Below are 288358 nucleotides of genomic sequence, written 5' to 3'. Positions count from 1 at the left end.
ATTGCCAGTGCACTCTCTGGACTCACTGCACTGCATCCCCAGTGCTGCCAGAGCACTCTCTGGACTCACTGCACTGCATCCCCAGTGGTGCCAGTGCACTCTCTGGACTCACTGCAGTGCATCCCCAGTGGTGCCAGTGCACTCTCTGGACTCACTGCACTGCATCCCCAGTATTGCCAGTGCACTCTCTGGACTCACTGCACTGCATCCCCAGTGCTGCCAGTGCACTCTCTGGACTCACTGCACTGCATCCCCAGTGGTGCCACTGCACTCTCTGGACTCACTGCACTGCATGTCCAGTGGTGCCAGTGCACTCTCTGCACTCACTGCACTGCATCCCCAGTGGTGCCAGTGCACTCACTGGACTCACTGCAGTGCATTCCCTCTGGAGCCAGTGCACTCTCTGGACTCACTGCACTGCATCCCCAGTGGTGCCAGTGCACTCTCTGGACTCACTGCAGTGCATCCCCAGTGGTGCCAGTGCACTCTCTGGATTCACTGCAGTGCATCACCAGTGGTGCCAGTGCACTCTCTGGACTCATTGAAGTGCATCCCCAGTGGTGCCAGTGCACTCTCTGGACTCACTGCACTGCATCCCCAGTGGTGCCAGTGCACTCTCTGGACTCACTGCACTGCATCCCCAGTGGTGCCAGAGCACTCTCTGGACTCACTGCACTGCATCCCCAGTGGAGCCAGTGCACTCTCTGGACTCACTGCACTGCATCCCCAGTGGTGCCAGTGCACTCTCTGGACTCACTGTACTGCATCCCCAGTGGAGCGCGTGCACTCTCTGGACTCACTGCAGTGCATCCCCAGTGGTGCCAGTGCACTCTCTGGATTCACTGCAGTGCATCACCAGTGGTGCCAGTGCACTCTCTGGACTCATTGAAGTGCATCCCCAGTGGTGCCAGTGCACTCTCTGGACTCACTGCACTGCATCCCCAGTGGTGCCAGTGCACTCTCTGGACTCACTGCACTGCATCCCCAGTGGTGCCAGAGCACTCTCTGGACTCACTGCACTGCATCCCCAGTGGAGCCAGTGCACTCTCTGGACTCACTGCACTGCATCCCCAGTGGTGCCAGTGCACTCTCTGGACTCACTGTACTGCATCCCCAGTGGAGCGCGTGCACTCTCTGGACTCACTGAAGTGCATCCCCAGTGGTGCCAGTGCACTCTCTGGACTCACTGCACTGCATCCCCAGTGGTGCCAGAGCACTCTCTGGACTCACTGCAGTGCAACCCCAGTGTTGCCAGTGCACTCTCTGGACTCACTGCACTGCATCCCCAGTGGTGCTAGTGCACTCTCTGGACTCACTTCAGTGCATCCCCAGTGGTGCCAGAGCACTCTCTGGACTCACTGCACTGCATCCCCAGTGGTGCCAGTGCACTCTCTGGACTCACTGCACTGCAGCCCCAGTGGTGCCAGTGCACTCTCTGGACTCACTGCACTGCATCCCCAGTGCTGCCAGTGCACTCTCTGGACTCACTGCACTGCATCCCCAGTGGTGCCAGTGCACTCTCTCGAGTCACTGCACTGCATGTCCAGTGGTGCCAGTGCACTCTCTGCACTCACTGCACTGCATCCCCAGTGGTGCCAGTGCACTCTCTGGACTCACTGCACTGCATCCCCAGTGGTGCCAGTGCACTCTCTGGACTCACTGCACTGCATCCCCAGTGGTGCCAGAGCACTCTCTGGACTCACTGCAGTGTTTCCCCAGTGGTGCCAGTACACTCACTGGACTGACTGCACTGCATCCCCAGTGGTGCCAGTGCACTCTCTGGACTCACCGCACCGCATCCCCAGTGGTGCCAGTGCACTCTCTGGAGTAACTGCAGTGCATCACCAGTGGTGCCAGTGCACTCTCTGGACTCACTGCACTGCATCCCCAGTGGTGCCAGTGCACTCTCTGGACTCACTGCACTGCATCCCCAGTGGTGCCAGAGCACTCTCTGGACTCACTGCAGTGCATCCCCAGTGGTGCCAGTGCACTCTCTGGACTCACTGCACTGCATCCCCAGTGGTGCCAGTGCACTCTCTGGACTCCCGGCACCGCATCCCCAGTGGTGCCAGTGCACTCTCTGGGCTCACTGCACCGCATCCCCAGTGGTGCCAGTGCACTCTCTGGGCTCACTGCAGTGCATCCCCAGTGGTGAGAGTGCATTCTCTGGACTCACTGCACTGCATCCCCAGTGCTGCCAGTGCACTCTCTGGACTCACTGCAGTGCATCCCCAGTGGTGCCAGTGCACTCTCTGGACTCACTGCAGTGCATCCCCAGTGGTGCCAGTGCACTCTCTGGACTCACTGCACTGCATCCCCAGTGGTGCCAGTGCACTCTCTGGACTCACTGCACTGCATCCCCAGTGGTGCCAGTGCACTCTCTGGACTCACTGCAGTGCATCCCCAGTGGTGCCAGTGCACTCTCTGGACTCACTGCACTGCATCCCCAGTGGTACCAGTGCACTCTCTGGACTCACTGCAGTGCATCCCCAGTGGTGCCAGTGCACTCTCTGGACTCACTGCACTGCATCCCCAGTGGTGCCAATGCACTCTCTGGACTCACTGCACTGCATCCCCAGTGGTGCCAGTGCACTCTCTGGACTCACTGAAGTGCATCCCCAGTGGTGCCAGTGCACTCTCTGGAGTCACTGCACTGCATCCCCAGTGGTGCTAGTGCACTCTGTGGACTCACTGCAGTGCATCCCCAGTGGTGCCAGTGCACTCTCTGGACTCACTGAAGGGCATTCTCAGTGGTGCCAGTGCACTCTCTGGACTCACTGCAGTGCATCCCCAGTGGTGCCAGTACACTCACTGGACTGACTGCACTGCATCCCCAGTGGTGCCAGTGCACTCTCTGGACTCACCGCACCGCATCCCCAGTGGTGCCAGTGCACTCTCTGGAGTAACTGCAGTGCATCACCAGAGGTGCCAGTGCCCTCTCTGGACTCACTGCACTGCATCCCCAGTGGTGCCAGTGCACTCTCTGGACTCACTGCAGTGCATCCACTCGGCCACTTGCCGAGGCGACCGGCTCCGGGGCAGACGCGTGCTGCAGCGGAGCGCGGGATCGGGACAGGCAGGGCTATTTTTCGGGCATCGAGCCTACGTGAGGGAGCCGCCAGGCACCATGCAGCCCTCGTGAGGGAGGCTGACGAGGCGTAGGCGGGGCCAGCAGCGACAGCGTCAGCTCCTCCCCCCGGCCGTTCAAAGGCAGTCCTTAGGGAGCGCGAGCGACCAGGAGCGCGGCGAACAGGGCCGGCAAACAGGGAGTGACGCGGTGGGAGTGACGCGGCAGTTAGCGAGGCAGTTGGCGCAGGCAGGGCGGAGCGCTCACACCCGCCCTTAGGGACAATTCCTCTAACGGCACTCTCCTGTCAGCTGGGCTACAATGGTCTCCACCAGGCACGGTGCCTTCTCTAGGAAGTCAGTGCACACCCAGACCGACTGCCCGTCCAAACATGCGGCAGTTCAGGTCTCCGGATGCGGGGAGTGCCTGAGCCTCTTGCTGCCATCGGCGGGAGGCAGGGAGACTGCTTGCGTGAGGTGCGAGCAGGTGGACGACCTGGTCCGCATGGTGGCGGAACTCAAGGAAGAGGTGCAGAGACTGAGGGATATCAGGGAGTGCGAGCGGGAGATAGACTGGTGGAGCAACTCCCTGCAGGAGCGGAGGGAGAGGGACCAGGGTGAGACGCCCCAAAGGGGGGTGGACCCCCTGCCCTGTTGCCATCGGGCAGAGGGAGGGGACCTGCGAGTTGAGGAGGAATGGAGACAGGTCCCTGCTCGACCTCACAGGAGATGCCCTCCCCTGCCGGCACCGCCTTCCCAGGTGCCCTTGAACAATAGGTTTGAGGCCCTGGGGCTCGAGAGACCCGTGGGTGAGGATGAGGTAGGAAGCCTACCCGGGAGGATGCCTGAGGTGAGGAAGTTGACTCCACGCCTCAGGACTGCCTCCACCAAGAAAGAAAGAAGGGTGATTGTTGTGGGCGGCTCCCTCCTCAGGGGAACGGAGGGCCCTATTTGTCGGCCTGACCCCACACATAGGGAAGTCTGCTGCCTCCCTGGGGCCAGGGTCAGAGACGTTACCAGGAAGCTTCCAAACCTGGTTCGCCCCTCTGACTATTACCCGCTTTTGATAGTCCAGGCTGGCAGCGATGATGTTGAAAAGAGAAGCCTCAGGGCCATCAAACAGGACTATAGGGGGCTGGGACGATTGGTGGAGGGAGCGGGAGTGCAGGTGGTGTTTTCGTCTATCCCTACGGGGGAAGGGAGAGGCACGGAGAGGACGCGGAAAGCTCATGTGGTTAATAGGTGGCTCAGAGGCTGGTGCCAGCATAGAAATTTTGGGTTTTTTCACCATGGGGAGCTTTACTCGGCACCCGGCCTGATGGCCCCAGACGGGTCTCTATCTCCAAGGGGAAAACGGATCCTAGGCCAGGAGCTGGCGGGGCTCATAGAGAGAGCTTTAAACTAGGTAAGAAGGGGGACGGGGCTCAAACAAGGCCTGTTGGAGCTGTGCCGGGGGAAACAATGGCTAGGCCGGGGAAGAAGGCGATGGCCCAGCTGAAGTGCATCTACACTAATGCACGCAGCATGGGTAACAAACAGGAGGAGCTGGAAGCCATCGTGCAGCAGGCAGGCTACGACTTGGTTGCCATCACGGAGACGTGGTGGGACCGCTCCCACGACTGGAGTGCTGCAATGCCTGGCTATCGGCTCTTCAGGAGGGACAGGCAGCACAAAAGGGGTGGTGGCGTGGCTCTCTACATTAGAGAATCTTTTGATGTTGTGGAACTCCAGGCTGGGAATGATAAGGTTGAATCCCTGTGGGTTAGGATCCGTGGGAAGGCCGGCAAGGCTAGCATCCTGGTGGGGGTCTGCTATAGACCGCCGAACCAGGATGCGGAGACGGATGAGGAGTTTTATAGGCAACTGACAGAAGTTGCAAAATCGTCGGCGCTTGTCCTCGTGGGGGACTTCAACTTCCCGGACATATCCTGGAAACACAACACGGCACAGAGAAAGCAGTCTAGGAGGTTTCTGGAGAGCGTGGGAGATAGCTTCCTGACGCAGCTGGTCAGTGAACCTACCAGGGGTGGTGCCCCGCTAGACCTTCTCTTCACAAACAGAGAAGGACTGGTGGGAGATGTGGTGGTCGGAAGCTGTCTGGGGCAGAGTGACCATGAAATGGTAGAGTTCTCTATTCTTGGCGAGGCCAGGAAGGGGACCAGTAAAACTGCTGTCTTGGACTTCCGGAGGGCTGACTTTGAGCTGCTCAGGACGCTGGTTGGCCGAGTCCCTTGGGAGGCGGTTCTGAAGGGCAGAGGAGTCCAGGAAGGCTGGGCGCTCCTCAAGAAGGAAATCGTGATGGCACAGGAGCGGTCCGTCCCCACGTGCCCAAAGATGAGCCGGCGTGGAAGAAGACCGGCCTGGCTCAACAGAGAGTTGCGGCTGGAGCTTAGCAGAAAAAAGAGGGTTTATAATCTTTGGAAAAAAGGGCGGGCCACTGAGGAGGACTACAAGGATGTAGCGAGGCTGTGCAGGGAGAAAATTAGAAAGGCCAAAGCTCATCTGGAGCTCAATCTGGCTACTGCCGTTAAAGACAACAAAAAATCCTTTTACAAATACATCAACGCGAAACGGAGGACTAGGGAGAATCTCCATCCTTTACTGGATGCGAGGGGAAACCTAGTTACTAAGGATGAGGAAAAGGCTGAGGTGCTTAATGCCGCCTTTGCCTCAGTCTTTAGCGGCAATACCGGTTGTTCTCCGGACACCCAGTGCCCTGAGCTGGTGGAAGGGGATGGGGAGCAGGATGTGGCCTTCGCTATCCATGAGGAAATGGTTGGCGACCTGCTACGGAGCTTGGATGTGCACAAGTCGATGGGGCCTGATGGGATCCACCCGAGGGTACTGCGAGAACTGGCGGAGGAGCTGGCCGAGCCGCTTTCCATCATTTATCGGCAGTCCTGGCTATCGGGGGAGGTCCCGGTTGACTGGCGGCTAGCCAATGTGACGCCCATCTATAAGAAGGGCCGGAGGGCAGACCCGGGGAACTATAGGCCTGTCAGTTTGACCTCAGTGCCGGGGAAGCTCATGGAGCAGATTATCTTGAGGGTCATCACGCGGCACTTGCAGGGCAAGCAGGCGATCAGGCCCAGTCAGCATGGGTTTATGAAAGGCAGGTCCTGCTTGACGAACCTGATCTCCTTCTATGACCAAGTGACGCGCTTGGTGGATGAGGGAAAGGCTGTGGACGTGGTCTACCTTGACCTAAGTAAGGCTTTTGACACCGTTCCCCACAACATTCTCCTCAAGAAACTGGCTGCTCGGGGCTTGGACTGGCGTACGCTTCGCTGGGTTAGAAACTGGCTGGATGGCCGGGCCCAGAGAGTTGTGGTGAATGGAGTCAAATCTGGTTGGAGGCCGGTCACTAGTGGTGTCCCCCAGGGCTCGGTACTGGGGCCGGTCCTCTTTAATATCTTTATCGATGATCTGGATGAGGGCGTCCAGTGCACCCTCAGTAAGTTTGCAGATGACACCAAGCTAAGTACGTGTGTCGATCTGCTCGAGGGCAGGAAGGCTCTGCAGGAGGATCTGGATAGGCTGGAGCGATGGGCTGAGGTCAACTGCATGAAGTTCAACAAGGCCAAGTGCCGGGTCCTGCACCTGGGCTGCAACAACCCCAAGCAGAGCTACAGGCTGGGAGATGAGTGGCTGGAAAGCTGCCTGGCCGAGAAGGACCTGGGAGTATTGGTGGATAGTCGGCTGAATATGAGCCAGCAGTGTGCTCAGGTGGCCAAGAAGGCCAACGGCATCCTGGCCTGTATAAGAAGCAGTGTGGCCAGCAGGTCGAGGGAAGTGATTGTGCCCCTGTACTCGGCTCTGGTGAGGCCGCACCTCGAGTACTGTGTTCAGTTTTGGGCCCCTCGCTACAGGAAGGACATGGACGTGCTCGAGCGAGTCCAGAGAAGGGCGACCAAGCTGGTGAGGGGTCTGGAGAACAAGTCTTACGAGGAGCGGCTGAGGGAGCTGGGCTTGTTCAGCCTGGAGAAGAGGAGGTTCAGGGGCGACCTCATCGCTCTCTACAGTTACCTGAAAGGAGGCTGTAGAGAGGTGGGGGTTGGTCTATTCTCCCACGTGCCTAGTGACAGGACGAGGGGGAATGGGCTAAAGTTGCGACAGGGGAGTTTTAGGTTGGATGTTAGGAAGTACTTCTTTACCGAAAGGGTTATTAAGCACTGGAACAGGCTGCCCAGGGAGGTGGTGGAGTCACCATCCCTGGAGGTCTTTAAAAGACGTTTAGATGTAGAGCTTAGGGATATGGTTTAGTGGAGTACTTAGTGTTAGGTCGGAGGTTGGACTCGACGATCTTGAGGTCTCTTCCAACCTAGAGAAATCTGTGAATCTGTGAATCTGTGAATCCCCAGTGGTGCCAGTGCACTCTCTGGACTCACTGCACTGCATCCCCAGTGGTGCCAGTGCACTCTCTGGACTCACTGCAGTGCATCACCTGTGGTGCCAGTGCACTCTCTGGACTCACTGAAGTGCATCCCCAGTGGTGCCAGTGCACTCTCTGGACTCACTTCAGTGCATCCCCAGTGGTGCCAGAGCACTCTCTGGACTCACTGCACTGCATCCCCAGTGGTGCCAGTGCACTCTCTGGACTCACTGCACTGCAGCCCCAGTGGTGCCAGTGCACTCTCTGGACTCACTGCACTGCAACCCCAGTATTGCCAGTGCACTCTCTGGACTCACTGCACTGCATCCCCAGTGCTGCCAGTGCACTCTCTGGACTCACTGCACTGCATCCCCAGTGGTGCCAGTGCACTCTCTGGACTCACTGCACTGCATCCCCAGTGGTGCCAGTGCACTCTCTGGACTCACTGCACTGCATCCCCAGTATTGCCAGTGCACTCTCTGGACTCACTGCAGTGCATTCCCTCTGGTGCCAGTGCACTCTCTGGACTCACTAAACTGCATCACCAGTGGTGCCAGTGCACTCTCTGGACTCACTGCACTGCATCCCCAGTGGTGCCAGTGCACTCTCTGGACTCACTGCAGTGCATCACCTGTGGTGCCAGTGCACTCTCTGGACTCACTGAAGTGCATCCCCAGTGGTGCCAGTGCACTCTCTGGACTCACTTCAGTGCATCCCCAGTGGTGCCAGAGCACTCTCTGGACTCACTGCACTGCATCCCCAGTGGTGCCAGTGCACTCTCTGGACTCACTGCACTGCATCCCCAGTGGTGCCAGTGCACTCTCTGGACTCACTGCACTGCATCCCCAGTATTGCCAGTGCACTCTCTGGACTCACTGCACTGCATCCCCAGTGCTGCCAGTGCACTCTCTGGACTCACTGCACTGCATCCCCAGTGGTGCCACTGCACTCTCTGGACTCGCTGCACTGCATGTCCAGTGGTGCCAGTGCACTCTCTGCACTCACTGCACTGCATCCCCAGTGGTGCCAGTGCACTCACTGGACTCACTGCAGTGCATTCCCTCTGGAGCCAGTGCACTCTCTGGACTCACTGCACTGCATCCCCAGTGGTGCCAGTGCACTCTCTGGACTCACTGCAGTGCATCCCCAGTGGTGCCAGTGCACTCTCTGGACACACTGCAGTGCATCCCCAGTGGTGCCAGTGCACTCTCTGGACTCATTGAAGTGCATCCCCAGTGGTGCCAGTGCACTCTCTGGACTCACTGCACTGCATCCCCAGTGGTGCCAGTGCACTCTCTGGACTCACTGCACTGCATCCCCAGTGGTGCCAGAGCACTCTCTGGACTCACTGCACTGCATCCTCTGTGCTGCCAGTGCACTCTCTGGACTCACTGCACTGCATCCCCAGTGGTGCCAGTGCACTCTCTGGACTCACTGTACTGCATCCCCAGTGGAGCGCGTGCACTCTCTGGACTCACTGAAGTGCATCCCCAGTGGTGCCAGTGCACTCTCTGCACTCACTGCACTGCATCCCCAGTGGTGCTAGTGCACTCTGTGGACTCACTGCAGTGCATCCCCAGTGGTGCCAGTGCACTCTCTGGACTCACTGAAGGGCATTCTCAGTGGTGCCAGTGCACTCTCTGGACTCACTGCAGTGTTTCCCCAGTGGTGTCAGTACACTCAATGGACTGACTGCACTGCATCCCCAGTGGTGCCAGTGCACTCTCTGGACTCACCGCACCGCATCCCCAGTGGTGCCAGTGCACTCTCTGGAGTAACTGCAGTGCATCACCAGTGGTGCCAGTGCACTCTCTGGACTCACTGCACTGCATCCCCAGTGGTGCCAGAGCACTCTCTGGACTCACTGCAGTGCAACCCCAGTGTTGCCAGTGCACTCTCTGGACTCACTTCAGTGCATCCCCAGTGGTGCCAGAGCAATCTCTGGACTCACTGCACTGCAGCCCCAGTGGTGCCAGTGCACTCTCTGGACTCACTGCACTGCAGCCCCAGTGGTGCCAGTGCACTCTCTGGACTCACTGCACTGCATCCCCAGTGCTGCCAGTGCACTCTCTCGAGTCACTGCACTGCATCCCCAGTGGTGCCACTGCACTCTCTGGACTCACTGCAGTGCATCCCCAGTGCTGCCAGTGCACTCTCTGGACTCACTGCAGTGCATCCCCAGTGGTGCCAGTGCACTCTCTGGACTCACTGCAGTGCATTCCCTCTGGAGCCAGTGCACTCTCTGGACTCACTGCACTGCATCCCCAGTGGTGCCAGTGCACTCTCTGGACTCACTGCAGTGCATCCCCAGTGGTGCCAGTGCACTCTCTGGACTCACTGCAGTGCATCCCCAGTGGTGCCAGTGCACTCTCTGGACTCACTGCACTGCATCCCCAGTGGTACCAGTGCACTCTGTGGACTCAACTGCAGTGCATCCCCAGTGGTGCCAGTGCACTCTCTGGACTCACTGCACTGCATCCCCATTGGTGCCAATGCACTCTCTGGACTCACTGCACTGCATCCCCAGTGGTGCCAGTGCACTCTCTGGACTCACTGAAGTGCATCCCCAGTGGTGCCAGTGCACTCTCTGGAGTCACTGCACTGCATCCCCAGTGGTGCTAGTGCACTCTGTGGACTCACTGCAGTGCATCCCCAGTGGTGCCAGTGCACTCTCTGGACTCACTGAAGGGCATTCTCAGTGGTGCCAGTGCACTCTCTGGACTCACTGCAGTGCATCCCCAGTGGTGCCAGTACACTCACTGGACTGACTGCACTGCATCCCCAGTGGTGCCAGTGCACTCTCTGGACTCACCGCACCGCATCCCCAGTGGTGCCAGTGCACTCTCTGGAGTAACTGCAGTGCATCACCAGAGGTGCCAGTGCCCTCTCTGGACTCACTGCACTGCATCCCCAGTGGTGCCAGTGCACTCTCTGGACTCACTGCAGTGCATCCCCAGTGGTGCCAGAGCACTCTCTGGACACACTGCAGTGCATCCCCAGTGGTGCCAGTGCACTCTCTGGACTCACTGCACTGCATCCCCAGTGGTGCCAGTGCACTCTCTGGACTCCCGGCACCGCATCCCCAGTGGTGCCAGTGCACTCTCTGGGCTCACTGCAGTGCATCCCCAGTGGTGCCAGTGCACTCTCTTGACTCACTGCACTGCATCCCCAGTGGTGCCAGTGCACTCACTGAATTCACTGCACTGCATCCCCAGTGGTGCTAGTGCACTCTCTGGACTCACTGCACCGCATCCCCAGTGGTGCCAGTGCACTCTCTGGGCTCACTGCAGTGCATCCCCAGTGGTGCCAGTGCACTCTCTTGACTCACTGCACTGCATCCCCAGTGGTGCCAGTGCACTCACTGAATTCACTGCACTGCATCCCCAGTGCTGCCAGTGCACTCTCTGGACTCACTGCACTGCATCCCCAGTGGTGCCAGTGCACTCTCTGGACTCACTGCACTGCATCCCCAGTATTGCCAGTGCACTCTCTGGACTCACTGCACTGCATCCCCAGTGCTGCCAGTGCACTCTCTGGACTCACTGCACTGCATCCCCAGTGGTACCAGTGCACTCTGTGGACTCACTGCAGTGCATCCCCAGTGGTGCCAGTGCACTCTCTGGACTCACTGCACTGCATCCCCAGTGGTGCCAATGCACTCTCTGGACTCACTGCACTGCATCCCCAGTGGTGCCAGTGCACTCTCTGGACTCACTGCACTGCATCCCAAGTGGTGCCAGTGCACTCTCTGGAGTCACTGCACTGCATCCCCAGTGGTGCCAGTGCACTCTCTCGAGTCACTGCACTACATCCCCAGTGGTGCCAGTGCACTCACTGGACTCACTGTACTGCATCATCAGTGGTGCCAGTGCACTCTCTGGACTCACTGCAGTGCATCCCCAGTGGTGGCAGTGCACTCTCTGGACTCACTGCAGTGCATCCCCAGTGGTGCCAGTGCACTCACTGGACTCACTATACTGCATCACCAGTGGTGCCAGTACACTCTCTGGACTCACTGCACTGCATCCCCAGTGTTGCCAGTGCATTCACTGGACTCACTGTACTGCATCTCCAGTGGTGCCAGTGCACTCTCTGGGCTCACTGCAGTGCATCCCCAGTGGTGCCAGTGCACTCTCTGGACTCACTGCAGTGCATCCCCACTGGTGCCAGTGCACTCACTGGATTCACTGCACTACATTCCCAGTGGTGCTAGTGCACTCTCTGGACTCACTGCAGTGCATCCCGAGTGGTACCAGTGCACTCTCTGGACTCACTGAAGTGCATTCTCAGTGGTGCCAGTGCACTCTGTGGACTCACTGCAGTGCATCCCCAGTGGTGCCAGTGCGCTCTCTGGACTCACTGCAGTGCATTCCCAGTGGTGCCAGTGCACTCTCTGGACTCACTGCACTGCATCCCCAGTGCTGCCAGTGCACTCTCTGGACTCACTGCACTGCATCCCCAGTGGTGCCAGTGCACTCTCTGGACTCACTGCACTGCATCCCCAGTGGTGCCAGTGCACTCTCTGGACTCACTGCAGTGCATCCCCAGTGGTGCCAGTGCACTCTCTGGACTCACTGCACTGCATCCCCAGTGGTACCAGTGCACTCTGTGGACTCACTGCAGTGCATCCCCAGTGGTGCCAGTGCACTCTCTGGACTCACTGCACTGCATCCCCAGTGGTGCCAATGCACTCTCTGGACTCACTGCACTGCATCCCCAGTGGTGCCAGTGCACTCTCTGGACTCACTGAAGTGCATCCCCAGTGGTGCCAGTGCACTCTCTGGAGTCACTGCACTGCATCCCCAGTGGTGCTAGTGCACTCTGTGGACTCACTGCAGTGCATCCCCAGTGGTGCCAGTGCACTCTCTGGACTCACTGAAGGGCATTCTCAGTGGTGCCAGTGCACTCTCTGGACTCACTGCACTGCATCCCCAGTGGTGCCAGTACACTCACTGGATTGACTGCACTGCATCCCCAGTGGTGCCAGTGCACTCTCTGGACTCACCGCACCGCATCCCCAGTGGTGCCAGTGCACTCTCTGGAGTAACTGCAGTGCATCACCAGTGGTGCCAGTGCCCTCTCTGGACTCACTGCACTGCATCCCCAGTGGTGAGAGTGCACTCTCTGGACTCACTGCAGTGCATCCCCAGTGGTGCCAGTGCACTCTCTGGACTCACTGCAGTGCATCCCCAGTGGTGCCAGTGCACTCTCTGGAGTCACTGCACTGCATCCCCAGTGGTGCCAGTGCACTCTCTGGACTCGCGTCACTGCATCCCCAGTGGTGCCAGTGCACTCTCTGGACTCGCGTCACTGCATCCCCAGTGGTGCCAGTGCACTCTCTGGACTCACTGAAGTGCATCCCCAGTGGTGCCAGTATACTCTCCGGACTCACTGCAGTGCATCCCCAGTGGTACTAGTGCACTCTGGACTCACTGCAGTGCATCCCCAGTGGTGCCAGTGCACTCTCTGGACTCACTGCACTGCATCCCCAGTGGTGCCAGTGCACTCTCTGGACTCACTGAAGTGCATTCCCGGTGGTGCCAGTGCACTCTCTGGACTCACTGCAGTGCATCCCCAGTGGTTCCAGTGCACTCTCTGGACTCACTGCACTTCATCCCCAGTGGTGCCAGTGCACTCTCTGGACTCACTGCACCGCATCCCCAGTGGTGCCAGTGCACTCTCTAGAGTCACTGCGCTGCATCCCCAGTGGTGCCAGTGCACTCTCTGGACTCACTGTACTGCATCCCCAGTGGTGCCAAAGCACTCTCTGGACTCCCGCCACCGCATCCCCAGTGGTTCCAGTGCACTCTCTGGACTCACTGCACTGCATCCCCAGTGGTGCCAGTGCACTCTCTGGACTCACTGCACCGCATCCCCAGTGGTGCCAGTGCACTCTCTGGAGTGACTGCAGTGCATCCCCAGTGGTGCCAGTGCACTCTCTGGACTCGCGTCAATGCATCCCCAGTGGTGCTAATGCACTCTCTGGACTCACTGCAGTGCATCCCCAGTGGTGCCAGTGCACTCTCTGGACTCACTGCACTGCATCCCTAGTGTTGCCAGTGCACTCTCTGGACTCACTGCACTGCATCCCCAGTGCTGCCAGTGCTCTGTCTGGACTCACTGCACTGCATCCACAGTGGTGCCAGTGCACTCTCTGGACTCACTGCAGTGCATCACCAGTGGTGCCAATGCACTCTGTGGACACACTGAAGTGCATTCTCACTGGTGCCAGTGCACTCTCTGGACTCACTGCGCTGCATCCCCAGTGGTGCCAGTGCACTCTCTGGACTCACTGCAGTGCATCCCCAGTGGTGCCAGTGCACTCTCTGGACTCACTGCACTGCATCCCCAGTGGTGCCAATGCACTCTCTGGACTCACTGCACTGCATCACCAGTGGTGCCAGTGCACTCTCTGGACTCACTGCGCTGCATCCCAAGTGGTGCCAGTGCACTCTCTGGAGTCACTGCACTGCATCCCCAGTGGTGCCAGTGCACTCTCTGGACTCGCGTCACTGCATCCCCAGTGGTGCCAGTGCACTCTCTGGACTCGCGTCACTGCATCCCCAGTGGTGCCAGTGCACTCTCTGGACTCACTGATGTGCATCCCCAGTGGTGCCAGTGTACTCTCCGGACTCACTGCAGTGCATCCCCAGTGGTACTAGTGCACTCTGGACTCACTGCAGTGCATCCCCAGTGGTGCCAGTGCACTCTCTGGACTCACTGCAATGCATCCCCAGTGGTGCCAGTGCACTCTCTGGACTCACTGCACTGCATCCCCAGTGGTGCCAGTGCACTCTCTGGACTCACTGCAGGGAATCCCCAGTGGTGCCAGTGCACTGTCTGGACTCACTGCAGTGCATCCCCAGTGGTGCCAGTGCACTCACTGGACTCACTGGACACATCCCCAGTGGTGCCAGTGCACTCTCTGGACTCACTGCAGTGCATCCCCAGTGGTGCCAGTGCACTCTCTGGACTCACAGCACTGCATCCCCAGTGGTGCCAGTGCACTCTCTGGACTCACTGCACCGCATCCCCAGTGGTGCCAGTGCACTCTCTAGAGTCACTGCGCTGCATCCCCAGTGGTGCCAGTGCACTCTCTGGACTCACTGTACTGCATCCCCAGTGGTGCCAAAGCACTCTCTGGACTCCCGCCACCGCATCCCCAGTGGTTCCAGTGCACTCTCTGGACTCACTGCACTGCATCCCCAGTGGTGCCAGTGCACTCTCTGGACTCACTGCACCGCATCCCCAGTGGTGCCAGTGCACTCTCTGGAGTGACTGCAGTGCATCCCCAGTGGTGCCAGTGCACTCTCTGGACTCGCGTCAATGCATCCCCAGTGGTGCTAATGCACTCTCTGGACTCACTGCAGTGCATCCCCAGTGGTGCCAGTGCACTCTCTGGACTCACTGCAGTGCATCCCTAGTGGTGCCAGTGCACTCTCTGGACTCACTGCACTGCATCCCCAGTGCTGCCAGTGCTCTCTCTGGACTCACTGCACTGCATCCACAGTGGTTCCATTGCACTCTCTGGACTCACTGCAGTGCATCACCAGTGGTGCCAATGCACTCTGTGGACACACTGAAGTGCATTCTCAGTGGTGCCAGTGCACTCTCTGGACTCACTGCACTGCATCCCCAGTGGTGCCAGTGCAGTCTCTACACTCACTGAAGTGCATCTCCAGTGGTGCCAGTGAACTCTCTGGACTCACTGCAGTGCATCCCCAGTGGTGCCAGTGCACTCTCTGGACTCCCGGCACCGCATCCCCATTGGTGCCAGTGCACTCTCTGGGCTCACTGCAGTGCATCCCCAGTGGTGCCAGTGCACTCTCTGGACTCACTGCACTGCATCCCCAGTGGTGCCAGTGCACTCACTGGATTCACTGCACTGCATCCCCAGTGGTGCTAGTGCACTCTCTGGACTCACTGCAGTGAATCCCCAGTGGTACCAGTGCACTCTCTGGACTCACTGAAGTGCATTCTCAGTGGTGCCAGTGCACTCTGTGGACTCACTGCAGTGCATCCCCAGTGGTGCCAGTGCACTCTCTGGACTCACTGCAGTGCATCTCCAGTGGTGCCAGTGCACTCTCTGGACTCACTGCACTGCATCCCCAGTGCTGCCAGTGCACTCTCTGGACTCACTGCACTGCATCCCCAGTGGTGCCAGTGCACTCTCTGGACTCACTGCACTGCATCCCCAGTGGTGCCAGTGTACTCTCTGGACTCACTGCAGTGCATCCCCAGTGGTGCCAGTGCACTCTCTGGACTCACTGCACTGCATCCCCAGTGGTACCAGTGCACTCTGTGCACTCACTGCAGTGCATCCCCAGTGGTGCCAGTGCACTCTGTGGACTCACTGCAGTGCATCCCCAGTGGTGCCAGTGCACTCTCTGGACTCACTGCACTGCATCCCCAGTGGTGCCAATGCACTCTCTGGACTCACTGCACTGCATCCCCAGTGGTGCCAGTGCACTCTCTGGACTCACTGCACTGCATCCCCAGTGGTGCCAGTGCACTCTCTGGACTCCCGGCACCGCATCCCCAGTGGTGCCAGTGCACTCTCTGGGCTCACTGCAGTGCATCCCCAGTGGTGCCAGTGCACTCTCTTGACTCACTGCACTGCATCCCCAGTGGTGCCAGTGCACTCACTGGATTCACTGCACTGCATCCCCAGTGGTGCTAGTGCACTCTCTGGACTCACTGCAGTGCATCCCCAGTGGTACCAGTGCACTCTCTGGACTCACTGAAGTGCATTCTCAGTGGTGCCAGTGCACTCTGTGGACTCACTGCAGTGCATCCCCAGTGGTGCCAGTGCGCTCTCTGGACTCACTGCAGTGCATCCCCAGTGGTGCCAGTGCACTCTCTGGACTCACTGCACTGCATCCCCAGTGCTGCCAGTGCACTCTCTGGACTCACTGCACTGCATCCCCAGTGGTGCCAGTGCACTCTCTGGACTCACTGCACTGCATCCCCAGTGGTGCCAGTGCACTCTCTGGACTCACTGCAGTGCATCCCCAGTGTTGCCAGTGCACTCTCTGGACTCACTGCACTGCATCCCCAGTGGTACCAGTGCACTCTGTGGACTCACTGCAGTGCATCCCCAGTGGTGCCAGTGCACTCTCTGGACTCACTGCACTGCATCCCCAGTGGTGCCAATGCACTCTCTGGACTCACTGCAGTGCATCCCCAGTGGTGCCAGTGCACTCTCTGGACTCACTGCACTGCATCCCAAGTGGTGCCAGTGCACTCTCTGGAGTCACTGCACTGCATCCCCAGTGGTGCCAGTGCACTCTCTCGAGTCACTGCACTACATCCCCAGTGGTGCCAGTGCACTCACTGGACTCACTGTACTGCATCATCAGTGGTGCCAGTGCACTCTCTGGACTCACTGCAGTGCATCCCCAGTGGTGGCAGTGCACTCTCTGGACTCACTGCAGTGCATCCCCAGTGGTGCCAGTGCACTCACTGGACTCACTATACTGCATCACCAGTGGTGCCAGTACACTCTCTGGACTCACTGCACTGCATCCCCAGTGTTGCCAGTGCATTCACTGGACTCACTGTACTGCATCTCCAGTGGTGCCAGTGCACTCTCTGGGCTCACTGCAGTGCATCCCCAGTGGTGCCAGTGCACTCTCTGGACTCACTGCAGTGCATTCCCACTGGTGCCAGTGCACTCACTGGATTCACTGCACTACATTCCCAGTGGTGCTAGTGCACTCTCTGGACTCACTGCAGTGCATCCCCAGTGGTGCCAGTGCACTCTTTGGACTCACTGAAGTGCATTCTCAGTGGTGCCAGTGCACTCTCTGGACTCACTGCACTGCATCCCCAGTGGTGCCAGTGCGCCCTCTGGACTCACTGAAGTGCATTCTCAGTGGTGCCAGTGCACTCTCTGGACTCACTGCAGTGCATCCCCAGTGGTGCCAGTACACTCTCTGGACTCACTGCAGTGCATCCCCAGTGGTGCCAGTGCACTCTCTGGACTCACTGCACTGCATCCCCAGTGGTGCCAGTGCACTCTCTGGACTCACTGCACTGCATCCCCAGTGGTGCCAGTGCACTCACTGGATTCACTGCACTGCATCCCCAGTGGTGCTAGTGCACTCTCTGGACTCACTGCAGTGCATCCCGAGTGGTACCAGTGCACTCTCTGGACTCACTGAAGTGCATTCTCAGTGGTGCCAGTGCACTCTGTGGACTCACTGCAGTGCATCCCCAGTGGTGCCAGTGCGCTCTCTGGACTCACTGCAGTGCATTCCCAGTGGTGCCAGTGCACTCTCTGGACTCACTGCACTGCATCCCCAGTGCTGCCAGTGCACTCTCTGGACTCACTGCACTGCATCCCCAGTGGTGCCAGTGCACTCTCTGGACTCACTGCACTGCATCCCCAGTGGTGCCAGTGCACTCTCTGGACTCACTGCACTGCATCCCCAGTGGTGCCAGTGCACTCTCTGGACTCACTGCAGTGCATCCCCAGTGGTGCCAGTGCACTCTCTGGACTCACTGCACTGCATCCCCAGTGGTACCAGTGCACTCTGTGGACTCACTGCAGTGCATCCCCAGTGGTGCCAGTGCACTCTCTGGACTCACTGCACTGCATCCCCAGTGGTGCCAATGCACTCTCTGGACTCACTGCACTGCATCCCCAGTGGTGCCAGTGCACTCTCTGGACTCACTGAAGTGCATCCCCAGTGGTGCCAGTGCACTCTCTGGACTCACTGCACTGCATCCCCAGTGGTGCTAGTGCACTCTATGGACTCACTGCAGTGCATCCCCAGTGGTGCCAGTGCACTCTCTGGACTCACTGAAGGGCATTCTCAGTGGTGCCAGTGCACTCTCTGGACTCACTGCACTGCATCCCCAGTGGTGCCAGTACACTCACTGGATTGACTGCACTGCATCCCCAGTGGTGCCAGTGCACTCTCTGGACTCACCGCACCGCATCCCCAGTGGTGCCAGTGCACTCTCTGGAGTAACTGCAGTGCATCACCAGTGGTGCCAGTGCCCTCTCTGGACTCACTGCACTGCATCCCCAGTGGTGAGAGTGCACTCTCTGGACTCACTGCAGTGCATCCCCAGTGGTGCCAGAGCACTCTCTGGACTCACTGCAGTGCATCCCCAGTGGTGCCAGTGCACTCTCTGGACTCACTGCACTGCATCCCCAGTGGTGCCAGTGCACTCTCTGGACTCCCGGCACCGCATCCCCATTGGTGCCAGTGCACTCTCTGGGCTCACTGCACTGCATCCCCAGTGGTGCCAGTGCACTCTCTGGACTCACTGCACTGCATCCCCAGTGGTTCCAGTGCACTCACTGGATTCACTGCACTGCATCCCCAGTGGTGCTGGTGCACTCTCTGGACTCACTGCAGTGAATCCCCAGTGGTACCAGTGCACTCTCTGGACTCACTGAAGTGCATTCCCAGTGGTGCCAGTGCACTCTGTGGACTCACTGCAGTGCATCCCCAGTGGTGCCAGTGCACTCTCTGGACTCACTGCAGTGCATCCCCAGTGGTGCCAGTGCACTCTCTGGACTCACTGCACTGCATCCCCAGTGCTGCCAGTGCACTCTCTGGACTCACTGCACTGCATCCCCAGTGGTGCCAGTGCACTCTCTGGACTCACTGCAGTGCATCCCCGTTGGTGCCAGTGCACTCTCTGGACTCACTGCAGTGCATCCCCAGTGGTGCCATTGCACTCTCTGGACTCACTGCACTGCATCCCCAGTGGTGCCAGTGCACTCACTGGATTCACTGCACTGCATCCCCAGTGGTGCTAGTGCACTCTCTGGACTCACTGCAGTGCATCCTGAGTGGTACCAGTGCACTCTCTGGACTCACTGAAGTGCATTCTCAGTGGTGCCAGTGCACTCTGTGGACTCACTGCAGTGCATCCCCAGTGGTGCCAGTGCGCTCTCTGGACTCACTGCAGTGCATTCCCAGTGGTGCCAGTGCACTCTCTGGACTCACTGCACTGCATCCCCAGTGCTGCCAGTGCACTCTCTGGACTCACTGCACTGCATCCCCAGTGGTGCCAGTGCACTCTCTGGACTCACTGCACTGCATCACCAGTGGTGCCAGTGCACTCTCTGGACTCACTGCAGTGCATCCCCAGTGGTGCCAGTGCACTCTCTGGACTCACTGCACTGCATCCCCAGTGGTACCAGTGCACTCTGTGGACTCACTGCAGTGCATCCCCAGTGGTGCCAGTGCACTCTCTGGACTCACTGCACTGCATCCCCAGTGGTGCCAATGCACTCTCTGGACTCACTGCACTGCATCCCCAGTGGTGCCAGTGCACTCTCTGGACTCACTGAAGTGCATCCCCAGTGGTGCCAGTGCACTCTCTGGAGTCACTGCACTGCATCCCCAGTGGTGCTAGTGCACTCTGTGGACTCACTGCAGTGCATCCCCAGTGGTGCCAGTGCACTCTCTGGACTCACTGAAGGGCATTCTCAGTGGTGCCAGTGCACTCTCTGGACTCACTGCACTGCATCCCCAGTGGTGCCAGTACACTCACTGGATTGACTGCACTGCATCCCCAGTGGTGTCAGTGCACTCTCTGGACTCACCGCACCGCATCCCCAGTGGTGCCAGTGCACTCTCTGGAGTAACTGCAGTGCATCACCAGTGGTGCCAGTGCCCTCTCTGGACTCACTGCACTGCATCCCCAGTGGTGAGAGTGCACTCTCTGGACTCACTGCAGTGCATCCCCAGTGGTGCCAGAGCGCTCTCTGGACTCACTGCAGTGCATCCCCAGTGGTGCCAGTGCACTCTCTGGACTCACTGCACTGCATCCCCAGTGGTGCCAGTGCACTCTCTGGACTCCCGGCACCGCATCCCCATTGGTGCCAGTGCACTCTCTGGGCTCACTGCAGTGCATCCCCAGTGGTGCCAGTGCACTCTCTGGACTCACTGCACTGCATCCCCAGTGGTGCCAGTGCACTCACTGGATTCACTGCACTGCATCCCCAGTGGTGCTAGTGCACTCTCTGGACTCACTGCATTGAATCCCCAGTGGTACCAGTGCACTCTCTGGACTCACTGAAGTGCATTCTCAGTGGTGCCAGTGCACTCTGTGGACTCACTGCAGTGCATCCCCAGTGGTGCCAGTGCACTCTCTGGACTCACTGCACTGCATCCCCAGTGGTGCCAGTGCACTCTCTGGACTCACTGCACTGCATCCCCAGTGGTGCCAGTGCACTCTCTGGACTCACTGCACTGCATCCCCAGTGGTGCCAGTGCACTCTCTGGACTCACTGCAGTGCATCCCCAGTGGTGCCAGTGCACTCTCTGGACTCACTGCAGTGCATCACCAGTGGTGCCAGTGCACTCTCTGGACTCACTGCACTGCATCCCCAGTGGTACCAGTGCACTCTGTGGACTCACTGCAGTGCATCCCCAGTGGTGCCAGTGCACTCTCTGGACTCACTGCACTGCATCCCCAGTGGTGCCAATGCACTCTCTGGACTCACTGCACTGCATCCCCAGTGGTGCCAGTGCACTCTCTGGACTCGCGTCACTGCATCCCCAGTGGTGCCAGTGCACTCTCTGGACTCGCGTCACTGCATCCCCAGTGGTGCCAGTGCACTCTCTGGACTCACTGAAGTGCATCCCCAGTGGTGCCAGTGTACTCTCCGGACTCACTGCAGTGCATCCCCAGTGGTACTAGTGCACTCTGGACTCACTGCAGTGCATCCCCAGTGGTGCCAGTGCACTCTCTGGACTCACTGCACTGCATCCCCAGTGGTGCCAGTGCACTCACTGGATTCACTGCACTGCATCCCCAGTGGTGCTAGTGCACTCTCTGGACTCACTGCATTGAATCCCCAGTGGTACCAGTGCACTCTCTGGACTCACTGAAGTGCATTCTCAGTGGTGCCAGTGCACTCTCTGGACTCACTGCAGTGCATCCCCAGTGGTGCCAGTGCACTCTCTGGACTCACTGCAGTGCATCCCCAGTGGTGCCAGTGCACTCACTGGACTGACTGCACTGCATCCCCAGTGGTGCCAGTGCACTCTCTGGACTCACTGCACTGCATCCCCAGTGGTGCCAGTGCACTCTCTGGACTCACTGCACTGCATCCCCAGTGGTGCCAGTGCACTCTCTGGACTCACTGCACTGCATCCCCAGTGGTGCCAGTGCATTCACTGGACTCACTGGACTGCATCACCAGTGGTGCCAGTGCACTCTCTGCACTCACTGCACTGCATCCCTAGTGGTGCCAGTGCAATCTCTGGACTGACTGCACTGCATCCCCAGTGGTGCCAGTGCACTCTCTGGACTCACTGCACTGCAGCCCCAGTGGTGCCAGTGCACTCTCTGGACTCACTGCACTGCATCCCCAGTGCTGCCAGTGCACTCTCTGGACTCACTGCAGTGCATCCCCAGTGGTGCCAGTGCACTCTCTGGACTCACTGCACTGCATCCCCAGTGGTGCCAGTGCGCTCTCTGGAGTCACAGCACTGCATCCCCAGTGGTGCCAGTGCACTCTCTGGACTCACTGCACTGCATCCCCATTGGTGCCATTGCACTCTCTGCACTCACTGCACTGCATCCCCAGTGGTGCCAGTGCACTCACTGGACTGACTGCACTGCATCCCCAGTGGTGCCAGTGCGCTCTCCGGAGTCACAGCACTGCATCCCCAGTGGTGCCTGTGCACTCACTGGACACACTGTACTGCATCACAGGTGGTGCCAGTGCACTCTCTGCACTCACTGCACAGCATCCCCAGTGGTACCAGTGCATTCACTGGACACACTGGACTGCATCACCAGTGGTGCCAGTGCACTCTCTGGACTCACTGCACTGCATCCCCAGTGGTGCCAGTGCACTCTCTGGACTCACTGCACTGCATCCCCAGTGGTGCCAGTGCAGTCTCTGGACTCACTGCAGTGCATCCCCAGTGGTGCCAGAGCACTCTCTGGACTCACTGCACTGCATCCCCAGTGGTGCCAGTGCACTCTCTGGACTCACTGCAGTGCATCCCCAGTGGTGCCAGTACACTCACTGGACTGACTGCACTGCATCCCCAGTGGTGCCAGTGCACTCTCTGGACTCACCGCACCGCATCCCCAGTGGTGCCAGTGCACTCTCTGGAGTAACTGCAGTGCATCACCAGAGGTGCCAGTGCCCTCTCTGGACTCACTGCACTGCATCCCCAGTGGTGCCAGTGCACTCTCTGGACTCACTGCAGTGCATCCCCAGTGGTGCCAGAGCACTCTCTGGACACACTGCAGTGCATCCCCAGTGGTGCCAGTGCACTCTCTGGACTCACTGCACTGCATCCCCAGTGGTGCCAGTGCACTCTCTGGACTCCCGGCACCGCATCCCCAGTGGTGCCAGTGCACTCTCTGGGCTCACTGCAGTGCATCCCCAGTGGTGCCAGTGCACTCTCTTGACTCACTGCACTGCATCCCCAGTGGTGCCAGTGCACTCACTGAATTCACTGCACTGCATCCCCAGTGGTGCTAGTGCACTCTCTGGACTCACTGCAGTGCATCCCCAGTGGTACCAGTGCACTCTCTGGACTCACTGAAGTGCATTCTCAGTGGTGCCAGTGCACTCTGTGGACTCACTGCAGTGCATCCCCAGTGGTGCCAGTGCACTCTCTGGACTCACTGCAGTGCATCCCCAGTGGTGCCAGTGCACTCTCTGGACTCACTGCACTGCATCCCCAGTGCTGCCAGTGCACTCTCTGGACTCACTGCACTGCATCCCCAGTGGTGCCAGTGCACTCTCTGGACTCACTGCACTGCATCCCCAGTGGTGCCAGTGCACTCTCTGGACTCACTGCAGTGCATCCCCAGTGGTGCCAGTGCACTCTCTGGACTCACTGCACTGCATCCCCAGTGGTACCAGTGCACTCTGTGGACTCACTGCAGTGCATCCCCAGTGGTGCCAGTGCACTCTCTGGACTCACTGCACTGCATCCCCAGTGGTGCCAATGCACTCTCTGGACTCACTGCACTGCATCCCCAGTGGTGCCAGTGCACTCTCTGGACTCACTGCACTGCATCCCAAGTGGTGCCAGTGCACTCTCTGGAGTCACTGCACTGCATCCCCAGTGGTGCCAGTGCACTCTCTCGAGTCACTGCACTACATCCCCAGTGGTGCCAGTGCACTCACTGGACTCACTGTACTGCATCATCAGTGGTGCCAGTGCACTCTCTGGACTCACTGCAGTGCATCCCCAGTGGTGGCAGTGCACTCTCTGGACTCACTGCAGTGCATCCCCAGTGGTGCCAGTGCACTCACTGGACTCACTATACTGCATCACCAGTGGTGCCAGTACACTCTCTGGACTCACTGCACTGCATCCCCAGTGTTGCCAGTGCATTCACTGGACTCACTGTACTGCATCTCCAGTGGTGCCAGTGCACTCTCTGGGCTCACTGCAGTGCATCCCCAGAGGTGCCAGTGCACTCTCTGGACTCACTGCAGTGCATCCCCACTGGTGCCAGTGCACTCACTGGATTCACTGCACTACATTCCCAGTGGTGCTAGTGCACTCTCTGGACTCACTGCAGTGCATCCCGAGTGGTACCAGTGCACTCTCTGGACTCACTGAAGTGCATTCTCAGTGGTGCCAGTGCACTCTGTGGACTCACTGCAGTGCATCCCCAGTGGTGCCAGTGCGCTCTCTGGACTCACTGCAGTGCATTCCCAGTGGTGCCAGTGCACTCTCTGGACTCACTGCACTGCATCCCCAGTGCTGCCAGTGCACTCTCTGGACTCACTGCACTGCATCCCCAGTGGTGCCAGTGCACTCTCTGGACTCACTGCACTGCATCCCCAGTGGTGCCAGTGCACTCTCTGGACTCACTGCAGTGCATCCCCAGTGGTGCCAGTGCACTCTCTGGACTCACTGCACTGCATCCCCAGTGGTACCAGTGCACTCTGTGGACTCACTGCAGTGCATCCCCAGTGGTGCCAGTGCACTCTCTGGACTCACTGCACTGCATCCCCAGTGGTGCCAATGCACTCTCTGGACTCACTGCACTGCATCCCCAGTGGTGCCAGTGCACTCTCTGGACTCACTGAAGTGCATCCCCAGTGGTGCCAGTGCACTCTCTGGAGTCACTGCACTGCATCCCCAGTGGTGCTAGTGCACTCTGTGGACTCACTGCAGTGCATCCCCAGTGGTGCCAGTGCACTCTCTGGACTCACTGAAGGGCATTCTCAGTGGTGCCAGTGCACTCTCTGGACTCACTGCACTGCATCCCCAGTGGTGCCAGTACACTCACTGGATTGACTGCACTGCATCCCCAGTGGTGCCAGTGCACTCTCTGGACTCACCGCACCGCATCCCCAGTGGTGCCAGTGCACTCTCTGGAGTAACTGCAGTGCATCACCAGTGGTGCCAGTGCCCTCTCTGGACTCACTGCACTGCATCCCCAGTGGTGAGAGTGCACTCTCTGGACTCACTGCAGTGCATCCCCAGTGGTGCCAGAGCACTCTCTGGACTCACTGCAGTGCATCCCCAGTGGTGCCAGTGCACTCTCTGGAGTCACTGCACTGCATCCCCAGTGGTGCCAGTGCACTCTCTGGACTCGCGTCACTGCATCCCCAGTGGTGCCAGTGCACTCTCTGGACTCGCGTCACTGCATCCCCAGTGGTGCCAGTGCACTCTCTGGACTCACTGAAGTGCATCCCCAGTGGTGCCAGTATACTCTCCGGACTCACTGCAGTGCATCCCCAGTGGTACTAGTGCACTCTGGACTCACTGCAGTGCATCCCCAGTGGTGCCAGTGCACTCTCTGGACTCACTGCACTGCATCCCCAGTGGTGCCAGTGCACTCTCTGGACTCACTGAAGTGCATTCCCGGTGGTGCCAGTGCACTCTCTGGACTCACTGCAGTGCATCCCCAGTGGTTCCAGTGCACTCTCTGGACTCACTGCACTTCATCCCCAGTGGTGCCAGTGCACTCTCTGGACTCACTGCACCGCATCCCCAGTGGTGCCAGTGCACTCTCTAGAGTCACTGCGCTGCATCCCCAGTGGTGCCAGTGCACTCTCTGGACTCACTGTACTGCATCCCCAGTGGTGCCAAAGCACTCTCTGGACTCCCGCCACCGCATCCCCAGTGGTTCCAGTGCACTCTCTGGACTCACTGCACTGCATCCCCAGTGGTGCCAGTGCACTCTCTGGACTCACTGCACCGCATCCCCAGTGGTGCCAGTGCACTCTCTGGAGTGACTGCAGTGCATCCCCAGTGGTGCCAGTGCACTCTCTGGACTCGCGTCAATGCATCCCCAGTGGTGCTAATGCACTCTCTGGACTCACTGCAGTGCATCCCCAGTGGTGCCAGTGCACTCTCTGGACTCACTGCACTGCATCCCTAGTGTTGCCAGTGCACTCTCTGGACTCACTGCACTGCATCCCCAGTGCTGCCAGTGCTCTGTCTGGACTCACTGCACTGCATCCACAGTGGTGCCAGTGCACTCTCTGGACTCACTGCAGTGCATCACCAGTGGTGCCAATGCACTCTGTGGACACACTGAAGTGCATTCTCAGTGGTGCCAGTGCACTCTCTGGACTCACTGCGCTGCATCCCCAGTGGTGCCAGTGCACTCTCTGGACTCACTGCAGTGCATCCCCAGTGGTGCCAGTGCACTCTCTGGACTCACTGCACTGCATCCCCAGTGGTGCCAATGCACTCTCTGGACTCACTGCACTGCATCCCCAGTGGTGCCAGTGCACTCTCTGGACTCACTGCGCTGCATCCCAAGTGGTGCCAGTGCACTCTCTGGAGTCACTGCACTGCATCCCCAGTGGTGCCAGTGCACTCTCTGGACTCGCGTCACTGCATCCCCAGTGGTGCCAGTGCACTCTCTGGACTCGCGTCACTGCATCCCCAGTGGTGCCAGTGCACTCTCTGGACTCACTGATGTGCATCCCCAGTGGTGCCAGTGTACTCTCCGGACTCACTGCAGTGCATCCCCAGTGGTACTAGTGCACTCTGGACTCACTGCAGTGCATCCCCAGTGGTGCCAGTGCACTCTCTGGACTCACTGCAATGCATCCCCAGTGGTGCCAGTGCACTCTCTGGACTCACTGCACTGCATCCCCAGTGGTGCCAGTGCACTCTCTGGACTCACTGCAGGGAATCCCCAGTGGTGCCAGTGCACTGTCTGGACTCACTGCAGTGCATCCCCAGTGGTGCCAGTGCACTCACTGGACTCACTGGACACATCCCCAGTGGTGCCAGTGCACTCTCTGGACTCACTGCAGTGCATCCCCAGTGGTGCCAGTGCACTCTCTGGACTCACAGCACTGCATCCCCAGTGGTGCCAGTGCACTCTCTGGACTCACTGCACCGCATCCCCAGTGGTGCCAGTGCACTCTCTAGAGTCACTGCACTGCATCCCCAGTGGTGCCAGTGCACTCTCTGGACTCACTGTACTGCATCCCCAGTGGTGCCAAAGCACTCTCTGGACTCCCGCCACCGCATCCCCAGTGGTTCCAGTGCACTCTCTGGACTCACTGCACTGCATCCCCAGTGGTGCCAGTGCACTCTCTGGACTCACTGCACCGCATCCCCAGTGGTGCCAGTGCACTCTCTGGAGTGACTGCAGTGCATCCCCAGTGGTGCCAGTGCACTCTCTGGACTCGCGTCAATGCATCCCCAGTGGTGCTAATGCACTCTCTGGACTCACTGCAGTGCATCCCCAGTGGTGCCAGTGCACTCTCTGGACTCACTGCAGTGCATCCCTAGTGGTGCCAGTGCACTCTCTGGACTCACTGCACTGCATCCCCAGTGCTGCCAGTGCTCTCTCTGGACTCACTGCACTGCATCCACAGTGGTGCCATTGCACTCTCTGGACTCACTGCAGTGCATCACCAGTGGTGCCAATGCACTCTGTGGACACACTGAAGTGCATTCTCAGTGGTGCCAGTGCACTCTCTGGACTCACTGCACTGCATCCCCAGTGGTGCCAGTGCAGTCTCTACACTCACTGAAGTGCATCTCCAGTGGTGCCAGTGAACTCTCTGGACTCACTGCAGTGCATCCCCAGTGGTGCCAGTGCACTCTCTGGACTCCCGGCACCGCATCCCCATTGGTGCCAGTGCACTCTCTGGGCTCACTGCAGTGCATCCCCAGTGGTGCCAGTGCACTCTCTGGACTCACTGCACTGCATCCCCAGTGGTGCCAGTGCACTCACTGGATTCACTGCACTGCATCCCCAGTGGTGCTAGTGCACTCTCTGGACTCACTGCAGTGAATCCCCAGTGGTACCAGTGCACTCTCTGGACTCACTGAAGTGCATTCTCAGTGGTGCCAGTGCACTCTGTGGACTCACTGCAGTGCATCCCCAGTGGTGCCAGTGCACTCTCTGGACTCACTGCAGTGCATCTCCAGTGGTGCCAGTGCACTCTCTGGACTCACTGCACTGCATCCCCAGTGCTGCCAGTGCACTCTCTGGACTCACTGCACTGCATCCCCAGTGGTGCCAGTGCACTCTCTGGACTCACTGCACTGCATCTCCAGTGGTGCCAGTGTACTCTCTGGACTCACTGCAGTGCATCCCCAGTGGTGCCAGTGCACTCTCTGGACTCACTGCACTGCATCCCCAGTGGTACCAGTGCACTCTGTGCACTCACTGCAGTGCATCCCCAGTGGTGCCAGTGCACTCTGTGGACTCACTGCAGTGCATCCCCAGTGGTGCCAGTGCACTCTCTGGACTCACTGCACTGCATCCCCAGTGGTGCCAATGCACTCTCTGGACTCACTGCACTGCATCCCCAGTGGTGCCAGTGCACTCTCTGGACTCACTGCACTGCATCCCCAGTGGTGCCAGTGCACTCTCTGGACTCCCGGCACCGCATCCCCAGTGGTGCCAGTGCACTCTCTGGGCTCACTGCAGTGCATCCCCAGTGGTGCCAGTGCACTCTCTTGACTCACTGCACTGCATCCCCAGTGGTGCCAGTGCACTCACTGGATTCACTGCACTGCATCCCCAGTGGTGCTAGTGCACTCTCTGGACTCACTGCAGTGCATCCCCAGTGGTACCAGTGCACTCTCTGGACTCACTGAAGTGCATTCTCAGTGGTGCCAGTGCACTCTGTGGACTCACTGCAGTGCATCCCCAGTGGTGCCAGTGCGCTCTCTGGACTCACTGCAGTGCATCCCCAGTGGTGCCAGTGCACTCTCTGGACTCACTGCACTGCATCCCCAGTGCTGCCAGTGCACTCTCTGGACTCACTGCACTGCATCCCCAGTGGTGCCAGTGCACTCTCTGGACTCACTGCACTGCATCCCCAGTGGTGCCAGTGCACTCTCTGGACTCACTGCAGTGCATCCCCAGTGTTGCCAGTGCACTGTCTGGACTCACTGCACTGCATCCCCAGTGGTACCAGTGCACTCTGTGGACTCACTGCAGTGCATCCCCAGTGGTGCCAGTGCACTCTCTGGACTCACTGCACTGCATCCCCAGTGGTGCCAATGCACTCTCTGGACTCACTGCAGTGCATCCCCAGTGGTGCCAGTGCACTCTCTGGACTCACTGCACTGCATCCCAAGTGGTGCCAGTGCACTCTCTGGAGTCACTGCACTGCATCCCCAGTGGTGCCAGTGCACTCTCTCGAGTCACTGCACTACATCCCCAGTGGTGCCAGTGCACTCACTGGACTCACTGTACTGCATCATCAGTGGTGCCAGTGCACTCTCTGGACTCACTGCAGTGCATCCCCAGTGGTGGCAGTGCACTCTCTGGACTCACTGCAGTGCATCCCCAGTGGTGCCAGTGCACTCACTGGACTCACTATACTGCATCACCAGTGGTGCCAGTACACTCTCTGGACTCACTGCACTGCATCCCCAGTGTTGCCAGTGCATTCACTGGACTCACTGTACTGCATCTCCAGTGGTGCCAGTGCACTCTCTGGGCTCACTGCAGTGCATCCCCAGTGGTGCCAGTGCACTCTCTGGACTCACTGCAGTGCATCCCCACTGGTGCCAGTGCACTCACTGGATTCACTGCACTACATTCCCAGTGGTGCTAGTGCACTCTCTGGACTCACTGCAGTGCATCCCCAGTGGTGCCAGTGCACTCTTTGGACTCACTGAAGTGCATTCTCAGTGGTGCCAGTGCACTCTCTGGACTCACTGCACTGCATCCCCAGTGGTGCCAGTGCGCCCTCTGGACTCACTGAAGTGCATTCTCAGTGGTGCCAGTGCACTCTCTGGACTCACTGCAGTGCATCCCCAGTGGTGCCAGTACACTCTCTGGACTCACTGCAGTGCATCCCCAGTGGTGCCAGTGCACTCTCTGGACTCACTGCACTGCATCCCCAGTGGTGCCAGTGCACTCTCTGGACTCACTGCACTGCATCCCCAGTGGTGCCAGTGCACTCACTGGATTCACTGCACTGCATCCCCAGTGGTGCTAGTGCACTCTCTGGACTCACTGCAGTGCATCCCGAGTGGTACCAGTGCACTCTCTGGACTCACTGAAGTGCATTCTCAGTGGTGCCAGTGCACTCTGTGGACTCACTGCAGTGCATCCCCAGTGGTGCCAGTGCGCTCTCTGGACTCACTGCAGTGCATTCCCAGTGGTGCCAGTGCACTCTCTGGACTCACTGCACTGCATCCCCAGTGCTGCCAGTGCACTCTCTGGACTCACTGCACTGCATCCCCAGTGGTGCCAGTGCACTCTCTGGACTCACTGCACTGCATCCCCAGTGGTGCCAGTGCACTCTCTGGACTCACTGCACTGCATCCCCAGTGGTGCCAGTGCACTCTCTGGACTCACTGCAGTGCATCCCCAGTGGTGCCAGTGCACTCTCTGGACTCACTGCACTGCATCCCCAGTGGTACCAGTGCACTCTGTGGACTCACTGCAGTGCATCCCCAGTGGTGCCAGTGCACTCTCTGGACTCACTGCACTGCATCCCCAGTGGTGCCAATGCACTCTCTGGACTCACTGCACTGCATCCCCAGTGGTGCCAGTGCACTCTCTGGACTCACTGAAGTGCATCCCCAGTGGTGCCAGTGCACTCTCTGGACTCACTGCACTGCATCCCCAGTGGTGCTAGTGCACTCTATGGACTCACTGCAGTGCATCCCCAGTGGTGCCAGTGCACTCTCTGGACTCACTGAAGGGCATTCTCAGTGGTGCCAGTGCACTCTCTGGACTCACTGCACTGCATCCCCAGTGGTGCCAGTACACTCACTGGATTGACTGCACTGCATCCCCAGTGGTGCCAGTGCACTCTCTGGACTCACCGCACCGCATCCCCAGTGGTGCCAGTGCACTCTCTGGAGTAACTGCAGTGCATCACCAGTGGTGCCAGTGCCCTCTCTGGACTCACTGCACTGCATCCCCAGTGGTGAGAGTGCACTCTCTGGACTCACTGCAGTGCATCCCCAGTGGTGCCAGAGCACTCTCTGGACTCACTGCAGTGCATCCCCAGTGGTGCCAGTGCACTCTCTGGACTCACTGCACTGCATCCCCAGTGGTGCCAGTGCACTCTCTGGACTCCCGGCACCGCATCCCCATTGGTGCCAGTGCACTCTCTGGGCTCACTGCACTGCATCCCCAGTGGTGCCAGTGCACTCTCTGGACTCACTGCACTGCATCCCCAGTGGTGCCAGTGCACTCACTGGATTCACTGCACTGCATCCCCAGTGGTGCTGGTGCACTCTCTGGACTCACTGCAGTGAATCCCCAGTGGTACCAGTGCACTCTCTGGACTCACTGAAGTGCATTCCCAGTGGTGCCAGTGCACTCTGTGGACTCACTGCAGTGCATCCCCAGTGGTGCCAGTGCACTCTCTGGACTCACTGCAGTGCATCCCCAGTGGTGCCAGTGCACTCTCTGGACTCACTGCACTGCATCCCCAGTGCTGCCAGTGCACTCTCTGGACTCACTGCACTGCATCCCCAGTGGTGCCAGTGCACTCTCTGGACTCACTGCAGTGCATCCCCGTTGGTGCCAGTGCACTCTCTGGACTCACTGCAGTGCATCCCCAGTGGTGCCATTGCACTCTCTGGACTCACTGCACTGCATCCCCAGTGGTGCCAGTGCACTCACTGGATTCACTGCACTGCATCCCCAGTGGTGCTAGTGCACTCTCTGGACTCACTGCAGTGCATCCTGAGTGGTACCAGTGCACTCTCTGGACTCACTGAAGTGCATTCTCAGTGGTGCCAGTGCACTCTGTGGACTCACTGCAGTGCATCCCCAGTGGTGCCAGTGCGCTCTCTGGACTCACTGCAGTGCATTCCCAGTGGTGCCAGTGCACTCTCTGGACTCACTGCACTGCATCCCCAGTGCTGCCAGTGCACTCTCTGGACTCACTGCACTGCATCCCCAGTGGTGCCAGTGCACTCTCTGGACTCACTGCACTGCATCACCAGTGGTGCCAGTGCACTCTCTGGACTCACTGCAGTGCATCCCCAGTGGTGCCAGTGCACTCTCTGGACTCACTGCACTGCATCCCCAGTGGTACCAGTGCACTCTGTGGACTCACTGCAGTGCATCCCCAGTGGTGCCAGTGCACTCTCTGGACTCACTGCACTGCATCCCCAGTGGTGCCAATGCACTCTCTGGACTCACTGCACTGCATCCCCAGTGGTGCCAGTGCACTCTCTGGACTCACTGAAGTGCATCCCCAGTGGTGCCAGTGCACTCTCTGGAGTCACTGCACTGCATCCCCAGTGGTGCTAGTGCACTCTGTGGACTCACTGCAGTGCATCCCCAGTGGTGCCAGTGCACTCTCTGGACTCACTGAAGGGCATTCTCAGTGGTGCCAGTGCACTCTCTGGACTCACTGCACTGCATCCCCAGTGGTGCCAGTACACTCACTGGATTGACTGCACTGCATCCCCAGTGGTGTCAGTGCACTCTCTGGACTCACCGCACCGCATCCCCAGTGGTGCCAGTGCACTCTCTGGAGTAACTGCAGTGCATCACCAGTGGTGCCAGTGCCCTCTCTGGACTCACTGCACTGCATCCCCAGTGGTGAGAGTGCACTCTCTGGACTCACTGCAGTGCATCCCCAGTGGTGCCAGAGCACTCTCTGGACTCACTGCAGTGCATCCCCAGTGGTGCCAGTGCACTCTCTGGACTCACTGCACTGCATCCCCAGTGGTGCCAGTGCACTCTCTGGACTCCCGGCACCGCATCCCCATTGGTGCCAGTGCACTCTCTGGGCTCACTGCAGTGCATCCCCAGTGGTGCCAGTGCACTCTCTGGACTCACTGCACTGCATCCCCAGTGGTGCCAGTGCACTCACTGGATTCACTGCACTGCATCCCCAGTGGTGCTAGTGCACTCTCTGGACTCACTGCATTGAATCCCCAGTGGTACCAGTGCACTCTCTGGACTCACTGAAGTGCATTCTCAGTGGTGCCAGTGCACTCTGTGGACTCACTGCAGTGCATCCCCAGTGGTGCCAGTGCACTCTCTGGACTCACTGCAGTGCATCCCCAGTGGTGCCAGTGCACTCTCTGGACTCACTGCACTGCATCCCCAGTGGTGCCAGTGCACTCTCTGGACTCACTGCACTGCATCCCCAGTGGTGCCAGTGCACTCTCTGGACTCACTGCAGTGCATCCCCAGTGGTGCCAGTGCACTCTCTGGACTCACTGCAGTGCATCACCAGTGGTGCCAGTGCACTCTCTGGACTCACTGCACTGCATCCCCAGTGGTACCAGTGCACTCTGTGGACTCACTGCAGTGCATCCCCAGTGGTGCCAGTGCACTCTCTGGACTCACTGCACTGCATCCCCAGTGGTGCCAATGCACTCTCTGGACTCACTGCACTGCATCCCCAGTGGTGCCAGTGCACTCTCTGGACTCGCGTCACTGCATCCCCAGTGGTGCCAGTGCACTCTCTGGACTCGCGTCACTGCATCCCCAGTGGTGCCAGTGCACTCTCTGGACTCACTGAAGTGCATCCCCAGTGGTGCCAGTGTACTCTCCGGACTCACTGCAGTGCATCCCCAGTGGTACTAGTGCACTCTGGACTCACTGCAGTGCATCCCCAGTGGTGCCAGTGCACTCTCTGGACTCACTGCACTGCATCCCCAGTGGTGCCAGTGCACTCACTGGATTCACTGCACTGCATCCCCAGTGGTGCTAGTGCACTCTCTGGACTCACTGCATTGAATCCCCAGTGGTACCAGTGCACTCTCTGGACTCACTGAAGTGCATTCTCAGTGGTGCCAGTGCACTCTCTGGACTCACTGCAGTGCATCCCCAGTGGTGCCAGTGCACTCTCTGGACTCACTGCAGTGCATCCCCAGTGGTGCCAGTGCACTCACTGGACTGACTGCACTGCATCCCCAGTGGTGCCAGTGCACTCTCTGGACTCACTGCACTGCATCCCCAGTGGTGCCAGTGCACTCTCTGGACTCACTGCACTGCATCCCCAGTGGTGCCAGTGCACTCTCTGGACTCACTGCACTGCATCCCCAGTGGTGCCAGTGCATTCACTGGACTCACTGGACTGCATCACCAGTGGTGCCAGTGCACTCTCTGCACTCACTGCACTGCATCCCTAGTGGTGCCAGTGCAATCTCTGGACTGACTGCACTGCATCCCCAGTGGTGCCAGTGCACTCTCTGGACTCACTGCACTGCAGCCCCAGTGGTGCCAGTGCACTCTCTGGACTCACTGCACTGCATCCCCAGTGCTGCCAGTGCACTCTCTGGACTCACTGCAGTGCATCCCCAGTGGTGCCAGTGCACTCTCTGGACTCACTGCACTGCATCCCCAGTGGTGCCAGTGCGCTCTCTGGAGTCACAGCACTGCATCCCCAGTGGTGCCAGTGCACTCTCTGGACTCACTGCACTGCATCCCCATTGGTGCCATTGCACTCTCTGCACTCACTGCACTGCATCCCCAGTGGTGCCAGTGCACTCACTGGACTGACTGCACTGCATCCCCAGTGGTGCCAGTGCGCTCTCCGGAGTCACAGCACTGCATCCCCAGTGGTGCCTGTGCACTCACTGGACACACTGTACTGCATCACAGGTGGTGCCAGTGCACTCTCTGCACTCACTGCACAGCATCCCCAGTGGTACCAGTGCATTCACTGGACACACTGGACTGCATCACCAGTGGTGCCAGTGCACTCTCTGGACTCACTGCACTGCATCCCCAGTGGTGCCAGTGCACTCTCTGGACTCACTGCACTGCATCCCCAGTGGTGCCAGTGCAGTCTCTGGACTCACTGCAGTGCATCCCCAGTGGTGCCAGAGCACTCTCTGGACTCACTGCACTGCATCCCCAGTGGTGCCAGTGCACTCTCTGGACTCACTGCACCGCATCCCCAGTGGTGTCAGTACACTCTCTGGACTCACTGAAGTGCATCCCCAGTGGTGCCAGTGCACTCTCTGGACTCACTAAACTGCATCACCAGTGGTGCCAGTGCACTCTCTCGACTCACTGCACTGCATCCCCAGTGGTGCCAGTGCACTCTCTGGACTCACTGCACTGTATCCGCAGTGGTGTCAGTGCACTCTCTGTACTCACTGAAGTGCATCCCCAGTGGTGCCAGTGCACTCTCTGGACTCACTGCAGTGCATCCCCAGTGGTGCCAGTGCACTCTCTGGACTCACTGCACTGCATGTCCAGTGGTGCCAGTGCACTCTCTGCACTCACTGCACTGCATTCCCAGTGGTGCCAGTGAAGTCTCTGGACTCACTGCACTGCATCCCCAGTGGTGCCAGTGCACTCTCTGGACTCACTGCACTGCATCCCCACTGCTGCCAGTGCACTCTCTGGACTCACTGCACTGCATCCCCAGTGGTGCCAGTGCACTCTCTGGACTCACTGCATTGCATCCCCAGTGGTGCCAGTGCACTCTCTCGAGTCACTGCACTACATCCCCAGTAGTGCCAGTGCACTCTCTGGACTCACTGTACTGCATCATCGGTGGTGCCAGTGCACTCTCTGGACTCACTGAGGTGCATCCCCAGTGGTGCCAGTGCAATCTCTGGACTCACTGCAGTGCATCCCCAGTGGTGCCAGTGCACACTCTGGACTCACTGCACTGCATCCCCAGTGGTGCCAGTGCACTCTCTGGACTCACTGCACTGCATCCCCAGTGTTCACAGTGCACTCTCTGCACTCACTACACTGCATCCCCAGTGGTGCCAGTGCACTCTCTGGACTCACTGCACTGCATCCCCAGTGGTGCCAGTGCACTCTGTGGACTCACTGCACTGCATCCCCAGTGGTGTCAGTGCACTCTCTGGACTCACTGCACTGCATCCCCAGTGGAGCCCGTGCACTCTCTGGACTCACTGAAGTGCATACCCAGTGGTGCCAGTGCACTCTCTGGACTCACTGCAGTGCATCCCCGTTGGTGCCAGTGCACTCTCTGGACTCACTGCAGTGCATCCCCAGTGGTGCCAGTGCACTCTCTGGACTCACTGAAGTGCATTCTCAGTGGTGCCAGTGCACTCTCTGGACTCACTGCACTGCATCCCCAGTGGTGCCAGTACACTCACAGGACTGACTGCACTGCATCCCCAGTGGAGCCAGTGCGCTCTCTGGACTCACTGCACTGCATCCCCATTGGTGCCAGTGCATTCTCTGGACTCACCGCACTGCACCCTGAGTGGTGCCAGTGCACTCTCTGGACTCACTGCAGTGCATCCCCAGTGGTGCCAGTGCACTCTCTGGACTCACTGTACTGCATCCCCAGTGTTGCCAGTGCACTCTCTGGACTCACTGCACTGCATCCCCAGTGGTGCCAAAGCACTCTCTGGACTCCCGGCACCGCATCCCCAGTGGTGCCAGTGCACTCTCTGGGTTCACTGCAGTGCATCCCCAGTGGTGCCAGTGCACTCTCTTGACTCACTGTACTGCATCCCCAGTGGTGCCAGTGCACTCTGTGGACTCACTGCAGTGCATCCCCAGTGGTGCCAGTGCGCTCTCTGGACTCACTGCAGTGCATCCCCAGTGGTGCCAGTGCACTCTCTGGACTCACTGCACTGCATCCCCAGTGCTGCCAGTGCACTCTCTGGACTCACTGCACTGCATCCCCAGTGGTGCCAGTGCACTCTCTGGACTCACTGCAGTGCATCCCCAGTGGTGCCAGTGCACTCTCTGGACTCACTGCACTGCATCCCCAGTGGTGCCACTGCACTCTCTGGACTCACTGCAGTGCATCCCCAGTGGTGCCAGTGCACTCTCTGGACTCACTGCAGTGCATCCCTACTGCTGCCAGTGCACTCTCTGGACTCACAGCAGTGCATCCCCAGTGGTGCCAGTGCACTCTCTGGACTCACTGCACTGCATCCCCAGTGGTGTCAATGCACTCTCTGGACTCACTGCACTGCATCCCCAGTGGTGCCAGTGCACTCTCTGGACTCACTGCACTGCATCCCAAGTGGTGCCGGTGCACTCTCTGGACTCACGGCACTGCATCCCAAGTGGTGCCAGTGCACTCTCTGGACTCACTGCACTGCATCCCCAGTGGTGCCAGTGCACTCTCTCGAGTCACTGCACTACATCCCCAGTGGTGCCAGTGCGCTCACTGGACTCACTGTACTGCATCATCAGTGGTGCCAGTGCACTCTCTGGAGTGACTGCAGTGCATCCCCAGTGGTTCCAGTGCACTCTCTGGACTCACTGCACTGCATCCCCAGTGGTGCCAATGCACTCTCTGGACTCACTGCACTGCATCCCCAGTGGTGCCAGTGCACTCACTGGACTCACTGCACTGCATCCCAAGTGGTACCTGTGCACTCTCTGGACTCACTGCACTGCATCCCCAGTGGTGCCAGTGCACTCTCTCGAGTCACTGCACTACATCCTCAGTGGTGCCAGTGCACTCACTGGACTCACTGTACTGCATTCCCAGTGGTGCTAGTGCACTCTCTGGACTCACTGCAGTGCATCCCCAGTGGTGCCAGTGCACTCTTTGGACCAACTGAAGTGCATTCTCAGTGGTGCCAGTGCACTCTCTGGACTCACTGCACTGCATCCCCAGTGGTGCGAGTGCACTCTCTGGACTCACTGAAGTGCATTCTCAGTGGTGCCAGTGCACTCTCTGGACTCACTGCAGTGCATCCCCAGTGGTGCCAGTACACTCTCTGGACTCACTGCACTGCATCCCAAGTGGTGCCAGTGCACTCTCTGGACTCACTGCAGTGCATCCCCAGTGGTGCCAGTGCACTCTCTGGACTCACTGCACTGCATCCCCAGTGCTGCCTGTGCACTCCCTGGACTCACTGCACTGCATCCCCAATGGTGTCACTGCACTCTCTGGACTCACTGCACTGCATCCCCAGTTGTGCCAGTGCACTCTCTGCACTCACTGCACTGCATACCCAGTGGTGCCAGTGCACTCACTGGACTCACTGCAGTGCATTCCCTCTGGTGCCAGTGCACTCTCTGGACTCACTGCACTGCATCCCCAGTGGTGCTAGTGCACTCTCTGGACTCACTGCAGTGCATCACCTGTGGTGCCAGTGCACTCTCTGGACTCACTGAAGTGCATCCCCAGTGGTGCCAGTGCAATCTCTGGACTCACTGCACTGCATTCCCAGTCGTGCCAGTGCACACTCTGGACTCACTGCACTGCATCCCCAGTGGTGCCAGTGCACTCTCTGGAGTCACTGCACTGCAACCCCAGTGTTGCCAGTGCACTCTCTGCACTCACTGCACTGCATCCCCAGTGGTGCCAGTGCACTCTCTGGACTCACTTCAGTGCATCCCCAGTGGTGCCAGAGCACTCTCTGGACTCACTGCACTGCATCCCCAGTGGTGCCAGTACACTCTCTGGACTCACTGCACTGCAGCCCCAGTGGTGCCAGTGCACTCTCTGGACTCACTGCACTGCATCCCCAGTGGTGCCACTGCACTCTCTGGACTCACTGCACTGCATGTCCAGTGGTGCCAGTGCACTCTCTGCACTCACTGCACTGCATCCCCAGTGGTGCCAGTGCACTCACTGGACTCACTGCAGTGCATTCCCTCTGGTGCCAGTGCACTCTCTGGACTCACTGCACTGCATCCCCAGTGGTGCCAGTGCACTCTCTGGACTCACTGCAGTGCATCCGCAGTGGTGCCAGTGCACTCTCTGGACTCACTGCAGTGCATCACCAGTGGTGCCAGTGCACTCTCTGGACTCACTGAAGTGCATCCCCAGTGGTGCCAGTGCACTCTCTGGACTCACTGCACTGCATCCCCAGTGGTGCCAGTGCACTCTCTGGACTCACTGCACTGCATCCCCAGTGGTGCCAGAGCACTCTCTGGACTCACTGTACTGCATCCCCAGTGGAGCGCGTGCACTCTCTGGACTCACTGAAATGCATCCCCAGTGGTGCCAGTGCACTCTCTGGACTCACTGCACTGCATCCCCAGTGGTGCTAGTGCACTCTGTGGACTCACTGCAGTGCATACCCAGTGGTGCCAGTGCACTCTCTGGACTCACTGAAGGGCATTCTCAGTGGTGCCAGTGCACTCTCTGGACTCACTGCAGTGTTTCCCCAGTGGTGCCAGTACACTCACTGGACTGACTGCACTGCATCCCCAGTGGTGCCAGTGCACTCTCTGGACTCACCGCACCGCATCCCCAGTGGTGCCAGTGCACTCTCTGAACTCACCGCACCGCATCCCCAGTGGTGCCAGTGCACTCTCTGGAGTAACTGCAGTGCATCACCAGTGGTGCCAGTGCACTCTCTGGACTCACTGCACTGCATCTCCAGTGGTGCCAGTGCACTCTCTGGACTCACTGCACTGCATCCGCAGTGGTGCCAGAGCACTCTCTGGACTCACTGCACTGCATCCCCAGTGGTCCCAGTGCACTCTCTGGACTCACTGCACTGCATCCCCAGTGGTGCCAGTGCACTCTCTGGACTCCCGGCACCGCATCCCCAGTGGTGCCAGTGCACTCTCTGGGCTCACTGCAGTGCATCCCCAGTGGTGCCAGTGCACTCTCTTGACTCACTGCACTGCATCCCCAGTGGTGCCAGTGCACTCACTGGATTCACAGCACTGCATCCCCAGTGGTGCTAGTGCACTCTCTGGACTCACTGCAGTGCATCCCCAGTGGTACCAGTGCACTCTCTGGACTCACTGAAGTGCATTCTCAGTGGTGCCAGTGCACTCTCTGGACTCACTGCAGTGCATCCACTCGGCCACTTGCCGAGGCGACCGGCTCCGGGGCAGACGCGTGCTGCAGCGGAGCGCGGGATCGGGACAGGCAGGGCTATTTTTCGGGCATCGAGCCTACGTGAGGGAGCCGCCAGGCACCATGCAGCCCTCGTGAGGGAGGCTGACGAGGCGTAGGCGGGGCCAGCAGCGACAGCGTCAGCTCCTCCCCCCGGCCGTTCAAAGGCAGTCCTTAGGGAGCGCGAGCGACCAGGAGCGCGGCGAACAGGGCCGGCAAACAGGGAGTGACGCGGTGGGAGTGACGCGGCAGTTAGCGAGGCAGTTGGCGCAGGCAGGGCGGAGCGCTCACACCCGCCCTTAGGGACAATTCCTCTAACGGCACTCTCCTGTCAGCTGGGCTACAATGGTCTCCACCAGGCACGGTGCCTTCTCTAGGAAGTCAGTGCACACCCAGACCGACTGCCCGTCCAAACATGCGGCAGTTCAGGTCTCCGGATGCGGGGAGTGCCTGAGCCTCTTGCTGCCATCGGCGGGAGGCAGGGAGACTGCTTGCGTGAGGTGCGAGCAGGTGGACGACCTGGTCCGCATGGTGGCGGAACTCAAGGAAGAGGTGCAGAGACTGAGGGATATCAGGGAGTGCGAGCGGGAGATAGACTGGTGGAGCAACTCCCTGCAGGAGCGGAGGGAGAGGGACCAGGGTGAGACGCCCCAAAGGGGGGTGGACCCCCTGCCCTGTTGCCATCGGGCAGAGGGAGGGGACCTGCGAGTTGAGGAGGAATGGAGACAGGTCCCTGCTCGACCTCACAGGAGATGCCCTCCCCTGCCGGCACCGCCTTCCCAGGTGCCCTTGAACAATAGGTTTGAGGCCCTGGGGCTCGAGAGACCCGTGGGTGAGGATGAGGTAGGAAGCCTACCCGGGAGGATGCCTGAGGTGAGGAAGTTGACTCCACGCCTCAGGACTGCCTCCACCAAGAAAGAAAGAAGGGTGATTGTTGTGGGCGGCTCCCTCCTCAGGGGAACGGAGGGCCCTATTTGTCGGCCTGACCCCACACATAGGGAAGTCTGCTGCCTCCCTGGGGCCAGGGTCAGAGACGTTACCAGGAAGCTTCCAAACCTGGTTCGCCCCTCTGACTATTACCCGCTTTTGATAGTCCAGGCTGGCAGCGATGATGTTGAAAAGAGAAGCCTCAGGGCCATCAAACAGGACTATAGGGGGCTGGGACGATTGGTGGAGGGAGCGGGAGTGCAGGTGGTGTTTTCGTCTATCCCTACGGGGGAAGGGAGAGGCACGGAGAGGACGCGGAAAGCTCATGTGGTTAATAGGTGGCTCAGAGGCTGGTGCCAGCATAGAAATTTTGGGTTTTTTCACCATGGGGAGCTTTACTCGGCACCCGGCCTGATGGCCCCAGACGGGTCTCTATCTCCAAGGGGAAAACGGATCCTAGGCCAGGAGCTGGCGGGGCTCATAGAGAGAGCTTTAAACTAGGTAAGAAGGGGGACGGGGCTCAAACAAGGCCTGTTGGAGCTGTGCCGGGGGAAACAATGGCTAGGCCGGGGAAGAAGGCGATGGCCCAGCTGAAGTGCATCTACACTAATGCACGCAGCATGGGTAACAAACAGGAGGAGCTGGAAGCCATCGTGCAGCAGGCAGGCTACGACTTGGTTGCCATCACGGAGACGTGGTGGGACCGCTCCCACGACTGGAGTGCTGCAATGCCTGGCTATCGGCTCTTCAGGAGGGACAGGCAGCACAAAAGGGGTGGTGGCGTGGCTCTCTACATTAGAGAATCTTTTGATGTTGTGGAACTCCAGGCTGGGAATGATAAGGTTGAATCCCTGTGGGTTAGGATCCGTGGGAAGGCCGGCAAGGCTAGCATCCTGGTGGGGGTCTGCTATAGACCGCCGAACCAGGATGCGGAGACGGATGAGGAGTTTTATAGGCAACTGACAGAAGTTGCAAAATCGTCGGCGCTTGTCCTCGTGGGGGACTTCAACTTCCCGGACATATCCTGGAAACACAACACGGCACAGAGAAAGCAGTCTAGGAGGTTTCTGGAGAGCGTGGGAGATAGCTTCCTGACGCAGCTGGTCAGTGAACCTACCAGGGGTGGTGCCCCGCTAGACCTTCTCTTCACAAACAGAGAAGGACTGGTGGGAGATGTGGTGGTCGGAAGCTGTCTGGGGCAGAGTGACCATGAAATGGTAGAGTTCTCTATTCTTGGCGAGGCCAGGAAGGGGACCAGTAAAACTGCTGTCTTGGACTTCCGGAGGGCTGACTTTGAGCTGCTCAGGACGCTGGTTGGCCGAGTCCCTTGGGAGGCGGTTCTGAAGGGCAGAGGAGTCCAGGAAGGCTGGGCGCTCCTCAAGAAGGAAATCGTGATGGCACAGGAGCGGTCCGTCCCCACGTGCCCAAAGATGAGCCGGCGTGGAAGAAGACCGGCCTGGCTCAACAGAGAGTTGCGGCTGGAGCTTAGCAGAAAAAAGAGGGTTTATAATCTTTGGAAAAAAGGGCGGGCCACTGAGGAGGACTACAAGGATGTAGCGAGGCTGTGCAGGGAGAAAATTAGAAAGGCCAAAGCTCATCTGGAGCTCAATCTGGCTACTGCCGTTAAAGACAACAAAAAATCCTTTTACAAATACATCAACGCGAAACGGAGGACTAGGGAGAATCTCCATCCTTTACTGGATGCGAGGGGAAACCTAGTTACTAAGGATGAGGAAAAGGCTGAGGTGCTTAATGCCGCCTTTGCCTCAGTCTTTAGCGGCAATACCGGTTGTTCTCCGGACACCCAGTGCCCTGAGCTGGTGGAAGGGGATGGGGAGCAGGATGTGGCCTTCGCTATCCATGAGGAAATGGTTGGCGACCTGCTACGGAGCTTGGATGTGCACAAGTCGATGGGGCCTGATGGGATCCACCCGAGGGTACTGCGAGAACTGGCGGAGGAGCTGGCCGAGCCGCTTTCCATCATTTATCGGCAGTCCTGGCTATCGGGGGAGGTCCCGGTTGACTGGCGGCTAGCCAATGTGACGCCCATCTATAAGAAGGGCCGGAGGGCAGACCCGGGGAACTATAGGCCTGTCAGTTTGACCTCAGTGCCGGGGAAGCTCATGGAGCAGATTATCTTGAGGGTCATCACGCGGCACTTGCAGGGCAAGCAGGCGATCAGGCCCAGTCAGCATGGGTTTATGAAAGGCAGGTCCTGCTTGACGAACCTGATCTCCTTCTATGACCAAGTGACGCGCTTGGTGGATGAGGGAAAGGCTGTGGACGTGGTCTACCTTGACCTAAGTAAGGCTTTTGACACCGTTCCCCACAACATTCTCCTCAAGAAACTGGCTGCTCGGGGCTTGGACTGGCGTACGCTTCGCTGGGTTAGAAACTGGCTGGATGGCCGGGCCCAGAGAGTTGTGGTGAATGGAGTCAAATCTGGTTGGAGGCCGGTCACTAGTGGTGTCCCCCAGGGCTCGGTACTGGGGCCGGTCCTCTTTAATATCTTTATCGATGATCTGGATGAGGGCGTCCAGTGCACCCTCAGTAAGTTTGCAGATGACACCAAGCTAAGTACGTGTGTCGATCTGCTCGAGGGCAGGAAGGCTCTGCAGGAGGATCTGGATAGGCTGGAGCGATGGGCTGAGGTCAACTGCATGAAGTTCAACAAGGCCAAGTGCCGGGTCCTGCACCTGGGCTGCAACAACCCCAAGCAGAGCTACAGGCTGGGAGATGAGTGGCTGGAAAGCTGCCTGGCCGAGAAGGACCTGGGAGTATTGGTGGATAGTCGGCTGAATATGAGCCAGCAGTGTGCTCAGGTGGCCAAGAAGGCCAACGGCATCCTGGCCTGTATAAGAAGCAGTGTGGCCAGCAGGTCGAGGGAAGTGATTGTGCCCCTGTACTCGGCTCTGGTGAGGCCGCACCTCGAGTACTGTGTTCAGTTTTGGGCCCCTCGCTACAGGAAGGACATGGACGTGCTCGAGCGAGTCCAGAGAAGGGCGACCAAGCTGGTGAGGGGTCTGGAGAACAAGTCTTACGAGGAGCGGCTGAGGGAGCTGGGCTTGTTCAGCCTGGAGAAGAGGAGGTTCAGGGGCGACCTCATCGCTCTCTACAGTTACCTGAAAGGAGGCTGTAGAGAGGTGGGGGTTGGTCTATTCTCCCACGTGCCTAGTGACAGGACGAGGGGGAATGGGCTAAAGTTGCGACAGGGGAGTTTTAGGTTGGATGTTAGGAAGTACTTCTTTACCGAAAGGGTTATTAAGCACTGGAACAGGCTGCCCAGGGAGGTGGTGGAGTCACCATCCCTGGAGGTCTTTAAAAGACGTTTAGATGTAGAGCTTAGGGATATGGTTTAGTGGAGTACTTAGTGTTAGGTCGGAGGTTGGACTCGACGATCTTGAGGTCTCTTCCAACCTAGAGAAATCTGTGAATCTGTGAATCTGTGAATCCCCAGTGGTGCCAGTGCACTCTCTGGACTCACTGCACTGCATCCCCAGTGGTGCCAGTGCACTCTCTGGACTCACTGCAGTGCATCACCTGTGGTGCCAGTGCACTCTCTGGACTCACTGAAGTGCATCCCCAGTGGTGCCAGTGCACTCTCTGGACTCACTTCAGTGCATCCCCAGTGGTGCCAGAGCACTCTCTGGACTCACTGCACTGCATCCCCAGTGGTGCCAGTGCACTCTCTGGACTCACTGCACTGCAGCCCCAGTGGTGCCAGTGCACTCTCTGGACTCACTGCACTGCAACCCCAGTATTGCCAGTGCACTCTCTGGACTCACTGCACTGCATCCCCAGTGCTGCCAGTGCACTCTCTGGACTCACTGCACTGCATCCCCAGTGGTGCCAGTGCACTCTCTGCACTCACTGCACTGCATCCCCAGTGGTGCCAGTGCACTCTCTGGACTCACTGCACTGCATCCCCAGTATTGCCAGTGCACTCTCTGGACTCACTGCAGTGCATTCCCTCTGGTGCCAGTGCACTCTCTGGACTCACTAAACTGCATCACCAGTGGTGCCAGTGCACTCTCTGGACTCACTGCACTGCATCCCCAGTGGTGCCAGTGCACTCTCTGGACTCACTGCAGTGCATCACCTGTGGTGCCAGTGCACTCTCTGGACTCACTGAAGTGCATCCCCAGTGGTGCCAGTGCACTCTCTGGACTCACTTCAGTGCATCCGCAGTGGTGCCAGAGCACTCTCTGGACTCACTGCACTGCATCCCCAGTGGTGCCAGTGCACTCTCTGGACTCACTGCACTGCAGCCCCAGTGGTGCCAGTGCACTCTCTGGACTCACTGCACTGCAACCCCAGTATTGCCAGTGCACTCTCTGGACTCACTGCACTGCATCACCAGTGCTGCCAGTGCACTCTCTGGACTCACTGCACTGCATCCCCAGTGGTGCCAGTGCACTCTCTGGACTCACTGCACTGCAGCCCCAGTGGTGCCAGTGCACTCTCTGGACTCACTGCACTGCATCCCCAGTATTGCCAGTGCACTCTCTGGACTCACTGCACTGCATCCCCAGTGCTGCCAGTGCACTCTCTGGACTCACTGCACTGCATCCCCAGTGGTGCCACTGCACTCTCTGGACTCGCTGCACTGCATGTCCAGTGGTGCCAGTGCACTCTCTGCACTCACTGCACTGCATCCCCAGTGGTGCCAGTGCACTCACTGGACTCACTGCAGTGCATTCCCTCTGGAGCCAGTGCACTCTCTGGACTCACTGCACTGCATCCCCAGTGGTGCCAGTGCACTCTCTGGACTCACTGCAGTGCATCCCCAGTGGTGCCAGTGCACTCTCTGGACACACTGCAGTGCATCCCCAGTGGTGCCAGTGCACTCTCTGGACTCATTGAAGTGCATCCCCAGTGGTGCCAGTGCACTCTCTGGACTCACTGCACTGCATCCCCAGTGGTGCCAGTGCACTCTCTGGACTCACTGCACTGCATCCCCAGTGGTGCCAGAGCACTCTCTGGACTCACTGCACTGCATCCTCTGTGCTGCCAGTGCACTCTCTGGACTCACTGCACTGCATCCCCAGTGGTGCCAGTGCACTCTCTGGACTCACTGTACTGCATCCCCAGTGGAGCGCGTGCACTCTCTGGACTCACTGAAGTGCATCCCCAGTGGTGCCAGTGCACTCTCTGCACTCACTGCACTGCATCCCCAGTGGTGCTAGTGCACTCTGTGGACTCACTGCAGTGCATCCCCAGTGGTGCCAGTGCACTCTCTGGACTCACTGAAGGGCATTCTCAGTGGTGCCAGTGCACTCTCTGGACTCACTGCAGTGTTTCCCCAGTGGTGCCAGTACACTCACTGGACTGACTGCACTGCATCCCCAGTGGTGCCAGTGCACTCTCTGGACTCACCGCACCGCATCCCCAGTGGTGCCAGTGCACTCTCTGGAGTAACTGCAGTGCATCACCAGTGGTGCCAGTGCACTCTCTGGACTCACTGCACTGCATCCCCAGTGGTGCCAGAGCACTCTCTGGACTCACTGCAGTGCAACCCCAGTGTTGCCAGTGCACTCTCTGGACTCACTTCAGTGCATCCCCAGTGGTGCCAGAGCACTCTCTGGACTCACTGCACTGCAGCCCCAGTGGTGCCAGTGCACTCTCTGGACTCACTGCACTGCAGCCCCAGTGGTGCCAGTGCACTCTCTGGACTCACTGCACTGCATCCCCAGTGCTGCCAGTGCACTCTCTCGAGTCACTGCACTGCATCCCCAGTGGTGCCACTGCACTCTCTGGACTCACTGCACTGCATGTCCAGTGGTGCCAGTGCACTCTCTGCACTCACTGCACTGCATCCCCAGTGGTGCCAGTGCACTCACTGGACTCACTGCAGTGCATTCCCTCTGGAGCCAGTGCACTCTCTGGACTCACTGCACTGCATCCCCAGTGGTGCCAGTGCACTCTCTGGACTCACTGCAGTGCATCCCCAGTGGTGCCAGTGCACTCTCTGGACTCACTGCAGTGCATCACCAGTGGTGCCAGTGCACTCTCTGGACTCATTGAAGTGCATCCCCAGTGGTGCCAGTGCACTCTCTGGACTCACTGCACTGCATCCCCAGTGGTGCCAGTGCACTCTCTGGACTCACTGCACTGCATCCCCAGTGGTGCCAGAGCACTCTCTGGACTCACTGCACTGCATCCCCAGTGGTGCCAGTGCACTCTCTGGACTCACCGCACCGCATCCCCAGTGGTGCCAGTGCACTCTCTGGAGTAACTGCAGTGCATCACCAGTGGTGCCAGTGCACTCTCTGGACTCACTGCACTGCATCCCCAGTGGTGCCAGTGCACTCTCTGGACTCACTGCACTGCATCCCCAGTGGTGCCAGAGCACTCTCTGGACTCACTGCAGTGCATCCCCAGTGGTGCCAGTGCACTCTCTGGACTCACTGCACTGCATCCCCAGTGGTGCCAGTGCACTCTCTGGACTCACTGCACTGCATCCCCAGTGGTGCATGTGCACTCTCTGGACTCCCGGCACCGCATCCCCAGTGGTGCCAGTGCACTCTCTGGGCTCACTGCAGTGCATCCCCAGTGGTGCCAGTGCACTCTCTGGACTCACTGCAGTGCATCCCCAGTGCTGCCAGTGCACTCTCTGGACTCACTGCAGTGCATCCCCAGTGGTGCCAGTGCACTCTCTGGACTCACTGCAGTGCATTCCCTCTGGAGCCAGTGCACTCTCTGGACTCACTGCACTGCATCCCCAGTGGTGCCAGTGCACTCTCTGGACTCACTGCAGTGTATCCCCAGTGGTGCCAGTGCACTCTCTGGACTCACTGCAGTGCATCCCCAGTGGTGCCAGTGCACTCTCTGGACTCACTGCACTGCATCCCCAGTGGTACCAGTGCACTCTGTGGACTCAACTGCAGTGCATCCCCAGTGGTGCCAGTGCACTCTCTGGACTCACTGCACTGCATCCCCAGTGGTGCCAATGCACTCTCTGGACTCACTGCACTGCATCCCCAGTGGTGCCAGTGCACTCTCTGGACTCACTGAAGTGCATCCCCAGTGGTGCCAGTGCACTCTCTGGAGTCACTGCACTGCATCCCCAGTGGTGCTAGTGCACTCTGTGGACTCACTGCAGTGCATCCCCAGTGGTGCCAGTGCGCTCTCTGGACTCACTGAAGGGCATTCTCAGTGGTGCCAGTGCACTCTCTGGACTCACTGCAGTGCATCCCCAGTGGTGCCAGTACACTCACTGGACTGACTGCACTGCATCCCCAGTGGTGCCAATGCACTCTCTGGACTCACTGCACTGCATCCCCAGTGGTGCCAGTGCACTCTCTGGACTCACTGAAGTGCATCCCCAGTGGTGCCAGTGCACTCTCTGGAGTCACTGCACTGCATCCCCAGTGGTGCTAGTGCACTCTGTGGACTCACTGCAGTGCATCCCCAGTGGTGCCAGTGCACTCTCTGGACTCACTGAAGGGCATTCTCAGTGGTGCCAGTGCACTCTCTGGACTCACTGCAGTGCATCCCCAGTGGTGCCAGTACACTCACTGGACTGACTGCACTGCATCCCCAGTGGTGCCAGTGCACTCTCTGGAGTAACTGCAGTGCATCACCAGAGGTGCCAGTGCCCTCTCTGGACTCACTGCACTGCATCCCCAGTGGTGCCAGTGCACTCTCTGGACTCACTGCAGTGCATCCCCAGTGGTGCCAGAGCACTCTCTGGACACACTGCAGTGCATCCCCAGTGGTGCCAGTGCACTCTCTGGACTCACTGCACTGCATCCCCAGTGGTGCCAGTGCACTCTCTGGACTCCCGGCACCGCATCCCCAGTGGTGCCAGTGCACTCTCTGGGCTCACTGCAGTGCATCCCCAGTGGTGCCAGTGCACTCTCTTGACTCACTGCACTGCATCCCCAGTGGTGCCAGTGCACTCACTGAATTCACTGCACTGCATCCCCAGTGGTGCTAGTGCACTCTCTGGACTCACTGCAGTGCATCCCCAGTGGTGCCAGTGCACTCTCTGGACTCACTGCACTGCATCCCCAGTGGTACCAGTGCACTCTGTGGACTCAACTGCAGTGCATCCCCAGTGGTGCCAGTGCACTCTCTGGACTCACTGCACTGCATCCCCAGTGGTGCCAATGCACTCTCTGGACTCACTGCACTGCATCCCCAGTGGTGCCAGTGCACTCTCTGGACTCACTGAAGTGCATCCCCAGTGGTGCCAGTGCACTCTCTGGAGTCACTGCACTGCATCCCCAGTGGTGCTAGTGCACTCTGTGGACTCACTGCAGTGCATCCCCAGTGGTGCCAGTGCACTCTCTGGACTCACTGAAGGGCATTCTCAGTGGTGCCAGTGCACTCTCTGGACTCACTGAAGTGCATCCCCAGTGGTGCCAGTGCACTCTCTGGACTCACTGCAGTGCATCCCCAGTGGTGCCAGAGCACTCTCTGGACACACTGCAGTGCATCCCCAGTGGTGCCAGAGCACTCTCTGGACACACTGCACTGCATCCCCAGTGGTGCCAGTACACTCACTGGACTGAATGCACTGCATCCCCAGTGGTGCCAATGCACTCTCTGGACTCACTGCACTGCATCCCCAGTGGTGCCAGTGCACTCTCTGGACTCACTGAAGTGCATCCCCAGTGGTGCCAGTGCACTCTCTGGAGTCACTGCACTGCATCCCCAGTGGTGCTAGTGCACTCTGTGGACTCACTGCAGTGCATCCCCAGTGGTGCCAGTGCACTCTCTGGACTCACTGAAGGGCATTCTCAGTGGTGCCAGTGCACTCTCTGGACTCACTGCAGTGCATCCCCAGTGGTGCCAGTACACTCACTGGACTGACTGCACTGCATCCCCAGTGGTGCCAGTGCACTCTCTGGAGTAACTGCAGTGCATCACCAGAGGTGCCAGTGCCCTCTCTGGACTCACTGCACTGCATCCCCAGTGGTGCCAGTGCACTCTCTGGACTCACTGCAGTGCATCCCCAGTGGTGCCAGAGCACTCTCTGGACACACTGCAGTGCATCCCCAGTGGTGCCAGTGCACTCTCTGGACTCACTGCACTGCATCCCCAGTGGTGCCAGTGCACTCTCTGGACTCCCGGCACCGCATCCCCAGTGGTGCCAGTGCACTCTCTGGGCTCACTGCAGTGCATCCCCAGTGGTGCCAGTGCACTCTCTTGACTCACTGCTCTGCATCCCCAGTGGTGCCAGTGCACTCACTGAATTCACTGCACTGCATCCCCAGTGGTGCTAGTGCACTCTCTGGACTCACTACAGTGCATCCCCAGTGGTGCCAGTGCACTCTCTGGACTCACTGCAGTGCATTCCCTCTGGAGCCAGTGCACTCTCTGGACTCACTGCACTGCATCCCCAGTGGTGCCAGTGCACTCTCTGGACTCACTGCAGTGCATCCCCAGTGGTGCCAGTGCACTCTCTGGACTCACTGCAGTGCATCCCCAGTGGTGCCAGTGCACTCTCTGGACTCACTGCACTGCATCCCCAGTGGTACCAGTGCACTCTGTGGACTCAACTGCAGTGCATCCCCAGTGGTGCCAGTGCACTCTCTGGACTCACTGCACTGCATCCCCAGTGGTGCCAATGCACTCTCTGGACTCACTGCACTGCATCCCCAGTGGTGCCAGTGCACTCTCTGGACTCACTGAAGTGCATCCCCAGTGGTGCCAGTGCACTCTCTGGAGTCACTGCACTGCATCCCCAGTGGTGCTAGTGCACTCTGTGGACTCACTGCAGTGCATCCCCAGTGGTGCCAGTGCACTCTCTGGACTCACTGAAGGGCATTCTCAGTGGTGCCAGTGCACTCTCTGGACTCACTGCAGTGCATCCCCAGTGGTGCCAGTACACTCACTGGACTGACTGCACTGCATCCCCAGTGGTGCCAATGCACTCTCTGGACTCACTGCACTGCATCCCCAGTGGTGCCAGTGCACTCTCTGGACTCACTGAAGTGCATCCCCAGTGGTGCCAGTGCACTCTCTGGAGTCACTGCACTGCATCCCCAGTGGTGCTAGTGCACTCTGTGGACTCACTGCAGTGCATCCCCAGTGGTGCCAGTGCACTCTCTGGACTCACTGAAGGGCATTCTCAGTGGTGCCAGTGCACTCTCTGGACTCACTGCAGTGCATCCCCAGTGGTGCCAGTACACTCACTGGACTGACTGCACTGCATCCCCAGTGGTGCCAATGCACTCTCTGGACTCACTGCACTGCATCCCCAGTGGTGCCAGTGCACTCTCTGGACTCACTGAAGTGCATCCCCAGTGGTGCCAGTGCACTCTCTGGAGTCACTGCACTGCATCCCCAGTGGTGCTAGTGCACTCTGTGGACTCACTGCAGTGCATCCCCAGTGGTGCCAGTGCACTCTCTGGACTCACTGAAGGGCATTCTCAGTGGTGCCAGTGCACTCTCTGGACTCACTGCAGTGCATCCCCAGTGGTGCCAGTACACTCACTGGACTGACTGCACTGCATCCCCAGTGGTGCCAGTGCACTCTCTGGAGTAACTGCAGTGCATCACCAGAGGTGCCAGTGCCCTCTCTGGACTCACTGCACTGCATCCCCAGTGGTGCCAGTGCACTCTCTGGACTCACTGCAGTGCATCCCCAGTGGTGCCAGAGCACTCTCTGGACACACTGCAGTGCATCCCCAGTGGTGCCAGTGCACTCTCTGGACTCACTGCACTGCATCCCCAGTGGTGCCAGTGCACTCTCTGGACTCCCGGCACCGCATCCCCAGTGGTGCCAGTGCACTCTCTGGGCTCACTGCAGTGCATCCCCAGTGGTGCCAGTGCACTCTCTTGACTCACTGCACTGCATCCCCAGTGGTGCCAGTGCACTCACTGAATTCACTGCACTGCATCCCCAGTGGTGCTAGTGCACTCTCTGGACTCACTACAGTGCATCCCCAGTGGTGCCAGTGCACTCTCTGGACTCACTGCAGTGCATTCCCTCTGGAGCCAGTGCACTCTCTGGACTCACTGCACTGCATCCCCAGTGGTGCCAGTGCACTCTCTGGACTCACTGCAGTGCATCCCCAGTGGTGCCAGTGCACTCTCTGGACTCACTGCAGTGCATCCCCAGTGGTGCCAGTGCACTCTCTGGACTCACTGCACTGCATCCCCAGTGGTACCAGTGCACTCTGTGGACTCAACTGCAGTGCATCCCCAGTGGTGCCAGTGCACTCTCTGGACTCACTGCACTGCATCCCCAGTGGTGCCAATGCACTCTCTGGACTCACTGCACTGCATCCCCAGTGGTGCCAGTGCACTCTCTGGACTCACTGAAGTGCATCCCCAGTGGTGCCAGTGCACTCTCTGGAGTCACTGCACTGCATCCCCAGTGGTGCTAGTGCACTCTGTGGACTCACTGCAGTGCATCCCCAGTGGTGCCAGTGCACTCTCTGGACTCACTGAAGGGCATTCTCAGTGGTGCCAGTGCACTCTCTGGACTCACTGCAGTGCATCCCCAGTGGTGCCAGTACACTCACTGGACTGACTGCACTGCATCCCCAGTGGTGCCAATGCACTCTCTGGACTCACTGCACTGCATCCCCAGTGGTGCCAGTGCACTCTCTGGACTCACTGAAGTGCATCCCCAGTGGTGCCAGTGCACTCTCTGGAGTCACTGCACTGCATCCCCAGTGGTGCTAGTGCACTCTGTGGACTCACTGCAGTGCATCCCCAGTGGTGCCAGTGCACTCTCTGGACTCACTGAAGGGCATTCTCAGTGGTGCCAGTGCACTCTCTGGACTCACTGCAGTGCATCCCCAGTGGTGCCAGTACACTCACTGGACTGACTGCACTGCATCCCCAGTGGTGCCAGTGCACTCTCTGGGGTAACTGCAGTGCATCACCAGAGGTGCCAGTGCCCTCTCTGGACTCACTGCACTGCATCCCCAGTGGTGCCAGTGCACTCTCTGGACTCACTGCAGTGCATCCCCAGTGGTGCCAGAGCACTCTCTGGACACACTGCAGTGCATCCCCAGTGGTGCCAGTGCACTCTCTGGACTCACTGCACTGCATCCCCAGTGGTGCCAGTGCACTCTCTGGACTCCCGGCACCGCATCCCCAGTGGTGCCAGTGCACTCTCTGGGCTCACTGCAGTGCATCCCCAGTGGTGCCAGTGCGCTCTCTGGAGTCACAGCACTGCATCCCCAGTGGTGCCAGTGCACTCACTGAATTCACTGCACTGCATCCCCAGTGGTGCTAGTGCACTCTCTGGACTCACTGCAGTGCATCCCCAGTGGTGCCAGTGCACTCTCTGGACTCACTGAAGTGCATTCTCAGTGGTGCCAGTGCACTCTGTGGACTCACTGCAGTGCATCCCCAGTGGTGCCAGTGCACTCTCTGGACTCACTGCAGTGCATCCCCAGTGGTGCCAGTGCACTCTCTGGACTCACTGCACTGCATCCCCAGTGCTGCCAGTGCACTCTCTGGACTCACTGCACTGCATCCCCAGTGGTGCCAGTGCACTCTCTGGACTCACTGCACTGCATCCCCAGTGGTGCCAGTGCACTCTCTGGACTCACTGCAGTGCATCCCCAGTGGTGCCAGTGCACTCTCTGGACTCACTGCACTGCATCCCCAGTGGTACCAGTGCACTCTGTGGACTCACTGCAGTGCATCCCCAGTGGTGCCAGTGCACTCTCTGGACTCACTGCAGTGCATCCCCAGTGGTGCCAGAGCACTCTCTGGACACACTGCAGTGCATCCCCAGTGGTGCCAGTGCACTCTCTGGACTCACTGCACTGCATCCCCAGTGGTGCCAGTGCACTCTCTGGACTCCCGGCACCGCATCCCCAGTGATGCCAGTGCACTCTCTGGGCTCACTGCAGTGCATCCCCAGTGGTGCCAGTGCACTCTCTTGACTCACTGCACTGCATCCCCAGTGGTGCCAGTGCACTCACTGAATTCACTGCACTGCATCCCCAGTGGTGCTAGTGCACTCTCTGGACTCACTGCAGTGCATCCCCAGTGGTGCCAGTGCACTCTCTGGACTCACTGAAGTGCATTCTCAGTGGTGCCAGTGCACTCTGTGGACTCACTGCAGTGCATCCCCAGTGGTGCCAGTGCACTCTCTGGACTCACTGCAGTGCATCCCCAGTGGTGCCAGTGCACTCTCTGGACTCACTGCACTGCATCCCCAGTGCTGCCAGTGCACTCTCTGGACTCACTGCACTGCATCCCCAGTGGTGCCAGTGCACTCTCTGGACTCACTGCACTGCATCCCCAGTGGTGCCAGTGCACTCTCTGGACTCACTGCAGTGCATCCCCAGTGGTGCCAGTGCACTCTCTGGACTCACTGCACTGCATCCCCAGTGGTACCAGTGCACTCTGTGGACTCACTGCAGTGCATCCCCAGTGGTGCCAGTGCACTCTCTGGACTCACTGCACTGCATCCCCAGTGGTGCCAATGCACTCTCTGGACTCACTGCACTGCATCCCCAGTGGTGCCAGTGCACTCTCTGGACTCACTGCACTGCATCCCAAGTGGTGCCAGTGCACTCTCTGGAGTCACTGCACTGCATCCCCAGTGGTGCCAGTGCACTCTCTCGAGTCACTGCACTACATCCCCAGTGGTGCCAGTGCACTCACTGGACTCACTGTACTGCATCATCAGTGGTGCCAGTGCACTCTCTGGACTCACTGCAGTGCATCCCCAGTGGTGGCAGTGCACTCTCTGGACTCACTGCAGTGCATCCCCAGTGGTGCCAGTGCACTCACTGGACTCACTATACTGCATCACCAGTGGTGCCAGTACACTCTCTGGACTCACTGCACTGCATCCCCAGTGTTGCCAGTGCATTCACTGGACTCACTGTACTGCATCTCCAGTGGTGCCAGTGCACTCTCTGGGCTCACTGCAGTGCATCCCCAGTGGTGCCAGTGCACTCTCTGGACTCACTGCAGTGCATCCCCACTGGTGCCAGTGCACTCACTGGATTCACTGCACTACATTCCCAGTGGTGCTAGTGCACTCTCTGGACTCACTGCAGTGCATCCCGAGTGGTACCAGTGCACTCTCTGGACTCACTGAAGTGCATTCTCAGTGGTGCCAGTGCACTCTGTGGACTCACTGCAGTGCATCCCCAGTGGTGCCAGTGCGCTCTCTGGACTCACTGCAGTGCATTCCCAGTGGTGCCAGTGCACTCTCTGGACTCACTGCACTGCATCCCCAGTGCTGCCAGTGCACTCTCTGGACTCACTGCACTGCATCCCCAGTGGTGCCAGTGCACTCTCTGGACTCACTGCACTGCATCCCCAGTGGTGCCAGTGCACTCTCTGGACTCACTGCAGTGCATCCCCAGTGGTGCCAGTGCACTCTCTGGACTCACTGCACTGCATCCCCAGTGGTACCAGTGCACTCTGTGGACTCACTGCAGTGCATCCCCAGTGGTGCCAGTGCACTCTCTGGACTCACTGCACTGCATCCCCAGTGGTGCCAATGCACTCTCTGGACTCACTGCAGTGCATCCCCAGTGGTGCCAGTGCACTCTCTGGACTCACTGAAGTGCATCCCCAGTGGTGCCAGTGCACTCTCTGGAGTCACTGCACTGCATCCCCAGTGGTGCTAGTGCACTCTGTGGACTCACTGCAGTGCATCCCCAGTGGTGCCAGTGCACTCTCTGGACTCACTGAAGGGCATTCTCAGTGGTGCCAGTGCACTCTCTGGACTCACTGCACTGCATCCCCAGTGGTGCCAGTACACTCACTGGATTGACTGCACTGCATCCCCAGTGGTGCCAGTGCACTCTCTGGACTCACCGCACCGCATCCCCAGTGGTGCCAGTGCACTCTCTGGAGTAACTGCAGTGCATCACCAGTGGTGCCAGTGCACTCTCTGGACTCACTGCAGTGCATCCCCAGTGGTGCCAGAGCACTCTCTGGACTCACTGCAGTGCAAACCCAGTGGTGCCAGTGCACTCTCTGGAGTCACTGCACTGCATCCCCAGTGGTGCCAGTGCACTCTCTGGACTCGCGTCACTGCATCCCCAGTGGTGCCAGTGCACTCTCTGGACTCACTGAAGTGCATCCCCAGTGGTGCCAGTATACTCTCCGGACTCACTGCAGTGCATCCCCAGTGGTACTAGTGCACTCTGGACTCACTGCAGTGCATCCCCAGTGGTGCCAGTGCACTCTCTGGACTCACTGCACTGCATCCCCAGTGGTGCCAGTGCACTCTCTGGACTCACTGAAGTGCATTCCCGGTGGTGCCAGTGCACTCTCTGGACTCACTGCAGTGCATCCCCAGTGGTTCCAGTGCACTCTCTGGACTCACTGCACTTCATCCCCAGTGGTGCCAGTGCACTCTCTGGACTCACTGCACCGCATCCCCAGTGGTGCCAGTGCACTCTCTAGAGTCACTGCGCTGCATCCCCAGTGGTGCCAGTGCACTCTCTGGACTCACTGTACTGCATCCCCAGTGTTGCCAAAGCACTCTCTGGACTCCCGCCACCGCATCCCCAGTGGTTCCAGTGCACTCTCTGGACTCACTGCACTGCATCCCCAGTGGTGCCAGTGCACTCTCTGGACTCACTGCACCGCATCCCCAGTGGTGCCAGTGCACTCTCTGGAGTGACTGCAGTGCATCCCCAGTGGTGCCAGTGCACTCTCTGGACTCGCGTCAATGCATCCCCAGTGGAGCCCGTGCACTCTCTGGACTCACTGCAGTGCATCCCCAGTGGTGCCAGTGCACTCTCTGGACTCACTGCACTGCATCCCTAGTGTTGCCAGTGCACTCTCTGGACTCACTGCACTGCATCCCCAGTGCTGCCAGTGCTCTGTCTGGACTCACTGCACTGCATCCACAGTGGAGCCAGTGCACTCTCTGGACTCACTGCAGTGCATCACCAGTGGTGCCAATGCACTCTGTGGACACACTGAAGTGCATTCTCAGTGGTGCCAGTGCACTCTCTGGACTCACTGCGCTGCATCCCCAGTGGTGCCAGTGCACTCTCTGGACTCACTGCAGTGCATCCCCAGTGGTGCCAATGCACTCTCTGGACTCACTGCACTGCATCCCCAGTGGTGCCAGTGCACTCTCTGGACTCACTGCGCTGCATCCCAAGTGGTGCCAGTGCACTCTCTGGAGTCACCGCACTGCATCCCCAGTGGTGCCAGTGCACTCTCTGGACTCGCGTCACTGCATCCCCAGTGGTGCCAGTGCACTCTCTGGACTCGCGTCACTGCATCCCCAGTGGTGCCAGTGCACTCTCTGGACTCACTGATGTGCATCCCCAGTGGTGCCAGTGTACTCTCCGGACTCACTGCAGTGCATCCCCAGTGGTACTAGTGCACTCTGGACTCACTGCAGTGCATCCCCAGTGGTGCCAGTGCACTCTCTGGACTCACTGCACTGCATCCCCAGTGGTGCCAGTGCACTCTCTGGACTCACTGCACTGCATCCCCAGTGGTGCCAGTGCACTCTCTGGATTCACTGCAGTGCATCCCCAGTGGTGCCAGTGCACTCTCTGGACTCACTGCACCGCATCCCCAGTGGTGCCAGTGCACTCTCTAGAGTCACTGCGCTGCATCCCCAGTGGTGCCAGTGCACTCTCTGGACTCACTGTACTGCATCCCCAGTGGTGCCAAAGCACTCTCTGGACTCCCGCCACCGCATCCCCAGTGGTTCCAGTGCACTCTCTGGACTCACTGCACTGCATCCCCAGTGGTGCCAGTGCACTCTCTGGACTCACTGCACCGCATCCCCAGTGGTGCCAGTGCACTCTCTGGAGTGACTGCAGTGCATCCCCAGTGGTGCCAGTGCACTCTCTGGACTCGCGTCAATGCATCCCCAGTGGTGCTAATGCACTCTCTGGACTCACTGCAGTGCATCCCCAGTGGTGCCAGTGCACTCTCTGGACTCACTGCAGTGCATCCCTAGTGGTGCCAGTGCACTCTCTGGACTCACTGCACTGCATCCCCAGTGCTGCCAGTGCTCTCTCTGGACTCACTGCACTGCATCCACAGTGGTGCCATTGCACTCTCTGGACTCACTGCAGTGCATCACCAGTGGTGCCAATGCACTCTGTGGACACACTGAAGTGCATTCTCAGTGGTGCCAGTGCACTCTCTGGACTCACTGCACTGCATCCCCAGTGGTGCCAGTGCAGTCTCTACACTCACTGAAGTGCATCTCCAGTGGTGCCAGTGAACTCTCTGGACTCACTGCAGTGCATCCCCAGTGGTGCCAGTGCACTCTCTGGACTCCCGGCACCGCATCCCCATTGGTGCCAGTGCACTCTCTGGGCTCACTGCAGTGCATCCCCAGTGGTGCCAGTGCACTCTCTGGACTCACTGCACTGCATCCCCAGTGGTGCCAGTGCACTCACTGGATTCACTGCACTGCATCCCCAGTGGTGCTAGTGCACTCTCTGGACTCACTGCAGTGAATCCCCAGTGGTACCAGTGCACTCTCTGGACTCACTGAAGTGCATTCTCAGTGGTGCCAGTGCACTCTGTGGACTCACTGCAGTGCATCCCCAGTGGTGCCAGTGCACTCTCTGGACTCACTGCAGTGCATCCCCAGTGGTGCCAGTGCACTCTCTGGACTCACTGCACTGCATCCCCAGTGCTGCCAGTGCACTCTCTGGACTCACTGCACTGCATCTCCAGTGGTGCCAGTGCACTCTCTGGACTCACTGCACTGCATCCCCAGTGGTGCCAGTGCACTCTCTGGACTCACTGCAGTGCATCCCCAGTGGTGCCAGTGCACTCTCTGGACTCACTGCACTGCATCCCCAGTGGTACCAGTGCACTCTGTGCACTCACTGCAGTGCATCCCCAGTGGTGCCAGTGCACTCTGTGGACTCACTGCAGTGCATCCCCAGTGGTGCTAGTGCACTCTCTGGACTCACTGCACTGCATCCCCAGTGGTGCCAATGCACTCTCTGGACTCACTGCACTGCATCCCCAGTGGTGCCAGTGCACTCTCTGGACTCACTGCACTGCATCCCCAGTGGTGCCAGTGCACTCTCTGGACTCCCGGCACCGCATCCCCAGTGGTGCCAGTGCACTCTCTGGGCTCACTGCAGTGCATCCCCAGTGGTGCCAGTGCACTCTCTTGACTCACTGCACTGCATCCCCAGTGGTGCCAGTGCACTCACTGGATTCACTGCACTGCATCCCCAGTGGTGCTAGTGCACTCTCTGGACTCACTGCAGTGCATCCCCAGTGGTACCAGTGCACTCTCTGGACTCACTGAAGTGCATTCTCAGTGGTGCCAGTGCACTCTGTGGACTCACTGCAGTGCATCCCCAGTGGTGCCAGTGCGCTCTCTGGACTCACTGCAGTGCATCCCCAGTGGTGCCAGTGCACTCTCTGGACTCACTGCACTGCATCCCCAGTGCTGCCAGTGCACTCTCTGGACTCACTGCACTGCATCCCCAGTGGTGCCAGTGCACTCTCTGGACTCACTGCACTGCATCCCCAGTGGTGCCAGTGCACTCTCTGGACTCACTGCAGTGCATCCCCAGTGTTGCCAGTGCACTCTCTGGACTCACTGCACTGCATCCCCAGTGGTACCAGTGCACTCTGTGGACTCACTGCAGTGCATCCCCAGTGGTGCCAGTGCACTCTCTGGACTCACTGCACTGCATCCCCAGTGGTGCCAATGCACTCTCTGGACTCACTGCACTGCATCCCCAGTGGTGCCAGTGCACTCTCTGGACTCACTGCACTGCATCCCAAGTGGTGCCAGTGCACTCTCTGGAGTCACTGCACTGCATCCCCAGTGGTGCCAGTGCACTCTCTGGACTCACTGCACTACATCCCCAGTGGTGCCAGTGCACTCACTGGACTCACTGTACTGCATCATCAGTGGTGCCAGTGCACTCTCTGGACTCACTGCACTGCATTCCCAGTGGTGCCAGTGCACTCTCTGGACTCACTGCAGTGCATCCCCAGTGGTGCCAGTGCACTCACTGGACTCACTATACTGCATCACCAGTGGTGCCAGTACACTCTCTGGACTCACTGCACTGCATCCCCAGTGTTGCCAGTGCATTCACTGGACTCACTGTACTGCATCTCCAGTGGTGCCAGTGCACTCTCTGGGCTCACTGCAGTGCATCCCCAGTGGTGCCAGTGCACTCTCTGGACTCACTGCAGTGCATCCCCACTGGTGCCAGTGCACTCACTGGATTCACTGCACTACATTCCCAGTGGTGCTAGTGCACTCTCTGGACTCACTGCAGTGCATCCCCAGTGGTGCCAGTGCACTCTTTGGACTCACTGAAGTGCATTCTCAGTGGTGCCAGTGCACTCTCTGGACTCACTGCACTGCATCCCCAGTGGTGCCAGTGCGCCCTCTGGACTCACTGAAGTGCATTCTCAGTGGTGCCAGTGCACTCTCTGGACTCACTGCAGTGCATCCCCAGTGGTGCCAGTGCACTCTCTGGACTCACTGCACTGCATCCCCAGTGGTGCCAGTGCACTCTCTGGACTCACTGCACCGCATCCCCAGTGGTGCCAGTGCACTCTCTGGAGTAACTGCAGTGCATCACCAGTGGTGCCAGTGCACTCTCTGGACTCACTGCACTGCATCCCCAGTGGTACCAGTGCACTCTGTGGACTCACTGCAGTGCATCCCCAGTGGTGCCAGTGCACTCTCTGGACTCACTGCACTGCATCCCCAGTGGTGCCAATGCACTCTCTGGACTCACTGCACTGCATCCCCAGTGGTGCCAGTGCACTCTCTGGACTCACTGAAGTGCATCCCCAGTGGTGCCAGTGCACTCTCTGGACTCACTGCACTGCATCCCCAGTGGTGCTAGTGCACTCTATGGACTCACTGCAGTGCATCCCCAGTGGTGCCAGTGCACTCTCTGGACTCACTGAAGGGCATTCTCAGTGGTGCCAGTGCACTCTCTGGACTCACTGCACTGCATCCCCAGTGGTGCCAGTACACTCACTGGATTGACTGCACTGCATCCCCAGTGGTGCCAGTGCACTCTCTGGACTCACCGCACCGCATCCCCAGTGGTGCCAGTGCACTCTCTGGAGTAACTGCAGTGCATCACCAGTGGTGCCAGTGCCCTCTCTGGACTCACTGCACTGCATCCCCAGTGGTGAGAGTGCACTCTCTGGACTCACTGCAGTGCATCCCCAGTGGTGCCAGAGCACTCTCTGGACTCACTGCAGTGCATCCCCAGTGGTGCCAGTGCACTCTCTGGACTCACTGCACTGCATCCCCAGTGGTGCCAGTGCACTCTCTGGACTCCCGGCACCGCATCCCCATTGGTGCCAGTGCACTCTCTGGGCTCACTGCACTGCATCCCCAGTGGTGCCAGTGCACTCTCTGGACTCACTGCACTGCATCCCCAGTGGTGCCAGTGCACTCACTGGATTCACTGCACTGCATCCCCAGTGGTGCTAGTGCACTCTCTGGACTCACTGCAGTGAATCCCCAGTGGTACCAGTGCACTCTCTGGACTCACTGAAGTGCATTCCCAGTGGTGCCAGTGCACTCTGTGGACTCACTGCAGTGCATCCCCAGTGGTGCCAGTGCACTCTCTGGACTCACTGCACTGCATCCCCAGTGCTGCCAGTGCACTCTCTGGACTCACTGCACTGCATCCCCAGTGGTGCCAGTGCACTCTCTGGACTCACTGCAGTGCATCCCCAGTGGTGCCAGTGCACTCTCTGGACTCACTGCAGTGCATCCCCAGTGGTGCCAGTGCACTCTCTGGACTCACTGCACTGCATCCCCAGTGGTGCCAGTGCACTCACTGGATTCACTGCACTGCATCCCCAGTGGTGCTAGTGCACTCTCTGGACTCACTGCACTGCATCCCGAGTGGTACCAGTGCACTCTCTGGACTCACTGAAGTGCATTCTCAGTGGTGCCAGTGCACTCTGTGGACTCACTGCAGTGCATCCCCAGTGGTGCCAGTGCGCTCTCTGGACTCACTGCAGTGCATTCCCAGTGGTGCCAGTGCACTCTCTGGACTCACTGCACTGCATCCCCAGTGCTGCCAGTGCACTCTCTGGACTCACTGCACTGCATCCCCAGTGGTGCCAGTGCACTCTCTGGACTCACTGCACTGCATCCCCAGTGGTGCCAGTGCACTCTCTGGACTCACTGCAGTGCATCCCCAGTGGTGCCAGTGCACTCTCTGGACTCACTGCACTGCATCCCCAGTGGTACCAGTGCACTCTGTGGACTCACTGCAGTGCATCCCCAGTGGTGCCAGTGCACTCTCTGGACTCACTGCACTGCATCCCCAGTGGTGCCAATGCACTCTCTGGACTCACTGCACTGCATCCCCAGTGGTGCTAGTGTACTCTGTGGACTCACTGCAGTGCATCCCCAGTGGTGCCAGTGCACTCTCTGGACTCACTGAAGGGCATTCTCAGTGGTGCCAGTGCACTCTCTGGACTCACTGCACTGCATCCCCAGTGGTGCAAGTACACTCACTGGATTGACTGCACTGCATCCCCAGTGGTGCCAGTGCACTCTCTGGACTCACCGCACCGCATCCCCAGTGGTGCCAGTGCACTCTCTGGAGTAACTGCAGTGCATCACCAGTGGTGCCAGTGCCCTCTCTGGACTCACTGCACTGCATCCCCAGTGGTGAGAGTGCACTCTCTGGACTCACTGCAGTGCATCCCCAGTGGTGCCAGAGCACTCTCTGGACTCACTGCAGTGCATCCCCAGTGGTGCCAGTGCACTCTCTGGACTCACTGCACTGCATCCCCAGTGGTGCCAGTGCACTCTCTGGACTCCCGGCACCGCATCCCCATTGGTGCCAGTGCACTCTCTGGGCTCACTGCACTGCATCCCCAGTGGTGCCAGTGCACTCTCTGGACTCACTGCACTGCATCCCCAGTGGTGCCAGTGCACTCACTGGATTCACTGCACTGCATCCCCAGTGGTGCTAGTGCACTCTCTGGACTCACTGCAGTGAATCCCCAGTGGTACCAGTGCACTCTCTGGACTCACTGAAGTGCATTCCCAGTGGTGCCAGTGCACTCTGTGGACTCACTGCAGTGCATCCCCAGTGGTGCCAGTGCACTCTCTGGACTCACTGCACTGCATCCCCAGTGCTGCCAGTGCACTCTCTGGACTCACTGCACTGCATCCCCAGTGGTGCCAGTGCACTCTCTGGACTCACTGCAGTGCATCCCCAGTGGTGCCAGTGCACTCTCTGGACTCACTGCAGTGCATCCCCAGTGGTGCCAGTGCACTCTCTGGACTCACTGCACTGCATCCCCAGTGGTGCCAGTGCACTCACTGGATTCACTGCACTGCATCCCCAGTGGTGCTAGTGCACTCTCTGGACTCACTGCACTGCATCCCGAGTGGTACCAGTGCACTCTCTGGACTCACTGAAGTGCATTCTCAGTGGTGCCAGTGCACTCTGTGGACTCACTGCAGTGCATCCCCAGTGGTGCCAGTGCGCTCTCTGGACTCACTGCAGTGCATTCCCAGTGGTGCCAGTGCACTCTCTGGACTCACTGCACTGCATCCCCAGTGCTGCCAGTGCACTCTCTGGACTCACTGCACTGCATCCCCAGTGGTGCCAGTGCACTCTCTGGACTCACTGCACTGCATCCCCAGTGGTGCCAGTGCACTCTCTGGACTCACTGCAGTGCATCCCCAGTGGTGCCAGTGCACTCTCTGGACTCACTGCACTGCATCCCCAGTGGTACCAGTGCACTCTGTGGACTCACTGCAGTGCATCCCCAGTGGTGCCAGTGCACTCTCTGGACTCACTGCACTGCATCCCCAGTGGTGCCAATGCACTCTCTGGACTCACTGCACTGCATCCCCAGTGGTGCTAGTGTACTCTGTGGACTCACTGCAGTGCATCCCCAGTGGTGCCAGTGCACTCTCTGGACTCACTGAAGGGCATTCTCAGTGGTGCCAGTGCACTCTCTGGACTCACTGCACTGCATCCCCAGTGGTGCAAGTACACTCACTGGATTGACTGCACTGCATCCCCAGTGGTGCCAGTGCACTCTCTGGACTCACCGCACCGCATCCCCAGTGGTGCCAGTGCACTCTCTGGAGTACCTGCAGTGCATCACCAGTGGTGCCAGTGCCCTCTCTGGACTCACTGCACTGCATCCCCAGTGGTGAGAGTGCACTCTCTGGACTCACTGCAGTGCATCCCCAGTGGTGCCAGAGCACTCTCTGGACTCACTGCAGTGCATCCCCAGTGGTGCCAGTGCACTCTCTGGACTCACTGCACTGCATCCCCAGTGGTGCCAGTGCACTCTCTGGACTCCCGGCACCGCATCCCCATTGGTGCCAGTGCACTCTCTGGGCTCACTGCAGTGCATCCCCAGTGGTGCCAGTGCACTCTCTGGACTCACTGCACTGCATCCCCAGTGGTGCCAGTGCACTCACTGGATTCACTGCACTGCATCCCCAGTGGTGCTAGTGCACTCTCTGGACTCACTGCATTGAATCCCCAGTGGTACCAGTGCACTCTCTGGACTCACTGAAGTGCATTCTCAGTGGTGCCAGTGCACTCTGTGGACTCACTGCAGTGCATCCCCAGTGGTGCCAGTGCACTCTCTGGACTCACTGCAGTGCATCCCCAGTGGTGCCAGTGCACTCTCTGGACTCACTGCACTGCATCCCCAGTGGTGCCAGTGCACTCTCTGGACTCACTGCACTGCATCCCCAGTGGTGCCAGTGCACTCTCTGGACTCACTGCAGTGCATCCCCAGTGGTGCCAGTGCACTCTCTGGACTCACTGCAGTGCATCCCCAGTGGTGCCAGTGCACTCTCTGGACTCGCGTCACTGCATCCCCAGTGATGCCAGTGCACACTCTGGACTCGCGTCACTGCATCCCCAGTGGTGCCAGTGCACTCTCTGGACTCACTGAAGTGCATCCCCAGTGGTGCCAGTGTACTCTCCGGACTCACTGCAGTGCATCCCCAGTGGTACTAGTGCACTCTGGACTCACTGCAGTGCATCCCCAGTGGTGCCAGTGCACTCTCTGGACTCACTGCACTGCATCCCCAGTGGTGCCAGTGCACTCACTGGATTCACTGCACTGCATCCCCAGTGGTGCTAGTGCACTCTCTGGACTCACTGCATTGAATCCCCAGTGGTACCAGTGCACTCTCTGGACTCACTGAAGTGCATTCTCAGTGGTGCCAGTGCACTCTCTGGACTCACTGCAGTGCATCCCCAGTGGTGCCAGTGCACTCTCTGGACTCACTGCAGTGCATCCCCAGTGGTGCCAGTGCACTCTCTGGACTCACTGCACTGCATCCCCAGTGGTGCCAGTGCACTCTCTGGACTCACTGCACTGCATCCCCAGTGGTGCCAGTGCACTCTCTGGACTCACTGCAGTGCATCCCCAGTGGTGCCAGTGCACTCTCTGGACTCACTGCAGTGCATCCCCAGTGGTGCCAGTGCACTCTCTGGACTCACTGCACTGCATCCCCAGTGGTACCAGTGCACTCTGTGGACTCACTGCAGTGCATCCCCAGTGGTGCCAGTGCACTCTCTGGACTCACTGCACTGCATCCCCAGTGGTGCCAATGCACTCTCTGGACTCACTGCACTGCATCCCCAGTGGTGCCAGTGCACTCTCTGGACTCGCGTCACAGCATCCCCAGTGGTGTCAGTGCACTCTCTGGACTCGCGTCACTGCATCCCCAGTGGTGCCAGTGCACTCTCTGGACTCACTGAAGTGCATCCCCAGTGGTGCCAGTGTACTCTCCGGACTCACTGCAGTGCATCCCCAGTGGTACTAGTGCACTCTGGACTCACTGCAGTGCATCCCCAGTGGTGCCAGTGCACTCTCTGGACTCACTGCACTGCATCCCCAGTGGTGCCAGTGCACTCTCTGGACTCACTGCAGTGCATTCCCGGTGGTGCCAGTGCACTCTCTGGACTCACTGCAGTGCATCCCCAGTGGTTCCAGTGCACTCTCTGGACTCACTGCACTGCATCCCCAGTGGTGCCAGTGCACTCTCTGGACTCACTGCACCGCATCCCCAGTGGTGCCAGTGCACTCTCTAGAGTCACTGCGCTGCATCCCCAGTGGTGCCAGTGCACTCTCTGGACTCACTGTACTGCATCCCCAGTGGTGCCAAAGCACTCTCTGGACTCCCGCCACCGCATCCCCAGTGGTTCCAGTGCACTCTCTGGACTCACTGCACTGCATCCCCAGTGGTGCCAGTGCACTCTCTGGACTCACTGCACCGCATCCCCAGTGGTGCCAGTGCACTCTCTGGAGTGACTGCAGTGCATCCCCAGTGGTGCCAGTGCACTCTCTGGACTCGCGTCAATGCATCCCCAGTGGTGCTAATGCACTCTCTGGACTCACTGCAGTGCATCCCCAGTGGTGCCAGTGCACTCTCTGGACTCACTGCAGTGCATCCCTAGTGTTGCCAGTGCACTCTCTGGACTCACTGTACTGCATCCCCAGTGCTGCCAGTGCTCTCTCTGGACTCACTGCACTGCATCCACAGTGGTGCCAGTGCACTCTCTGGACTCACTGCAGTGCATCACCAGTGGTGCCAATGCACTCTGTGGACACACTGAAGTGCATTCTCAGTGGTGCCAGTGCACTCTCTGGACTCACTGCGCTGCATCCCCAGTGGTGCCAGTGCACTCTCTGGACTCACTGCAGTGCATCCCCAGTGGTGCCAGTGCACTCTCTGGACTCACTGCACTGCATCCCCAGTGGTGCCAATGCACTCTCTGGACTCACTGCACTGCATCCCCAGTGGTGCCAGTGCACTCTCTGGACTCACTGCGCTGCATCCCAAGTGGTGCCAGTGCACTCTCTGGAGTCACTGCACTGCATCCCCAGTGGTGCCAGTGCACTCTCTGGACTCGCGTCACTGCATCCCCAGTGGTGCCAGTGCACTCTCTGGACTCGCGTCACTGCATCCCCAGTGGTGCCAGTGCACTCTCTGGACTCACTGAAGTGCATCCCCAGTGGTGCCAGTGTACTCTCCGGACTCACTGCAGTGCATCCATAGTGGTACTAGTGCACTCTGGACTCACTGCAGTGCATCCCCAGTGGTACCAGTGCACTCTCTGGACTCACTGCACTGCATCCCCAGTGGTGCCAGTGCACTCTCTGGACTTACTGCAGTGCATTCCCGGTGGTGCCAGTGCACTCTCTGGACTCACTGCAGTGCATCCCCAGTGGTGCCAGTGCACTCTCTGGACTCACTGCACTGCATCCCCAGTGGTGCCAGTGCACTCTCTGGACTCACTGCACCGCATCCCCAGTGGTGCCAGTGCACTCTCTAGAGTCACTACGCTGCATCCCCAGTGGTGCCAGTGCACTCTCTGGACTCACTGTACTGCATCCCCAGTGGTGCCAAAGCACTCTCTGGACTCCCGCCACCGCATCCCCAGTGGTTCCAGTGCACTCTCTGGACTCACTGCACTGCATCCCCAGTGGTGCCAGTGCACTCTCTGGACTCACTGCACCGCATCCCCAGTGGTGCCAGTGCACTCTCTGGAGTGACTGCAGTGCATCCCCAGTGGTGCCAGTGCACTCTCTGGACTCGCGTCAATGCATCCTCAGTGGTGCTAATGCACTCTCTGGACTCACTGCAGTGCATCCCCAGTGGTGCCAGTGCACTCTCTGGACTCACTGCAGTGCATCCCTAGTGGTGCCAGTGCACTCTCTGGACTCACTGCACTGCATCCCCAGTGCTGCCAGTGCTCTCTCTGGACTCACTGCACTGCATCCACAGTGGTGCCAGTGCACTCTCTGGACTCACTGCAGTGCATCACCAGTGGTGCCAATGCACTCTGTGGACACACTGAAGTGCATTCTCAGTGGTGCCAGTGCACTCTCTGGACTCACTGCAGTGCATCACCAGTGGTGCCAGTGCACTCTCTGGACTCCCGGCACCGCATCCCCATTGGTGCCAGTGCACTCTCTGGGCTCACTGCAGTGCATCCCCAGTGGTGCCAGTGCACTCTCTGGACTCACTGCACTGCATCCCCAGTGGTGCCAGTGCACTCACTGGATTCACTGCACTGCATCCCCAGTGGTGCTAGTGCACTCTCTGGACTCACTGCAGTGAATCCCCAGTGGTACCAGTGCACTCTCTGGACTCACTGAAGTGCATTCTCAGTGGTGCCAGTGCAATCTCTGGACTCACTGCAGTGCATCCCCAGTGGTGCCAGTGCACTCTCTGGACTCACTGCAGTGCATCCCCAGTGGTGCCAGTGCACTCTCTGGACTCACTGCACTGCATCCCCAGTGCTGCCAGTGCACTCTCTGGACTCACTGCACTGCATCCCCAGTGGTGCCAGTGCACTCTCTGGACTCACTGCACTGCATCCCCAGTGGTGCCAGTGCACTCTCTGGACTCACTGCAGTGCATCCCCACTGGTGCCAGTGCACTCTCTGGACTCACTGCACTGCATCCCCAGTGGTACCAGTGCACTCTGTGGACTCACTGCAGTGCATCCCCAGTGGTGCCAGTGCACTCTCTGGAGTCACTGCACTGCATCCCCAGTGGTGCCAATGCACTCTCTGGACTCACTGCACTGCATCCCCAGTGGTGCCAGTGCACTCTCTGGACTCACTGCACTGCATCCCAAGTGGTGCCAAGTGCACTCTCTGGAGTCACTGCACTGCATCCCCAGTGGTGCCAGTGCACTCTCTGGACTCGCGTCACTGCATCCCCAGTGGTGCCAGTGCACTCTCTGGACTCACTGTAGTGCATCCCCAGTGGTGCCAGTGCACTCTCAGGACTCACTGAACTGCATCCCCAGTGGTGCCAGTGTACTCTCCGGACTCACTGCAGTGCATCCCCAGTGGTACTAGTGCACTCTGGACTCACTGCAGTGCATCCCCAGTGGTGCCAGTGCACTCTCTGGACTCACTGCACTGCATCCCCAGTGGTGCCAGTGCACTCTCTGGACTCACTGCAGTGCATCCCCAGTGGTGCCAGTGCACTCTCTGGACTCACTGCACTGCATCCCCAGTGGTGCCAGTGCACTCTCTGGACTCACTGTACTGCATCCCCAGTGGTGCCAAAGCACTCTCTGGACTCCCGCCACCGCATCCCCAGTGGTTCCAGTACACTCTCTGGACTCACTGCACTGCATCCCCAGTGGTGCCAATGCACTCTCTGGACTCACTGCACCGCATTCCCAGTGGTGCCAGTGCACTCTCTGGACTCACTGCAGTGCATCCCCAGTGGTGCCAGTGCACTCTCTGGACTCACTGCAGTGCATCCCTAGTGGTGCCAGTGCACTCTCTGGACTCACTGCAGTGCATCCCCAGTGCTGCCAGTGCACTCTCTGGACTCACTGCAGTGCATCACCAGTGGTGCCAATGCACTCTGTGGACACACTGAAGTGCATTCTCAGTGGTGCCAGTGCACTCTCTGGACTCACTGCGCTGCATCCCCAGTGGTGCCAGTGCACTCTCTGGACTCACTGCAGTGCATCCCCAGTGGTGCCAGTGCACTCTCTGGACTCACTGCACTGCATCCCCAGTGGTACCAGTGCACTCTGTGGACTCACTGCAGTGCATCCCCAGTGGTGCCAGTGCACTCTCTGGACTCACTGCACTGCATCCCCAGTGGTGCCAATGCACTCTCTGGACTCACTGCACTGCATCCCCAGTGGTGCCAGTGCACTCTCTGGACTCACTGCACTGCATCCCAAGTGGTGCCAGTGCACTCTCTGGAGTCACAGCACTGCATCCCCAGTGGTGCCAGTGCACTCTCTGGACTCGCGTCACTGCATCCCCAGTGGTGCCAGTGCACTCTCTGGACTCACTGAAGTGCATCCCCAGTGGTGCCAGTGTACTCTCCGGACTCACTGCAGTGCATCCCCAGTGGTACTAGTGCACTCTGGACTCACTGCAGTGCATCCCCAGTGGTGCCAGTGCACTCTCTGGACTCACTGCACTGCATCCCCAGTGGTGCCAGTGCACTCTTTGGACTCACTGCAGTGCATTCCCGGTGGTGCCAGGGCACTCTCTGGACTCACTGCACTGCATCCCCAGTGGTGCCAGTGCACTCTCTGGACTCACTGCACTGCATCCCCAGTGGTGCAAGCGCACTATCTGGACTCACTGCACCGCATCCCCAGTGGTGCAAGTGCACTCTCTAGAGTCACTGCGCTGCATCCCCAGTGGTGCCAGTGCACTCTCTGGACTCACTGTACTGCATCCCCAGTGGTGCCAAAGCACTCTCTGGACTCCCGCCACCGCATCCCCAGTGGTTCCAGTGCACTCTCTGGACTCACTGCACTGCATCCCCAGTGGTGCCAGTGCACTCTCTGGAGTGACTGCAGTGCATCCCCAGTGGTGCCAATGCACTCTCTGGACTCACTGCAGTGCATCCCCAGTGGTGCCAGTGCACTCACTGGACTCACTGCAGTGCATCCCCAGTGGTGCCAGTGCACTCTCTGGACTCACTGCACTGCATCCCCAGTGACGCTAGTGCACTCTCTGGACTCACTGCACTGCATCCCCAGTGGTGCCAGTGCACTCTCTGGACACAGTGAAGTGCATTTTCAGTGGTGCCAGTGCACTCTCTGCACTCACTGCACTGCATCCCCAGTGGTGCCAGTGCACTCTCTGGACTCACTGCACTGCATCGCCAGTGGTGCCAGTGCACTCTCTGGACTCACTGCAGTGCATCCCCAGTGGTGCCAGTGCACTCTCTGGACTCACTGCACTGCATCCCCAGTGGTGCCAGTGCACTCTGTGGACTCACTGCACTGCATCCACAGTGGTGCCAGTACACTCTCTGGACTCACTGCAGTGCATCCCCCGTGGTGCCAGTGCACTCTCTGGACTCACTGCAGTGCATCCCCAGTGGTGCCAGTGCACTCTCTGGACTCACTGCAGGGCATCCCCAGTGGTGCCAGTGCTATCCCTGGACTCACTGTAGTGCATCCCCAGTGGTGCCAGTGCACTCTCTGGACTCACTGAAGTGCATTCTCAGTGGTGCCAGTGCACTCTCTGGACTCACTGCACTGCATCCCCAGTGGTGCCAGTGCACTCTCTGGACTCACTGCAGGGCATCCCCAGTGGTGCCAGTGCTATCCCTGGACTCACTGTAGTGCATCCCCAGTGGTGCCAGTGCACTCTCTGGACTCACTGCAGGGCATCCCCAGTGGTGCCAGTGCTATCCCTGGACTCACTGCAGGGCATCCCCAGTGGTGCCAGTGCACTCTCTGGACTCACTGCACTGCATCCCCAGTGGTGCCAGTGCTATCCCTGGACTCACTGTAGTGCATCCCCAGTGGTGCCAGTGCACTCTCTGGACTCACTGCAGGGCATCCCCAGTGGTGCCAGTGCACTCTCTGGACTCACTGCACTGCATCCCCAGTGGTGACAGTGAAGTCTTTGGACTCACTGCACTCCATCCCCACTGGTGCCTTTGCACTCCCTGGACTCACTGCACTGCTCCAGCCGCGGCAGCCGCTCCAGCCGCGGTAGCCCTCCAGCCGTGGCAGCCGCTCCACTCGGTAGCGGCTGGAGCGGTTGACGGCTGGAGCGGCTGGAGCGGCTGCCGCTGCTGGAGCAGCTGCCGCGGTTGGAGCGGGTGCCGCGGCTGGAGCGGCTGGAGCGGATGCCGCGGCTGGAGCGGCTGGAGCGGCTGCCGCGGCTGGAGCGGCTGGAGCGGCTGCCGCGGCTGGAGCGGCTGGCGCGGCTGGAGGAGCTACCGCGGCTGGAGCGGTTAACGCGGCTGGAGCGGATGCCGAGGCTGGAGCGGATGCCGCGGCTGGTGCGGCTGGAGAGGCTGCCGCGGCTGGAGCAGTGCAGTGAGTCCAGAGAGTGCACTGGCACCTTGGGGATGCAGTGCAGTGAGTAAAGAGAGTGCTCTGGCACCATTGGGGATGCAGTGCAGTGAGTCCAGAGAGTGCACTGGCACGACTGGGGATGCAGTGCAGTGAGTCCAGAAAGTGCACTGGCACCACTGGGGATGCAATGCAGTGAGTCCAGAGAGTGCACTGGCACCACTGGGCATGCAGTGCTGTGAGTCCAGAGAGTGCCCCGGCAACACTGGGAATGCACTGCAGTTAGTCCAGAGAGTGCACTGGCACCACTGGGGATGCAGTGCCGTGAGTCCAGAGAATGCACTGGCACCACTGGGGATACGGTGCCGGCAGTCCAGAGAGTGCACTGACACCACTGGGGATGCGGTGCCTGGAGTCCAGAGAGTGCTTTGGCACCACTGGGGATGCAGTGCAGTGAGTCCACAGACTGCACTGACACCAGTGGGAATGCGGTGCAGTGAGTCCAGAGAGTGCAATGGCACCACTGGGGATGCACTGCAGTGAGTCCAGAGTTCACTAGCACCACTGGGGATTCAGAGCAGTGAGTCCAGAGAGTGCCGCTCCAGCCTCGGCATCCGCTCCAGCCGCTCCAGCAGCGGCAGCCGCTCCAGCCCCTCCAGCCGCGCCAGCCTCTCCATCCGCGGCAGCCGCTCCAGCCGCGGCAGCCGCTCCAGCCGCTCCAGCCGCGGCAGCCGCTCCAGACGCTTACGAGTGGAGCGGCTGCCACGGCTGGAGGGCTACCGCGGCTGGAGCGGCTGCCGCGGCTGTAGCAGTGCAGTGAGTCCAGGGAGTGCAAAGGCACCACTGGGGATGCAGTGCAGTGAGTCCACAGACTGCACTGACACCAGTGGGAATGCGGTGCAGTGAGTCCAGAGAGTGCAATGGCACCACTGGGGATGCACTGCACTGAGTCCAGAGTTCACTAGCACCACTGGGGATTCAGAGCAGTGAGTCCAGAGAGTCCACTGGCACCACTGAGAATGCATTTCAGTGAGTCCAGAGAGTGCCGCTCCAGCCGCGGCAGCCGCTCCAGCCGCTCCAGCCGCGGCAGCCGCTCCAGCCCCTCCAGCCGCCCCATCCTCTCCATCCGCGGCAGCCGCTCCAGTCGCGGCAGCCGCTCCAGCCGCTCCAGCCGCGGCAGCCGCTCCAGCCGCTTACGAGTGGAGCGGCTGCCACAACTGGAGGGCTACCGCGGCTGGAGCGGCTGCCGCGGCTGTAGCAGTGCAGTGAGTCCAGGGAGTGCACTGGCACCACTGGGGATGCACTGCTGTGAGTCCAGAGAGTGCACTGACACCACTGGGGATGCACTTCAGTCAGTCCAGTGAGTGTACTGGCACCACTGGGGATGCACTGCAGTGAGTCCAGAGAGTGCACTGGCTCCACTGAGAATGAACTTCAGTGAATCCAGAGAGTGCACTGGCACCACTGGGGATGCAGTGCAGTGAGTCCAGAGAGTGCACTGGCAGGACTGGGGATGCAGTGCAGTGAGTCCAGAGAGTGCACTGGCAGGACTGGGGATGCCCTGCAGTGAGTCCAGAGAGCGCACTGGCACCACTGGGGATGCCCTGCAGTGAGTCCAGAGAGTGCACTGGCACCACTGGGGATGCACTGCAGTTTGTCCAGAGAGTGCACTGGCAGCACTGGGGATGCAGTGCAGTGAGTCCAGAGAGTGCACTTGCACCACGGGGGATGCACTGCAGTGAGTCCAGAGAGCGCACTGGCACCACTGGGGATGCACTGCAGTGAGTCCAGAGAGCGCACTGGCACCACTGGGGATGCACTGCAGTGAGTCCAGAGAGCGCACTGGCACCACTGGGGATGCTGTGCAGTGAGTCCAGAGAGTGCACTGGCACCACTGGGGATGCAGTGCAGTGAGTCCAGAGAGTGCACTGGCACCATTGTGGATGCAGTGCAGTGAGTCCAGAGAGTGCACTGGCACCACTGAAAATGCACTTCAGTGTGTCCAGAGAGTGCACTGGCACCACTGGGGATGCACTGCAGTGAGTCCAGAGAGTGCACTGGCACCACTGGTGATGCAGTGCAGTGAGTCCAGAGAGTGGCGCTCCAGCCTCGGTTTCCGCTCCAGCCGCGTCAACCGCTCCAGCCGCTCCAGCCGCGGTAACCGCTACAAACGCGGCAGGATCTCCAGCCGCGGCAGCCGCTCCAGCCGCTACCGAGTGGAGCGGCTGCCACGGCTGGAGCGGTTGCCGAGGTTGGAGCGCCTGCCGCGTTTGGAGCGGCTGCCGCGGCTTCCGCGGCTGGTGCGGCTGCCGCGGTTGGAGAGTCTGCCGCGTATGCCGCGGACGGAGCGGCTGCCGCGGCTGGAGCGGCTGCCGCGGTTGCCGCGGCTGCCGAGGCTGGAGGGCTACCGCGGCTGGAGCGACTGCCGCGGCTGGAGTAGTGCAGTGAGTCCAGAGAGTGCACTGGCACCACTGGGGATGCACTGCAGTGAGTCCAGAGAGTGCACTGTCACCTTTGGGGATGCACTGCAGTGTCTGCAGAGAGTGCCCTGGCACCACGAGGGATACAGTGCAGTGAGTCCAGTGAGTGTACTGGCACCACTGGGGATGCAGTGCCGTGAGTCCAGAGAATGCACTGGCACCACTGGGGATACGGTGCCGGCAGTCCAGAGAGTGCACTGACACCACTGGGGATGCGGTGCCTGGAGTCCAGAGAGTGCTTTGGCACCACTGGGGATGCAGTGCAGTGAGTCCACAGACTGCACTGACACCAGTGGGAATGCGGTGCAGTGAGTCCAGAGAGTGCAATGGCACCACTGGGGATGCACTGCAGTGAGTCCAGAGTTCACTAGCACCACTGAGAATGCATTTCAGTGAGTCCAGAGAGTGCCGCTCCAGCCTCGGCATCCGCTCCAGCCGCTCCAGCAGCGGCAGCCGCTCCAGCCCCTCCAGCCGCGCCAGCCTCTCCATCCGCGGCAGCCGCTCCAGCCGCGGCAGCCGCTCCAGCCGCTCCAGCCGCGGCAGCCGCTCCAGACGCTTACGAGTGGAGCGGCTGCCACGGCTGGAGGGCTACCGCGGCTGGAGCGGCTGCCGCGGCTGTAGCAGTGCAGTGAGTCCAGGGAGTGCAAAGGCACCACTGGGGATGCAGTGCAGTGAGTCCACAGACTGCACTGACACCAGTGGGAATGCGGTGCAGTGAGTCCAGAGAGTGCAATGGCACCACTGGGGATGCACTGCACTGAGTCCAGAGTTCACTAGCACCACTGGGGATTCAGAGCAGTGAGTCCAGAGAGTCCACTGGCACCACTGAGAATGCATTTCAGTGAGTCCAGAGAGTGCCGCTCCAGCCGCGGCAGCCGCTCCAGCCGCTCCAGCCGCGGCAGCCGCTCCAGCCCCTCCAGCCGCCCCATCCTCTCCATCCGCGGCAGCCGCTCCAGTCGCGGCAGCCGCTCCAGCCGCTCCAGCCGCGGCAGCCGCTCCAGCCGCTTACGAGTGGAGCGGCTGCCACGGCTGGAGGGCTACCGCGGCTGGAGCGGCTGCCGCGGCTGTAGCAGTGCAGTGAGTCCAGGGAGTGCACTGGCACCACTGGGGATGCACTGCTGTGAGTCCAGAGAGTGCACTGACACCACTGGGGATGCACTTCAGTCAGTCCAGTGAGTGTACTGGCACCACTGGGGATGCACTGCAGTGAGTCCAGAGAGTGCACTGGCTCCACTGAGAATGAACTTCAGTGAATCCAGAGAGTGCACTGGCACCACTGGGGATGCAGTGCAGTGAGTCCAGAGAGTGCACTGGCAGGACTGGGGATGCAGTGCAGTGAGTCCAGAGAGTGCACTGGCACCACTGGGGATGCCCTGCAGTGAGTCCAGAGAGCGCACTGGCACCACTGGGGATGCCCTGCAGTGAGTCCAGAGAGTGCACTGGCACCACTGGGGATGCACTGCAGTTTGTCCAGAGAGTGCACTGGCAGCACTGGGGATGCAGTGCAGTGAGTCCAGAGAGTGCACTTGCACCACGGCGGATGCACTGCAGTGAGTCCAGAGAGCGCACTGGCACCACTGGGGATGCACTGCAGTGAGTCCAGAGAGCGCACTGGCACCACTGGGGATGCACTGCAGTGAGTCCAGAGAGCGCACTGGCACCACTGGGGATGCTGTGCAGTGAGTCCAGAGAGTGCACTGGCACCACTGGGGATGCAGTGCAGTGAGTCCAGAGAGTGCACTGGCACCACTGTGGATGCAGTGCAGTGAGTCCAGAGAGTGCACTGGCACCACTGAAAATGCACTTCAGTGTGTCCAGAGAGTGCACTGGCACCACTGGGGATGCACTGCAGTGAGTCCAGAGAGTGCACTGGCACCACTGGTGATGCAGTGCAGTGAGTCCAGAGAGTGGCGCTCCAGCCTCGGTTTCCGCTCCAGCCGCGTCAACCGCTCCAGCCGCTCCAGCCGCGGTAACCGCTACAAACGCGGCAGGATCTCCAGCCGCGGCAGCCGCTCCAGCCGCTACCGAGTGGAACGGCTGCCGCGGCTTCCGCGGCTGGTGCGGCTGCCGCGGTTGGAGAGTCTGCCGCGTATGCCGCGGACGGAGCGGCTGCCGCGGCTGGAGCGGCTGCCGCGGTTGCCGCGGCTGCCGAGGCTGGAGGGCTACCGCGGCTGGAGCGACTGCCGCGGCTGGAGTAGTGCAGTGAGTCCAGAGAGTGCACTGGCACCACTGGGGATGCAGTGCAGTGAGTCCAGAGAGTGCACTGTCACCTTTGGGGATGCACTGCAGTGTCTGCAGAGAGTGCCCTGGCACCACGAGGGATACAGTGCAGTGAGTCCAGTGAGTGTACTGGCACCACTGGGGATGCAGCGCAGTGAGTCCAGAGAGTGCACTGGCACCACTGGGGATGCACTTCAGTGTGTCCAGAGAGTGTACTGGCACGACTGGTGATGCACTGCAGTGAGTCCAGAGAGTTCACTGGCACCACTGTGGATGCAGTGCAGTGAGTCCAGAGAGAGCACTGGCACCACTGGGGATGCAGTGCAGTGAGTCCAGAGAGTGCACTGGCACCACTGGGGATGCAGTGCAGTGAGTCCAGAGTGCATTAGCACCACTGGGGATGCATTGACGCGAGTCCAGAGAGTGCACTGGCACCAGTGGGGATGCACTGCAGTCACTCCAGAGAGTGCACTGGCACCACTGGGGATGCGGTGCAGTGAGTCCAGAGAGTGCACTGGCACCACTGGGGATGCAGTGCAGTGAGTCCAGAGAGTGCACTGGAACCACTGGGGATGCGGTAGCGGGAGTCCAGAGAGTGCTTTGGCACCACTGGGGATGCAGTACAGTGAGTCCAGAGAGTGCACTGGCACCACTGGGGATGCAGCGCAGTGACTCTAGAGACTGCACTGGCACCACTGGGGATGCGGTGCAGTGAGTCCAGAGAGTGCACTGGCACCACTCAGGGTGCAGTGCGGTGAGTCCAGAGAGTGCACTGGCACCACTGGGGATGCAGTGCGGTGAGTCCAGAGAGTGCACTGGCACCACTGGGGATGCAGTGCAGTGAGTCCAGAGAGTGCACTGGCACCACCGGGAATGCACTGCAGTGAGTCCAGAGAGTGCATTGGCACCACTGGGGATGCACTTCAGTGAGTCCAGCGAGTGCACTGGCACCACGGCGATGCAGTGACGCGAGTCCAGAGAGTGCACTGGCACCACTGGGGATGCACTGCAGTCACTCCAGAGAGTGCACTGGCACCACTGGGGATGCGCTGCAGTGAGTCCAGAGAGGGCAATGGCCCAACTAGGGATGCAGCGCAGTGACTCTAGAGAGTGCACTGGCACCGCTGCGGATGCGGTACAGTGAGTCCAGAGAGTGCACTGGCACCACAGGTGATGCAGTGCAGTGAGTCCAGAGAGTGCACTGGCTGCACTGGGGATGCAGTGCAGTGAGTCCAGAGAGTTCACTGGCACCACAGGTGATGCACTCCAGTGAGTCCAGAGAGTGCACATGCACCACGGGGGATGCAGTGCAGTGACGCCAGAGAGTGCACTGGCAGCATTGGAGTGCAGTGCAGTGAGTCCAGAGAGTGCAATGGCACCACTGGGGATGCAGTGCAGTGAGTCCAGAGAGTGCACTGGCACCACTGGGGATGCACTGCAGTGAGTCCTGAGAGTACACTGGCTCCACCGGGGATGCAGTGCAGTGAGTCCAGAGAGTGCACTGGCACTACTGGGGATGCAGTGCAGTGAGTCCTGAGATTGCACTGGCACCACTGGGGATGCAGTGCTGTGACTCCAGAGAGCGCACTGGCACCACTGGGGATGCACTGCAGTGAGTCCAGAGAGTGCACTGGCACCACTGGGGATGCACTGCAGTGAGTCCAGAGAGTGCACTGGCACCACTCGGGATGCAGTGCAGTGAGTCCAGAGTGCATTAGCACCACTGGGGATGCATTGACGCGAGTCCAGAGAGTGCACTGGCACCACTGGGGATGCACTGCAGTCACTCCAGAGAGTGCACTGGCACCACTGGGGATGCGGTGCAGTGAGTCCAGAGAGTGCACTGTCACTACTGGGGATGCAGTGCAGTGAGTCCAGAGAGTGCACTGGCACCACTGAGAATGCACTTCAGTGAGTCCAGAGAGTGCACTGGCACCACTGGGGATGCACTGCAGTGAGTCCAGAGATTGCACTGGCACCACTGGGGATGCAGTACAGTGAGTCCACACAGTGCACTAGCACCACTGGGGATGCAGTACAGTGAGTCCAGAGAGTGCACTGGCACCACTGGGGATGCACTGCAGTGAGTCCAGAGAGTGCACTGGCACCACTGGGTATGCACTGCTGTGAGTCCAGAGAGTGCTCTTGCACCACAGGGGATGCAGTGCAGTGACTCAAGAGAGTGCACTGGCAGCACTGGGGATGCACTGCAGTGAGTCCAGAGAGTGTACTGGCACCACTGGGGATGCACTGCAGTGAGTCCAGAGAGTGCACTGGCACCACTGAGAATGCACTGCAGTGAGTCCACAGAGTGCACTAGCACTACTGGGGATGCAGTGCAGTGAGTCCAGAGAGTGCGCTGGAACCACTGGGGATGCAGTGCAGTGAGTCCAGAGAGTGCACTGGAACCACTGGGGATGCAGTGCAGTGAGTCCAGAGAGTGCACTGGCAACACTGGGGATCCACTGCAGTGAGTCCAGTGAGTGCACTGGCACCACTGGGGATGCAGTGCAGTGAGTGCAGAGAGTGCACTGGCACCACTGGGGAAGCAGTGCAGTGAGTCCAGAGAGTGCACTGGCACCACTGGGGATGCAGTGCAGTGAGTCCAGAGAGTGCTCTGGCACCACTGGGGATGCAGTGCAGTGACTCCAGAGAGTGCACTGGCACCACTGGGGATGCAGTTCAGTGAGTCCAGAGAGTGCACTGGCACCACTGGGAATGCAGTGCAGTGAGTCCAGAGAGTGCACTGGCACCACTGAGAATGCAGTGCTGTGACTCCAGAGAGCGCAGAGGCTCCACTGGGGATGCAGTGCAGTGAGTCCAGAGAGTGCACTGGCACCACTGGGGATGCACTGCAGTCAGTACAGAGAGTGCACTGGCACCACTGGGGATGCAGTGCAGTGAGTCCAGTGAGTATACTGGCAACACTGGGGATGCACTGCAGTGAGTCCAGAGAGTGCACTGGCACCACTGAGAATGCACTTCAGTGAAACCAGAGAGTGCACTGGCACCACTGGGGATGCGGTGCAGTGAGTCCAGAGAGTGCACTGGCACCACTGGGGATGCAGTGCAGTGAGTCCAGAGAGTGCACTGGCAGGACTGGGGATGCAGTGCAGTGAGTCCAGAGAGTGCACTGGCAGGACTGGGGATGCCCTGCAGTGAGTCCAGAGAGCGCACTGGCACCACTGGGGATGCCCTGCAGTGAGTCCAGAGAGTGCACTGGCACCACTGGGGATGCACTGCAGTTTGTCCAGAGAGTGCACTGGCAGCACTGGGGATGCAGTGCAGTGAGTCCAGAGAGTGCACTTGCACCACGGGGGATGCACTGCAGTGAGTCCAGAGAGCGCACTGGCACCACTGGGGATGCACTGCAGTGAGTCCAGAGAGCGCACTGGCACCACTGGGGATGCACTGCAGTGAGTCCAGAGAGCGCACTGGCACCACTGGGGATGCTGTGCAGTGAGTCCAGAGAGTGCACTGGCACCACTGGGGATGCAGTGCAGTGAGTCCAGAGAGTGCACTGGCACCATTGTGGATGCAGTGCAGTGAGTCCAGAGAGTGCACTGGCACCACTGAAAATGCACTTCAGTGTGTCCAGAGAGTGCACTGGCACCACTGGGGATGCACTGCAGTGAGTCCAGAGAGTGCACTGGCACCACTGGTGATGCAGTGCAGTGAGTCCAGAGAGTGGCGCTCCAGCCTCGGTTTCCGCTCCAGCCGCGTCAACCGCTCCAGCCGCTCCAGCCGCGGTAACCGCTACAAACGCGGCAGGATCTCCAGCCGCGGCAGCCGCTCCAGCCGCTACCGAGTGGAGCGGCTGCCACGGCTGGAGCGGTTGCCGAGGTTGGAGCGCCTGCCGCGTTTGGAGCGGCTGCCGCGGCTTCCGCGGCTGGTGCGGCTGCCGCGGTTGGAGAGTCTGCCGCGTATGCCGCGGACGGAGCGGCTGCCGCGGCTGGAGCGGCTGCCGCGGTTGCCGCGGCTGCCGAGGCTGGAGGGCTACCGCGGCTGGAGCGACTGCCGCGGCTGGAGTAGTGCAGTGAGTCCAGAGAGTGCACTGGCACCACTGGGGATGCACTGCAGTGAGTCCAGAGAGTGCACTGTCACCTTTGGGGATGCACTGCAGTGTCTGCAGAGAGTGCCCTGGCACCACGAGGGATACAGTGCAGTGAGTCCAGTGAGTGTACTGGCACCACTGGGGATGCAGTGCCGTGAGTCCAGAGAATGCACTGGCACCACTGGGGATACGGTGCCGGCAGTCCAGAGAGTGCACTGACACCACTGGGGATGCGGTGCCTGGAGTCCAGAGAGTGCTTTGGCACCACTGGGGATGCAGTGCAGTGAGTCCACAGACTGCACTGACACCAGTGGGAATGCGGTGCAGTGAGTCCAGAGAGTGCAATGGCACCACTGGGGATGCACTGCAGTGAGTCCAGAGTTCACTAGCACCACTGAGAATGCATTTCAGTGAGTCCAGAGAGTGCCGCTCCAGCCTCGGCATCCGCTCCAGCCGCTCCAGCAGCGGCAGCCGCTCCAGCCCCTCCAGCCGCGCCAGCCTCTCCATCCGCGGCAGCCGCTCCAGCCGCGGCAGCCGCTCCAGCCGCTCCAGCCGCGGTAGCCGCTCCAGACGCTTACGAGTGGAGCGGCTGCCACGGCTGGAGGGCTACCGCGGCTGGAGCGGCTGCCGCGGCTGTAGCAGTGCAGTGAGTCCAGGGAGTGCAAAGGCACCACTGGGGATGCAGTGCAGTGAGTCCACAGACTGCACTGACACCAGTGGGAATGCGGTGCAGTGAGTCCAGAGAGTGCAATGGCACCACTGGGGATGCACTGCACTGAGTCCAGAGTTCACTAGCACCACTGGGGATTCAGAGCAGTGAGTCCAGAGAGTCCACTGGCACCACTGAGAATGCATTTCAGTGAGTCCAGAGAGTGCCGCTCCAGCCGCGGCAGCCGCTCCAGCCGCTCCAGCCGCGGCAGCCGCTCCAGCCCCTCCAGCCGCCCCATCCTCTCCATCCGCGGCAGCCGCTCCAGTCGCGGCAGCCGCTCCAGCCGCTCCAGCCGCGGAAGCCGCTCCAGCCGCTTACGAGTGGAGCGGCTGCCACGGCTGGAGGGCTACCGCGGCTGGAGCGGCTGCCGCGGCTGTAGCACTTCAGTCAGTCCAGGGAGTGTACTGGCACCACTGGGGATGCACTGCAGTGAGTCCAGAGAGTGCACTGGCTCCACTGAGAATGAACTTCAGTGAATCCAGAGAGTGCACTGGCACCACTGGGGATGCAGTGCAGTGAGTCCAGAGAGTGCACTGGCAGGACTGGGGATGCAGTGCAGTGAGTCCAGAGAGTGCACTGGCACCACTGGGGATGCCCTGCAGTGAGTCCAGAGAGCGCACTGGCACCACTGGGGATGCCCTGCAGTGAGTCCAGAGAGTGCACTGGCACCACTGGGGATGCACTGCAGTTTGTCCAGAGAGTGCACTGGCAGCACTGGGGATGCAGTGCAGTGAGTCCAGAGAGTGCACTTGCACCACGGGGGATGCACTGCAGTGAGTCCAGAGAGCGCACTGGCACCACTGGGGATGCAGTGCAGTGAGTCCAGAGAGCGCACTGGCACCACTGGGGATGCACTGCAGTGAGTCCAGAGAGCGCACTGGCACCACTGGGGATGCTGTGCAGTGAGTCCAGAGAGTGCACTGGCACCACTGGGGATGCAGTGCAGTGAGTCCAGAGAGTGCACTGGCACCACTGTGGATGCAGTGCAGTGAGTCCACAGAGTGCACTGGCACCACTGAAAATGCACTTCAGTGTGTCCAGAGAGTGCACTGGCACCACTGGGGATGCACTGCAGTGAGTCCAGAGAGTGCACTGGCACCACTGGTGATGCAGTGCAGTGAGTCCAGAGAGTGGCGCTCCAGCCTCGGTTTCCGCTCCAGCCGCGTCAACCGCTCCAGCCGCTCCAGCCGCGGTAACCGCTACAAACGCGGCAGGATCTCCAGCCGCGGCAGCCGCTCCAGCCGCTACCGAGTGGAACGGCTGCCGCGGCTTCCGCGGCTGGTGCGGCTGCCGCGGTTGGAGAGTCTGCCGCGTATGCCGCGGACGGAGCGGCTGCCGCGGCTGGAGCGGCTGCCGCGGTTGCCGCGGCTGCCGAGGCTGGAGGGCTACCGCGGCTGGAGCGACTGCCGCGGCTGGAGTAGTGCAGTGAGTCCAGAGAGTGCACTGGCACCACTGGGGATGCAGTGCAGTGAGTCCAGAGAGTGCACTGTCACCTTTGGGGATGCACTGCAGTGTCTGCAGAGAGTGCCCTGGCACCACGAGGGATACAGTGCAGTGAGTCCAGTGAGTGTACTGGCACCACTGGGGATGCAGCGCAGTGAGTCCAGAGAGTGCACTGGCACCACTGGGGATGCACTTCAGTGTGTCCAGAGAGTGTACTGGCACGACTGGTGATGCACTGCAGTGAGTCCAGAGAGTTCACTGGCACCACTGTGGATGCAGTGCAGTGAGTCCAGAGAGAGCACTGGCACCACTGGGGATGCAGTGCAGTGAGTCCAGAGAGTGCACTGGCACCACTCGGGATGCAGTGCAGTGAGTCCAGAGTGCATTAGCACCACTGGGGATGCATTGACGCGAGTCCAGAGAGTGCACTGGCACCAGTGGGGATGCACTGCAGTCACTCCAGAGAGTGCACTGGCACCACTGGGGATGCGGTGCAGTGAGTCCAGAGAGTGCACTGGCACCACTGGGGATGCAGTGCAGTGAGTCCAGAGAGTGCACTGGAACCACTGGGGATGCGGTAGCGGGAGTCCAGAGAGTGCTTTGGCACCACTGGGGATGCAGTACAGTGAGTCCAGAGAGTGCACTGGCACCACTGGGGATGCAGCGCAGTGACTCTAGAGACTGCACTGGCACCACTGGGGATGCGGTGCAGTGAGTCCAGAGAGTGCACTGGCACCACTCAGGGTGCAGTGCGGTGAGTCCAGAGAGTGCACTGGCACCACTGGGGATGCAGTGCAGTGAGTCCAGAGAGTGCACTGGCACCACTGGGGATGCAGTGCAGTGAGTCCAGAGAGTGCACTGGCACCACCGGGAATGCACTGCAGTGAGTCCAGAGAGTGCATTGGCACCACTGGGGATGCACTTCAGTGAGTCCAGCGAGTGCACTGGCACCACGGCGATGCAGTGACGCGAGTCCAGAGAGTGCACTGGCACCACTGGGGATGCACTGCAGTCACTCCAGAGAGTGCACTGGCACCACTGGGGATGCGCTGCAGTGAGTCCAGAGAGGGCAATGGCCCAACTAGGGATGCAGCGCAGTGACTCTAGAGAGTGCACTGGCACCACTGCGGATGCGGTACAGTGAGTCCAGAGAGTGCACTGGCACCACAGGTGATGCAGTGCAGTGAGTCCAGAGAGTGCACTGGCTGCACTGGGGATGCAGTGCAGTGAGTCCAGAGAGTTCACTGGCACCACAGGTGATGCACTCCAGTGAGTCCAGAGAGTGCACATGCACCACGGGGGATGCAGTGCAGTGACGCCAGAGAGTGCACTGGCAGCATTGGAGTGCAGTGCAGTGAGTCCAGAGAGTGCAATGGCACCACTGGGGATGCAGTGCAGTGAGTCCAGAGAGTGCACTGGCACCACTGGGGATGCACTGCAGTGAGTCCTGAGAGTACACTGGCTCCACCGGGGATGCAGTGCAGTGAGTCCAGAGAGTGCACTGGCACTACTGGGGATGCAGTGCAGTGAGTCCTGAGATTGCACTGGCACCACTGGGGATGCAGTGCTGTGACTCCAGACAGCGCACTGGCACCACTGGGGATGCACTGCAGTGAGTCCAGAGAGTGCACTGGCACCACTGGGGATGCACTGCAGTGAGTCCAGAGAGTGCACTGGCACCACTCGGGATGCAGTGCAGTGAGTCCAGAGTGCATTAGCACCACTGGGGATGCATTGACGCGAGTCCAGAGAGTGCACTGGCACCACTGGGGATGCACTGCAGTCACTCCAGAGAGTGCACTGGCACCACTGGGGATGCGGTGCAGTGAGTCCAGAGAGTGCACTGTCACTACTGGGGATGCAGTGCAGTGAGTCCAGAGAGTGCACTGGCACCACTGAGAATGCACTTCAGTGAGTCCAGAGAGTGCACTGGCACCACTGGGGATGCACTGCAGTGAGTCCAGAGATTGCACTGGCACCACTGGGGATGCAGTACAGTGAGTCCACACAGTGCACTAGCACCACTGGGGATGCAGTACAGTGAGTCCAGAGAGTGCACTGGCACCACTGGGGATGCACTGCAGTGAGTCCAGAGAGTGCACTGGCACCACTGGGTATGCACTGCTGTGAGTCCAGAGAGTGCTCTTGCACCACAGGGGATGCAGTGCAGTGACTCAAGAGAGTGCACTGGCAGCACTGGGGATGCACTGCAGTGAGTCCAGAGAGTGTACTGGCACCACTGGGGATGCACTGCAGTGAGTCCAGAGAGTGCACTGGCACCACTGAGAATGCACTGCAGTGAGTCCACAGAGTGCACTAGCACTACTGGGGATGCAGTGCAGTGAGTCCAGAGAGTGCGCTGGAACCACTGGGGATGCAGTGCAGTGAGTCCAGAGAGTGCACTGGAACCACTGGGGATGCAGTGCAGTGAGTCCAGAGAGTGCACTGGCAACACTGGGGATCCACTGCAGTGAGTCCAGTGAGTGCACTGGCACCACTGGGGATGCAGTGCAGTGAGTGCAGAGAGTGCACTGGCACCACTGGGGAAGCAGTGCAGTGAGTCCAGAGAGTGCACTGGCACCACTGGGGATGCAGTGCAGTGAGTCCAGAGAGTGCTCTGGCACCACTGGGGATGCAGTGCAGTGACTCCAGAGAGTGCACTGGCACCACTGGGGATGCAGTTCAGTGAGTCCAGAGAGTGCACTGGCACCACTGGGAATGCAGTGCAGTGAGTCCAGAGAGTGCACTGGCACCACTGAGAATGCAGTGCTGTGACTCCAGAGAGCGCAGAGGCTCCACTGGGGATGCAGTGCAGTGAGTCCAGAGAGTGCACTGGCACCACTGGGGATGCACTGCAGTCAGTACAGAGAGTGCACTGGCACCACTGGGGATGCAGTGCAGTGAGTCCAGTGAGTATACTGGCAACACTGGGGATGCACTGCAGTGAGTCCAGAGAGTGCACTGGCACCACTGAGAATGCACTTCAGTGAAACCAGAGAGTGCACTGGCACCACTGGGGATGCGGTGCAGTGAGTCCAGAGAGTGCACTGGCACCACTGGGGATGCACTGCAGTGAGTCCAGAGAGTGCACTGTCACCACTGGGCATGCAGTGCAGTGAGTCCAGAGAGTGCACTGGCACCACTGGGGATGCGGTGCAGTGAGAACAGAGAGTGCACTGGCACCACTTGGGATGCAGTGCAGTGAGTCCAGAGATTGCACTGGCACCACTGGGGATGCAGTGCTGTGACTCCAGAGAGCGCACTGGCACCACTGGGGATGCAGTGCAGTGAGTCCAGAGAGTGCACTGGCACCAATGGGGATGCACTGCAGTGAGCCCAGAGACTGCACTGGCACCAGTGGGGATGCACTGCAGTGAGTCCACAGAGTGCACTGGCACCACTGGGGAAGCAGTGCAGTGAGTCCAGAGAGTGCACTGGCACCACTGGGGATGCAGTGCAGTGAGTCCAGAGAGTGCACTGGCACCACTGGGGATGCACTGCAGTGAGTCCTGAGAGTACACTGGCTCCACCGGGGATGCAGTGCAGTGAGTCCAGAGAGTGCACTGGCACCACTGGGGATGCAGTGCAGTGAGTCCTGAGATTGCACTGGCACCACTGGGGATGCAGTGCTGTGACTCCAGAGAGCGCACTGGCACCACTGGGTATGCACTGCAGTGAGTCCAGAGAGTGCACTGGCACCACTGGGGATGCACTGCAGTGAGTCCAGAGAGTGCACTGGCACAACTGGGGATGCACTGCAGTGACTCGAAAGAGTGCACTGGCACCACTGGGGAAGCAGTGCAGTGAGTCCAGAGAGTGCACTGGCACCACTGGGGATGCACTGCAGTGAGTCCAGAGAGTGCACTGTCACTACTGGGGATGCAGTGCAGTGAGTTCAGAGAGTGCACTGGCACCACTGAGAATGCACTTCAGTGAGTCCAGAGAGTGCACTGGCACCACTGGGGATGCAGTGCAGTGAGTCCAGAGAGTGCACTAGCACCACTGGGGTTGCAGTACAGTGAGTCCACACAGTGCACTAGCACCACTGGGGATGCAGTACAGTGAGTCCAGAGAGTGCACTGGCAGCACTGGGGATGCAGTGCAATGAGTCCAGAGAGTGCACTGGCACCACAGGTGATGCACACCCATGAGTCCAGAGAGTGCACTTGCACCACGGGGGATGCAGTGCAGTGACGCCAGAGAGTGCACTGGCAGCATTGGAGTGCAGTGCAGTGAGTCCAGAGAGTGCACTGGCACCACTGGGGATGCAGTGCAGTGAGTCCAGAGAGTGCACTGGCACCACAGGTGATGCACTGCAGTGAGTCCTGAGAGTACACTGGCTCCACCGGGGATGCAGTGCAGTGAGTCCAGAGAGTGCACTGGCACCACTGGGGATGCAGTGCAGTGAGTCCTGAGATTGCACTGGCACCACTGGGGATGCACTGCTGTGAGTCCAGAGAGTGCTCTTGCACCACAGGGGATGCAGTGCAGTGACTCAAGAGAGTGCACTGGCAGCACTGGGGATGCAGTGCAGTGAGTCCAGAGAGTGCAATGGCACCACTGCGGATGCACTGCAGTGAGTCCAGAGAGAGTGCAATGGCACCACTGCGGATGCACTGCAGTGAGTCCAGAGAGTGCACTGGCTCCACTGGGGATGCAGTGCAGTGAGTCCAGAGAGTGCACTGGCACCACTGGGGATGCACTGCAGTGAGTCCAGAGAGTGTACTAGCACCACTGGGGATGCACTGAAGTGAGTCCAGAGAGTGCACTGGCACCACTGAGAATGCACTTCAGTGAGTCCAGAGAGTGCACTGGCACCACTGGGAATGCACTGCAGTGAGTCCACAGAGTGCACTAGCACTACTGGGGATGCAGTGCAGTGAGTCCAGAGAGTGCGCTGGAACCACTGGGGATGCAGTGCAGTGAGTCCAGAGAGTGCACTGGAACCACTGGGGATGCAGTGCAGTGACTCCAGAGAGTGCACTGGCACCACTGGGGATGCACTGCAGTGAGTCCAGTGAGTGCACTGGCACCACTGGGGAAGCAGTGCAGTGAGTCCAGAGAGTGCAGTGGCACCACTGGGGATGCAGTGCAGTGAGTCCAGAGAGTGCACTGGCAGCACTGGGGATGCAGTGCAGTGAGTCCAGAGAGTGCACTGGCACCACTGGGGATGCAGTTCAGTGAGTCCAGAGAGTGCACTGGCACCACTGGGGATGCAGTGCAGTGAGTCCAGAGAGTGCACTGGCACCACTGAGAATGCAGTGCTGTGACTCCAGAGAGCGCAGAGGCACCACTGGGGATGCAGTGCTGTGAGTCCAGAGAGTGCACTGGCACCACTGGGGATGCACTGCAGTGAGCCCAGAGAGTGCACTGGCACCAGTGGGGATGCACTGCAGTCAGTCCAGAGAGTGCACTGGCACCACTGGGGATGCAGTGCAGTGAGTCCAGTGAGTATACTGGCAACACTGGGGATGCACTGCAGTGAGTCCAGAGAGTGGACTGGCACCACTGAGAATGCACTTCAGTGAGTCCAGAGAGTGCACTGGCACCACTGGGGATGCACTGCAGTGAGTCCAGAGAGCGCACTGGCACCACTGGGGATGCACTGCAGTGAGTCCAGAGAGTGCACTGGCACCACTGGGGATGCAGTGCAGTGAGTCCAGAGAGTGCACTGGCACCACTGGGGATGCAGTGCAGTGAGTCCAGAGAGTGCACTGGCAGCACTGGGGATGCAGTGCAGTGACTCCAGAGAGTGCACTGGCACCACTGGGGATGCACTGCAGTGAGCCCAGAGAGTGCACTGGCACCAGTGGGGATGCACTGCAGTGAGTCCAGTGAGTGCACTGGCACCACTGGGGAAGCAGTGCAGTGAGTCCAGAGAGTTCACTGGCACCACAGGTGATGCACTCCAGTGAGTCCAGAGAGTGCACATGCACCACGGGGGATGCAGTGCAGTGACGCCAGAGAGTGCACTGGCAGCATTGGAGTGCAGTGCAGTGAGTCCAGAGAGTGCAATGGCACCACTGAGAATGCACTTCAATGAGTCCAGAGAGTGCACTGGCACCACTGGGGATGCACTGCAGTGAGTCCAGAGAGTGCAGTGGCACCACTGGGGATGCACTGCAGTGAGTCCAGAGAGTGCTTTGGCACCAGTGGGGATGCACTGCAGTTACTCCAGAGACTGCACTGGCACCACTGGGGATGCACTGCAGTGAGTCCAGAGAGTGCACTGGCACCAGTGGGGATGCACTGCAGTGAGTCCAGAGAGTGCACTGGCACCACTGGGGATGCACTGCAGTGAGTCCAGAGAGTGCACTGTCACCACTGGGGATGCAGTACAGTGAGTCCACAGAGTGCACTGGCACCACTGGGGATGCAGTGCAGTGAGTCCAGAGAGTGCACTGGCACCACTGGGGATGCAATGCAGTGAATCCAGTGAGTGCACTGGCACCACTGGGGATGCAGTGCAGTGAGTCCAGAGAGTGCACTGGCACTACTGGTGATGCAGTGCAGTGAGTCCAGAGAGTGCACTGGCACCACTGGGGATGCACTGCAGTGAGTCCAGAGAGTGCACTGTCACTACTGGGGATGCAGTGCAGTGAGTCCACAGAGTGCACTGGCACCACTGGGGATGCAGTGCAGTGAGTCCTGAGAGTGCACTGGCACCACTGGGGATGCACTGCAGTGAGTCCAGAGATTGCACTGGCACCACTGGGGATGCAGTACAGTGAGTCCACACAGAGCACTAGCACCACTGGGGATGCAGTGCAGTGAGTCCAGAGAGTGCACTGGCACCACTGGTGATGCAGTGCAGTGAGTCCAGAGAGTGCACTGGCACCACTGGTGATGCACTGCTGTGAGTCCAGAGAGTGCTCTTGCACCACAGGGGATGCAGTGCAGTGACTCAAGAGAGTGCACTGGCAGCACTGGGGATGCAGTGCAGTGAGTCCAGAGAGTGCACTGGCACCACTGGATATGCACTGCTGTGAGTCCAGAGAGTGCTCTTGCACCACAGGGGATGCAGTGCAGTGACTCAAGAGAGTGCACTGGCAGCACTGGGGATGCAGTGCAGTGAGTCCAGAGAGTGCACTGGCACCACTGGATATGCAGTGCAGTGAGTCCAGAGAGTGCAATGGCACCACTGCGGATGCACTGCAGTGAGTCCAGAGAGTGCACTGGCTCCACTGGGGATGCACTGCAGTGAGTCCAGAGAGTGCACTGGCACCACTGGGGATGCAGTGCAGTGAGTCCAGAGAGTGTACTGGCACCACTGGGGATGCACTGAAGTGAGTCCAGAGAGTGCACTGGCACCACTGAGAATGCACTTCAGTGAGTCCAGAGAGTGCACTGGCACCACTGGGGATGCACTGCAGTGAGTCCACAGAGTGCACTGTCACCACTGGGGATGCAGTGCAGTGAGTCCAGAGAGTGCGCTGGAACCACTGGGGATGCAGTGCAGTGAGTCCAGAGAGTGCACTGGCACCACTGGGGATGCAGTGCAGTGAGTCCAGAGAGTGCACTGGCACCACTGGGGATGCAGTGCAGTGAGTCCAGAGAGTGCACTGGCACCACTGGGGGAGCACTGCAGTGTGTCCAGAGAGTGCAGTGGCACCACTAGGGATGCAGTGCAGTGAGTCCAGAGAGTGCACTGGCAGCATTGGGGATGCAGTGCAGTGAGTCCAGAGAGTGCACTGGCACCACTGGGGATGCAGTTCAGTGAGTCCAGAGAGTGCACTGGCACCACTGGGGATGCAGTGCAGTGAGTCCAGAGAGTGCACTGGCACCAGTGAGAATGCACTTCAGTGAGTCCAGAGAGTGCACTGGCACCACTGGGGATGCAGTGCAGTGAGTCCAGAGATTGCACTGGCACCACTGGGGATGCAGTGCTGTGACTCCAGAGAGCGCACAGGCACCACTGGGGATGCAGTGCAGTGAGTCCAGAGAGTGCACTGGCACCACTGGGGATGCACTGCAGTGAGCCCAGAGAGTGCACTGGCACCAGTGGGGATGCACTGCAGTGAGTCCAGTGAGTGCACTGGCACCACTGGGGAAGCAGTGCAGTGAGTCCAGAGAGTGCAGAGGCACCACTGGTGATGCAGTTTAGTGAGTCCAGAGAGTGCACTGGCACCACTGGGGATGCAGTGCAGTGAGTCCAGTGAGTGTACTGGCACCACTGGGGATGCACTGCAGTGAGTCCAGAGAGTGCACTGGCACCACTGAGAATGCACTTCAGTGAGTCCAGAGAGTGCACTGGCACCACTGGGGATGCAGTGCAGTGAGTCCAGAGAGTGCACTGGCACCACTGGGGATGCAGTGCAGTGAGTCCAGAGAGTGCACTGTCACCACTGGGGATGCAGTGCAGTGAGTCCACAGAGTGCACTGGCACCGCTGGGGATGCAGTGCAGTGAGTCCAGAGAGTGCACTGGCACCACTGGGGATACAGTGCAGTGAGTCCAGAGAGTGCACTGGCACCACTGGGGATGCATTGCAGTGAGTCCAGAGAGTGCACTGGCACCACTGGGGATGCACTGCAGTGAGTCCAGAGAGTGCACTGGCACCACTGGGGATGTAGTGCAGTGACTCGAGAGAGTGCACTTGCACCACTGGGGATGCAGTGCAGTGAGTCCAGAGAGTGCACTGGCACCACTGGGGATGCACTGCAGTGAGTCCAGAGAGTGCACTGGCACCACTGGGGATGCACTGCAGTGAGTCCAGTGAGTGCACTGGCACCACTAGGGATGCACTGCAGTGAGTCCAGAGAGTGCACTGGCACCACTGGGGATGCACTGCAGTGAGTCCAGAGAGTACACTGGCACCACTGGGGATGCAGTGCAGTGAGTCCAGAGAGTGCACTGGCACCACTGGGGATGCACTGCAGTGAGTCCAGAGAGTGCACTGGCACCACTGGGGATGTGTCCAGTGAGTCCAGTGAGTGCACTGGCACGACTGGGGATGCAGTGCATTGAGTCCAGAGAGTACACTGGCACCACTGGGGATGCAGTGCAGTGAGTCCAGAGAGTGCACTGGCACCACTGGGGATGCAGTGCAGTCAGTCCAGTGAGTGCACTGGCACCACTGGGGGTGCAGTACAGTGAGTCCAGAGAGTGCACTGGCACCACTGGGGATGCACTGCAGTGAGTCCAGACAGTGCACTGGCACCACTGGGGATGCCCTGCAGTGAGTCCAGAGAGTGCACTGGCACCACTGGGGATGCAGTGCAGTGAGTCCAGTGAGTGTACTGGCACCACTGGGGATGCACTGCAGTGAGTCCAGAGAGTGCACTGGCACCACTGAGAATGCACTTCAGTGAGTTCAGACAGTGCACTGGCACCACTGGGGATGCACTTCAGTGAGTCCAGAGAGTGCACTGGCACCACTGGGGATGCACTGCAGTGAGTCCAGAGAGTGCACTGGCACCACTGGGGATGCACTTCAGTGACTCCAGAGAGTGCACTGGCACCACTGGGGATGCAGTGCAGTGAGTCCAGAGAGTGCACTGGCACCACTGGGGATGCGGTGCCGGGAGTCCAGAGAGTGCTTTGGCACCAGTGGGGATGCACTGCAGTTACTCCAGAGAGTGCACTGGCACCACTGGGGATGCAGTGCAGTGAGTCCAGAGAGTGCACTGGCATCACTGGGGATGCACTGCAGTGAGTCCAGAGAGTGCACTGTCACCACTGGGGATGCACTGCAGTGAGTCCAGAGAGTGCACTGTCACCACTTGGGATGCAGTGCAGTGAGTCCAGAGAGTGCACTGGCACCACTGGGGATGCAGTGCAGTGAGTCCAGAGAGTGCACTGGCACCACTGGTGATGCACTGCTGTGAGTCCAGAGAGTGCTCTTGCACCACAGGGGATGCAGTGCAGTGACTCAAGAGAGTGCACTGGCAGCACTGGGGATGCAGTGCAGTGAGTCCAGAGAGTGCACTGGCACCACTGGATATGCAGTGCAGTGAGTCCAGAGAGTGCAATGGCACCACTGCGGATGCACTGCAGTGAGTCCAGAGAGTGCACTGGCTCCACTGGGGATGCACTGCAGTGAGTCCAGAGAGTGCACTGGCACCACTGGGGATGCAGTGCAGTGAGTCCAGAGAGTGTACTGGCACCACTGGGGATGCACTGAAGTGAGTCCAGAGAGTGCACTGGCACCACTGAGAATGCACTTCACTGAGTCCAGAGAGTGCACTGGCACCACTGGGGATGCACTGCAGTGAGTCCACAGAGTGCACTGTCACCACTGGGGATGCAGTGCAGTGAGTCCAGAGAGTGCGCTGGAACCACTGGGGATGCAGTGCAGTGAGTCCAGAGAGTGCACTGGCACCACTGGGGATGCACTGCAGTGAGTCCAGTGAGTGCACTGGCACCACTGGGGATGCAGTGCAGTGAGTCCAGAGAGTGCACTGGCACCACTGGGGAAGCACTGCAGTGTGTCCAGAGAGTGCAGTGGCACCACTAGGGATGCAGTGCAGTGAGTCCAGAGAGTGCACTGGCAGCATTGGGGATGCAGTGCAGTGAGTCCAGAGAGTGCACTGGCACCACTGGGGATGCAGTTCAGTGAGTCCAGAGAGTGCACTGGCACCACTGGGGATGCAGTGCAGTGAGTCCAGAGAGTGCACTGGCACCAGTGAGAATGCACTTCAGTGAGTCCAGAGAGTGCACTGGCACCACTGGGGATGCAGTGCAGTGAGTCCAGAGATTGCACTGGCACCACTGGGGATGCAGTGCTGTGACTCCAGAGAGCGCACAGGCACCACTGGGGATGCAGTGCAGTGAGTCCAGAGAGTGCACTGGCACCACTGGGGATGCACTGCAGTGAGCCCAGAGAGTGCACTGGCACCAGTGGGGATGCACTGCAGTGAGTCCAGTGAGTGCACTGGCACCACTGGGGAAGCAGTGCAGTGAGTCCAGAGAGTGCAGAGGCACCACTGGTGATGCAGTTTAGTGAGTCCAGAGAGTGCACTGGCACCACTGGGGATGCAGTGCAGTGAGTCCAGTGAGTGTACTGGCACCACTGGGGATGCACTGCAGTGAGTCCAGAGAGTGCACTGGCACCACTGAGAATGCACTTCAGTGAGTCCAGAGAGTGCACTGGCACCACTGGGGATGCAGTGCAGTGAGTCCAGAGAGTGCACTGGCACCACTGGGGATGCAGTGCAGTGAGTCCAGAGAGTGCACTGGCACCACTGGGGATGCAGTGCAGTGAGTCCAGAGAGTGCACTGGCACCACTGGGGATGCGGTGCCGGGAGTCCAGAGAGTGCTTTGGCACCAGTGGGGATGCACTGCAGTGAGTCCAGAGAGTGCACTGGCACCACTGGGGATGTAGTGCAGTGACTCGAGAGAGTGCACTTGCACCACTGGGGATGCAGTGCAGTGAGTCCAGAGAGTGCACTGGCACCATTGGGGATGCACTGCAGTGAGTCCAGAGAGTGCACTGGCACCACTGGGGATGCACTGCAGTGAGTCCAGTGAGTGCACTGGCACCACTAGGGATGCACTGCAGTGAGTCCAGAGAGTGCACTGGCACCACTGGGGATGCACTGCAGTGAGTCCAGAGAGTACACTGGCACCACTAGGGATGCAGTGCAGTGAGTCCAGAGAGTGCACTGGCACCACTGGGGATGCACTGCAGTGAGTCCAGAGAGTGCACTGGCACCACTGGGGATGTGTCCAGTGAGTCCAGTGAGTGCACTGGCACGACTGGGGATGCAGTGCATTGAGTCCAGAGAGTACACTGGCACCACTGGGGATGCAGTGCAGTGAGTCCAGAGAGTGCACTGGCACCACTGGGGATGCAGTGCAGTCAGTCCAGTGAGTGCACTGGCACCACTGGGGGTGCAGTACAGTGAGACCAGAGAGTGCACTGGCACCACTGGGGATGCACTGCAGTGAGTCCAGACAGTGCACTGGCACCACTGGGGATGCCCTGCAGTGAGTCCAGAGAGTGCACTGGCACCACTGGGGATGCAGTGCAGTGAGTCCAGTGAGTGTACTGGCACCACTGGGGATGCACTGCAGTGAGTCCAGAGAGTGCACTGGCACCACTGAGAATGCACTTCAGTGAGTTCAGACAGTGCACTGGCACCACTGGGGATGCACTTCAGTGAGTCCAGAGAGTGCACTGGCACCACTGGGGATGCACTGCAGTGAGTCCAGAGAGTGCACTGGCACCACTGGGGATGCACTTCAGTGACTCCAGAGAGTGCACTGGCACCACTGGGGATGCAGTGCAGTGAGTCCAGAGAGTGCACTGGCACCACTGGGGATGCGGTGCCGGGAGTCCAGAGAGTGCTTTGGCACCAGTGGGGATGCACTGCAGTTACTCCAGAGAGTGCACTGGCACCACTGGGGATGCAGTGCAGTGAGTCCAGAGAGTGCACTGGCACCACTGGGGATGCACTGCAGTGAGTCCAGAGAGTGCACTGTCACCACTGGGGATGCACTGCAGTGAGTCCAGAGAGTGCACTGTCACCACTTGGGATGCAGTGCAGTGAGTCCAGAGAGTGCACTGGCACCACTGGGGATGCAGTGCAGTGAGTCCAGAGAGTGCACTGGCACCACTGGGGTGCACTGCAGTGAATCCAGTGAGTGCACTGGCACCACTGGGGATACAGTGCAGTGAGTCCAGAGAGTGCACTGGCACCACTGGGGATGCAGTGCAGTCAGTCCAGTGAGTGCACTGGCACCACTGGGGATGCATTGCAGTGAGTCCAGAGAGTGCACTGGCACCACAGATGATGCAGTACAGTGAGTCCAGTGAGTGCACTGGCACCACTGGGGATGTAGTGCAGTGACTCGAGAGAGTGCACTTGCACCACTGGGGATGCAGTGCAGTGAGTCCAGAGAGTGCACTGGCACCACTGGGGATACAGTGCAGTGAATCCAGTGAGTGCACTGGCACCACTGGGGATGCAGTGCAGTGAGTCCAGAGAGTGCACTGGTACCACTGGGGATGCATTGCAGTGAGTCCAGAGAGTGCACTGGCACCACTGGGGATGCAGTGCAGTGAGTGCAGAGGGTGTACTGGCACCACTGGGGATGCACTGCAGTGAGTCCAGAGAGTGCACTGGCACCACTGAGAATGCACTTCAGTGAGTCCAGAGAGTGCACTGGCACCACTGGGGATGCAGTGCAGTGAGTCCAGAGAGTGCACTGGCACCACTGGGGATGCAGTGCAGTGAGTCCAGAGAGTGCACTGGCACCACTGGGGATGCGGTGCCGGGAGTCCAGAGAGTGCTTTGGCACCAGTGGGGATGCACTGCAGTGAGTCCAGAGAGTGCACTGGCACCACTGGGGATGTAGTGCAGTGACTCGAGAGAGTGCACTTGCACCACTGGGGATGCAGTGCAGTGAGTCCAGAGAGTGCACTGGCACCATTGGGGATGCACTGCAGTGAGTCCAGAGAGTGCACTGGCACCACTGGGGATGCACTGCAGTGAGTCCAGTGAGTGCACTGGCACCACTAGGGATGCACTGCAGTGAGTCCAGAGAGTGCACTGGCACCACTGGGGATGCACTGCAGTGAGTCCAGAGAGTACACTGGCACCACTAGGGATGCAGTGCAGTGAGTCCAGAGAGTGCACTGGCACCACTGGGGATGCACTGCAGTGAGTCCAGAGAGTGCACTGGCACCACTGGGGATGTGTCCAGTGAGTCCAGTGAGTGCACTGGCACGACTGGGGATGCAGTGCATTGAGTCCAGAGAGTACACTGGCACCACTGGGGATGCAGTGCAGTGAGTCCAGAGAGTGCACTGGCACCACTGGGGATGCAGTGCAGTCAGTCCAGTGAGTGCACTGGCACCACTGGGGGTGCAGTACAGTGAGTCCAGAGAGTGCACTGGCACCACTGGGGATGCACTGCAGTGAGTCCAGACAGTGCACTGGCACCACTGGGGATGCCCTGCAGTGAGTCCAGAGAGTGCACTGGCACCACTGGGGATGCAGTGCAGTGAGTCCAGTGAGTGTACTGGCACCACTGGGGATGCACTGCAGTGAGTCCAGAGAGTGCACTGGCACCACTGAGAATGCACTTCAGTGAGTTCAGACAGTGCACTGGCACCACTGGGGATGCACTTCAGTGAGTCCAGAGAGTGCACTGGCACCACTGGGGATGCACTGCAGTGAGTCCAGAGAGTGCACTGGCACCACTGGGGATGCACTTCAGTGACTCCAGAGAGTGCACTGGCACCACTGGGGATGCAGTGCAGTGAGTCCAGAGAGTGCACTGGCACCACTGGGGATGCGGTGCCGGGAGTCCAGAGAGTGCTTTGGCACCAGTGGGGATGCACTGCAGTTACTCCAGAGAGTGCACTGGCACCACTGGGGATGCAGTGCAGTGAGTCCAGAGAGTGCACTGGCACCACTGGGGATGCACTGCAGTGAGTCCAGAGAGTGCACTGTCACCACTGGGGATGCACTGCAGTGAGTCCAGAGAGTGCACTGTCACCACTTGGGATGCAGTGCAGTGAGTCCAGAGAGTGCACTGGCACCACTGGGGATGCAGTGCAGTGAGTCCAGAGAGTGCACTGGCACCACTGGTGTGCACTGCAGTGAATCCAGTGAGTGCACTGGCACCACTGGGGATACAGTGCAGTGAGTCCAGAGAGTGCACTGGCACCACTGGGGATGCAGTGCAGTCAGTCCAGTGAGTGCACTGGCACCACTGGGGATGCATTGCAGTGAGTCCAGAGAGTGCACTGGCACCACAGATGATGCAGTACAGTGAGTCCAGTGAGTGCACTGGCACCACTGGGGATGTAGTGCAGTGACTCGAGAGAGTGCACTTGCACCACTGGGGATGCAGTGCAGTGAGTCCAGAGAGTGCACTGGCACCACTGGGGATACAGTGCAGTGAATCCAGTGAGTGCACTGGCACCACTGGGGATGCAGTGCAGTGAGTCCAGAGAGTGCACTGGTACCACTGGGGATGCATTGCAGTGAGTCCAGAGAGTGCACTGGCACCACTGGGGATGCAGTGCAGTGAGTGCAGAGAGTGCACTGGCACCACTGGGGATGCAGTGCAGTGAGTCCAGAGAGTGCACTGGCACCACTGGTGATGCACTGCAGTGAGTCCAGAGATTGCACTGGCACCACTGTGGATGCAGTGCAGTGAGTCCAGAGACTTCACCTGCACCACTGGGAATGCAGAGAAGTGAGTGCAGAGAGTGCACTGGCACCACTGGGGATGCAGTGCAGTGAGTCCAGAGAGTGCACTGGCACCACTGGGGATGCCCTGCAGTGAGTCCAGAGAACGCACTGGCACCACTGGGGATGCCCTGCAGTGAGTCCAGAGAGTGCACTGGCACCAATGGGGCTGCAGTGCAGTGAGTCCAAAGAGTGCACTGGCACCACTGGGAATGCACTGCAGTGAGTCCAGAGAGTGCACTGGCACCACTGGTGATGCAGTACAGTGAGTCCAGAGAGTGCACTGGCACCACTGGGGATGCACTGCAGTCACTCCAGAGAGTGCACTGGCACCACTGGGGATGCACTTCAGTGAGTCCAGAGATTGCACTGGCACCACTGGGGATGCAGTGCATTGAGTCCAGAGAGTGCACAGGCACAACAGGGGATGCACTTCAGTGAGTCCAGAGAGTGCACTGACACCACTGGGGATGCAGTGCAGTGAGTCCAGAGAGTGCACTGGCACCACTGGGGATGCAGTGCAGTGAGTCCAGAGAGTACACGCACCAGTGGGGATGTAGTGCAGTGAGTCCAGAGAGTGCACTGGCACCACTGGGGATGCAGTGCAGTGAGTCCTGAGAGTACACTGGCACCAGTGGGGATGCAGTGCAGTGAGTCCAGAGAGTGCACTGGCACCACTGGGGATGCAGTGCAGTCAGTCCAGCTTACACCTCCCCTCCAGTTCAGCTTACACCTGAAAGATATCTACTAGACCGGATCGTCTTGAAGCCCCCCCTCTAGCTCAACCACACAAATAGTACACCAAAACTAAAGAATTTACTAAACTAATTAAACTAAAGCATTTTACAGTCTTAGTATAGGCGATAGAAAAGACACTTAGACGCGATAGAGACCCCAGTACCGTAAGGGAAAGATGAAATAGCAGTGAAACAATCAAAGCGACAGACAGCAAAGATCAACCCTTGTACCTTTTGCATCATGGTTTAGCGAGAACAACCAAGCAAAGTGAACTAAAGTTTGCCCCCCCGAAACCCAAGCGAGCTACTTTCAAGCAGTTAAAGAGAGCGAACCCGTCTCTGTTGCAAAAGAGTGGGATGACTTGTCAGTAGAGGTGAAAAGCCAACCGAGCTGGGTGATAGCTGGTTACCTGTGAAACGAATCTAAGTTCCCCCTTAATCCTCCCTACCGGACATCCTGAACCCTAATGAGATGATTAAGAGCTATTTAATGGAGGGACAGCTCCATTAAAAAAGGACACAACCTCGACTAGCGGATAATTCTTACTACTGATCCTACCGTGGGCCCTAAAGCAGCCATCAAAAAAGAGTGCGTCAAAGCTCCACCACCTAAAAATACCAAAATAAGATGATTCCCTTATCACAAACAGGTCAACCTATGAATATAGGAGAATTAATGCTAAAATAAGTAACTCAGGGCCACACCCCTCTAACGGCGCAAGCTTACATAGAAACATTATTAACAGACCTAGACAGATACAAAAACCCCTACAAGACCACGTATTAACTAACCCTGTTAACCCGACTCAGGAGCGCCTATAAGAGCGATTAAAATCTGTGAAAGGAACTCGGCAAATTAATAAGGCCCGACTGTTTACCAAAAACATAGCCTTCAGCAAATTAAACAAGTATTGAAGGTGATGCCTGCCCGGTGACTTAGGTTTAACGGCCGCGGTATCCTAACCGTGCAAAGGTAGCGCAATCAATTGTCCCATAAATCGAGACTTGTATGAATGGCTAAACGAGGTCTTAACTGTCTCTCACAGATAATCAGTGAAATTGATCTCCCCGTGCAAAAGCGGGGATGTGAACATAAGACGAGAAGACCCTGTGGAACTTAAAAATCAACGACCACCGCGAATCCTCAATCAACCCCACTGGGGCCACTACCATCGCAGAGCCTGGTCGATATTTTTCGGTTGGGGCGACCTTGGAGGAGAACAAATCCTCCAAAAACAAGACCATACCTCTTTACCTAGAGCTACCCCTCAAAGTGCTAACAGTGACCAGACCCAATATAATTGATTAATGGACCAAGCTACCCCAGGGATAACAGCGCAATCCCCCTCAAGAGCCCATATCGACAGGGGGGTTTACGACCTCGATGTTGGATCAGGACATCCTAATGGTGCAGCCGCTATTAAGGGTTCGTTTGTTCAACGATTAACAGTCCTACGTGATCTGAGTTCAGACCGGAGCAATCCAGGTCGGTTTCTATCTATGACACACTCTCCCCAGTACGAAAGGACCGGGAAAGTGGGGCCAATACCACAAGCACGCCCCCCCCCCTCTAAGCAGTGAAACCAACTAAACCGTGAAGAGGGCCTTCCCCCACCACTTTCAATCCTAGAAAAGGACCAGCTAGAGTGGCAGAGCCCGGCAAGTGCAGAAGGCTTAAGCCCTTTCCCCAGAGGTTCAAATCCTCTCCCTAGCTTCACCCATGATTCAAATAACAACACTAAGCTGCCTCATTATATCCCTCCTATACATCATCCCAATCCTGATTGCCGTAGCCTTCCTAACCCTAGTAGAACGGAAAATCCTAAGCTACATACAATCCCGCAAAGGCCCTAACGTTGTCGGGCCTTTTGGCCTACTTCAACCATTTGCGGACGGACTGAAACTATTTACCAAAGAGCCCATCCGACCCTCTACCTCTTCCCCACTTCTATTCATTCTGATACCAATACTAGCCCTTGTCCTAGCCCTCACCACTTGAGCACCACTACCACTCCCATTTCCCCTAGCAGATCTAAACCTCGGAGTTCTCTTCCTAATAGCCATGTCAAGCCTAGCCGTCTACTCAGTCCTATGATCAGGCTGAGCCTCGAACTCAAAATACGCACTAATCGGAGCCCTACGGGCAGTAGCACAGACCATTTCATACGAAGTGACACTGGCCATAATCCTGCTATCAATAATCATACTAAGCGGAAGCTACACACTCAGCTCCTTTGCCGTCGCACAGGAGCCTCTATACTTCATTTTCTCCTCATGACCCCTAGCAATAATATGATACGTATCCACCCTAGCAGAGACAAACCGAGCTCCTTTTGACCTCACAGAGGGTGAATCTGAGCTAGTCTCAGGGTTTAACGTTGAATACGCCGCAGGACCCTTCGCCTTATTCTTCCTAGCTGAATATGCGAACATTATGCTAATAAATACACTTACAGCCATCATATTCCTAAACCCAAGCGCCCTAGGGCCACCCACAGAACTATTCCCCGTCATCCTAGCCACAAAAGTCCTCCTACTATCTTCTGGTTTCTTATGGGTCCGAGCTTCATACCCACGATTCCGATATGACCAACTAATGCACCTACTATGAAAAAACTTCCTACCCCTCACACTAGCTCTGTGCCTCTGACACATCAGCATACCTATCTGCTATGCAGGCCTACCTCCTTACATAAGGAAATGTGCCTGAACTACAAAGGGTCACTATGATAAAGTGAACATAGAGGTATAACAGCCCTCTCATTTCCTGTTGACCTTAGAAAAGTAGGAATTGAACCCACACAAGAGAAATCAAAATTCTCCATACTTCCCTTATATTATTTTCTAGTAGAGTCAGCTAATCAAGCTATCGGGCCCATACCCCGAAAATGATGGTTTAACCCCCTCCTCTACTAATGAACCCTTACGCGACCCCAATCATAACCTTCAGCCTCATCTTGGGCACCACAACCACAATTTCCAGCAACCACTGAGTTCTGGCCTGGACAGGACTGGAGATCAACGCACTAGCCATCATTCCCCTAATTGCCAAATCCCACCACCCACGAGCAGTAGAAGCCGCAACGAAATACTTCCTAACCCAAGCAGCTGCTTCCGCCCTGGTCCTATTCTCTAGCATAACCAATGCCTGAGTCACCGGCCAATGAGACATCACACAAATAAACCACCCAACCTCCTGTCTACTACTGACAGCAGCAATCGCTATTAAACTGGGCCTAGTGCCATTTCACTTCTGATTCCCAGAAGTACTACAAGGATCGCCACTAATAACAGCCCTGCTACTCTCGACCCTCATAAAATTCCCCCCACTAACCCTGCTCCTACTAACATCCAAATCCCTCGACCCAGCTCTACTCACCGCCATGGCCCTAGCCTCAACAGCACTAGGAGGCTGAATAGGACTGAACCAAACACAAACACGCAAAATCCTAGCCTTCTCGTCCATCTCCCACTTAGGCTGAATCGCCATCATCCTAGTTTACAGCCCCAAATTGGCCTTACTTACCTTCTACCTATACACAATCATAACATCAGCCGTATTCCTAGCCCTTAACAAAATCAAAGCCCTTAACCTATCCATGATCACAACCTCATGAACAAAAACCCCAGTGCTAAACGCCACCCTAATACTAGTACTTTTATCCCTAGCAGGCCTCCCCCCATTAACAGGCTTTATACCAAAGTGACTTATCATCCAAGAACTAACTAAACAGGAAATAACACCAGCAGCCATGGCAATTGCCATGCTATCACTGCTCAGCCTCTTCTTCTACCTACGCCTCGCATACCACTCAACAATTACCCTTCCCCCCAACTCCTCTAACCACATAAAACAATGATACACTAGCAAAGCCCCAAGCACACCTACTGCGGTCCTTGCCTCACTATCAATCCTCTTACTTCCCCTGTCCCCAATAATACATGCCATTGTCTAGAAACTTAGGATAACACCCCAAACCGAAGGCCTTCAAAGCCTTAAATAAGAGTTAAACCCTCTTAGTTTCTGCACATTAAGACTTACAGAATATTAACCTGTATCTTCTGAATGCAAGTCAGACGCTTTAATTAAGCTAAAGCCTCCCTAGACAGATGGGCTTCGATCCCACAAAACTCTAGTTAACAGCTAAATGCCTAAACCAATTGGCTTCTGCCTACAAAGACCCTGACGCACCCTAGTGCGCATCGATGAGCTTGCAACTCAACATGAATTTCACTACAGAGCCGATAAGAAGAGGAATTAAACCTCTGTAAAAAGGACTACAGCCTAACGCTTCAACACTCAGCCATCTTACCCGTCACCTTCATCAACCGATGACTATTTTCCACTAACCATAAGGATATTGGCACCCTGTACCTCATCTTCGGGGCATGAGCAGGAATAGTCGGCACCGCACTCAGCCTATTAATCCGCGCAGAACTAGGACAACCAGGAACTCTCCTAGGCGACGACCAAATTTACAATGTAATCGTTACCGCTCACGCCTTTGTAATAAGCTTCTTTATAGTCATACCCATCATGATCGGAGGATTCGGCAACTGATTAGTCCCCCTCATAATCGGTGCCCCCGACATAGCATTCCCGCGAATAAACAACATAAGCTTTTGACTCCTCCCCCCATCATTCCTCCTCCTACTAGCCTCATCCACTGTAGAAGCTGGCGCCGGCACAGGCTGAACTGTCTACCCTCCCCTAGCAGGTAACCTTGCCCACGCCGGAGCTTCAGTAGACCTGGCTATCTTCTCACTCCACTTAGCCGGTATCTCCTCCATCCTTGGGGCCATCAACTTTATCACCACAGCCATCAACATAAAACCCCCCGCACTCTCACAATACCAAACCCCACTATTTGTCTGATCCGTACTAATTACCGCCATCCTACTCCTTCTATCACTCCCCGTACTCGCCGCCGGTATTACAATATTACTAACTGATCGAAACCTAAACACCACATTCTTCGACCCCGCTGGAGGAGGAGACCCAATCCTGTACCAACACCTATTCTGATTCTTCGGACACCCAGAAGTCTATATTCTGATCCTACCGGGGTTCGGAATCATCTCACACGTAGTCACATACTACTCAGGCAAAAAGGAGCCCTTCGGCTACATGGGAATAGTCTGAGCCATACTATCCATCGGCTTCCTAGGATTCATCGTCTGAGCTCACCACATGTTTACAGTAGGAATAGACGTTGATACCCGAGCCTACTTTACATCAGCCACTATAATCATTGCCATCCCTACCGGAATCAAAGTATTTAGCTGACTAGCCACCCTGCACGGAGGAACAATCAAATGAGACCCCCCCAATACTATGAGCTCTAGGATTTATCTTCCTATTTACCATCGGAGGATTAACAGGAATCGTTCTTGCAAACTCTTCCCTAGACATCGCCCTGCACGACACGTACTACGTAGTTGCCCACTTCCACTACGTCCTATCCATAGGCGCCGTCTTTGCCATTCTAGCAGGATTTACTCACTGATTCCCACTACTCACTGGGTTTACCCTACACCAAACATGAGCAAAAGCCCACTTCGGGGTAATATTTACAGGAGTAAACCTAACGTTCTTCCCCCAGCACTTCCTAGGCCTAGCAGGAATACCCCGACGATACTCGGACTATCCCGACGCCTACACACTATGAAACACCATTTCCTCCTAGTCCTAGGACTTAGAGAAACTCCAGTACTAAAAATAGTAAACACAAGCAATAATTTCATATACTTCACTCTCACTCACCACTCAACTATCAGCTAACCACACCCCCGTCCACATAGCTTAACACAAAGCATGGCACTGAAGTTGCCAAGATGGCATAAAACATGCCTGCGGACAAAAGACTTAGTCCTAACCTTACGGTTGGTTTTTGCTAAATATATACATGCAAGTATCCGCGCCCCAGTGTAAACGCCCTCGACCACCTACCCCCATACAGGCCTTGAGGAGCGGGTATCAGGCACACCCAAGTAGTAGCCCAAGACGCCTCGCTAAGCCACGCCCCCACGGGTATTCAGCAGTAATTAACATTAAGCAATGAGTGCAAACTTGACTTAGTTATAGCAACAGCCTAACTTCAAGGGTTGGTAAATCTTGTGCCAGCCACCGCGGTCATACAAGAAACCCAAATCAACCGTCCTATCGACACGGCGTAAAGAGTGGTAAAATGCCTATCCTAGCTAACTAAGATCAAAATGCAACTGAGCTGTCATAAGCCCAAGATGCACCTAAACACACCATTAAGATGATCTTAGGAACTAACGACTGATTTAAACCCACGAAAGCCAGGGCCCAAACTGGGATTAGATACCCCACTATGCCTGGCCCTAAATCTTGATACTTACTTTACCGAAGTATCCGCCAGAGAACTACGAGCACAAACGCTTAAAACTCTAAGGACTTGGCGGTGCCCCAAACCCACCTAGAGGAGCCTGTTCTACAATCGATAATCCCCGATTAACCCAACCACTCCTTGCCAACACAGCCTACATACCGCCGTCACCAGCCCACCTCGAATGAGAGCACAACAGTGGACACAATAGCACCCCGCTAATAAGACAGGTCAAGGTATAGCCTATGGAGTGGAAGAAATGGGCTACATTCCCTATTCATAGGGCACACGGAAAGAAGCGTGAAACCACTTCTGGAAGGCGGATTTAGCAGTAAAGTGGGACAATAGAGCCTACTTTAAGCCGGCCCTGGGGCACGTACATGGTTAAACATGCCTGTTAGTAGTGTGGCGAGCCATAGTGGGAAGGCTAGGGCTATGTTCATAGATAGTTGGGTGGTTGGGGTGAATGTATATGGAAGGAGGCCTAGAAGGTTGATTGTAAGAAGTATGATTATTAGGGATGTAAATATTATGGCTCATTTGTGGCCATTTTTGTTGAGTGGGACTATTAGTTGTTTTGTGATTAGGTGAAGGAGTCATGTTTGGATAGTAGAAAGGCGGTTGTTGATTCATCGGTTGTTTGGGGACGGGAATAGTAGGGCTGGGAAGAGTAGGGATAGTAGGATTAAGGGGATGCCAAATAGATTGGGGCTGGAAAATTGGTCAAAGAAGCTTAGGTTCATGGTCAGGATCATGGTGTGGGTTTGGTAGTGAGGGAGGTCTTATTTGATGGGGGGTTGGTTGTGGTGAAGGCTAGTAGTTTTGGTTGGATGAGGAGTGCTAGGGTTAATCAGGTTATAATTATGATTGAAAATCATGGTGCGGGGTTAAGCTGTGGCATATCATTAAGGAGGGGGAAGTCCCTCTTTGGCTAGCTTAAAAGGCTAGTGCTGTTGCATAGCTTCTTAATGATTAGGATGATGATAGAAGGGACGATCAGGCCTCGAAATGTGGGAGTGGGGTTGATTCTACTACAATGGGTATGTAGCTGTGATTAGCCCCGCAAATTTCTGAGCATTGTCCGTAAAAAATCCCAGGCCGGGTGGTAATGAATGAAGTTTGGTTTAGTCGGCCTGGGATTGCGTCTGTTTTAACTCCGAGCGTTGGGACTGCTCAGGAGTGGAGTACGTCTCCTGCAGTAATGATCACGCGGATGGGGGATTCTATTGGGATAACTACGCGGTGGTCAACTTCTAGCAGTCGGAAGTGGCCGTTGGGTAAGTCTGGGGTGGGCACTATGTAGGAGTCGAATGATAGGTCTTTGAAGTCTGTGTATTCGTAGCTTCAGTATCATTGGTGGCCGATGGCTTTTAGGGTGAGGTCTGGTTCGTCGATTTTGTCCATTATGTAGAGGATTTGTAGGGATGGGAGGGCGAGGAGTACCAGGACGATAGCAGGTAGGATTGTCCAGATCAGCTCTACTTCTTGGGCGTCTACAGCATTGGACGAGAGTTTTTCTGTTAGTATGTGGGCTAAAAGGTAGAGAACTAGGCTGCAGATAGCTAGGGCAACGATTAGGGCGTGGTCGTGGAATTCAACGAGTTCTTCTATGATGGGTGATGAGGCGTCTTGGAATCCTAGTTGGGAGTGGTTGGCCACATGAGATGTACAGGATTTTTACCTGTGATTTAGTCTTGACAAGGCTATGTAATTGGTTTACTAACGTCTCATAAGAAAGAAGCATGAGCGGTTAACCTCCTGGGAGACCCAGAAAACTTCACCCCAGCAAACCCGCTAGTAACCCCACCACACATCAAGCCAGAATGATACTTCCTATTCGCCTACGCCATCCTACGTTCAATCCCAAATAAACTAGGAGGCGTATTAGCACTGGCCGCCTCCGTACTGATCCTATTCCTAATCCCATTCCTGCACAAATCAAAACAACGAGCAATAACATTCCGACCACTCTCCCAGCTCCTATTCTGAGTACTAGTCGCTGACCTCCTCGTCCTAACATGAGTAGGAAGCCAACCCGTCGAACACCCATTCATCATCATCGGCCAACTCGCTTCAATCGCCTACTTCACTATCCTCCTATTTCTCCTCCCCGCCGCAAGCGCCCTAGAAAACAAAATACTCAACTGCTAAATACTCTAATAGTTTATAAAAACATTGGTCTTGTAAACCAAAGATTGAAGACTTACCACTTCTTAGAGTACCCCAAACTCAGAAAAAAAGGACTCAAACCTTTATCTCCAGCTCCCAAAGCTGGCATTTTCAATAAACTATTCTCTGACCCTAACCCCTAAACCGCCCGAATAGCACCCCGCGACAACCCCCGCACAAGCTCCAATACAACAAACAAAGTCAACAACAGCCCCCAACCCGCCACTAAAAACATCCCTGCCCCATGTGAATAAAACATGGAAACTCCACTAAAATCCGACCGAACAACAAACACCCCAACATTATTCACAGTAGAAACCCCGAACTTCCAAGCCCCCATAAACCCCCCAAACACCAACCCCCCAAAAACAATTGCCACAAACGCTACTGCACATCCAATCACCCGTCAATCCCCCCAAGCCCCAGGGAAAGGCTCCGCTGCTAAAGCTACTGAATAAACAAACACCACCAGCATACCCCCCAAATACACCATAAACAGCACTAAAGCCACGAACGAAACCCCAAGGCCCAGCAACCACCCGCACCCCGCCACAGACGCTAACACCAAACCAACAACCCCATAATACGGCGAAGGATTCGACGCCACACCCAAAACACCCACCGCAAAGCAAATCCCTAAAAAAAACATAAAATAAGTCATTATTCCTGCCCGGACACTACCCGAGGCCTGCGGCTCGAAAAGCCGCCATTGTTCTCAACTACAGGAACTAACCGCAAGCCCCCAATAATTCTACCCCATCTATGCCATTATGCTTAACCCCCCCCCCTCCCCCCCCGAGGCGGGGGTATTTGGTTATGCATATTCGTGCATAAATTTATATACCCCATATACATACATACTATAGTACCAGTAATATACATTATATACGGACTATCTTATAAGCAGGTGCTAAACCCATACATGTACACGGCCATTAAACCCTTAAACACACTCCTACCAAACCACCCGGCATGAATGTTCTAGGACCATACCCCACAACACCCAATACAACTCCACTCAAGCGCATAACAAGACCCCATTTTAATGAATGCTCACAGGACATGCTCCAACAACAACTCTCCACCACATATCTCATGCAGTTCGTATCAGACGGATTTATTAATCGTACTCCTCACGTGAAATCAGCAACCCGTTGCACATAATGTCCGGTATGACTAGCTTCAGGCCCATACGTTCCCCCTAAACCCCTCGCCCTCCTCACATTTTTGCGCCTCTGGTTCCTCGGTCAGGGCCATCCATTGGGTTCACTCACCCCTCCTTGCCCTTCAAAGTGGCATCTGTGAGTACTTTCACCTTCTCAATGCGTAATCGCGGCATGTTCCAGCTTTTTGGCGCCTCTGGTTCCTCTTATTTTTTCCGGGGTTACCTCACAGGTGGCTATTCCCAGTGATCTCGGGGGTCCCACAATCTAAGCCTGGACACACCTGCCTCACGGCCTATCCTATATTTCAAGGGTCCCTCGATGAGACGGTTGGCGTATATGGGGAATCATCCTGACACTGATGCACTTTGACCACATTCAGTTAATGTTACCTCCACCCTCCGGGTTAAATGGGGCTATTGGATGAATGCTCGTTGGACATAGCACAAAACAACAAATCATTAAGCGCAACCCCTGCGCTTCACAAACTAAACCAGTAAACTTTCGCTAACCACCATGTAGCATAAACCTTCATCGCCCAATCCCAGCAAACTACCTCTAAAACTCCATTAATCATCCCTTCCATGACATCATCGGAACGATGTATATATACACACAAACACATACAAAATAACTTAAACTTATTAGAGAAACTCCAGTACTAAAAATAGTAAACACAAGCAATAATTTCATATACTTCACTCTCACTCACCACTCAACTATCAGCTAACCACACCCCCGTCCACATAACTTAACACAAAGCATGGCACTGAAGTTGCCAAGATGGCATAAAACATGCCTGCGGACAAAAGACTTAGTCCTAACCTTACGGTTGGTTTTTGCTAAATATATACATGCAAGTATCCGCGCCCCAGTGTAAACGCCCTCGACCACCTACCCCCATACAGGCCTTGAGGAGCGGGTATCAGGCACACCCAAGTAGTAGCCCAAGACGCCTCGCTAAGCCACGCCCCCACGGGTATTCAGCAGTAATTAACATTAAGCAATGAGTGCAAACTTGACTTAGTTATAGCAACAGCCTAACTTCAAGGGTTGGTAAATCTTGTGCCAGCCACCGCGGTCATACAAGAAACCCAAATCAACCGTCCTATCGACACGGCGTAAAGAGTGGTAAAATGCCTATCCTAGCTAACTAAGATCAAAATGCAACTGAGCTGTCATAAGCCCAAGATGCACCTAAACATACCATTAAGATGATCTTAGGAACTAACGACTGATTTAAACCCACGAAAGCCAGGGCCCAAACTGGGATTAGATACCCCACTATGCCTGGCCCTAAATCTTGATACTTACTTTACCGAAGTATCCGCCAGAGAACTACGAGCACAAACGCTTAAAACTCTAAGGACTTGGCGGTGCCCCACACCCACCTAGAGGAGCCTGTTCTACAATCGATAATCCCCGATTAACCCAACCACTCCTTGCCAACACAGCCTACATACCGCCGTCGCCAGCCCACCTCGAATGAGAGCACAACAGTGGACACAATAGCACCCCACTAATAAGACAGGTCAAGGTATAGCCTATGGAGTGGAAGAAATGGGCTACATTCCCTATTCATAGGGCACACGGAAAGAAGCGTGAAACCACTTCTGGAAGGCGGATTTAGCAGTAAAGTGGGACAATAGAGCCTACTTTAAGCCGGCCCTGGGGCACGTACATACCGCCCGTCACCCTCCTCAAAAGCCACATCCCACATAACTAATACCATAAATACGCTGAAGATGAGGTAAGTCGTAACAAGGTAAGTGTACCGGAAGGTGTACTTAGAATATCAAGACGTAGCTATAACACCAAAGCACTCAGCTTACACCTGAAAGATATCTACTAGACCGGATCGTCTTGAAGCCCCCCCTCTAGCTCAACCACACAAATAGTACACCAAAACTAAAGAATTTACTAAACTAATTAAACTAAAGCATTTTACAGTCTTAGTATAGGCGATAGAAAAGACACTTAGACGCGATAGAGACCCCAGTACCGTAAGGGAAAGATGAAATAGCAGTGAAACAATCAAAGCGACAGACAGCAAAGATCAACCCTTGTACCTTTTGCATCATGGTTTAGCGAGAACAACCAAGCAAAGTGAACTAAAGTTTGCCCCCCCGAAACCCAAGCGAGCTACTTTCAAGCAGTTAAAGAGAGCGAACCCGTCTCTGTTGCAAAAGAGTGGGATGACTTGTCAGTAGAGGTGAAAAGCCAACCGAGCTGGGTGATAGCTGGTTACCTGTGAAACGAATCTAAGTTCCCCCTTAATCCTCCCTACCGGACATCCTGAACCCTAATGAGATGATTAAGAGCTATTTAATGGAGGGACAGCTCCATTAAAAAAGGACACAACCTCGACTAGCGGATAATTCTTACTACTGATCCTACCGTGGGCCCTAAAGCAGCCATCAAAAAAGAGTGCGTCAAAGCTCCACCACCTAAAAATACCAAAATAAGATGATTCCCTTATCACAAACAGGTCAACCTATGAATATAGGAGAATTAATGCTAAAATAAGTAACTCAGGGCCACACCCCTCTAACGGCGCAAGCTTACATAGAAACATTATTAACAGACCTAGATAGATACAAAAACCCCTACAAGACCACGTATTAACTAACCCTGTTAACCCGACTCAGGAGCGCCTATAAGAGCGATTAAAATCTGTGAAAGGAACTCGGCAAATTAATAAGGCCCGACTGTTTACCAAAAACATAGCCTTCAGCAAATTAAACAAGTATTGAAGGTGATGCCTGCCCGGTGACTTAGGTTTAACGGCCGCGGTATCCTAACCGTGCAAAGGTAGCGCAATCAATTGTCCCATAAATCGAGACTTGTATGAATGGCTAAACGAGGTCTTAACTGTCTCTCACAGATAATCAGTGAAATTGATCTCCCCGTGCAAAAGCGGGGATGTGAACATAAGACGAGAAGACCCTGTGGAACTTAAAAATCAACGACCACCGCGAATCCTCAATCAACCCCACTGGGGCCACTACCATCGCAGAGCCTGGTCGATATTTTTCGGTTGGGGCGACCTTGGAGGAGAACAAATCCTCCAAAAACAAGACCATACCTCTTTACCTAGAGCTACCCCTCAAAGTGCTAACAGTGACCAGACCCAATATAATTGATTAATGGACCAAGCTACCCCAGGGATAACAGCGCAATCCCCCTCAAGAGCCCATATCGACAGGGGGGTTTACGACCTCGATGTTGGATCAGGACATCCTAATGGTGCAGCCGCTATTAAGGGTTCGTTTGTTCAACGATTAACAGTCCTACGTGATCTGAGTTCAGACCGGAGCAATCCAGGTCGGTTTCTATCTATGACACACTCTCCCCAGTACGAAAGGACCGGGAAAGTGGGGCCAATACCACAAGCACGCCCCCCCCCTCTAAGCAGTGAAACCAACTAAACCGTGAAGAGGGCCTTCCCCCACCACTTTCAATCCTAGAAAAGGACCAGCTAGAGTGGCAGAGCCCGGCAAGTGCAGAAGGCTTAAGCCCTTTCCCCAGAGGTTCAAATCCTCTCCCTAGCTTCACCCATGATTCAAATAACAACACTAAGCTGCCTCGTTATATCCCTCCTATACATCATCCCAATCCTGATTGCCGTAGCCTTCCTAACCCTAGTAGAACGGAAAATCCTAAGCTACATACAATCCCGCAAAGGCCCTAACGTTGTCGGGCCTTTTGGCCTACTTCAACCATTTGCGGACGGACTGAAACTATTTACCAAAGAGCCCATCCGACCCTCTACCTCTTCCCCACTTCTATTCATTCTGATACCAATACTAGCCCTTGTCCTAGCCCTCACCACTTGAGCACCACTACCACTCCCATTTCCCCTAGCAGATCTAAACCTCGGAGTTCTCTTCCTAATAGCCATGTCAAGCCTAGCCGTCTACTCAGTCCTATGATCAGGCTGAGCCTCGAACTCAAAATACGCACTAATCGGAGCCCTACGGGCAGTAGCACAGACCATTTCATACGAAGTGACACTGGCCATAATCCTGCTATCAATAATCATACTAAGCGGAAGCTACACACTCAGCTCCTTTGCCGTCGCACAGGAGCCTCTATACTTCATTTTCTCCTCATGACCCCTAGCAATAATATGATACGTATCCACCCTAGCAGAGACAAACCGAGCTCCTTTTGACCTCACAGAGGGTGAATCTGAGCTAGTCTCAGGGTTTAACGTTGAATACGCCGCAGGACCCTTCGCCTTATTCTTCCTAGCTGAATATGCGAACATTATGCTAATAAATACACTTACAGCCATCATATTCCTAAACCCAAGCGCCCTAGGGCCACCCACAGAACTATTCCCCGTCATCCTAGCCACAAAAGTCCTCCTACTATCTTCTGGTTTCTTATGGGTCCGAGCTTCATACCCACGATTCCGATATGACCAACTAATGCACCTACTATGAAAAAACTTCCTACCCCTCACACTAGCTCTGTGCCTCTGACACATCAGCATACCTATCTGCTATGCAGGCCTACCTCCTTACATAAGGAAATGTGCCTGAACTACAAAGGGTCACTATGATAAAGTGAACATAGAGGTATAACAGCCCTCTCATTTCCTGTTGACCTTAGAAAAGTAGGAATTGAACCCACACAAGAGAAATCAAAATTCTCCATACTTCCCTTATATTATTTTCTAGTAGAGTCAGCTAATCAAGCTATCGGGCCCATACCCCGAAAATGATGGTTTAACCCCCTCCTCTACTAATGAACCCTTACGCGACCCCAATCATAACCTTCAGCCTCATCTTGGGCACCACAATCACAATTTCCAGCAACCACTGAGTTCTGGCCTGGACAGGACTGGAGATCAACGCACTAGCCATCATTCCCCTAATTGCCAAATCCCACCACCCACGAGCAGTAGAAGCCGCAACGAAATACTTCCTAACCCAAGCAGCTGCTTCCGCCCTGGTCCTATTCTCTAGCATAACCAATGCCTGAGTCACCGGCCAATGAGACATCACACAAATAAACCACCCAACCTCCTGTCTACTACTGACAGCAGCAATCGCTATTAAACTGGGCCTAGTGCCATTTCACTTCTGATTCCCAGAAGTACTACAAGGATCGCCACTAATAACAGCCCTGCTACTCTCGACCCTCATAAAATTCCCCCCACTAACCCTGCTCCTACTAACATCCAAATCCCTCGACCCAGCTCTACTCACCGCCATGGCCCTAGCCTCAACAGCACTAGGAGGCTGAATAGGACTGAACCAAACACAAACACGCAAAATCCTAGCCTTCTCGTCCATCTCCCACTTAGGCTGAATCGCCATCATCCTAGTTTACAGCCCCAAATTGGCCTTACTTACCTTCTACCTATACACAATCATAACATCAGCCGTATTCCTAGCCCTTAACAAAATCAAAGCCCTTAACCTATCCATGATCACAACCTCATGAACAAAAACCCCAGTGCTAAACGCCACCCTAATACTAGTACTTTTATCCCTAGCAGGCCTCCCCCCATTAACAGGCTTTATACCAAAGTGACTTATCATCCAAGAACTAACTAAACAGGAAATAACACCAGCAGCCATGGCAATTGCCATGCTATCACTGCTCAGCCTCTTCTTCTACCTACGCCTCGCATACCACTCAACAATTACCCTTCCCCCCAACTCCTCTAACCACATAAAACAATGATACACTAGCAAAGCCCCAAGCACACCTACTGCGGTCCTTGCCTCACTATCAATCCTCTTACTTCCCCTGTCCCCAATAATACATGCCATTGTCTAGAAACTTAGGATAACACCCCAAACCGAAGGCCTTCAAAGCCTTAAATAAGAGTTAAACCCTCTTAGTTTCTGCACATTAAGACTTACAGAATATTAACCTGTATCTTCTGAATGCAAGTCAGACGCTTTAATTAAGCTAAAGCCTCCCTAGACAGATGGGCTTCGATCCCACAAAACTCTAGTTAACAGCTAAATGCCTAAACCAATTGGCTTCTGCCTACAAAGACCCTGACGCACCCTAGTGCGCATCGATGAGCTTGCAACTCAACATGAATTTCACTACAGAGCCGATAAGAAGAGGAATTAAACCTCTGTAAAAAGGACTACAGCCTAACGCTTCAACACTCAGCCATCTTACCCGTCACCTTCATCAACTGATGACTATTTTCCACTAACCATAAGGATATTGGCACCCTGTACCTCATCTTCGGGGCATGAGCAGGAATAGTCGGCACCGCACTCAGCCTATTAATCCGCGCAGAACTAGGACAACCAGGAACTCTCCTAGGCGACGACCAAATTTACAATGTAATCGTTACCGCTCACGCCTTTGTAATAATCTTCTTTATAGTCATACCCATCATGATCGGAGGATTCGGCAACTGATTAGTCCCCCTCATAATCGGTGCCCCCGACATAGCATTCCCGCGAATAAACAACATAAGCTTTTGACTCCTCCCCCCATCATTCCTCCTCCTACTAGCCTCATCCACTGTAGAAGCTGGCGCCGGCACAGGCTGAACTGTCTACCCTCCCCTAGCAGGTAACCTTGCCCACGCCGGAGCTTCAGTAGACCTGGCTATCTTCTCACTCCACTTAGCCGGTATCTCCTCCATCCTTGGGGCCATCAACTTTATCACCACAGCCATCAACATAAAACCCCCCGCACTCTCACAATACCAAACCCCACTATTTGTCTGATCCGTACTAATTACCGCCATCCTACTCCTTCTATCACTCCCCGTACTCGCCGCCGGTATTACAATATTACTAACTGATTGAAACCTAAACACCACATTCTTCGACCCCGCTGGAGGAGGAGACCCAATCCTGTACCAACACCTATTCTGATTCTTCGGACACCCAGAAGTCTATATTCTGATCCTACCGGGGTTCGGAATCATCTCACACGTAGTCACGTACTACTCAGGCAAAAAGGAGCCCTTCGGCTACATGGGAATAGTCTGAGCCATACTATCCATCGGCTTCCTAGGATTCATCGTCTGAGCTCACCACATGTTTACAGTAGGAATAGACGTTGATACCCGAGCCTACTTTACATCAGCCACTATAATCATTGCCATCCCTACCGGAATCAAAGTATTTAGCTGACTAGCCACCCTGCACGGAGGAACAATCAAATGAGACCCCCCCAATACTATGAGCTCTAGGATTTATCTTCCTATTTACCATCGGAGGATTAACAGGAATCGTTCTTGCAAACTCTTCCCTAGACATCGCCCTGCACGACATGTACTACGTAGTTGCCCACTTCCACTACGTCCTATCCATAGGCGCCGTCTTTGCCATTCTAGCAGGATTTACTCACTGATTCCCACTACTCACTGGGTTTACCCTACACCAAACATGAGCAAAAGCCCACTTCGGGGTAATATTTACAAGAGTAAACCTAACGTTCTTCCCCCAGCACTTCCTAGGCCTAGCAGGAATACCCCGACGATACTCGGACTATCCCGACGCCTACACACTATGAAACACCATTTCCTCCATCGGCTCCCTAATCTCAATAGTAGCCGTAATCATACTAATATTCATCATCTGAGAAGCCTTTCCGGCCAAACGAAAAGTCCTACAACCAGAACTAACTACCACAAACGTTGAATGAATCCACGGCTGCCCTCCCCCATACCATACTTTCGAGGAACCGGCCTTCGTCCAAGTACAAGAAAGGAAGGAATCGAACCCTCACATGCTGGTTTCAAGCCAACTGCATTAACCGCTCATGCTTCTTTCTTATGAGACGTTAGTAAACCAATTACATAGCCTTGTCAAGACTAAATCACAGGTAAAAATCCTGTACATCTCATGTGGCCAACCACTCCCAACTAGGATTCCAAGACGCCTCATCACCCATCATAGAAGAACTCGTTGAATTCCACGACCACGCCCTAATCGTTGCCCTAGCTATCTGCAGCCTAGTTCTCTACCTTTTAGCCCACATACTAACAGAAAAACTCTCGTCCAATGCTGTAGACGCCCAAGAAGTAGAGCTGATCTGGACAATCCTACCTGCTATCGTCCTGGTACTCCTCGCCCTCCCATCCCTACAAATCCTCTACATAATGGACAAAATCGATGAACCAGACCTCACCCTAAAAGCCATCGGCCACCAATGATACTGAAGCTACGAATACACAGACTTCAAAGACCTATCATTCGACTCCTACATAGTGCCCACCCCAGACTTACCCAACGGCCACTTCCGACTGCTAGAAGTTGACCACCGCGTAGTTATCCCAATAGAATCCCCCATCCGCGTGATCATTACTGCAGGAGACGTACTCCACTCCTGAGCAGTCCCAACGCTCGGAGTTAAAACAGACGCAATCCCAGGCCGACTAAACCAAACTTCATTCATTACCACCCGGCCTGGGATTTTTTACGGACAATGCTCAGAAATTTGCGGGGCTAATCACAGCTACATACCCATTGTAGTAGAATCAACCCCACTCCCACATTTCGAGGCCTGATCGTCCCTTCTATCATCATCCTAATCATTAAGAAGCTATGCAACAGCACTAGCCTTTTAAGCTAGCCAAAGAGGGACTTCCCCCTCCTTAATGATATGCCACAGCTTAACCCCGCACCATGATTTTCAATCATAATTATAACCTGATTAACCCTAGCACTCCTCATCCAACCAAAACTACTAGCCTTCACCACAACCAACCCCCCATCAAATAAGACCTCCCTCACTACCAAACCCACACCATGATCCTGACCATGAACCTAAGCTTCTTTGACCAATTTTCCAGCCCCAATCTATTCGGCATCCCCTTAATCCTACTATCCCTACTCTTCCCAGCCCTACTATTCCCGTCCCCAAACAACCGATGAATCAACAACCGCCTTTCTACTATCCAAACATGACTCCTTCACCTAATCACAAAACAACTAATAGTCCCACTCAACAAAAATGGCCACAAATGAGCCATAATATTTACATCCCTAATAATCATACTTCTTACAATCAACCTTCTAGGCCTCCTTCCATATACATTCACCCCAACCACCCAACTATCTATGAACATAGCCCTAGCCTTCCCACTATGGCTCGCCACACTACTAACAGGCCTACGAAACCAACCATCAGCCTCTTTAGCCCACCTATTACCCGAAGGTACCCCTACACCCCTAATCCCCGCACTAATCCTGATCGAAACAACCAGCCTACTAATCCGCCCCCTAGCCCTCGGAGTCCGCCTTACAGCCAACCTTACAGCAGGACACTTACTCATCCAACTCATCTCTACAGCCTCCATTGCATTAATACCCACCCTTCCTGCAGTATCCATCCTAACAATAATCATCCTACTACTCCTAACCATCCTAGAAGTAGCAGTAGCCATAATCCAGGCCTACGTCTTCGTGCTCCTTCTAAGCCTATACTTACAAGAAAACATCTAATGGCACACCAAGCACACTCATACCACATAGTTGACCCAAGCCCTTGACCAATCTTCGGGGCAGCCGCCGCCCTACTCACAACCTCAGGATTAATCATGTGATTCCACTACAACTCATCCATACTACTAACCCTAGGCCTCATCTCAATACTCCTAGTAATACTCCAATGATGACGAGACATTGTACGAGAAAGCACCTTCCAAGGCCATCACACTCCCACAGTCCAAAAAGGCCTACGATACGGCATAATCCTTTTCATCACATCCGAAGCATTCTTCTTCTTAGGGTTCTTCTGAGCGTTCTTCCACTCGAGCCTGGCCCCAACCCCAGAACTAGGAGGCCAATGACCCCCAACAGGAATTAAACCACTCAACCCGATAGAAGTCCCCCTACTAAACACAGCCATCCTACTAGCCTCAGGCGTTACCGTAACGTGAGCCCATCACAGCATCACAGAAGGAAACCGAAAACACGCCATCCACGCCCTAACCCTAACGATCCTCCTGGGATTCTACTTCACAGCCCTACAAGCAATAGAATACCACGAAGCCCCATTCTCAATCGCCGATAGCGTCTACGGATCTACCTTCTTCGTTGCCACTGGATTCCACGGACTCCACGTAATCATCGGATTCTCCTTCCTGACCGTCTGCCTCTTCCGACTGATCAAGTTCCACTTTACATCAGACCACCACTTCGGATTCGAGGCAGCAGCCTGATACTGACACTTCGTAGACGTCATCTGACTATTCCTCTACATAACCATCTACTGATGAGGATCTTGCTCTTCTAGTATATTAATTACAATTGACTTCCAATCTCTAGAATCTGGTATAAACCCAGAGGAGAGCAATGAACGCACTCATGTTCATATTCGCCCTATCATCAATCCTAAGCGCCGCCCTAACCGCATTAAACTTCTGACTCGCCCAAATAAACCCCGACTCAGAGAAACTCTCACCGTACGAATGTGGATTCGACCCACTTGGATCTGCTCGATTACCATTCTCAGTCCGATTCTTCCTCAGTAGCCATCCTGTTCGTCCTATTCGACCTAGAAATCGCCCTCCTACTCCCCCTGCCATGAGCCGTCCAACTCCAATCCCCCCTAATGACCCTCACCTGAACTGTAGTGATCCTCCTTCTCCTAACACTCGGACTGGCCTACGAGTGAATTCAAGGGGGCCTAGAATGAGCAGAATAACAGAAAGTTAGTCTAACCAAAAAGATAGCTGGTTTCGACCCAGCAGATTACAGCCAACCCTGTAACTTTTTTATGTCGCCCCTACATTTAAGCTTCTACTCAGCCTTCATTTTCAGCGGACTAGGACTAGCCTTCCACCGAACCCACCTAGTATCCGCCCTACTATGCCTTGAAAGCATAATATTATCGATATTCGTAGGCCTATCAATATGATCCATCGAAAACCAAGTCTCCTCATTCACCATGGTACCAATTCTCATGCTAACCTTCTCAGCGTGTGAGGCGGGCACAGGCCTGGCCATCCTAGTAGCCTCCACCCGCACACATGGCTCCGACCATCTACACAACCTAAACCTCCTGCAATGCTAAAAATCATCCTACCCACAATCATACTTCTTCCAACAGCCCTGCTGTCTCCACCAAAATTTCTATGGACTAACACCACCTTATACAGCCTCCTAATCGCTGCCCTAAGCCTACAGTGATTAATCCCAACCTACTACCCCTACAAATTTTTATCCAACTGAACAGGAATTGACCAAATCTCATCCCCCCTCCTAGTACTATCCTGCTGACTACTCCCACTCATAATCATAGCAAGCCAAAACCACCTGCAACAAGAACCCCTACAACGCAAACGAATCTTTATCTCAACCTTAGTCGCAGTCCAGCCATTCATCCTACTAGCCTTTTCCACCACAGAACTAGCACTATTTTACATCTCATTTGAAGCAACCCTCATTCCCACCCTAATCTTAATCACCCGATGGGGGAACCAACCAGAACGCCTAAGCGCTGGCATCTACCTGCTATTCTACACGCCAGTAAGCTCTCTACCCCTGCTAATCACAATCATACACCTATACGTGAAAATTGGCACCCTGCACCTGCCAACCCTACAACTAACCCACCCAACCCTATCCACCTCATGGACAGGAATACTATCAGGTCTAGCACTGCTCATAGCATTCATAGTAAAAGCCCCACTATACGGCCTACACCTCTGACTGCCAAAAGCCCACGTAGAAGCACCCATCGCAGGCTCAATACTCCTCGCCGCCCTACTACTAAAGCTAGGAGGATACGGAATTATACGAGTCACTCTATTTATGGGCCCACTGTCCAACCTCCTGCACTACCCCTTCCTAACCCTGGCCCTATGAGGCGCCCTAATGACTAGCTCAATCTGCCTACGACAGACAGACCTAAAATCACTAATCGCTTATTCATCCGTTAGCCACATAGGCCTAGTTATCGCCGCAGGAATAATCCAAACCCACTGATCATTCTCAGGGGCAATGATCCTAATAATTTCCCATGGACTAACTTCCTCCATACTATTCTGCCTAGCCAACACAAACTATGAACGTACGCACAGCCGAATTCTACTACTCACACGAGGCCTACAACCTCTCCTACCACTCATAGCTACCTGATGATTGCTGGCCAATCTAACAAACATAGCCTTACCCCCAACAACAAACCTCATAGCAGAGCTAACCATTATAATCACCTTATTCAACTGATCTGCCTTCACGATCATCCTAACAGGAATCGCAACCCTACTAACCGCCTCCTACACCTTATTCATACTACTAATGACCCAACGAGGCTCAATCCCCTCCCACATCACATCTATGCAAAACTCAACCACGCGAGAACACCTGCTCATAACACTCCACATTATCCCAATATTCCTCCTAATCCTCAAACCCGAACTGATCTCCGGAATCCCCTCATGCAAGTATAGTTTAAACCAAACATTAGACTGTGATTCTAAGAATAGAAGTTCAAACCTTCTTACCTGCCGAGGGGAGGGTTTAACCAACAAGAGCTGCTAACTCTTACATCTGAGCCTAAAACCTCAGCCCCCTTACTTTTAAAGGATAACAGCAATCCACTGGTCTTAGGAACCACCCATCTTGGTGCAAATCCAAGTAAAAGTAGTGAACCCCACACTACTAATCAACTCCCTCACACTACTCACGCTGACAATCCTCCTAACCCCAATCATCCTGCCATTTCTATTTAAAAACTTTAAAAACACCCCACAAGCCACCACCCGCGCTGTTAAAACCGCATTCCTAATTAGCCTAGCCCCTACAACCGCATTCATCTACTCGGGAGTAGAATCTGTCACCTGCCACTGGGAGTGAAAATTCATTATAAACTTTAAAATCCCCCTGAGCCTAAAAATAGACCAATACTCAATAACATTTCTTCCAATCGCCCTATTTGTAACATGATCAATCCTACAATTCGCCATATGATACATGGCCTCAGAGCCATACGTAACAAAATTTTTCACCTACCTACTGACATTCCTAGTCGCCATACTCCTCCTAACAACCGCAAACAACATATTCCTCCTATTCGTAGGCTGGGAAGGAGTACGAATCATGTCCTTCCTTCTCATCGGCTGATGACAAGGCCGAGCAGATGCCAACACCGCCGCCCTACAAGCCGTAATCTACAACCGAATCGGAGACGTCGGACTGATCCTGAGCATAGCATGACTAGCTTCAACATTCAACACCTGAGAGATCCAACAAGCCGTACACCCCCACCAAACCCCAATCCTCCCCCTCATAGGATTAATCCTCGCAGCCGCAGGAAAATCCGCCCAATTTGGACTCCACCCATGACTGCCCGCAGCAATAGAAGGCCCCACCCCAGTATCAGCCCTACTGCACTCCAGTATCATAGTAGTAGCCGGAATCTTCCTGCTCATCCGCATGCACCCCCTGCTAGCCACCAACCAGACAGCCCTAACTGCCTGCCTATGCCTAGGTGCTCTATCAACCCTATTCGCTGCCACATGCGCCCTAACCCAAAATGACATCAAAAAAATCATTGCTTTCTCAACATCCAGCCAACTAGGACTAATAATAGTCACTATCGGACTAAACCTCCCACAACTAGCCTTCCTACACATCTCAACCCATGCCTTCTTTAAAGCCATACTATTCCTATGCTCAGGGTCTATCATCCACAACCTAAACGGAGAACAAGATATCCGAAAGATAGGAGGCCTACAGAAAATACTCCCAGTCACTACTTCCTGCCTAACCATCGGAAACCTGGCGCTGATAGGAACCCCATTCCTAGCCGGATTCTACTCAAAAGACCTCATCATCGAAAGCTTAAACACATCATACCTAAATACTTGAGCCCTACTCCTAACCCTTATAGCCACAGCATTCACCGCAACCTACAGCATCCGCATAACCATCCTAGTCCAAGCTGGACAAACCCGAATCCCCCCAATAGTATCAATAAACGAAAACAACCCACTAATCACCGCCCCCCTAACCCGACTCGCCCTAGGCAGCATTACAGCAGGAATAATCATTACCTCTTTCATCACACCAACCAAAACCCCCCCAATAACCATACCCCTTATCACCAAAACTGCTGCCATCCTCATAACAATCCTAGGAATCATCCTAGCCCTAGAACTATCGAACATAACACACACCCTCACTCACCCCAAACCAAACCCCCTCATAAACTTCTCCTCTGCATTAGGGTACTTCAACCCCCTAGTACACCGATTCTTCTCCAAAAACCTACTAGAAAAGGGACAAAACATTGCCCTACACTTGATCGACCTCTCCTGACTCAAAAAAATAGGGCCAGAGGGCCTTGCTGAACTACAAGTAGCCGCAAGCAAAGCCGCAACCTCAATACACACAGGGCTAATTAAGGCCTACCTAGGATCCTTCGCCCTCTCCATCCTGGTAATAATCCTAATAACACACAGACTCACTAATGGCCCCTAACATCCGCAAATCCCATCCCCTACTAAAAATAATCAACAACTCCCTAATCGACCTACCCGCCCCCTCCAACATCTCTGCCTGATGAAACTTCGGCTCCCTTCTAGCCATCTGCTTAGCCACACAAATCCTAACAGGCCTGCTACTAGCCATACACTACACCGCAGACACTTGACTCGCCTTCTCCTCAGTAGCTCACACATGCCGAGACGTCCAGTACGGATGGCTCATCCGCAACCTCCACGCCAACGGTGCTTCGCTCTTCTTTATCTGCATCTACTTACACATCGGACGAGGCCTCTACTACGGCTCCTACCTATACAAAGAAACCTGAAACACAGGAGTAATCCTCCTACTCACCCTAATAGCAACTGCCTTCGTAGGGTATGTCCTACCATGAGGACAAATGTCATTCTGAGGGGCCACCGTAATCACCAACCTATTCTCAGCCATCCCGTACATTGGGCAAACTCTAGTAGAATGAGCCTGAGGAGGATTCTCAGTAGACAATCCAACCTTAACCCGATTCTTCGCCATCCACTTCCTACTGCCCTTCCTAATTGCAGGAATCACCCTAGTCCACCTAACCTTCCTACACGAATCAGGCTCAAATAACCCACTAGGAATCGTATCAGACTGCGACAAAATCCCATTCCACCCATACTTCTCCATTAAAGACAGCTTAGGGCTTACCCTAATAATCACCCCTCTAATAGCACTAGCCCTATTTTCACCGAACCTCCTGGTTCTTGGAATCCTAGTTGGGAGTGGTTGGCCACATGAGATGTACAGGATTTTTACCTGTGATTTAGTCTTGACAAGGCTATGTAATTGGTTTACTAACGTCTCATAAGAAAGAAGCATGAGCGGTTAATGCAGTTGGCTTGAAACCCATCCCCAGTGGTGCAAGTGCACTCTCTGAACTCACTGAAGTGCATTCCCAGTGGTGCCAGTGCACTCTCTGCACTCACTGCACTGCATCCCCAGTGGTGCCAGTGCAATCTCTGGACTCACTGCAGAGCATCCCCAGTGGTGCCAGTGCACTCTGTGGACTCACTGTAGTGCATCCCCAGTGGTGCCAGTGCACTCTCTGGACTCACTGCACTGCATCCCCAGTGGTGTCAGTGCAATATCTGGACTCACTGCAGTGCATCCCCAGTGGTGCCAGTGCACTCTCTGGACTCACTGCACTGCAGCCCCAGTGGTGCCAGTGCACTCTCTGGACTCACTGCAGTGCATCCCCAGTGGTGCCAGTGCACTCTCTGGACTCACTGCAGTGCATCCCCAGTGGTGCCAGTGCACTCTCTGGACTCACTGAAGTGCATCACCAGTGGTGCCATTGCACTCTCTGCACTCACTGCACTGCATCCCCAGTGGTGCCAGTGCACTCACTGGACTGACTGCACTGCATCCCCAGTGGTGCCAGTGCGCTCTCCGGAGTCACAGCACTGAATCCCCAGTGGTGCCAGTGCACTCACTGAACACACTGTACTGCAACACAGGTGGTGCCAGTGCACTCTCTGCACTCACTGCACAGCATCCCCAGTGGTGCCAGTGCATTCACTGGACTCACTGGACTGCATCACCAGTGGTGCCAGTGCACTCTCTGGACTCAATGCACTACATCCCCAGTGGTTCCAGTGCACTCTCTGGACTCACTGCACTGCATCCCCAGTGGTGCCAGTGTACTCTCTGGACTCACTGCACTGCATCCCCAGTGGTGCCAGAGCACTCTCTGGACTCACTGCACTGCATCCCCAGTGGTGCCAGTGCACTCTCTGGACTCACTGCACTGCATCCCCAGTGGTGCCAGTGCACTCTCTGGACTCACTGCACTGCATCCCCAGTGGTGCCAGTGCAATCTCTGGACTCACTGTAGTGCATCCCCAGTGGTGCCAGTGCACTCTCTGGACTCACTGCAGTGCATCCCCAGTGGTGCCAGTGCACTCTCTGGACACACTGTACTGCATCACCAGTGGTGCCAGTGCACTCTCTGGACTCACAGCAGTGCATCCCTAGTGGTGCCAGTGCACTCTCTGGACTCACTGCAGTGCATCCCCAGTGGTGCCAATGCACTCTCTGGACTCACTGCACTGCATCCCCAGTGGTGCCAGTGAAGTCTCTGGACTCACTGCACTGCATCCCCGGTGGTGCCACTGCACTCTCTGGACTCACTGCACTGCATCCCCAGTGGTGCCAGTGAAGTCTCTGGACTCACTGCACTGCATCCCCACTGCTGCCAGTGCACTCTCTGGCCTCACTGCACTGCATCCCCAGTGGTGCCAGTGCACACTCTGGACTCACTGCACTGCATCCCCAGTGGTGCCAGTGCACTGTCTCGAGTCACTGCACTACATCCCCAGTGGTGCCAGTGCACTCACTGGACTCACTGTACTGCATCATCGGTGGTGCCAGTGCACTCTCTGGACTCACTGCACTGCATCCCCAGTGGTGCCAGTGCACTCTCTGGACTCACTGCACTGCAGGCCCAGTGGTACCAGTGCACTCACTGGACTCACTGTACTGCATCACCAGTGGTGCCAGTGCACTCTCTGGACTCACTGCACTGCATCCCCAGTGGTGCCAGTGCATTCACTGGACTCACTGCACTGCATCTCCAGTGGTGCCAGTGCAGTCTCTGGAGTAACTGCACTGCATCCCCAGTGGTGCCAGTGAGCTCTCTGGACTCACTGCACTGCATCCCCAGTGGTGCCAGTGTACTCACAGGATTCACTGCACTGCATCTCCAGTGGTGCTAGTGCACTCTCTGGACTCACTGCAGTGCATCCCCAGTGGTGCCAGTGCACTCTCTGGACTCACTGAAGTGCATTCTCAGTGGTGCCAGTGCACTCTCTGGGCTCACTGAAGTGCATCCCCAGTGGTGCCAGTACACTCACTGGACTCACTGCACTGCATCCCCAGTGGTGCCAGTGCACTCTCTGGACTCACTGCACTGCATCCCCAGTGGTGCCAGTGCACTCTCTGGACTCACTGTAGTGCATCCCCAGTGGTGCCAGTGCACTCTCTGGACTCACTGCAGTGCATCCCCAGTGGTGCCAGTGCACTCTCTGCACTCACTTCACTGCATCCCCAGTGGTGCCAGTGCACTCTCTGGACTCACTGCACTGCATCCCCAGTGGTGCCAGTGAAGTCTTTGGACTCACTGCACTGCATCCCCAGTGGTGCCAGTGCACTCTCTGGAGTCACTGAAGTGCATCTCCAGTGGTGCCAGTGCACTCTCTGGACTCACTGCACTGCATGTCCAGTGGTGCCAGTGCACTCTGTGGACTCACTGTACTGCATCCCCAGTGGTGCCAGTGCACTCTCTGGACTCACTGTACTGCATCCCCAGTGGTGACAGTGCACTCTCTGGACTAACTGCAGTGCATCCCCAGTGGTGCCAGTGCACTCTCTGGACTCACTGCAGTGCATCCCCAGTGTTGCCAGTGCACTCTCTGGTCTCACTGCACTGAAGCCCCAGTGGTGCCAGTGCACTCTCTGGACTCACTGCACTGCATCCCCAGTGGTGCCAGTGCACTCTCTGGACTCACTGCACTGCATCCCCAGTGGTGCCAGTGCACTCTCTGGACTCACTGTACTGCACCCCCAGTGGTGCCAGTGCACTCACTGGACTGACTGCACTGCATCCCCAGTGGTGCCAGTGCACTCTCTGGAGTCACAGCACTGCATCCCCAGTGGTGCCAGTGCACTCACTGGACTCACTGCACTGCATCACAGGTGGTGCCAGTGCACTCTCTGGACTCACTGCAGTGAATCCCCGGTGGTGCCAGTGTACTCTCTGGACTCACTGCAGTGCATCCCCAGTGGTGCCAGTGCACTCACTGGACTCACTGGACTGCATCAACAGTGGTGCCAGTGCACTCTCTGGACTCACTGCACTGCATCCCCAGTGGTGCCAGTGCACTCTCTGGACTCACTGCACTGCATCCCCAGTGGTGCCAGAGCACTCTCTGGACTCACTGCACTGCATCCCCAGTGGTGCCAGTGCACTCTCTGGACTCACTGCACTGCATCCCCAGTCGTGTCAGTGCACTCTCTGGACTCACTGAAGTGCATCCCCAGTTGTGCCAGTGCACTCTCTGGACTCAATGCACTGCATCCCCAGTGGTGCCAGTGCACTCTCTGGACTCAGTGCACTGCATCCCCAGTGGTGCCAGTGCAATCTCTGGACTCACTGTAGTGCATCCCCAGTGGTGCCAGTGCACTCTCTGGACTCACTGCAGTGCATCCCCAGTGGTGCCAGTGCACTCTCTGGACTCACTGTACTGCATCACCAGTGGTGCCAGTGCACTCTCTGGACTCACTGCAGTGCATCCCCAGTGGTGCCAGTGCACTCTCTGGACTCACTGCACTGCAGCCCCGGTGGTGCCAGTGCAATCTCTGGACTCACTGCACTGCATCCCCAGTGGTGCCAGTGCACTCTCTGGACTCACTGCACTGCATCCCCAGTTTTGCCAGTGAAGTCTTTGGACTCACTGCACTGCATCCCCAGTGGTGCCAGTGCACTCTCTGGAGTCACTGAAGTGCATCCCCAGTGGTGCCAGTGCACTCTCTGGACTCACTGCACTGCATCCCCAGTGGTGCCAGTGCGCTCTCTGGAGTCACAGCACTGCATCCCCAGTGGTGCCAGTGCACTCTCTGCACTCACTGCAGTGCATCCCCAGTGGTGCCAGTGCACTCCCTGGACTCACGGCACTGCATCCCCAGTGGTGCCAGTGCACTCTCTGGACTCACTGCACTGCATCCCCAGTGGTGCCAGTGCATTCACTGGACTCACTGCACTGCATCTCCAGTGGTGCCAGTGCAGTCTCTGGAGTAACTGCACTGCATCCCCAGTTGTGCCAGTGAGCTCTCTGGACTCACTGCACTGCATCCCCAGTGGTGCCAGTGTACTCACAGGATTCACTGCACTGCATCCCCAGTGGTGCTAGTGCACTCTCTGGACTCACTGCAGTGCATCCCCAGTGGTGCCAGTGCACTCTCTGGACTCACTGAAGTGCATTCTCAGTGGTGCCAGTGCACTCTCTGGGCTCACTGAAGTGCATCCCCAGTGGTGCCAGTACACTCACTGGACTCACTGCACTGCATCCCCAGTGGTGCCAGTGCACTCTCTGGACTCACTGCACTGCATCCCCAGTGGTGCCAATGCACTCTCTGGACTCACTGTAGTGCATCCCCAGTGGTGCCAGTGCACTCTCTGGACTCACTGCAGTGCATCCCCAGTGGTGCCAGTGCACTCTCTGCACTCACTTCACTGCATCCCCAGTGGTGCCAGTGCACTCTCTGGACTCACTGCACTGCATCCCCAGTGGTGCCAGTGAAGTCTTTGGACTCACTGCACTGCATCCCCAGTGGTGCCAGTGCACTCTCTGGAGTCACTGAAGTGCATCCCCAGTGGTGCCAGTGCACTCTCTGGACTCACTGCACTGCATGTCCAGTGGTGCCAGTGCACTCTGTGGACTCACTGTACTGCATCCCCACTGGTGCCAGTGCACTCTCTGGACTCACTGTACTGCATCCCCAGTGGTGACAGTGCACTCTCTGGACTAACTGCAGTGCATCCCCAGTGGTGCCAGTGCACTCTCTGGACTCACTGCAGTGCATCCCCAGTGTTGCCAGTGCACTCTCTGGTCTCACTGCACTGAAGCCCCAGTGGTGCCAGTGCACTCTCTGGACTCACTGCACTGCATCCCCAGTGGTGCCAGTGCACTCTCTGGACTCACTGCACTGCATCCCCAGTGGTGTCAGTGCACTCTCTGGACTCACTGTACTGCACCCCCAGTGGTGCCAGTGCACTCTCTGGACTCACTGCACTGCATCCCCAGTGGTGCCAGTGCGCTCTCTGGAGTCACAGCACTGCATCCCCAGTGGTGCCAGTGCACTCACTGGACTCACTGCACTGCATCACAGGTGGTGCCAGTGCACTCTCTGGACTCACTGCAGTGAATCCCCGGTGGTGCCAGTGTACTCTCTGCAGTCACTGCGCTGCATCCCCAGTGGTGCCAGTGCACTCACTGGACTCACTGGACTGCATCCCCAGTGGTGCCAGTGGACTCTCTGGACTCACTGCACTGCATCCCCAGTGGTGCCAGTGCACTCTCTGGACTCACTGCACTGCATCCCCAGTGGTGCCAGAGCAGTCTCTGGACTCACTGCACTGCATCCCCAGTGGTGCCAGTGCACTCTCTGGACTCACTGCACTGCATCCCCAGTCGTGTCAGTGCACTCTCTGGACTCACTGAAGTGCATCCCCAGTTGTGCCAGTGCACTCTCTGGACTCAATGCACTGCATCCCCAGTGGTGCCAGTGCACTCTCTGGACTCAGTGCACTGCATCCCCAGTGGTGCCAGTGCAATCTCTGGACTCACTGTAGTGCATCCCCAGTGGTGCCAGTGCACTCTCTGGACTCACTGCAGTGCATCCCCAGTGGTGCCAGTGCACTCTCTGGACTCACTGTACTGCATCACCAGTGGTGCCAGTGCACTCTCTGGACTCACTGCAGTGCATCCCCAGTGGTGCCAGTGCACTATCTGGACTCACTGCACTGCAGCCCCGGTGGTGCCAGTGCAATCTCTGGACTCACTGCACTGCATCCCCAGTGGTGCCAGTGCACTCTCTGGACTCACTGCACTGCATCCCCAGTTTTGCCAGTGAAGTCTTTGGACTCACTGCACTGCATCCCCAGTGGTGCCAGTGCACTCTCTGGAGTCACTGAAGTGCATCCCCAGTGGTGCCAGTGCACTCTCTGCACTCACTGCACTGCATCCCCAGTGGTGCCAGTGCGCTCTCTGGAGTCACAGCACTGCATCCCCAGTGGTGCCAGTGCACTCTCTGCACTCACTGCAGTGCATCCCCAGTGGTGCCAGTGCACTCCCTGGACTCACAGCACTGCATCCCCAGTGGTGCCAGTGCACTCTCTGGACTCACTGCACTGCATCACCAGTGGTGCCAGTGCACTCTCTGGACTCACTGCAGTGCATCCCCAGTGGTGCCAGTGCACTCTCTGGACTCACTGTACTCCATCCCCAGTGGTGCCAGTGCACTCTCTGGACTCACTGAAGTGCATCCCCAGTGGTGCCAGTGCACTCTCTGCACTCACTGCACTGCATCCACAGTGGTGCCAGTGCGCTCTCTGGAGTCACAGCACTGCATCCCCAGTGGTGCCAGTGCAATCTCTGGACTCACTGCACTGCATCCCCAGTGGTGCCAGTGCACTCTCTGGACTCACTGAAGTGCATCACCAGTGGTGCCATTGCACTCTCTGCACTCACTGCACTGCATCCCCAGTGGTGCCAGTGCACTCACTGGACTGACTGCACTGCATCCCCAGTGGTGCCAGTGCGCTCTCCGGAGTCACAGCACTGAATCCCCAGTGGTGCCAGTGCACTCACTGAACACACTGTACTGCAACACAGGTGGTGCCAGTGCACTCTCTGCACTCACTGCACAGCATCCCCAGTGGTGCCAGTGCATTCACTGGACTCACTGGACTGCATCACCAGTGGTGCCAGTGCACTCTCTGGACTCAATGCACTACATCCCCTGTGGTGCCAGTGCACTCTTTGGACTCACTGCACTGCATCCCCAGTGGTGCCAGTGTACTCTCTGGACTCACTGCACTGCATCCCCAGTTATGCCAGAGCACTCTCTGGACTCACTGCACTGCATCCCCAGTGGTGCCAGTGCACTCTCTGGACTCACTGCACTGTATCCGCAGTGGTGTCAGTGCACTCTCTGTACTCACTGAAGTGCATCCCCAGTGGTGCCAGTGCACTCTCTGGACTCACTGCACTGCATCCCCAGTGGTGCCAGTGCACTCTCTGGACTCACTGCACTGCATCCCCAGTGGTGCCAGTGCAATCTCTGGACTCACTGTAGTGCATCCCCAGTGGTGCCAGTGCACTCTCTGGACTCACTGCAGTGCATCCCCAGTGGTGCCAGTGCACTCTCTGGACACACTGTACTGCATCACCAGTGGTGCCAGTGCACTCTCTGGACTCACAGCAGTGCATCCCTAGTGGTGCCAGTGCACTCTCTGGACTCACTGCACTGCATCCCCAGTGGTGCCAATGCACTCTCTGGACTCACTGCACTGCATCCCCAGTGGTGCCAGTGAAGTCTCTGGACTCACTGCACTGCATCCCCGGTGGTGCCAGTGCACTCTCTGGACTCACTGCACTGCATCCCCAGTGGTGCCAGTGAAGTCTCTGGACTCACTGCACTGCATCCCCACTGCTGCCAGTGCACTCTCTGGCCTCACTGCACTGCATCCCCAGTGGTGCCAGTGCACTCTCTGGACTCACTGCACTGCATCCCCAGTGGTGCCAGTGCACTGTCTCGAGTCACTGCACTACATCCCCAGTGGTGCCAGTGCACTCACTGGACTCACTGTACTGCATCATCGGTGGTGCCAGTGCACTCTCTGGACTCACTGCACTGCATCCCCAGTGGTGCCAGTGCACTCTCTGGACTCACTGCACTGCAGGCCCAGTGGTACCAGTGCACTCACTGGACTCACTGTACTGCATCACCAGTGGTGCCAGTGCACTCTCTGGACTCACTGCACTGCATCCCCAGTGGTGCCAGTGCACTCTCTGGACTCACTGCAGTGCATCCCCAGTGGTGCCAGTGCACTCTCTGGACACACTGTACTGCATCACCAGTGGTGCCAGTGCACTCTCTGGACTCACAGCAGTGCATCCCTAGTGGTGCCAGTGCACTCTCTGGACTCACTGCACTGCATCCCCAGTGGTGCCAATGCACTCTCTGGACTCACTGCACTGCATCCCCAGTGGTGCCAGTGAAGTCTCTGGACTCACTGCACTGCATCCCCGGTGGTGCCAGTGCACTCTCTGGACTCACTGCACTGCATCCCCAGTGGTGCCAGTGAAGTCTCTGGACTCACTGCACTGCATCCCCACTGCTGCCAGTGCACTCTCTGGCCTCACTGCACTGCATCCCCAGTGGTGCCAGTGCACTCTCTGGACTCACTGCACTGCATCCCCAGTGGTGCCAGTGCACTGTCTCGAGTCACTGCACTACATCCCCAGTGGTGCCAGTGCACTCACTGGACTCACTGTACTGCATCATCGGTGGTGCCAGTGCACTCTCTGGACTCACTGCACTGCATCCCCAGTGGTGCCAGTGCACTCTCTGGACTCACTGCACTGCAGGCCCAGTGGTACCAGTGCACTCACTGGACTCACTGTACTGCATCACCAGTGGTGCCAGTGCACTCTCTGGACTCACTGCACTGCATCCCCAGTGGTGCCAGTGCATTCACTGGACTCACTGCACTGCATCTCCAGTGGTGCCAGTGCAGTCTCTGGAGTAACTGCACTGCATCCCCAGTGGTGCCAGTGAGCTCTCTGGACTCACTGCACTGCATCCCCAGTGGTGCCAGTGTACTCACAGGATTCACTGCACTGCATCCCCAGTGGTGCTAGTGCACTCTCTGGACTCACTGCAGTGCATCCCCAGTGGTGCCAGTGCACTCTCTGGACTCACTGAAGTGCATTCTCAGTGGTGCCAGTGCACTCTCTGGGCTCACTGAAGTGCATCCCCAGTGGTGCCAGTACACTCACTGGACTCACTGCACTGCATCCCCAGTGGTGCCAGTGCACTCTCTGGACTCACTGCACTGCATCCCCAGTGGTGCCAGTGCACTCTCTGGACTCACTGTAGTGCATCCCCAGTGGTGCCAGTGCACTCTCTGGACTCACTGCAGTGCATCCCCAGTGGTGCCAGTGCACTCTCTGCACTCACTTCACTGCATCCCCAGTGGTGCCAGTGCACTCTCTGGACTCACTGCACTGCATCCCCAGTGGTGCCAGTGAAGTCTTTGGACTCACTGCACTGCATCCCCAGTGGTGCCAGTGCACTCTCTGGAGTCACTGAAGTGCATCCCCAGTGGTGCCAGTGCACTCTCTGGACTCACTGCACTGCATGTCCAGTGGTGCCAGTGCACTCTGTGGACTCACTGTACTGCATCCCCACTGGTGCCAGTGCACTCTCTGGACTCACTGTACTGCATCCCCAGTGGTGACAGTGCACTCTCTGGACTAACTGCACTGCATCCCCAGTGGTGCCAGTGCACTCTCTGGACTCACTGCAGTGCATCCCCAGTGTTGCCAGTGCACTCTCTGATCTCACTGCACTGAAGCCCCAGTGGTGCCAGTGCACTCTCTGGACTCACTGCACTGCATCCCCAGTGGTGCCAGTGCACTCTCTGGACTCACTGCACTGCATCCCCAGTGGTGTCAGTGCACTCTCTGGACTCACTGTACTGCACCCCCAGTGGTGCCAGTGCACTCACTGGACTGACTGCACTGCATCCCCAGTGGTGCCAGTGCGCTCTCTGGAGTCACAGCACTGCATCCCCAGTGGTGCCAGTGCACTCACTGGACTCACTGCACTGCATCACAGGTGGTGCCAGTGCACTCTCTGGACTCACTGCAGTGAATCCCCGGTGGTGCCAGTGTACTCTCTGCAGTCACTGCGCTGCATCCCCAGTGGTGCCAGTGCACTCACTGGACTCACTGGACTGCATCCCCAGTGGTGCCAGTGCACTCTCTGGACTCACTGCACTGCATCCCCAGTGGTGCCAGTGCACTCTCTGGACTCACTGCACTGCATCCCCAGTGGTGCCAGAGCACTCTCTGGACTCACTGCACTGCATCCCCAGTGGTGCCAGTGCACTCTCTGGACTCACTGCACTGCATCCCCAGTCTTGTCAGTGCACTCTCTGGACTCACTGAAGTGCATCCCCAGTTGTGCCAGTGCACTCTCTGGACTCAATGCACTGCATCCCCAGGGGTGCCAGTGCACTCTCTGGACTCAGTGCACTGCATCCCCAGTGGTGCCAGTGCAATATCTGGACTCACTGTAGTGCATCCCCAGTGGTGCCAGTGCACTCTCTGGACTCACTGCAGTGCATCCCCAGTGGTGCCAGTGCACTCTCTGGACTCACTGTACTGCATCACCAGTGGTGCCAGTGCACTCTCTGGACTCACTGCAGTGCATCCCCAGTGGTGCCAGTGCACTCTCTGGACTCACTGCACTGCAGCCCCGGTGGTGCCAGTGCACTCTCTGGACTCACTAAACTGCATCACCAGTTTTGCCAGTGAAGTCTTTGGACTCACTGCACTGCATCCCCAGTGGTGCCAGTGCACCCTCTGGAGTCACTGAAGTGCATCCCCAGTGGTGCCAGTGCACTCTCTGCACTCACTGCACTGCATCCCCAGTGGTGCCAGTGCGCTCTCTGGAGTCACAGCACTGCATCCCCAGTGGTGCCAGTGCACTCTCTGCACTCACTGCAGTGCATCCCCAGTGGTGCCAGTGCACTCCCTGGACTCACGGCACTGCATCCCCAGTGGTGCCAGTGCACTCTCTGGACTCACTGCACTGCATCACCAGTGGTGCCAGTGCACTCTCTGGACTCACAGCAGTGCATCCCTAGTGGTGCCAGTGCACTCTCTGGACTCACTGCACTGCATCCCCAGTGGTGCCAGTGAAGTCTCTGGACTCACTGCACTGCATCCCCACTGCTGCCAGTGCACTCTCTGGCCTCACTGCACTGCATCCCCAGTGGTGCCAGTGCACTCTCTGGACTCACTGCACTGCATCCCCAGTGGTGCCAGTGCACTGTCTCGAGTCACTGCACTACATCCCCAGTGGTGCCAGTGCACTCACTGGACTCACTGTACTGCATCATCGGTGGTGCCAGTGCACTCTCTGGACTCACTGCACTGCATCCCCAGTGGTGCCAGTGCACTCTCTGGACTCACTGCACTGCAGGCCCAGTGGTACCAGTGCACTCACTGGACTCACTGTACTGCATCACCAGTGGTGCCAGTGCACTCTCTGGACTCACTGCACTGCATCCCCAGTGGTGCCAGTGCATTCACTGGACTCACTGCACTGCATCTCCAGTGGCGCCAGTGCAGTCTCTGGAGTAACTGCACTGCATCCCCAGTGGTGCCAGTGAGCTCTCTGGACTCACTGCACTGCATCCCCAGTGGTGCCAGTGTACTCACAGGATTCACTGCACTGCATCCCCAGTGGTGCTAGTGCACTCTCTGGACTCACTGCAGTGCATCCCCAGTGGTGCCAGTGCACTCTCTGGACTCACTGAAGTGCATTCTCAGTGGTGCCAGTGCACTCTCTGGGCTCACTGAAGTGCATCCCCAGTGGTGCCAGTACACTCACTGGACTCACTGCACTGCATCCCCAGTGGTGCCAGTGCACTCTCTGGACTCACTGCACTGCATCCCCAGTGGTGCCAGTGCACTCTCTGGACTCACTGTAGTGCATCCCCAGTGGTGCCAGTGCACTCTCTGGACTCACTGCAGTGCATCCCCAGTGGCGCCAGTGCACTCTCTGCACTCACTTCACTGCATCCCCAGTGGTGCCAGTGCACTCTCTGGACTCACTGCACTGCATCCCCAGTGGTGCCAGTGAAGTCTTTGGACTCACTGCACTGCATCCCCAGTGGTGCCAGTGCACTCTCTGGAGTCACTGAAGTGCATCCCCAGTGGTGCCAGTGCACTCTCTGGACTCACTGCACTGCATGTCCAGTGGTGCCAGTGCACTCTGTGGACTCACTGTACTGCATCCCCACTGGTGCCAGTGCAGTCTCTGGACTCACTGTACTGCATCCCCAGTGGTGACAGTGCACTCTCTGGACTAACTGCAGTGCATCCCCAGTGGTGCCAGTGCACTCTCTGGACTCACTGCAGTGCATCCCCAGTGTTGCCAGTGCACTCTCTGGTCTCACTGCACTGAAGCCCCAGTGGTGCCAGTGCACTCTCTGGACTCACTGCACTGCATCCCCAGTGGTGCCAGTGCACTCTCTGGACTCACTGCACTGCATCCCCAGTGGTGTCAGTGCACTCTCTGGACTCACTGTACTGCACCCCCAGTGGTGCCAGTGCACTCACTGGACTGACTGCACTGCATCCCCAGTGGTGCCAGTGCGCTCTCTGGAGTCACAGCACTGCATCCCCAGTGGTGCCAGTGCACTCACTGGACTCACTGCACTGCATCACAGGTGGTGCCAGTGCACTCTCTGGACTCACTGCAGTGAATCCCCGGTGGTGCCAGTGTACTCTCTGCAGTCACTGCGCTGCATCCCCAGTGGTGCCAGTGCACTCACTGGACTCACTGGACTGCATCCCCAGTGGTGCCAGTGCACTCTCTGGACTCGCTGCACTGCATCCCCAGTGGTGCCAGTGCACTCTCTGGACTCACTGCACTGCATCCCCAGTGGTGCCAGAGCACTCTCTGGACTCACTGCACTGCATCCCCAGTGGTGCCAGTGCACTCTCTGGACTCACTGCACTGCATCCCCAGTCGTGTCAGTGCACTCTCTGGACTCACTGAAGTGCATCCCCAGTGGTGCCAGTGCACTCTCTGGACTCAATGCACTGCATCCCCAGTGGTGCCAGTGCACTCTCTGGACTCAGTGCACTGCATCCCCAGTGGTGCCAGTGCAATCTCTGGACTCACTGTAGTGCATCCCCAGTGGTGCCAGTGCACTCTCTGGACTCACTGCAGTGCATCCCCAGTGGTGCCAGTGCACTCTCTGGACTCACTGTACTGCATCACCAGTGGTGCCAGTGCACTCTCTGGACTCACTGCAGTGCATCCCCAGTGGTGCCAGTGCACTCTCTGGACTCACTGCACTGCAGCCCCGGTGGTGCCAGTGCAATCTCTGGACTCACTGCACTGCATCCCCAGTGGTGCCAGTGCACTCTCTGGACTCACTGCACTGCATCCCCAGTTTTGCCAGTGAAGTCTTTGGACTCACTGCACTGCATGCCCAGTGGTGCCAGTGCACTCTCTGGACTCACTGCACTGCATCCGCTCATGATCGGAGGATTCGGCAACTGAGTAGTCCCCCTCATAATCGGTGCCCCCGACATAGCATTCCCGCTAATAAACAACATAAGCTTTTGACTCCTCCCCTCATCATTCCTCCTACTACTAGTCTCATCCACTGTAGAAGCTGGCGCCGGCACAGGCTGAACTGTCTACCCTCCCCTAGCAGGTAACCTTGCCCACGCCGGAGCTTCAGTAGACCTGGCTATCTTCTCACTCCACTTAGCCGGTATCTCCTCCATCCTTGGGGCCATCAACTTTATCACCACAGCCATCAACATAAAACCCCCCGCACTCTCACAATACCAAACCCCACTATTTGTCTGATCCGTACTAATTACCGCCATCCTACTCCTTCTATCACTCCCCGTACTCGCCGCCGGTATTACAATATTACTAACTGATCGAAACCTAAACACCACATTCTTCGACCCCGCTGGAGGAGGAGACCCAATCCTGTACCAACACCTATTCTGATTCTTCGGACACCCAGAAGTCTATATTCTGATCCTACCGGGGTTCGGAATCATCTCACACGTAGTCACGTACTACTCAGGCAAAAAGGAGCCCTTCGGCTACATGGGAATAGTCTGAGCCATACTATCCATCGGCTTCCTAGGATTCATCGTCTGAGCTCACCACATGTTTACAGTAGGAATAGACGTTGATACCCGAGCCTACTTTACATCAGCCACTATAATCATTGCCATCCCTACCGGAATCAAAGTATTTAGCTGACTAGCCACCCTGCACGGAGGAACAATCAAATGAGACCCCCCCAATACTATGAGCTCTAGGATTTATCTTCCTATTTACCATCGGAGGATTAACAGGAATCGTTCTTGCAAACTCTTCCCTAGACATCGCCCTGCACGACACGTACTACGTAGTTGCCCACTTCCACTACGTCCTATCCATAGGCGCCGTCTTTGCCATTCTAGCAGGATTTACTCACTGATTCCCACTACTCACTGGGTTTACCCTACACCAAACATGAGCAAAAGCCCACTTCGGGGTAATATTTACAAGAGTAAACCTAACGTTCTTCCCCCAGCACTTCCTAGGCCTAGCAGGAATACCCCGACGATACTCGGACTATCCCGACGCCTACACACTATGAAACACCATTTCCTCCATCGGCTCCCTAATCTCAATAGTAGCCGTAATCATACTAATATTCATCATCTGAGAAGCCTTTCCGGCCAAACGAAAAGTCCTACAACCAGAACTAACTACCACAAACGTTGAATGAATCCACGGCTGCCCTCCCCCATACCATACTTTCGAGGAACCGGCCTTCGTCCAAGTACAAGAAAGGAAGGAATCGAACCCTCACATGCTGGTTTCAAGCCAACTGCATTAACCGCTCATGCTTCTTTCTTATGAGACGTTAGTAAACTAATTACATAGCCTTGTCAAGACTAAATCACAGGTAAAAATCCTGTACATCTCATGTGGCCAACCACTCCCAACTAGGATTCCAAGACGCCTCATCACCCATCATAGAAGAACTCGTTGAATTCCACGACCACGCCCTAATCGTTGCCCTAGCTATCTGCAGCCTAGTTCTCTACCTTTTAGCCCACATACTAACAGAAAAACTCTCGTCCAATGCTGTAGACGCCCAAGAAGTAGAGCTGATCTGGACAATCCTACCTGCTATCGTCCTGGTACTCCTCGCCCTCCCATCCCTACAAATCCTCTACATAATGGACAAAATCGATGAACCAGACCTCACCCTAAAAGCCATCGGCCACCAATGATACTGAAGCTACGAATATACAGACTTCAAAGACCTATCATTCGACTCCTACATAGTGCCCACCCCAGACTTACCCAACGGCCACTTCCGACTGCTAGAAGTTGACCACCGCGTAGTTATCCCAATAGAATCCCCCATCCGCGTGATCATTACTGCAGGAGACGTACTCCACTCCTGAGCAGTCCCAACGCTCGGAGTTAAAACAGACGCAATCCCAGGCCGACTAAACCAAACTTCATTCATTACCACCCGGCCTGGGATTTTTTACGGACAATGCTCAGAAATTTGCGGGGCTAATCACAGCTACATACCCATTGTAGTAGAATCAACCCCACTCCCACATTTCGAGGCCTGATCGTCCCTTCTATCATCATCCTAATCATTAAGAAGCTATGCAACAGCACTAGCCTTTTAAGCTAGCCAAAGAGGGACTTCCCCCTCCTTAATGATATGCCACAGCTTAACCCCGCACCATGATTTTCAATCATAATTATAACCTGATTAACCCTAGCACTCCTCATCCAACCAAAACTACTAGCCTTCACCACAACCAACCCCCCATCAAATAAGACCTCCCTCACTACCAAACCCACACCATGATCCTGACCATGAACCTAAGCTTCTTTGACCAATTTTCCAGCCCCAATCTATTCGGCATCCCCTTAATCCTACTATCCCTACTCTTCCCAGCCCTACTATTCCCGTCCCCAAACAACCGATGAATCAACAACCGCCTTTCTACTATCCAAACATGACTCCTTCACCTAATCACAAAACAACTAATAGTCCCACTCAACAAAAATGGCCACAAATGAGCCATAATATTTACATCCCTAATAATCATACTTCTTACAATCAACCTTCTAGGCCTCCTTCCATATACATTCACCCCAACCACCCAACTATCTATGAACATAGCCCTAGCCTTCCCACTATGGCTCGCCACACTACTAACAGGCCTACGAAACCAACCATCAGCCTCTTTAGCCCACCTATTACCCGAAGGTACCCCTACACCCCTAATCCCCGCACTAATCCTGATCGAAACAACCAGCCTACTAATCCGCCCCCTAGCCCTCGGAGTCCGCCTTACAGCCAACCTTACAGCAGGACACTTACTCATCCAACTCATCTCTACAGCCTCCATTGCATTAATACCCACCCTTCCTGCAGTATCCATCCTAACAATAATCATCCTACTACTCCTAACCATCCTAGAAGTAGCAGTAGCCATAATCCAGGCCTACGTCTTCGTGCTCCTTCTAAGCCTATACTTACAAGAAAACATCTAATGGCACACCAAGCACACTCATACCACATAGTTGACCCAAGCCCTTGACCAATCTTCGGGGCAGCCGCCGCCCTACTCACAACCTCAGGATTAATCATGTGATTCCACTACAACTCATCCATACTACTAACCCTAGGCCTCATCTCAATACTCCTAGTAATACTCCAATGATGACGAGACATTGTACGAGAAAGCACCTTCCAAGGCCATCACACTCCCACAGTCCAAAAAGGCCTACGATACGGCATAATCCTTTTCATCACATCCGAAGCATTCTTCTTCTTAGGGTTCTTCTGAGCGTTCTTCCACTCGAGCCTGGCCCCAACCCCAGAACTAGGAGGCCAATGACCCCCAACAGGAATTAAACCACTCAACCCGATAGAAGTCCCCCTACTAAACACAGCCATCCTACTAGCCTCAGGCGTTACCGTAACGTGAGCCCATCACAGCATCACAGAAGGAAATCGAAAACACGCCATCCACGCCCTAACCCTAACGATCCTCCTGGGATTCTACTTCACAGCCCTACAAGCAATAGAATACCACGAAGCCCCATTCTCAATCGCCGATAGCGTCTACGGATCTACCTTCTTCGTTGCCACTGGATTCCACGGACTCCACGTAATCATCGGATCCTCCTTCCTGACCGTCTGCCTCTTCCGACTGATCAAGTTCCACTTTACATCAGACCACCACTTCGGATTCGAGGCAGCAGCCTGATACTGACACTTCGTAGACGTCATCTGACTATTCCTCTACATAACCATCTACTGATGAGGATCTTGCTCTTCTAGTATATTAATTACAATTGACTTCCAATCTCTAGAATCTGGTATAAACCCAGAGGAGAGCAATGAACGCACTCATGTTCATATTCGCCCTATCATCAATCCTAAGCGCCGCCCTAACCGCATTAAACTTCTGACTCGCCCAAATAAACCCCGACTCAGAGAAACTCTCACCGTACGAATGTGGATTCGACCCACTTGGATCTGCTCGATTACCATTCTCAGTCCGATTCTTCCTCAGTAGCCATCCTGTTCGTCCTATTCGACCTAGAAATCGCCCTCCTACTCCCCCTGCCATGAGCCGTCCAACTCCAATCCCCCCTAATGACCCTCACCTGAACTGTAGTGATCCTCCTTCTCCTAACACTCGGACTGGCCTACGAGTGAATTCAAGGGGGCCTAGAATGAGCAGAATAACAGAAAGTTAGTCTAACCAAAAAGATAGCTGGTTTCGACCCAGCAGATTACAGCCAACCCTGTAACTTTCTTATGTCGCCCCTACATTTAAGCTTCTACTCAGCCTTCATTTTCAGCGGACTAGGACTAGCCTTCCACCGAACCCACCTAGTATCCGCCCTACTATGCCTTGAAAGCATAATATTATCGATATTCGTAGGCCTATCAATATGATCCATCGAAAACCAAGTCTCCTCATTCACCATGGTACCAATTCTCATGCTAACCTTCTCAGCGTATGAGGCGGGCACAGGCCTGGCCATCCTAGTAGCCTCCACCCGCACACATGGCTCCGACCATCTACACAACCTAAACCTCCTGCAATGCTAAAAATCATCCTACCCACAATCATACTTCTTCCAACAGCCCTGCTGTCTCCACCAAAATTTCTATGGACTAACACCACCTTATACAGCCTCCTAATCGCTGCCCTAAGCCTACAGTGATTAATCCCAACCTACTACCCCTACAAATTTTTATCCAACTGAACAGGAATTGACCAAATCTCATCCCCCCTCCTAGTACTATCCTGCTGACTACTCCCACTCATAATCATAGCAAGCCAAAACCACCTGCAACAAGAACCCCTACAACGCAAACGAATCTTTATCTCAACCTTAGTCGCAGTCCAGCCATTCATCCTACTAGCCTTTTCCACCACAGAACTAGCACTATTTTACATCTCATTTGAAGCAACCCTCATTCCCACCCTAATCTTAATCACCCGATGGGGGAACCAACCAGAACGCCTAAGCGCTGGCATCTACCTGCTATTCTACACGCCAGTAAGCTCTCTACCCCTGCTAATCACAATCATACACCTATACGTGAAAATTGGCACCCTGCACCTGCCAACCCTACAACTAACCCACCCAACCCTATCCACCTCATGGACAGGAATACTATCAGGTCTAGCACTGCTCATAGCATTCATAGTAAAAGCCCCACTATACGGCCTACACCTCTGACTGCCAAAAGCCCACGTAGAAGCACCCATCGCAGGCTCAATACTCCTCGCCGCCCTACTACTAAAGCTAGGAGGATACGGAATTATACGAGTCACTCTATTTATGGGCCCACTGTCCAACCTCCTGCACTACCCCTTCCTAACCCTGGCCCTATGAGGCGCCCTAATGACTAGCTCAATCTGCCTACGACAGACAGACCTAAAATCACTAATCGCTTATTCATCCGTTAGCCACATAGGCCTAGTTATCGCCGCAGGAATAATCCAAACCCACTGATCATTCTCAGGGGCAATGATCCTAATAATTTCCCATGGACTAACTTCCTCCATACTATTCTGCCTAGACAACACAAACTATGAACGTACGCACAGCCGAATTCTACTACTCACACGAGGCCTACAACCTCTCCTACCACTCATAGCTACCTGATGATTGCTGGCCAATCTAACAAACATAGCCTTACCCCCAACAACAAACCTCATAGCAGAGCTAACCATTATAATCACCTTATTCAACTGATCTGCCTTCACGATCATCCTAACAGGAATCGCAACCCTACTAACCGCCTCCTACACCTTATTCATACTACTAATGACCCAACGAGGCTCAATCCCCTCCCACATCACATCTATGCAAAACTCAACCACACGAGAACACCTGCTCATAACACTCCACATTATCCCAATATTCCTCCTAATCCTCAAACCCGAACTGATCTCCGGAATCCCCTCATGCAAGTATAGTTTAAACCAAACATTAGACTGTGATTCTAAGAATAGAAGTTCAAACCTTCTTACCTGCCGAGGGGAGGGTTTAACCAACAAGAGCTGCTAACTCTTACATCTGAGCCTAAAACCTCAGCCCCCTTACTTTTAAAGGATAACAGCAATCCACTGGTCTTAGGAACCACCCATCTTGGTGCAAATCCAAGTAAAAGTAGTGAACCCCACACTACTAATCAACTCCCTCACACTACTCACGCTGACAATCCTCCTAACCCCAGTCATCCTGCCATTTCTATTTAAAAACTTTAAAAACACCCCACAAGCCACCACCCGCGCTGTTAAAACCGCATTCCTAATTAGCCTAGCCCCTACAACCGCATTCATCTACTCGGGAGTAGAATCTGTCACCTGCCACTGGGAGTGAAAATTCATTATAAACTTTAAAATCCCCCTGAGCCTAAAAATAGACCAATACTCAATAACATTTCTTCCAATCGCCCTATTTGTAACATGATCAATCCTACAATTCGCCATATGATACATGGCCTCAGAGCCATACGTAACAAAATTTTTCACCTACCTACTGACATTCCTAGTCGCCATACTCCTCCTAACAACCGCAAACAACATATTCCTCCTATTCGTAGGCTGGGAAGGAGTACGAATCATGTCCTTCCTTCTCATCGGCTGATGACAAGGCCGAGCAGATGCCAACACCGCCGCCCCACAAGCCGTAATCTACAACCGAATCGGAGACGTCGGACTGATCCTGAGCATAGCATGACTAGCTTCAACATTCAACACCTGAGAGATCCAACAAGCCGTACACCCCCACCAAACCCCAATCCTCCCCCTCATAGGATTAATCCTCGCAGCCGCAGGAAAATCCGCCCAATTTGGACTCCACCCATGACTGCCCGCAGCAATAGAAGGCCCCACCCCAGTATCAGCCCTACTGCACTCCAGTACCATAGTAGTAGCCGGAATCTTCCTGCTCATCCGCATGCACCCCCTGCTAGCCACCAACCAGACAGCCCTAACTGCCTGCCTATGCCTAGGTGCTCTATCAACCCTATTCGCTGCCACATGCGCCCTAACCCAAAATGACATCAAAAAAATCATTGCTTTCTCAACATCCAGCCAACTAGGACTAATAATAGTCACTATCGGACTAAACCTCCCACAACTAGCCTTCCTACACATCTCAACCCATGCCTTCTTTAAAGCCATACTATTCCTATGCTCAGGGTCTATCATCCACAACCTAAACGGAGAACAAGATATCCGAAAGATAGGAGGCCTACAGAAAATACTCCCAGTCACTACTTCCTGCCTAACCATCGGAAACCTGGCGCTGATAGGAACCCCATTCCTAGCCGGATTCTACTCAAAAGACCTCATCATCGAAAGCTTAAACACATCATACCTAAATACTTGAGCCCTACTCCTAACCCTTATAGCCACAGCATTCACCGCAACCTACAGCATCCGCATAACCATCCTAGTCCAAGCTGGACAAACCCGAATCCCCCCAATAGTATCAATAAACGAAAACAACCCACTAATCACCGCCCCCCTAACCCGACTCGCCCTAGGCAGCATTACAGCAGGAATAATCATTACCTCTTTCATCACACCAACCAAAACCCCCCCAATAACCATACCCCTTATCACCAAAACTGCTGCCATCCTCATAACAATCCTAGGAATCATCCTAGCCCTAGAACTATCGAACATAACACACACCCTCACTCACCCCAAACCAAACCCCCTCATAAACTTCTCCTCTGCATTAGGGTACTTCAACCCCCTAGTACACCGATTCTTCTCCAAAAACCTACTAGAAAAGGGACAAAACATTGCCCTACACTTGATCGACCTCTCCTGACTCAAAAAAATAGGGCCAGAGGGCCTTGCTGAACTACAAGTAGCCGCAAGCAAAGCCGCAACCTCAATACACACAGGGCTAATTAAGGCCTACCTAGGATCCTTCGCCCTCTCCATCCTGGTAATAATCCTAATAACACACAGACTCACTAATGGCCCCTAACATCCGCAAATCCCATCCCCTACTAAAAATAATCAACAACTCCCTAATCGACCTACCCGCCCCCTCCAACATCTCTGCCTGATGAAACTTCGGCTCCCTTCTAGCCATCTGCTTAGCCACACAAATCCTAACAGGCCTGCTACTAGCCATACACTACACCGCAGACACTTGACTCGCCTTCTCCTCAGTAGCTCACACATGCCGAGACGTCCAGTACGGATGGCTCATCCGCAACCTCCACGCCAACGGTGCTTCGCTCTTCTTTATCTGCATCTACTTACACATCGGACGAGGCCTCTACTACGGCTCCTACCTATACAAAGAAACCTGAAACACAGGAGTAATCCTCCTACTCACCCTAATAGCAACTGCCTTCGTAGGGTATGTCCTACCATGAGGACAAATGTCATTCTGAGGGGCCACCGTAATCACCAACCTATTCTCAGCCATCCCGTACATTGGGCAAACTCTAGTAGAATGAGCCTGAGGAGGATTCTCAGTAGACAATCCAACCTTAACCCGATTCTTCGCCATCCACTTCCTACTGCCCTTCCTAATTGCAGGAATCACCCTAGTCCACCTAACCTTCCTACACGAATCAGGCTCAAATAACCCACTAGGAATCGTATCAGACTGCGACAAAATCCCATTCCACCCATACTTCTCCATTAAAGACAGCTTAGGGCTTACCCTAATAATCACCCCTCTAATAGCACTAGCCCTATTTTCACCGAACCTCCTGGTTCTTGGAATCCTAGTTGGGAGTGGTTGGCCACATGAGATGTACAGGATTTTTACCTGTGATTTAGTCTTGACAAGGCTATGTAATTGGTTTACTAACGTCTCATAAGAAAGAAGCATGAGCGGTTAATGCAGTTGGCTTGAAACCCATCCCCAGTGGTGCAAGTGCACTCTCTGAACTCACTGAAGTGCATTCCCAGTGGTGCCAGTGCACTCGCTGGACTCACTGCAGTGCATCCCCGTTGGTGCCAGTGCACTCTCTGGACTCACTGCAGTGCATTCTCAGTGGTGCCAGTGCACTCTCTGGACTCACTGCACTGCATCCCCAGTGGTGCCAGTACACTCACAGGACTCACTGCACTGCATCCCCAGTGGAGCCAGTGCGCTCTCTGGACTCAGTGCACTGCAGCCCCGGTGGTGCCAGTGCAATCTCTGGACTCACTGCACTGCATCCCCAGTGGTTCCAGTGCACTCTCTGGACTCACTGCACTGCATCTCCAGTTTTGCCAGTGAAGTCTTTGGACTCACTGCAGTGCATCCCCAGTGGTGCCAGTGCACTCTCTGGAGTCACTGAAGTGCATCCCCAGTGGTGCCAGTGCACTCTCTGGACTCACTGCACTGCATGCCCAGTGGAGCCACTGCACTCCCTGGACTCACTGTACTGCATCCCCACTGGTACCAGTGCACTCTGTGGACTCACTGTACTGCATCCCCAGTGGTGACAGTGCACTCTCTGGACTCACTGCAGTGCATCCACAGTGGTGCCAGTGCGCTCACTGGACTCACTGCAGTGCATCCCCAGTGGTGCCAGTGCACTCTCTGGACTCACTGCACTGCATCCCCAGTGGTGCCAGTGCACTCTCTGGACTCACTGCACTGCATCCCCAGTGGTGCCAGTGCATTCTCTGGACTCACTGCAGTGCATCACCAGTGGTGCCAGTGCACTCTCTGGACTCACTGAGGTGCATCCCCAGTGGTGCCAGTGCAATCTCTGGACTCACTGCAGTGCATCCCCAGTGGTGCCAGTGCACACTCTGGACTCACTGCACTGCATCCCCAGTGGTGCCAGTGCACTCTCTGGACTCACTGCACTGCATCCCCAGTGTTCACAGTGCACTCTCTGCACTCACTACACTGCATCCCCAGTGGTGCCAGTGTTCTCTCTGGACTCACTGCACTGCATCCCCAGTGGTGCCAGTGCACTCTGTGGACTCACTGCACTGCATCCCCAGTGTTGTCAGTGCACTCTCTGGACTCACTGCACTGCATCCCCAGTGGTGCCAGTGCACTCTCTGGACTCACTGCACTGCATCCCCAGTGGAGCCCGTGCACTCTCTGGACTCACTGAAGTGCATCCCCAGTGGTGCCAGTGCACTCGCTGGACTCACTGCAGTGCATCCCCGTTGGTGCCAGTGCACTCTCTGGACTCACTGCACTGCATCCCCAGTGGTGCCAGTGCACTCTCTGGACTCACTAAAGTGCATTCTCAGTGGTGCCAGTGCATTCTCTGGACTCACTGCACTGCATCCCCAGTGGTGCCAGTACACTCACAGGACTGACTGCACTGCATCCCCAGTGGAGCCAGTGCGCTCTCTGGACTCACTGCACTGCATCCCCATTGGTGCCAGTGCATTCTCTGGACTCACCGCACTGCACCCTGAGTGGTGCCAGTGCACTCTCTGGACTCACTGCAGTGCATCCCCAGTGGTGCCAGTGCACTCTCTGGACTCACTGTACTGCATCCCCAGTGTTGCCAGTGCACTCTCTGGAGTAACTGCAGTGCATCCCCAGTGGTGCCAAAGCACTCTCTGGACTCCCGGCACCGCATCCCCATTGGTGCCAGTGCACTCTCTTGACTCACTGCACTGCATTCCCAGTGGTGCCAGTGTACTCACTGGACTCACTGCACTGCATTCCCCAGTGGTGCCAGTGCACTCTCTGGACTCACTGAAGTGCATTCTCAGTGGTTCCAGTGCACTCTCTGGACTCACTGCACTGCATCCCCAGTGGTGCCAGTGCACTCTCTGGACTCACTGCACTGCATCCCCAGTGGTGCCAATGCACTCTCTGGACTCACTGCAGTGCATCCCCAGTGGTGCCAGTGTACTCTCTGGACTCACTGCACTGCATCCCAAGTGGTGCCAGTGCACTCTCTGGACTCACTGCACTGCATCCCCAGTGGTGCCAGTGCACTCTCTCGAGTCACTGCACTACATCCCCAGTGGTGCCAGTGCGCTCACTGGACTCACTGTACTGCATCATCAGTGGTGCCAGTGCACTCTCTGGAGTGACTGCAGTGCATCCCCAGTGGTGCCAGTGCACTCACTGGACTCACTGCACTGCATCCCCAGTGGTGCCAATGCACTCTCTGGACTCACTGCACTGCATCCCCAGTGGTGCCAGTGCACTCACTGGACTCACTGCACTGCATCCCAAGTGGTACCAGTGCACTCTCTGGACTCACTGCACTGCATCCCCAGTGGTGCCAGTGCACTCTCTCGAGTCACTGCACTACATCCTCAGTGGTGCCAGTGCACTCACTGGACTCACTCTACTGCATCACCAGTGGTGCCAGTGCACTCTCTGGACTCACTGAAGTGCATCCCCAGTGGTGCCAGTGCACTCTCTGGACTCACTGCACTGCATCCCCAGTGGTGCCAGTGCACTCTCTGGACTCACTGCACTGCATCCCCAGTGGTGCCAGAGCACTCTCTGGACTCACTGCACTGCATCCTCTGTGCTGCCAGTGCACTCTCTGGACTCACTGCACTGCATCCCCAGTGGTGCCAGTGCACTCTCTGGATTCACTGCACTGCATCCCCAGTGGAGCGCGTGCACTCTCTGGACTCACTGAAGTGCATCCCCAGTGGTGCCAGTGCACTCTCTGGACTCACTGCACTGCATCCCCAGTGGTGCTAGTGCACTCTGTGGACTCACTGCAGTGCATCCCCAGTGGTGCCAGTGTACTCTCTGGACTCACTGAAGGGCATTCTCAGTGGTGCCAGTGCACTCTCTGGACTCACTGCACTGCATCCCCAGTGGTGCCAATGCACTCTCTGGACTCACTGCAGTGCATCCCCAGTGGTGCCAGTGCACACTCTGGACTCACTGCACTGCATCCCCAGTGGTGCCAGTGCACTCTCTGGACTCACTGCACTGCATCCCCAGTGTTCACAGTGCACTCTCTGCACTCACTACACTGCATCCCCAGTGGTGCCAGTGCACTCTCTGGACTCACTGCACTGCATCCCCAGTGGTGCCAGTGCACTCTGTAGACTCACTGCACTGCATCCCCAGTGGTGTCAGTGCACTCTCTGGACTCACTGCACTGCATCCCCAGTGGTGCCAGTGCACTCTCTGGACTCACTGCACTGCATCCCCAGTGGAGCCCGTGCACTCTCTGGACTCACTGAAGTGCATCCCCAGTGGTGCCAGTGCACTCGCTGGACTCACTGCAGTGCATCCCCAGTGGTGCCAGTGCACTCTCTGGGCTCACTGCAGGGCATCCACAGTGGTGCCAGTGCTATCCCTGGACACACTGTAGTGCATCCCCAGTGGTGCCAGTGCACTCTCTGGACTCACTGCACTGCATCCCCAGTGGTGCCAGTGCACTCTCTGGGCTCACTGCAGGGCATCCACAGTGGTGCCAGTGCTATCCCTGGACACACTGTAGTGCATCCTCAGTGGTGCCAGTGCACTCTCTGGACTCACTGCACTGCATCCCCAGTGGTACCAGTGCACTCTGTGGACTCACTGCAGTGCATCCCCAGTGGTGCCAGTGCACTCTCTGGACTCACTGCACTGCATCCCCAGTGGTGCCAATGCACTCTCTGGACTCACTGCACTGAAGCCCCAGTGGTGCCAGTGCACTCTCTGGACTCACTGAAGTGCATCCCCAGTGGTGCCAGTGCACTCTCTGGAGTCACTGCACTGCATCCCCAGTGGTGCTAGTGCACTCTGTGGACTCACTGCACTGCATCCCCAGTGGTGCCAGTGCACTCTCTGGAGTCACTGAAGGGCATTCTCAGTGGTGCCAGTGCACTCTCTGGACTCACTGCAGTGCATCCCCAGTGGTGCCAGTACACTCTCTGGACTCACCGCACCGCATTCCCAGTGGTGCCAGTGCACTCTCTGGACTCACCGCACCGCATTCCCAGTGGTGCCAGTGCACTCTCTGGAGTAACTGCAGTGCATCACCATTGGTGCCAGTGCACTCTCTGGACTCACTGCACTGCATCCCCAGTGGTGCCAGTACACTCTCTGGACTCACTGCACTGCATCCCTAGTGGTGCCAGAGCACTCTCTGGACTCACTGCACTGCATCCCCAGTGGTGCCAGTGCACTCTCTGGACTCACTGCACTGCATCCCCAGTGCTGCCAGTGCACTCTCTGGACTCCCGGCACCGCATCCCCAGTGGTGCCAGTGCACTCTCTGGGCTCACTGCAGTGCATCCCCAGTGGTGCCAGTGCACTCTCTTGACTCACTGCACTGCATCCCCAGTGGTGCCAGTGCACTCACTGGATTCACTGCACTGCATCCCCAGTGGTGCTAGTGCACTCTCTGGACTCACTGCAGTGCATCCCCAGTCGTACCAGTGCATTCTCTGGACTCACTGAAGTGCATTCTCAGTGGTGCCAGTGCACTCTGTGGACTCACTGCACTGCATCCCCAGTGGTGCCAGTGCGCTCTCTGGACTCACTGCAGTGCATCCCCAGTGGTGCCAGTGCACTCTCTGGACTCACTGCACTGCATCCCCAGTACTGCCAGTGCACTCTCTGGACTCACTGCAGTGCATCCCCAGCGATGCCACTGCACTCTCTGGACTCACTGCTCTGCATCCCCAGTGGTGCCAGTGCACTCTCTGGACTCACTGCAGTGCATCCCCAGTGGTGCCAGTGCACTCTCTGGACTCACTGCACTGCATCCCCAGTGGTACCAGTGCACTCTGTGGACTCACTGCAGTGCATCCCCAGTGGTGCCAGTGCACTCTCTGGACTCACTGAACTGCATCCCCAGTGGTGCCAATGCACTCTCTGGACTCACTGCACTGCAGCCCCAGTGGTGCCAGTGCACTCTCTGGACTCACTGCACTGCATCCCAAGTGGTGCCAGTGCACTCTCTGGAGTCACTGCACTGCATCCCCAGTGGTGCCAGTGCATTCTCTCGAGTCACTGCACTACATCCCCAGTGGTGCCAGTGCACTCACTGGACTCACTGTACTGCATCATCAGTGGTGCCAGTGCACTCTCTGGACTCACTGCACTGCATCCCCAGTGGTGCCAGTGCACTCTCTGGACTCACTGCACTGCATCCCCAGTGGTGCCAGTGCACTCACTGGACTCACTATACTGCATCACCAGTGGTGCCAGTGCACTCTCTGGACTCACTGCACTGCATCCCCAGTGTTGCCAGTGCATTCACTGGACTCACTGTACTGCATCTCCAGTGGTGCCAGTGCACTCTCTGGGCTCACTGCAGTGCATCCCCAGTAGTGCCAGTGCACTCACTGGATTCACTGCACTACATTCCCAGTGGTGCTAGTGCACTCTCTGGACTCACTGTACTGCATCCCCAGTGGTGCCAGTGCACTCTTTGGACTCACTGAAGTGCATTCTCAGTGGTGCCAGTGCACTCTCTGGACTCACTGCACTGCATCCCCAGTGGTGCCAGTGCGCTCTCTGGACTCACTGAAGTGCATTCTCAGTGGTGCCAGTGCACTCTCTGGACTCACTGCAGTGCATCCCCAGTGGTGCCAGTACACTCTCTGGACTCACTGCACTGCATCCCCAGTGGTGCTAGTGCACTCTGTGGACTCACTGCAGTGCATCCCCAGTGGTGCCAGTGCACTCTCTGGACTCACTGAAGGGCATTCTCAGTGGTGCCAGTGCACTCTCTGGACTCACTGCAGTGCATCACCAGTGGTGCCAGTGCACTCTCTGGACACACCGCACCGCATCCCCAGTGGTGCCAGTGCACTCTCTGGAGTAACTGCAGTGCATCACCAGTGGTGCCAGTGCACTCTCTGGACTCACTGCAGTGCATCCCCAGTGGTGCCAGTGCACTCTCTGGACTCACTGCACTGCATCCCCAGTGGTGCCAGTGCACTCTCTGGACTCACTGAAGTGCATCCCCCGTGGTGCCAGTGCGATCTCTGGACTCACTGCACTGCATTCCCAGTGGTGCCAGTGCACTCTCTGGACTCACTGCAGTGCATCCCCAGTGTTGCCAGTGCACTCTCTGGACTCACTGCACTGCATCCACAGTGGTGCCAGTGCACTCTCTGGACTCACTGCAGTGCATCACCAGTGGTGCCAGTACACTCTCTGGACACACTGCACTGCATCCCCAGTGGTGCCAGTGCACTCTCTGGACTCACTGCGCTGCATCCCCAGTGGTGCCAGTACACTCACTGGACTCACTGCACTGCATCCCCAGTGGTGCCAGTGCAGTCTCTGCACTCACTGAAGTGCATCTCCAGTGGTGCCAGTGAACTCTCTGGACTCACTGCAGTGCATCCCCAGTGGTGCCAGTGCACTCTCTGGACTCACTGCACTGCATCCCCAGTGGTGCCAGTGCACTCTCTGGACTCACTGCACTGCATCCCCAGTGGTGCCAGTGCACTCTCTGGACTCACTGCACTGCATCTCCAATGGTGCCAGTGCACTCTCTGGACTCACTGCAGGGCATCCCCAGTGGTGCCAATTCACTCTCTGGACTCACTGCTGTGCATCCCCAGTGGTGCCAGTGCACTCTCTGGACTCACTGTACTGCATCCCCAGTGGTGCCAGTTCACTCTCTGGACTCACTGCACTGCATCCCCAGTGGTGCCAGTGCACTCTGTGGACTCACTGCTGTGCATCCCCATTGGTGCCAGTGCACTCTCTGGACTCACTGCACTGCATCCCCAGTGGTGTCAGTGCACTCTCTGGACTCACTGCACTGCATCCCCAGTGGTGCAAGTGCACTCTCTGGACTCACTGCAGTGCATCCCAAGTGGTGCCAATGCACTCTCTTGAGTCACTGCAGTGCATCCCCAGTGGTGCCAGTACACTCACTGGACTCACTGCACTGCATCCCCAGTGGTGCCAGTGCACTCTCTGGACTCACTGCACTGCATCCCCAGTGTTGCCAGTGCACTCTCTGGACTCACTGCACTGCATCCCCAGTGGAGCCCGTGCACTCTCTGGACTCACTGCACTGCATCCCCAGCGGTGCCAAAGCACTCTCTGGACTCCCGGCACCGCATCCCCAGTGGTGCCAGTGCACTCTCTGGGCTCACTGCACTGCATCCCCAGTGGTGCCAGTGCACTCTCTGGACTCACTGCACTGCATCCCCAGTGGTGCCAGTGCTATCCCTGGACTCACTGTAGTGCATCCCCAGTGGTGCCAGTGCACTCTCTGGACTCACTGCAGTGCATCCCCAGTGGTGCCAGTGCACTCTCTGGACTCACTGAAGTGCATTCTCTGTGGTGCCAGTGCACTCTCTGGACTCACTGCACTGCATCCCCAGTGGCGCCAGTGCACTCTCTGGACTCACTGCACTGCATCCCCAGTGGTGCCAGTGCACTCTCTGGGCTCACTGCAGGGCATCCACAGTGGTGCCAGTGCTATCCCTGGACACACTGTAGTGCATCCCCAGTGGTGCCAGTGCACTCTCTGGACTCACTGCAGTGCATCCCCAGTGGTGCCAGTGCACTCTCTGGACTCACTGAAGTGCATTCTCTGTGGTGCCAGTGCACTCTCTGGACTCACTGCAGTGCATCCCCAGTGGTGCCAGTGCACTCTCTGGACTCACTGCACTGCATCCCCAGTGGTGCCAGTGCACTCTCTGGACTCACTGCACTGCATCCCCAGTGGTGCCAGTGCTATCCCTGGACTCACTGTAGTGCATCCCCAGTGGTGCCAGTGCACTCTCTGGACTCACTGCAGTGCATCCCCAGTGGTGCCAGTGCACTCTCTGGACTCACTGAAGTGCATTCTCTGTGGTGCCAGTGCACTCTCTGGACTCACTGCAGTGCATCCCCAGTGGTGCCAGAGCACTCTCTGGACTCACTGCACTGCATCCCCAGTGGTGCCAGTGCTATCCCTGGACTCACTGTAGTGCATCCACAGTGGTGCCAGTGCACTCTCTGGACTCACTGCAGGGCATCTCCAGTAGTGCCAGTGCACTCTCTGGACTCACTGCGCTGCATCCCCAGTGGTGCCAGTGCACTGTCTGGACTCACTGCACTGCATCCCCAGTGGTGCCAGTGCACTCTCTGGCGTCACTGCACTGCATCCCCCGTGGTGCAAGTGCACTCTCTGGACTCACTGGAGTGCATCACCTGTGGTGCCAGTGCACTCTCTGGACTCACTGCACTGCATCCCCAGTGCTGCCAGTGCACTCTCTGGACTCACTGCACTGCATCACCTGTGGTGCCAGTGCACTCTCTGGACTCACTGCACCGCATCCGCAGTGGTGCCAGTGCACTCTGTGGACTCGCGTCACTGCATCCCCAGTGGTGCCAGTGCACTCTCTGGACTCGCGTCACTGCATCCACAGTGGTGCCAGTGCACTCTCTGGACTCACTGCACTGCATCCCCAGTGCACTCTCTGGACTCACTGCAGTGCATTCCCGGTGGTGCCAGTGCACTCTCTGGACTCACTGCAGTGTATCCCCAGTGGTGCTAGTGCACTCTGGACTCACTGCAGTGCATCCCCAGTGGTGCCAGTGCACTCTCTGGACTCACTGCACTGCATCCCCAGTGGTGCCAGTGCACTCTCTGGACTCCCGGCACCGCATCCCCAGTGGTGCCAGTGCACTCTCTGGACTCACTGCACTGCATCCCCAGTGGTGCCAGTGCACTCTCTGGAGTGACTGCAGTGCATCCCCACTGCTGCCAGTGCACTCTCTGGACTCGCGTCACTGCATCCCCTGTGGTGCCAGTGCACTCTCTGGACTCGCGTCACTGCATCCCCAGTGGTGCCAGTGCACTCTCTGGACTCACTGAAGTGCATCCCCAGTGCACTCACTGGACTCACTGGACACATCCCCAGTGGTGCCAGTGCACTCTCTGGACTCACTGCAGTGCATTCCCCGGTGGTGCCAGTGCACTCTCTGGACTCACTGCAGTGCATCCCCAGTGGTGCTAGTGCACTCTGGACTCACTTCAGTGCATCCCCAGTGGTGCCAGTGCACTCTCTGGACTCACTGCACTGCATCCCCAGTGGTGCCAGTGCACTCTCTGGACTCACTGTACTGCATCCCCAGTGGTGCCAGTGCACTCTCTGGACTCACCGCACTGCAACCTGAGTGGTGCCAGTGCACTCTCTGGACTCACTGCACCGCATCCCCAGTGGTGCCAGTGCACTCTCTAGGGTCACTGAGCTGCATCCCCAGTGGTGCCAGTGCACTCTCTGGACTCACTGTACTGCATCCCCAGTGGTGCCAAAGCACTCTCTGGACTCCCGCCACCGCATCCCCAGTGGTTCCATTGCACTCTCTGGACTCACTGCACTGCATCCCCAGTGGTGCCAGTGCTCTCTCTGGACTCACTGCACTGCCTCCACAGTGGTGCCAGTGCACTCTCTGGACTCACTGCAGTGCATCCCCAGTGCTGCCAGTGCTCTCTCTGGACTCACTGCACTGCCTCCACAGTGGTGCCAGTGCACTCTCTGGACTCACTGCAGTGCATCACCAGTGGTGCCAGTGCACTCTCTGGACACACTGAAGTGCATTCTCAGTGGTGCCAGTGCACTCTCTGGACTCACTACGCTGCATCCCCAGTGGTGCCAGTGCACTCTCTGGACTCACTGCTCTACTCCAGCCGCGGCAGTCGCTCCAGCCGCGGTAGCCCTGCAGCCTCGGCAGCCGCGGCAGCCGCGGCAGCCGCTCCAGCCGCGGCAGCCGCTCCGTCCGCGGCATACGCGGCAGACTCTCCAACCGCGGCAGCCGCTCCAGCCGCGGAAGCCGCGGCAGCCGCTCCAAACGCGGCAGGCGCTCCAACCGCGGCAACCGCTCCAGCCGTGGCAGCCGCTCCACTCGGTAGCGGCTGGAGCGGCTGCCGCGGCTAGAGCGGCTGGAGCGGCTGCCGCGGCTGGAGATCCTGCCGCGTTTGGAGCGGTTACCGCGGCTGGAGCGGCTGGAGCGGCTGCCGCGGCTGGAGCGGCTGCCGCGGCTGGAGGGGCTAACGCGGCTGGAGAGGCTGACGCGGCTGGAGCGGAAACCGAGGCTGGAGCGCCACTCTCTGGACTCACTGCACTGCATCACCAGTGGTGCCAGTGCACTCTGTGGACTCACTGCACTGCATCACCAGTGGTGCCAGTGCACTCACTGGACTCACTGCAGTGCATCCCCAGTGGTGCCAGTGCACTCTCTGGACTCACTGCACTGCATTCCCATTGGCGCTAGTGCACTCTCTGGACTCACTGCAGTGCATCCCCAGTGGTGCCAGTGCACTCTCTGGACTCACTGCACTGCATCCCCAGTGGTGCCAGTGCACTCTGTGGACTCACTGCAGTGCATCCCCAGTGGTGCCAGTGTGCTATCTGGACTCACTGCAGTGCATCCCCAGTGGTGCCAGTGTGCTATCTGGACTCACTGCAGTGCATCCCCCGTGGTGCCAGTGCACTCTCTGGACTCACTGGAGTGCATCACCTGTGGTGCCAGTGCACTCTCTGGACTCACTGCACTGCATCCCCAATCCTGCCAGTGCACTCTCTTGACTCACTGCACTGCATCCCCAGTGGTGCCAGTGCACTCTCTGGACTCACTGCACTGCATCCCCAGTGGTGCCAGTGCTATCCCTGGACTCACTGCAGTGCATCCCCAATGGTGCCAGTGCACTCTCTGGACTCACTGAAGTGCATTCTCAGTGGAGCCAGTGCACTACCTGGACTCACTGCACTGCATCGCCAGTGGTGCCAGTGCACTCACTGGACTCGCTGCAGTGCATCCCCAGTGGTGCCAGTGCACTCTCTGGGCTCACTGCAGGGCATCCCCAGTGGTGCCAGTGCACTCTCTGGACTCACTGCACTGCATCCCCAGTGGAGCCAGTGCACTCTCTGGACTCACTGCACTGCATCCCCAGTGGTGCCAGTGCACTCACTGGACTCGCTGCAGTGCATCCCCAGTGGTGCCAGTGCACTCTCTGGGCTCACTGCAGGGCATCCCCAGTGGTGCCAGTGCACTCTCTGGACTCACTGCAGTGCATCCCCAGTGGTGCCAGTGCACTCTCTGGACTCACTGCACTGCATCCCCAGTGGTGCCAGTGCACTCTCTGGACTCACTGCACTGCATCCCCAGTGGAGCCAGTGCACTCTCTGGACTCACTGCACTGCATCCCCAGTGGTGCCAGTGCACTCTCTGGACTCACTGCACTGCATCCCCAGTGGTGCCAATGCACTCTCTGGACTCACTGCACTGCATCCCCAGTGGTGCCAGTGCACTCTCTGGACTCACTGCACTGCATCCCAAGTGGTGCCAGTGCACTCTCTGGAGTCACTGCACTGCATCCCCAGTGGTGCCAGTGCACTCTCTCGAGTCACTGCTCTGCATCCCCAGTGGTGCTAGTGCACTCTGGACTCACTGCAGTGCATCCCCAGTGGTGCCAGTGCACTCTCTGTACTCACTGCAGTGCATCCCCAGTAGTGCCATTGCACTCTCTGCACTCACTTCACTGCATCGCCAGTGGTGCCTTTGCACTCCCTGGACTCACTGCACTGCTCCAGCCGCGGCAGCCGCTCCAGCCGCGGTAGCCCTCCAGCCGTGGCAGCCGCTCCACTCGGTAGCGGCTGGAGCGGCTGCCGCGGCTGGAGCTGCTGGAGCGACTGCCGCGGCTGGAGCGGCTGCCGCGGTTGGAGCGGCTGCCGCGGCTGGAGTGGCTGGAGCTGATGCCGCGGCTGGAGCGGCTGGAGCGGCTGCCGAGGCTGGAGCGGCTGGCGCGGCTGGAGGAGCTACCGCGGCTGGAGCGGTTAACGCGGCTGGAGCGGATGCCGAGGCTGGAGCGGATGCCGCGGCTGGTGCGGCTGGAGAGGCTGCCGCGGCTGGAGCAGTGCAGTGAGTCCAGAGAGTGCACTGGCACCTTGGGGATGCAGTGCAGTGAGTAAAGAGAGTGCACTGGCACCATTGGGGATGCAGTGCAGTGAGTCCAGAGAGTGCACTGGCACCACTGGGGATGCAGTGCAGTGAGTCCAGAGAGTGCACTGGCACCACTGGGCATGCAGTGCTGTGAGTCCAGAGAGTGCCCCGGCAACACTGGGAATGCACTGCAGTGAGTCCAGAGAGTGCACTGGCACCACAGGGGATGCAGTGCCGTGAGTCCAGAGAGTGCACTGACACCACTGGGGATGCGGTGCCTGGAGTCCAGAGTGTGCTTTGGCACCACTGGGGATGCAGTGCAGTGAGTCCACAGACTGCACTGACACCAGTTGGAATGCGGTGCAGTGAGTCCAGAGAGTGCAATGGCACCACTGGGGATGCACTGCAGTGAGTCCAGAGTGCACTAGCACCACTGGGGATGCAGAGCAGTGAGTTCAGAGAGTGCACTGGCACCTTGGGGATGCAGTGCAGTGAGTAAAGAGAGTGCACTGGCACCATTGGGGATGCAGTGCCGGGAGTCCAGAGAGTGCACTGGCACCACTGGGGATGCAATGCAGTGAGTCCAGAGAGTGCACTGGCACCACTGGGCATGCAGTGCTGTGAGTCCAGAGAGTGCACTGGCACCACTGGGCATGCAGTGCTGTCAGTCCAGAGAGTGCCCCGGCAACACTGGGAATGCACTGCAGTGAGTCCAGAGAGTGCACTGGCACCACTGGGGATGCAGTGCCGTGAGTCCAGAGAATGCACTGGCACCACTGGGGATACGGTGTCGGGAGTCCAGAGAGTGCACTGACACCACTGGGGATGCGGTGCCTGGTGTCCAGAGAGTGCTTTGGCACCACTGGGGATGCAGTGCAGTGAGTCCACAGACTGCACTGACACCAGTGGGAATGCGGTGCAGTGAGTCCAGAGAGTGCAATGGCACCACTGGGGATGCACTGCATTGAGTCCAGAGTGCACTAGCACCACTGGGGATGCAGAGCAGTGAGTCCAGAGAGTGCACTGGCAGCACTGAGAATGCATTTCAGTGAGTCCAGAGAGTGACGCTCCAGCCTCGGCATCCGCTCCAGCCGAGTCAACCCCGCGGTTAACCCTCCAGCCGCGGCAGACGCTCCAGCCTCGCCAGCCGCTCCAGCCGCTCCAGCCGCGGCAGCCGCTCCAGCCCCTCCAGCCGCGCCAGCCTCTCCATCCGCGGCAGCCGCTCCAGCCGCGGCAGCCGCTCCAGCCGCTCCAGCCGCGGTAACCGCTCCAAACGCGGCAGGAGCTCCAGCCGCGGCAGCCGCTCCAGCCGCTCTAGCCGCGGCAGCCGCTCCAGCGGCTACCGAGTGGAGCGGCTGCCACGGCTGGAGCGCTTGCCGCGGTTGGAGCGCCTGCCGCGTTTGGAGCGGCTGCCGCGGCTTCCGCGGCTGGTGCGGCTGCCGCGGTTGGAGAGTCTGCCGCGTATGCCGCGGACGGAGCGGCTGCCGCGGCTGGAGCGGCTGCCGCGGCTGCCGCGGCTGCCGAGGCTGGAGGGCTACCGCGGCTGGAGCGACTGCCGCGGCTGGAGTAGTGCAGTGAGTCCAGAGAGTGCACTGGCACCAATGGGAATGCAGTGCAGTGAGTCCAGAGAGTGCACTGTCACCTTTGGGGATGCACTGCAGTGTCTGCAGAGAGTGCCCTGGCACCACGAGGGATGCAGTGCAGTGAGTCCAGTGAGTGTACTGGCACCACTGGGGATGCAGCGCAGTGAGTCCAGAGAGTGCACTGGCACCACTGAGAATGCACTTCAGTGTGTCCAGAGAGTGTACTGGCGGCACAGGTGATGCACTGCAGTGAGTCCAGAGAGTGCACTGGCACCACTGTGGATGCAGTGCAGTGAGTCCAGAGAGAGCACTGGCAGCAAAGGGGATGCAGTGCAGTGAGTCCAGAGTGCATTAGCACCACTGGGGATGCATTGACGCGAGTCCAGAGAGTGCACTGGCACCACTGGGGATGCTCTGCAGTGAGTCCAGAGATTGCACTGGCACCACTGGGGATGCAGTTCAGTGAGTCCAGAGAGTGCACTGGCACCACTGGGGATGCACTGCAGTGAGTCCAGAGAGTGCACTGGCACCACTGAGAATGCACTTCAGTGAGTCCAGAGAGTGCACTGGCACCACTGGGGATGCAGTGCAGTGAGTCCAGAGATTGCACTGGCACCACTGGGGATGCAGTGCTGTGACTCCAGAGAGTGCACTGGCACCACTGGGGATGCACTGCAGTGACTCGAAAGAGTGCAGTGGCACCACTGGGGAAGCAGTGCAGTGAGTCCAGAGAGTGCACTGGCACCTATGGGGATGCACTGCAGTGAGTCCAGAGAGTGCACTGTCACTACTGGGGATGCAGTGCAGTGAGTCCAGAGAGTGCACTGGCACCAATGAGAATGCACTTCATTGAGTCCAGAGAGTGCACTGGCACCACTGAGAATGCACTTCAGTGAGTCCAGAGATTGCACTGGCACCACTGGGGATGCAGTACAGTGAGTCCACACAGTGCACTAGCACCACTGGGGATGCAGTGCAGTGAGTCCAGAGAGTGCACTGGCACCACTGGGGATGCAGTGCAGTGAGTCCAGAGAGTGCACTGGCACCACAGGTGATGCACTGCTGTGAGTCCAGAGAGTGCTCTTGCACCACAGGGGATGCAGTGCAGTGACTCAAGAGAGTGCACTGGCATCACTGGGGATGCAGTGCAGTGAGTCCAGAGAGTGCACTGGCACCAATGGGGATGCAGTGCAGTGAGTCCAGAGAGTGCACTGGCACCACTGGGGATGCACTGCAGTGAGTCCAGAGAGTGCACTGGCACCACTGGGGATGCACTGCAGTGAGTCCAGAGAGTGCACTGGCACCACTGGGGATGCACTGCAGTGAGTCCAGAGAGTGCACTGGCACCACTGAGAATGCACTGCAGTGAGTCCAGAGGGTGCACTGGCACCACTGGGGATGCACTGCAGTGAGTCCACAGAGTGCACTAGCACTACTGGGGATGCAGTGCAGTGAGTCCAGAGAGTGCGCTGGAACCACTGGGGATGCAGTGCAGTGAGTCCAGAGAGTGCACTGGCACCACTGGGGATGCAGTGCAGTGACTCCAGAGAGTGCACTGGCACCACTGGGGATGCACTGCAGTGAGTCCAGAGAGTGCACTGGCACCACTGGGGATGCAGTGCAGTGAGTCCAGAGAGTGCACTGGCACCACTGGGGAAGCAGTGCAGTGAGTCCAGAGAGTGCAGTGGCACCACTGGGGATGCAGTGCAGTGAGTCCAGAGAGTGCACTGGCAGCACTGGGGATGCAGTGCAGTGAGTCCAGAGAGTGCACTGGCACCACTGGGGATGCAGTTCAGTGAGTCCAGAGAGTGCACTGGCACCACTGGGGATGCAGTGCAGTGAGTCCAGAGAGTGCACTGGCACCACTGAGAATGCACTGCAGTGAGCCCAGAGAGTGCACTGGCACCAGTGGGGATGCACTGCAGTCAGTCCAGTGAGTGCACTGGCACCACTGGGGAAGCAGTGCAGTGAGTCCAGAGAGTGCAGTGGCACCACTGGGGATGCAGTTTAGTGAGTCCAGAGAGTGCACTGGCACCACTGGGAATGCAGTGCAGTGAGTCCAGAGAGTGCACTGGCACCACTGGGGATGCAATGCAGTGAGTCCAGAGAGTGCACTGGCACCACTGGGAATGCACTTCAGTGAGTCCAGAGAGTGCACTGGCACCACTGGAGATGCACTGCAGTGAGTCCAGAGAGCGCAGTGACACCACTGGGGATGCAGTGCAGTGAGTCCAGAGAGTGCACTGGCACCACTGGGGATGCAGTGCAGTGAGTCCAGAGAGTGCACTGGCACCACTGGGGATGCAGTGCAGTGAGTCCAGAGAGTGCACTGGCACCACTGGGGATGCGGTGCTGGGAGTCCAGAGAGTGCTTTGGCACCAGTGGGGATGCAGTGCAGTTACTCCAGAGACTGCACTGGCACCACCGGGGATGCAGTGCAGTGAGTCCAGAGAGTGCACTGGCACCACTGGGGATGCAGTGCAGTGAGTCCAGAGATTGCACTGGCACCACTGGGGATGCAGTGCTGTGACTCCAGAGAGCGCACTGGCACCACTGGGGATGCAGTGCAGTGAGTCCAGAGAGTGCACTGGCACCACTGGGGATGCACTGCAGTGAGCCCAGAGAGTGCACTGGCACCAGTGGGGATGCACTGCAGTGAGTCCAGTGAGTGCACTGGCACCACTGGGGAAGCAGTGCAGTGAGTCCAGAGAGTGCACTGGCACCACTGGGGATGCAGTTTAGTGAGTCCAGAGAGTGCACTGGCACCACTGGGGATGCAGTGCAGTGAGTCCAGTGAGTGTACTGGCACCACTTGGGATGCACTGCAGTGAGTCCAGAGAGTGCACTGGCACCACAGAGAATGCACTTCAATGAGTCCAGAGAGTGCACTGGCACCACTGGGGAAGCAGTGCAGTGAGTCCAGAGAGTGCAGTGGCACCACTGGGGATGCACTGCAGTGAGTCCAGAGAGTGCTTTATCACCAGTGGAGATGCACTGCAGTTACTCCAGAGACTGCACTGGCACCACTGGGGATGCAGTGCAGTGAGTCCAGAGAGTGCACTGGCACCAGTGGGGATGCAGTGCAGTGAGTCCAGAGAGTGCACTGGCACCACTGGGGATGCAGTGCAGTGAGTCCAGAGAGTGCACTGGCACCACTGGGGATGCACTGCAGTGAGTCCAGAGAGTGCACTGGCACCACTGGGGATGCAGTGCAGTGAGTCCAGAGAGTGCACTGGCACCACTGGGGATGCAGTGCAGTGAATCCAGTGAGTGCACTGGCACCACTGGGGATGCAGTGCAGTGAGTCCAGAGAGTGCACTGGCACCACCGAAGATGCAGTACAGTGAGTCCAGTGAGTGCACTGGCACCACTGGGGATGTAGTGCAGTGAGTCCAGAGAGTGCACTGTCACTATTGGGGATGCAGTGCAGTGAGTCCAGAGAGTGCAGTGGCACCACTGGGGATGCAGTGCAGTGAGTCCTGAGAGTGCACTGGCACCACTGGGGATGCACTGCAGTGAGTCCAGAGATTGCACTGGCACCACCGGGAATGCAGTACAGTGAGTCCAGACAGTGCACTAGCACCACTGGGGATGCAGTGCAGTGAGTCCAGAGAGTGCACTGGCACCACTGGGGATGCAGTGCAGTGAGTCCAGAGAGTGCACTGTCTCCACTGGTGATGCACTGCTGTGAGTCCAGAGAGTGCTCTTGCACCACAGGGGATGCAGTGCAGTGAGTCCAGAGAGTGCACTGGCACCACTGGAGATGCAGTGCAGTGAGTCCAGAGAGAGCAATGGCACCACTGCGGATGCACTGCAGTGTGTCCAGAGAGTGCACTGGCTCCACTGGGGATGCACTGCAGTGAGTCCAGAGAGTGCACTGGCACCACTGGGGATGCACTTCAGTGAGTCCAGAGAGTGCACTGGCACCACTGGGGATGCACTGCAGTGAGTCCACAGAGTGCACTAGCACCACTGGCGATGCAGTGCAGTGAGTCCAGAGAGTGCGCTGGAACCACTGGGGATGCAGTGCAGTGAGTCCAGAGAGTGCACTGGCACCACTGGGGATGCAGTGCAGTGAGTCCAGAGAGTGCACTGGCACCACTGGGGATGCAGTGCAGTGAGTCCAGAGAGTGCACTGGCACCACTGGGGATGCAGTGCAGTGAGTCCAGAGAGTGCACTGGCACCACTGGGGATGCAGTGCAGTGAGTCCAGTGAGTGTACTGGCACCACTGGGGATGCACTGCAGTGAGTCCAGAGAGTGCACTGGCACCACTGAGAATGCACTTCAGTGAGTCCAGAGAGTGCACTGGCACCACTGGGGATGCACTTCAGTGAGTCCAGAGAGTGCACTGGCACCACTGGGGATGCAGTGCTATGAGTGCAGAGAGTGCACTGGCACCACTGGGAATGCACTGCAGTGAGTCCAGAGAGTGCACTGGCACCACTGGGGATGCACTACAGTGAGTCCAGAGATTGCACTGGCACCACTGGGGATGCAGTGCAGTGAGTCCAGAGAGTGCACTGGCACCACTGGGGATGCAGTGCATTGAGTCCAGGGAGTGCACTGGCACAACTGGGGATGCACTTCAGTGAGTCCAGAGAGTGCACTGGCACCAGTGGGGATGCAGTGCAGTGAGTCCAGAGAGTGCACTGGCACCACTGGGGATGCACTGCAGTGAGTCCAGAGAGTACACTGGCACCAGTGGGGATGCAGTGCAGTGAGTCCAGAGAGTGCACTGGCACCACTGGGGATGCACTGCAGTGAGTCCAGAGAGTGCACTGGCACCACTGGGGATGTGTCCAGTGAGTCCAGTGAGTGCACTGGCACCACTGGGGATGCAGTGCAGTGAGTCCAGAGAGTACACTGGCACCAGTGGGGATGCAGTGCAGTGAGTCCAGAGAGTGCACTGGCACCACTGGGGATGCAGTGCAGTCAGTCCAATGAGTGCACTGGCACCACTGGGGGTGCAGTACAGTGAGTCCAGAGAGTGCACTGGCACCACTGGGGATGCACTGCAGTGAGTCCAGACAGTGCACTGGCACCACTGGGGATGCAGTGAAGTGAGTCCAGAGAGTGCACTGGCACCACTGGGGATGCAGTGCAGTGAGTCCAGAGAGTGCACTGGCACCACTGGGGATGCAGTGCAGTGAGTCAAGAGAGTGCACTGGCACCACTGGGGCTTCAGTGCAGTGAGTCCAGAGAGTGCACTGGCACCACTGGGGATGCACTGCAGTGAGTCCAGAGAGTGCACTGGCACCACTGGGGATGCACTGCATTGAGTCCAGAGAGTGCACTGGCACCACTGGGGATGCACTGCAGTGAGTCCAGAGAGTGCACTGGCACCACTGTGGATGCAGTGCAGTGAGTCCAGAGAGAGCACTGGCAGCACAGGGGATGCAGTGCAGTGAGTCCAGAGTGCATTAGCACCACTGGGGATGCATTGACGCGAGTCCAGAGAGTGCACTGGCCCCACTGGGGATGCACTGCAGTGAATCCAGAGAGTGCACTGTCACTACTGGGGATGCAGTGCAGTGAGTCCAGAGAGTGCACTGGCACCACTGATAATGCACTTCAGTGAGTCCAGAGAGTGCACTGGCACCACTGGGGATGCTCTGCAGTGAGTCCAGAGATTGCACTGGCACCACTGGGGATGCAGTTCAGTGAGTCCAGAGAGTGCACTGGCACCACTGGGGATGCAGTGCAGTGAGTCCAGAGAGTGCACTGGCACCACTGAGAATGCACTTCAGTGAGTCCAGAGAGTGCACTGGCACCACTGGGGATGCACTGCAGTGAGTCCAGAGAGTGCACTGGCACCACTGGGGATGCACTGCAGTGAGTCCAGAGAGTGCACTGTCACTACTGGGGATGCAGTGCAGTGAGTCCAGAGAGTGCACTGGCACCACTGAGAATGCACTTCATTGAGTCCAGAGAGTGCACTGGCACCACTGGGGATGCAGTACAGTGAGTCCACACAGTGCACTAGCACCACTGGGGATGCAGTGCAGTGAGTCCAGAGAGTGCACTGGCACCACTGGGGATGCAGTGCAGTGAGTCCAGAGAGTGCACTGGCACCACTGGAGATGCAGTGCAGTGAGTCCAGAGAGTGCACTGGCACCACTGGGGATGCACTACAGTGAGTCCAGAGAGTGCACAGGCACCACTGGGGATGCAGTGCAGTGACTCCAGAGAGTGCAGAGGCACCACTGTTGATGCAGTGCTGTGACTCCAGAGAGTGCACTGGCACCACTGGGGATGCACTGCAGTGAGTCCAGAGAGTGCACTGGCACCACTGGGGATGCACTGCAGTGAGTCCAGAGAGTGTACTGGCACCACTGGGGATGCACTGAAGTGAGTCCAGAGAGTGCACTGGCACGACTGAGAATTCACTGCAGTGAGTCCAGAGGGTGCACTGGCACCACTGGGGATGCACTGCAGTGAGTCCACAGAGTGCACTAGCACTACTGGGGATGCAGTGCAGTGAGTCCAGAGAGTGCGCTGGAACCACTGGGGATGCAGTGCAGTGAGTCCAGAGAGTGCACTGGCACCACTGGGGATGCAGTGCAGTGACTCCAGAGAGTGCACTGGCACCACTGGGGATGCACTGCAGTGAGTCCAGAGAGTGCACTGGCACCACTGGGGATGCAGTGCAGTGAGTCCAGAGAGTGCACTGGCACCACTGGGGAAGCAGTGCAGTGAGTCCAGAGAGTGCAGTGGCACCACTGGGGATGCAGTGCAGTGAGTCCAGAGAGTGCACTGTCACTACTGGGGATGCAGTGCAGTGAGTCCAGAGAGTGCACTGGCACCACTGAGAATGCACCACAGTGAGCCCAGAGAGTGCACTGGCACCAGTGGGGATGCACTGCAGTCAGTCCAGTGAGTGCACTGGCACCACTGGGGAAGCAGTGCAGTGAGTCCAGAGAGTGCAGTGGCACCACTGGGGATGCAGTTTAGTGAGTCCAGAGAGTGCACTGGCACCACTGGGGATGCAGTGCAGTGAGTCCAGTGAGTGTACTGGCACCACTGGGGATGCACTGCAGTGAGTCCAGAGAGTGCACTGGCACCACTGAGGATGCACTTCAGTGAGTCCAGAGAGTGCACTGGCACCACTGGAGATGCACTGCAGTGAGTCCAGAGAGTGCAGTGACACCACTGGGGATGCACTGCAGTGAGTCCAGAGAGTGCACTGGCACCACGGGGGATGCAGTGCAGTGAGTCCAGAGAGTGCACTGGCACCACTGGGGATGCAGTGCAGTGAGTCCAGAGAGTGCACTGGCACCACTGGGGATGCGGTGCTGGGAGTCCGGAGAGTGCTTTGGCAGCAGTGGGGATGCAGTGCAGTTACTCCAGAGACTGCACTGGCACCACCGGGGATGCAGTGCAGTGAGTCCAGAGAGTGCACTGGCACCACTGGGGATGCAGTGCAGTGAGTCCAGAGATTGCACTGGCACCACTGGGGATGCAGTGCTGTGACTCCAGAGAGCGCACTGGCACCACTGGGGATGCAGTGCAGTGAGTCCAGAGAGTGCACTGGCACCACTGGGGATGCACTGCAGTGAGCCCAGAGAGTGCACTGGCACCAGTGGGGATGCACTGCAGTGAGTCCAGTGAGTGCACTGGCACCACTGGGGAAGCAGTGCAGTGAGTCCAGAGAGTGCAGTGGCACCAGTGGGGATGCAGTTTAGTGAGTCCAGAGAGTGCACTGGCACCACTGGGGATGCAGTGCAGTGAGTCCAGTGAGTGTACTGGCACCACTGGGGATGCACTGCAGTGAGTCCAGAGAGTGCACTGGCACCACTGAGAATGCACTTCAATGAGTCCAGAGAGTGCACTGGCACCACTGGGGATGCACTGCAGTGAGTCCAGAGAGTGCAGTGGCACCACTGGGGATGCACTGCAGTGAGTCCAGAGAGTGTTTTATCACCAGTGGAGATGCACTGCAGTTACTCCAGAGACTGCACTGGCACCAGTGGGGATGCAGTGCAGTGAGTCCAGAGAGTGCACTGGCACCACTGGGGATGCACTGCAGTGAGTCCAGAGAGTGCACTGGCACCACTGGGGATGCAGTGCAGTGAGTCCAGAGAGGGCACTGGCACCACTGGGGATGCAGTGCAGTGAATCCAGTGAGTGCACTGGCACCACTGGGGATGCAGTGCAGTGAGTCCAGAGAGTGCACTGGCACCACCGATGATGCAGTACAGTGAGTCCAGTGAGTGCACTGGCACCACTGGGGATGTAGTGCAGTGAGTCCAGAGAGTGCACTGTCACTATTGGGGATGCAGTGCAGTGAGTCCAGAGAGTGCACTGGCACCACTGGGGATGCAGTGCAGTGAGTCCTGAGAGTGCACTGGCACCACTGGGGATGCACTGCAGTGAGTCCAGAGATTGCACTGGCACCACCGGGAATGCAGTACAGTGAGTCCACACAGTGCACTAGCACCACTGGGGATGCAGTGCAGTGAGTCCAGAGAGTGCACTGGCACCACTGGGGATGCAGTGCAGTGAGTCCAGAGAGTGCACTGTCACCACTGGTGATGCACTGCTGTGAGTCCAGAGAGTGCTCTTGCACCACAGGGGATGCAGTGCAGTGAGTCCAGAGAGTGCACTGGCACCACTGGAGATGCAGTGCAGTGAGTCCAGAGAGTGCAATGGCACCACTGCGGATGCACTGCAGTGTGTCCAGAGAGTGCACTGGCACCACTGGGGATGCACTGCAGTGAGTCCAGAGAGTGCACTGGCACCACTGGGGATGCACTGCAGTGAGTCCAGAGAGTGTACTGGCACCACTGGGGATGCACTGAAGTGAGTCCAGAGAGTGCACTGGCACCACTGGGGATGCACTTCAGTGAGTCCAGAGAGTGCACTGGCACCACTGGGGATGCACTGCAGTGAGTCCAGAGAGTGTTTTATCACCAGTGGAGATGCACTGCAGTTACTCCAGAGACTGCACTGGCACCAGTGGGGATGCAGTGCAGTGAGTCCAGAGAGTGCACTGGCACCACTGGGGATGCACTGCAGTGAGTCCAGAGAGTGCACTGGCACCACTGGGGATGCAGTGCAGTGAGTCCAGAGAGGGCACTGGCACCACTGGGGATGCAGTGCAGTGAATCCAGTGAGTGCACTGGCACCACTGGGGATGCAGTGCAGTGAGTCCAGAGAGTGCACTGGCACCACCGATGATGCAGTACAGTGAGTCCAGTGAGTGCACTGGCACCACTGGGGATGTAGTGCAGTGAGTCCAGAGAGTGCACTGTCACTATTGGGGATGCAGTGCAGTGAGTCCAGAGAGTGCACTGGCACCACTGGGGATGCAGTGCAGTGAGTCCTGAGAGTGCACTGGCACCACTGGGGATGCACTGCAGTGAGTCCAGAGATTGCACTGGCACCACCGGGAATGCAGTACAGTGAGTCCACACAGTGCACTAGCACCACTGGGGATGCAGTGCAGTGAGTCCAGAGAGTGCACTGGCACCACTGGGGATGCAGTGCAGTGAGTCCAGAGAGTGCACTGTCACCACTGGTGATGCACTGCTGTGAGTCCAGAGAGTGCTCTTGCACCACAGGGGATGCAGTGCAGTGAGTCCAGAGAGTGCACTGGCACCACTGGAGATGCAGTGCAGTGAGTCCAGAGAGTGCAATGGCACCACTGCGGATGCACTGCAGTGTGTCCAGAGAGTGCACTGGCACCACTGGGGATGCACTGCAGTGAGTCCAGAGAGTGCACTGGCACCACTGGGGATGCACTGCAGTGAGTCCAGAGAGTGTACTGGCACCACTGGGGATGCACTGAAGTGAGTCCAGAGAGTGCACTGGCACCACTGGGGATGCACTTCAGTGAGTCCAGAGAGTGCACTGGCACCACTGGGGATGCACTGCAGTGAGTCCACAGAGTGCACTAGCACCACTGGCGATGCAGTGCAGTGAGTCCAGAGAGTGCGCTGGAACCACTGGGGATGCAGTGCAGTGAGTCCAGAGAGTGCACTGGCACCACTGGGGATGCAGTGCAGTGAGTCCAGAGAGTGCACTGGCACCAGTGGGGATGCACTGCAGTGAGTCCAGTGAGTGCACTGGCACCACTGGGGATGCAGTGCAGTGAGTCCAGAGAGTGCACTGGCACCACTGGGGAAGCAGTGCAGTGAGTCCAGAGAGTGCACTGGCACCACTGGGGATGCAGTGCAGTGAGTCCAGAGAGTGCACTGGCACCACTGGGGATGCAGTTCAGTGAGTCCAGAGAGTGCACTGGCACCACTGGGGATGCAGTGAAGTGAGTCCAGAGAGTACACTGGCACCACTGAGAATGCACTTCAGTGAGTCCAGAGAGTGCACTGGCACCACTGGGGATGCACTGCAGTGAGTCCAGAGAGTGCATTGACACCACTTGGGATGCACTGCAGTGAGTCCAGAGAGTGCACTGGCACCACTGGGGATGCACTGCAGTGAGTCCACAGAGTGCACTGGCACCACTGGGGATGCAGTGCAGTGAGTCCAGAGAGTGCACTGGCACCAATGGGGATGCACAGCAGTGAGTCCACAGAGTGCACTGGCACCACTGGGGATGCAGCGCAGTGAGTCCAGAGAGTGCAGAGGCACCACTGGTGATGCAGTTTAGTGAGTCCAGAGAGTGCACTGGCACCACTGGGGATGCAGTGCAGTGAGTCCAGTGAGTGTACTAGCACCACTGGGGATGCACTGCAGTGAGTCCAGAGAGTGCACTTGCACCACTGAGAATGCACTTCACTGAGTCCAGAGAGTGCACTGGCACCACTGGGGATGCACTTCAGTGAGTCCAGAGAGTGCACTGGCACCACTGGGGATGCAGTTCTGTGACTCCAGAGAGTGCACTGTCACCACTGGGGATGCACTGCAGTGAGTCCAGAGAGTGCACTGTCACCACTGGGGATGCAGTGCAGTGAGTCCACAGAGTGCACTGGCACCACTGGGGATGCAGTGCAGTGAGTCCAGAGAGTGTACTGGCACCACTGGGGATGCACTGCAGTGAGTCCAGTGAGTGCACTGGCACCACTGGGGATACAGTGCAGTGAGTGCAGAGAGTGCACTGGCACCACTGGGGATGCAGTGCAGTGAGTCCAGAGAGTGCACTGGCACCACTGGGGATGCATTGCAGTGAGTCCAGAGAGTGCACTGGCACCACAGATGATGCAGTACAGTGAGTCCAGTGAGTGCACTGGCACCACTGGGGATGTAGTGCAGTGACTCGAGAGAGTGCACTTGCACCACTGGGGATGCAGTGCAGTGAGTCCAGAGAGTGCACTGGCACCACTGAGAATGCACTTCAGTGAGTCCAGAGAGTGCACTGGCACCACTGGGGATGCAGTGCAGTGAGTCCAGAGAGTGCACTGGCACCACTGGTGATGCACTGCAGTGAGTCCAGAGATTGCACTGGCACCACTGGGGATGCAGTGCAGTGAGTCCAGAGACTTCACTGGCACCACTGGGAATGCAGAGAAGTGAGTGCAGAGAGTGCACTGGCACCACTGGGGATGCAGTGCAGTGAGTCCAGAGAGTGCACTGGCACCACTGGGGATGCAGTGCAGTGAGTCCAGAGAGTGCACTGGCACCACAGGTGATGCAGTGCAGTGAGTCCAGAGAGTGCACTGGCACCAATGGTGCTGCAGTGCAGTGAGTCCAAAGAGTGCACTGGCACCACTGGGAATGCACTGCAGTGAGTCCAGAGAGTGCACTGGCACCACTGGTGATGCAGTACAGTGAGTCCAGAGAGTGCACTGGCACCACTGGGAATGCACTGCAGTGAGTCCAGAGAGTGCACTGGCACCACTGGGGATGCACTACAGTGAGTCCAGAGATTGCACTGGCACCACTGGGGATGCAGTGCAGTGAGTCCAGAGAGTGCACTGGCACCACTGGGGATGCACTGCAGTGAGTCCAGGGAGTGCACTGGCACAACTGGGGATGCACTTCAGTGAGTCCAGAGAGTGCACTGGCACCAGTGGGGATGCAGTGCAGTGAGTCCAGAGAGTGCACTGGCACCACTGGGGATGCACTGCAGTGAGTCCAGAGAGTACACTGGCACCAGTGGGGATGCAGTGCAGTGAGTCCAGAGAGTGCACTGGCACCACTGGGGATGCACTGCAGTGAGTCCAGAGAGTGCACTGGCACCACTGGGGATGTGTCCAGTGAGTCCAGTGAGTGCACTGGCACCACTGGGGATGCAGTGCAGTGAGTCCAGAGAGTACACTGGCACCAGTGGGGATGCAGTGCAGTGAGTCCAGAGAGTGTACTGGCACCACTGGGGATGCACTGCAGTGAGTCCAGTGAGTGCACTGGCACCACTGGGGATACAGTGCAGTGCGTCCAGAGAGTGCACTGGCACCACTGGGGATGCAGTGCAGTGAGTCCAGAGAGTGCACTGGCACCACTGGGAATGCATTGCAGTGAGTCCAGAGAGTGCACTGGCACCACAGATGATGCAGTACAGTGAGTCCAGTGAGTGCACTGGCACCACTGGGGATGTAGTGCAGTGACTCGAGAGAGTGCACTTGCACCACTGGGGATGCAGTGCAGTGAGTCCAGAGAGTGCACTGGCACCACTGAGAATGCACTTCAGTGAGTCCAGAGAGTGCACTGGCACCACTGGGGATGCAGTGCAGTGAGTCCAGAGAGTGCACTGGCACCACTGGTGATGCACTGCAGTGAGTCCAGAGATTGCACTGGCACCACTGGGGATGCAGTGCAGTGAGTCCAGAGACTTCACTGGCACCACTGGGAATGCAGAGAAGTGAGTGCAGAGAGTGCACTGGCACCACTGGGGATGCAGTGCAGTGAGTCCAGAGAGTGCACTGGCACCACTGGGGATGCAGTGCAGTGAGTCCAGAGAGTGCACTGGCACCACAGGTGATGCAGTGCAGTGAGTCCAGAGAGTGCACTGGCACCAATGGTGCTGCAGTGCAGTGAGTCCAAAGAGTGCACTGGCACCACTGGGAATGCACTGCAGTGAGTCCAGAGAGTGCACTGGCACCACTGGTGATGCAGTACAGTGAGTCCAGAGAGTGCACTGGCACCACTGGGAATGCACTGCAGTGAGTCCAGAGAGTGCACTGGCACCACTGGGGATGCACTACAGTGAGTCCAGAGATTGCACTGGCACCACTGGGGATGCAGTGCAGTGAGTCCAGAGAGTGCACTGGCACCACTGGGGATGCACTGCAGTGAGTCCAGGGAGTGCACTGGCACAACTGGGGATGCACTTCAGTGAGTCCAGAGAGTGCACTGGCACCAGTGGGGATGCAGTGCAGTGAGTCCAGAGAGTGCACTGGCACCACTGGGGATGCACTGCAGTGAGTCCAGAGAGTACACTGGCACCAGTGGGGATGCAGTGCAGTGAGTCCAGAGAGTGCACTGGCACCACTGGGGATGCACTGCAGTGAGTCCAGAGAGTGCACTGGCACCACTGGGGATGTGTCCAGTGAGTCCAGTGAGTGCACTGGCACCACTGGGGATGCAGTGCAGTGAGTCCAGAGAGTACACTGGCACCAGTGGGGATGCAGTGCAGTGAGTCCAGAGAGTGCACTGGCACCACTGGGGATGCAGTGCAGTCAGTCCAGTGAGTGCACTGGCACCACTGGGGGTGCAGTACAGTGAGTCCAGAGAGTGCACTGGCACCACTGGGGATGCACTGCAGTGAGTCCAGACAGTGCACTGGCACCACTGGGGATGCAGTGCAGTGAGTCCAGAGAGTGCACTGGCACCACTGGGGATGCAGTGCAGTGAGTCCAGAGAGTGCACTGGCACCACTGGGGATGCAGTGCAGTGAGTCCAGAGAGTGCACTGGCACCACTGGGGCTTCAGTGCAGTGAGTCCAGAGAGTGCACTGGCACCACTGGGGATGCACTGCAGTGAGTCCAGAGAGTGCACTGGCACCACTGGGGATGCACTGCAGTGAGTCCAGAGAGTGCACTGGCACCACTGTGGATGCAGTGCAGTGAGTCCAGAGAGAGCACTGGCAGCACAGGGGATGCAGTGCAGTGAGTCCAGAGTGCATTAGCACCACTGGGGATGCATTGACGCGAGTCCAGAGAGTGCACTGGCACCACTGGGGATGCACTGCAGTGAATCCAGAGAGTGCACTGTCACTACTGGGGATGCAGTGCAGTGAGTCCAGAGAGTGCACTGGCACCACTGATAATGCACTTCAGAGAGTCCAGAGAGTGCAGTGGCACCACTGGGGATGCTCTGCAGTGAGTCCAGAGATTGCACTGGCATCACTGGGGATGCAGTTCAGTGAGTCCAGAGAGTGCACTGGCACCACTGGGGATGCACTGCAGTGAGTCCAGAGAGTGCACTGGCACCACTGGGGATGCAGTGCAGTGAGTCCAGAGAGTGCACTGGCACAACTGGGGATGCACTGCAGTGACTCGAAAGAGTGCACTGGCACCACTGGGGAAGCAGTGCAGTGAGTCCAGAGAGTGCACTGGCACCAATGGGGATGCACTGCAGTGAGTCCAGAGAGTGCACTGTCACTACTGGGGATGCAGTGCAGTGAGTCTAGAGAGTGCACTGGCACCACTGAGAATGCACTTCAGTGAGTCCAGAGATTGCACTGGCACCACTGGGGATGCAGTACAGTGAGTCCACACAGTGCACTAGCACCTCTGGGGATGCAGTGCAGTGAGTCCAGAGAGTGCACTGGCACCACTGGGGATGCAGTGCAGTGAGTCCAGAGAGTGCACTGGCACCACAGGTGATGCACTGCTGTGAGTCCAGAGAGTGCTCTTGCACCACAGGGGATGCAGTGCAGTGACTCAAGAGAGTGCACTGGCAGCACTGGGGATGCAGTGCAGTGAGTCCAGAGAGTGCACTGGCACCACTGGGGATGCAGTGCAGTGAGTCCAGAGAGTGCAATGGCACCACTGCGGATGCACTGCAGTGAGTCCAGAGAGTGCACTGGCTCCACTGGGGATGCACTGCAGTGAGTCCAGAGAGTGCACTGGCACCACTGGGGATGCACTGCAGTGAGTCCAGAGAGTGTACTGGCACCACTGGGGATGCACTGAAGTGAGTCCAGAGAGTGCACTGGCACCACTGAGAATGCACTTCAGTGAGTCCAGAGAGTGCACTGGCACCACTGGGGATGCACTGCAGTGAGTCCAGAGAGTGCACTAGCACTACTGGGGATGCAGTGCAGTGAGTCCAGAGAGTGCGCTGGAACCACTGGGGATGCAGTGCAGTGAGTCCAGAGAGTGCACTGGCACCACTGGGGATGCAGTGCAGTGACTCCAGAGAGTGCACTGGCACCACTGGGGATGCACTGCAGTGAGTCCAGAGAGTGCACTGGCACCACTGGGGATGCAGTGCAGTGAGTCCAGAGAGTGCACTGGCACCACTGGGGAAGCAGTGCAGTGAGTCCAGAGAGTGCAGTGGCACCACTGGGGATGCACTGCAGTGAGTCCAGAGAGTGCACTGGCACCACTGGGGATGCACTACAGTGAGTCCAGGGATAGCACTGGCACCACTGGGGATGCAGTTCAGTGAGTCCAGAGAGTGCACTGGCACCACTGGGGATGCAGTGCAGTGAGTCCAGAGAGTGCACTGGCACCACTGAGAATGCACTGCAGTGAGCCCAGAGAGTGCACTGGCACCAGTGGGGATGCACTGCAGTGAGTCCAGTGAGTGCACTGGCACCACTGGGGAAGCAGTGCAGTGAGTCCAGAGAGTGCAGTGGCACCACTGGGGATGCAGTTTAGTGAGTCCAGAGAGTGCACTGGCACCACTGGGGATGCAGTGCAGTGAGTCCAGTGAGTGTACTGGCACCACTGGGGATGCACTGCAGTGAGTCCAGAGAGTGCACTGGCACCACTGAGAATGCACTTCAGTGAGTCCAGAGAGTGCACTGGCACCACTGGAGATGCACTGCAGTGAGTCCAGAGAGTGCAGTGACACCACTGGGGATGCACTGCAGTGAGTCCAGAGAGTGCACTGGCACCACTGGGGATGCAGTGCAGTGAGTCCAGAGAGTGCACTGGCACCACTGGGGATGCACTGCAGTGAGCCCAGAGAGTGCACTGGCACCAGTGGGGATGCACTGCAGTGAGTCCAGTGAGTGCACTGGCACCACTGGGGAAGCAGTGCAGTGAGTCCAGAGAGTGCACTGGCACCACTGGGGATGCAGTTTAGTGAGTCCAGAGAGTGCACTGGCACCACTGGGGATGCAGTGCAGTGAGTCCAGTGAGTGTACTGGCACCACTGGGGATGCACTGCAGTGAGTCCAGAGACTGCACTGGCACCACTGAGAATGCACTTCAATGAGTCCAGAGAGTGCACTGGCACCACTGGGGATGCACTGCAGTGAGTCCAGAGAGTGCAGTGGCACCACTGGGGATGCACTGCAGTGAGTCCAGAGAGTGCTTTGGCACCAGTGGAGATGCACTGCAGTTCCTCCAGAGACTGCACTGGCACCACTGGGGATGCACTGCAGTGAGTCCAGAGAGTGCACTGGCACCAGTGGGGATGCACTGCAGTGAGTCCAGAGAGTGCACTGGCACCACTGGGGATGCACTGCAGTGAGTCCAGAGAGTGCACTGGCACCACTGGGGATGCAGTGCAGTGAGTCCAGAGAGTGCACTGGCACCACTGGGGATGCAGTGCAGTGAATCCAGTGAGTGCACTGGCACCACTGGGGATGCAGTGCAGTGAGTCCAGAGAGTGCACTGGCACCACCGATGATGCAGTACAGTGAGTCCAGTGAGTGCACTGGCACCACTGGGGATGTAGTGCAGTGAGTCCAGAGAGTGCACTGTCACTACTGGGGATGCAGTGCAGTGAGTCCAGAGAGTGCACTGGCACCACTGGGGATGCACTGCAGTGAGTCCAGAGATTGCACTGGCACCACCGGGAATGCAGTACAGTGAGTCCACACAGTGCACTAGCACCACTGGGGATGCAGTGCAGTGAGTCCAGAGAGTGCACTAGCACCACTGGGGATGCAGTGCAGTGAGTCCAGAGAGTGCACTGGCACCACTGGGGATGCACTGCTGTGAGTCCAGAGAGTGCTCTTGCACCACAGGGGATGCAGTGCAGTGACTCAAGAGAGTGCACTGGCAGCACTGGGGATGCAGTGCAGTGAGTCCAGAGAGTGCACTGGCACCACTGGAGATGCAGTGCAGTGAGTCCAGAGAGTGCAATGGCACCACTGCGGATGCACTGCAGTGTGTCCAGAGAGTGCACTGGCTCCACTGGGGATGCACTGCAGTGAGTCCAGAGAGTGCACTGGCACCACTGGGGATGCACTGCAGTGAGTCCAGAGAGTGTACTGGCACCACTGGGGATGCACTGAAGTGAGTCCAGAGAGTGCACTGGCACCACTGGGGATGCACTTCAGTGAGTCCAGAGAGTGCACTGGCACCACTGGGGATGCACTGCAGTGAGTCCACAGAGTGCACTAGCACCACTGGGGATGCAGTGCAGTGAGTCCAGAGAGTGCACTGGCACCACTGGGGATGCACTGCTGTGAGTCCAGAGAGTGCTCTTGCACCACAGGGGATGCAGTGCAGTGACTCAAGAGAGTGCACTGGCAGCACTGGGGATGCAGTGCAGTGAGTCCAGAGAGTGCACTGGCACCACTGGAGATGCAGTGCAGTGAGTCCAGAGAGTGCAATGGCACCACTGCGGATGCACTGCAGTGTGTCCAGAGAGTGCACTGGCTCCACTGGGGATGCACTGCAGTGAGTCCAGAGAGTGCACTGGCACCACTGGGGATGCACTGCAGTGAGTCCAGAGAGTGTACTGGCACCACTGGGGATGCACTGAAGTGAGTCCAGAGAGTGCACTGGCACCACTGGGGATGCACTTCAGTGAGTCCAGAGAGTGCACTGGCACCACTGGGGATGCACTGCAGTGAGTCCACAGAGTGCACTAGCACCACTGGCGATGCAGTGCAGTGAGTCCAGAGAGTGCGCTGGAACCACTGGGGATGCAGTGCAGTGAGTCCAGAGAGTGCACTGGCACCACTGGGGATGCAGTGCAGTGAGTCCAGACAGTGCACTGGCACCAGTGGGGATGCACTGCAGTGAGTCCAGTGAGTGCACTGGCACCACTGGGGATGCAGTGCAGTGAGTCCAGAGAGTGCACTGGCACCACTGGGGAAGCAGTGCAGTGAGTCCAGAGAGTGCACTGGCACCACTGGGGATGCAGTGCAGTGAGTCCAGAGAGTGCACTGGCACCACTGGGGATGCAGTGCAGTGAGTCCAGAGAGTGCACTGGCACCACTGGGGATGCAGTTCAGTGAGTCCAGAGAGTGCACTGGCACCACTGGGGATGCAGTGCAGTGAGTCCAGAGAGTGCACTGGCACCAGTGAGAATGCACTTCAGTGAGTCCAGAGAGTGCACTGGCACCACTGGGGATGCAGTGCAGTGAGTCCAGAGATTGCACTGGCACCACTGGGGATGCAGTGCTGTGACTCCAGAGAGCGCACAGGCACCACTGGGGATGCAGTGCAGTGAGTCCAGAGAGTGCACTGGCACCACTGGGGATGCAGTGCAGTGAGTCCAGAGAGTGCACTGGCACCACTGGGGATGCACTGCAGTGAGTCCAGTAAGTGCACTGGCACCACTGGGGAAGCAGTGCAGTGAGTCCAGAGAGTGCAGAGGCACCACTGGTGATGCAGTTTAGTGAGTCCAGAGAGTGCACTGGCACCACTGGGGATGCAGTGCAGTGAGTCCAGTGAGTGTACTGGCACCACTGGGGATGCACTGCAGTGAGTCCAGAGAGTGCACTGGCACCACTGAGAATGCACTTCAGTGAGTCCAGAGAGTGCACTGGCACCACTGGGGATGCACTTCAGTGAGTCCAGAGAGTGCACTGGCACCACTGGGGATGCAGTGCAGTGACTCCAGAGAGTGCACTGGCACCACTGGGGATGCGGTGCCGGGAGTCCAGAGAGTGCTTTGGCACCAGTGGGGATACACTGCAGTTACTCCAGAGACTGCACTGGCACCACTGGGGATGCAGTGCAGTGAGTCCAGAGAGTGCACTGGCACCACTGGGGATGCACTGCAGTGAGTCCAGAGAGTGCACTGTCACCACTGGGGATGCACTGCAGTGAGTCCAGTGAGTGCACTGGCACCACTGGGGATACAGTGCAGTGAGTCCAGAGAGTGCACTGGCACCACTGGGGATGCAGTGCAGTGAGTCCAGAGAGTGCACTGGCACCACTGGGGATGCATTGCAGTGAGTCCAGAGAGTGCACTGGCACCACAGATGATGCAGTACAGTGAGTCCAGTGAGTGCACTGGCACCACTGGGGATGTAGTGCAGTGAGTCCAGAGACTTCACTGGCACCACTGGGAATGCAGAGAAGTGAGTGCAGAGAGTGCACTGGCACCACTGGGGATGCAGTGCAGTGAGTCCAGAGAGTGCACTGGCACCACTGGGGATGCAGTGCAGTGAGTCCAGAGAGTGCACTGGCACCACTGGGGCTGCAGTGCAGTGAGTCCAGAGAGTGCACTGGCACCAATGGTGCTGCACTGCAGTGAGCCCAGAGAGTGCACTGGCACCAGTGGGGATGCACTGCTGTGAGTCCAGTGAGTGCACTGGCACTTCTGGGGAAGCAGTGCAGTGAGTCCAGAGAGTGCACTGGCACCACTGGGGATGCAGTTTAGTGAGTCCAGAGAGTGCACTGGCACCACTGGGGATGCAGTGCAGTGAGTCCAGTGAGTGTACTGGCACCACTGGGGATGCACTGCAGTGAGTCCAGAGACTGCACTGGCACCACTGAGAATGCACTTCAATGAGTCCAGAGAGTGCACTGGCACCACTGGGGATGCACTGCAGTGAGTCCAGAGAGTGCAGTGGCACCACTGGGGATGCACTGCAGTGAGTCCAGAGAGTGCTTTGGCACCAGTGGAGATGCACTGCAGTTCCTCCAGAGACTGCACTGGCACCACTGGGGATGCACTGCAGTGAGTCCAGAGAGTGCACTGGCACCAGTGGGGATGCACTGCAGTGAGTCCAGAGAGTGCACTGGCACCACTGGGGATGCACTGCAGTGAGTCCAGAGAGTGCACTGGCACCACTGGGGATGCACTGCAGTGAGTCCAGAGAGTGCACTGGCACCACTGGGGATGCAGGGCAGTGAGTCCAGAGAGTGCACTGGCACCACTGGGGATGCAGTGCAGTGAATCCAGTGAGTGCACTGGCACCACTGGGGATGCAGTGCAGTGAGTCCAGAGAGTGCACTGGCACCACCGATGATGCAGTACAGTGAGTCCAGTGAGTGCACTGGCACCACTGGGGATGTAGTGCAGTGAGTCCAGAGAGTGCACTGTCACTACTGGGGATGCAGTGCAGTGAGTCCAGAGAGTGCACTGGCACCACTGGGGATGCACTGCAGTGAGTCCAGAGATTGCACTGGCACCACCGGGAATGCAGTACAGTGAGTCCACACAGTGCACTAGCACCACTGGGGATGCAGTGCAGTGAGTCCAGAGAGTGCACTGGCACCACTGGGGATGCAGTGCAGTGAGTCCAGAGAGTGCACTGGCACCACTGGGGATGCACTGCTGTGAGTCCAGAGAGTGCTCTTGCACCACAGGGGATGCAGTGCAGTGACTCAAGAGAGTGCACTGGCAGCACTGGGGATGCGGTGCAGTGAGTCCAGAGAGTGCACTGGCACCACTGGAGATGCAGTGCAGTGAGTCCAGAGAGTGCAATGGCACCACTGCGGATGCACTGCAGTGTGTCCAGAGAGTGCACTGGCTCCACTGGGGATGCACTGCAGTGAGTCCAGAGAGTGCACTGGCACCACTGGGGATGCACTGCAGTGAGTCCAGAGAGTGTACTGGCACCACTGGGGATGCAGTGCTGTGACTCCAGAGAGTGCACTGGCACCACTGGGGATGCACTTCAGTGAGTCCAGAGAGTGCACTGGCACCACTGGGGATGCACTGCAGTGAGTCCACAGAGTGCACTAGCACCACTGGCGATGCAGTGCAGTGAGTCCAGAGAGTGCGCTGGAACCACTGGGGATGCAGTGCAGTGAGTCCAGAGAGTGCACTGGCACCACTGGGGATGCAGTGCAGTGAGTCCAGAGAGTGCACTGGCACCAGTGGGGATGCACTGCAGTGAGTCCAGTGAGTGCACTGGCACCACTGGGGATGCAGTGCAGTGAGTCCAGAGAGTGCACTGGCACCACTGGGGAAGCAGTGCAGTGAGTCGAGAGAGTGCACTGGCACCACTGGGGATGCAGTGCAGTGAGTCCAGAGAGTGCACTGGCACCACTGGGGATGCAGTGCAGTGAGTCCAGAGAGTGCACTGGCACCACTGGGGATGCAGTTCAGTGAGTCCAGAGAGTGCACTGGCACCACTGGGGATGCAGTGCAGTGAGTCCAGAGAGTGCACTGGCACCACTGAGAATGCACTTCAGTGAGTCCAGAGAGTGCACTGGCACCACTGGGGATGCAGTGCAGTGAGTCCAGAGATTGCACTGGCACCACTGGGGATGCAGTGCTGTGACTCAAGAGAGCGCACAGGCACCTCTGGGGATGCAGTGCCGTGAGTCCAGAGAGTGCACTGGCACCACTGGGGATGCAGTGCAGTGAGTCCAGAGAGTGCACTGGCACCACTGGGGATGCACTGCAGTGAGTCCAGTAAGTGCACTGGCACCACTGGGGAAGCAGTGCAGTGAGTCCAGAGAGTGCAGAGGCACCACTGGTGATGCAGTTTAGTGAGTCCAGAGAGTGCACTGGCACCACTGGGGATGCAGTGCAGTGAGTCCAGTGAGTGTACTGGCACCACTGGGGATGCACTGCAGTGAGTCCAGAGAGTGCACTGGCACCACTGAGAATGCACTTCAGTGAGTCCAGAGAGTGCACTGGCACCACTGGGGATGCACTTCAGTGAGTCCAGAGAGTGCACAGGCACCACTGGGGATGCAGTGCTGTGACTCCAGAGAGTGCACTGGCACCACTGGGGATGCAGTGCAGTGAGTCCAGAGAGTGCACTGGCACCACTGGGGATGCGGTGCCGGGAGTCCAGAGAGTGCTTTGGCACCAGTGGGGATGCACTGCAGTTACTCCAGAGACTGCACTGGCACCACTGGGGATGCAGTGCAGTGAGTCCAGAGAGTGCACTGGCACCACTGGGGATGCACTGCAGTGAGTCCAGAGAGTGCACTGTCACCACTGGGGATGCACTGCAGTGAGTCCAGAGAGTGCACTGTCACCACTGGGGATGCAGTGCAGTGAGTCCACAGAGTGCACTGGCACCACTGGGGATGCAGTGCAGTGAGTCCAGAGAGTGTACTGGCACCACTGGGGATGCACTGCAGTGAGTCCAGTGAGTGCACTGGCACCACTGGGGATACAGTGCAGTGAGTCCAGAGAGTGCACTGGCACCACTGGGGATGCAGTGCAGTGAGTCCAGAGAGTGCACTGGCACCACTGGGGATGCATTGCAGTGAGTCCAGAGAGTGCACTGGCACCACAGATGATGCAGTACAGTGAGTCCAGTGAGTGCACTGGCACCACTGGGGATGTAGTGCAGTGACTCGAGAGAGTGCACTTGCACCACTGGGGATGCAGTGCAGTGAGTCCAGAGAGTGCACTGGCACCACTGGGGATGCACTGCAGTGAGTCCAGAGAGTGCACTGGCACCACTGGGGATGCAGTGCAGTGAGTCCAGAGAGTGCACTGGCACCACTGGTGATGAACGGCAGTGAGTCCAGAGATTGCACTGGCACCACTGGGGATGCAGTGCAGTGAGTCCAGAGACTTCACTGGCACCACTGGGAATGCAGAGAAGTGAGTGCAGAGAGTGCACTGGCACCACTGGGGATGCAGTGCAGTGAGTCCAGAGAGTGCACTGGCACCACTGGGGATGCAGTGCAGTGAGTCCAGAGAGTGCACTGGCACCACTGGGGCTGCAGTGCAGTGAGTCCAGAGAGTGCACTGGCACCAATGGTGCTGCAGTGCAGTGAGTCCAAAGAGTGCACTGGCACCACTGGGAATGCACTGCAGTGAGTCCAGAGAGTGCACTGGCACCACTGGTGATGCAGTACAGTGAGTCCAGAGAGTGCACTGGCACCACTGGGAATGCACTGCAGTGAGTCCAGAGAGTGCACTGGCACCACTGGGGATGCACTACAGTGAGTCCAGAGATTGCACTGGCACCACTGGGGATGCAGTGCAGTGAGTCCAGAGAGTGCACTGGCACCACTGGGGATGCAGTGCATTGAGTCCAGGGAGTGCACTGGCACAACTGGGGATGCACTTCAGTGAGTCCAGAGAGTGCACTGGCACCAGTGGGGATGCAGTGCAGTGAGTCCAGAGAGTGCACTGGCACCACTGGGGATGCACTGCAGTGAGTCCAGAGAGTACACTGGCACCAGTGGGGATGCAGTGCAGTGAGTCCAGAGAGTGCACTGGCACCACTGGGGATGCACTGCAGTGAGTCCAGAGAGTGCACTGGCACCACTGGGGATGTGTCCAGTGAGTCCAGTGAGTGCACTGGCACCACTGGGGATGCAGTGCAGTGAGTCCAGAGAGTACACTGGCACCAGTGGGGATGCAGTGCAGTGAGTCCAGAGAGTGCACTGGCACCACTGGGGATGCAGTGCAGTCAGTCCAGTGAGTGCACTGGCACCACTGGGGGTGCAGTACAGTGAGTCCAGAGAGTGCACTGGCACCACTGGGGATGCAGTGCAGTGAGTCCAGAGAGTGCACTGGCACCACTGGGGATGCAGTGCAGTGAGTCCAGAGAGTGCACTGGCACCACTGGGGCTGCAGTGCAGTGAGTCCAGAGAGTGCACTGGCACCAATGGTGCTGCAGTGCAGTGAGTCCAAAGAGTGCACTGGCACCACTGGGAATGCACTGCAGTGAGTCCAGAGAGTGCACTGGCACCACTGGTGATGCAGTACAGTGAGTCCAGAGAGTGCACTGGCACCACTGGGAATGCACTGCAGTGAGTCCAGAGAGTGCACTGGCACCACTGGGGATGCACTACAGTGAGTCCAGAGATTGCACTGGCACCACTGGGGATGCAGTGCAGTGAGTCCAGAGAGTGCACTGGCACCACTGGGGATGCAGTGCATTGAGTCCAGGGAGTGCACTGGCACAACTGGGGATGCACTTCAGTGAGTCCAGAGAGTGCACTGGCACCAGTGGGGATGCAGTGCAGTGAGTCCAGAGAGTGCACTGGCACCACTGGGGATGCACTGCAGTGAGTCCAGAGAGTACACTGGCACCAGTGGGGATGCAGTGCAGTGAGTCCAGAGAGTGCACTGGCACCACTGGGGATGCACTGCAGTGAGTCCAGAGAGTGCACTGGCACCACTGGGGATGTGTCCAGTGAGTCCAGTGAGTGCACTGGCACCACTGGGGATGCAGTGCAGTGAGTCCAGAGAGTACACTGGCACCAGTGGGGATGCAGTGCAGTGAGTCCAGAGAGTGCACTGGCACCACTGGGGATGCAGTGCAGTCAGTCCAGTGAGTGCACTGGCACCTCTGGGGGTGCAGTACAGTGAGTCCAGAGAGTGCACTGGCACCACTGGGGATGCACTGCAGTGAGTCCAGACAGTGCACTGGCACCACTGGGGATGCAGTGCAGTGAGTCCAGAGAGTGCACTGGCACCACTGGGGATGCAGTGCAGTGAGTCCAGAGAGTGCACTGGCACCACTGGGGATGCAGTGCAGTGAGTCAAGAGAGTGCACTGGCACCACTGGGGCTTCAGTGCAGTGAGTCCAGAGAGTGCACTGGCACCACTGGGGATGCACTGCAGTGAGTCCAGAGAGTGCACTGGCACCACTGGGGATGCACTGCAGTGAGTCCAGAGAGTGCACTGGCACCACTGGGGATGCAGTGCAGTGAGTCCAGAGAGTGCACTGGCACCACTGATAATGCACTTCAGTGAGTCCAGAGAGTGCACTGGCACCACTGGGGATGCTCTGCAGTGAGTCCAGAGATTGCACTGGCATCACTGGGGATGCAGTTCAGTGAGTCCAGAGAGTGCACTGGCACCACTGGGGATGCAGTGCAGTGAGTCCAGAGAGTGCACTGGCACCACTGGGGATGCAGTGCAGTGAGTCCAGAGAGTGCACTGGCACCACTGAGAATGCACTTCAGTGAGTCCAGAGAGTGCACTGGCACCACTGGGGATGCAGTGCAGTGAGTCCAGAGATTGCACTGGCACCACTGGGGATGCAGTGCTGTGACTCCAGAGAGTGCACTGGCACCACTGGGGATGCAGTGCAGTGAGTCCTGAGAGTGCACTGGCACCACTGGGGATGCAGTGCAGTGAGTCCAGAGAGTGCACTGGCACCACTGGGGATGCAGTGCAGTGAGTCCAGAGAGTGCACTGGCACCACTGGGGATGCAGTGCAGTGAGTCCAGAGAGTGCACTGGCACCAATGGTGCTGCAGTGCAGTGAGTCCAAAGAGTGCACTGGCACCACTGGGAATGCACTGCAGTGAGTCCAGAGAGTGCACTGGCACCACTGGTGATGCAGTACAGTGAGTCCAGAGAGTGCACTGGCACCACTGGGAATGCACTGCAGTGAGTCCAGAGAGTGCACTGGCACCACTGGGGATGCACTACAGTGAGTCCAGAGATTGCACTGGCACCACTGGGGATGCAGTGCAGTGAGTCCAGAGAGTGCACTGGCACCACTGGGGATGCAGTGCATTGAGTCCAGGGAGTGCACTGGCAAAACTGGGGATGCACTTCAGTGAGTCCAGAGAGTGCACTGGCACCAGTGGGGATGCAGTGCAGTGAGTCCAGAGAGTGCACTGGCACCACTGGGGATGCACTGCAGTGAGTCCAGAGAGTACACTGGCACCACTGGGGATGCAGTGCAGTGAGTCCAGAGAGTGCACTGGCACCACTGGGGATGCACTGCAGTGAGTCCAGAGAGTGCACTGGCACCACTGGGGATGTGTCCAGTGAGTCCAGTGAGTGCACTGGCACCACTGGGGATGCAGTGCAGTGAGTCCAGAGAGTACACTGGCACCAGTGGGGATGCAGTGCAGTGAGTCCAGAGAGTGCACTGGCACCACTGGGGATGCAGTGCAGTCAGTCCAGTGAGTGCACTGGCACCACTGGGGGTGCAGTACAGTGAGTCCAGACAGTGCACTGGCACCACTGGGGATGCAGTGCAGTGAGTCCAGAGAGTGCACTGGCACCACTGGGGATGCAGTGCAGTGAGTCCAGAGAGTGCACTGGCACCACTGGGGATGCAGTGCAGTGAGTCAAGAGAGTGCCCTGGCACCACTGGGGCTTCAGTGCAGTGAGTCCAGAGAGTGCACTGGCACCACTGGGGATGCACTGCAGTGAGTCCAGAGAGTGCACTGGCACCACTGGGGATGCACTGCAGTGAGTCCAGAGAGTGCACTGGCACCACTGGGGATGCACTGCAGTGAGTCCAGAGAGTGCACTGGCACCACTGTGGATGCAGTGCAGTGAGTCCAGAGAGAGCACTGGCAGCACAGGGGATGCAGTGCAGTGAGTCCAGAGTGCATTAGCACCACTGGGGATGCATTGACGCGAGTCCTGAGAGTGCACTGGCACCACTGGGGATGCACTGCAGTGAATCCAGAGAGTGCACTGTCACTACTGGGGATGCAGTTCAGTGAGTCCAGAGAGTGCACTGGCACCACTGATAATGCACTTCAGAGAGTCCAGAGAGTGCACTGGCACCACTGGGGATGCTCTGCAGTGAGTCCAGAGATTGCACTGGCATCACTGGGGATGCAGTTCAGTGAGTCCAGAGAGTGCACTGGCACCAGTGGGGATGCAGTGCAGTGAGTCCAGAGAGTGCACTGGCACCACTGAGAATGCACTTCAGTGAGTCCAGAGAGTGCACTGGCACCACTGGGGATGCAGTGCAGTGAGTCCAGAGATTGCACTGGCACCACTGGGGATGCAGTGCTGTGACTCCAGAGAGTGCACTGGCACCACTGGGGATGCACTGCAGTGAGTCCAGAGAGTGCACTGGCACCACTGGGGATGCACTGCAGTGAGTCCAGAGAGTGCACTGGCACAACTGGGGATGCACTGCAGTGACTCGAAAGAGTGCACTGGCACCACTGGGGAAGCAGTGCAGTGAGTCCAGAGAGTGCACTGGCACCAATGGGGATGCACTGCAGTGAGTCCAGAGAGTGCACTGTCACTACTGGGGATGCAGTGCAGTGAGTCCAGAGAGTGCACTGGCACCACTGAGAATGCACTTCAGTGAGTCCAGAGAGTGCACTGGCACCACTGAGAATGCACTTCAGTGAGTCCAGAGATTGCACTGGCACCACTGGGGATGCAGTACAGTGAGTCCACACAGTGCACTAGCACCACTGGGGATGCAGTGCAGTGAGTCCAGAGAGTGCACTGGCACCACTGGGGATGCAGTGCAGTGAGTCCAGAGAGTGCACTGGCACCACAGGTGATGCACTGCTGTGAGTCCAGAGAGTGCTCTTGCACCACAGGGGATGCAGTGCAGTGACTCAAGAGAGTGCACTGGCAGCACTGGGGATGCAGTGCAGTGAGTCCAGAGAGTGCACTGGCACCACTGGGGATGCAGTGCAGTGAGTCCAGAGAGTGCAATGGCACCACTGCGGATGCACTGCAGTGAGTCCAGAGAGTGCACTGGCTCCACTGGGGATGCACTGCAGTGAGTCCAGAGAGTGCACTGGCACCACTGGGGATGCACTGCAGTGAGTCCAGAGAGTGTACTGGCACCACTGGGGATGCACTCAGGTGAGTCCAGAGAGTGCACTGGCACCACTGAGAATGCACTTCAGTGAGTCCAGAGAGTGCACTGGCACCACTGGGGTTGCACTGCAGTGAGTCCACAGAGTGCACTGGCACTACTGGGGATGCAGTGCAGTGAGTCCAGAGAGTGCGCTGGAACCACTGGGGATGCAGTGCAGTGAGTCCAGAGAGTGCACTGGCACCACTGGGGATGCAGTGCAGTGACTCCAGAGAGTGCACTGGCACCACTGGGGATGCACTGCAGTGAGTCCAGAGAGTGCACTGGCACCACTGGGGATGCAGTGCAGTGAGTCCAGAGAGTGCACTGGCACCACTGGGGAAGCAGTGCAGTGAGTCCAGAGAGTGCAGTGGCACCACTGGGGATGCACTGCAGTGAGTCCAGAGAGTGCACTGGCACCACTGGGAATGCACTACAGTGAGTCCAGGGATAGCACTGTCACCACTGGGGATGCAGTTCAGTGAGTTCAGAGAGTGCACTGGCACCACTGGGGATGCAGTGCAGTGAGTCCAGAGAGTGCACTGGCACCACTGAGAATGCACTGCAGTGAGCCCAGAGAGTGCACTGGCACCAGTGGGGATGCACTGCAGTCAGTCCAGTGAGTGCACTGGCACCACTGGGGAAGCAGTGCAGTGAGTCCAGAGAGTGCAGTGGCACCACTGGGGATGCAGTTTAGTGAGTCCAGAGAGTGCACTGGCACCACTGGGGATGCAGTGCAGTGAGTCCAGTGAGTGTACTGGCACCACTGGGGATGCACTGCAGTGAGTCCAGAGAGTGCACTGGCACCACTGAGAATGCACTTCAGTGAGTCCAGAGAGTGCACTGGCACCACTGGAGATGCACTGCAGTGAGTCCAGAGAGTGCAGTGACACCACTGGGGACGCACTGCAGTGAGTCCAGAGAGTGCACTGGCACCACTGGGGATGCAGTGCAGTGAGTCCAGAGAGTGCACTGGCACCACTGGGGATGCAGTGCAGTGAGTCCAGAGAGTGCACTGGCACCACTGGGGATGCAGTGCAGTGAGTCCAGAGATTGCACTGGCACCACTGGGGATGCAGTGCAGTGAGTCCAGAGAGTGCACTGGCACCACTGAGAATGCACTTCAGTGAGTCCAGAGAGTGCACTGGCACCACTGGGGATGCAGTGCAGTGAGTCCAGAGATTGCACTGGCACCACTGGGGATGCAGTGCTGTGACTCCAGAGAGTGCACTGGCACCACTGGGGATGCAGTGCAGTGAGTCCTGAGAGTGCACTGGCACCACTGGGGATGCAGTGCAGTGAGTCCAGAGAGTGCACTGGCACCACTGGGGATGCAGTGCAGTGAGTCCAGAGAGTGCACTGGCACCACTGGGGATGCAGTGCAGTGAGTCCAGAGAGTGCACTGGCACCAATGGTGCTGCAGTGCAGTGAGTCCAAAGAGTGCACTGGCACCACTGGGAATGCACTGCAGTGAGTCCAGAGAGTGCACTGGCACCACTGGTGATGCAGTACAGTGAGTCCAGAGAGTGCACTGGCACCACTGGGAATGCACTGCAGTGAGTCCAGAGAGTGCACTGGCACCACTGGGGATGCACTACAGTGAGTCCAGAGATTGCACTGGCACCACTGGGGATGCAGTGCAGTGAGTCCAGAGAGTGCACTGGCACCACTGGGGATGCAGTGCATTGAGTCCAGGGAGTGCACTGGCAAAACTGGGGATGCACTTCAGTGAGTCCAGAGAGTGCACTGGCACCAGTGGGGATGCAGTGCAGTGAGTCCAGAGAGTGCACTGGCACCACTGGGGATGCACTGCAGTGAGTCCAGAGAGTACACTGGCACCACTGGGGATGCAGTGCAGTGAGTCCAGAGAGTGCACTGGCACCACTGGGGATGCACTGCAGTGAGTCCAGAGAGTGCACTGGCACCACTGGGGATGTGTCCAGTGAGTCCAGTGAGTGCACTGGCACCACTGGGGATGCAGTGCAGTGAGTCCAGAGAGTACACTGGCACCAGTGGGGATGCAGTGCAGTGAGTCCAGAGAGTGCACTGGCACCACTGGGGATGCAGTGCAGTCAGTCCAGTGAGTGCACTGGCACCACTGGGGGTGCAGTACAGTGAGTCCAGACAGTGCACTGGCACCACTGGGGATGCAGTGCAGTGAGTCCAGAGAGTGCACTGGCACCACTGGGGATGCAGTGCAGTGAGTCCAGAGAGTGCACTGGCACCACTGGGGATGCAGTGCAGTGAGTCAAGAGAGTGCCCTGGCACCACTGGGGCTTCAGTGCAGTGAGTCCAGAGAGTGCACTGGCACCACTGGGGATGCACTGCAGTGAGTCCAGAGAGTGCACTGGCACCACTGGGGATGCACTGCAGTGAGTCCAGAGAGTGCACTGGCACCACTGGGGATGCACTGCAGTGAGTCCAGAGAGTGCACTGGCACCACTGTGGATGCAGTGCAGTGAGTCCAGAGAGAGCACTGGCAGCACAGGGGATGCAGTGCAGTGAGTCCAGAGTGCATTAGCACCACTGGGGATGCATTGACGCGAGTCCTGAGAGTGCACTGGCACCACTGGGGATGCACTGCAGTGAATCCAGAGAGTGCACTGTCACTACTGGGGATGCAGTTCAGTGAGTCCAGAGAGTGCACTGGCACCACTGATAATGCACTTCAGAGAGTCCAGAGAGTGCACTGGCACCACTGGGGATGCTCTGCAGTGAGTCCAGAGATTGCACTGGCATCACTGGGGATGCAGTTCAGTGAGTCCAGAGAGTGCACTGGCACCAGTGGGGATGCAGTGCAGTGAGTCCAGAGAGTGCACTGGCACCACTGAGAATGCACTTCAGTGAGTCCAGAGAGTGCACTGGCACCACTGGGGATGCAGTGCAGTGAGTCCAGAGATTGCACTGGCACCACTGGGGATGCAGTGCTGTGACTCCAGAGAGTGCACTGGCACCACTGGGGATGCACTGCAGTGAGTCCAGAGAGTGCACTGGCACCACTGGGGATGCACTGCAGTGAGTCCAGAGAGTGCACTGGCACAACTGGGGATGCACTGCAGTGACTCGAAAGAGTGCACTGGCACCACTGGGGAAGCAGTGCAGTGAGTCCAGAGAGTGCACTGGCACCAATGGGGATGCACTGCAGTGAGTCCAGAGAGTGCACTGTCACTACTGGGGATGCAGTGCAGTGAGTCCAGAGAGTGCACTGGCACCACTGAGAATGCACTTCAGTGAGTCCAGAGAGTGCACTGGCACCACTGAGAATGCACTTCAGTGAGTCCAGAGATTGCACTGGCACCACTGGGGATGCAGTACAGTGAGTCCACACAGTGCACTAGCACCACTGGGGATGCAGTGCAGTGAGTCCAGAGAGTGCACTGGCACCACTGGGGATGCAGTGCAGTGAGTCCAGAGAGTGCACTGGCACCACAGGTGATGCACTGCTGTGAGTCCAGAGAGTGCTCTTGCACCACAGGGGATGCAGTGCAGTGACTCAAGAGAGTGCACTGGCAGCACTGGGGATGCAGTGCAGTGAGTCCAGAGAGTGCACTGGCACCACTGGGGATGCAGTGCAGTGAGTCCAGAGAGTGCAATGGCACCACTGCGGATGCACTGCAGTGAGTCCAGAGAGTGCACTGGCTCCACTGGGGATGCACTGCAGTGAGTCCAGAGAGTGCACTGGCACCACTGGGGATGCACTGCAGTGAGTCCAGAGAGTGTACTGGCACCACTGGGGATGCACTCAGGTGAGTCCAGAGAGTGCACTGGCACCACTGAGAATGCACTTCAGTGAGTCCAGAGAGTGCACTGGCACCACTGGGGTTGCACTGCAGTGAGTCCACAGAGTGCACTGGCACTACTGGGGATGCAGTGCAGTGAGTCCAGAGAGTGCGCTGGAACCACTGGGGATGCAGTGCAGTGAGTCCAGAGAGTGCACTGGCACCACTGGGGATGCAGTGCAGTGACTCCAGAGAGTGCACTGGCACCACTGGGGATGCACTGCAGTGAGTCCAGAGAGTGCACTGGCACCACTGGGGATGCAGTGCAGTGAGTCCAGAGAGTGCACTGGCACCACTGGGGAAGCAGTGCAGTGAGTCCAGAGAGTGCAGTGGCACCACTGGGGATGCACTGCAGTGAGTCCAGAGAGTGCACTGGCACCACTGGGAATGCACTACAGTGAGTCCAGGGATAGCACTGTCACCACTGGGGATGCAGTTCAGTGAGTTCAGAGAGTGCACTGGCACCACTGGGGATGCAGTGCAGTGAGTCCAGAGAGTGCACTGGCACCACTGAGAATGCACTGCAGTGAGCCCAGAGAGTGCACTGGCACCAGTGGGGATGCACTGCAGTCAGTCCAGTGAGTGCACTGGCACCACTGGGGAAGCAGTGCAGTGAGTCCAGAGAGTGCAGTGGCACCACTGGGGATGCAGTTTAGTGAGTCCAGAGAGTGCACTGGCACCACTGGGGATGCAGTGCAGTGAGTCCAGTGAGTGTACTGGCACCACTGGGGATGCACTGCAGTGAGTCCAGAGAGTGCACTGGCACCACTGAGAATGCACTTCAGTGAGTCCAGAGAGTGCACTGGCACCACTGGAGATGCACTGCAGTGAGTCCAGAGAGTGCAGTGACACCACTGGGGACGCACTGCAGTGAGTCCAGAGAGTGCACTGGCACCACTGGGGATGCAGTGCAGTGAGTCCAGAGAGTGCACTGGCACCACTGGGGATGCAGTGCAGTGAGTCCAGAGAGTGCACTGGCACCACTGGGGATGCGGTGCTGGGAGTCCAGAGAGTGCTTTGGCACCAGTGGGGATGCAGTGCAGTTACTCCAGAGACTGCACTGGCACCACCGGGGATGCAGTGCAGTGAGTCCAGAGAGTGCACTGGCACCACTGGGGATGCAGTGCAGTGAGTCCAGAGATTGCACTGGCACCACTGGGGATGCAGTGCTGTGACTCCAAAGAGCGCACTGGCACCACTGGGGATGCAATGCAGTGAGTCCAGAGAGTGCACTGGCACCACTGGGGATGCACTGCAGTGAGCCCAGAGAGTGCACTGGCACCAGTGGGGATGCACTGCAGTGAGTCCAGTGAGTGCACTGGCACCACTGGGGAAGCAGTGCAGTGAGTCCAGAGAGTGCAGTGGCACCACTGGGGATGCAGTTTAGTGAGTCCAGAGAGTGCACTGGCACCACTGGGGATGCAGTGCAGTGAGTCCAGTGAGTGTACTGGCACCACTGGGGATGCACTGCAGTGAGTCCAGAGACTGCACTGGCACCACTGAGAATGCACTTCAGTGAGTCCAGAGAGTGCACTGGCACCACTGGGGATGCACTGCAGTGAGTCCAGAGAGTGCAGTGGCACCACTGGGGATGCACTGCAGTGAGTCCAGAGAGTGCTTTGGCACCAGTGGAGATGCACTGCAGTTCCTCCAGAGACTGCACTGGCACCACTGGGGATGCACTGCAGTGAGTCCAGAGAGTGCACTGGCACCAGTGGGGATGCACTGCAGTGAGTCCAGAGAGTGCACTGGCACCACTGGGGATGCACTGCAGTGAGTCCAGAGAGTGCACTGGCACCACTGGGGATGCACTGCAGTGAGTCCAGAGAGTGCACTGGCACCACTGGGGATGCAGTGCAGTGAGTCCAGAGAGTGCACTGGCACCACTGGGGATGCAGTGCAGTGAATCCAGTGAGTGCACTGGCACCACTGGGGATGCAGTGCAGTGAGTCCAGAGAGTGCACTGGCACCACCGATGATGCAGTACAGTGAGTCCAGTGAGTGCACTGGCACCACTGGGGATGTAGTGCAGTGAGTCCAGAGAGTGCACTGTCACTACTGGGGATGCAGTGCAGTGAGTCCAGAGAGTGCACTGGCACCACTGGGGATGCAGTGCAGTGAGTCCTGAGAGTGCACTGGCACCACTGGGGATGCACTGCAGTGAGTCCAGAGATTGCACTGGCACTACCGGGAATGCAGTACAGTGAGTCCACACAGTGCACTAGCACCACTGGGGATGCAGTGCAGTGAGTCCAGAGAGTGCACTGGCACCACTGGGGATGCAGTGCAGTGAGTCCAGAGAGTGCACTGGCACCACTGGGGATGCACTGCTGTGAGTCCAGAGAGTGCTCTTGCACCACAGGAGATGCAGTGCAGTGACTCAAGAGAGTGCACTGGCAGCACTGGGGATGCAGTGCAGTGAGTCCAGAGAGTGCACTGGCACCACTGGAGATGCAGTGCAGTGAGTCCAGAGAGTGCAATGGCACCACTGCGGATGCACTGCAGTGTGTCCAGAGAGTGCACTGGCTCCACTGGGGATGCACTGCAGTGAGTCCAGAGAGTGCACTGGCACCACTGGGGATGCACTGCAGTGAGTCCAGAGAGTGTACTGGCACCACTGGGGATGCACTGAAGTGAGTCCAGAGAGTGCACTGGCACCACTGGGGATGCACTTCAGTGAGTCCAGAGAGTGCACTGGCACCACTGGGGATGCACTGCAGTGAGTCCACAGAGTGCACTAGCACCACTGGCGATGCAGTGCAGTGAGTCCAGAGAGTGCGCTGGAACCACTGGGGATGCAGTGAAGTGAGTCCAGAGAGTGCACTGGCACCACTGGGGATGCAGTGCAGTGAGTCCAGAGAGTGCACTGGCACCAGTGGGGATGCACTGCAGTGAGTCCAGTGAGTGCACTGGCACCACTGGGGATGCAGTGCAGTGAGTCCAGAGAGTGCACTGACACCACTGGGGAAGCAGTGCAGTGAGTCCAGAGAGTGCACTGGCACCACTGGGGATGCAGTGCAGTGAGTCCAGAGAGTGCACTGGCACCACTGGGGATGCAGTGCAGTGAGTCCAGAGAGTGCACTGGCACCACTGGGGATGCAGTTCAGTGAGTCCAGAGAGTGCACTGGCACCACTGGGGATGCAGTGCAGTGAGTCCAGAGAGTGCACTGACACCACTGAGAATGCACTTCAGTGAGTCCAGAGAGTGCACTGGCACCACTGGGGATGCAGTGCAGTGAGTCCAGAGATTGCACTGGCACCACTGGGGATGCAGTGCTGTGACTCCAGAGAGCGCACAGGCACCACTGGGGATGCACTGCAGTGAGTCCAGAGAGTGCACTGGCACCACTGGTGATGCACTGCAGTGAGTCCAGAGAGTGCACTGGAACCACTGGGGATGCACTGCAGTGAGTCCAGTAAGTGCACTGGCACCACTGGGGAAGCAGTGCAGTGAGTCCAGAGAGTGCAGAGGCATCACTGGTGATGCAGTTTAGTGAGTCCAGAGAGTGCACTGGCACCACTGGGGATGCAGTGCAGTGAGTCCAGTGAGTGTACTGGTACCACTGGAGATGCACTGCAGTGAGTCCAGAGAGTGCACTGGCACCACTGAGAATGCACTTCAGTTAGTCCAGAGAGTGCACTGGCACCACTGGGGATGCACTTCAGTGAGTCCAGAGAGTGCACTGGCACCACTGGGGATGCAGTGCTGTGACTCCAGAGAGTGCACTGGCACCACTGGGGATGCAGTGCAGTGAGTCCAGAGAGTGCACTGGCACCACTGGGGATGCGGTGCCGGGAGTCCAGAGAGTGCTTTGGCACCAGTGGGGATGCACTGCAGTTACTCCAGAGACTGCACTGGCACCACTGGGGATGCAGTGCAGTGAGTCCAGAGAGTGCACTGGCACCACTGGGGATGCACTGCAGTGAGTCCAGAGAGTGCACTGTCACCACTGAGAATGCACTGCAGTGAGACCAGAGAGTGCACTGTCACCACTGGGGATGCAGTGCAGTGAGTCCACAGAGTGCACTGGCACCACTGGGGATGCAGTGCAGTGAGTCCAGAGAGTGTACTGGCACCACGGGGGATGCACTGCAGTGAGTCCAGTGAGTGCACTGGCACCACTGGGGATACAGTGCAGTGAGTCCAGAGAGTGCACTGGCACCACTGGGGATGCAGTGCAGTGAGTCCAGAGAGTGCACTGGCACCACTGGGGATGCATTGCAGTGAGTCCAGAGAGTGCACTGGCACCACAGATGATGCAGTACAGTGAGTCCAGTGAGTGCACTGGCACCACTGGGGATGTAGTGCAGTGACTCGAGAGAGTGCACTTGCACCACTGGGGATGCAGTGCAGTGAGTCCAGAGAGTGCACTGGCACCACTGGGGATGCACTGCAGTGAGTCCAGAGAGTGCACTGGCACCACTGGGGATGCAGTGCAGTGAGTCCAGAGAGTGCACTGGCACCACTGGGAATGCACTGCAGTGAGTCCAGAGAGTGCACTGGCACCACTGGGGATGCACTACAGTGAGTCCAGAGATTGCACTGGCACCACTGGGGATGCAGTGCAGTGAGTCCAGAGAGTGCACTGGCACCACTGGGGATGCAGTGCATTGAGTCCAGGGAGTGCACTGGCACAACTGGGGATGCACTTCAGTGAGTCCAGAGAGTGCACTGGCACCAGTGGGGATGCAGTGCAGTGAGTCCAGAGAGTGCACTGGCACCACTGGGGATGCACTGCAGTGAGTCCAGAGAGTACACTGGCACCAGTGGGGATGCAGTGCAGTGAGTCCAGAGAGTGCACTGGCACCACTGGGGATGCACTGCAGTGAGTCCAGAGATTGCACTGGCACCACTGGGGATGCAGTGCAGTGAGTCCAGAGACTTCACTGGCACCACTGGGAATGCAGAGAAGTGAGTGCAGAGAGTGCACTGGCACCACTGGGGATGCAGTGCAGTGAGTCCAGAGAGTGCACTGGCACCACTGGGGATGCAGTGCAGTGAGTCCAGAGAGTGCACTGGCACCACCTGTGATGCAGTGCAGTGAGTCCAGAGAGTGCACTGGCACCAATGGTGCTGCGGTGCAGTGAGTCCAAAGAGTGCACTGGCACCACTGGGAATGCACTGCAGTGAGTCCAGAGACTGCACTGGCACCACTGGTGATGCAGTACAGTGAGTCCAGAGAGTGCACTGGCACCACTGGGAATGCACTGCAGTGAGTCCAGAGAGTGCACTGGCACCACTGGGGATGCACTACAGTGAGTCCAGAGATTGCACTGGCACCACTGGGGATGCAGTGCAGTGAGTCCAGAGAGTGCACTGGCACCACTGGGGATGCAGTGCATTGAGTCCAGGGAGTGCACTGGCACAACTGGGGATGCACTTCACTGAGTCCAGAGAGTGCACTGGCACCAGTGGGGATGCAGTGCAGTGAGTCCAGAGAGTGCACTGGCACCACTGGGGATGCACTGCAGTGAGTCCAGAGAGTACACTGGCACCAGTGGGGATGCAGTGCAGTGAGTCCAGAGAGTGCACTGGCACCACTGGGGATGCACTGCAGTGAGTCCAGAGAGTGCACTGGCACCACTGGGGATGTGTCCAGTGAGTCCAGTGAGTGCACTGGCACCACTGGGGATGCAGTGCAGTGAGTCCAGAGAGTACACTGGCACCAGTGGGGATGCAGTGCAGTGAGTCCAGAGAGTGCACTGGCACCACTGGGGATGCAGTGCAGTCAGTCCAGTGAGTGCACTGGCACCACTGGGCGTGCAGTACAGTGAGTCCAGAGAGTGCACTGGCACCACTGGGGATGCACTGCAGTGAGTCCAGAGAGTGCACTGGCACCACTGGGGATGCAGTGCAGTGAGTCCAGAGAGTGCACTGGCACCACTGGGGATGCAGTGCAGTGAGTCCAGAGAGTGCTTTGGCACCACTGGGGATGCAGTGCAGTGAGTCAAGAGAGTACACTGGCAGCACTGGGGCTTCAGTGCATGAGTCCAGAGAGTGCACTGGCACCACTGGGGATGCACTGCAGTGAGTCCAGAGAGTGCACTGGCACCACTGGGGATGCACTGCAGTGAGTCCAGAGAGTGCACTGGCACCGCTGGGGATGCAGTACAGTGAGTCCACAGAGTGTACTGGCACCACTGGGGATGCGGTGCTGGAAGTCCAGAGAGTGCTTTGGCACCAGTGGGGATGCAGTGCAGTTACTCCAGAGACTGCACTGGCACCACCGGGGATGCAGTGCAGTGAGTCCAGAGAGTGCACTGGCACCACTGGAGATGCAGTGCACTGAGTCCAGAGATTGCACTGGCACCACTGGGGATGCAGTGCTGTGACTCCAGAGAGCGCACTGGCACCACTGGGGATGCAGTGCAGTGAGTCCAGAGAGTGCACTGTCACCACTGGGGATGCAGTACAGTGAGTCCACATAGTGCACTGGCACCAGTGGGGATGCAGTACAGTGAGTCCAGAGAGTGCACTGGCACCACTGGACATGCAGTGCAGTGAGTCCAGAGAGTGCACTGGCACCACTGGGGATGCACTTCAGTGACTCCACAGAGTGCACTGGCACCACTGGGGATGCAGTGCAGTGAGTCCAGAGACTTCACTGGCACCACTGGGGATGCACTGCAGTGAGTCTAGAGAGTGCACTGGAACCACTGGGGATGCACTACAGTGAGTCCAGAGAGTGCACTGGCACCACTGGGGATGCAGTGCAGTGAGTCCAGAGAGTGCACTGGCACCACTGGGGATGCAGTGCAGTGAGTCCAGTGAGTGTACTGGCACCACTGGGGATGCACTTCAGTGAGCCCAGAGAGTGCACTGGCACCACTGAGAATGCACTTCAGTGAGTCCAGAGAGTGCACTGGCACCACTGGGGATGCACTGCAGTGAGTCCAGAGACTGCACTGGCACCACTGGGGATGCAGTGCAGTGAGTCCAGTGAGTGTACTGGCACCACTGGGGATGCACTTCAGTGAGCCCAGAGAGTGCACTGGCACCACTGAGAATGCACTTCAGTGAGTCCAGAGAGTGCACTGGCACCACTGGGGATGCACTGCAGTGAGTCCAGAGACTGCACTAGCACAACTGGGGATGCACTGCAGTGACTCGAAAGAGTGCACTGGCACCACTGGGGAAGCAGTGCAGTGAGTCCAGAGAGTGCACTGGCACCAATGGGGATGCACTGCAGTGAGTCCAGAGAGTGCACTGTCACTACTGGGGATGCAGTGCAGTGAGTCCAGAGAGTGCACTGGCACCACTGAGAATGCACTTCAGTGAGTCCAGAGAGTGCACTGGCACCACTGAGAATGCACTTCAGTGAGTCCAGAGATTGCACTGGCACCACTGGGGATGCAGTACAGTGAGTCCACACAGTGCACTAGCACCACTGGGGATGCAGTGCAGTGAGTCCAGAGAGTGCACTGGCACCACTGGGGATGCAGTGCAGTGAGTCCAGAGAGTGCACTGGCACCACAGGTGATGCACTGCTGTGAGTCCAGAGAGTGCTCTTGCACCACAGGGGATGCAGTGCAGTGACTCAAGAGAGTGCACTGGCAGCACTGGGGATGCAGTGCAGTGAGTCCAGAGAGTGCACTGGCACCACTGGGGATGCAGTGCAGTGAGTCCAGAGAGTGCAATGGCACCACTGCGGATGCACTGCAGTGAGTCCAGAGAGTGCACTGGCTCCACTGGGGATGCACTGCAGTGAGTCCAGAGAGTGCACTGGCACCACTGGGGATGCACTGCAGTGAGTCCAGAGAGTGTACTGGCACCACTGGGGATGCACTGAAGTGAGTCCAGAGAGTGCACTGGCACCACTGAGAATGCACTTCAGTGAGTCCAGAGAGTGCACTGGCACCACTGGGGTTGCACTGCAGTGAGTCCACAGAGTGCACTAGCACTACTGGGGATGCAGTGCAGTGAGTCCAGAGAGTGCGCTGGAACCACTGGGGATGCAGTGCAGTGAGTCCAGAGAGTGCACTGGCACCACTGGGGATGCAGTGCAGTGACTCCAGAGAGTGCACTGGCACCACTGGGGATGCACTGCAGTGAGTCCAGAGAGTGCACTGGCACCACTGGGGATGCAGTGCAGTGAGTCCAGAGAGTGCACTGGCACCACTGGGGAAGCAGTGCAGTGAGTCCAGAGAGTGCAGTGGCACCACTGGGGATGCACTGCAGTGAGTCCAGAGAGTGCACTGGAACCACTGGGGATGCACTACAGTGAGTCCAGGGATAGCACTGTCACCACTGGGGATGCAGTTCAGTGAGTCCAGAGAGTGCATTGGCACCACTGGGGATGCAGTGCAGTGAGTCCAGAGAGTGCACTGGCACCACTGAGAATGCACTGCAGTGAGCCCAGAGAGTGCACTGGCACCAGTGGGGATGCACTGCAGTCAGTCCAGTGAGTGCACTGGCACCACTGGGGAAGCAGTGCAGTGAGTCCAGAGAGTGCAGTGGCACCACTGGGGATGCAGTTTAGTGAGTCCAGAGAGTGCACTGGCACCACTAGGGATGCAGTGCAGTGAGTCCAGTGAGTGTACTGGCACCACTGGGGATGCACTGCAGTGAGTCCAGAGAGTGCACTGGCACCACTGAGAATGCACTTCAGTGAGTCCAGAGAGTGCACTGGCACCACTGGAGATGCACTGCAGTGAGTCCAGAGAGTGCACTGGCACCACTGAGAATGCACTTCAGTGAGTCCAGAGATTGCACTGGCACCACTGGGGATGCAGTACAGTGAGTCCACACAGTGCACTAGCACCACTGGGGATGCAGTGCAGTGAGTCCAGAGAGTGCACTGGCACCACTGGGGATGCAGTGCAGTGAGTCCAGAGAGTGCACTGGCACCACAGGTGATGCACTGCTGTGAGTCCAGAGAGTGCTCTTGCACCACAGGGGATGCAGTGCAGTGACTCAAGAGAGTGCACTGGCAGCACTGGGGATGCAGTGCAGTGAGTCCAGAGAGTGCACTGGCACCACTGGGGATGCAGTGCAGTGAGTCCAGAGAGTGCAATGGCACCACTGCGGATGCACTGCAGTGAGTCCAGAGAGTGCACTGGCTCCACTGGGGATGCACTGCAGTGAGTCCAGAGAGTGCACTGGCACCACTGGGGATGCACTGCAGTGAGTCCAGAGAGTGTACTGGCACCACTGGGGATGCACTGAAGTGAGTCCAGAGAGTGCACTGGCACCACTGGGGATGCAGTGCAGTGAGTCCAGAGAGTGCACTGGCACCACTGGGGATGCGGTGCTGGGAGTCCAGAGAGTGCTTTGGCACCAGTGGGGATGCAGTGCAGTTACTCCAGAGACTGCACTGGCACCACCGGGGATGCAGTGCAGTGAGTCCAGAGAGTGCACTGGCACCACTGGGGATGCAGTGCAGTGAGTCCAGAGATTGCACTGGCACCACTGGGGATGCAGTGCTGTGACTCCAGAGAGCGCACTGGCACCACTGGGGATGCAATGCAGTGAGTCCAGAGAGTGCACTGGCACCACTGGGGATGCACTGCAGTGAGCCCAGAGAGTGCACTGGCACCAGTGGGGATGCACTGCAGTGAGTCCAGTGAGTGCACTGGCACCACTGGGGAAGCAGTGCAGTGAGTCCAGAGAGTGCAGTGGCACCACTGGGGATGCAGTTTAGTGAGTCCAGAGAGTGCACTGGCACCACTGGGGATGCAGTGCAGTGAGTCCAGTGAGTGTACTGGCACCACTGGGGATGCACTGCAGTGAGTCCAGAGACTGCACTGGCACCACTGAGAATGCACTTCAGTGAGTCCAGAGAGTGCACTGGCACCACTGGGGATGCACTGCAGTGAGTCCAGAGAGTGCAGTGGCACCACTGGGGATGCACTGCAGTGAGTCCAGAGAGTGCTTTGGCACCAGTGGAGATGCACTGCAGTTCCTCCAGAGACTGCACTGGCACCACTGGGGATGCACTGCAGTGAGTCCAGAGAGTGCACTGGCACCAGTGGGGATGCACTGCAGTGAGTCCAGAGAGTGCACTGGCACCACTGGGGATGCACTGCAGTGAGTCCAGAGAGTGCACTGGCACCACTGGGGATGCACTGCAGTGAGTCCAGAGAGTGCACTGGCACCACTGGGGATGCAGTGCAGTGAGTCCAGAGAGTGCACTGGCACCACTGGGGATGCAGTGCAGTGAATCCAGTGAGTGCACTGGCACCACTGGGGATGCAGTGCAGTGAGTCCAGAGAGTGCACTAGCACCGATGATGCAGTACAGTGAGTCCAGTGAGTGCACTGGCACCACTGGGGATGTAGTGCAGTGAGTCCAGAGAGTGCACTGTCACTACTGGGGATGCAGTGCAGTGAGTCCAGAGAGTGCACTGGCACCACTGGGGATGCAGTGCAGTGAGTCCTGAGAGTGCACTGGCACCACTGGGGATGCACTGCAGTGAGTCCAGAGATTGCACTGGCACTACCGGGAATGCAGTACAGTGAGTCCACACAGTGCACTAGCACCACTGGGGATGCAGTGCAGTGAGTCCAGAGAGTGCACTGGCACCACTGGGGATGCAGTGCAGTGAGTCCAGAGAGTGCACTGGCACCACTGGGGATGCACTGCTGTGAGTCCAGAGAGTGCTCTTGCACCACAGGAGATGCAGTGCAGTGACTCAAGAGAGTGCACTGGCAGCACTGGGGATGCAGTGCAGTGAGTCCAGAGAGTGCACTGGCACCACTGGAGATGTAGTGCAGTGAGTCCAGAGAGTGCAATGGCACCACTGCGGATGCACTGCAGTGTGTCCAGAGAGTGCACTGGCTCCATTGGGGATGCACTGCAGTGAGTCCAGAGAGTGCACTGGCACCACTGGGGATGCACTGCAGTGAGTCCAGAGAGTGTACTGGCACCACTGGGGATGCACTGAAGTGAGTCCAGAGAGTGCACTGGCACCACTGGGGATGCACTTCAGTGAGTCCAGAGAGTGCACTGGCACCACTGGGGATGCACTGCAGTGAGTCCACAGAGTGCACTAGCACCACTGGCGATGCAGTGCAGTGAGTCCAGAGAGTGCGCTGGAACCACTGGGGATGCAGTGCAGTGAGTCCAGAGAGTGCACTGGCACCACTGGGGATGCAGTGCAGTGAGTCCAGAGAGTGCACTGGCACCACTGGGGATGCGGTGCCGGGAGTCCAGAGAGTGCTTTGGCACCAGTGGGGATGCAGTGCAGTGAGTCCAGAGAGTGCACTGACACCACTGGGGAAGCAGTGCAGTGAGTCCAGAGAGTGCACTGGCACCACTGGGGATGCAGTGCAGTGAGTCCAGAGAGTGCACTGGCACCACTGGGGATGCAGTGCAGTGAGTCCAGAGAGTGCACTGGCACCACTGGGGATGCAGTTCAGTGAGTCCAGAGAGTGCACTGGCACCACTGGGGATGCAGTGCAGTGAGTCCAGAGAGTGCACTGACACCACTGAGAATGCACTTCAGTGAGTCCAGAGAGTGCACTGGCACCACTGGGGATGCAGTGCAGTGAGTCCAGAGATTGCACTGGCACCACTGGGGATGCAGTGCTGTGACTCCAGAGAGCGCACAGGCACCACTGGGGATGCACTGCAGTGAGTCCAGAGAGTGCACTGGCACCACTGGTGATGCACTGCAGTGAGTCCAGAGAGTGCACTGGAACCACTGGGGATGCACTGCAGTGAGTCCAGTAAGTGCACTGGCACCACTGGGGAAGCAGTGCAGTGAGTCCAGAGAGTGCAGAGGCATCACTGGTGATGCAGTTTAGTGAGTCCAGAGAGTGCACTGGCACCACTGGGGATGCAGTGCAGTGAGTCCAGTGAGTGTACTGGTACCACTGGAGATGCATTGCAGTGAGTCCAGAGAGTGCACTGGCACCACTGAGAATGCACTTCAGTTAGTCCAGAGAGTGCACTGGCACCACTGGGGATGCACTTCAGTGAGTCCAGAGAGTGCACTGGCACCACTGGGGATGCAGTGCTGTGACTCCAGAGAGTGCACTGGCACCACTGGGGATGCAGTGCAGTGAGTCCAGAGAGTGCACTGGCACCACTGGGGATGCGGTGCCGGGAGTCCAGAGAGTGCACTGGCAGCACTGGGGATGCAGTACAGTGAGTCCAGAGAGTGCACTGGCACCACTGGGGATGCACAGCAGTGAGTCCAGAGAGTGCACTGGCACCACTGGGGATGCACTGCAGTGAGTCCAGAGAGTGCACTGTCACCACTGAGAATGCACTGCAGTGAGACCAGAGAGTGCACTGTCACCACTGGGGATGCAGTGCAGTGAGTCCACAGAGTGCACTGGCACCACTGGGGATGCAGTGCAGTGAGTCCAGAGAGTGTACTGGCACCACTGGGGATGCACTGCAGTGAGTCCAGTGAGTGCACTGGCACCACTGGGGATACAGTGCAGTGAGTCCAGAGAGTGCACTGGCACCACTGGGGATGCAGTGCAGTGAGTCCAGAGAGTGCACTGGCACCACAGATGATGCAGTACAGTGAGTCCAGTGAGTGCACTGGCACCACTGGGGATGTAGTGCAGTGACTCGAGAGAGTGCACTTGCACCACTGGGGATGCAGTGCAGTGAGTCCAGAGAGTGCACTGGCACCACTGGGGATGCACTGCAGTGAGTCCAGAGAGTGCACTGGCACCACTGGGGATGCAGTGCAGTGAGTCCAGAGAGTGCACTGGCACCACTGGGAATGCACTGCAGTGAGTCCAGAGAGTGCACTGGCACCACTGGGGATGCACTACAGTGAGTCCAGAGATTGCACTGGCACCACTGGGGATGCAGTGCAGTGAGTCCAGAGAGTGCACTGGCACCACTGGGGATGCAGTGCATTGAGTCCAGGGAGTGCACTGGCACAACTGGGGATGCACTTCAGTGAGTCCAGAGAGTGCACTGGCACCAGTGGGGATGCAGTGCAGTGAGTCCAGAGAGTGCACTGGCACCACTGGGGATGCACTGCAGTGAGTCCAGAGAGTACACTGGCACCAGTGGGGATGCAGTGCAGTGAGTCCAGAGAGTGCACTGGCACCACTGGGGATGCACTGCAGTGAGTCCAGAGATTGCACTGGCACCACTGGGGATGCAGTGCAGTGAGTCCAGAGACTTCACTGGCACCACTGGGAATGCAGAGAAGTGAGTGCAGAGAGTGCACTGGCACCACTGGGGATGCAGTGCAGTGAGTCCAGAGAGTGCACTGGCACCACTGGGGATGCAGTGCAGTGAGTCCAGAGAGTGCACTGGCACCACCTGTGATGCAGTGCAGTGAGTCCAGAGAGTGCACTGGCACCAATGGTGCTGCGGTGCAGTGAGTCCAAAGAGTGCACTGGCACCACTGGGAATGCACTGCAGTGAGTCCAGAGACTGCACTGGCACCACTGGTGATGCAGTACAGTGAGTCCAGAGAGTGCACTGGCACCACTGGGAATGCACTGCAGTGAGTCCAGAGAGTGCACTGGCACCACTGGGGATGCACTACAGTGAGTCCAGAGATTGCACTGGCACCACTGGGGATGCAGTGCAGTGAGTCCAGAGAGTGCACTGGCACCACTGGGGATGCAGTGCATTGAGTCCAGGGAGTGCACTGGCACAACTGGGGATGCACTTCACTGAGTCCAGAGAGTGCACTGGCACCAGTGGGGATGCAGTGCAGTGAGTCCAGAGAGTGCACTGGCACCACTGGGGATGCACTGCAGTGAGTCCAGAGAGTACACTGGCACCAGTGGGGATGCAGTGCAGTGAGTCCAGAGAGTGCACTGGCACCACTGGGGATGCACTGCAGTGAGTCCAGAGAGTGCACTGGCACCACTGGGGATGTGTCCAGTGAGTCCAGTGAGTGCACTGGCACCACTGGGGATGCAGTGCAGTGAGTCCAGAGAGTACACTGGCACCAGTGGGGATGCAGTGCAGTGAGTCCAGAGAGTGCACTGGCACCACTGGGGATGCAGTGCAGTCAGTCCAGTGAGTGCACTGGCACCACTGGGGATGCAGTACAGTGAGTCCAGAGAGTGCACTGGCACCACTGGGGATGCACTGCAGTGAGTCCAGAGAGTGCACTGGCACCACTGGGGATGCAGTGCAGTGAGTCCAGAGAGTGCACTGGCACCACTGGGGATGCAGTGCAGTGAGTCCAGAGAGTGCACTGGCACCACTGGGGATGCAGTGCAGTGAGTCAAGAGAGTACACTGGCACCACTGGGGCTTCAGTGCATGAGTCCAGAGAGTGCACTGGCACCACTGGGGATGCACTGCAGTGAGTCCAGAGAGTGCACTGGCACCACTGGGGATGCACTGCAGTGAGTCCAGAGAGTGCACTGGCACCGCTGGGGATGCAGTACAGTGAGTCCACAGAGTGTACTGGCACCAGTGGGTATGCAGTACAGGGAGTCCAGAGAGTGCACTGGCACCACTGGGCATGCAGTGCAGTGAGTCCAGAGAGTGCACTGGCACCACTGGGGATGCACTACAGTGAGTCCAGAGAGTGCACTGGCACCACTGGGGATGCAGTGCAGTGAGTCCAGAGAGTGCACTGGCACCACTGGGGATGCAGTGCAGTGAGTCCAGTGAGTGTACTGGCACCACTGGGGATGCACTTCAGTGAGCCCAGAGAGTGCACTGGCACCACTGAGAATGCACTTCAGTGAGTCCAGAGAGTGCACTGGCACCACTGGGGATGCACTGCAGTGAGTCCAGAGACTGCACTAGCACCACTGGGGATGCAGTGCAGTGAATCCTGTGAGTACACTGGCACCACTGGGGATGCAGTGCAGTGAGTCCAGAGAGCTCACTGGCACCACTGGGGATGCAGTGCAGTGAGTCCAGAGAGTGCACTGGCACCACTGGGGATGCAGTGCAGTGAGTCCAGAGAGTGCACTGGCACCACTGGGGCTTCAGTGCATGAGTCCAGAGAGTGCACTGGCACCACTGGGGATGCACTGCAGTGAGTCCAGAGAGTGCACTGGCACCACTGGGGATGCACTGCAGTGAGTCCAGTGAGTGCACTGGCACCACTGGGGATGCAGTACAGTGAGTCCACAGAGTGCACTGGCACCAGTGGGTATGCAGTACAGTGAGTCCAGAGAGTGCACTGGCACCACTGGGCATGCAGTGCAGTGAGTCCAGAGAGTGCACTGGCACCACTGGGGATGCGGTGCTGGAAGTCCAGAGAGTGCTTTGGCACCAGTGGGGATGCAGTGCAGTTACTCCAGAGACTGCACTGGCACCACCGGGGATGCAGTGCAGTGAGTCCAGAGAGTGCACTGGCACCACTGGGGATGCAGTGCACTGAGTCCAGAGATTGCACTGGCACCACTGGGGATGCAGTGCTGTGAATCCAGAGAGCGCACTGGCACCACTGGGGATGCAGTGCAGTGAGTCCAGAGAGTGCACTGGCACCACTGGGGATGCACTACAGTGAGTCCACATAGTGCACTGGCACCAGTGGGGATGCAGTACAGTGAGTCCAGAGACTGCACTGGCACCACTGGACATGCAGTGCAGTGAGTCCAGAGAGTGCACTGGCACCACTGGGGATGCACTTCAGTGACTCCACAGAGTGCACTGGCACCACTGGGGATGCAGTGCAGTGAGTCCAAAGACTTCACTGGCACCACTGGGGATGCAGTGCAGTGAGTCCAGAGACTTCAGTGGCACCACTGGGGATGCACTGCAGTGAGTCCAGAGAGTGCACTGGCACCACTGGGGATGCAGTGCAGTGAGTCCAGAGAGTGCACTGGCACCACTGGGGATGCAGTGCAGTGAGTCCAGTGAGTGTACTGGCACCACTGGGGATGCACTTCAGTGAGCCCAGAGAGTGCACTGGCACCACTGAGAATGCACTTCAGTGAGTCCAGAGAGTGCACTGGCACCACTGGGGATGCACTGCAGTGAGTCCAGAGACTGCACTAGCACCACTGGGGATGCAGTGCAGTGAATCCTGTGAGTACACTGGCACCACTGGGGATGCAGTGCAGTGACTCGAGAGAGTGCACTGGCACCACTGGGGATGCAGTGCAGTGAGTCCAGAGAGTGCACTGGCACCACTGGGGATGCACTGCAGTGAGTCCAGAGAGTGCACTGGCACCACTGGGGATGCAGTGCAGTGAGTCCAGAGACTTCACTGGCACCACTGGGAATGCAGTGCAGTGAGTGCAGAGAGTGCACTGGCACCACTGGAGATGCAGTGCAGTGAGTCCAGAGAGTGCACTGGCACCACTGGGGATGCACTGCAGTGAGTCCAGAGAGTGCACTGGCACCACTGGGGATGCACTGCAGTGAGTCCAGAGAGTGCACTGGCACCACTGGGGATGCAGTACAGTGAGTCCAGAGAGTGCACTGGCACCACTGGGGATGCACTGCAGTGAGTCCAGAGAGTGCACTGGCACCACTGGGGATGCACTACAGTGAGTCCAGAGATTGCACTGGCACCACTGGGGATGCAGTGCAGTGAGTCCAGAGAGTGCACTGGCACCACTGGGGATGCACTGCAGTGAGTCCAGAGAGTGCACTGGCACCACTGGGGATGCACTTCAATGAGTCCAGAGAGTGCACTGACACCACTGGGGATGCACTGCAGTGAGTCCAGAGAGTGCACTGGCACCTCTGGGGATGCAGTGCAGTGAGTCCAGAGAGTGCACTGGCACCACTGGGGATGCAGTGCAGTGAGTCCAGAGACTGTACTGGCACACTGGGGATGCACTGTCTTGAGTCCAGAGAGTGCACTGGCACCACTGGGGATGCAGTCCAGTGAGTCCAGTGAATGCACTGGCACCACTGGGGATGCTGTGCAGTGAGTGCAGAGAGTGCACTGGCACCACCTGTGATGCAGTACAGTGTGTCCAGAGAGTGCACTGGCACCACTGGGGATGCAGTTCTGTGACTCCGGAGAGCGCAGTGGCACCACTGGGGATGCAGTGTAGTCAGTCCAGTGAGTGAACTGGCACCACTGGGGATGCAGCGCAGTGAGTGCAGTGAGTGTACTGGCACCACTGGGGCTGCAGTGCAGTGAGTCCAGAGAGTGCACTGGCACCACTGGGGATGCAGTGCAGTGAGTCCAGAGATTGCACTGGCACCACTGGGGATGCAGTGCTGTGACTCCAGAGAGCGCACTGGCACCACTGGACATGCAGTGCAGTGAGTGCAGAGAGTGCACTGGCACCACTGGTGATGCACTTCAGTTTGTCCAGAGAGTGCACTGGCACCACTGGGGATGCAGTGCAGTGAGTCCAGAGAGTGCACTGGCACCACTGGGGATGCACTTCAGTGAGTCCAGAGAGTGCACTGGCACCACTGGGGATGCAGTGCAGTGAGTCCAGAGAGTGCACTGGCACCACTGGGGATGCAGTGCAGTGAGTTCAGAGAGTGCACTGGCACCACTGGGGATGCAGTCCAGTTAGTCCAGTGAGTGCACTTTGACCACTGGGGATGCAGTGCAGTGACTGCAGAGAGTACACTGGCACCACCGGGGATTCACTGCAGTGAGTCCAGAGAGTGCACTGGCACCACCTGTGATGCAGTGCAGTGAGTCCAGTGAGTGCACTGGCACCACTGGGGATGTGTCCAGTGAGTCCAGTGAGTGCACTGGCACCACTGGGGATGCAGTGCAGTGAGTCCAGAGAGTGCACTGGCACCACTGGGGGTGCAGTACAGTGTGTCCAGAGAGTGCACTGACACCACTGGGGATGCACTGCAGTGAGTCCAGACAGTGCACTGGCACCACTGGGGATGCAGTGCAGTGAGTCCAGAGACTGCACTGGCACCACTGGGGATGCACTGCAGTTAGTCCAGAGAGTGCACTGTCACCACTGGGGATGCAGTACAGTGAGTCCACATAGTGCACTGGCACCAGTGGGGATGCAGTACAGTGAGTCCAGAGAGTGCACTGGCACCACTGGACATGCAGTGCAGTGAGTCCAGAGAGTGCACTGGCACCACTGGGGATGCACTTCAGTGACTCCACAGAGTGCACTGGCTCCACTGGGGATGCAGTGCAGTGAGTCCAAAGACTTCACTGGCACCACTGGGGATGCAGTGCAGTGAGTCCAGAGAGTGCACTGGCACCACTGGGGATGCACTGCAGTGAGTCCAGAGAGTGCACTGGCACCACTGGGGATGCACTACAGTGAGTCCAGAGAGTGCACTGGCACCACTGGGGATGCAGTGCAGTGAGTCCAGAGAGTGCACTGGCACCACTGGGGATGCAGTGCAGTGAGTCCAGTGAGTGTACTGGCACCACTGGGGATGCACTTCAGTGAGCCCAGAGAGTGCACTGGCACCACTGAGAATGCACTTCAGTGAGTCCAGAGAGTGCACTGGCACCACTGGGGATGCACTGCAGTGAGTCCAGAGACTGCACTAGCACCACTGGGGATGCAGTGCAGTGAATCATGTGAGTACACTGGCACCACTGGGGATGCAGTGCAGTGAGTCCAGAGAGCTCACTGGCACCACTGGGGATGCAGTGCAGTGAGTCCAGAGAGTGCACTGGCACCACTGGAGATGCAGTACAGTGAGTCCAGTGAATGCACTGGAACCACTGGGGATGCAGTGCAGTGAGTCCAGAGAGTGCACTGGCACCACTGGTGATGCAGTACAGTGAGTCCAGTGAGTGCACTGGTACCACTGGGCCTGCAGTGCAGTGAGTCCAGAGAGTACACTGGCACCACTGGGGATGCAGTGCAGTGAGTCCAGAGAGTGCACTGGCACCACCGATGATGCAGTACAGTGAGTCCAGTGAAGTGCACTGGCACTACTGGGGATGTAGTGCAGTGACTCGAGAGAGTGCACTGGCACCACTGGGGATGCAGTGCAGTGAGTCCAGAGAGTGCACTGGCACCACTGGGGATGCAGTGCAGTTCGTCCAGAGAGTGCACTGGCAGCAGTGGGGATGCAGTGCAGTGAGTCCAGAGAGTGCACTGGCACCACTGGGGATGCAGTGCAGTGAGTCCAGAGACTTCACTGGCACCACTGGGAATGCAGTGCAGTGAGTGCAGAGAGTGCACTGGCACCACTGGGGATGCAGTGCAGTGAGTCCAGAGAGTGCACTGGCGCCACTGGGGATGCACTGCAGTGAGTCCAGAGAGTGCACTGGCACCACTGGGGATGCACTGCAGTGAGTCCAGAGAGTGCACTGGCACCACTGGGGATGCACTGCAGTGAGTCCAGAGAGTGCACTGGCACCACTGGGGATGCAGTGCAGTGAGTCCAGAGATTGCACTGGCACCACTGGGGATGCAGTGCAGTGAGTCCAGAGAGTGCACTGGCACCACTGGGGATGCACTGCAGTGAGTCCAGAGAGTGCACTGGCACCACTGGGGATGCAGTGCACCGAGTCCAGAGAGTGCACTGACACCACTGGGGATGCAGTGCAGTTACTCCAGAGAGTGCACTGGCACCACTGGGGATGCAGTGCAGTGAGTCCAGAGAGTGCTCTGGCACCACTGGGGATGCAGTGCAGTGAGTCCAGAGACTGCACTGGCACCACTGGGGATGCACTGCAGTGAGTCCAGAGAGTGCACTGGCACCACTGGGGATGCAGTGCAGTGAGTCCAGAGAGTGCACTGGCACCACTGGTGATGCAGTCCAGTGAGTCCAGTGAATGCACTGGCACCAGTGGGGATGCTGTGCAGTGAGTGCAGGGAGTGCACTGGCACCACCTGTGATGCAGTGCAGTGTGTCCAGAGAGTGCACTGGCACCACTGGGGATGCAGTGCTGTGACTCCGGAGAGCGCACTGGCACCACTGGGGATGCAGTGTAGTCAGTCCAGTGAGTGCACTGGCACCACTGGGGATGCAGCGCAGTGAGTGCAGAGAGTGCAATGGCACCAATGGGGATGCACTTCAGTGAGTCCAGAGAGTGCACTGGCACCTCTGGGGATGCAGTGTAGTCAGTCCAGTGAGTGCACTGGCACCACTGGACATGCAGAGCAGTGAGTGCAGAGAGTGCACTGGCACCACTGGTGATGCACTTCAGTTTGTCCAGAGACTGCACTGGCACCACTGGGGATGCAGTGCAGTGAGTCCAGAGAGTGCACTGGCACCACTGGGGATGCACTGCAGTGAGTCCAGAGAGTGCACTGGCACCACTGGGGATGCACTGCAGTGAGTCCAGAGAGTGCACTGGCACCACTGGGGCTGCAGTGCAGTGAGTCCAGAGAGTGCACTGGCACCACTGGGGATGCACTGCAGTGAGTCCAGAGATTGCACTGACACCACTGGGGATGCAGTGCAGTGAGTCCAGAGAGTGCACTGGCACCACTGGGGATGCACTACAGTGAGTCCAGTGAGTGCACTGGCACCACTGGGGATGCACTGCAGTGAGTCCAGAGATTGCACTGGCACCACTGGGGATGCAGTGCAGTGAGTGCAGAGAGTGCACTGGCACCACTGGGAATGCACTTCAGTGAGTTCAGAGAGTGCACTTGCACCACTTGGGATGGGTTTCAAGCCAACTGCATTAACCGCTCATGCTTCTTTCTTATGAGACGTTAGTAAACCAATTACATAGCCTTGTCAAGACTAAATCACAGGTAAAAATCCTGTACATCTCATGTGGCCAACCACTCCCAACTAGGATTCCAAGAACCAGGAGGTTCGGTGAAAATAGGGCTAGTGCTATTATAGGGGTGATTATTAGGGTAAGCCCTAAGCTGTCTTTAATGGAGAAGTATGGGTGGAATGGGATTTTGTCGCAGTCTGATACGATTCCTAGTGGGTTATTTGAGCCTGATTCGTGTAGGAAGGTTAGGTGGACTAGGGTGATTCCTGCAATTAGGAAGGGCAGTAGGAAGTGGATGGCGAAGAATCGGGTTAAGGTTGGATTGTCTACTGAGAATCCTCCTCAGGCTCATTCTACTAGAGTTTGCCCAATGTACGGGATGGCTGAGAATAGGTTGGTGATTACGGTGGCCCCTCAGAATGACATTTGTCCTCATGGTAGGACATACCCTACGAAGGCAGTTGCTATTAGGGTGAGTAGGAGGATTACTCCTGTGTTTCAGGTTTCTTTGTATAGGTAGGAGCCGTAGTAGAGGCCTCGTCCGATGTGTAAGTAGATGCAGATAAAGAAGAGCGAAGCACCGTTGGCGTGGAGGTTGCGGATGAGCCATCCGTACTGGACGTCTCGGCATGTGTGAGCTACTGAGGAGAAGGCGAGTCAAGTGTCTGCGGTGTAGTGTATGGCTAGTAGCAGGCCTGTTAGGATTTGTGTGGCTAAGCAGATGGCTAGAAGGGAGCCGAAGTTTCATCAGGCAGAGATGTTGGAGGGGGCGGGTAGGTCGATTAGGGAGTTGTTGATTATTTTTAGTAGGGGATGGGATTTGCGGATGTTAGGGGCCATTAGTGAGTCTGTGTGTTATTAGGATTATTACCAGGATGGAGAGGGCGAAGGATCCTAGGTAGGCCTTAATTAGCCCTGTGTGTATTGAGGTTGCGGCTTTGCTTGCGGCTACTTGTAGTTCAGCAAGGCCCTCTGGCCCTATTTTTTTGAGTCAGGAGAGGTCGATCAAGTGTAGGGCAATGTTTTGTCCCTTTTCTAGTAGGTTTTTGGAGAAGAATCGGTGTACTAGGGGGTTGAAGTACCCTAATGCAGAGGAGAAGTTTATGAGGGGGTTTGGTTTGGGGTGAGTGAGGGTGTGTGTTATGTTCGATAGTTCTAGGGCTAGGATGATTCCTAGGATTGTTATGAGGGTGGCAGCGGTTTTGGTGATAAGGGGTATGGTTATTGGGGGGGTTTTGGTTGGTGTGATGAAAGAGGTAATGATTATTCCTGCTGTAATGCTGCCTAGGGCGAGTCGGGTTAGGGGGGCGGTGATTAGTGGGTTGTTTTCGTTTATTGATACTATTGGGGGGATTCGGGTTTGTCCAGCTTGGACTAGGATGGTTATGCGGATGCTGTAGGTTGCGGTGAATGCTGTGGCTATAAGGGTTAGGAGTAGGGCTCAAGTATTTAGGTATGATGTGTTTAAGCTTTCGATGATGAGGTCTTTTGAGTAGAATCCGGCTAGGAATGGGGTTCCTATCAGCGCCAGGTTTCCGATGGTTAGGCAGGAAGTAGTGACTGGGAGTATTTTCTGTAGGCCTCCTATCTTTCGGATATCTTGTTCTCCGTTTAGGTTGTGGATGATAGACCCTGAGCATAGGAATAGTATGGCTTTAAAGAAGGCATGGGTTGAGATGTGTAGGAAGGCTAGTTGTGGGAGGTTTAGTCCGATAGTGACTATTATTAGTCCTAGTTGGCTGGATGTTGAGAAAGCAATGATTTTTTTGATGTCATTTTGGGTTAGGGCGCATGTGGCAGCGAATAGGGTTGATAGAGCACCTAGGCATAGGCAGGCAGTTAGGGCTGTCTGGTTGGTGGCTAGCAGGGGGTGCATGCGGATGAGCAGGAAGATTCCGGCTACTACTATGGTACTGGAGTGCAGTAGGGCTGATACTGGGGTGGGGCCTTCTATTGCTGCGGGCAGTCATGGGTGGAGTCCAAATTGGGCGGATTTTCCTGCGGCTGCGAGGATTAATCCTATGAGGGGGAGGATTGGGGTTTGGTGGGGGTGTACGGCTTGTTGGATCTCTCAGGTGTTGAATGTTGAAGCTAGTCATGCTATGCTCAGGATCAGTCCGACGTCTCCGATTCGGTTGTAGATTACGGCTTGTAGGGCGGCGGTGTTGGCATCTGCTCGGCCTTGTCATCAGCTGATGAGAAGGAAGGACATGATTCCTACTCCTTCCCAGCCTACGAATAGGAGGAATATGTTGTTTGCGGTTGTTAGGAGGAGTATGGCGACTAGGAATGTCAGTAGGTAGGTGAAAAATTTTGTTACGTATGGCTCTGAGGCCATGTATCATATGGCGAATTGTAGGATTGATCATGTTACAAATAGGGCGATTGGAAGAAATGTTATTGAGTATTGGTCTATTTTTAGGCTCAGGGGGATTTTAAAGTTTATAATGAATTTTCACTCCCAGTGGCAGGTGACAGATTCTACTCCCGAGTAGATGAATGCGGTTGTAGGGGCTAGGCTAATTAGGAATGCGGTTTTAACAGCGCGGGTGGTGGCTTGTGGGGTGTTTTTAAAGTTTTTAAATAGAAATGGCAGGATGATTGGGGTTAGGAGGATTGTCAGCGTGAGTAGTGTGAGGGAGTTGATTAGTAGTGTGGGGTTCACTACTTTTACTTGGATTTGCACCAAGATGGGTGGTTCCTAAGACCAGTGGATTGCTGTTATCCTTTAAAAGTAAGGGGGCTGAGGTTTTAGGCTCAGATGTAAGAGTTAGCAGCTCTTGTTGGTTAAACCCTCCCCTCGGCAGGTAAGAAGGTTTGAACTTCTATTCTTAGAATCACAGTCTAATGTTTGGTTTAAACTATACTTGCATGAGGGGATTCCGGAGATCAGTTCGGGTTTGAGGATTAGGAGGAATATTGGGATAATGTGGAGTGTTATGAGCAGGTGTTCTCGCGTGGTTGAGTTTTGCATAGATGTGATGTGGGAGGGGATTGAGCCTCGTTGGGTCATTAGTAGTATGAATAAGGTGTAGGAGGCGGTTAGTAGGGTTGCGATTCCTGTTAGGATGATCGTGAAGGCAGATCAGTTGAATAAGGTGATTATAATGGTTAGCTCTGCTATGAGGTTTGTTGTTGGGGGTAAGGCTATGTTTGTTAGATTGGCCAGCAATCATCAGGTAGCTATGAGTGGTAGGAGAGGTTGTAGGCCTCGTGTGAGTAGTAGAATTCGGCTGTGCGTACGTTCATAGTTTGTGTTGGCTAGGCAGAATAGTATGGAGGAAGTTAGTCCATGGGAAATTATTAGGATCATTGCCCCTGAGAATGATCAGTGGGTTTGGATTATTCCTGCGGCGATAACTAGGCCTATGTGGCTAACGGATGAATAAGCGATTAGTGATTTTAGGTCTGTCTGTCGTAGGCAGATTGAGCTAGTCATTAGGGCGCCTCATAGGGCCAGGGTTAGGAAGGGGTAGTGCAGGAGGTTGGACAGTGGGCCCATAAATAGAGTGACTCGTATAATTCCGTATCCTCCTAGCTTTAGTAGTAGGGCGGCGAGGAGTATTGAGCCTGCGATGGGTGCTTCTACGTGGGCTTTTGGCAGTCAGAGGTGTAGGCCGTATAGTGGGGCTTTTACTATGAATGCTATGAGCAGTGCTAGACCTGATAGTATTCCTGTCCATGAGGTGGATAGGGTTGGGTGGGTTAGTTGTAGGGTTGGCAGGTGCAGGGTGCCAATTTTCACGTATAGGTGTATGATTGTGATTAGCAGGGGTAGAGAGCTTACTGGCGTGTAGAATAGCAGGTAGATGCCAGCGCTTAGGCGTTCTGGTTGGTTCCCCCATCGGGTGATTAAGATTAGGGTGGGAATGAGGGTTGCTTCAAATGAGATGTAAAATAGTGCTAGTTCTGTGGTGGAAAAGGCTAGTAGGATGAATGGCTGGACTGCGACTAAGGTTGAGATAAAGATTCGTTTGCGTTGTAGGGGTTCTTGTTGCAGGTGGTTTTGGCTTGCTATGATTATGAGTGGGAGTAGTCAGCAGGATAGTACTAGGAGGGGGGATGAGATTTGGTCAATTCCTGTTCAGTTGGATAAAAATTTGTAGGGGTAGTAGGTTGGGATTAATCACTGTAGGCTTAGGGCAGCGATTAGGAGGCTGTATAAGGTGGTGTTAGTCCATAGAAATTTTGGTGGAGACAGCAGGGCTGTTGGAAGAAGTATGATTGTGGGTAGGATGATTTTTAGCATTGCAGGAGGTTTAGGTTGTGTAGATGGTCGGAGCCATGTGTGCGGGTGGAGGCTACTAGGATGGCCAGGCCTGTGCCCGCCTCACACGCTGAGAAGGTTAGCATGAGAATTGGTACCATGGTGAATGAGGAGACTTGGTTTTCGATGGATCATATTGATAGGCCTACGAATATCGATAATATTATGCTTTCAAGGCATAGTAGGGCGGATACTAGGTGGGTTCGGTGGAAGGCTAGTCCTAGTCCGCTGAAAATGAAGGCTGAGTAGAAGCTTAAATGTAGGGGCGACATAAGAAAGTTACAGGGTTGGCTGTAATCTGCTGGGTCGAAACCAGCTATCTTTTTGGTTAGACTAACTTTCTGTTATTCTGCTCATTCTAGGCCCCCTTGAATTCACTCGTAGGCCAGTCCGAGTGTTAGGAGAAGGAGGATCACTACAGTTCAGGTGAGGGTCATTAGGGGGGATTGGAGTTGGACGGCTCATGGCAGGGGGAGTAGGAGGGCGATTTCTAGGTCGAATAGGACGAACAGGATGGCTACTGAGGAAGAATCGGACTGAGAATGGTAATCGAGCAGATCCAAGTGGGTCGAATCCACATTCGTACGGTGAGAGTTTCTCTGAGTCGGGGTTTATTTGGGCGAGTCAGAAGTTTAATGCGGTTAGGGCGGCGCTTAGGATTGATGATAGGGCGAATATGAACATGAGTGCGTTCATTGCTCTCCTCTGGGTTTATACCAGATTCTAGAGATTGGAAGTCAATTGTAATTAATATACTAGAAGAGCAAGATCCTCATCAGTAGATGGTTATGTAGAGGAATAGTCAGATGACGTCTACGAAGTGTCAGTATCAGGCTGCTGCCTCGAATCCGAAGTGGTGGTCTGATGTAAAGTGGAACTTGATCAGTCGGAAGAGGCAGACGGTCAGGAAGGAGGATCCGATGATTACGTGGAGTCCGTGGAATCCAGTGGCAACGAAGAAGGTAGATCCGTAGACGCTATCGGCGATTGAGAATGGGGCTTCGTGGTATTCTATTGCTTGTAGGGCTGTGAAGTAGAATCCCAGGAGGATCGTTAGGGTTAGGGCGTGGATGGCGTGTTTTCGGTTTCCTTCTGTGATGGGCTCACGTTACGGTAACGCCTGAGGCTAGTAGGATGGCTGTGTTTAGTAGGGGGACTTCTATCGGGTTGAGTGGTTTAATTCCTGTTGGGGGTCATTGGCCTCCTAGTTCTGGGGTTGGGGCCAGGCTCGAGTGGAAGAACGCTCAGAAGAACCCTAAGAAGAAGAATGCTTCGGATGTGATGAAAAGGATTATGCCGTATCGTAGGCCTTTTTGGACTGTGGGAGTGTGATGGCCTTGGAAGGTGCTTTCTCGTACAATGTCTCGTCATCATTGGAGTATTACTAGGAGTATTGAGATGAGGCCTAGGGTTAGTAGTATGGATGAGTTGTAGTGGAATCACATGATTAATCCTGAGGTTGTGAGTAGGGCGGCGGCTGCCCCGAAGATTGGTCAAGGGCTTGGGTCAACTATGTGGTATGAGTGTGCTTGGTGTGCCATTAGATGTTTTCTTGTAAGTATAGGCTTAGAAGGAGCACGAAGACGTAGGCCTGGATTATGGCTACTGCTACTTCTAGGATGGTTAGGAGTAGTAGGATGATTATTGTTAGGATGGATACTGCAGGAAGGGTGGGTATTAATGCAATGGAGGCTGTAGAGATGAGTTGGATGAGTAAGTGTCCTGCTGTAAGGTTGGCTGTAAGGCGGACTCCGAGGGCTAGGGGGCGGATTAGTAGGCTGGTTGTTTCGATCAGGATTAGTGCGGGGATTAGGGGTGTAGGGGTACCTTCGGGTAATAGGTGGGCTAAAGAGGCTGATGGTTGGTTTCGTAGGCCTGTTAGTAGTGTGGCGAGCCATAGTGGGAAGGCTAGGGCTATGTTCATAGATAGTTGGGTGGTTGGGGTGAATGTATATGGAAGGAGGCCTAGAAGGTTGATTGTAAGAAGTATGATTATTAGGGATGTAAATATTATGGCTCATTTGTGGCCATTTTTGTTGAGTGGGACTATTAGTTGTTTTGTGATTAGGTGAAGGAGTCATGTTTGGATAGTAGAAAGGCGGTTGTTGATTCATCGGTTGTTTGGGGACGGGAATAGTAGGGCTGGGAAGAGTAGGGATAGTAGGATTAAGGGGATGCCAAATAGATTGGGGCTGGAAAATTGGTCAAAGAAGCTTAGGTTCATGGTCAGGATCATGGTGTGGGTTTGGTAGTGAGGGAGGTCTTATTTGATGGGGGGTTGGTTGTGGTGAAGGCTAGTAGTTTTGGTTGGATGAGGAGTGCTAGGGTTAATCAGGTTATAATTATGATTGAAAATCATGGTGCGGGGTTAAGCTGTGGCATATCATTAAGGAGGGGGAAGTCCCTCTTTGGCTAGCTTAAAAGGCTAGTGCTGTTGCATAGCTTCTTAATGATTAGGATGATGATAGAAGGGACGATCAGGCCTCGAAATGTGGGAGTGGGGTTGATTCTACTACAATGGGTATGTAGCTGTGATTAGCCCCGCAAATTTCTGAGCATTGTCCGTAAAAAATCCCAGGCCGGGTGGTAATGAATGAAGTTTGGTTTAGTCGGCCTGGGATTGCGTCTGTTTTAACTCCGAGCGTTGGGACTGCTCAGGAGTGGAGTACGTCTCCTGCAGTAATGATCACGCGGATGGGGGATTCTATTGGGATAACTACGCGGTGGTCAACTTCTAGCAGTCGGAAGTGGCCGTTGGGTAAGTCTGGGGTGGGCACTATGTAGGAGTCGAATGATAGGTCTTTGAAGTCTGTGTATTCGTAGCTTCAGTATCATTGGTGGCCGATGGCTTTTAGGGTGAGGTCTGGTTTGTCGATTTCGTCCATTATGTAGAGGATTTGTAGGGATGGGAGGGCGAGGAGTACCAGGACGATAGCAGGTAGGATTGTCCAGATCAGCTCTACTTCTTGGGCGTCTACAGCATTGGACGAGAGTTTTTCTGTTAGTATGTGGGCTAAAAGGTAGAGAACTAGGCTGCAGATAGCTAGGGCAACGATTAGGGCGTGGTCGTGGAATTCAACGAGTTCTTCTATGATGGGTGATGAGGCGTCTTGGAATCCTAGTTGGGAGTGGTTGGCCACATGAGATGTACAGGATTTTTACCTGTGATTTAGTCTTGACAAGGCTATGTAATTGGTTTACTAACGTCTCATAAGAAAGAAGCATGAGCGGTTAATGCAGTTGGCTTGAAACCAGCATGTGAGGGTTCGATTCCTTCCTTTCTTGTACTTGGACGAAGGCCGGTTCCTCGAAAGTATGGTATGGGGGAGGGCAGCCGTGGATTCATTCAACGTTTGTGGTAGTTAGTTCTGGTTGTAGGACTTTTCGTTTGGCCGGAAAGGCTTCTCAGATGATGAATATTAGTATGATTACGGCTACTATTGAGATTAGGGAGCCGATGGAGGAAATGGTGTTTCATAGTGTGTAGGCGTCGGGATAGTCCGAGTATCGTCGGGGTATTCCTGCTAGGCCTAGGAAGTGCTGGGGGAAGAACGTTAGGTTTACTCCTGTAAATATTACCCCGAAGTGGGCTTTTGCTCATGTTTGGTGTAGGGTAAACCCAGTGAGTAGTGGGAATCAGTGAGTAAATCCTGCTAGAGGCCATCCTAGTATAGGTAGAAGGTAAGTAAGGCCAATTTGGGGCTGTAAACTAGGATGATGGCGATTCAGCCTAAGTGGGAGATGGACGAGAAGGCTAGGATTTTGCGTGTTTGTGTTTGGTTCAGTCCTATTCAGCCTCCTAGTGCTGTTGAGGCTAGGGCCATGGCGGTGAGTAGAGCTGGGTCGAGGGATTTGGATGTTAGTAGGAGCAGGGTTAGTGGGGGGAATTTTATGAGGGTCGAGAGTAGCAGGGCTGTTATTAGTGGCGATCCTTGTAGTACTTCTGGGAATCAGAAGTGAAATGGCACTAGGCCCAGTTTAATAGCGATTGCTGCTGTCAGTAGTAGACAGGAGGTTGGGTGGTTTATTTGTGTGATGTCTCATTGGCCAGTGACTCAGGCATTGGTTATGCTAGAGAATAGGACCAGGGCGGAAGCAGCTGCTTGGGTTAGGAAGTATTTCGTTGCGGCTTCTACTGCTCGTGGGTGGTGGGATTTGGCAATTAGGGGAATGATGGCTAGTGTGTTGATCTCCAGTCCTGTCCAGGCCAGAACTCAGTGGTTGCTGGAAATTGTGATTGTGGTGCCCAAGATGAGGCTGAAGGTTATGATTGGGGTCGCGTAAGGGTTCATTAGTAGAGGAGGGGGTTAAACCATCATTTTCGGGGTATGGGCCCGATAGCTTGATTAGCTGACTCTACTAGAAAATAATATAAGGGAAGTATGGAGAATTTTGATTTCTCTTGTGTGGGTTCAATTCCCACTTTTCTAAGGTCAACAGGAAATGAGAGGGCTGTTATACCTCTATGTTCACTTTATCATAGTGACCCTTTGTAGTTCAGGCACATTTCCTTATGTAAGGAGGTAGGCCTGCATAGCAGATAGGTATGCTGATGTGTCAGAGGCACAGAGCTAGTGTGAGGGGTAGGAAGTTTTTTCATAGTAGGTGCATTAGTTGGTCATATCGGAATCGTGGGTATGAAGCTCGGACCCATAAGAAACCAGAAGATAGTAGGAGGACTTTTGTGGCTAGGATGACGGGGAATAGTTCTGTGGGTGGCCCTAGGGCGCTTGGGTTTAGGAATATGATGGCTGTAAGTGTATTTATTAGCATAATGTTCGCATATTCAGCTAGGAAGAATAAGGCGAAGGGTCCTGCGGCGTATTCAACGTTAAACCCTGAGACTAGCTCAGATTCACCCTCTGTGAGGTCAAAAGGAGCTCGGTTTGTCTCTGCTAGGGTGGATACGTATCATATTATTGCTAGGGGTCATGAGGAGAAAATGAAGTATAGAGGCTTCTGTGCGACGGCAAAGGAGCTGAGTGTGTAGCTTCCGCTTAGTATGATTATTGATAGCAGGATTATGGCCAGTGTCACTTCGTATGAAATGGTCTGTGCTACTGCCCGTAGGGCTCCGATTAGTGCGTATTTTGAGTTCGAGGCTCAGCCTGATCATAGGACTGAGTAGACGGCTAGGCTTGACATGGCTATTAGGAAGAGAACTCCGAGGTTTAGATCTGCTAGGGGAAATGGGAGTGGTAGTGGTGCTCAAGTGGTGAGGGCTAGGACAAGGGCTAGTATTGGTATCAGAATGAATAGAAGTGGGGAAGAGGTAGAGGGTCGGATGGGCTCTTTGGTAAATAGTTTCAGTCCGTCCGCAAATGGTTGAAGTAGGCCAAAAGGCCCGACAACGTTAGGGCCTTTGCGGGATTGTATGTAGCTTAGGATTTTCCGTTCTACTAGGGTTAGGAAGGCTACGGCAATCAGGATTGGGATGATGTATAGGAGGGATATAATGAGGCAGCTTAGTGTTGTTATTTGAATCATGGGTGAAGCTAGGGAGAGGATTTGAACCTCTGGGGAAAGGGCTTAAGCCTTCTGCACTTGCCGGGCTCTGCCACTCTAGCTGGTCCTTTTCTAGGATTGAAAGTGGTGGGGGAAGGCCCTCTTCACGGTTTAGTTGGTTTCACTGCTTAGAGGGGGGGGGCGTGCTTGTGGTATTGGCCCCACTTTCCCGGTCCTTTCGTACTGGGGAGAGTGTGTCATAGATAGAAACCGACCTGGATTGCTCCGGTCTGAACTCAGATCACGTAGGACTGTTAATCGTTGAACAAACGAACCCTTAATAGCGGCTGCACCATTAGGATGTCCTGATCCAACATCGAGGTCGTAAACCCCCCTGTCGATATGGGCTCTTGAGGGGGATTGCGCTGTTATCCCTGGGGTAGCTTGGTCCATTAATCAATTATATTGGGTCTGGTCACTGTTAGCACTTTGAGGGGTAGCTCTAGGTAAAGAGGTATGGTCTTGTTTTTGGAGGATTTGTTCTCCTCCAAGGTCGCCCCAACCGAAAAATATCGACCAGGCTCTGCGATGGTAGTGGCCCCAGTGGGGTTGATTGAGGATTCACGGTGGTCGTTGATTTTTAAGTTCCACAGGGTCTTCTCGTCTTATGTTCACATCCCCGCTTTTGCACGGGGAGATCAATTTCACTGATTATCTGTGAGAGACAGTTAAGACCTCGTTTAGCCATTGATACAAGTCTCGATTTATGGGACAATTGATTGCGCTACCTTTGCACGGTTAGGATACCGCGGCCGTTAAACCTAAGTCACCGGGCAGGCATCACCTTCAATACTTGTTTAATTTGCTGAAGGCTATGTTTTTGGTAAACAGTCGGGCCTTATTAATTTGCCGAGTTCCTTTCACAGATTTTAATCGCTCTTATAGGCGCTCCTGAGTCGGGTTAACAGGGTTAGTTAATACGTGGTCTTGTAGGGGTTTTTGTATCTGTCTAGGTCTGTTAATAATGTTTCTATGTAAGCTTGCGCCGTTAGAGGGGTGTGGCCCTGAGTTACTTATTTTAGCATTAATTCTCCTATATTCATAGGTTGACCTGTTTGTGATAAGGGAATCATCTTATTTTGGTATTTTTAGGTGGTGGAGCTTTGACGCACTCTTTTTTGATGGCTGCTTTAGGGCCCACGGTAGGATCAGTAGTAAGAATTATCCGCTAGTCGAGGTTGTGTCCTTTTTTAATGGAGCTGTCCCTCCATTAAATAGCTCTTAATCATCTCATTAGGGTTCAGGATGTCCGGTAGGGAGGATTAAGGGGGAACTTAGATTCGTTTCACAGGTAACCAGCTATCACCCAGCTCGGTTGGCTTTTCACCTCTACTGACAAGTCATCCCACTCTTTTGCAACAGAGACGGGTTCGCTCTCTTTAACTGCTTGAAAGTAGCTCGCTTGGGTTTCGGGGGGGCAAACTTTAGTTCACTTTGCTTGGTTGTTCTCGCTAAACCATGATGCAAAAGGTACAAGGGTTGATCTTTGCTGTCTGTCGCTTTGATTGTTTCACTGCTATTTCATCTTTCCCTTACGGTACTGGGGTCTCTATCGCGTCTAAGTGTCTTTTCTATCGCCTATACTAAGACTGTAAAATGCTTTAGTTTAATTAGTTTAGTAAATTCTTTAGTTTTGGTGTACTATTTGTGTGGTTGAGCTAGAGGGGGGGCTTCAAGACGATCCGGTCTAGTAGATATCTTTCAGGTGTAAGCTGAGTGCTTTGGTGTTATAGCTACGTCTTGATATTCTAAGTACACCTTCCGGTACACTTACCTTGTTACGACTTACCTCATCTTCAGCGTATTTATGGTATTAGTTATGTGGGATGTGGCTTTTGAGGAGGGTGACGGGCGGTATGTACGTGCCCCAGGGCCGGCTTAAAGTAGGCTCTATTGTCCCACTTTACTGCTAAATCCGCCTTCCAGAAGTGGTTTCACGCTTCTTTCCGTGTGCCCTATGAATAGGGAATGTAGCCCATTTCTTCCACTCCATAGGCTATACCTTGACCTGTCTTATTAGCGGGGTGCTATTGTGTCCACTGTTGTGCTCTCATTCGAGGTGGGCTGGCGACGGCGGTATGTAGGCTGTGTTGGCAAGGGGTGGTTGGGTTAATCGGGGATTATCGATTGTAGAACAGGCTCCTCTAGGTGGGTTTGGGGCACCGCCAAGTCCTTAGAGTTTTAAGCGTTTGTGCTCGTAGTTCTCTGGCGGATACTTCGGTAAAGTAAGTATCAAGATTTAGGGCCAGGCATAGTGGGGTATCTAATCCCAGTTTGGGCCCTGGCTTTCGTGGGTTTAAATCAGTCGTTAGTTCCTAAGATCATCTTAATGGTGTGTTTAGGTGCATCTTGGGCTTATGACAGCTCAGTTGCATTTTGATCTTAGTTAGCTAGGATAGGCATTTTACCACTCTTTACGCCGTGTCAATAGGACGGTTGATTTGGGTTTCTTGTATGACCGCGGTGGCTGGCACAAGATTTACCAACCCTTGAAGTTAGGCTGTTGCTATAACTAAGTCAAGTTTGCACTCATTGCTTAATGTTAATTACTGCTGAATACCCGTGGGGGCGTGGCTTAGCGAGGCGTCTTGGGCTACTACTTGGGTGTGCCTGATACCCGCTCCTCAAGGCCTGTATGGGGGTAGGTGGTCGAGGGCGTTTACACTGGGGCGCGGATACTTGCATGTATATATTTAGCAAAAACCAACCGTAAGGTTAGGACTAAGTCTTTTGTCCGCAGGCATGTTTTATGCCATCTTGGCAACTTCAGTGCCATGCTTTGTGTTAAGCTATGTGGACGGGGGTGTGGTTAGCTGATAGTTGAGTGGTGAGTGAGAGTGAAGTATATGAAATTATTGCTTGTGTTTACTATTTTTAGTACTGGAGTTTCTCTAATAAGTTTAAGTTATTTTGTATGTGTTTGTGTGTATATATACATCGTTCCGATGATGTCATGGAAGGGATGATTAATGGAGTTTTAGAGGTAGTTTGCTGGGATTGGGCGATGAAGGTTTATGCTACATGGTGGTTAGCGAAAGTTTACTGGTTTAGTTTGTGAAGCGCAGGGGTTGCGCTTAATGATTTGTTGTTTTGTGCTATGTCCAACGAGCATTCATCCAATAGCCCCATTTAACCCGGAGGGTGGAGGTAACATTAACTGAATGTGGTCAAAGTGCATCAGTGTCAGGATGATTCCCCATATACGCCAACCGTCTCATCGAGGGACCCTTGAAATATAGGATAGGCCGTGAGGCAGGTGTGTCCAGGCTTAGATTGTGGGACCCCCGAGATCACTGGGAATAGCCACCTGTGAGGTAACCCCGGAAAAAATAAGAGGAACCAGAGGCGCCAAAAAGCTGGAACATGCCGCGATTACGCATTGAGAAGGTGAAAGTACTCACAGATGCCACTTTGAAGGGCAAGGAGGGGTGAGTGAACCCAATGGATGGCCCTGACCGAGGAACCAGAGGCGCAAAAATGTGAGGAGGGCGAGGGGTTTAGGGGGAACGTATGGGCCTGAAGCTAGTCATACCGGACATTATGTGCAACGGGTTGCTGATTTCACGTGAGGAGTACGATTAATAAATCCGTCTGATACGAACTGCATGAGATATGTGGTGGAGAGTTGTTGTTGGAGCATGTCCTGTGAGCATTCATTAAAATGGGGTCTTGTTATGCGCTTGAGTGGAGTTGTATTGGGTGTTGTGGGGTATGGTCCTAGAACATTCATGCCGGGTGGTTTGGTAGGAGTGTGTTTAAGGGTTTAATGGCCGTGTACATGTATGGGTTTAGCACCTGCTTATAAGATAGTCCGTATATAATGTATATTACTGGTACTATAGTATGTATGTATATGGGGTATATAAATTTATGCACGAATATGCATAACCAAATACCCCCGCCTCGGGGGGGGAGGGGGGGGGGGTTAAGCATAATGGCATAGATGGGGTAGAATTATTGGGGGCTTGCGGTTAGTTCCTGTAGTTGAGAACAATGGCGGCTTTTCGAGCCGCAGGCCTCGGGTAGTGTCCGGGCAGGAATAATGACTTATTTTATGTTTTTTTTAGGGATTTGCTTTGCGGTGGGTGTTTTGGGTGTGGCGTCGAATCCTTCGCCGTATTATGGGGTTGTTGGTTTGGTGTTAGCGTCTGTGGCGGGGTGCGGGTGGTTGCTGGGCCTTGGGGTTTCGTTCGTGGCTTTAGTGCTGTTTATGGTGTATTTGGGGGGTATGCTGGTGGTGTTTGTTTATTCAGTAGCTTTAGCAGCGGAGCCTTTCCCTGGGGCTTGGGGGGATTGACGGGTGATTGGATGTGCAGTAGCGTTTGTGGCAATTGTTTTTGGGGGGTTGGTGTTTGGGGGGTTTATGGGGGCTTGGAAGTTCGGGGTTTCTACTGTGAATAATGTTGGGGTGTTTGTTGTTCGGTCGGATTTTAGTGGAGTTTCCATGTTTTATTCACATGGGGCAGGGATGTTTTTAGTGGCGGGTTGGGGGCTGTTGTTGACTTTGTTTGTTGTATTGGAGCTTGTGCGGGGGTTGTCGCGGGGTGCTATTCGGGCGGTTTAGGGGTTAGGGTCAGAGAATAGTTTATTGAAAATGCCAGCTTTGGGAGCTGGAGATAAAGGTTTGAGTCCTTTTTTTCTGAGTTTGGGGTACTCTAAGAAGTGGTAAGTCTTCAATCTTTGGTTTACAAGACCAATGTTTTTATAAACTATTAGAGTATTTAGCAGTTGAGTATTTTGTTTTCTAGGGCGCTTGCGGCGGGGAGGAGAAATAGGAGGATAGTGAAGTAGGCGATTGAAGCGAGTTGGCCGATGATGATGAATGGGTGTTCGACGGGTTGGCTTCCTACTCATGTTAGGACGAGGAGGTCGGCGACTAGTACTCAGAATAGGAGCTGGGAGAGTGGTCGGAATGTTATTGCTCGTTGTTTTGATTTGTGCAGGAATGGGATTAGGAATAGGATCAGTACGGAGGCGGCCAGTGCTAATACGCCTCCTAGTTTATTTGGGATTGAACGTAGGATGGCGTAGGCGAGTAGGAAGTATCATTCTGGCTTGATGTGTGGTGGGGTTACTAGTGGGTTTGCTGGGGTGAAGTTTTCTGGGTCTCCCAGGAGGTTAACCGCTCATGCTTCTTTCTTATGAGACGTTAGTAAACCAATTACATAGCCTTGTCAAGACTAAATCACAGGTAAAAATCCTGTACATCTCATGTGGCCAACCACTCCCAACTAGGATTCCAAGACGCCTCATCACCCATCATAGAAGAACTCGTTGAATTCCACGACCACGCCCTAATCGTTGCCCTAGCTATCTGCAGCCTAGTTCTCTACCTTTTAGCCCACATACTAACAGAAAAACTCTCGTCCAATGCTGTAGACGCCCAAGAAGTAGAGCTGATCTGGACAATCCTACCTGCTATCGTCCTGGTACTCCTCGCCCTCCCATCCCTACAAATCCTCTACATAATGGACGAAATCGACGAACCAGACCTCACCCTAAAAGCCATCGGCCACCAATGATACTGAAGCTACGAATACACAGACTTCAAAGACCTATCATTCGACTCCTACATAGTGCCCACCCCAGACTTACCCAACGGCCACTTCCGACTGCTAGAAGTTGACCACCGCGTAGTTATCCCAATAGAATCCCCCATCCGCGTGATCATTACTGCAGGAGACGTACTCCACTCCTGAGCAGTCCCAACGCTCGGAGTTAAAACAGACGCAATCCCAGGCCGACTAAACCAAACTTCATTCATTACCACCCGGCCTGGGATTTTTTACGGACAATGCTCAGAAATTTGCGGGGCTAATCACAGCTACATACCCATTGTAGTAGAATCAACCCCACTCCCACATTTCGAGGCCTGATCGTCCCTTCTATCATCATCCTAATCATTAAGAAGCTATGCAACAGCACTAGCCTTTTAAGCTAGCCAAAGAGGGACTTCCCCCTCCTTAATGATATGCCACAGCTTAACCCCGCACCATGATTTTCAATCATAATTATAACCTGATTAACCCTAGCACTCCTCATCCAACCAAAACTACTAGCCTTCACCACAACCAACCCCCCATCAAATAAGACCTCCCTCACTACCAAACCCACACCATGATCCTGACCATGAACCTAAGCTTCTTTGACCAATTTTCCAGCCCCAATCTATTTGGCATCCCCTTAATCCTACTATCCCTACTCTTCCCAGCCCTACTATTCCCGTCCCCAAACAACCGATGAATCAACAACCGCCTTTCTACTATCCAAACATGACTCCTTCACCTAATCACAAAACAACTAATAGTCCCACTCAACAAAAATGGCCACAAATGAGCCATAATATTTACATCCCTAATAATCATACTTCTTACAATCAACCTTCTAGGCCTCCTTCCATATACATTCACCCCAACCACCCAACTATCTATGAACATAGCCCTAGCCTTCCCACTATGGCTCGCCACACTACTAACAGGCATGTTTAACCATGTACGTGCCCCAGGGCCGGCTTAAAGTAGGCTCTATTGTCCCACTTTACTGCTAAATCCGCCTTCCAGAAGTGGTTTCACGCTTCTTTCCGTGTGCCCTATGAATAGGGAATGTAGCCCATTTCTTCCACTCCATAGGCTATACCTTGACCTGTCTTATTAGCGGGGTGCTATTGTGTCCACTGTTGTGCTCTCATTCGAGGTGGGCTGGCGACGGCGGTATGTAGGCTGTGTTGGCAAGGGGTGGTTGGGTTAATCGGGGATTATCGATTGTAGAACAGGCTCCTCTAGGTGGGTTTGGGGCACCGCCAAGTCCTTAGAGTTTTAAGCGTTTGTGCTCGTAGTTCTCTGGCGGATACTTCGGTAAAGTAAGTATCAAGATTTAGGGCCAGGCATAGTGGGGTATCTAATCCCAGTTTGGGCCCTGGCTTTCGTGGGTTTAAATCAGTCGTTAGTTCCTAAGATCATCTTAATGGTGTGTTTAGGTGCATCTTGGGCTTATGACAGCTCAGTTGCATTTTGATCTTAGTTAGCTAGGATAGGCATTTTACCACTCTTTACGCCGTGTCAATAGGACGGTTGATTTGGGTTTCTTGTATGACCGCGGTGGCTGGCACAAGATTTACCAACCCTTGAAGTTAGGCTGTTGCTATAACTAAGTCAAGTTTGCACTCATTGCTTAATGTTAATTACTGCTGAATACCCGTGGGGGCGTGGCTTAGCGAGGCGTCTTGGGCTACTACTTGGGTGTGCCTGATACCCGCTCCTCAAGGCCTGTATGGGGGTAGGTGGTCGAGGGCGTTTACACTGGGGCGCGGATACTTGCATGTATATATTTAGCAAAAACCAACCGTAAGGTTAGGACTAAGTCTTTTGTCCGCAGGCATGTTTTATGCCATCTTGGCAACTTCAGTGCCATGCTTTGTGTTAAGCTATGTGGACGGGGGTGTGGTTAGCTGATAGTTGAGTGGTGAGTGAGAGTGAAGTATATGAAATTATTGCTTGTGTTTACTATTTTTAGTACTGGAGTTTCTCTAATAAGTTTAAGTTATTTTGTATGTGTTTGTGTGTATATATACATCGTTCCGATGATGTCATGGAAGGGATGATTAATGGAGTTTTAGAGGTAGTTTGCTGGGATTGGGCGATGAAGGTTTATGCTACATGGTGGTTAGCGAAAGTTTACTGGTTTAGTTTGTGAAGCGCAGGGGTTGCGCTTAATGATTTGTTGTTTTGTGCTATGTCCAACGAGCATTCATCCAATAGCCCCATTTAACCCGGAGGGTGGAGGTAACATTAACTGAATGTGGTCAAAGTGCATCAGTGTCAGGATGATTCCCCATATACGCCAACCGTCTCATCGAGGGACCCTTGAAATATAGGATAGGCCGTGAGGCAGGTGTGTCCAGGCTTAGATTGTGGGACCCCCGAGATCACTGGGAATAGCCACCTGTGAGGTAACCCCGGAAAAAATAAGAGGAACCAGAGGCGCCAAAAAGCTGGAACATGCCGCGATTACGCATTGAGAAGGTGAAAGTACTCACAGATGCCACTTTGAAGGGCAAGGAGGGGTGAGTGAACCCAATGGATGGCCCTGACCGAGGAACCAGAGGCGCAAAAATGTGAGGAGGGCGAGGGGTTTAGGGGGAACGTATGGGCCTGAAGCTAGTCATACCGGACATTATGTGCAACGGGTTGCTGATTTCACGTGAGGAGTACGATTAATAAATCCGTCTGATACGAACTGCATGAGATATGTGGTGGAGAGTTGTTGTTGGAGCATGTCCTGTGAGCATTCATTAAAATGGGGTCTTGTTATGCGCTTGAGTGGAGTTGTATTGGGTGTTGTGGGGTATGGTCCTAGAACATTCATGCCGGGTGGTTTGGTAGGAGTGTGTTTAAGGGTTTAATGGCCGTGTACATGTATGGGTTTAGCACCTGCTTATAAGATAGTCCGTATATAATGTATATTACTGGTACTATAGTATGTATGTATATGGGGTATATAAATTTATGCACGAATATGCATAACCAAATACCCCCGCCTCGGGGGGGGAGGGGGGGGGGGTTAAGCATAATGGCATAGATGGGGTAGAATTATTGGGGGCTTGCGGTTAGTTCCTGTAGTTGAGAACAATGGCGGCTTTTCGAGCCGCAGGCCTCGGGTAGTGTCCGGGCAGGAATAATGACTTATTTTATGTTTTTTTTAGGGATTTGCTTTGCGGTGGGTGTTTTGGGTGTGGCGTCGAATCCTTCGCCGTATTATGGGGTTGTTGGTTTGGTGTTAGCGTCTGTGGCGGGGTGCGGGTGGTTGCTGGGCCTTGGGGTTTCGTTCGTGGCTTTAGTGCTGTTTATGGTGTATTTGGGGGGTATGCTGGTGGTGTTTGTTTATTCAGTAGCTTTAGCAGCGGAGCCTTTCCCTGGGGCTTGGGGGGATTGACGGGTGATTGGATGTGCAGTAGCGTTTGTGGCAATTGTTTTTGGGGGGTTGGTGTTTGGGGGGTTTATGGGGGCTTGGAAGTTCGGGGTTTCTACTGTGAATAATGTTGGGGTGTTTGTTGTTCGGTCGGATTTTAGTGGAGTTTCCATGTTTTATTCACATGGGGCAGGGATGTTTTTAGTGGCGGGTTGGGGGCTGTTGTTGACTTTGTTTGTTGTATTGGAGCTTGTGCGGGGGTTGTCGCGGGGTGCTATTCGGGCGGTTTAGGGGTTAGGGTCAGAGAATAGTTTATTGAAAATGCCAGCTTTGGGAGCTGGAGATAAAGGTTTGAGTCCTTTTTTTCTGAGTTTGGGGTACTCTAAGAAGTGGTAAGTCTTCAATCTTTGGTTTACAAGACCAATGTTTTTATAAACTATTAGAGTATTTAGCAGTTGAGTATTTTGTTTTCTAGGGCGCTTGCGGCGGGGAGGAGAAATAGGAGGATAGTGAAGTAGGCGATTGAAGCGAGTTGGCCGATGATGATGAATGGGTGTTCGACGGGTTGGCTTCCTACTCATGTTAGGACGAGGAGGTCGGCGACTAGTACTCAGAATAGGAGCTGGGAGAGTGGTCGGAATGTTATTGCTCGTTGTTTTGATTTGTGCAGGAATGGGATTAGGAATAGGATCAGTACGGAGGCGGCCAGTGCTAATACGCCTCCTAGTTTATTTGGGATTGAACGTAGGATGGCGTAGGCGAGTAGGAAGTATCATTCTGGCTTGATGTGTGGTGGGGTTACTAGTGGGTTTGCTGGGGTGAAGTTTTCTGGGTCTCCCAGGAGGTTAACCGCTCATGCTTCTTTCTTATGAGACGTTAGTAAACCAATTACATAGCCTTGTCAAGACTAAATCACAGGTAAAAATCCTGTACATCTCATGTGGCCAACCACTCCCAACTAGGATTCCAAGACGCCTCATCACCCATCATAGAAGAACTCGTTGAATTCCACGACCACGCCCTAATCGTTGCCCTAGCTATCTGCAGCCTAGTTCTCTACCTTTTAGCCCACATACTAACAGAAAAACTCTCGTCCAATGCTGTAGACGCCCAAGAAGTAGAGCTGATCTGGACAATCCTACCTGCTATCGTCCTGGTACTCCTCGCCCTCCCATCCCTACAAATCCTCTACATAATGGACGAAATCGACGAACCAGACCTCACCCTAAAAGCCATCGGCCACCAATGATACTGAAGCTACGAATACACAGACTTCAAAGACCTATCATTCGACTCCTACATAGTGCCCACCCCAGACTTACCCAACGGCCACTTCCGACTGCTAGAAGTTGACCACCGCGTAGTTATCCCAATAGAATCCCCCATCCGCGTGATCATTACTGCAGGAGACGTACTCCACTCCTGAGCAGTCCCAACGCTCGGAGTTAAAACAGACGCAATCCCAGGCCGACTAAACCAAACTTCATTCATTACCACCCGGCCTGGGATTTTTTACGGACAATGCTCAGAAATTTGCGGGGCTAATCACAGCTACATACCCATTGTAGTAGAATCAACCCCACTCCCACATTTCGAGGCCTGATCGTCCCTTCTATCATCATCCTAATCATTAAGAAGCTATGCAACAGCACTAGCCTTTTAAGCTAGCCAAAGAGGGACTTCCCCCTCCTTAATGATATGCCACAGCTTAACCCCGCACCATGATTTTCAATCATAATTATAACCTGATTAACCCTAGCACTCCTCATCCAACCAAAACTACTAGCCTTCACCACAACCAACCCCCCATCAAATAAGACCTCCCTCACTACCAAACCCACACCATGATCCTGACCATGAACCTAAGCTTCTTTGACCAATTTTCCAGCCCCAATCTATTTGGCATCCCCTTAATCCTACTATCCCTACTCTTCCCAGCCCTACTATTCCCGTCCCCAAACAACCGATGAATCAACAACCGCCTTTCTACTATCCAAACATGACTCCTTCACCTAATCACAAAACAACTAATAGTCCCACTCAACAAAAATGGCCACAAATGAGCCATAATATTTACATCCCTAATAATCATACTTCTTACAATCAACCTTCTAGGCCTCCTTCCATATACATTCACCCCAACCACCCAACTATCTATGAACATAGCCCTAGCCTTCCCACTATGGCTCGCCACACTACTAACAGGCATGTTTAACCATGTACGTGCCCCAGGGCCGGCTTAAAGTAGGCTCTATTGTCCCACTTTACTGCTAAATCCGCCTTCCAGAAGTGGTTTCACGCTTCTTTCCGTGTGCCCTATGAATAGGGAATGTAGCCCATTTCTTCCACTCCATAGGCTATACCTTGACCTGTCTTATTAGCGGGGTGCTATTGTGTCCACTGTTGTGCTCTCATTCGAGGTGGGCTGGCGACGGCGGTATGTAGGCTGTGTTGGCAAGGGGTGGTTGGGTTAATCGGGGATTATCGATTGTAGAACAGGCTCCTCTAGGTGGGTTTGGGGCACCGCCAAGTCCTTAGAGTTTTAAGCGTTTGTGCTCGTAGTTCTCTGGCGGATACTTCGGTAAAGTAAGTATCAAGATTTAGGGCCAGGCATAGTGGGGTATCTAATCCCAGTTTGGGCCCTGGCTTTCGTGGGTTTAAATCAGTCGTTAGTTCCTAAGATCATCTTAATGGTGTGTTTAGGTGCATCTTGGGCTTATGACAGCTCAGTTGCATTTTGATCTTAGTTAGCTAGGATAGGCATTTTACCACTCTTTACGCCGTGTCAATAGGACGGTTGATTTGGGTTTCTTGTATGACCGCGGTGGCTGGCACAAGATTTACCAACCCTTGAAGTTAGGCTGTTGCTATAACTAAGTCAAGTTTGCACTCATTGCTTAATGTTAATTACTGCTGAATACCCGTGGGGGCGTGGCTTAGCGAGGCGTCTTGGGCTACTACTTGGGTGTGCCTGATACCCGCTCCTCAAGGCCTGTATGGGGGTAGGTGGTCGAGGGCGTTTACACTGGGGCGCGGATACTTGCATGTATATATTTAGCAAAAACCAACCGTAAGGTTAGGACTAAGTCTTTTGTCCGCAGGCATGTTTTATGCCATCTTGGCAACTTCAGTGCCATGCTTTGTGTTAAGCTATGTGGACGGGGGTGTGGTTAGCTGATAGTTGAGTGGTGAGTGAGAGTGAAGTATATGAAATTATTGCTTGTGTTTACTATTTTTAGTACTGGAGTTTCTCTAAGTCCTAGGACTAGGAGGAAATGGTGTTTCATAGTGTGTAGGCGTCGGGATAGTCCGAGTATCGTCGGGGTATTCCTGCTAGGCCTAGGAAGTGCTGGGGGAAGAACGTTAGGTTTACTCCTGTAAATATTACCCCGAAGTGGGCTTTTGCTCATGTTTGGTGTAGGGTAAACCCAGTGAGTAGTGGGAATCAGTGAGTAAATCCTGCTAGAATGGCAAAGACGGCGCCTATGGATAGGACGTAGTGGAAGTGGGCAACTACGTAGTACGTGTCGTGCAGGGCGATGTCTAGGGAAGAGTTTGCAAGAACGATTCCTGTTAATCCTCCGATGGTAAATAGGAAGATAAATCCTAGAGCTCATAGTATTGGGGGGGGTCTCATTTGATTGTTCCTCCGTGCAGGGTGGCTAGTCAGCTAAATACTTTGATTCCGGTAGGGATGGCAATGATTATAGTGGCTGATGTAAAGTAGGCTCGGGTATCAACGTCTATTCCTACTGTAAACATGTGGTGAGCTCAGACGATGAATCCTAGGAAGCCGATGGATAGTATGGCTCAGACTATTCCCATGTAGCCGAAGGGCTCCTTTTTGCCTGAGTAGTATGTGACTACGTGTGAGATGATTCCGAACCCCGGTAGGATCAGAATATAGACTTCTGGGTGTCCGAAGAATCAGAATAGGTGTTGGTACAGGATTGGGTCTCCTCCTCCAGCGGGGTCGAAGAATGTGGTGTTTAGGTTTCGATCAGTTAGTAATATTGTAATACCGGCGGCGAGTACGGGGAGTGATAGAAGGAGTAGGATGGCGGTAATTAGTACGGATCAGACAAATAGTGGGGTTTGGTATTGTGAGAGTGCGGGGGGTTTTATGTTGATGGCTGTGGTGATAAAGTTGATGGCCCCAAGGATGGAGGAGATACCGGCTAAGTGGAGTGAGAAGATAGCCAGGTCTACTGAAGCTCCGGCGTGGGCAAGGTCACCTGCTAGGGGAGGGTAGACAGTTCAGCCTGTGCCGGCGCCAGCTTCTACAGTGGATGAGGCTAGTAGGAGGAGGAATGATGGGGGGAGGAGTCAAAAGCTTATGTTGTTTATTCGCGGGAATGCTATGTCGGGGGCACCGATTATGAGGGGGACTACTCAGTTGCCGAATCCTCCGATCATGATGGGTATGACTATAAAGAAGCTTATTACAAAGGCGTGAGCGGTAACGATTACATTGTAAATTTGGTCGTCGCCTAGGAGAGTTCCTGGTTGTCCTAGTTCTGCGCGGATTAATAGGCTGAGTGCGGTGCCGACTATTCCTGCTCATGCCCCGAAGATGAGGTACAGGGTGCCAATATCCTTATGGTTAGTGGAAAATAGTCATCGGTTGATGAAGGTGACGGGTAAGATGGCTGAGTGTTGAAGCGTTAGGCTGTAGTCCTTTTTACAGAGGTTTAATTCCTCTTCTTATCGGCTCTGTAGTGAAATTCATGTTGAGTTGCAAGCTCATCGATGCGCACTAGGGTGCGTCAGGGTCTTTGTAGGCAGAAGCCAATTGGTTTAGGCATTTAGCTGTTAACTAGAGTTTTGTGGGATCGAAGCCCATCTGTCTAGGGAGGCTTTAGCTTAATTAAAGCGTCTGACTTGCATTCAGAAGATACAGGTTAATATTCTGTAAGTCTTAATGTGCAGAAACTAAGAGGGTTTAACTCTTATTTAAGGCTTTGAAGGCCTTCGGTTTGGGGTGTTATCCTAAGTTTCTAGACAATGGCATGTATTATTGGGGACAGGGGAAGTAAGAGGATTGATAGTGAGGCAAGGACCGCAGTAGGTGTGCTTGGGGCTTTGCTAGTGTATCATTGTTTTATGTGGTTAGAGGAGTTGGGGGGAAGGGTAATTGTTGAGTGGTATGCGAGGCGTAGGTAGAAGAAGAGGCTGAGCAGTGATAGCATGGCAATTGCCATGGCTGCTGGTGTTATTTCCTGTTTAGTTAGTTCTTGGATGATAAGTCACTTTGGTATAAAGCCTGTTAATGGGGGGAGGCCTGCTAGGGATAAAAGTACTAGTATTAGGGTGGCGTTTAGCACTGGGGTTTTTGTTCATGAGGTTGTGATCATGGATAGGTTAAGGGCTTTGATTTTGTTAAGGGCTAGGAATACGGCTGATGTTATGATTGTGTATAGGTAGAAGGTAAGTAAGGCCAATTTGGGGCTGTAAACTAGGATGATGGCGATTCAGCCTAAGTGGGAGATGGACGAGAAGGCTAGGATTTTGCGTGTTTGTGTTTGGTTCAGTCCTATTCAGCCTCCTAGTGCTGTTGAGGCTAGGGCCATGGCGGTGAGTAGAGCTGGGTCGAGGGATTTGGATGTTAGTAGGAGCAGGGTTAGTGGGGGGAATTTTATGAGGGTCGAGAGTAGCAGGGCTGTTATTAGTGGCGATCCTTGTAGTACTTCTGGGAATCAGAAGTGAAATGGCACTAGGCCCAGTTTAATAGCGATTGCTGCTGTCAGTAGTAGACAGGAGGTTGGGTGGTTTATTTGTGTGATGTCTCATTGGCCGGTGACTCAGGCATTGGTTATGCTAGAGAATAGGACCAGGGCGGAAGCAGCTGCTTGGGTTAGGAAGTATTTCGTTGCGGCTTCTACTGCTCGTGGGTGGTGGGATTTGGCAATTAGGGGAATGATGGCTAGTGCGTTGATCTCCAGTCCTGTCCAGGCCAGAACTCAGTGGTTGCTGGAAATTGTGATTGTGGTGCCCAAGATGAGGCTGAAGGTTATGATTGGGGTCGCGTAAGGGTTCATTAGTAGAGGAGGGGGTTAAACCATCATTTTCGGGGTATGGGCCCGATAGCTTGATTAGCTGACTCTACTAGAAAATAATATAAGGGAAGTATGGAGAATTTTGATTTCTCTTGTGTGGGTTCAATTCCTACTTTTCTAAGGTCAACAGGAAATGAGAGGGCTGTTATACCTCTATGTTCACTTTATCATAGTGACCCTTTGTAGTTCAGGCACATTTCCTTATGTAAGGAGGTAGGCCTGCATAGCAGATAGGTATGCTGATGTGTCAGAGGCACAGAGCTAGTGTGAGGGGTAGGAAGTTTTTTCATAGTAGGTGCATTAGTTGGTCATATCGGAATCGTGGGTATGAAGCTCGGACCCATAAGAAACCAGAAGATAGTAGGAGGACTTTTGTGGCTAGGATGACGGGGAATAGTTCTGTGGGTGGCCCTAGGGCGCTTGGGTTTAGGAATATGATGGCTGTAAGTGTATTTATTAGCATAATGTTCGCATATTCAGCTAGGAAGAATAAGGCGAAGGGTCCTGCGGCGTATTCAACGTTAAACCCTGAGACTAGCTCAGATTCACCCTCTGTGAGGTCAAAAGGAGCTCGGTTTGTCTCTGCTAGGGTGGATACGTATCATATTATTGCTAGGGGTCATGAGGAGAAAATGAAGTATAGAGGCTCCTGTGCGACGGCAAAGGAGCTGAGTGTGTAGCTTCCGCTTAGTATGATTATTGATAGCAGGATTATGGCCAGTGTCACTTCGTATGAAATGGTCTGTGCTACTGCCCGTAGGGCTCCGATTAGTGCGTATTTTGAGTTCGAGGCTCAGCCTGATCATAGGACTGAGTAGACGGCTAGGCTTGACATGGCTATTAGGAAGAGAACTCCGAGGTTTAGATCTGCTAGGGGAAATGGGAGTGGTAGTGGTGCTCAAGTGGTGAGGGCTAGGACAAGGGCTAGTATTGGTATCAGAATGAATAGAAGTGGGGAAGAGGTAGAGGGTCGGATGGGCTCTTTGGTAAATAGTTTCAGTCCGTCCGCAAATGGTTGAAGTAGGCCAAAAGGCCCGACAACGTTAGGGCCTTTGCGGGATTGTATGTAGCTTAGGATTTTCCATTCTACTAGGGTTAGGAAGGCTACGGCAATCAGGATTGGGATGATGTATAGGAGGGATATAACGAGGCAGCTTAGTGTTGTTATTTGAATCATGGGTGAAGCTAGGGAGAGGATTTGAACCTCTGGGGAAAGGGCTTAAGCCTTCTGCACTTGCCGGGCTCTGCCACTCTAGCTGGTCCTTTTCTAGGATTGAAAGTGGTGGGGGAAGGCCCTCTTCACGGTTTAGTTGGTTTCACTGCTTAGAGGGGGGGGGGGCGTGCTTGTGGTATTGGCCCCACTTTCCCGGTCCTTTCGTACTGGGGAGAGTGTGTCATAGATAGAAACCGACCTGGATTGCTCCGGTCTGAACTCAGATCACGTAGGACTGTTAATCGTTGAACAAACGAACCCTTAATAGCGGCTGCACCATTAGGATGTCCTGATCCAACATCGAGGTCGTAAACCCCCCTGTCGATATGGGCTCTTGAGGGGGATTGCGCTGTTATCCCTGGGGTAGCTTGGTCCATTAATCAATTATATTGGGTCTGGTCACTGTTAGCACTTTGAGGGGTAGCTCTAGGTAAAGAGGTATGGTCTTGTTTTTGGAGGATTTGTTCTCCTCCAAGGTCGCCCCAACCGAAAAATATCGACCAGGCTCTGCGATGGTAGTGGCCCCAGTGGGGTTGATTGAGGATTCGCGGTGGTCGTTGATTTTTAAGTTCCACAGGGTCTTCTCGTCTTATGTTCACATCCCCGCTTTTGCACGGGGAGATCAATTTCACTGATTATCTGTGAGAGACAGTTAAGACCTCGTTTAGCCATTCATACAAGTCTCGATTTATGGGACAATTGATTGCGCTACCTTTGCACGGTTAGGATACCGCGGCCGTTAAACCTAAGTCACCGGGCAGGCATCACCTTCAATACTTGTTTAATTTGCTGAAGGCTATGTTTTTGGTAAACAGTCGGGCCTTATTAATTTGCCGAGTTCCTTTCACAGATTTTAATCGCTCTTATAGGCGCTCCTGAGTCGGGTTAACAGGGTTAGTTAATACGTGGTCTTGTAGGGGTTTTTGTATCTGTCTAGGTCTGTTAATAATGTTTCTATGTAAGCTTGCGCCGTTAGAGGGGTGTGGCCCTGAGTTACTTATTTTAGCATTAATTCTCCTATATTCATAGGTTGACCTGTTTGTGATAAGGGAATCATCTTATTTTGGTATTTTTAGGTGGTGGAGCTTTGACGCACTCTTTTTTGATGGCTGCTTTAGGGCCCACGGTAGGATCAGTAGTAAGAATTATCCGCTAGTCGAGGTTGTGTCCTTTTTTAATGGAGCTGTCCCTCCATTAAATAGCTCTTAATCATCTCATTAGGGTTCAGGATGTCCGGTAGGGAGGATTAAGGGGGAACTTAGATTCGTTTCACAGGTAACCAGCTATCACCCAGCTCGGTTGGCTTTTCACCTCTACTGACAAGTCATCCCACTCTTTTGCAACAGAGACGGGTTCGCTCTCTTTAACTGCTTGAAAGTAGCTCGCTTGGGTTTCGGGGGGGCAAACTTTAGTTCACTTTGCTTGGTTGTTCTCGCTAAACCATGATGCAAAAGGTACAAGGGTTGATCTTTGCTGTCTGTCGCTTTGATTGTTTCACTGCTATTTCATCTTTCCCTTACGGTACTGGGGTCTCTATCGCGTCTAAGTGTCTTTTCTATCGCCTATACTAAGACTGTAAAATGCTTTAGTTTAATTAGTTTAGTAAATTCTTTAGTTTTGGTGTACTATTTGTGTGGTTGAGCTAGAGGGGGGGCTTCAAGACGATCCGGTCTAGTAGATATCTTTCAGGTGTAAGCTGAGTGCTTTGGTGTTATAGCTACGTCTTGATATTCTAAGTACACCTTCCGGTACACTTACCTTGTTACGACTTACCTCATCTTCAGCGTATTTATGGTATTAGTTATGTGGGATGTGGCTTTTGAGGAGGGTGACGGGCGGTATGTACGTGCCCCAGGGCCGGCTTAAAGTAGGCTCTATTGTCCCACTTTACTGCTAAATCCGCCTTCCAGAAGTGGTTTCACGCTTCTTTCCGTGTGCCCTATGAATAGGGAATGTAGCCCATTTCTTCCACTCCATAGGCTATACCTTGACCTGTCTTATTAGCGGGGTGCTATTGTGTCCACTGTTGTGCTCTCATTCGAGGTGGGCTGGCGACGGCGGTATGTAGGCTGTGTTGGCAAGGGGTGGTTGGGTTAATCGGGGATTATCGATTGTAGAACAGGCTCCTCTAGGTGGGTTTGGGGCACCGCCAAGTCCTTAGAGTTTTAAGCGTTTGTGCTCGTAGTTCTCTGGCGGATACTTCGGTAAAGTAAGTATCAAGATTTAGGGCCAGGCATAGTGGGGTATCTAATCCCAGTTTGGGCCCTGGCTTTCGTGGGTTTAAATCAGTCGTTAGTTCCTAAGATCATCTTAATGGTGTGTTTAGGTGCATCTTGGGCTTATGACAGCTCAGTTGCATTTTGATCTTAGTTAGCTAGGATAGGCATTTTACCACTCTTTACGCCGTGTCAATAGGACGGTTGATTTGGGTTTCTTGTATGACCGCGGTGGCTGGCACAAGATTTACCAACCCTTGAAGTTAGGCTGTTGCTATAACTAAGTCAAGTTTGCACTCATTGCTTAATGTTAATTACTGCTGAATACCCGTGGGGGCGTGGCTTAGCGAGGCGTCTTGGGCTACTACTTGGGTGTGCCTGATACCCGCTCCTCAAGGCCTGTATGGGGGTAGGTGGTCGAGGGCGTTTACACTGGGGCGCGGATACTTGCATGTATATATTTAGCAAAAACCAACCGTAAGGTTAGGACTAAGTCTTTTGTCCGCAGGCATGTTTTATGCCATCTTGGCAACTTCAGTGCCATGCTTTGTGTTAAGCTATGTGGACGGGGGTGTGGTTAGCTGATAGTTGAGTGGTGAGTGAGAGTGAAGTATATGAAATTATTGCTTGTGTTTACTATTTTTAGTACTGGAGTTTCTCTAAGTCCTAGGACTAGGAGGAAATGGTGTTTCATAGTGTGTAGGCGTCGGGATAGTCCGAGTATCGTCGGGGTATTCCTGCTAGGCCTAGGAAGTGCTGGGGGAAGAACGTTAGGTTTACTCCTGTAAATATTACCCCGAAGTGGGCTTTTGCTCATGTTTGGTGTAGGGTAAACCCAGTGAGTAGTGGGAATCAGTGAGTAAATCCTGCTAGAATGGCAAAGACGGCGCCTATGGATAGGACGTAGTGGAAGTGGGCAACTACGTAGTACGTGTCGTGCAGGGCGATGTCTAGGGAAGAGTTTGCAAGAACGATTCCTGTTAATCCTCCGATGGTAAATAGGAAGATAAATCCTAGAGCTCATAGTATTGGGGGGGTCTCATTTGATTGTTCCTCCGTGCAGGGTGGCTAGTCAGCTAAATACTTTGATTCCGGTAGGGATGGCAATGATTATAGTGGCTGATGTAAAGTAGGCTCGGGTATCAACGTCTATTCCTACTGTAAACATGTGGTGAGCTCAGACGATGAATCCTAGGAAGCCGATGGATAGTATGGCTCAGACTATTCCCATTCATTGTAGTAGAATCAACCCCACTCCCACATTTCGAGGCCTGATCGTCCCTTCTATCATCATCCTAATCATTAAGAAGCTATGCAACAGCACTAGCCTTTTAAGCTAGCCAAAGAGGGACTTCCCCCTCCTTAATGATATGCCACAGCTTAACCCCGCACCATGATTTTCAATCATAATTATAACCTGATTAACCCTAGCACTCCTCATCCAACCAAAACTACTAGCCTTCACCACAACCAACCCCCCATCAAATAAGACCTCCCTCACTACCAAACCCACACCATGATCCTGACCATGAACCTAAGCTTCTTTGACCAATTTTCCAGCCCCAATCTATTTGGCATCCCCTTAATCCTACTATCCCTACTCTTCCCAGCCCTACTATTCCCGTCCCCAAACAACCGATGAATCAACAACCGCCTTTCTACTATCCAAACATGACTCCTTCACCTAATCACAAAACAACTAATAGTCCCACTCAACAAAAATGGCCACAAATGAGCCATAATATTTACATCCCTAATAATCATACTTCTTACAATCAACCTTCTAGGCCTCCTTCCATATACATTCACCCCAACCACCCAACTATCTATGAACATAGCCCTAGCCTTCCCACTATGGCTCGCCACACTACTAACAGGCCTACGAAACCAACCATCAGCCTCTTTAGCCCACCTATTACCCGAAGGTACCCCTACACCCCTAATCCCCGCACTAATCCTGATCGAAACAACCAGCCTACTAATCCGCCCCCTAGCCCTCGGAGTCCGCCTTACAGCCAACCTTACAGCAGGACACTTACTCATCCAACTCATCTCTACAGCCTCCATTGCATTAATACCCACCCTTCCTGCAGTATCCATCCTAACAATAATCATCCTACTACTCCTAACCATCCTAGAAGTAGCAGTAGCCATAATCCAGGCCTACGTCTTCGTGCTCCTTCTAAGCCTATACTTACAAGAAAACATCTAATGGCACACCAAGCACACTCATACCACATAGTTGACCCAAGCCCTTGACCAATCTTCGGGGCAGCCGCCGCCCTACTCACAACCTCAGGATTAATCATGTGATTCCACTACAACTCATCCATACTACTAACCCTAGGCCTCATCTCAATACTCCTAGTAATACTCCAATGATGACGAGACATTGTACGAGAAAGCACCTTCCAAGGCCACCACACTCCCACAGTCCAAAAAGGCCTACGATACGGCATAATCCTTTTCATCACATCCGAAGCATTCTTCTTCTTAGGGTTCTTCTGAGCGTTCTTCCACTCGAGCCTGGCCCCAACCCCAGAACTAGGAGGCCAATGACCCCCAACAGGAATTAAACCACTCAACCCGATAGAAGTCCCCCTACTAAACACAGCCATCCTACTAGCCTCAGGCGTTACCGTAACGTGAGCCCATCACAGCATCACAGAAGGAAACCGAAAACACGCCATCCACGCCCTAACCCTAACGATCCTCCTGGGATTCTACTTCACAGCCCTACAAGCAATAGAATACCACGAAGCCCCATTCTCAATCGCCGATAGCGTCTACGGATCTACCTTCTTCGTTGCCACTGGATTCCACGGACTCCACGTAATCATCGGATCCTCCTTCCTGACCGTCTGCCTCTTCCGACTGATCAAGTTCCACTTTACATCAGACCACCACTTCGGATTCGAGGCAGCAGCCTGATACTGACACTTCGTAGACGTCATCTGACTATTCCTCTACATAACCATCTACTGATGAGGATCTTGCTCTTCTAGTATATTAATTACAATTGACTTCCAATCTCTAGAATCTGGTATAAACCCAGAGGAGAGCAATGAACGCACTCATGTTCATATTCGCCCTATCATCAATCCTAAGCGCCGCCCTAACCGCATTAAACTTCTGACTCGCCCAAATAAACCCCGACTCAGAGAAACTCTCACCGTACGAATGTGGATTCGACCCACTTGGATCTGCTCGATTACCATTCTCAGTCCGATTCTTCCTCAGTAGCCATCCTGTTCGTCCTATTCGACCTAGAAATCGCCCTCCTACTCCCCCTGCCATGAGCCGTCCAACTCCAATCCCCCCTAATGACCCTCACCTGAACTGTAGTGATCCTCCTTCTCCTAACACTCGGACTGGCCTACGAGTGAATTCAAGGGGGCCTAGAATGAGCAGAATAACAGAAAGTTAGTCTAACCAAAAAGATAGCTGGTTTCGACCCAGCAGATTACAGCCAACCCTGTAACTTTCTTATGTCGCCCCTACATTTAAGCTTCTACTCAGCCTTCATTTTCAGCGGACTAGGACTAGCCTTCCACCGAACCCACCTAGTATCCGCCCTACTATGCCTTGAAAGCATAATATTATCGATATTCGTAGGCCTATCAATATGATCCATCGAAAACCAAGTCTCCTCATTCACCATGGTACCAATTCTCATGCTAACCTTCTCAGCGTGTGAGGCGGGCACAGGCCTGGCCATCCTAGTAGCCTCCACCCGCACACATGGCTCCGACCATCTACACAACCTAAACCTCCTGCAATGCTAAAAATCATCCTACCCACAATCATACTTCTTCCAACAGCCCTGCTGTCTCCACCAAAATTTCTATGGACTAACACCACCTTATACAGCCTCCTAATCGCTGCCCTAAGCCTACAGTGATTAATCCCAACCTACTACCCCTACAAATTTTTATCCAACTGAACAGGAATTGACCAAATCTCATCCCCCCTCCTAGTACTATCCTGCTGACTACTCCCACTCATAATCATAGCAAGCCAAAACCACCTGCAACAAGAACCCCTACAACGCAAACGAATCTTTATCTCAACCTTAGTCGCAGTCCAGCCATTCATCCTACTAGCCTTTTCCACCACAGAACTAGCACTATTTTACATCTCATTTGAAGCAACCCTCATTCCCACCCTAATCTTAATCACCCGATGGGGGAACCAACCAGAACGCCTAAGCGCTGGCATCTACCTGCTATTCTACACGCCAGTAAGCTCTCTACCCCTGCTAATCACAATCATACACCTATACGTGAAAATTGGCACCCTGCACCTGCCAACCCTACAACTAACCCACCCAACCCTATCCACCTCATGGACAGGAATACTATCAGGTCTAGCACTGCTCATAGCATTCATAGTAAAAGCCCCACTATACGGCCTACACCTCTGACTGCCAAAAGCCCACGTAGAAGCACCCATCGCAGGCTCAATACTCCTCGCCGCCCTACTACTAAAGCTAGGAGGATACGGAATTATACGAGTCACTCTATTTATGGGCCCACTGTCCAACCTCCTGCACTACCCCTTCCTAACCCTGGCCCTATGAGGCGCCCTAATGACTAGCTCAATCTGCCTACGACAGACAGACCTAAAATCACTAATCGCTTATTCATCCGTTAGCCACATAGGCCTAGTTATCGCCGCAGGAATAATCCAAACCCACTGATCATTCTCAGGGGCAATGATCCTAATAATTTCCCATGGACTAACTTCCTCCATACTATTCTGCCTAGCCAACACAAACTATGAACGTACGCACAGCCGAATTCTACTACTCACACGAGGCCTACAACCTCTCCTACCACTCATAGCTACCTGATGATTGCTGGCCAATCTAACAAACATAGCCTTACCCCCAACAACAAACCTCATAGCAGAGCTAACCATTATAATCACCTTATTCAACTGATCTGCCTTCACGATCATCCTAACAGGAATCGCAACCCTACTAACCGCCTCCTACACCTTATTCATACTACTAATGACCCAACGAGGCTCAATCCCCTCCCACATCACATCTATGCAAAACTCAACCACGCGAGAACACCTGCTCATAACACTCCACATTATCCCAATATTCCTCCTAATCCTCAAACCCGAACTGATCTCCGGAATCCCCTCATGCAAGTATAGTTTAAACCAAACATTAGACTGTGATTCTAAGAATAGAAGTTCAAACCTTCTTACCTGCCGAGGGGAGGGTTTAACCAACAAGAGCTGCTAACTCTTACATCTGAGCCTAAAACCTCAGCCCCCTTACTTTTAAAGGATAACAGCAATCCACTGGTCTTAGGAACCACCCATCTTGGTGCAAATCCAAGTAAAAGTAGTGAACCCCACACTACTAATCAACTCCCTCACACTACTCACGCTGACAATCCTCCTAACCCCAATCATCCTGCCATTTCTATTTAAAAACTTTAAAAACACCCCACAAGCCACCACCCGCGCTGTTAAAACCGCATTCCTAATTAGCCTAGCCCCTACAACCGCATTCATCTACTCGGGAGTAGAATCTGTCACCTGCCACTGGGAGTGAAAATTCATTATAAACTTTAAAATCCCCCTGAGCCTAAAAATAGACCAATACTCAATAACATTTCTTCCAATCGCCCTATTTGTAACATGATCAATCCTACAATTCGCCATATGATACATGGCCTCAGAGCCATACGTAACAAAATTTTTCACCTACCTACTGACATTCCTAGTCGCCATACTCCTCCTAACAACCGCAAACAACATATTCCTCCTATTCGTAGGCTGGGAAGGAGTACGAATCATGTCCTTCCTTCTCATCGGCTGATGACAAGGCCGAGCAGATGCCAACACCGCCGCCCTACAAGCCGTAATCTACAACCGAATCGGAGACGTCGGACTGACCCTGAGCATAGCATGACTAGCTTCAACATTCAACACCTGAGAGATCCAACAAGCCGTACACCCCCACCAAACCCCAATCCTCCCCCTCATAGGATTAATCCTCGCAGCCGCAGGAAAATCCGCCCAATTTGGACTCCACCCATGACTGCCCGCAGCAATAGAAGGCCCCACCCCAGTATCAGCCCTACTGCACTCCAGTACCATAGTAGTAGCCGGAATCTTCCTGCTCATCCGCATGCACCCCCTGCTAGCCACCAACCAGACAGCCCTAACTGCCTGCCTATGCCTAGGTGCTCTATCAACCCTATTCGCTGCCACATGCGCCCTAACCCAAAATGACATCAAAAAAATCATTGCTTTCTCAACATCCAGCCAACTAGGACTAATAATAGTCACTATCGGACTAAACCTCCCACAACTAGCCTTCCTACACATCTCAACCCATGCCTTCTTTAAAGCCATACTATTCCTATGCTCAGGGTCTATCATCCACAACCTAAACGGAGAACAAGATATCCGAAAGATAGGAGGCCTACAGAAAATACTCCCAGTCACTACTTCCTGCCTAACCATCGGAAACCTGGCGCTGATAGGAACCCCATTCCTAGCCGGATTCTACTCAAAAGACCTCATCATCGAAAGCTTAAACACATCATACCTAAATACTTGAGCCCTACTCCTAACCCTTATAGCCACAGCATTCACCGCAACCTACAGCATCCGCATAACCATCCTAGTCCAAGCTGGACAAACCCGAATCCCCCCAATAGTATCAATAAACGAAAACAACCCACTAATCACCGCCCCCCTAACCCGACTCGCCCTAGGCAGCATTACAGCAGGAATAATCATTACCTCTTTCATCACACCAACCAAAACCCCCCCAATAACCATACCCCTTATCACCAAAACCGCTGCCATCCTCATAACAATCCTAGGAATCATCCTAGCCCTAGAACTATCGAACATAACACACACCCTCACTCACCCCAAACCAAACCCCCTCATAAACTTCTCCTCTGCATTAGGGTACTTCAACCCCCTAGTACACCGATTCTTCTCCAAAAACCTACTAGAAAAGGGACAAAACATTGCCCTACACTTGATCGACCTCTCCTGACTCAAAAAAATAGGGCCAGAGGGCCTTGCTGAACTACAAGTAGCCGCAAGCAAAGCCGCAACCTCAATACACACAGGGCTAATTAAGGCCTACCTAGGATCCTTCGCCCTCTCCATCCTGGTAATAATCCTAATAACACACAGACTCACTAATGGCCCCTAACATCCGCAAATCCCATCCCCTACTAAAAATAATCAACAACTCCCTAATCGACCTACCCGCCCCCTCCAACATCTCTGCCTGATGAAACTTCGGCTCCCTTCTAGCCATCTGCTTAGCCACACAAATCCTAACAGGCCTGCTACTAGCCATACACTACACCGCAGACACTTGACTCGCCTTCTCCTCAGTAGCTCACACATGCCGAGACGTCCAGTACGGATGGCTCATCCGCAACCTCCACGCCAACGGTGCTTCGCTCTTCTTTATCTGCATCTACTTACACATCGGACGAGGCCTCTACTACGGCTCCTACCTATACAAAGAAACCTGAAACACAGGAGTAATCCTCCTACTCACCCTAATAGCAACTGCCTTCGTAGGGTATGTCCTACCATGAGGACAAATGTCATTCTGAGGGGCCACCGTAATCACCAACCTATTCTCAGCCATCCCGTACATTGGGCAAACTCTAGTAGAATGAGCCTGAGGAGGATTCTCAGTAGACAATCCAACCTTAACCCGATTCTTCGCCATCCACTTCCTACTGCCCTTCCTAATTGCAGGAATCACCCTAGTCCACCTAACCTTCCTACACGAATCAGGCTCAAATAACCCACTAGGAATCGTATCAGACTGCGACAAAATCCCATTCCACCCATACTTCTCCATTAAAGACAGCTTAGGGCTTACCCTAATAATCACCCCTCTAATAGCACTAGCCCTATTTTCACCGAACCTCCTGGTTCTTGGAATCCTAGTTGGGAGTGGTTGGCCACATGAGATGTACAGGATTTTTACCTCTGATTTAGTCTTCACAAGGCTATGTAATTGGTTTACTAACGTCTCATAAGAAAGAAGCATGAGCGGTTAATGCAGTTGGCTTGAAACCCATCCCCAGTGGTGCAAGTGCACTCTCTGAACTCACTGAAGTGCATCCCCAGTGGTGCCAGTGCACTCTCTGCACTCACTGCACTGCATCCCCAGTGGTGCCAGTGCAATCTCTGGACTCACTGCAGTGCATCCCCAGTGGTGCCAGTGCACTCTCTGGACTCACTGCACTGCAGCCCCAGTGGTGCCAGTGCACTCTCTGGACTCACTGCACTGCATCCCCAGTGGTGCCAGTGCACTCTCTGGACTCACTGCAGTGCATCCCCAGTGGTGCCAGTGCACTCTCTGGACTCACTGCACTGCATCCCCAGTGGTGCCAGTGCGCTCTCTGGAGTCACAGCACTGCATCCCCAGTGGTGCCAGTGCAATCTCTGGACTCACTGCACTGCATCCCCAGTGGTGCCAGTGCACTCTCTGGACTCACTGAAGTGCATCCCCATTGGTGCCATTGCACTCTCTGCTCTCACTGCAGTGCATCCCCAGTGGTGCCAGTGCACTCTCTGGAGTCACTGCACTGCATCCCCAGTGGTGCCAGTGCGCTCTCTGGAGTCACAGCACTGCATCCCCAGTGGTGCCAGTGCAATCTCTGGACTCACTGCACTGCATCCCCAGTGGTGCCAGTGCACTATCTGGACTCACTGAAGTGCATCCCCATTGGTGCCATTGCACTCTCTGCACTCACTGCACTGCATCCCCAGTGGTGCCAGTGCACTCACTGGACTGACTGCACTGCATCCCCAGTGGTGCCAGTGCACTCACTGGACACACTGTACTGCATCACAGGTGGTGCCAGTGCACTCTCTGCACTCACTGCACAGCATCCCCAGTGGTGCCAGTGCATTCACTGGACTCACTGGACTGCATCACCAGTGGTGCCAGTGCACTCTCTGGACTCACTGCACTGCATCCCCAGTGGTGCCAGTGCACTCTCTGGACTCACTGCACTGCATCCCCAGTGGTGCCAGTGCAGTCTCTGGACTCACTGCAGTGCATCCCCAGTGGTGCCAGAGCACTCTCTGGACTCACTGCACTGCATCCCCAGTGGTGCCAGTGCACTCTCTGGACTCACTGCACCGCATCCCCAGTGGTGTCAGTACACTCTCTGGACTCACTGAAGTGCATCCCCAGTGGTGCCAGTGCACTCTCTGGACTCACTAAACTGCATCACCAGTGGTGCCAGTGCACTCTCTGGACTCACTGTAGTGCATCCCCAGTGGTGCCAGTGCACTCTCTGGACTCACTGCAGTGCATCCCCAGTGGTGCCAGTGCACTCTCTGGACTCACTGCAGTGCATCCCCAGTGGTGCCAGTGCACTCTCTGGACTCACTGCACTGCATTCCCACTGCTGCCAGTGCACTCTCTGGACTCACCGCACTGCATCCCCAGTGGTGCCAGTGCACTCTCTGGACTCACTGCATTGCATCCCCAGTGGTGCCAGTGCACTCTCTCGAGTCACTGCACTACATCCCCAGTAGTGCCAGTGCACTCACTGGACTCACTGTACTGCATCATCGGTGGTGCCAGTGCACTCTCTGGACTCACTTCACTGCATCCCCAGTGGTGACAGTGCACTCTCTGGACTAACTGCAGTGCATCCCCACTGGTGCCAGTGCACTCTCTGGACTCACTGCACTGCATCCCCAGTGGTGCCAGTGCACTCTCTGGTCTCACTGCACTGCATCCCCAGTGGTGCCAGTGCAGTCTCTGGACTCACTGCACTGCATCCCAAGTGGTGCCAGTGCACTGTCTGGACTCACTGCAGTGCATCCCCAGTGGTGTCAGTGCACTCTCTGGACTCACTGTACTGCACCCCCAGTGGTGCCAGTGCACTCACTGGACTGACTGCACTGCATCCCCAGTGGTGCCAGTGCGCTCTCTGGAGTCACAGCACTGCATCCCCAGTGGTGCCAGTGCACTCACTGGACTCACTGGACTGCATCCCCAGTGGTGCCAGTGAACTCTCTGGACTCACTGCACTGCATCCCCAGTGGTGCCAGTGTACTCTCTGGACTCACTGCAGTGCATCTCCAGTGGTGCCAGAGCACTCTCTGGACTCACTTCACTGCATCCCCAGTGGTGCCAGTGCACTCTCTGGACTCACTGCACTGCATCCCCAGTGGTGTCAGTGCACTCTCTGGACTCACTGAAGTGCATCCCCAGTTGTGCCAGTGCACTCTCTGGACTCAATGCAGTGCATCCCCAGTGGTGCCAGTGCACTCTCTGGACTCACTGCACTGCATCCCCAGTGGTGCCAGTGCAATCTCTGGACTCACTGTAGTGCATCCCCAGTGGTGCCAGTGCACTCTCTGGACTCAGTGCACTGCATCCCCAGTGGTGCCAGTGCAATCTCTGGACTCACTGTAGTGCATCCCCAGTGGTGCCAGTGCACTCTCTGGACTCACTGCAGTGCATCCCCAGTGGTGCCAATGCACTCTCTGGACTCACTGCACTGCATCCCCAGTGGTGCCAGTGCACTCTCTGGACTCACTGTACTGCATCATCAGTGGTGCCAGTGCACTCTCTGGAGTCACTGCACTGCATCCCCAGTGGTGCTAGTGCACTCTGTGGACTCACTGCAGTGCATCCCCAGTGGTGCCAGTGCACTCTCTGGACTCACTGAAGGGCATTCTCAGTGGTGCCAGTGCACTCTCTGGACTCACTGCAGTGCATCCCCAGTGGTGCCAGTACACTCACTGGACTGACTGCACTGCATCCCCAGTGGTGCCAGTGCACTCTCTGGACTCACCGTACCGCATCACCAGTGGTGCCAGTGCACTCTCTGGAGTAACTGCAGTGCATCACCAGTGGTGCCAGTGCACTCTCTGGACTCACTGCACTGCATCCCCAGTGGTGCCAGTGCACTCTCTGGACTCACTGCACTGCATCCCCTGTGGTGCCAGAGCACTCTCTGGACTCACTGCAGTGCATCCCCAGTGGTGCCAGTGCACTCTCTGGACTCACTGCACTGCATCCCCAGTGGTGCCAGTGCACTCTCTGGACTCACTGCACTGCATCCCCAGTGGTGCCAGTCCACTCTCTGGACTCCCGGCAACGCATCCCCAGTGGTGCCAGTGCACTCTCTGGGCTCACTGCACTGCATCCCCAGTGGTGCCAGTGCACTCTCTTGACTCACTGCACTGCATCCCCAGTGGTGCCAGTGCACTCACTGGATTCACTGCACTGCATCCCCAGTGGTGCTAGTGCACTCTCTGGACTCACTGCAGTGCATCCCCAGTGGTTCCAGTCCACTCTCTGGACTCACTGAAGTGCATTCTCAGTGGTGCCAGTGCACTCTGTGGACTCACTGCAGTGCATCCCCAATGGTGCAAGTACGCTCTCTGGACTCACTGCAGTGCATCTCCAGTGGTACCAGTGCACTCTCTGGACTCACTGCACTGCATCCCCAGTGCTGCCAGTGCACTCTCTGGACTCACTGCACTGCATCCCCAGTGGTGCCAGTGCACTCTCTGGACTCACTGCACTGCATCCCCAGTGGTGCCAGTGCACTCTCTGGACTCACTGCAGTGCATCCCCAGTGGTGCCAGTGCACTCTCTGGACTCACTGCACTGCATCCCCAGTGGTACCAGTGCACTCTGTGGACTCACTGCAGTGCATCCCCAGTGGTGCCAGTGCACTCTCTGGACTCACTGCACTGCATCCCCAGTGGTGCCAATGCACTCTCTGGACTCACTGAAGTGCATCCCCAGTGGTGCCAGTGCACTCTCTGGACTCACTGCACTGCATCCCAAGTGGTGCCAGTGCACTCTCGGGACTCACTGCACTGCATCCCCAGTGGTGCCAGTGCACTCTCTCGAGTCACTGCACTACATCCCCAATGGTGCCAGTGCACTCACTGGACTCACTGTACAGCATCATCAGTGGTGCCAGTGCACTCTCTGGACTCACTGCAGTGCATCCCCAGTGGTGCCAGTGCACTCTCTGGACTCACTGCACTGCATCCCCAGTGGTGCCACTGCACTCACTGGACTCACTATACTGCATCACCAGTGGTGCCAGTGCACTCTCTGGACTCACTGCACTTCATCCCCAGTGTTGCCAGTGCATTCACTGGACTCACTGTACTGCATCTCCAGTGGTGCCAGTGCACTCTCTGGACTCACTGCAGTGCATCCCCAGTGGTGCCAGTGCACTCTCTGGACTCACTGCAGTGCATCCCCAGTGGTGCCAGTGCACTCACTGGATTCACTGCACTACATTCCCAGTGGTGCTAGTGCACTCTCTGGACTCACTGCAGTGCATCCCCAGTGGTGCCAGTGCACTCTTTGGACTCACTGAAGTGCATTCTCAGTGGTGCCAGTGCACTCTCTGGACTCACTGCACTGCATCCCCAGTGGTGCCAGTGCGCTCTCTGGACTCACTGAAGTGCATTCTCAGTGGTGCCAGTGCACTCTCTGCACTCACTGCAGTGCATCCCCAGTGGTGCCAGTACACTCTCTGGACTCACTGCACTGCATCCCCAGTGGTGCTAGTGCACTCTGTGGACTCACTGCAGTGCATCCCCAGTGGTGCCAGTGCACTCTCTGGACTCACTGAAGGGCATTCTCAGTGGTGCCAGTGCACTCTCTGGACTCACTGCAGTGCATCACCAGTGGTGCCAGTGCACTCTCCGGACTCACCGCACCGCATCCCCAGTGGTGCCAGTGCACTCTCTGGAGTAACTGCAGTGCATCACCAGTGGTGCCAGTGCACTCTCTGGACTCACTGCAGTGCATCCCCAGTGGTGCCAGTGCACTCTCTGGACTCACTGCACTGCATCCCCAGTGGTGCCAGAGCACTCTCTGGACTCACTGCACTGCATCCCCAGTGCTGCCTGTGCACTCTCTGGACTCACTGCACTGCATCCCCAGTGGTGCCACTGCACTCTCTGGACTCACTGCACTGCATCCCCAGTGGTGCCAGTGCACTCCCTGCACTCACTGCACTGCATCCCCAGTGGTGCCAGTGCACTCACTGGACTCACTGCAGTGCATTCCCTCTGGTGCCAGTGCACTCTCTGGACTCACTGCACTGCATCCCCAGTGGTGCCAGTGCACTCTCTGGACTCACTGCAGTGCATCCCCAGTGGTGCCAGTGCACTCTCTGGACTCACTGCAGTGCATCCCCAGTGGTGCCAGTGCACTCTCTGGACTCACTGCAGTGCATCACCAGTGGTGCCAGTGCACTCTCTGGACTCACTGCACTGCATCCCCAGTGGTGCCAGTGCACTCTCTGGACTCACTGCAGTGCATCCCCAGTGTTGCCAGTGCACTCTCTGGACTCACTGCACTGCATCCACAGTGGTGCCAGTGCACTCTCTGGACTCACTGCAGTGCATCACCAGTGGTGCCAGTACACTCTCTGGACACACTGAAGTGCATTCTCAGTGGTGCCAGTGCACTCTCTGGACTCACTGCGCTGCATCCCCAGTGGTGCCAGTACACTCACTGGACTCACTGCACTGCATCCCCAGTGGTGCCAGTGCAGTCTCTGCACTCACTGAAGTGCATCTCCAGTGGTGCCAGTGAACTCTCTGGACTCACTGCAGTGCATCCCCAATGGTGCCAGTGCACTCTCTGGACTCACTGCACTGCATCCCCAGTGGTGCCAGTGCACTCTCTGGACTCACTGCACTGCATCCCCAGTGGTGCCAGTGCACTCTCTGGACTCACTGCACTGCATCCCCAGTGGTGCCAATGCACTCTCTGGACTCACTGCTGTGCATCCCCAGTGGTGCCAGTGCACTCTCTGGACTCACTGTACTGCATCCCCAGTGGTGCCAGTGCACTCTCTGGACTCACTGCACTGCATCCCCAGTGGTGCCAGTGCACTCTGTGGACTCACTGCTGTGCATCCCCATTGGTGCCAGTGCACTCTCTGGACTCACTGCACTGCATCCCCAGTGGTGTCAGTGCAGTCTCTGCACTCACTGCACTGCATCCCCAGTGGTGCAAGTGCACTCTCTGGACTCACTGCAGTGCATCCCAAGTGGTGCCAATGCACTCTCTGGACTCACTGCAGTGCATCCCCAGTGGTGCCAGTACACTCACTGGACTCACTGCACTGCATCCCCAGTGGTGCCAGTGCAGTCTCTGCACTCACTGAAGTGCATCTCCAGTGGTGCCAGTGATCTCTCTGGACTCACTGCAGTGCATCCCCAGTGGTGCCAGTGCACTCTCTGGACTCACTGCACTGCATCCCCAGTGGTGCCAGTGCACTCTCTGGACTCACTGCACTGCATCTCCAATGGTGCCAGTGCACTCTCTGGACTCACTGCACTGCATCCCCAGTGGTGCCAATGCACTCTCTGGACTCACTGCTGTGCATCCCCAGTGGTGCCAGTGCACTCTCTGGACTCACTGTACTGCATCCCCAGTGCTGCCAGTGCACTCTCTGGACTCACTGCACTGCATCCCCATTGGTGCCAGTGCACTCTCTGGACTCACTGCACTGCATCCCCAGTGGTGCCAGTGCACTCTATGGACTTGCTGCACTGCATCCCCAGTGGTGCCAGTGCACTCTCTGGACTCACTGCACTGCATCCCCAGTGTTGCCAGTGCACTCTCTGGACTCACTGCACTGCATCCCCAGTGGAGCCCGTGCACTCTCTGGACTCACTGCACTGCATCCCCAGTGGTGCCAGTGCACTCTGTGGACTCACTGCACTACATCCCCAGTGGTGCCAGTGCACTCTCTGGACTCACTGCAGTGCATCCCCAGTGGTGCCAGTGCACTCTCTGGACTCACTGCACTGCATCCCCAGTGGTGCCAGTGCACTCTCTGGACTCACTGCAGTGCATCCCCAGTGGTGCCAGTGCACTCTCTGGACTCACTGCAGTGCATCCCCACTGCTGCCAGTGCACTCTCTGGACTCACAGCAGTGCATCCCCAGTGGTGCCAGTGCACTCTCTGGACTCACTGCACTGCATCACCAGTGGTGCCAATGCACTCTCTGGACTCACTGCACTGCATCCCCAGTGGTGCCAGTGCACTCTCTGGACTCACTGCACTGCATCCCAAGTGGTGCCAGTGCACTCTCTGGACTCACTGCACTGCATCCCCAGTGGTGCCAGTGCACTCTCTCGAGTCACTGCACTACATCACCAGTGGTGCCAGTGCGCTCACTGGACTCACTGTACTGCATCATCAGTGGTGCCAGTGCACTCTCTGGAGTGACTGCAGTGCATCCCCAGTGGTGCCAGTGCACTCTCTGGACTCACTGCACTGCATCGCCTGTGGTGCCAATGCACTCTCTGGACTCACTGCACTGCATCCCCAGTGGTGCCCGTGCACTCACTGGACTCACTGCACTGCATCCCAAGTGGTACCAGTGCACTCTCTGGACTCACTGCACTGCATCCCCAGTGGTGCCAGTGCACTCTCTCGAGTCACTGCACTACATCCTCAGTGGTGCCAGTGCACTCACTGGACTCACTGTACTGCATTCCCAGTGGTGCAAGTGCACTCTCTGGACTCACTGCACTGCATCCCCAGTGGTGCCAGTGCACTCTTTGGACTCACTGAAGTGCATTCTCAGTGGTGCCAGTGCACTCTCTGGACTCACTGAAGTGCATTCTCAGTGGTGCCAGTGCACTCTCTGGACTCACTGCAGTGCATTCCCAGTGGTGCCAGTACACTCACTGGACTGACTGCACTGCATCCCCAGTGGTGCCAGTGCACTCTCTGGACTCACTGCACTGCATCCCCAGTGGTGCCAGTGCACTCTCTGGACTCACTGCACTGCATCCCCAGTGCTGCCTGTGCACTCTCTGGACTCACTGCACTGCATCCCCAGTGGTGTCACTGCACTCTCTGGACTCACTGCACTGCATCCCCAGTTGTGCCAGTGCACTCTCTGCACTCACTGCACTGCATACCCAGTGGTGCCAGTGCACTCACTGGACTCACTGCAGTGCATTCCCTCTGGTGCCAGTGCACTCTCTGGACTCACTGCAGTGCATCCCCAGTGGTGCCAGTGCACTCTCTGGACTCACTGCACTGCATCCCCAGTGGTGCCAGTGCACTCTCTGGACTCACTGCACTGCATCACCTGTGGTGCCAGTGCACTCTCTGGACTCACTGAAGTGCATCCCCAGTGGTGCCAGTGCAATCTCTGGACTCACTGCACTGCATTCCCAGTCGTGCCAGTGCACACTCTGGACTCACTGCACTGCATCCCCAGTGGTGCCAGTGCACTCTCTGGACTCACTGCACTGCAACCCAAGTGTTGCCAGTGCACTCTCTGGACTCACTGCACTGCATCTCCAGTGGTGCCAGTGCACTCTCTGGACTCACTTCAGTGCATCCCCAGTGGTGCCAGAGCACTCTCTGGACTCACTGCACTGCATCCCCAGTGGTGCCAGTGCACTCTCTGGACTCACTGCACTGCAGCCCCAGTGGTGCCAGTGCACTCTCTGGACTCACTGCACTGCATCCCCAGTATTGCCAGTGCACTCTCTGGACTCACTGCACTGCATCCCCAGTGTTCACAGTGCACTCTCTGGACTCACTGCACTGCATCCCCAGTGGTGCCACTGCACTCTCTGGACTCACTGCACTGCATGTCCAGTGGTGCCAGTGCACTCTCTGCACTCACTGCACTGCATCCCCAGTGGTGCCAGTGCACTCACTGGACTCACTGCAGTGCATTCCCTCTGGTGCCAGTGCACTCTCTGGACTCACTGCACTGCATCCCCAGTGGTGCCAGTGCACTCTCTGGACTCACTGCAGTGCATCCCCAGTGGTGCCAGTGCACTCTCTGGACTCACTGCACTGCATCCTCAGTGGTGCCAGTGCACTCTCTGGACTCACTGCACTGCATCCCCAGTGGTGCCAGTGCACTCTCTGGAGTAACTGCAGTGCATCCCCAGTGGTGCCAGTGCACTCTCTGGACTCACTGCACTGCATCCCCAGTGGTGCCAGAGCACTCTCTGGCCTCACTGCACTGCATCCTCTGTGCTGCCAGTGCACTCTCTGGACTCACTGCACTGCATCCCCAGTGGTGCCAGTGCACTCTCTGGACTCACTGTACTGCATCCCCAGTGGAGCGCGTGCACTCTCTGGACTCACTGAAGTGCATCCCCAGTGGTGCCAGTGCGCTCTCTGGACTCACTGCAGTGCATCCCCAGTGGTGCCAGTGCACTCTCTGGACTCACTGCACTGCATCCCCAGTGCTGCCAGTGCACTCTCTGGACTCACTGCAGTGCATCCCCAGTGGTGCCAGTGCACTCTCTGGACTCACTGCACTGCATCCCCAGTGGTGCCAGTGCACTCTCTGGACTCACTGCAGTGCATCCCCAGTGGTGCCAGTGCACTCTCTGGACTCACTGCACTGCATCCCCAGTGGTGCCAGTGCACTCTCTGGACTCACTGCACTGCATCCCAAGTGGTGCCAGTGCACTCTCTGGACTCACTGCACTGCATCCCCAGTGGTGCCAGTGCACTCTCTCGAGTCACTGCACTACATCCCCAGTGGTGCCAGTGCGCTCACTGGACTCACTGTACTGCATCATCAGTGGTGCCAGTGCACTCTCTGGAGTGACTGCAGTGCATCCCCAGTGGTGCCAGTGCACTCTCTGGACTCACTGCACTGCATCCCCAGTGGTGCCAATGCACTCTCTGGAATCACTGCACTGCATCCCCAGTGGTGCCCGTGCACTCACTGGACTCACTGCACTGCATCCCAAGTGGTACCAGTGCACTCTCTGGACTCACTGCACTGCATCCCCAGTGGTGCCAGTGCACTCTCTCGAGTCACTGCACTACATCCTCAGTGGTGCCAGTGCACTCACTGGACTCACTGTACTGCATTCCCAGTGGTGCTAGTGCACTCTCTGGACTCACTGCACTGCATCCCCAGTGGTGCCAGTGCACTCTTTGGACTCACTGAAGTGCATTCTCAGTGGTGCCAGTACACTCTCTGGACTCACTGAAGTGCATTCTCAGTGGTGCCAGTGCACTCTCTGGACTCACTGCAGTGCATTCCCAGTGGTGCCAGTACACTCACTGGACTGACTGCACTGCATCCCCAGTGGTGCCAGTGCACTCTCTGGACTCACTGCACTGCATCCCCAGTGGTGCCAGTGCACTCTCTGGACTCACTGCACTGCATCCCCAGTGCTGCCTGTGCACTCTCTGGACTCACTGCACTGCATCCCCAGTGGTGTCACTGCACTCTCTGGACTCACTGCACTGCATCCCCAGTTGTGCCAGTGCACACTCTGCACTCACTGCACTGCATACCCAGTGGTGCCAGTGCACTCACTGGACTCACTGCAGTGCATTCCCTCTGGTGCCAGTGCACTCTCTGGACTCACTGCAGTGCATCCCCAGTGGTGCCAGTGCACTCTCTGGACTCACTGCACTGCATCCCCAGTGGTGCCAGTGCACTCTCTGGACTCACTGCACTGCATCACCTGTGGTGCCAGTGCACTCTCTGGACTCACTGAAGTGCATCCCCAGTGGTGCCAGTGCAATCTCTGGACTCACTGCACTGCATTCCCAGTCGTGCCAGTGCACACTCTGGACTCACTGCACTGCATCCCCAGTGGTGCCAGTGCACTCTCTGGACTCACTGCACTGCAACCCAAGTGTTGCCAGTGCACTCTCTGGACTCACTGCACTGCATCCCCAGTGGTGCCAGTGCACTCTCTGGACTCACTTCAGTGCATCCCCAGTGGTGCCAGAGCACTCTCTGGACTCACTGCACTGCATCCCCAGTGGTGCCAGTGCACTCTCTGGACTCACTGCACTGCAGCCCCAGTGGTGCCAGTGCACTCTCTGGACTCACTGCACTGCATCCCCAGTATTGCCAGTGCACTCTCTGGACTCACTGCACTGCATCCCCAGTGTTCACAGTGCACTCTCTGGACTCACTGCACTGCATCCCCAGTGGTGCCACTGCACTCTCTGGACTCACTGCACTGCATGTCCAGTGGTGCCAGTGCACTCTCTGCACTCACTGCACTGCATCCCCAGTGGTGCCAGTGCACTCACTGGACTCACTGCAGTGCATTCCCTCTGGTGCCAGTGCACTCTCTGGACTCACTGCACTGCATCCCCAGTGGTGCCAGTGCACTCTCTGGACTCACTGCAGTGCATCCCCAGTGGTGCCAGTGCACTCTCTGGACTCACTGCACTGCATCCTCAGTGGTGCCAGTGCACTCTCTGGACTCACTGCACTGCATCCCCAGTGGTGCCAGTGCACTCTCTGGAGTAACTGCAGTGCATCCCCAGTGGTGCCAGTGCACTCTCTGGACTCACTGCACTGCATCCCCAGTGGTGCCAGAGCACTCTCTGGCCTCACTGCACTGCATCCTCTGTGCTGCCAGTGCACTCTCTGGACTCACTGCACTGCATCCCCAGTGGTGCCAGTGCACTCTCTGGACTCACTGTACTGCATCCCCAGTGGAGCGCGTGCACTCTCTGGACTCACTGAAGTGCATCCCCAGTGGTGCCAGTGCGCTCTCTGGACTCACTGCAGTGCATCCCCAGTGGTGCCAGTGCACTCTCTGGACTCACTGCACTGCATCCCCAGTGCTGCCAGTGCACTCTCTGGACTCACTGCAGTGCATCCCCAGTGGTGCCAGTGCACTCTCTGGACTCACTGCACTGCATCCCCAGTGGTGCCAGTGCACTCTCTGGACTCACTGCAGTGCATCCCCAGTGGTGCCAGTGCACTCTCTGCACTCACTGCACTGCATCCCCAGTGGTACCAGTGCACTCTCTGGACTCACTGCACTGCATCCCCAGTGGTGCCAATGCACTCTCTGGACTCACTGCACTGCATCCCCAGTGGTGCCAGTGCACTCTCTGGACTCACTGTACTGCATCATCAGTGGTGCCAGTGCACTCTCTGGAGTCACTGCACTGCATCCCTAGTTGTGCTAGTGCACTCTGTGGACTCACTGCAGTGCATCCCCAGTGGTGCCAGTACACTCACTGGACTGACTGCACTGCATCCCCAGTGGTGCCAGTGCACTCTCTGGACTCACCGTACCGCATCCCCAGTGGTGCCAGTGCACTCTCTGGAGTAACTGCAGTGCATCACCAGTGGTGCCAGTGCACTCTCTGGACTCACTGCACTGCATCCCCAGTGGTGCCAGTGCACTCTCTGGACTCACTGCACTGCATCCCCACTGGTGCCAGAGCACTCTCTGGACTCACTGCAGTGCATCCCCAGTGGTGCCAGTGCACTCTCTGGACTCACTGCACTGCATCCCCAGTGGTGCCAGTGCACTCTCTGGACTCACTGCACTGCATCCCCAGTGGTGCCAGTCCACTCTCTGGACTCCCGGCACCGCATCCCCAGTGGTGCCAGTGCACTCTCTGGACTCACTGCAGTGCATCCCTAGTGGTGCCAGTGCACTCTCTTGACTCACTGCACTGCATCCCCAGTGGTGCCAGTGCACTCACTGGATTCACTGCACTGCATCCCCAGTGGTGCTAGTGCACTCTCTGGACTCACTGCAGTGCATCCCCAGTGGTACCAGTGCACTCTCTGGACTCACTGAAGTGCATTCTCAGTGGTGCCAGTGCACTCTGTGGACTCACTGCAGTGCATCCCCAATGGTGCCAGTGCGCTCTCTGGACTCACTGCAGTGCATCCCCAGTGGTGCCAGTGCACTCTCTGGACTCACTGCACTGCATCCCCAGTGGTGCCAGTGCACTCTCTGGACTCACTGCAGTGCATCCCCAGTGGTGCCAGTGCACTCTCTGGACTCACTGCACTGCATCCCCAGTGGTACCAGTGCACTCTGTGGACTCACTGCAGTGCATCCCCAGTGGTGCCAGTGCACTCTCTGGACTCACTGCACTGCATCCCCAGTGGTGCCAATGCACTCTCTGGAGTCACTGCACTGCATCCCCAGTGGTGCCAGTGCACTCTCTCGAGTCACTGCACTACATCCCCAATGGTGCCAATGCACTCACTGGACTCACTGTACTGCATCATCAGTGGTGCCAGTGCACTCTCTGGACTCACTGCAGTGCATCCCCAGTGGTGCCAGTGCGCTCTCTGGACTCACTGCACTGCATCCCCAGTGGTGCCAGTGCACTCACTGGACTCACTATACTGCATCACCAGTGGTGCCAGTGCACTCTCTGGACTCACTGCACTTCATCCCCAGTGTTGCCAGTGCATTCACTGGACTCACTGTACTGCATCTCCAGTGGTGCCAGTGCACTCTCTGGGCTCACTGCAGTGCATCCCCAGTGGTGCCAGTGCACTCTCTGGACTCACTGCAGTGCATCCCCAGTGGTGCCAATGCACTCACTGGATTCACTGCACTACATTCCCAGTGGTGCTAGTGCACTCTCTGGACTCACTGCACTGCATCCCCAGTGGTGCCAATGCACTCTCTGGACTCACTGCACTGCATCCCCAGTGGTGCCAGTGCACTCTCTGGACTCACTGTACTGCATCATCAGTGGTGCCAGTGCACTCTCTGGAGTCACTGCACTGCATCCCTAGTGGTGCTAGTGCACTCTGTGGACTCACTGCAGTGCATCCCCAGTGGTGCCAGTACACTCACTGGACTGACTGCACTGCATCCCCAGTGGTGCCAGTGCACTCTCTGGACTCACCGTACCGCATCCCCAGTGGTGCCAGTGCACTCTCTGGAGTAACTGCAGTGCATCACCAGTGGTGCCAGTGCACTCTCTGGACTCACTGCACTGCATCCCCAGTGGTGCCAGTGCACTCTCTGGACTCACTGCACTGCATCCCCACTGGTGCCAGAGCACTCTCTGGACTCACTGCAGTGCATCCCCAGTGGTGCCAGTGCACTCTCTGGACTCACTGCACTGCATCCCCAGTGGTGCCAGTGCACTCTCTGGACTCACTGCACTGCATCCCCAGTGGTGCCAGTCCACTCTCTGGACTCCCGGCACCGCATCCCCAGTGGTGCCAGTGCACTCTCTGGACTCACTGCAGTGCATCCCTAGTGGTGCCAGTGCACTCTCTTGACTCACTGCACTGCATCCCCAGTGGTGCCAGTGCACTCACTGGATTCACTGCACTGCATCCCCAGTGGTGCTAGTGCACTCTCTGGACTCACTGCAGTGCATCCCCAGTGGTACCAGTGCACTCTCTGGACTCACTGAAGTGCATTCTCAGTGGTGCCAGTGCACTCTGTGGACTCACTGCAGTGCATCCCCAGTGGTGCTAGTGCACTCTGGACTCACTGCAGTGCATCCCCAGTGGTGCTAGTGCACTCTCTGGACTCACTGCACTGCATCCCCAGTGGTGCCAGTGCACTCTCTGGACTCACTGCAGTGCATCCCCAGTGGTGCCAGTGCACTCTCTGGACTCACTGCAGTGCATTCCCGGTGGTGCCAGTGCACTCTCTGGACTCACAGCACTGCATCCCCAGTGGTGCCAGTGCACTCTCTGGACTCACCGCACTGCACCCTGAGTGGTGCCAGTGCACTCTCTGGACTCACTGCACCGCATCCCCAGTGGTGCCAGTGCACTCTCTCGAGTCACTGCACTACATCCCCAATGGTGCCAATGCACTCACTGGACTCACTGTACTGCATCATCAGTGGTGCCAGTGCACTCTCTGGACTCACTGCAGTGCATCCCCAGTGGTGCCAGTGCGCTCTCTGGACTCACTGCACTGCATCCCCAGTGGTGCCAGTGCACTCACTGGACTCACTATACTGCATCACCAGTGGTGCCAGTGCACTCTCTGGACTCACTGCACTTCATCCCCAGTGTTGCCAGTGCATTCACTGGACTCACTGTACTGCATCTCCAGTGGTGCCAGTGCACCCTCTGGGCTCACTGCAGTGCATCCCCAGTGGTGCCAGTGCACTCTCTGGACTCACTGCAGTGCATCCCCAGTGGTGCCAATGCACTCACTGGATTCACTGCACTACATTCCCAGTGGTGCTAGTGCACTCTCTGGACTCACTGCAGTGCATCTCCAGTGGTGCCAGTGCACTCTTTGGACTCACTGAAGTGCATTCTCAGTGGTGCCAGTGCACTCTCTGGACTCACTGCACTGCATCCCCAGTGGTGCCAGTGCGCTCTCTGGACTCACTGAAGTGCATTCTCAGTGGTGCCAGTGCACTCTCTGGACTCACTGCAGTGCATCCCCAGTGGTGCCAGTGCACTCTCTTGACTCACTGCACTGCATCCCCAGTGGTGCCAGTGCACTCACTGGATTCACTGCACTGCATCCCCAGTGGTGCTAGTGCACTCTCTGGACTCACTGCAGTGCATCCCCAGTGGTACCAGTGCACTCTCTGGACTCACTGAAGTGCATTCTCAGTGGTGCCAGTGCACTCTGTGGACTCACTGCAGTGCATCCCCAATGGTGCCAGTGCGCTCTCTGGACTCACTGCAGTGCATCCCCAGTGGTGCCAGTGCACTCTCTGGACTCACTGCACTGCATCCCCAGTGGTGCCAGTGCACTCTCTGGACTCACTGCAGTGCATCCCCAGTGGTGCCAGTGCACTCTCTGGACTCACTGCAGTGCATCCCCAGTGTTGCCAGTGCATTCACTGGACTCACTGTACTGCATCTCCAGTGGTGCCAGTGCACTCTCTGGGCTCACTGCAGTGCATCCCCAGTGGTGCCAGTGCACTCTCTGGACTCACTGCAGTGCATCCCCAGTGGTGCCAATGCACTCACTGGATTCACTGCACTACATTCCCAGTGGTGCTAGTGCACTCTCTGGACTCACTGCACTGCATCCCCAGTGGTGCCAATGCACTCTCTGGACTCACTGCACTGCATCCCCAGTGGTGCCAGTGCACTCTCTGGACTCACTGTACTGCATCATCAGTGGTGCCAGTGCACTCTCTGGAGTCACTGCACTGCATCCCTAGTGGTGCTAGTGCACTCTGTGGACTCACTGCAGTGCATCCCCAGTGGTGCCAGTACACTCACTGGACTGACTGCACTGCATCCCCAGTGGTGCCAGTGCACTCTCTGGACTCACCGTACCGCATCCCCAGTGGTGCCAGTGCACTCTCTGGAGTAACTGCAGTGCATCACCAGTGGTGCCAGTGCACTCTCTGGACTCACTGCACTGCATCCCCAGTGGTGCCAGTGCACTCTCTGGACTCACTGCACTGCATCCCCACTGGTGCCAGAGCACTCTCTGGACTCACTGCAGTGCATCCCCAGTGGTGCCAGTGCACTCTCTGGACTCACTGCACTGCATCCCCAGTGGTGCCAGTGCACTCTCTGGACTCACTGCACTGCATCCCCAGTGGTGCCAGTCCACTCTCTGGACTCCCGGCACGGCATCCCCAGTGGTGCCAGTGCACTCTCTGGACTCACTGCAGTGCATCCCTAGTGGTGCCAGTGCACTCTCTTGACTCACTGCACTGCATCCCCAGTGGTGCCAGTGCACTCACTGGATTCACTGCACTGCATCCCCAGTGGTGCTAGTGCACTCTCTGGACTCACTGCAGTGCATCCCCAGTGGTACCAGTGCACTCTCTGGACTCACTGAAGTGCATTCTCAGTGGTGCCAGTGCACTCTGTGGACTCACTGCAGTGCATCCCCAATGGTGCCAGTGCGCTCTCTGGACTCACTGCAGTGCATCCCCAGTGGTGCCAGTGCACTCTCTGGACTCACTGCACTGCATCCCCAGTGGTGCCAGTGCACTCTCTGGACTCACTGCAGTGCATCCCCAGTGGTGCCAGTGCACTCTCTGGACTCACTGCACTGCATCCCCAGTGGTACCAGTGCACTCTGTGGACTCACTGCAGTGCATCCCCAGTGGTGCCAGTGCACTCTCTGGACTCACTGCACTGCATCCCCAGTGGTGCCAATGCACTCTCTGGAGTCACTGCACTGCATCCCCAGTGGTGCCAGTGCACTCTCTCGAGTCACTGCACTACATCCCCAATGGTGCCAATGCACTCACTGGACTCACTGTACTGCATCATCAGTGGTGCCAGTGCACTCTCTGGACTCACTGCAGTGCATCCCCAGTGGTGCCAGTGCGCTCTCTGGACTCACTGCACTGCATCCCCAGTGGTGCCAGTGCACTCACTGGACTCACTATACTGCATCACCAGTGGTGCCAGTGCACTCTCTGGACTCACTGCACTTCATCCCCAGTGTTGCCAGTGCATTCACTGGACTCACTGTACTGCATCTCCAGTGGTGCCAGTGCACTCTCTGGGCTCACTGCAGTGCATCCCCAGTGGTGCCAGTGCACTCTCTGGACTCACTGCAGTGCATCCCCAGTGGTGCCAATGCACTCACTGGATTCACTGCACTACATTCCCAGTGGTGCTAGTGCACTCTCTGGACTCACTGCAGTGCATCTCCAGTGGTGCCAGTGCACTCTTTGGACTCACTGAAGTGCATTCTCAGTGGTGCCAGTGCACTCTCTGGACTCACTGCACTGCATCCCCAGTGGTGCCAGTGCGCTCTCTGGACTCACTGAAGTGCATTCTCAGTGGTGCCAGTGCACTCTCTGGACTCACTGCAGTGCATCCCCAGTGGTGCCAGTGCACTCTCTTGACTCACTGCACTGCATCCCCAGTGGTGCCAGTGCACTCACTGGATTCACTGCACTGCATCCCCAGTGGTGCTAGTGCACTCTCTGGACTCACTGCAGTGCATCCCCAGTGGTACCAGTGCACTCTCTGGACTCACTGAAGTGCATTCTCAGTGGTGCCAGTGCACTCTGTGGACTCACTGCAGTGCATCCCCAATGGTGCCAGTGCGCTCTCTGGACTCACTGCAGTGCATCCCCAGTGGTGCCAGTGCACTCTCTGGACTCACTGCACTGCATCCCCAGTGGTGCCAGTGCACTCTCTGGACTCACTGCAGTGCATCCCCAGTGGTGCCAGTGCACTCTCTGGACTCACTGCACTGCATCCCCAGTGGTACCAGTGCACTCTGTGGACTCACTGCAGTGCATCCCCAGTGGTGCCAGTGCACTCTCTGGACTCACTGATGTGCATCCCCAGTGGTGCCTGTGCACTCTCTGGAGTAACTGCAGTGCATCCCCAGCGGTGCCAAAGCACTCTCTGGACTCCCGGCACCGCATCCCCAGTGGTGCCAGTGCACTCTCTGGGCTCACTGCAGTGCATCCCCAGTGGTGCCAGTGCACTCTCTGGACCTCCGGCACCGCATCCCCAGTGGAGCCAGTGCACTCTCTGGACTCGTGGCACTGAATCCCCAGTGGTTCCAGTGCACTCTCTCGAGTCACTGCACTACATCCCCAGTTGTGCCAGTGCACTCACTGGACTCACTGTACTGCATCATCAGTGGTGCCAGTGCTCTCTCTGGACTCACTGCACTGCATCCCCAGTGGTGCCAGTGCACTCTCTGGACTCACTGCACTGCATCCCCAGTGGTGCCAGTGCTATCCCTGGACTCACTGTAGTGCATCCCCAGTGGTGCCAGTGCACTCTCTGGACTCACTGCAGTGCATCCCCAGTGGTGCCAGTGCACCCACTGGACTCACTGCACTGCATCCCCAGTGGTGCCAGTGCACTCTCTGGGCTCACTGCAGGGCATCCCCAGTGGTGCCAGTGCACTCTCTGGACTCACTGCACTGCATCCCCAGTGGTGCCAGTGCTATCCCTGGACTCACTGTAGTGCATTCCCAGTGGTGCTAGTGCACTCTCTGGACTCACTGCAGGGCATCCCCAGTGGTGCCAGTGCACTCTCTGGACTCACTGCGCTGCATCCCCAGTGGTGCCAGTGCACTCTCTGGACTCACTGCACTGCATCCCCAGTGCTGCCAGTGCACTCTCTGGACTCACTGCAGGGCATCCCCGGTGGAGCCAGTGTACTCTCAGGACTCACTGCAGTGCATCCCCAGTGGTGCCAGTGCACTCTCTGGACTCAGTGCACTGCATCCCCAGTGGTGCCAGTGCACTCTCTGGACTCACTGCACCGCATCCGCAGTGGTGCCAGTGCACTCTCTAGAGTCACTGCGCTGCATCCCCAGTTGTGCCAGTGCACTCTCTGGACTCACTGCAGTGCATCCCCAGTGGTGCCAGTGCACTCTCTGGAGTGACTGCAGTGCATCCCCAGTGGTGCCAGTGCACTCTCTGGACTCGCGTCACTGCATCCCCAGTGGTGCCAGTGCACTCTCTGGACTCACTGAAGTGCATCCCCAGTGCACTCTCTGGACTCACTGCAGTGCATCCCCAGTGGTGCTAGTGCACTCTGGACTCACTGCAGTGCATCCCCAGTGGTGCTAGTGCACTCTCTGGACTCACTGCACTGCATCCCCAGTGGTGCCAGTGCACTCTCTGGACTCACTGCAGTGCATCCCCAGTGGTGCCAGTGCACTCTCTGGACTCACTGCAGTGCATTCCCGGTGGTGCCAGTGCACTCTCTGGACTCACAGCACTGCATCCCCAGTGGTGCCAGTGCACTCTCTGGACTCACCGCACTGCACCCTGAGTGGTGCCAGTGCACTCTCTGGACTCACTGCACCGCATCCCCAGTGGTGCCAGTGCACTCTCTGGACTCACTGCAGTGCATCCCCAGTGGTGCCAGTGCACTCTCTGGACTCACTGTACTGCATCCCCAGTGGTGCCAAAGCACTCTCTGGACTCCCGCCACCGCATCCCCAGTGGTTCCAGTGCACTCTCTGGACTCTCTGCACTGCATCCCCAGTGGTGCCAGTGCACTCTCTGGACTCACTGCACCGCATCCCCAGTGGTGCCAGTGCACTCTCTGGAGTGACTGCAGTGCATCCCCAGTGCTGCCAGTGCACTCTCTGGACTCACTGCAGGGCATCCCCGGTGGAGCCAGTGTACTCTCAGGACTCACTGCAGTGCATCCCCAGTGGTGCCAGTGCACTCTCTGGACTCACTGCACTGCATCCCCAGTGGTGCCAGTGCACTCTCTGGACTCACTGCACTGCACCCCAATGCTGCCAGTGCACTCTCTGGCGTCACTGCACTGCGTCACCCGTGGTGCAAGTGCACTCTCTGGACTGACTGGAGTGCATCACCTGTGGTGCCAGTGCACTCTCTGGACTCACTGCACTGCATCCCCAGTGCTGCCAGTGCACTCTCTGGACTCACTGCACTGCATCACCTGTGGTGCCAGTGCACTCTCTGGACTCACTGCACCGCATCCGCAGTGGTGCCAGTGCACTCTCTAGAGTCACTGCGCTGCATCCCCAGTTGTGCCAGTGCACTCTCTGGAGTGACTGCAGTGCATCCCCAGTGGTGCCAGTGCACTCTCTGGACTCGCGTCACTGCATCCCCAGTGGTGCCAGTGCACTCTCTGGACTCGCGTCACTGCATCCCCAGTGGTGCCAGTGCACTCTCTGGACTCACTGCAGTGCATTCCCGGTGGTGCCAGTGCACTCTCTGGACTCACTCCAGTGCATCCCCAGTGGTGCTAGTGCACTCTGGACTCACTGCAGTGCATCCCCAGTGGTGCCAGTGCACTCTCTGGACTCACTGCACTGCATCCCCAGTGGTGCCAGTGCACTCTCTGGACTCACTGTACTGCATCCCCAGTGGTGCCAGTGCACTCTCTGGACTCACTGCACCGCATCCCCAGTGGTGCCAGTGCACTCTCTAGAGTCACTGCGCTGCATCCCCAGTGGTGCCAGTGCACTCTCTGGACTCACTGTACTGCATCCCCAGTGGTGCCAGTGCACTCTCTGGACTCCCGCCAGCGCATCCCCAGTGGTTCCAGTGCACTCTCTGGACTCACTGCACGGCATCCCCAGTGGTGCCAGTGCACTCTCTGGACTCACTGCACCGCATCCCCAGTGGTGCTAGTGCACTCTCTGGAGTGACTGCAGTGCATCCCCAGTGGTGCCAGTGCACTCTCTGGACTCGCGTCAATGCATCCCCAGTGGTGCTAATGCACTCTCTGGACTCACTGCACTGCATCCCGAGTGGTGCCAGTGCACTCTCTGGACTCACTGCAGTGCATCCCCAGTGGTGCCAGTGCACTCTCTGGACTCACTGCAGTGCATCCCTAGTGGTGCCAGTGCACTCTCTGGACTCACTGCACTGCATCCCCAGTGCTGCCAGTGCTCTCTCTGGACTCACTGCACTGCATCCACAGTGGTGCCAGTGCACTCTCTGGACTCACTGCAGTGCATCACCAGTTGTGCCAGTGCACTCTCTGGACTCACTGAAGTGCATTCTCAGTGGTGCCAGTGCACTCTCTGGACTCACTGCGCTGCATCCCCAGTGGTGCCAGTACACTCACTGGACTCACTGCACTGCATCGCCAGTGGTGCCAGTGCAGTCTCTACACTCACTGAAGTGCATCTCCAGTGGTGCCAGTGCACTCTCTGGACTCACTGCACTGCATCCCCAGTGGTGCCAGTGCACTCTGTGGACTCACTGCACTGCATCCCCAGTGGTGCCAGTGTACTCTCTGGACTCACTGCACTGCATCCCCAGTGGTTCCAGTGCATTCACTGGACTCACTGCACTGCATCCCCAGTGGAGCCCGTGCACTCTCTGGACTCACTGAAGTGCATCCTCAGTGGTGCCAGTGCACTCGCTGGACTCACTGCAGTGCATCCCCGTTGGTGCCAGTGCACTCTCTGGACTCACTGCAGTGCATCCCCAGTGGTGCCAGTGCACTCTCTGGACTCACTGAAGTGCATTCTCAGTGGTGCCAGTGCACTCTCTGGACTCACTGCACTGCATCCCCAGTGGTGCCAGTACACTCACAGGACTGACTGCACTGCATCCCCAGTGGAGCCAGTGCGCTCTCTGGTCTCACTGCACTGCATCCCCAGTGGTGCCAGTGCACTCTCTGGACTCACTGCAGTGCATCCCCCGTGGTGCCAGTGCACTCTCTGGACTCACTGCACTGCATCCCCAGTGGTGCCAGTGCACTCTCTGGACTCACTGCAGTGCATCCCCAGTGGTGCCAGTGCACTCTCTTGACTCACTGCACTGCATCCCCAGTGGTGCCAGTGTACTCACTGGACTCACTGCACTGCATTCCCCAGTGGTGCCAGTGCACTCTCTGGACTCACTGAAGTGCATTCTCAGTGGTTCCAGTGCACTCTGTGGACTCACTGCAGTGCATCCCCAGTGGTGCCAGTGCGCTCTCTGGACTCACTGCAGTGCATCCCCAGTGGTGCCAGTGCGCTCTCTGGACTCACTGCACTGCATCCCCAGTGGTGCCAGTGCACTCTCTGGACTCACTGCAGTGCATCCCCAGTGGTGCCAGTGCACTCTCTGGACTCACTGCACTGCATCCCCAGTGGTGCCAGTGCACTCTCTGGACTCACTGCAGTGCATCCCCAGTGGTGCCAGTGCACTCTCTGGACTCACTGCAGTGCAACCCCACTGCTGCCAGTGCACTCTCTGGACTCACAGCAGTGCATCCCCAGTGGTGCCAGTGCACTCTCTGGACTCACTGCACTGCATCCCCGGTGGTGCCAATGCACTCTCTGGACTCACTGCACTGCATCCCCAGTGGTGCCAGTGCACTCTCTGGACTCACTGCACTGCATCCCAAGTGGTGCCAGTGCACTCTCTGGACTCACTGCACTGCATCCCCAGTGGTGCCGGTGCACTCTCTCGAGTCACTGCACTACATCCCCAGTGGTGCCAGTGCGCTCACTGGACTCACTGTACTGCATCATCAGTGGTGCCAGTGCACTCTCTGGAGTGACTGCAGTGCATCCCCAGTGGTGCCAGTGCAATCTCTGGACTCACTGCACTGCATCCCCAGTGGTGCCAATGCACTCTCTGGACTCACTGCACTGCATCCCCAGTGGTGCCAGTGCACTCACTGGACTCACTGCACTGCATCCCAAGTGGTACCAGTGCACTCTCTGGACTCACTGCACTGCATCCGCAGTGGTGCCAGTGCACTCTTTGGACTCACTGAAGTGCATTCTCAGTGGTGCCAGTGCACTCTCTGGACTCACTGCACTGCATCCCCAGTGGTGCCAGTGCACTCTCTGGACTCACTGAAGTGCATTCTCAGTGGTGCCAGTGCACTCTCTGGACTCACTGCAGTGCATCCCCAGTGGTGCCAGTGCACTCACTGGACTCACTGCACTGCATCCCCAGTGGTGCCAGTGCACTCTCTGGACTCACTGCACTGCATCCCCAGTGGTGCCAGTGCACTCTCTGGACTCACTGCACTGCATCCCCAGTGCTGCCTGTGCACTCTCTGGACTCACTGCACTGCATCCCCAGTGGTGTCACTGCACTCTCTGGACTCACTGCACTGCATCCCCAGTTGTGCCAGTGCACTCTCTGCACTCACTGCACTGCATCCCCAGTGGTGCCAGTGCACTCACTGGACTCACTGCAGTGCATTCCCTCTGGTGCCAGTGCACTCTCTGGACTCACTGCAGTGCATCCCCAGTGGTGCCAGTGCACTCTCTGGACTCACTGCACTGCATCCCCAGTGGTGCCAGTGCACTCTCTGGACTCACTGCAGTGCATCACCTGTGGTGCCAGTGCACTCTCTGGACTCACTGAAGTGCATCCCCAGTGGTGCCAGTGCACTCTCTGGACTCACTTCAGTGCATCCCCAGTGGTGCCAGAGCACTCTCTGGACTCACTGCACTGCATACCCAGTGGTGCCAGTGCACTCTCTGGACTCACTGCACTGCAGCCCCAGTGGTGCCAGTGCACTCTCTGGACTCACTGCACTGCATCCCCAGTATTGCAAGTGCACTCTCTGGACTCACTGCACTGCATCCCCAGTGCTGCCAGTGCACTCTCTGGACTCACTGCACTGCATCCCCAGTGGTGCCAGTGCACTCTCTGGACTCACTGCACTGCATGTCCAGTGGTGCCAGTGCACTCTCTGCACTCACTGCACTGCATCCCCAGTGGTGCCAGTGCACTCACTGGACTCACTGCAGTGCATTCCCTCTGGAGCCAGTGCACTCTCTGGACTCACTGCACTGCATCCCCAGTGGTGCCAGTGCACTCTCTGGACTCACTGCACTGCATCCCCAGTGGTGCCAGTGCACTCTCTGGACTCACTGCAGTGCATCCCCAGTGGTGCCAGTGCACTCTCTGGACTCACTGAAGTGCATCCCCAGTGGTGCCTGTGCACTCTCTGGAGTAACTGCAGTGCATCCCCAGTGGTGCCAGTGCACTCTCTGGACTCACTGCACTGCATCCCCAGTGGTGCCAGAGCACTCTCTGGACTCACTGCACTGCATCCTCTGTGCTGCCAGTGCACTCTCTGGACTCACTGCACTGCATCCCCAGTGGTGCCAGTGCACTCTCTGGACTCACTGTACTGCATCCCCAGTGGAGCGCGTGCACTCTCTGGACTCACTGAAGTGCATCCCCAGTGGTGCCAGTGCACTCTCTGGACTCACTGAAGGGCATTCTCAGTGGTGCCAGTGCACTCTCTGGACTCACTGCAGTGTTTCCCCAGTGGTGCCAGTACACTCACTGGACTGACTGCACTGCATCCCCAGTGGTGCCAGTGCACTCTCTGGACTCACCGCACCGCATCCCCAGTGGTGCCAGTGCACTCTCTGGAGTAACTGCAGTGCATCACCAGTGGTGCCAGTGCACTCTCTGGACTCACTGCACTGCATCCCCAGTGGTGCCAGTGCACTCTCTGGACTCACTGCACTGCATCCCCAGTGGTGCCAGTGCACTCTCTGGACTCACTGCAGTGCATCCCCAGTGGTGCCAGTGCACTCTCTGGACTCACTGCACTGCATCCCCAGTGGTGCCAGTGCACTCTCTGGACTCACTGCACTGCATCCCCAGTGGTGCCAGTGCACTCTCTGGGCTCACTGCAGTGCATCCCCAGTGGTGCCAGTGCAATCTCTTGACTCACTGCACTGCATCCCCAGTGGTGCCAGTGCACTCTCTGGACTCACTGCAGTGCATCCCCAGTGGTGCTAGTACACTCTCTGGACTCACTGCAGTGCATCCCCAGTGGTACCAGTGCACTCTCTGGACTCACTGAAGTGCATTCTCAGTGGTGCCAGTGCACTCTGTGGACTCACTGCAGTGCATCCCCAGTGGTGCCAGTGCGCTCTCTGGACTCACTGCAGTGCATCCCCAGTGGTGCCAGTGCACTCTCTGGACTCACTGCACTGCATCCCCAGTGCTGCCAGTGCACTCTCTGGACTCACTGCAGTGCATCCCCAGTGGTGCCAGTGCACTCTCTGGACTCACTGCAGTGCATCCCCAGTGGTGCCAGTGCACTCTCTGCACTCACCGCACTGCATCCCCAGTGGTACCAGTGCACTCTGTGGACTCACTGCAGTGCATCCCCAGTGGTGCCAGTGCACTCTCTGGACTCACTGCACTGCATCCCCAGTGGTGCCAATGCACTCTCTGGACTCACTGCACTGCATCCCCAGTGGTGCCAGTGCACTCTCTGGACTCACTGTACTGCATCATCAGTGGTGCCAGTGCACTCTCTGGAGTCATTGCACTGCATCCCCAGTGGTGCTAGTGCACTCTGTGGACTCACTGCAGTGCATCCCCAGTGGTGCCAGTGCACTCTCTGGACTCACTGAAGGGCATTCTCAGTGGTGCCAGTGCACTCTCTGGACTCACTGCAGTGCATCCCCAGTGGTGCCAGTACACTCACTGGACTGACTGCACTGCATCCCCAGTGGTGCCAGTGCACTCACTGGACTCACCGTACCGCATCCCCAGTGGTGCCAGTGCACTCTCTGGAGTAACTGCAGTGCATCACCAGTGGTGCCAGTGCACTCTCTGGACTCACTGCACTGCATCCCCAGTGGTGCCAGTGCACTCTCTGGACTCACTGCACTGCATCCCCTGTGGTGCCAGAGCACTCTCTGGACTCACTGCAGTGCATCCCCAGTGGTGCCAGTGCACTCACTGGACTCACTGCACTGCATCCCCAGTGGTGCCAGTGCACTCTCTGGACTCACTGCACTGCATCCCCAGTGGTGCCAGTCCACTCTCTGGACTCCCGGCACCGCATCCCGCATGGTGCCAATGCACTCTCTGGGCTCACTGCAGTGCATCCCCAGTGGTGCCAGTGCACTCTCTTGACTCACTGCACTGCATCCCCAGTGGTGCCAGTGCACTCACTGGATTCACTGCACTGCATCCCCAGTGGTGCTAGTGCACTCTCTGGACTCACTGCAGTGCATCGCCAGTGGTACCAGTGCACTCTCTGGACTCACTGAAGTGCATTCTCTGTGGTGCCAGTGCACTCTGTGGACTCACTGCAGTGCATCCCCAGTGGTGCCAGTGCGCTCTCTGGACTCACTGCAGTGCATCCCCAGTGGTGCCAGTGCACTCTCTGGACTCACTGCACCGCATCCCCAGTGCTGCCAGTGCACTCTCTGGACTCACTGCACTGCATCCCCAGTGGTGCCAGTGCACTCTCTGGACTCACTGCACTGCATCCCCAGTGGTGCCAGTGCACTCTCTCGACTCACTGCAGTGCATCCCCAGTGGTGCCAGTGCACTCTCTGGACTCACTGCACTGCATCCCCAGTGGTACCAGTGCACTCTGTGGACTCACTGCAGTGCATCCCCAGTGGTGCCAGTGCACTCTCTGGACTCACTGCACTGCATCCCCAGTGGTGCCAATGCACTCTCTGGACTCACTGCACTGCATCCCCAGTGGTGCCAGTGCACTCTCTGGACTCACGGCACTGCATCCCAAGTGGTGCCAGTGCACTCTCTGGAGTCACTGCACTGCATCCCCAGTGGTGCCGGTGCACTCTCTCGAGTCACTGCACTACATCCCCAATGGTGCCAGTGCACTCACTGGACTCACTGCAGTGCATCCCCAGTGGTGCCAGTGCACTCTTTGGACTCACGGAAGTGCATTCTCAGTGGTGCCAGTGCACTCTCTGGACTCACTGCACTGCATCCCCAGTGGTGCCAGTGCGCTCTCTGGACTCACTGAAGTGCATTCTCAGTGGTGCCAGTGCACTCTCTGGACTCACTGCACTGCATCCCCAGTGGTGCCAGTACACTCTCTGGACTCACTGCACTGCATCCCCAGTGGTGCTAGTGCACTCTGTGGACTCACTGCAGTGCATCCCCAGTGGTGCCAGTGCACTCTCTGGACTCACTGAAGGGCATTCTCAGTGGTGCCAGTGCACTCTCTGGACTCACTGCAGTGCATCACCAGTGGTGCCAGTGCACTCTCTGGACTCACCGCACCGCATCCCCAGTGGTGCCAGTGCACTCTCTGGAGTAACTGCAGTGCATCACCAGTGGTGCCAGTGCACTCTCTGGACTCACTGCACTGCATCCCCAGTGGTGCCAGTGCACTCTCTGGACTCACTGCACTGCATCCCCAGTGGTGCCAGTGCACTCTCTGGACTCACTGCACTGCATCCCCAGTGCTGCCTGTGCACTCTCTGGACTCACTGTACTGCATCCCCAGTGGTGCCACTGCACTCTCTGGACTCACTGCACTGCATCCCCAGTGGTGCCAGTGCACTCCCTGCACTCACTGCACTGCATCCCCAGTGGTGCCAGTGCACTCACTGGACTCACTGCAGTGCATCCCCAGTGGTACCAGTGCACTCTCTGGACTCACTGAAGTGCATTCTCAGTGGTGCCAGTGCACTCTGTGGACTCACTGCAGTGCATCACCAGTGGTGCCAGTGCGCTCTCTGGACTCACTGCAGTGCATCCCCAGTGGTGCCAGTGCACTCTCTGGACTCACTGCACTGCATCCCCAGTGCTGCCAGTGCACTCTCTGGACTCACTGCACTGCATCCCCAGTGGTGCCAGTGCACTCTCTGGACTCACTGCACTGCATCCCCAGTGGTGCCAGTGCAGTCTGTGGACTCACTGAACTGCATCCCCAGTGGTGCCAGTGCACTCTCTGCACTCACTGCACTGCATCCCCAGTGGTACCAGTGCACTCTGTGGACTCACTGCAGTGCATCCCCAGTGGTGCCAGTGCACTCTCTGGACTCACTGCACTGCATCCCCAGTGGTGCCAGAGCACTCTCTGGACTCACTGCACTGCATCCCCAGTGGTGCCAGTGCACTCTCTGGACTCACTGCACTGCATCCCAAGTGGTGCCAGTGCACTCTCTGGAGTCACTGCACTGCATCCCCAGTGGTGCCGGTGCACTCTCTCGAGTCACTGCACTACATCCCCAATGGTGCCAGTGCACTCACTGGACTCACTGTACTGCATCATCAGTGGTGCCAGTGCACTCTCTGGACTCACTGCAGTGCATCCCCAGTGGTGCCAGTGCACTCTCTGAACTCACTGCACTGCATCCCCATTGGTGCCAATGCACTCACTGGACTCACTATACTGCATCCCCAGTGGTGCCAGTGCACTCTCTGGACTCACTGCACTTCATCCCCAGTGTTGCCAGTGCATTCACTGGACTCACTGCACTTCATCCCCAGTGTTGCCAGTGCACTCTCTGGACTCACTGTACTGCATCCCCAGTGGTGCCAGTGCACTCTCTGGACTCACTGCACTGCATCCCCAGTGGTGCCAGTGCACTCCCTGCACTCACGGCACTGCATCCCCAGTGGTGCCAGTGCACTCACTGGACTCACTGCAGTGCATTCCCTCTGGTGCCAGTGCACTCTCTGGACTCACTGCACTGCATCCCCAGTGGTGCCAGTGCACTCTCTGGACTCACTGCACTGCATCCCCAGTGGTGCCAGTGCACTCTCTGGACTCGCGTCACTGCATCCCCAGTGGTGCCAGTGCACTCTCTGGACTCACTGCAGTGCATCCCCAGTGTTGCCAGTGCACTCTCTGGACTCACTGCACTGCATCCACAGTGGTGCCAGTGCACTCTCTGGACTCACTGCGCTGCATCCCCAGTGGTGCCAGTACACTCACTGGACTCACTGCACTGCATCCCCAGTGGTGCCAGTGCAGTCTCTGCACTCACTGAAGTGCATCTCCAGTGGTGCCAGTGAACTCTCTGGACTCACTGCACTGCATCCCCAGTGGTGCCAGTGCACTCTCTGGACTCACTGCACTGCATCCCCAGTGGTGCCAGTGCACTCTCTGGACTCACTGCACTGCATCCCCAGTGGTGCCAGTGCACTCTCTGGACTCACTGCACTGCATCTCCAATGGTGCCAGTGCACTCTCTGGACTCACTGCACTGCATTCCCAGTGGTGCCAATGCACTCTCTGGACTCACTGCACTGCATCCCCAGTGGTGCCAGTCCACTCTCTGGACTCACTGTACTGCATCCCCAGTGGTGCCAGTGCACTCTCTGGACTCACTGCACTGCATCCCCAGTGGTGCCAGTGCACTCTGTGGACTCACTGCTGTGCATCCCCATTGGTGCCAGTGCAATCTCTTGACTCACTGCACTGCATCCCCAGTGGTGCCAGTGCAATCTCTTGACTCACTGCACTGCATCCCCAGTGGTGCCAGTGCACTCTCTGGACTCACTGCACTGCATCCCCAGTGCTGCCAGTGCACTCTCTGGACTCACTGCACTGCATCCCCAGTGGTGCCAGTGCACTCTCTGGACTCACTGCACTGCATCCCCAGTGGTGCCAGTGCACTCTCTGGACTCACTGCAGTGCATCCCCAGTGGTGCCAGTGCACTCTCTGCACTCACTGCACTGCATCCCCAGTGGTACCAGTGCACTCTGTGGACTCACTGCAGTGCATCCCCAGTGGTGCCAGTGCACTCTCTGGACTCACTGCACTGCATCCCCAGTGGTGCCAATGCACTCTCTGGACTCACTGCACTGCATCCCCAGTGGTGCCAGTGCACTCTCTGGACTCACTGCACTGCATCCCAAGTGGTGCCAGTGCACTCTCTGGAGTCACTGCACTGCATCCCCAGTGGTGCCGGTGCACTCTCTCGAGTCACTGCACTGCATCCCCAGTGGTGCCGGTGCACTCTCTCGAGTCACTGCACTACATCCCCAATGGTGCCAGTGCACTCACTGGACTCACTGTACTGCATCATCAGTGGTGCCAGTGCACTCTCTGGACTCACTGCAGTGCATCCCCAGTGGTGCCAGTGCACTCTCTGAACTCACTGCACTGCATCCCCAGTGGTGCCAATGCACTCACTGGACTCACTATACTGCATCCCCAGTGGTGCCAGTGCACTCTCTGGACTCACTGCACTTCATCCCCAGTGTTGCCAGTGCATTCACTGGACTCACTGTACTGCATCTCCAGTGGTGCCAGTGCACTCTCTGGGCTCACTGCAGTGCATCCACAGTGGTGCCAGTGCACTCTCTGGACTCACTGCACTGCATCCCCAGTGGTGCCAGTGCACTCTTTGGACTCACTGAAGTGCATTCTCAGTGGTGCCAGTGCACTCTCTGGACTCACTGCACTGCCTCCCCAGTGGTGCCAGTGCGCTCTCTGGACTCACTGAAGTGCATTCTCAGTGGTGCCAGTGCACTCTCTGGACTCACTGCAGAGCATCCCCAGTGGTGCCAGTACACTCTCTGGACTCACTGCACTGCATCCCCAGTGGCGCTAGTGCACTCTGTGGACTCACTGCAGTGCATCCCCAGTGGTGCCAGTGCACTCTCTGGACTCACTGAAGGGCATTCTCAGTGGTGCCAGTGCACTCTCTGGACTCACTGCAGTGCATCCCCAGTGGTGCCAGTGCACTCTCTGGACTCACTGTACTGCATCCCCAGTGGTGCCAGTGCACTCTCTGGAGTAACTGCAGTGCATCACCAGTGGTGCCAGTGCACTCTCTGGACTCACTGCACTGCATCCCCAGTGGTGCCAGTGCACTCTCTGGACTCACTGCACTGCATCCCCAGTGGTGCCAGAGCACTCTCTGGACTCACTGCACTGCATCCCCAGTGCTGCCTGTGCACTCTCTGGACTCACTGTACTGCATCCCCAGTGGTGCCAGTGCACTCTCTGGACTCACTGCACTGCATCCCCAGTGGTGCCAGTGCACTCCCTGCACTCACGGCACTGCATCCCCAGTGGTGCCAGTGCACTCTCTGGACTCACTGCAGTGCATTCCCTCTGGTGCCAGTGCACTCTCTGGACTCACTGCACTGCATCCCCAGTGGTGCCAGTGCACTCTCTGGACTCACTGCACTGCATCCCCAGTGGTGCCAGCGCACTCTCTGGACTCGCGTCACTGCATCCCCAGTGGTGCCAGTGCACTCTCTGGACTCACTGCAGTGCATCCCCAGTGTTGCCAGTGCACTCTCTGGACTCACTGCACTGCATCCACAGTGGTGCCAGTGCACTCTCTGGACTCACTGCGCTGCATCCCCAGTGGTGCCAGTACACTCACTGGACTCACTGCACTGCATCCCCAGTGGTGCCAGTGCAGTCTCTGCACTCACTGAAGTGCATCCCCAGTGGTGCCAGTGCACTCTCTGGACTCACTGTACTGCATCATCAGTGGTGCCAGTGCACTCTCTGGAGTCATTGCACTGCATCCCCAGTGGTGCTAGTGCACTCTGTGGACTCACTGCAGTGCATCCCCAGTGGTGCCAGTGCACTCTCTGGACTCACTGAAGGGCATTCTCAGTGGTGCCAGTGCACTCTCTGGACTCACTGCAGTGCATCCCCAGTGGTGCCAGTACACTCACTGGACTGATTGCACTGCATCCCCAGTGGTGCCAGTGCACTCACTGGACTCACCGTACCGCATCCCCAGTGGTGCCAGTGCACTCTCTGGAGTAACTGCAGTGCATCACCAGTGGTGCCAGTGCACTCTCTGGACTCACTGCACTGCATCCCCAGTGGTGCCAGTGCACTCTCTGGACTCACTGCACTGCATCCCCTGTGGTGCCAGAGCACTCTCTGGACTCACTGCAGTGCATCCCCAGTGGTGCCAGTGCACTCACTGGACTCACTGCACTGCATCCCCAGTGGTGCCAGTGCACTCTCTGGACTCACTGCACTGCATCCCCAGTGGTGCCAGTCCACTCTCTGGACTCCCGGCACCGCATCCCGCATGGTGCCAATGCACTCTCTGGGCTCACTGCAGTGCATCCCCAGTGGTGCCAGTGCACTCTCTTGACTCACTGCAATGCATCCCCAGTGGTGCCAGTGCACTCACTGGATTCACTGCACTGCATCCCCAGTGGTGCTAGTGCACTCTCTGGACTCACTGCAGTGTTCCCCAGTGGTACCAGTGCACTCTCTGGACTCACTGAAGTGCATTCTCTGTGGTGCCAGTGCACTCTGTGGACTCACTGCAGTGCATCCCCAGTGGTGCCAGTGCGCTCTCTGGACTCACTGCAGTGCATCCCCAGTGGTGCCAGTGCACTCTCTGGACTCACTGCACCGCATCCCCAGTGCTGCCAGTGCACTCTCTGGACTCACTGCACTGCATCCCCAGTGGTGCCAGTGCACTCTCTGGACTCACTGCACTGCATCCCCAGTGGTGCCAGTGCACTCTCTCGACTCACTGCAGTGCATCCCCAGTGGTGCCAGTGCACTCTCTGGACTCACTGCACTGCATCCCCAGTGGTACCAGTGCACTCTGTGGACTCACTGCAGTGCATCCCCAGTGGTGCCAGTGCACTCTCTGGACTCACTGCACTGCATCCCCAGTGGTGCCAGTGCACTCTCTGGACTCACTGCAGTGCATCCCCAGTGGTGCCAGTGCACTCTCTGGACTCACGGCACTGCATCCCAAGTGGTGCCAGTGCACTCTCTGGAGTCACTGCACTGCATCCCCAGTGGTGCCGGTGCACTCTCTCGAGTCACTGCACTACATCCCCAATGGTGCCAGTGCACTCACTGGACTCACTGCAGTGCATCCCCAGTGGTGCCAGTGCACTCTTTGGACTCACGGAAGTGCATTCTCAGTGGTGCCAGTGCACTCTCTGGACTCACTGCACTGCATCCCCAGTGGTGCCAGTGCGCTCTCTGGACTCACTGAAGTGCATTCTCAGTGGTGCCAGTGCACTCTCTGGACTCACTGCACTGCATCCCCAGTGGTGCCAGTACACTCTCTGGACTCACTGCACTGCATCCCCAGTGGTGCTAGTGCACTCTGTGGACTCACTGCAGTGCATCCCCAGTGGTGCCAGTGCACTCTCTGGACTCACTGAAGGGCATTCTCAGTGGTGCCAGTGCACTCTCTGGACTCACTGCAGTGCATCCCCAGTGGTGCCAGTGCACTCTCTGGACTCACCGCACCGCATCCCCAGTGGTGCCAGTGCACTCTCTGGAGTAACTGCAGTGCATCACCAGTGGTGCCAGTGCACTCTCTGGACTCACTGCACTGCATCCCCAGTGGTGCCAGTGCACTCTCTGGACTCACTGCACTGCATCCCCAGTGGTGCCAGAGCACTCTCTGGACTCACTGCACTGCATCCCCAGTGCTGCCTGTGCACTCTCTGGACTCACTGTACTGCATCCCCAGTGGTGCCACTGCACTCTCTGGACTCACTGCACTGCATCCCCAGTGGTGCCAGTGCACTCCCTGCACTCACTGCACTGCATCCCCAGTGGTGCCAGTGCACTCACTGGACTCACTGCAGTGCATCCCCAGTGGTACCAGTGCACTCTCTGGACTCACTGAAGTGCATTCTCAGTGGTGCCAGTGCACTCTGTGGACTCACTGCAGTGCATCACCAGTGGTGCCAGTGCGCTCTCTGGACTCACTGCAGTGCATCCCCAGTGGTGCCAGTGCACTCTCTGGACTCACTGCACTGCATCCCCATTGCTGCCAGTGCACTCTCTGGACTCACTGCACTGCATCCCCAGTGGTGCCAGTGCACTCTCTGGACTCACTGCACTGCATCCCCAGTGGTGCCAGTGCACTCTCTGGACTCACTGCAGTGCATCCCCAGTGGTGCCAGTGCACTCTCTGCACTCACTGCACTGCATCCCCAGTGCTACCAGTGCACTCTGTGGACTCACTGCAGTGCATCCCCAGTGGTGCCAGTGCACTCTCTGGACTCACTGCACTGCATCCCCAGTGGTGCCAATGCACTCTCTGGACTCACTGCACTGCATCCCCAGTGGTGCCAGTGCACTCTCTGGACTCACTGCACTGCATCCCAAGTGGTGCCAGTGCACTCTCTGGAGTCACTGCACTGCATCCCCAGTGGTGCCGGTGCACTCTCTCGAGTCACTGCACTACATCCCCAATGGTGCCAGTGCACTCACTGGACTCACTGTACTGCATCATCAGTGGTGCCAGTGCACTCTCTGGACTCACTGCAGTGCATCCCCAGTGGTGCCAGTGCACTCTCTGAACTCACTGCACTGCATCCCCAGTGGTGCCAATGCACTCACTGGACTCACTATACTGCATCCCCAGTGGTGCCAGTGCACTCTCTGGACTCACTGCACTTCATCCCCAGTGTTGCCAGTGCATTCACTGGACTCACTGTACTGCATCTCCAGTGGTGCCAGTGCACTCTCTGGGCTCACTGCAGTGCATCCACAGTGGTGCCAGTGCACTCTCTGGACTCACTGCACTGCATCCCCAGTGGTGCCAGTGCACTCTTTGGACTCACTGAAGTGCATTCTCAGTGGTGCCAGTGCACTCTCTGGACTCACTGCACTGCCTCCCCAGTGGTGCCAGTGCGCTCTCTGGACTCACTGAAGTGCATTCTCAGTGGTGCCAGTGCACTCTCTGGACTCACTGCAGTGCATCCCCAGTGGTGCCAGTACACTCTCTGGACTCACTGCACTGCATCCCCAGTGGCGCTAGTGCACTCTGTGGACTCACTGCAGTGCATCCCCAGTGGTGCCAGTGCACTCTCTGGACTCACTGAAGGGCATTCTCAGTGGTGCCAGTGCACTCTCTGGACTCACTGCAGTGCATCCCCAGTGGTGCCAGTGCACTCTCTGGACTCACTGTACTGCATCCCCAGTGGTGCCAGTGCACTCTCTGGAGTAACTGCAGTGCATCACCAGTGGTGCCAGTGCACTCTCTGGACTCACTGCACTGCATCCCCAGTGGTGCCAGTGCACTCTCTGGACTCACTGCACTGCATCCCCAGTGGTGCCAGAGCACTCTCTGGACTCACTGCACTGCATCCCCAGTGCTGCCTGTGCACTCTCTGGACTCACTGTACTGCATCCCCAGTGGTGCCAGTGCACTCTCTGGACTCACTGCACTGCATCCCCAGTGGTGCCAGTGCACTCCCTGCACTCACGGCACTGCATCCCCAGTGGTGCCAGTGCACTCACTGGACTCACTGCACTGCATCCCCAGTGGTGCCAGTGCACTCTCTGGACTCACTGCACTGCATCCCCAGTGGTGCCAGTGCACTCTCCGGACTCACTGCAGTGCATCCCCAGTGGAGCCAGTGCAGTCTCTGGACTCACTGCAGTGCATCCCCAGTGGTGCCAGTACACTCTCTGGACTCACTGCAGTGCATCCCCAGTGGTGCCAGTGCACTCTCTGGACTCACTGCAGTGCATCCCCAGTGGAGCCAGTGCACTCTCTGGACTCACTGCAGTGCATCCGCAGTGGTGCCATTGCACTCTCTGGACTCACTGCAGGGCATCCCCAGTGGTGCCAGTGCACTCTCTGGACTCACTGCACTGCATCCCCAGTGCTGCCAGTGTACTCTCTTGAGTCACTACACTGCATCCCCTGTGGTGCAAGAGCACTCTCTGGACTCACAGCAGTGCATCACCAGTGGTGCCAGTGCACTCTCTGGACTCACTGCACTGCATCCCCAGTGGTGCCAGTGCACTCTCTGGACTCACTGCACTGCATCCCCAGTGGTGCTAGTGCACTTTGTGGACTCACTGTACTGCATCCCCAGTGGTGCCAGTGCAATCTCTGGACTCACTGCACTGCATCCCCAGTGGTGCCAGTGCACTCTCTGGACTCACTGAAGTGCATTCTCAGTGGTGCCAGTGCACTCTCTGGACTCACTGCACTGCATCCCCAGTAGTGACAGTGCACTCTCTGGACTCACTGCAGTGCATCCCCAGTGGTGCCAGTGCACTCTCTGGACTCACTGCACTGCTTCCCCAGTGGTGCCAGTGCACTCTTTCGAGTCACTGCAGTGCATCCCCAGTGGTGCCAGTGCACTCTCTGGACTCACTGCAGTGCATCCCCAGTGGTGCCAGTGCACTCTCTGGACTCACTGCAGTGCATCCCCAGTGGTGCCAGTGCACTCTCTGGAGTCACAGCACTGCATCCCCAGTGGTGCCAGTGCAATCTCTGGACTCACTGCACTGCATCCCCAGTGGTGCCAGTGCACTCTCTGGACTCACTGAAGTGCATTCTCAGTGGTGCCAGTGCACTCTCTGGACTCACTGCACTGCATCCCCAGTGGTGCCAGTGCACTCTCTGGACTCACTGAACTGCATCCCCAGTGGTGCCAGTGCAATCTCTGGACTCAGTGCAGAGCATCCCCAGTGGTGCCAGTGCACTCTCTGGAGTCACTGAAGTGCATTATCAGTGGTGCCAGTGCACTCTCTGGACTCACTGCACTGCATCCCCAGTAGTGACAGTGCACTCTCTGGATTCACTGCAGTGCATCCCCAGTGGGGCCAGTGCACTCTCTGGACTCACTGCGCTGCATCCCCAGTGGTGCCAGTGCACTCTCTGGACTCACTGCACTGCATCGCCAGTGCACTCTATGGACTCACTGCAGGGCATCCCCAGTGGAGCCAGTGTACTCTCAGGACTCACTGCAGTGCATCCCCAGTGGTGCCAGTGCACTCTCTGGAGTCACTGCACTGCATCCCCAGTGGTGCCAGTGCACTCTCTGGCGTCACTGCACTGCATCCCCCGTGGTGCAAGTGCACTCTCTGGACTCACTGGAGTGCATCACCTGTTGTGCCAGTGGACTCTCTGTACTCACTGCACTGCATCCCCAGTGCTGCCAGTGCACTCTCTGGACTCACTGCACTGCATCACCTGTGGTGCCAGTGCACTCACTGGACTCACTGCAGTGCATCCGCAGTGGTGCCAGTGCACTCTCTAGAGTCACTGCGCTGCATCCCCAGTTGTGCCAGTGCACTCTCTGGACTCACTGCAGCGCATCCCCAGTGGTGCCAGTGCACTCTCTGGAGTGACTGCAGTGCATCCCCAGTGGTGCCAGTGCACTCTCTGGACTCACTGAAGTGCATCCCCAGTGGTGCCAGTGCACTCTCTGGACTCACTGCAGTGCATTCCCCAGTGGTGCCAGTGCACTCTCTGGACTCACTGCAGTGCATCCGCAGTGGTCCTAGTGCACTCTGGACTCAGTGCAGTGCATCCCCAGTGGTGACAGTGCACTCTCTGGACTCTCTGCACTGCATACCCAGTGGTGCCAGTGCACTCTCTGGACTCACTGTACTGCATCCCCAGTGGTGCCAGTGCACTCTCTGGACTCACCGCACTGCAACCTGAGTGGTGCCAGTGCACTCTCTGGACTCACTGCACCGCATCCCCAGTGGTGCCAGTGCACTCTCTAGAGTCACTGCGCTGCATCCCCAGTGGTGCCAGTGCACTCTCTGGACTCACTGTACTGCATCCCCAGTGGTGCCAAAGCACTCTCTGGACTCCCGCCACCGCATCCCCAGTGGTTCCAGTGCACTCTCTGGACTCACTGCACTGCATCCCCAATGGTACCAGTGCACTCTCTGGACTCACTGCAGTGCATCCCCACTGGTGCCAATGCACTCTCTGGAGTGACTGCAGTGCATCCCCAGTGGTGCCAGTGCACTCTCTGGACTCGCGTCAATGCATCCCCAGTGGTGCTAATGCACTCTGGACTCACTGCACTGCATCCCCTCTGCTGCCAGTGCTCTCTCTGGACTCACTGCACTGCATCCACAGTGGTGCCAGTGCACTCTCTGGACTCACTGCGCTGCATCCCCAGTGGTGCCAGTAAACTCTCTGGACACACTGAAGTGCATTCTCAGTGGTGCCTGTGCACTCTCTGGACTCACTGCGCTGCATCCCCAGTGGTGCCAGTACACTCACTGGACTCACTGCACTGCATCCCTCGTGGTGCCAGGGCACTCTCTGCAGACACTGCAGTGCATCCCCAAAGGTGACAGTGCACTCTCTGGACTCACTGCACTGCATCCCCAGTGGTGCCAGTGCACTCTCTGGACTAACTGCACTACTCCAGCCGCGGCAGTCGCTCCAGCCGCGGCAGCCGCTCCGTCCGCGGCATACGCGGCAGACTCTCCAACCGCGGCAGCCGCACCAGCCGCGGAAGCCGCGGCAGCCGCTCCAAACGCGGCAGGCGCTCCAACCGCGGCAACCGCTCCAGCCGTGGCAGCCGCTCCACTCGGTAGCGGCTGGAGCGGCTGCCGCGGCTAGAGCGGCTGGAGCGGCTGCCGCGGCTGGAGCTCCTGCCGCGTTTGGAGCGGTTACTGCGGCTGGAGCGGCTGGAGCGGCTGCCGCGGCTGGAGCGGCTGCCGCGGCTGGAGGGGCTAACGCGGCTGGAGAGGCTGACGCGGTTGAAGCGTCTAGAGCGTCTGCCGCGGCTGGAGGGGCTACCGCGGCTGGAGCGGTTGACGCGGCTGGAGCGGAAACCGAGGCTGGAGCGCCACTCTCTGGTATCACTGCACTGCATCACCAGTGCTGCCAGTGCACTCACTGGACTCACTGCACTGCATCACCAGTGGTGCCAGTGCACTCTCTGGACTCACTGCAGTGCATCCCCAGTGGTGCCAGTGCACTCTCTGGACACATTGAAGTGCATTTTCAGTGGTGCCAGTGCACTCTCTGGACTCACTGCACTGCATCCACAGTGGTGCCAGTGCACTCTCTGGACTCACTGCACTGCATCCCCAGTGCTGACAGTGCACTCTCTGGACTCACTGCAGTGCATCCCCAGTGGTGCCAGTGCACTCTGTGGACTCACTGCAGTGCATCCCCAGTGGTGCCAGTGCGCTCTCTGGACTCACTGCACTGCATCCCCAGTGGTGCCAGAGCACTCTCTGGACTCACTGCACTGCATCCCCACTGGTGCCAGTGCACTCTCTGGACTCACTGCAGGGCATCCCCAGTGGTGCCAGTGCGTTCTCTGGACTCACTGCAGGGCATCCCCAGTGGTGCCAGTGCACTCTCTGGACTCACTGCACTGCATCCTCAGTCCTGCCAGTGCACTCTCTTGACTCACTGCACTGCATCCCCAGTGGTGCCAGTGCACTCTCTGGACTCACTGAAGTGCATTCTCAGTGGAGCCAGTGCACTCTCTGGACTCACTGCACTGCATCCCCAGTGGTGCCAGTGCACTCCCTGGACTCACTGCACTGCATCCCCAAGGTGCCAGTGCACTCTCTGGAGTCACTGCGCTGCATCCCCAGTGGTGCCAGTGCACTCTGGACTCACTGCAGTGCATCCCCAGTGGTGCCATTGCACTCTCTGGACTCACTGCACTGCTACAGCCGCGGCAGCCGCTCCAGCCGCGGTAGCCCTCCAGCCGTGGCAGCCGCTCCACTCGGTAGCGGCTGGAGCGGCTGCCACGGCTGGAGCGGCTGGAGAGGCTGCTGCGGCTGGAGCGGCTGCCGCGGATGGAGAGGCTGGCGCGGCTGGAGGGGCTGGAGCTGCTGCCGAGGCTGGAGCGGCTGGAGCGGCTGCCGCGGCTGCAGCGTCTGCCGCGGCTGGAGCGGTTACCGCGGGGTTGACTCGGCTGGAGCGGATGCCGAGGCTGGAGCGGCACTCTCTGGACTCACTGAAATGCATTCTCAGTGGTGCCAGTGCACTCTCTGGACTCACTGCTCTGCATCCCCAGTGGTGCTAGTGCACTCTGGACTCACTGCAGTGCATCCCCAGTGGTGCCATTGCACTCTCTGGACTCACTGCACCGCATTCCCACTGGTGTCAGTGCAGTCTGTGGACTCACTGCACTGCATCCCCAGTGGTGCCAAAGCACTCTCTGGACTCCAGGCACCGCATCCCCAGTGGTGTCAGTGCACTCTCTGGACTCCCGGCACCGTATCCCCAGTGGTGCCAGTGCATTCTCTGGACTCACGGCACTGCATCCCCAGTGGTGCCAGTGCACTCTCTGGACTAACTGCAGTGCATTCCCAGTGTTGCCGGGGCACTCTCTGGACTCACAGCACTGCATGCCCAGTGGTGCCAGTGCACTCTCTGGACTCACTGCATTGCATCCCCAGTGGTGCCAGTGCACTCTCTGGACTCACTGCACTGCATCCCCAGTGGTGCCAGTGCACTCTCTGGACTCACTGCACTGCATCCCCAATGGTGCCAGTGCACTCTCTTTACTCACTGCACTGCATTCCCAAGGAGCCAGTTTACTCTCTGGACTCACTGCACTGCTCCAGCCGCGGCAGCCTCTCCAGCCGCACCAGCCGCGGCATCCGCTCCAGCCTCGGCATCCGCTCCAGCCGCGTTAACCGCTCCAGCCGCGGTAGCTCCTCCAGCAGCGCCAGCCGCTCCAGCCGCGGCAGCCGCTCCAGCCGCTCCAGCCGCGGCATCCGCTCCAGCCGCTCCAGCCGCGGCAGCCGCTCCAACCGCGGCAGCCGCTCCAGCCGCGGCAGCCGCTCCAGCCGCTCCAGCCGCGGCAGCCGCTCCAGCCGCTACCGAGTGGAGCGGCTGCCACGGCTGGAGGGCTAACGCGGCTGGAGCGGCTGACGCGGCTGGAGCAGTGTAGTGAGTCCAGGGAGTGCAAAGGCACCACTGGCGATGCAGTGAAGTGAGTGCAGAGAGTGCAATGGCACTACTGGGGATGCACTGCAGTGAGTCCAGAGAGTGCACTGGCACCACTGGGGATGCAGTGCAGTGAGTCCAGAGAGTGCACTGGCACCACTGGGGATGCCCTGCAGTGAATCCAGAGAGTGCAGTGGCACCACTGGGGATGCACTACAGTGAGTCCAGGGATAGCACTGGCACCACTGGGGATGCAGTGCAGTGAGTCCAGAGAGTGCACTGGCACCACTGGGGATGCCCTGCAGTGAGTCCAGAGAGTGCACTGGCACCACTGGGGATGCAGTGCAGTGAGTCCAGTGAGTGCACTGGCACCACTGGGGATGCACTGCAGTGAGTCCAGAGAGTGCACTGGCACCACTGAGAATGCACTTCAGTGAGTCCAGAGAGTGCACTGGCACCACTGGGGATGCACTGCAGTGAGTCCAGAGAGTGCACTGGCACCACTGGGGATGCACTACAGTGAGTCCAGGGATAGCACTGGCACCACTGGGGATGCAGTGCAGTGAGTCCAGAGAGTGCACTGGCACCACTGGGGATGCAGTGCAGTTAGTCCAGAGAGTGCACTGGCTCCACTGAGAATGCACTTCAGTGAGTCCAGAGAGTGCACTGGCACCACTGGGGATGCAGTGCAGTGAGTCCAGAGAGTGCACTGGCAGGACTGGGGATGCAGTGCAGTGAGTCCAGAGAGTGCACTGGCACAACAGGGGATGCAGTGCAGTGAGTCCAGAGAGTGCACTGGCATCACTGGGGATGCAGTACAGTGAGTCCAGAGAGTGCACTGGTACCACAGGTGATGCACTGCAGTGAGTCCACAGAGTGGACTGGCACCACTGGGGATGCAGTGCAGTGAGTCCAGAGAGTGCACTGGCACCACTGGGAATGCACTGCAGTGAGTCCAGAGAGTGCACTGGCACCACTGGGCTTCAGTGCAGTGAGTCCAGAGAGTGCACTGGCACCACTGGGGATGCAGTGCAGTGAGTCCAGAGAGTGCACTGGCACCACTGAAAATGCACTTCAGTGTGTCCAGAGAGTGCGCTGGCACCACTGGGGATGCAGTGCAGTGAGTCCAGAGAGTGGCACTCCAGCCTCGGTTTCCGCTCCAGCCGCGTCAACCGCTCCAGCCGCGGTAGCCCCTCCAGCCGCTCCAGCCGCGGCAGCCGCTCCAGCCGCTCCAGGCGCGGTAACCGCTCCAAACGCGGCAGGAGCTCCAGCCGCGGCAGCCGCTCCAGCCGCTCTAGCCGCGGCAGCCGCTCCAGCCGCTACCGAGTGGAGCGGCTGCCACGG

The 288358-nt window shown here is 56.4% G+C and overlaps 1 long non-coding RNA gene across 1 annotated transcript; it reads right to left on the bottom strand.

Annotated features, from left to right (window-relative positions):
• Positions 1–141557: 141557 nt before the first annotated feature.
• LOC308187313 lies at positions 141558–244169 on the bottom strand. Its single transcript, XR_013944601.1, has 2 exons — positions 243551–244169; positions 141558–141936 (listed from the first exon to the last, which is right to left on the bottom strand). It is a non-coding gene; the product is annotated as an uncharacterized lncRNA (long non-coding RNA).
• Positions 244170–288358: the final 44189 nt, after the last annotated feature.

The sequence above is a fragment of the Anser brachyrhynchus genome, assembly GCF_964034855.1.
Source record: "Anser brachyrhynchus genome assembly, contig: SCAFFOLD_54, whole genome shotgun sequence".
Taxonomy (NCBI): Eukaryota; Metazoa; Chordata; class Aves; order Anseriformes; family Anatidae; genus Anser; species Anser brachyrhynchus.
Note: the sequence above shows the minus strand (reverse complement) of the source record. Positions and strands in the feature narration are given on the sequence as shown.